At 45.3% G+C, this 246,854-nt stretch overlaps 1 protein-coding gene and 1 pseudogene across 42 annotated transcripts; one reads left to right on the forward strand and one right to left on the reverse strand.

Moving 5' to 3' along the window:
- Positions 1 to 2,361: 2,361 nt before the first annotated feature.
- Positions 2,362 to 2,459, reverse strand: LOC121480456 (annotated as a pseudogene).
- A 4,600-nt stretch (positions 2,460 to 7,059) lies between these two features.
- Positions 7,060 to 233,999, forward strand: MICAL3 (microtubule associated monooxygenase, calponin and LIM domain containing 3). 42 transcript variants are annotated; one of them, XR_005984856.1, is made up of 44 exons: positions 34,923 to 35,053; positions 111,889 to 112,230; positions 114,037 to 114,244; positions 116,232 to 116,348; positions 116,745 to 116,846; positions 117,421 to 117,576; positions 118,581 to 118,681; positions 121,535 to 121,792; positions 122,206 to 122,321; positions 123,345 to 123,471; positions 124,450 to 124,546; positions 129,414 to 129,561; positions 131,822 to 132,018; positions 133,615 to 133,727; positions 133,817 to 133,879; positions 134,360 to 134,533; positions 136,246 to 136,329; positions 139,803 to 139,901; positions 141,693 to 141,749; positions 144,089 to 144,196; positions 146,593 to 146,700; positions 147,323 to 147,509; positions 158,224 to 158,312; positions 159,092 to 159,179; positions 181,541 to 181,736; positions 188,805 to 189,073; positions 190,929 to 191,018; positions 193,049 to 193,186; positions 194,567 to 194,629; positions 198,245 to 198,358; positions 199,087 to 199,233; positions 199,630 to 199,712; positions 201,024 to 202,875; positions 203,359 to 203,453; positions 207,127 to 207,177; positions 208,494 to 208,604; positions 210,268 to 210,361; positions 215,502 to 215,552; positions 223,931 to 223,996; positions 226,506 to 226,605; positions 226,749 to 226,822; positions 226,907 to 228,636; positions 230,386 to 230,524; positions 231,398 to 233,999. XR_005984856.1 is itself a non-coding variant. In XM_041736012.1 (43 exons), exons 3-43 carry the CDS (start codon positions 111,967 to 111,969, stop codon positions 227,089 to 227,091), a joined length of 6,840 nt encoding a protein of 2,279 aa, XP_041591946.1. In that variant the 5' UTR covers positions 7,060 to 7,685; positions 7,903 to 8,285; positions 111,889 to 111,966; the 3' UTR covers positions 227,092 to 230,149. The 42 variants fall into 42 exon arrangements, 31 of the variants coding, with proteins under 31 accessions (XP_041591946.1, XP_041591947.1, XP_041591948.1 ...); XM_041736012.1 differs by lacking the exons at positions 34,923 to 35,053; positions 230,386 to 230,524; positions 231,398 to 233,999 and adding exons at positions 7,060 to 7,685; positions 7,903 to 8,285 and having other exon boundaries at positions 226,907 to 230,149; XM_041736013.1 differs by lacking the exons at positions 34,923 to 35,053; positions 230,386 to 230,524; positions 231,398 to 233,999 and adding exons at positions 7,060 to 7,685; positions 8,090 to 8,285 and having other exon boundaries at positions 226,907 to 230,149.
- Positions 234,000 to 246,854: the final 12,855 nt, after the last annotated feature.

Below are 246,854 nucleotides of genomic sequence, written 5' to 3' on the forward strand. Positions count from 1 at the left end.
ATACAACCCCAGAGGTTACACCAACAGTTTAAGCAGCTGTTCCTCACTTGGGGTTTTTACATAGTTGACTTAAGGCCACCAAATTGTTTCACATGAACTTTAGCCAAAGTAGGCCTATACCATGCAATAGATTTTTCAGCTAAAAGTGCAGCCATTGCATTTATTTGTTTGTTTGTTTGTTTATTCATGACAGAGAGAGAGAGAGAGAGAGAAAGAGAGAGAGACAGGCAGAGGGAGAAGCAGGCTCCGTGCAGGGAGCCTGATGTGGGACTCCATCCCGCGTCTCCAGGATCACACCCCCGGCTGAAGGCAGCGCTAAACCACTGGGCCACCGGGGCTGCCCGCCATTGCATTTATTGATGCTGAATCTCTACTTAGGATAGAGATAGGGTTTAGCCTATCATTTCAGGCGGATCACTTTTAATATTTATATTGTCATCTATATATTAGAAATAGACTTCAATCTATTTCTGTTGGCTATCTTTCCCAGCTTTCTGTCATCTGCAAATTTAATCAGCTTGCCTTCAGACTTCAAGATCACTAAGAAAATTCAGTGTCATTTTGAACTAGTCATTTCACCTCTTTAGGCTTCAGTTTTCTCACCTGTAAAATAATAAAGAGGCAGGGAATGATTTCCTGGGTCCCAAGAAATTTGAATATGTCTTATACAAATTCAAATGACCAGCGAGTGAAAGACTGGAAAGGGGAAAAAAGATGGTGTGATCACTTTCACAACGAGGGTAACTTGCTCAAGTAAATTGTGAGGGTTAATTTCAGGTGTCAACTTGACTGGCCCAAGGGATGTCCAGATAGCTAGTAAAACATCAGTTCTGGGTGTGTCTATGAGAATGTGTCCAGAAGGAATTATCATTTGAATCAGTAAACTGAGCAAAGAAGATCTCCCTCACCAATGTGTATGCGTGTCATCCAATCTGTTGAAGACCCAGACAGAACACAAGGCTAAGGAAGGGCAAATTCTCTCTCTCTTCTTGAGCTAAGACATCTCTCCTCTCTTGTCCTCAGACATGAGAGTTCCTCAGGCCTTTGGATTTGAACTGAATTATACCATGGGTTTTATGATTACCCAGTTTGCAGATGGCAGAGCATAGGACTGTTTGGCCTCCATAACCCTGTGAGTCAATTCTTATAAGTATATACATATACATATACAAATATTATACATTTTATCTCCGAAGAACTTTAATACATAAATTCTGTGTTCAAATACATGGATTTCAACTTTGAACCTCAGGCATTCCCTTACAGAAATTAAACCCTGAAAACAACATGGTAGATACCTTCATTCATAGACATTCTATTTTTGCATAGCTCTGGTCTGTGAGAGAGAAAAGCTGCAACAGGTATAGGTATTTGTCAATTTAATTGCAATAATTTCAGTTCCCAAATTCTGTATATTATCTAAAACTGCTTGGTGAAATATTAGTCTTATATTTCCTATAGTGAAATCAGTGCTAAATATTATGCTTTAAAATTCAGAAATTTACTGTAACATAGCCCAATAAGAGAATTTATGAAAGATTGATTATTGCAATGTATCCATGCCAATCAATTTTGCAGCAGCCATTAGCCCTGTAGCCAAAAGCCAAAATCTTTCAGTATAATCTGGATTTGTAAATTATTATTATTATCATTTTAAGGTAAATCCTTAAATAGTAAAAAATAGATCCCCCTTTCTCCCTGCCACACCTTACTTCTTCTATAGGGGAATAACAAATGCATAAATAACTTCTATAGGGGCTTAGATGGGGTTAATTCAGTAGGAAGAGCTTGCAATTCTTGATCTCAGGGTCATGAGTTCAAGCCCCACATTAGTCATAAAGCTTACTTTAAATGAACGAATTAATGAATGGTTTGGAGATATTCCAGTCAGTGTTGCAACCACACCTCCATTCTCCCTATATATTCTTCCTCTTTTTTTGCTATCTTCTGCCAAGGAAGAAGGGAGCCAGCATTAGGCTGGCTTTCCTTGCATTTCACCTTGGCAGATCATTAGTAACATCAAGCAGTCTTATCTCCTAACCTTTGAAAGGTCTATTACTCTAGTTTGCTTTTCTTCAGAAGTCCTCATAACCGAAGCCCAACCCTCTAAGACAACATTATTAAATCCACCTACTCATCTGGTCAGTGTTGAATGCTGAACTAAATGCAGGGATCAGAGGGGAGCCAAAGGCAACTTTTTTATAACAGGATGGGATTGAGGCAGAGTCAGCAGTGAATAAGCTCCATGTCCCAGCATCACTAACTTACTTAAGAACTTGGAAAGTTTACCACTTCTGTGTTAAATTTTGCCTTCCTAAAGCCTAGTGTTTTACTATTTCTTGATTATAGATCTTTTTTAAAAAAAATATAGAATGCTTCACAAATTTGTAGGTCATCCTTGTGCAGGGACCATGCTGCTTATAGAGCATTTTAAAATAATAAAAAGCTATTGAGTTTTTCTGAATAAAACAAACAAAAAAACTGAAAACAGCTATCTCCAATTTCCCAAAGGGTTTGCGAGATAAATAACTTAAATGCCAAATGCCAATTTTGGGAACAGCAGACACTGGGAAAGGTGAGAGTGGAATAAGTTTGTGATTGCCTTGTGGAGGGGCCAGTAACTCAGAAATCCACACTAGAGAGGAGGATTAGAAAATCTTAAAAATATTCATACCTTACATTAGCATCCCCAAATCTAAAAAATATGTACAAGACCTATATGAGGAAAACTACAAAACTGATCTATGAAATGAAAGGAGAACTAATAAATAGAGAGATATTCCATGTTCATGGATAAGAAGATTCAATATTGTCAAGATGTCAGTTCTTCCCAACTTGGCCTCCAGACTCAATGTAATCCCAATCAAATTCCTAGCAAGTTAATTTGTAGATATCGATACACTGATTTTAAAGTTTATTTGGATAGGTAAAATAGAATATTTGGATAGGTGTGTTAGAATAACCAACACAATATTGTTGGAGAACAAAGTCAAAACACTCACACCATCTGATCTCAAGACTTAAAGCTACAATAATCAAGACACTATGGTCTTTATGAAAGAAAAACAAGTAGATCAGTAGAACTGAGAGCCCAGACATAAACCCACATAAGTATAGTCAACTGCTCTGCAATAGAAGAGCAAAGACAATACAATAAACAAAGATATTCCTTTCAAAAAAAGGTGCTGGAACAACTGGACATCTACATGCAAAAAAAAAAAAAAGGAAAATAAATAATAGAGCTAAATGTTAAGATGCAAAATTATGAAACTCCTAGAAGATAACATGGGAGAAAACCTAGATGATCTTGAGTTTGGTAGTGAGTTTTTAGATAAAAACTACTACCTAAAAGAACTACTACCTAAAAAACTAAAAAACTACTACCTAAAAGTACTACTTTTAGAAGTACAATCCATGAAAGAAAGAATTGATCCCTTGGAGATCATTAAAATGAAAACACTTCTAATTGCAAAAGACAGTATCAAGAGAATGGGAAGACAAGCCACAGACTGGGAGAAAATATTTGCAAAAGACACATCTGATAAAGAATCATTATCCAGGGCAGCCCCGGTGGCTCAGCCGTTTAGCGCCACCTTCAGCCCGGCGTATGATCCTGGAGACCTGGGATCGAGTCCCACGTCAGACTCCCTGCATGGAGCCTGCTTCTCCCTCTCCCTGTGTCTCTGCCTCTCTCTCTCTCTCTCTCTGTGTCTCTCATGAATAAATAAATAAAAATATTTAAAAAATCATTATCCAAAATATACAAAGAACCCTTAAAATACAACAATAAGAAAAACAATTCAGTTAAAAAATGGAATACAAACCTTAACAGACCCCTCCCAAAAAAGGCATATAGTTAGAAAATAAGCATATGAAAAGACATCCCACATCATCACAGAGAAATGTGCAAATTAAAGCAACAATGAGATACCACTGCACACCTATAAGAATGGCCAAAATCTAGAACAGTGATAATATCAAATGCTAGCAAGGACATGGAGCAACAAGAACTCTCATCCATTGTTAGTAGGAATGCAAAATGGTATAGCCACTTTGAAAGAGGTTGGCATTCTCTTACCAAACTGAACATACTCTTTGTATATGATCCAGCAATCATGTTCCTTAGTATTTACCCAAAGGAATTAAAAACTTATGACTACACAAAAACCTGTAATGATTGTTTATAGTAGCCTCCCTCACAGTTGGCAAAACTTAGAAGCCACCAAGATCTTCTTTAGTAGATGAATGGATAAAGTGTGGTACATTCAGACAATGGAATATTACTCAGTGCTAAAAAGAAATGAGCTACTAAGTCATACCACTAAGTGAAGGAAGCCTATCTGAAAAGATTATATATTGTCTGAGTCTAATGATCCAAGATTCTGGAAAAGGCAAAACCATAGAGACAGCAATAACAATAAACAGATCTGTTGTTGCTAGGTGTTGGGGAATGAATAAGCAGAACAATGAAAATATATGATACCATAATGACTGATGTATATCATTATATATTTGTCCAAACACATAAATGTGGGATACGAAGAATGAACTGTAGGACACATTATGTGGGCAATAATGATGTGTCAATGTAGTTATAATAAATGTACCACTCTGGTGGAGGATGTTGATAATGGGCAGACTATACATGTGTATGGATAGAGACATGGAAAATCTCTATTCCCTCAATTTTACTATGAACCTAAAACTGCTCTAAAAAAGTGAAGTCTTAGGGCACCTAGCTGGATCAGTTGGTGGAGCATGCAATTCTTGATCTTGGGGCTAAGAGTTTGAGTCCCACGTTGGGTATAAAGATGACTTTTTAAAAAATATAATCTTAAAAAAAAGTAGTCTTAATCAAAAGAAAAAATTCACACCTTTAATCCAGTATTTCACTTCATTTTTTTTTAGATTTTTATTTATGTATTTATTCATGACAGACACACAGAGAGAGGTAGAGACACAGGCAGAGAGAGAAGGCTCCCCCGAGAGGGAGCCTGATGATGGACTCAATCCCAGGACCCTGAGATCATGCTCTGAGCTGAAGGCAGACGCTCAACCACTGAGCCACCTAGGTGACCCTTCACAAGGTTATCTTTAAACGAAAAGCAGGATACAATTATACATATATGGTCTTTGTCTTAGTTCATTCAGGCTGCTATGCCAGAATACTATAGACTGGATAGCTTATTAACAACAGAAATTCATTTCTTATAGTTTTTCACTGGTGGGAAGTCCAAGATCACCAAGGATCACCAGATTCTGTGTCTGGTGAATATTCATAGACAGTAAGCAGTGTTATCCCTGTATCCTGACATGGCAGAAGGGCCAGATCACTCTCAAAGTCTCTTTTATAAGGGCGCTATTCCCATTCATGAGAACACAGCCTCCATGACCTAGTCACGTCCCAAAGGTCCTACCACCAAAATACCATCATTCAGAGATTAGATTTTAACATATAAGTTTGGGAGTGACACAAACGCTCAGTCTGTGGCAGCCTTCATTTAATGATAAAAAGAAAAAAGACTGGAAGAAAATAGGAATATTAATCATAATTTTCTCTGGGTGGTAGGATTATGGATGATTTTTATTCCTTTATGTTTCTGTATTTTTCAAGTTTTCTTTTTTTTAAGATTCGTTTATTTATTTTAGAGAGAGAGCATGAGCAGGAAGGGGAGAGGGAGAGACTCTCAAGTAGACTCTGCCCTGAGCTTGGGGTGTGATGCAGATGTGGGGCTGGCTGAATCTTTGGACCCTGAGATCACAACCTGAGCCAAAACTAAGAGTCAGACTAACTACACTACCTAAGAGCCCCTAAAGTTCTATAAAATAAACATCTTCTTTTAAAAAACAGTGGAAATTGATAAAAGCAGTAAATGAGAAGTAAGAGAAATTACCAGTGATTCTGGATATCCCAGAAAGTTTTCCCTAATATCCACTTGGGCCAAATCCAGATGCCCTCATGCCTTCCACTATTATGTCACACAGAACTGGGTGGCACTTCCACAAGTAAGTAACTTTTTTTTTTTTGCTTCTATGTTCTTAATTTATAAAACAGTGATGTAAAATCTCACAGGTTGACAGGAGGATTAAATGAAATAACCCACAAAAAGCCCAGGAACATTGTCAGAGATCAGTAAAAATGTATTCCCTCTCTAATTCTGGAAGTAGAGCAAAACACCCGCAGATCTGTAGGTGAAACAGACATTGATGCAGATTGTGTGGTGAATGAGGGGCTCAGGATGTCAAGCAGGGACCAGCTCTGTACTACAACCCTGATCCTGTCAGTACCCTGGTCCTCATATTAATGGCTATGGAAATGAGGGGAATACTAATTAATGAGGTAGACAGTGACATGATTAAGAGATACCCCTAGGGACAAACAAGAACCCTCTCTCAGAGTCATCAGGCAAGGATCAGGTCTCTTCTGAGAGTGCTGGCTGTAGTCAATCTGCTTTTGACCACATAACTAAGACAGATATTATACTGAAGCCAATGATCCTTGAAGATGAAATAATCTCTAAGGCTTCTTTCTGCTCTGATTATAATGCTATAATTATAATAAGCAAATGCTGATAGGAATTTATTCAAATCCATCCTGTGTGCTTGGCAGGTTCCTTTCAAGTTTCCTGGGCCATCACAATCCAGGGAGTGTTGTTTGGAAGTGCGAAACAGGATTACTTACACTCTAGCAGCAGGAGCCCTTCTCAGAGTAAGGAGATGAGTATAGGTCTTGAGCCCTTAAGAGGCCTCTTGCACCTGCACCCTTCCTCCAGGGAACCATGCACTGACCTCCATTTAGCAGGATTGCCTAGGGCAAGAGACCTGGAGAAGTATCGCTGGAATTTCGGAGCCTTTTTTTTTTTTTTTAAATTTTTGTTTATTTATGATAGTCACACACACAGAGAGAGAGGCGGGGGGGGGTGGGGCAGAGACACAGGCAGAGGGAGAAGCAGGCTCCACGCAAGGAGCCTGATGTGGGATTCGATCCCAGGTCTCCAGGATCACGCCCTAGGCCAAAGGCAGGCGCCAAACCACTGCGCCACCCAGGGATCCCATTTCGGAGCCTTAAAACGCTAATGTGTGTGTTGAGATAGGGATTGGGGAACGGAGAAAGAAAGAATTCCGAAGGAGGACAAAGGGTTTGGTTTTGGTGTTGGTTTGAAACTAAAAAACAGATATTCTGTTTAATACCATTCAGAAACTCCACTTCTCTTAGCTCTCTTGGGGTCAGCAGATCCCAAGAGAAGGGAGTCCACGACGTCATCACTTATCTGCTACCTTTTCTCCCCTGCCTTTCCCAGCCACCGTCAAGTTGCCAGCTCCTGGTCACCATAGCAACCATGACGAGCCAGCATCCAGCTCTGCTGCACTGACTTCTCCAACGGCAGCTGAGATAACAGCACTGAGGACAAGCCGCAGGAAGCAGACACCCTGGATCTCATTCTTTCCTCCTTGTCTCGACTGGACCCTGAAAAAGAATTGCACAGAAAAGACCAGGGGGAGACAGGGAGGCCCCTTGGAGCCTCCGGATGCTCACCTCCAGTGCGGTCCAGCGGGAAGGTGGAGCGTGCAGCAGTTAGGACGTGTGCAGCTATGGCAGCAGCACCTGTACACTGAGGACCTACTGACTCTGGGGAGCCAACATTTATTACGTATGGAGGAGATGCCCTTTGAAGCCCTAATTGGTGAGTACCATCAAGTCTTCCTTTGGGTAAACAAATCTCCCAAATGACAAGGTTATATGTCTTGGTTCCTGCCTAAAAACAAAAAACAAACAAACAAAAAAACCCACCCCCCGTCTTTAAATTTCTTATGATTAGGAAGCACTTTCCTTTCTGATATCTTTGGGTTTCTTGGAATTATGATTTCTTCTCCCTTTAAACACACTACTGCCTTATCCAGTGGGAGCTACGCTCCAGTCTCTGCGTCTCCATTACCACGCAACAGCCACTGATGCCGATCCAAGCATCACGAGTAAACGCTGCAAAGCTCATCAGAGGAGCAGCAGGGCTCAGTTTACCAGCACTTTCGTCTCATTTGCTTTGCGCTTTGCGTTCCTATCCTACAATCAAAGAAATAACGTCCCCAGGCAAAGCAGTGGCATGCCGGATGGCAGAGGAACGCCAGGAGGTCCTTGTGGAAGTCGCGTCCTTTCTGGCAAGCTCAAGGAAACGAATCCCTGACCTCAGCCAGGAGGAACAATTGCGGGGCGAGGAGAGCATCCGCTCGGGCCCGGTAGGGGGCGCCCGCGGCTGACGACCCCGCCCGCGGAGGGACCCGCGCAGGTGCGCGCGGGGGCGCGGGGCCGCGGGGCCGCGGGGGGAGCGCGGGGGGCCGCGGGGAGCGCGGGGGGGCGCGGGGAGCGCGGGGGGGGGGCGGGGCCGCGGGGAGCGCGGGGGGGCGCGGGGAGCGCGGGGGGGGGGCGGGGGCCGCGGGGAGCGCGGGGGGGGGGCGGGGAGCGCGGGGGGGGGGCGGGGGCCGCGGGGAGCGCGGGGGGGCGCGGGGAGCGCGGGGGGGGGCGGGGGCCTCGGGGGGCGCGGGGGGGCGCGGGGAGCGCGGGGGGGGCGGGGGCGCGCACCCCCTCCCTCCGAGAGCTTCAACACAAGGACGGTCACTTCCATCCCTCCCCGGAAGCAGAGGCAGCGTCGCGCGACTTCTAGGGCCCTGCGTGTCCTTCTCGAACCCTACGAGCGCGACCGCGGCGAACTACCTTGCGCGTCCTTAGCCTTCTCTTGCCCGCCAGCCCTTCTTCCTCGCCACTCCCCGCTTCCGGAAACAAAGCTTCGTTACTGGTCTAGCGCTGTGATCCACTGCTTAGACTTCTCCTTGTTATTAAGATTCCTTTAATGGGAAAGATGAAATTTTGTTAGAATAAAAGATAAATAGAAGGCTGACCTCCTGGGTCCCTGCAGTATTCCTCAGTGGTGCACAGCCTTGGCTGCATGTTGGAACACCTGGGGAGCTTTAAAAAAATACTGTTTTGGGGTCCCATCCCCAGAGACTCTGACTTAACTGGTCTGGGATGCAGCCTAAACAGTGGGCTTCTTATTTTTCTTTTTTTGATTTTTTTTTATTTATTCATGAGAGAGGCAGAGACCCAGGCAGAGGGAGAAGCAGGCTCCATGCAGGGAGCCCGACGTGGGACTCGATCCCGGGTCTCCAGGATCAGGGCTAAAGGTGGCGCTAAACCGCTGAGCCACACGCAATGCCCAACACTGGGCTTTTTAAAGGCTCTCAGGTGATCCTAGTGAACTAAGTTGGCAATCCACCATTCCAATCGATTAGGATGACATTTTTCCAGGTGAACTTGATAGTTAAACTAAGCCTCTCAAGATGCTGCTGTATAGCACAGTATGAAACTGTTGTGAATGCCTGGAAGCTGCAAGCTAAGACAGATCAAGGGGACCCAGCTGCTCACAGTGGCTCAGGATGAAGGTGATGTTTCAGAGGAGCGAGAGAGCAAGTGTCTCCCTCAAAATAGGTTCTCTCACTAAATGAGATGTCCTGATTAATATTCCAGAGCAAAGGGGGAAAAAGATGTGTGCCTTTCCAAGTCTGTAGGGTCTTCTGTAGATTTATAGACTTTAGGTCTGCTGGTACTGACCAGGGTCATGTGTAGATCTTCAGCCAACTGCAAGGAGAATGGACATAGACTGAAGAGGAGGATTAAGAATGCAGTGGTCGGGATCCCTGGGTGGTGCAGTGGTTTGGTGCCTGCCTTTGGCCCAGGGCGTGATCCTGGAGACCCGGGATGGAGTCCCACGTCGGGCTCCCGGTGCATGGGGCCTGCTTCTCCCTCTGCCTGTGTCTCTGCCTCTGTGTGTGTGTGTGTGTGTGTGTGTGTGTGTTTTTGTGTGTGACTATCATAAATAAATAAAAATTAAAAAAAAAAAAAGAATGCAGTGATCACTCTAAAGAAGGGAGAAGCAGCAATAAGATTGCCTGAGAATTTTATAAAGCATTACCCTTCTCAGGCTAAAACCCTTCCAAATGGCTTGAACTCCTCCTAAGCTGGAGGGAAGTCCTACTATATTAGGTTCCCTGAAAATTCAGGTACCAGGGTAAGCTGGTCTCTACAAGTAAAATTGCAGACTGGAGGGCAAACCTTGTGGGAGGTTCTTCCAATGCTCACTTTGTAATGTTATTTCATGAATATTCATAAGTGCTGTGAAGCAACTGGGAGGTAGAAACCACACAGCCATACCTGAGGTTCTCAAGGAGATTAGGTAAGGCCTCAAAACTTTGGGCATGAGAAGTTAGAACTTTAAATACACTGTTAAGTATCATCCACCAGCCTGGAGTCAGAAATTCACTCATTGCAGCTGTCTTTTGCTCCTGCTTTGGTTTTGGTTAGAGAAATGGTTGCGGCCTCCTTGAAGAATTAGGTATGGAAGTGCTAGATCTTCTTTTTTTTCCAAGATTTTATTTATTTATTCATGAGAGACAGAGACAGAGGCAGAGGGAGAAGCAGGGTCCCTCGGGGGGAACCTGATGTGAGACTCGATCCCAGGACCCTGGGATCATGACCTGAGCCAAAGGCAGATCTTAACCGCTGAGCCACCCAGGTGCCCCAAGACTAGATCTTTTGAAACCTTCAGCAAGGCTCAGTCAATTTGCCAAATAAAAAGGCAAGAGAATTCAGATTCTGTTTAAAGATCATGCAGGCTACCTGATGTGAATCAAAAAGCCTTAGGTGCTAGGGCCACTGAGGGAGTACCTGGGAGGTATTTCCTGACCACAGAGTGACCACAGCTCTTCCACACTGCTACACAGGGTTATTCGTCTCTGCATTCTCAGGCTCTGACCTAGACAAGCCCTTCCTTGGTGCCTCTCTCCAAGCAACCTAAGACAGTTGTAATATCCTCCATCCTGCCCTTTAGTCATTGTTTTTCTGGTCTGTGCACAGCCATACACACAACACTATTTTGTCTCCTCCTGGAGTCCACCTGACCTCCTGAGACAATGCCTTCGCTTATCCACCATGGGCCTCCCCCTGGCTTTCCCCAGCACTCACTTGGCAAGTCAGGCCATACCCATGCTTCATGTTGCCTGGTCTTAGCTCTCTCAGCTGTGCTTGGACTTGCTTTTGACTAATTTCATGTGAACGATAGCTTGCAGTGGCTTCTGCTACCTCAGACCCAAAGGCCCTCTCCCTACAGGCCACCTCAGAGCTGATCCACCTCACAGAGCAGGCCAGGCCAATACTGTGAAGGTTTCCAGTCCACTGGACGGCTACACAGGGAAGAGCACAAATATGTCTCATTTCTCACTGCCCCTCCCCACCATTACCACCAGTCTCTGAAAAGAGGCAATTTACTTCACAGGCCCCTGGAAGAAAATGTCCAATTGATCCTGCTTACTTCATGTATATCCATTCATCTTCAGGTGTCACCCAAGCTCAGAGTGGGAGTACTTAAGACAGTTGTGGTGCATTAATAAAATCCTATTTTATACTTTTTCAGACTCATCAGTGAATCATGAAATCAGTTTGGTGGGTCATGACCAGTATTTTTATTTTTTTATTTTTTTTCAATTTTTATTTATTTATGATAGTCACACACACAGAGAGAGAGAGAGAGGCAGAGAAACAGGCAGAGGGAGAAGCAGGCTCCATGTACCGGGAGCCTGACGTGGGATTCGATCCCGGGTCTCCAGGATCGCGCCCTGGGCCAAAGGCAGGTGCCAAACCGCTGCACCACCCAGGGATCCCCCATGACCAGTATTTTTAAAGAAAATGAGTGAACACCTGGGTAGCTCAGTAGTTGAGTGTCTGCCTTTGGCTCAGGGCGTGATCCCGGGGTCTTGGGATGGAGTCCCACATCGGCCTCCCCACGGGAAGCCTGCTTCTCTCTCTGTCTGTGTCTCTGTCTCTCTCTCTTTGTGTCTCTCATGAATAAATAAAAATCTTTTTTTAAAAATATAAAAAATCCTGACATGAAAAATGAATAGAATGGGAGAATATTACATTATATATTACAGATTAAAAGTTCATGTCTTTCAAACAAAAAATTCATTTCAAAAAGGATAGAGGTGGCGTGTTGAAAAGGGAGAAGTGGAGAGAGTTAAGTAGTGACTTTGGCTTTTTGAAGGCTTGTTTCCAGAAGACCTTGTTATACCAGGTGCATCCACATAAGAAAGTAAGAGTCACAATTTCTGTTCCTCCTACACTGTACTGCTCTTTTGAGATTGAACCAAATCTTTAATAAAGTATTTTGAATACTACAAAACAAACTCTTTGGAGTTAAAAAGAAAAAACACATTAGAATTCCACGCATAGCTATATACTATATGATTTCATTTACATGAAATTCTGAAAAAAATACCAAAAAAAGAGAAAAGGTTAGCAATTGCCAGGAGCTGGAGGTGTGAGAAAGAAGTTGACTACTAAGAGAACTGGGGAAGTTTGTGGATAATTCAACTATTTTATAGTGACATATATTTGATAAAAGCCAGAACTACACACTAATCATACATACATGGTCCTGGAGTCCCGGGGTCGAGCCCCACATCACATTGGGTTCCCTGCTCATCAGGGAGCCTGCTTCTCCCTCTGCCCCTTCCCCTGCTCGTGCTCTCTCTCTCTCTCTCTCCCTCCCTCAATAAATAAAATCTTTTCTAAAAAATAAATAAGTAAATAAATAAAAATAAAATCTTTTCTAAAAATGTCTACAAAGAAAAGATTTATAATTAGATGGACAACAAAATGTAAAAAGCAAGCATACCACGTTTGTAATTGTAGGTAATCTGTGTGCACCTAAAAGACAAAAATCCTCATGTACAAGTTGCTGTGCTAAAGTGATGTATTATAGATGTTTTTTCAGTTTTAAATTTTCATTTGCTGTTATATTCATTTGCCATTTCAGTAATAAAGAACCCTCAAAACCTTCAAGATTGAAAGAAATAGATGTGGAGAAGAAATTCCAGAAATTATCATATTATAATGTAGAATGTTGCTTTCTTGGCCCTAGAAACCAGAAAAATCATGAGAGTCACAATTACATTGAATAAGTTCAAGATGTATTGATTTTCATTCATTCTTATTATGAGCTAATGTCAATTTTGGCAAATTCCTTGCTTATGGCAAGCACTTTGTAAATATCTGTTAGCTGACTGACCAGTTAGGTCTTTTGGTTGTATTTTTCATATTCTCAATCCTAGAAAAACCTGAATTTATCTCTGAAGAAGCATCAGAAAGCTCAGTATAGATAACACCTTCTCCTTATCTGTATATCATAAGAGGACTTTAATTTTTCCAGCATAGAGAATAATCTTTGGGACTTTTTTCCCCTATTAAGAGAATTATAAGCTCATTTTAAGGTGTGCCTGGCAGGCTCAGTTGTAGAGCATGCAAATCTTGATCTTGGGATTGTGAGTTTGAGCCCCATGTTGGGTGTAGAGATGACTTTAAAAAAATTTTGTTTTAAAGAATTGTAAGATAATTTTAAGTAGGTCACAGATCTGAAGAGAAATACAAGGTGTGGAATGGACAGAGAGCTGGAGAAATTTTCTTAGAAATCTGCCTCAGGTAGATGTTTAAATGATGGAGCTGTTTTATTTGAAGTGGGAAGGAGAGTGGAGGCAAAACGATAACCAACAACTTAGAAAGCCTGCTATTTCTCTTCTAGACTAGAGCATTTTCAGACTAAATGGCCTACTGTATAATTTCTACATCCCTCCCTTAAACTTTGGTTTGCTGTTTAACCTGAAGATACATGGTTAGTGTCTCTGTGCCTCATTTTCCCCATCCTTAAAGGGAATGAAAATTTTTGCTCTCTTCTTTGTCCAAGGCAGGCTGGGTGGAAGATTTAGATTGTATGCATATTTATATACCCCTCTGCTCATTTTCCACACAGATGAAGGGTAGAGATATGAGAGGAAACTTCCACAAACAGAACTGTGTGTGTGTGTGTGTGTGTGTCTGTGTCTGTATGAAAGGGAGAGGAGGAGGGAGGGAGAGAGAGACTATACTTGGGTCAAGTCAGAAGCAATAATCTTTGGACTAAACAAAGCATTGGTTAGTTTGTTGAATTAACTCTTCAAATATAATAATTTTCATTTTTAGAGGAAGAATATTAATACCTGCTAAGCACATACTCTAGGCCGCTGCTTTCATGTACATTATTTCCATCAACCCTCAACAACTCTGTGAAATGAGCATTATTTTTCCCATTTTTCTAATTTAGAGGGAATTACTGCAATTCAGAGACATGTAACCAGGGTTTTATGCAGAAAAGTGGGGATTTGAGTTCATTTTGCTTTCGTGACAAAACCTATACTCATGTCATGCCTCCGTGTCAGACAGACTTGGGTTAAAATTCTGAGTGTGGGTGGCACTCATTAGCTGTGGGACCTAGGGCAAGTTTTTTAACATCTCTGAAGCCCAATACCTTATATTAAAATAGGGATCATAATAACACAAAATGGGGCTCAGTGGTTGAGCATCTGCTTTTGACTCAGGATGTGATCCCGGGATCCTGGGATCAAGTCCCACATGGAGCTCCCCACAAGGAGCCTGCTTCTCCTTCTGCCTGTGTCTCTGCCTCTCTCTCTCTCTCTCTCTCTCTGTCATTCATGGATAAATAAATAAAATCTTTTAAAAAAATAATGACACAAAATGAGGTTCTTAAGGTTAGTTCATACCTATGGGGTTTTTTTGTTATTGCAAACAACAGAGATAGACTTTAAAGCTAACTTTGGGGAGGGGTGGAAGAAATGTATTGGAAGATGATGAATTAGCTAACACAGTTGAAAGAAAAGTATATTGCCAGATCTTGCAAAGGATGAGGACCAGGGCAGCTAAGGGGATCTAGAGAGTAGAGAAATACCCAGTTTCCTTCTTCAGGATATTCACAACTGGATGTATCAGCTCACATCATTTTCAGTTCTTGTGTCTTTCTGCTTAACACTGAAATCCTAGGAAGAGCAGTCAGCCTGGCCATGGCTGGGCCATGTGCTGTTTACCTCATGGGTGGAGAACGAGATGCCTTGGTTGTCATGCCCACATGCCTGAAGGGAAAGGCAGTTCCCATAACAGATGTAGGAGCTATTCTCTGGTAAGAGAGCCTGGATGCCGAGTAAGCACAAGTCGGTGATACCCACTACGGAACGGATGCATCGATCATTCCAGGACCTGTCACAAAGGAGCAGCTCTGCGAATATTTGCCATCGGTGTTTTCACATCACCTCTGTAAGACTGCAGTTCCGGATCAGTACATCTTGAAACCCTACCTCAGTGTTCTCTGTATGTGTGCTATGTTGTGATACACATAGAAGATGGTATTTGACCAGTATCCTGGGGTGAAGTGACAAGGTATTCCTGCAGGAGGAGGCTAAATGGGAGGCTCTGGCCACTCCTGGTCCTGCAGGGCAGCCCTGAGAGCTGAAGGCATCACTATTTGGCACCTATTAGTGACATACCAGTGCCAAAGCTTAAACTTTTATACTAGAACTTTCAGACCATTTGCCATTACCTAGTCTCAACTCAGCTTGCACCCCCTCTTCTCCTCCCCAATTTTTAACGAGCTTCCCAGCAGGCAGGCAGGAGGTGAAGTCAATAGTGGTGACCCTCAGCCATCTTCTGTCCCCACGCCTTCCTTAAGGCTTTCACTGTCAGGAATTTAAGATTTGCAGAAAATGAAAGTAACTTCTCTTCTAGATAAGGTTAAGGACATCTGGCCCAAGGGGCCTAAACTATCCTAAGAGATTTTATTTTGCTGAAGCCTATGATTTTGCTGCGATACACTCTCTGAGGGGCAGCTCTGAGGCATGGTGCAGCTATTGTCAATGCAAATAGGCTTGGTTTCCGAGCAGAACGAAACATTGACAGGACCTGTGATCGTGGATGTGGCCAGAGGACTCGAAGACCATTCAAAGTCAAAAAGATGTGGATGCTGTTCTCATTCCTTTTGTCTTTTTTTTTTTTTTTTGTGGGCACTGGGAGGAAATGGGGATTGTTTTAAAATTGTTTTTATTTTTTCTTATTACAAAAGTATTCTTTCCCAAAATGAAAAAGCACAAATAAGCAAAAAGAAGATAAGCTCAAACAATCCCACCCATTCCTCTTCACCTACATGTTAACCTTTAATATTTATCCTTTTGAATTCCCTTTCTTTCTAAGCGTCCAATCTATTTCCGCCCTGGGGCAGTGAGGTGCTTCTGAAAACTTCTGGCAAAGTTTGGGGTGGGGGTGGGGGACAGTGTCTTTGCTTCTTTTCAGTACGTAGGCGCTGGCAAAGGTGAAGAGGAGCCTCACCTCTTGGGATACCATTTTCTAGCCCACTCTTTTGAGAGGCCACTCAAATAACCCCTCCTCCATAAAGCTTTCCCTGATCTCTTAGATAAAAATCTTCTCAGTGTCACAAGATAGGACTTCCTAGCTACCTAGCAAAGACCCATCCTAGCAAAGACCAGTTTCTTTCTATGCTTCACTTTCCCTGCTCTGTTGTCAGCAACAGGTCAGACCCTACATCCACTTGATCTCAGAAAGCTCTCACACCAACAACCATAACAGGTACCCATGATGAATGAATGAAAAAGAATTGGAGGCTTAAATCAAACAGAACTTCAGTGATCTCAAGTGGGAGCAAAGAGGATTTGAGATCCTGTATGTGCCTTCAATAGGCACTGGACAAAGGAAGATTTGACCTCTTTTCCTTCTCTGTAAAAGGCTGATCCGTTTGCATATGTTCTCTTAAATCTAAAAGTACCAGTTTGTATACCAGCAGTTTCAAGTTTTTTGGTTCCATTCTGACGCTTTCTCAGGACATCTCTCATTATTCCACTGTCAAAATGTGCAGTATCATATGGTATCTCTCTTCTCTCTTTTCTCGATTCCTTTTTTCCTATTCTTTTTTCTTTCACAATTTGAAAACGGAGCTGTGTAAAATAAGTCATATCCAAATATAACCCAATTGGAACTTGACCTTTGCCTCATGGAATATTGAAAGTGATGTTTTTAAGAGGAATGGGGCAGTCAGACAGAAATGGAAAGACAGTTTCTTTCTCTCCCCACTATAAAATGAAGCAATCACAAGGGTGAGTTTGTTTTAGACCAGATCTAAAATGTTACACATTGAGGTCTGGTAGTGGGCACAGAGACTAGGGTCTGTGTTCAAAAAAAAAAAAGTCCCGAAAGACAGATATATATCTATATCTGTATCTGTATATGTATATATTTTATTTTTGTAAATTTTTCTTAGATGTGAAGAAACAAGTTAAGAAAAGTCCTGTTGGCAAATTTTGCTGTGTTTCTAGAGATTTTCAAGAACTAGGTCTGAGTTGGATTAGGGAAGAGTCTTCTTGCATTACGACTCCAGGAAACTCTATTTTGATGATGATTAAATGTGGTAAACATAGATGTTATTTTGCAGCAGACTTGGTGATTAGAGATTTCTTCTATAGAGTATCTTGGTTTTTCTTGCATGTACTTAGAATATCTGACTGCAAAACATACATACCAAAGAATTGGGGGGAACACTTCTTAATTTTTTGACATACCGAGAATTAGAGATTTAATTAGTTAAAAGATTTCTAAACTTTTCTCTTCTTCTTCTTCTTCTTCTTTTTTTTTTTTTTTTTTTGCATTTGTTTTTATTGAAGTTCGATTTGCCTGTTGGCAAATCTATGTTTAGAGTATAACACCCAGTGCTCATCCCATCAAGTACCCTAATCAGGGCCCATCATCCAGTTACCCCAACACCCCCCGCTTGCCCACTTCCCCTTCCATAACCCTTTGTTTCCCAGAGTTACAAGTCTCTCATGGTTTGTTTTTCTCTCTAATTTTTCCCTCTTATTTTTTCTCATTTCCCCTAAATCCCTTTCATTATTTCTTATATTCCCTATATGAGTGAAACATATGATGAATGTCTTCCTCCAACTGACTTACTTCACTCAGAATAATACCCTCCAGTTCCATCCATGTCGAAACAAATGGTGGGTATTCGTCGTTTCTAATGGCTGAGTAACATTGCATTGTATATATAGACCACATCTTCTTTATCCATTCATCTGTTGAAGGACATTGAGGCTCCTTCCACAGTTTGGCTATTGTTGACATTGCTGCTATGAACATTGGGGTGCAGGTGTCCCAGTGTTTCACTGCATCTGCATCTTTGGGGTAAATCCCTAGTAGTGCAATTGCTGGGTCATAGGGTAGCTCTATTTTTAACTCTTTGAGGAACCTCCACAGAGTTTTCCAGAGTGGTTGCACCAGTTCACATTCCCACCAACAGTGCAGGAGGGTTCCCCTTTCTCCACATCCCCTCCGACATTTGTGGTTTCCTGTCTTGTTAATTTTCCCCATTCTCACTGGTGTGAGTTGGTATCTCATTGTGGTTTTAATTTGCTTTCCCTGATGGCAAGTGACGCGGAGCATTTTCTCATGTGCTTGTTGGCCATGCATATGTCTTCTTCGGTGAAATTTCTGTTCATGTCTTCTGCCCATTTCATGATTGGATTGCTTGTTTCTTGGGTGTTGAGTTTAACAGGGTCTTTTTTTTTTTTTTTTAACAGGGTCTTTATAGATCTTGGATACTAGCCCTTGATCTGCTATGTTATTTGCAAGTATCTTCTCCCATTCTGTAGGTTGTCTTTTAGTTTTGTTGACTCTTTTGCTGTGTAGAAACTTTTATTCTTGATTAGGTCCCAACAGTTCATTTTTGCTTTTGTTTCCCTTGCCTTCATAGATGTATCTTGCAAAAAGTTGCTGTGGCCAAGTTCAAAAAGGGTGTTGCCTGTGTTTGCCTCTAGGATTTTGATGGATTCTTGTCTCACATTTAGATCTTTCATCTATTTTGAGTTTATCTTTGTGTATGGTGTAAGAGAATAGTCCAGTTTCACTCTTCTGAACGTGGCTGTCAAATTTTCCCAGCACCATTTATTGAAGAGACTGTCCTTTTTCTAGTGGATAGTCTTTCCTTCTTTATCAAATATTTGTTGACCATGGAGTTGAGGGCCCATATTTAGGTTCTCTATTCTGTTCTGTTGATCTATGTGTCTGTTTTTGTGCCAGTACCACACTGTCTTGACGATCACAGCTTTGTAATACAGCTTGAAATCCAGCATTGTGATGCCCCCAGCTCTGGTTTTCTTTTTCAATATCCCCCTGGCTATTCAGGGTCTTTTCTGATTCCAGACAAATATTAAGATTATTTGTTCCAACTCTCTGAAGAAAGTCCATGGTATTTTGATAGGGATTGCATTGAGCGTGTAAATTGTCCTGGGTAGCATAGACATTTTCCAATATTTATTCTTAAAATGCATGAGCATGGACTATTTTTTAATCTCTTTGTGTCTTCCTCAATTTCTTTCAGAAGTGTCCTGTAGTTTTTAGGGTATAGATCCTTTACCTCTTTGGTTAGGCTTATTCCTAGGCATCTTATGTTTTTGGGTGCAATTGTAAATGGGATTAACTCCTTAATTTCTCCTACTTCAGTCTTATTGTTAGTGTATCAAAGCCACTGATTTCTGGCCATTGATTTTGTATCCTGCCACACCGCCGAATTGCTGTATGGGTTCTAGCAATATTGGGGTAGAGTCTTTTGGGTTTTCTACATGCAGTATCAGGTCATCTGCGAAGAGGGAGAGTTTGACTTCTTCTTTGCCAATTTGAATGCCTTTTCTTTTTGTTGCCTGATTGCTGAGGCTAGGACTTCTAGTACTATGTTGAATAGCAGTAGTGAGAGTGGACATCCCTGTCGTGTTCCTGATTTTAGGGGAAAGGCTCTCAGTTTTTCCCCCTTGAGAATGATATTTGCTGTGGGCTTTTCATAGATGGCTTTTAAGATGTTGAGGAATGTTCCCTCTATCCCTACACTCTGAAGAGTTTGATCAGGAATGGATGCTATATTTTGTCAAATGTTTTCTCTGGATCTATTGAGAGGATCATACGGTTCTTGTTTTTTTCTCTTATTGATGCGATCTATCATGTCAATTGTTTTATGAGTGTTGAACCAGCCCTGCATCCTGGGGATAAATCCCACTTGGTCATGGTGAATAATCCTCTTAACGTGCTGTTGGATCCTATTGGCTAGTATATTGTTGAGAATTTTTGCATCTGTGTTCATCAGAGATATTGGTCTATAATTCTCCTTTTTTGGTGAGGTCTTTGTCTGGTTTTGGAATCAAGGTGATGCTGGACTCATAAAACAAGTTTGGAAGTATTCCCTCCCTTTCTATCCTTTCTATCCTTTGAAACAGCTTTAGTAGAAGAGGTATTTTTTCTTTAAACGTTTGATAGAATTGCCCTGGGAAGCCATCTGGCCCTGGGCTTTTGTGTCGGGAGGTTTTTGATAACTACTTCACTTTCCTCACTGGTTATTGGCCTGTCCACATTTTCTGTTTCTTTTTGTTCCAGTTTTGGTAATTTGCAGTTTTCCAGAAATGCATCCATTTCTTCTAGATTGCCTAATTTGTTGGCATATAGCTGCTCATGATGCCTTTTTCAAATCGTTTGTATTTCCTTGGAATTGGTTGTGATCTCTCCTCTTTCATTCGTGATTTTATTGAGTCTTTTTTCTTTTTAATAAGGCTTGTGAGGGGTTTACCTATCCTATTAATTCCTTCAAAGAACCAGCTCCTGGTTTTGTTGATCTGTTCTACCGTTCTCTGGCCTCTATTCTATTGAGTTCTGCTCAAAACTTCATTATCTCTCTTCTTCTGCTTAGTGTAGGCTTTACTTGCTGTTCTTTCTCCTTTATGTGTGAGGTTAGCTTGTGTATTTGAGATTTTTTCCCCAATCTTTAAAGGGATGCTTATATTGTGATGTATTTCCTTCTTAGGACTGCTTTTGCTGTATCCCAAAGATTTTGAATGGTTGTATCTTCATTTTCATTTTCAAAACTAATAAGTTTCCCAGAATCTTTTTAATTCATCTCCAATTTCCTGGTTGGCCCATTCATCTTTTATAGTAGGATGCTCCTTAACCTCCATGTATTTGAATTTCTTTCAGATTTCTTCTTATTTCAAAGCATCGTGATCTGAAAATATGCAGGGGACAATCCCAATCTTTTGGTATTGGTTGAGACATGATTTGTGACCTAGTATATGGTCTATTCTGGAGAAAATTCCATGTGCACTTGAGAAGAATGTGTATTCAGTTGCATTTGGATGGAAAGTTCTGCATATATTTGTGAAATCTATTTGGACCTGTGTATCATTTAAGGCCCTTGTTTCTTTTCTTTTTTTTTTAATTTAATTTTATTTTTTAATTTTTATTTATTTATGATAGTCACAGAGAGAGAGAGAGAGAGAGAGAGAGGCAGAGACACAGGCAGAGGGAGAAGCAGGCTCCATGCACCGGGAGCCCGACATGGGATTCGATCCCGGGTCTCCAGGATCGCGCCCTGGGCCAAAGGCAGGCGCCAAACCGCTGCGCCACCCAGGGATCCCAAGGCCCTTGTTTCTTTGGTGATGTTCTGCTTAGAAAATCTCTCATTTGCAGAAAGTTCTATGTTGAAGTCTCCTACTATTAGTGTATTATTATCTAAGTATCGCTTTACTTTGGTTATTAATTGATTGATATACTTGGCAGCTCCCACATTAGGGGAATAAATATTCATGATTGTTAGGTCTTCTTGCATAGACTCTTCAAGTATGATATAGTGTCCCTCTTCATCTCTTACTACAGTCTTTGGTATAAAGTCCAATTTATCTGATATGAGGATTGCTGCCCCAGCTTTCTTTCAATGACCATTTGAATGGAAAATGGTTCTCCACCCTTTCATTTTCTGGCTGAGGTATCCTTAGGTCTAAAATGAGTTTTGTTGACAGCATATAGATGAGTCTTGCTTTTTTATCCAGTCCAATACCCTGCATCTTTGGATGGGATCATTTAGCCCATTCATGTTCAGAGTAACTATTGAAAGATATGAATTTAGGGTCATCATATTACCTATTCAGTTCCTGTTTTTGTGGATTATTTCCTTAAGCTTCCTCTTTCTTTTACAGGGTCCCCCTTAATATTTCTTGCAGAGCTGGTTTGGTGGTCACATATTCTTTCAGCTTCTACCTATCCTGGAAGCTCTTTATCTCTTCTATTCTGAATGAGAGCCTTGCTGAATAAAGTATTCTTGCCTGCATGTTTTTCTCATTTATGACCCTGTATATATCATGCCAGCCCTCTCTGGCCTGCCAGGTCTGTGGAGAGGTCTGCTGTTAATCTGATATTTCTTTCCCATATAAGTTAAGAATCTCTTGTCTTGAGCTGCTTTAAGGATATTCTCTTTATCTTTGAAATTTGCAAGTTTTACTATTAAATGTTGAGGTGTTGAGTGGTTTTTGTTGATTTTTTTTGGGGGGGTCCTCTCCATCTCTTGGATCTGAATGCCTGTTTCCTTCCCCAGAATTGGGAAGTTCTCAGCTATGATTTGTTCAAATATACTTTGTGGTTCTCTTTTCCTGAGCCTCTTCTGGAATCCCAATTAGACATTAGAATATCCAGTTTGGAATGCCTCTCATTTAATCTCTTTTTAAGGTCGGCCTGATTAGATCTCAATTCTGCAGTAATGAAGTCTCTAGAGTCCTTTATGCTTTTTTTCCAGAGCCACCAGTAGCTTTATAATTGTACTTCTGAATTGAATTTCTGACATTGTGTTGAAATCCATATTCTGTAACTCCGTGGCAGCGAGTATTGTTTCTGGTTCTTTCTTTTGTGGTGAATTCTTCCTTCTAGTCATTTTGTCCAGTGCAGAGTGGCTGTATGAGTGGGCTGAGTCAAAAATATTAATCACAACCTAAGTAAAATGCACCCTAGATGATTCCAAAGAGGTCAGAGGCTAGAAAATCAGAGAAAAAGAAGTACAGAACAAAATAAAACAGAAGGACCACAAAGTGAAAAACAAATTTTAAAACAAAGTAGTAAAAATAAAAAGCCAAAAACCGAAAACAAAGACGAAGAGAAAAAAAGAAAAAAAGAATAGAAAAGAGCAAAAGGGGATGGTGGTGGATGGTGGTTGTGAGGAAGTGGTAGTGGAGAGAGAATATAGTCTACCTGAGGGGTCCTAGAGAGTGATCCTCTTTGTTCTGAGTGTATTTTGTTCTGTATGTTAGAAGATACAAATTTTTATAAACCAGAAATACTTGTAGAAAGCCCCAACATTGACCACCAAAACATAAACAAGATAAATGAGGGGGGCAGAATGGGAAGAAAGAGAGAATATAGTCTCACAGAATGAACCAGCAAGGTATTCCACTTGATTCTGGGTGGATTTTGGTTGTGTGTTAGCAGGTACTAACCTCCACCATCGTAAAATAAAATGAGGAAGAAAAAACAAAAAACAAAAAACAAATACCCATATTTCGTATATCTACCAAAATTAAATTGAATATGTTGAAAGGAATCCAGAAGTGAAATATATATCTAAGACATGTAATTGTGGAAATATTAATGTCAAAAAGAAAAAAAAACATAAAAATGAAGAGATGGTAAAATACTGTAGGTAAGGTAGGAAAAAAGAAAGAATATTGGAAATTTTTAACCTGCTATAAAAACAAATCGTAATGAAAAAAAAAAAAAAAAAAAGGAACCCTCTAGTTCTATATACTATTTTCCCTCAGTCCTGAAGCTTTGCAGTGCTGCTTGTTCAGTAAATTTGCTTTTTCCTTGTTCTTCCAACAGTTCTTCTAGGGGAGGGGAGGGGCTGCTGTGCCGACTCTCAGGTGTGTGTACCTGGGGAAGCTGTCGCACCCCCCCCCCCCCAGGAGCTGGGCTCAGTGCGAGCTGTTTACCCTGGAGGCCTCTCTCCCCTGGGGCCCCGCCTCTCCCAGGCACAGGGGGACGCCAGGAGGAGAAAAGTAGATGGCGGCAGCCAGGTCCCCAGCTCTGGAGTCAGCTCCCTTCTAGCAACCAACCGTAGCCTCCCAGTCCACACAGGCCTAGAAGATCCCCGGCGAGCTCGGGCGCGCCGACCTGCGCAGCTCGGGGGCGCCCAGGGCCCGCAGAGTTCTCACTGTCCCGGACCCTCTCCACCTCCGCCTGTCCCGGGGAATGGGGAGCACCGGCTTGTCTCCTTGGGCCACCTGGGCTCTGGGGCCCTGTGCCACGGACCCGCGCTCCCTAGGGCCACCTCTCCCGAGGGGATCGGAGCACAGCCACCTGCCTGCTGCCAGCCTCCAGGGCAGGGGCCGCCCACCTACCCAGAGCTGCGGCGCTCCAGCCCTTCGCCAGGATGGGCCGGTGGTGCGCGTGCCCCCGCGCCCCCGTTCCTAGGTGGGGACGGTGATCTGCAGGCATCACTGCCCTTGAGCGATTTTGCCTGAGTCCCTTGCTAAGCAGCCTTCTGTCTGGGAAAACTAGCGTGGATTTTTATTGTTCCCGCTTCTCCGGGGCTGGGCTTTCCTGCCGCAGAGGCTCTTGCCCTCCACCTTAGCCCAGCTCCTCGTGGGGCCCCTCTCCCACTTGATTCTTTTTTATTTTATTTTATTTTTTTGCCTTCCTACCTTGTTAAAAGCAAAACCTTTTTTTTTCTCTGTAGCATTCCCTGTTTTTCTTTTTTCCCCAGCCGTTCTCTCTTTAAATCTCAGGTCGGGGATCCCTGGGTGGCGCAGCGGTTTAGCGCCTGCCTTTGGCCCAGGGCGCGATCCTGGAGACCCGGGATCGAATGCCACATCAGGCTCCCGGTGCATGGAGCCTGCTTCTCCCTCTGCCTGTGTCTCTGCCTCTCTCTCTCTGTGACTATCATAAATCAATCAATCAATCAATCAATCAATCTCAGGTCGAATTCGTAGGTTTTTGGGATGTTTTCAAAGTTATCTAGGTAAGTTTGTGGGACCAGACGAGTTGAGGACCCCTACTCTTCCACCATCTTGCCCCTCCTTTGATTTCTAACCTTTTATAACCTCACCATGAAATGTTAGCTTAGGGATAAACCCCAGAACCCAGGATGGCTTCCAGCTTTGGGACATCCCAATGCATGATGCCCTCAGCTTTTCTCCAGAAGACTGGGTTGTTTCTCTGGAAGTCCCTTAAAGCTGAGCACCTCCAGGAGTCATGATGAACAGAACTAGTGGCAGTAATGGGTGTGATGTTTGGAATGTGTGGACTGAGTTCCTGTTGGACCACAGAATCCATCCACAGCCAGTGTTTCAGTCAGCATTTTTTGCTTTGCCAGTGACAGAAAAATGACAAGATCGGATTTAAGTTTTAAAATGGGGCGTATTTACTGTTTCATATAACTGCCTTCCCATGAGACTTGATTCAGGCCTCACAGATGTGACCAGATCCAGCTTTGCTTCTCTCCATCTCTCAACTTCACCCCTTCAGGTTTGCTCATCTTAGGCAAAGTCTAGCTTATGGCCCCAGATGGGTGCCAGCAGCTCTCAGAGCTACCTGCATCCCACTTCAGGTCCAGAAAAGGGTTTTGATCAATTCCAGTCAAACTATACTGAGAATGGGGGAGGGGCAATGGTTGTTGATGGCTGGAGAAAAGGACTTTATGTAGAGGCAACCACAAAACCAAAGTAATGCCAAGGGACGGGAGACCTAAGCAGGAGCTGAGAGTAATGTTGTATGGATTAACCAGCCACTCGATACTGGAAGATGGGCTGGCAGCTTAGACCATCTGGATTTGTCCCCATCACAGAATTGGTATTGTTGAAGAGACGCAAACTGATTTGGACATTAGCCAGTACTAATTGGTGATTGATATCCTTTTTTTATTATTTTTTAAAAATTTTTATTTATTTATGATAGTCACAGAGAGAGAGAGAGAGAGAGAGAGAGAGAGAGGAAGAGGCAAAGACACAGGCAGAGGGAGAAGCAGGCTCCATGCACTGGGAGCCCGACGTGGGATTCGATCCCGGGTCTCCAGGATCGCGCCCTGGGCCAAAGGCAGGCACTAAACTGCTGCACCACCCAGGGATCCCGATTGATATCCTTTAAAGCTGAAAGCTCGGATCCCTGGGTGGCGCAGCGGTTTGGCGCCTGCCTTTGGCCCAGGGCGCGATCCTGGAGACCCGGGATCGAATCCACATCAGGCTCCCGGTGCATGGAGCCTGCTTCTCCTCCGCCTGTGTCTCTGCCTCTCTCTCTCTCTGTGACTATCATAAATAAAAAAATTAAAAAAAAATATAAAGCTGAAGCTCTCCTGTTTTTGTGGATTATTTCCTTAAGCTTCCTCTTTCTTTTACAGGGTCCCCCTTAATATTTCTTGCAGAGCTGGTTTGGTGGTCACATATTCTTTCAGCTTCTACCTATCCTGGAAGCTCTTTATCTCTTCTATTCTGAATGAGAGCCTTGCTGAATAAAGTATTCTTGCCTGCATGTTTTTCTCATTTATGACCCTGTATATATCATGCCAGCCCTCTCTGGCCTGCCAGGTCTGTGGAGAGGTCTGCTGTTAATCTGATATTTCTTTCCCATATAAGTTAAGAATCTCTTGTCTTGAGCTGCTTTAAGGATATTCTCTTTATCTTTGAAATTTGCAAGTTTTACTATTAAATGTTGAGGTGTTGAGTGGTTTTTGTTGATTTTTTTTGGGGGGGTCCTCTCCATCTCTTGGATCTGAATGCCTGTTTCCTTCCCCAGAATTGGGAAGTTCTCAGCTATGATTTGTTCAAATATACTTTGTGGTTCTCTTTTCCTGAGCCTCTTCTGGAATCCCAATTAGACATTAGAATATCCAGTTTGGAATGCCTCTCATTTAATCTCTTTTTAAGGTCGGCCTGATTAGATCTCAATTCTGCAGTAATGAAGTCTCTAGAGTCCTTTATGCTTTTTTTCCAGAGCCACCAGTAGCTTTATAATTGTACTTCTGAATTGAATTTCTGACATTGTGTTGAAATCCATATTCTGTAACTCCGTGGCAGCGAGTATTGTTTCTGGTTCTTTCTTTTGTGGTGAATTCTTCCTTCTAGTCATTTTGTCCAGTGCAGAGTGGCTGTATGAGTGGGCTGAGTCAAAAATATTAATCACAACCTAAGTAAAATGCACCCTAGATGATTCCAAAGAGGTCAGAGGCTAGAAAATCAGAGAAAAAGAAGTACAGAACAAAATAAAACAGAAGGACCACAAAGTGAAAAACAAATTTTAAAACAAAGTAGTAAAAATAAAAAGCCAAAAACCGAAAACAAAGACGAAGAGAAAAAAAGAAAAAAAGAATAGAAAAGAGCAAAAGGGGATGGTGGTGGATGGTGGTTGTGAGGAAGTGGTAGTGGAGAGAGAATATAGTCTACCTGAGGGGTCCTAGAGAGTGATCCTCTTTGTTCTGAGTGTATTTTGTTCTGTATGTTAGAAGATACAAATTTTTATAAACCAGAAATACTTGTAGAAAGCCCCAACATTGACCACCAAAACATAAACAAGATAAATGAGGGGGGCAGAATGGGAAGAAAGAGAGAATATAGTCTCACAGAATGAACCAGCAAGGTATTCCACTTGATTCTGGGTGGATTTTGGTTGTGTGTTAGCAGGTACTAACCTCCACCATCGTAAAATAAAATGAGGAAGAAAAAACAAAAAACAAAAAACAAATACCCATATTTCGTATATCTACCAAAATTAAATTGAATATGTTGAAAGGAATCCAGAAGTGAAATATATATCTAAGACATGTAATTGTGGAAATATTAATGTCAAAAAGAAAAAAAAACATAAAAATGAAGAGATGGTAAAATACTGTAGGTAAGGTAGGAAAAAAGAAAGAATATTGGAAATTTTTAACCTGCTATAAAAACAAATCGTAATGAAAAAAAAAAAAAAAAAAGGAACCCTCTAGTTCTATATACTATTTTCCCTCAGTCCTGAAGCTTTGCAGTGCTGCTTGTTCAGTAAATTTGCTTTTTCCTTGTTCTTCCAACAGTTCTTCTAGGGGAGGGGAGGGGCTGCTGTGCCGACTCTCAGGTGTGTGTACCTGGGGAAGCTGTCGCACCCCCCCCCCCCCCAGGAGCTGGGCTCAGTGCGAGCTGTTTACCCTGGAGGCCTCTCTCCCCTGGGGCCCCGCCTCTCCCAGGCACAGGGGGACGCCAGGAGGAGAAAAGTAGATGGCGGCAGCCAGGTCCCCAGCTCTGGAGTCAGCTCCCTTCTAGCAACCAACCGTAGCCTCCCAGTCCACACAGGCCTAGAAGATCCCCGGCGAGCTCGGGCGCGCCGACCTGCGCAGCTCGGGGGCGCCCAGGGCCCGCAGAGTTCTCACTGTCCCGGACCCTCTCCACCTCCGCCTGTCCCGGGGAATGGGGAGCACCGGCTTGTCTCCTTGGGCCACCTGGGCTCTGGGGCCCTGTGCCACGGACCCGCGCTCCCTAGGGCCACCTCTCCCGAGGGGATCGGAGCACAGCCACCTGCCTGCTGCCAGCCTCCAGGGCAGGGGCCGCCCACCTACCCAGAGCTGCGGCGCTCCAGCCCTTCGCCAGGATGGGCCGGTGGTGCGCGTGCCCCCGCGCCCCCGTTCCTAGGTGGGGACGGTGATCTGCAGGCATCACTGCCCTTGAGCGATTTTGCCTGAGTCCCTTGCTAAGCAGCCTTCTGTCTGGGAAAACTAGCGTGGATTTTTATTGTTCCCGCTTCTCCGGGGCTGGGCTTTCCTGCCGCAGAGGCTCTTGCCCTCCACCTTAGCCCAGCTCCTCGTGGGGCCCCTCTCCCACTTGATTCTTTTTTATTTTATTTTATTTTTTTGCCTTCCTACCTTGTTAAAAGCAAAACCTTTTTTTTTCTCTGTAGCATTCCCTGTTTTTCTTTTTTCCCCAGCCGTTCTCTCTTTAAATCTCAGGTCGGGGATCCCTGGGTGGCGCAGCGGTTTAGCGCCTGCCTTTGGCCCAGGGCGCGATCCTGGAGACCCGGGATCGAATGCCACATCAGGCTCCCGGTGCATGGAGCCTGCTTCTCCCTCTGCCTGTGTCTCTGCCTCTCTCTCTCTCTGTGACTATCATAAATCAATCAATCAATCAATCAATCAATCTCAGGTCGAATTCGTAGGTTTTTGGGATGTTTTCAAAGTTATCTAGGTAAGTTTGTGGGACCAGACGAGTTGAGGACCCCTACTCTTCCACCATCTTGCCCCTCCTTTGATTTCTAACCTTTTATAACCTCACCATGAAATGTTAGCTTAGGGATAAACCCCAGAACCCAGGACGGCTTCCAGCTTTGGGACATCCCAATGCATGATGCCCTCAGCTTTTCTCCAGAAGACTGGGTTGTTTCTCTGGAAGTCCCTTAAAGCTGAGCACCTCCAGGAGTCATGATGAACAGAACTAGTGGCAGTAATGGGTGTGATGTTTGGAATGTGTGGACTGAGTTCCTGTTGGACCACAGAATCCATCCACAGCCAGTGTTTCAGTCAGCATTTTTTGCTTTGCCAGTGACAGAAAAATGACAAGATCGGATTTAAGTTTTAAAATGGGGCGTATTTACTGTTTCATATAACTGCCTTCCCATGAGACTTGATTCAGGCCTCACAGATGTGACCAGATCCAGCTTTGCTTCTCTCCATCTCTCAACTTCACCCCTTCAGGTTTGCTCATCTTAGGCAAAGTCTAGCTTATGGCCCCAGATGGGTGCCAGCAGCTCTCAGAGCTACCTGCATCCCACTTCAGGTCCAGAAAAGGGTTTTGATCAATTCCAGTCAAACTATACTGAGAATGGGGGAGGGGCAATGGTTGTTGATGGCTGGAGAAAAGGACTTTATGTAGAGGCAACCACAAAACCAAAGTAATGCCAAGGGACGGGAGACCTAAGCAGGAGCTGAGAGTAATGTTGTATGGATTAACCAGCCACTCGATACTGGAAGATGGGCTGGCAGCTTAGACCATCTGGATTTGTCCCCATCACAGAATTGGTATTGTTGAAGAGACGCAAACTGATTTGGACATTAGCCAGTACTAATTGGTGATTGATATCCTTTTTTTATTATTTTTTAAAAATTTTTATTTATTTATGATAGTCACAGAGAGAGAGAGAGAGAGAGAGAGAGAGAGAGGAAGAGGCAAAGACACAGGCAGAGGGAGAAGCAGGCTCCATGCACTGGGAGCCCGACGTGGGATTCGATCCCGGGTCTCCAGGATCGCGCCCTGGGCCAAAGGCAGGCACTAAACTGCTGCACCACCCAGGGATCCCGATTGATATCCTTTTAAAGCTGAAAGCTCGGGATCCCTGGGTGGCGCAGCGGTTTGGCGCCTGCCTTTGGCCCAGGGCGCGATCCTGGAGACCCGGGATCGAATCCCACATCAGGCTCCCGGTGCATGGAGCCTGCTTCTCCCTCCGCCTGTGTCTCTGCCTCTCTCTCTCTCTCTGTGACTATCATAAATAAAAAAATTAAAAAAAAATTTAAAGCTGAAAGCTCCTGTGCATAGTTACTCACTTCAAGTTACAATGTATAGATTGATGTGTTGTTTTGAGCCATCCGTTCCACTACCTATTTTATTGGTTCAGGTAAAATGACACTGAGTTTATCTGAGCATTGATCATTTGAACATATTCTACTCTGATTTTTCTATCATTCTTCGGGGATTTGGGAAAAGTGTGGTTAAACGGAGGGAGAGGGAAACACTTTGCTGTTTAATTTCAGGGCACTTGGAAGGAAAAAAAATATATTTACCACTTTGATAGGTAAAAATGCACTGTAATAATTAAAACAATGAGATATTTTTCATCTGTCAAATTGACAAGGCTTACAAAAGAAGAGAAATGCCCAGTATTGGTGAGGGTTCGGAGAAATAGCCCCTTCATACCTTGCTGGTGGGAAGTAACTGGTGTAAACTTCTTGAAAGACAATTTGGCAATATACATGAAACATTTAAAAATACAGGAAAAATACATTAACATAGTAACAGTGATATGCTGTTAAGAGTAATTAGTAATTTTAATTGTTTTGTACTTTTCTGTATTAAAATTTTTTATTTTTTAAATTTTTTTTGTAAATTTTTTAAACAATGAACATGTTATTACTTTTGAAATTAGAAAATGTTTTTCTTAAAAGTGAGACAGAATACATCAGTTTTTAAAAAATATTTAATTTATTTATTCATGAGAGACAGAGAGAGAGAGAGAGAGAGAGAGAGGCAGAGACATAGGCAGAGGGAGAAGCAGGCTCCATCCAGGGAGCCTGACGTGGGACTCAATCCCAAGTCTCCAGGATCACACCCTGGGCTGAAGGCGGCGCTAAACTGCTGGGCCACTGGGGCTGCCCACATCACAGTTTTTTAATGGCAAAATTATGGATTGATATTATTCCCTCTACGGTTTGGTACATGTCCAGTTATTTCTGGGTACCCTCCATTTCTCCACTTTCCTCCCCAATATATATGTCCATCCCCCCACCCCTACCCTCTCCCAGAGTTCAGGCCAGTGCTCTTCCTCTTTCTCTAGAGGTCAGGCTTTCTGACGTGAGCTTGCAATTAGCCTTGAGATGGAATCCTATCACATAGGTTTTGAGGAGTTCGGGTTGATCTACTCCTCACCCAGTAGATCTGATGTTCATCACCCTCTACACTCCATAAGGACAGGCTTCATGTATGATCCATTAGGATAACCCCACACAACTCTACAGTCCTTTGCTGGTAGTAGTTGCCCACTAAATGTTAGGATGCATAAATGAAACACTTAAGACAAACAGAGGCATTTTAGAGCTCTCCAGGAATAAGAAAAGACAGAAGAGCAGTGGGAGTGAAAATTAACTGGACTAAAAAAAAAAAAAAAAAAAAAAAAAAAAAAGAAAATTAACTGGACTGACTAGCTCTGGGCTGGGCAAAGAGCAAGTCACCAGTATTGGCTTCAGAATTACCATGCTTAGGCTTCTTTTTTTTTTTTTAATTTTTATTTATTTATGATAGGCACACAGTGAGAGAGAGGGGCAGAGACATAGGCAGAGGGAGAAGCAGGCTCCATGCACCGGGAGCCTGACATGGGATTGGATCCCAGATCTCCAGGATCGCGCCCCGGGCCAAAGGCAAGCGCTAAACCGCTGCGCCACCCAGGGATCCCCATGCTTAGGCTTCTTAATTGACACTGAAAATTTACTGGCTCCCACACCATTTTGCCAGCCTGTCCACTCCTCTGAGCATTCAGCAGTTTGTCTGATTATTTGTTTGTTTATTTATAATCTTATTTATTTTTTTAAAGATTTTATTTATTTATTCATAGAGACAGAGAGGGAGAGGCAGAGACACAGGCAGAGGGAGAAGCAGGCATCATACAGAGAGCCTAACGTGGGACTCGATCCAGGGTCTCCAGGATCACGCCCTGGGCTGCAGGTGGCGCTAAACCACTGCGCCACCGGGGCTGCCCGTAATCTTATTTATGTTTTAAAAATATTTTATTTATTTCAGAGAGTGAGAGAATGTGCACAAGCGGGGGGGAGGGGCAAAGGGGGAGGGAGGAGGAGCAGACTCCCCACTGAGCAGGGCTCCAGAAGTGGAGCTGGATCCCAGGACCCTGGGATCAGGACCTGAGCTGAAGGCAGGTGCTTCACCAACAGAGCCATCCAGACACCCTGGATTTCATTGGTTTAAAAAGAATGAGATCATTAGCCCAGTGTATATTTTCAGGGCTGTGTTACACGTGTCAGTGAAGCAAGATACTTTACTAAGGAGCAACTTGGAAACTTCCCTGAATCTGTGAGCAGCCTGGCACATAGAAATCCCTTCCTCACGGGATTCTGTCTCCAGGTACTCTAGGCAGTGGGGGAGGGGGAGGCTTTTGTTACCCTTTGCTATTGAATTTGCCAGGTGTGTCAAAGGCATAATCTCAGAGACAGAATATAAACAAGCCAGGAGAAGAAACACATAGTGCTTCTCACTCTTTATAGAAGCCCTCCTGGATTTGTTTTCTGCCCTGCAAACACTGCTACCATTCTCCCTGGATTGCACGGTGTGGGTTTTGCTGTTACTTGTTCCTGTCTTGCTTATAATTGTTCTCTACTGGTTATATGTGAAGAGATTGTATTCACTCAGGGATTGGAAATTTCGGTGCGAAAAATGGACAACTTGGATAACCAGACTTCATTATTTACCAGCCCTGCTACCAGAGCTAAATTGGTCAGCCTTTCTAGCTGTGGTTTTCTTGCTCACTTGCGGACAAACTTCTCCTAACCTTCCTGACATGATTGAGGCTGAAATGATATTGTAGGTAAAGATGTGTAAAAAACGATGTAAGTGTATGACGTTATCTTTTGTATGGAATGCCGTAGCATAGGTTCTTCAGAAACAGGAGATAGTATTTGCACTTTGGGGTTGTGAAGATAGAAACTACAGTTAGACCTCGATTGTGTGTGCTTCGGCAACTCGGCTTCTCTAAGACTCACTTTCTTTCTCTCCATAAAACAGGAATAATAATAGTACTTCACAGAGTTCATGTGATGGTGAAATGAAATGATACATGCAAAGCACTTCCCAACAGTACTGTAAGCAGCAGCTGCGGCTGAAAATGAATAAGAGAGGTAACCATATCAATAAAAATCGCGTATTGGGTCAGAAACTCAGGGTTATGGTGGCACAGAGTAGAAATGGGAGCTCTATAAGTTAGCAGCTTCTGTTAATCAACCTGGGAAGACTTCATGGAGAAACTGGACTTTCTAGAACTCACTGAATAATAGTTGGAAGATCAGTTAGAGGGGGTGGTGTGTGGGGGAGAGTGGAACTATTAAAAAAGTATCCCAAACGCCTCACATAATTTGGAAGAAGGTTAAGTGGATGTAGGGTGAGCAGATGATGGAAAGCTGGAAAGTTCTGAAAAATAAAGGTGAAGTTGGTCTGAAGTTTGGTGGCCAAGCTGCCAGAATAAAGCTTTAAAACAGAGCCGACTAGACTCCCAAGGAATGTTTTTAAAGTCTTGAATCTGACATGTAGTGTGACTAAAATTGGCCATGAACAGTTAAATGGTATTGCAGACACTTCAGATAGCACTTCAATGACTCTAATGAGGACTGACCAGCGAGCTTTGTTGCTAAAGGTGGGGATCTGGACAGTTCAACAGGTGTATTAATTATGAATTGAAACTTTGATACTGTGGAGGAAGAGAGAAGAAAGGTTGACTCTCAGAAGATTAGAAATTTCGAGGTATTCTGAGGGGGAGTCGGGTACTCTCCACACATAAGGAGAATGCTTTGCTCTAAGAGAGGAGGGACAAAGAATATTGAATTTGTCTTTACAAAAGGTAGGGTTTACACTGTATAAAGGATTTGGTATCATTTCTGACAAGTCTACCTGACTTTCAACCAAAGTTGAAACATGGGAGAGCATGCCGAAAATTGAAGAAAATATATAAGTACTGCGAATACCATGCAAAGGATCGTAGAATCACAAAATATGAAAAGGACCCTCAGAGGACCCCACTTCTGGTCCAGTATTGTCATTGGGTTAGATGAGGAACCTGAGGCCCAGGGATGTATCTGGCTCACTTCTCCCCGTATTTTCTTTTAGCTCTCTAACCCAAACATCTGAGGAGCTCCTAAATCTCTTTGTTTCCCCGTCTAGATAAGATCAGGAAGAAAACCCTGGTTTTGTTTTGTGGCGGCTGCTGAGGGCAACACACAAGTTCCCTTTAATCGCACCCTGTCTCCTCCCCAGCTGGCAGGGTTGATATGACAACCGTGATTTCTCATTGGCCACTTTGTGTGGTTCCCTACGCCCTTCCAAGATTCCCAGCCAATCAGCTCCTCCCGGTCTCCTGGACGCGGCTCCGAGGACCGTACCACAGAGACCTGCAGGGGGGTGGGGCGGGGGGGGCAGTGGCCGCAGCCCGTTCCCGCACCTTCTGCACGTAACCTTGCGATTCCGGCGCTGTCCAAGCCTGCAGGTCCCAACGGCATCCCTGAGGCCGGGAACCGCGCGCGGGTCCGGAGGCGCACCTCGGGATGCCGCCCCCGCGCCTGGGGTCCCGTGGTCGGGCCGAGCCCCGCCGCCCCCGCCCTCCCATGTGCCCGCCCAGCCCCCGGCGGCCGCGCGGCTGCTCAGCTGCTGTTGCTCGCGCGGACCTGCGGCGCGCGGACCTGCGGCGGGGCTCGGGGCTCGGGGCTCGGGGCTCGGGGCCGGGGCCGGGGCTCGGGCGGCGGCGCGGCGGGGCTCGGCGGGGCTCGGGGCGGCGGGCCCGGAGCGCGGCCCGGTGTGCACACAGCAGCATGAGGCGGAGGTAAGCGTCGCGCTCAGAGACCCACACCCGCGGCAGCCGTTCCGTGGGGCGCCTCCCGCCCGCGCCCTGGGGGCAGGGCTCCCGGGGCCCCGGAGGGCGGCCCTCCCGCCGGCGACCGCCGCGACCCGACCTGCGGCTGCAGACCTCCCCACGAGCAGCCCCGAGGCCCGGACCCGCGGGCTGGAGCGGCCGGCTGGAGCCTTTACCTGGCGGGCCGACGGGGAAGCCCCTCCCCGCGCCTCCCCGGCCGCTGTCCGCACCGCCCGCAGCCCTGCGCGACCGCCCCCGCCCCCGCCCCCGCCCCCGCCCCCGCCCGGACGTGCCGGCGATCCCCGGGCCCTGCCCCCCGCGGCCCCCGGCCCTGCCCCCCGCGGCCCCCGGCCCCTGCGCGCGACCCAGGAGTTGCACGTTCTGTCCGGGGCGGCCGCGCGGGCCCGGGTCCCCAGGGAGGCTGCCCTGGCGGTGGCCCCGGGGCAGCCGGCGGAGCGCGGGGGGCGGCACGGAGAGTGGCGAGCAGGGTCCGGGGCAGCTGGGGCGGGGGCGCACGCGTCTTGCCCTACCGGCCGCTGAGCTTTGGGCGCGGCGGCCTTCCCCTGGGCCCGGGACCGACCCTGCTGGCCGGGCCGGGCGTGCGCCGGCCTGTGGGGACGGGAGACCTTGACCTGGGTTCCGGCGGCGGCTGAGTGCGGGGCCCCGGAGGTCCGTGAAGTGCTTTTCCTTCTGTTTTCTTAGAGTGGTGGTGGATGGGGGCGATGATGGCAGCCGCTGACGTCACTTAATCCGGGAGCCACCCCCTGGCCTCACTTGCAAGGTGACAGGAGGTCTGCGTGCTGTGTGGGAGCTGTGAATTCCTGGTTTAAGAACCACCTCGAGGAGCCCCGTCCACGCAGCAGAGCCTCGCCTTGTGTTAGGAAGCCAAAGGTAGTGGTAGCGTGAGTTTTGCAGGTTCTGGCATGGCTGGTAAACGAACCGTGAGGAGGGGCATGGGTCAGCCCTGTATCTCGGCTGGTCTTCTGGAGAGGCTTGATTCAGGGAAAGCTTAGCCAAGAATGCAGATCACAGATAGGTTCCCCTTTAATGTTGGTGTTTGACACAGACGTTAGTTAAGGTTACCTGACGTGCATTAGTGCAGAGGTCAGTTGTGAGAAGTGTCTTTTCAAAATAAGGCTTACTGCTTTTTTTTTTTTTTTCCTAGTGGGTTGTAAATGGAGACTGTGGCATTTAAACAAGACAACATCAGTGTGTATTTGCTTCCACCTGAGTTTGCTATGTAGACAGTCATTTAGAATGATGGCTTGTACCCCAAGGGTGAGAACGAGTTGGGTTTTATAGTGAGAAAGATACCTTAGAGTTGCTGCCAGCCAGAATGCTTTGCCCTCTCATTACCTGGCCACACGGATGCCAGTTCATTATTGTGGTTGCTTTCTCCTGTGAGCATATCTGTAAAGAGTCTTTAAGAGGATATTATAAATTCTGTATTTGATTGTCAATTGTACTCTCAGGTCAGACATTTAGCTCAAGTTGTTTTAGCCCTACAGTGAATTCTTGTGCTCCATGTTTTAAATATTTTTAAGCGGGCAGCCAGGGTAGCTCAGTGGTTTAGCACTGCCTTTGGCCCAGGATGTGATCCTGGGGACCCAGGATGAAGTCCCACATCGGGCTCCCTGCATGGAGCCTGCTTCTCCCTCTGCCTGTGTCTCCGCCCTCCCCCGCCCCCCGTGTGTGTCTTCCATGAATAAATAAATAAAATCTTTTTTAAAAAATTAAAAAATATATTTTAAGCTTTTTTGTTGGTATATTAAACCACTTAAGTTAATTCCAGAATTATAGGAAAAACATGGTTTGAATCTTCTTCTTGCAAAGAATCTTTAGGAACTTGGACCTGGTTCCTATCCAGTTTTACAGATAATGAACTAAGGTTTGGTGAGACCCTAGGTGGAAGAAGGGGTGACTGAAATCAGGGCAGGCACTCAGACCTATGCTGTCAGATTTCGAAGTGTGTGCTTTTGACTCCCAAGCTTTGGTGGTGACTAAAGAGCGGATGTCAGTCCCTGACTGTTGCTGCTGTGCCTCCCTAGGGCCTGATAAGCTGTGATTGTGCTGGGGCTTTATTTTTCATCGAGGTAAAGTTTTCACACCCTGCACTTTCTCTCATGCCAAAAGCATTCTTCTAGCCAGGTGGAGGGTTATTACTTTAGAAAAATAATGAGACCCGGAAAAGCATCTATATTTGGAGAGTATGAGTATTTTAATAAGACCAGAAAGAATAGCAGAGAGAATCAAGGTGGTTTGTGGATAGGAAATGTGTGATATTCTAACCCAGGGGATATCTTTAGTCTCCAGGCTTTTTAACTTAAGCTGTGAGTTGAAATTGTAAACCTGGAGGCACAGCAGCTCTGGGCTGAAATCTGTGTAGTAAGTAAAGCTCTCAGTTTCTACTTTAAATGGCAAAGTTGAAAATCTGATTCCTTTTCAGTCTTTTGCTTCCACAAATAATGCAGTAAGTTATGGGAATGGTAGGGACATTGTTTGGAACAATTACCTAAACTCTTTGTGGACTGCCCCTTCTCTCCACCCTCCCCTCCCCTACCTTTGGTTCCACTTTTCAGGATTTAGTTCCTATCCTGTAGAATTGGGTGGAATGGTGGAGGGTGTCAGGCCCTGAGATGCTTGGGATATACCAGTGGATAGAACATCCCTGCCCCTGTGGGCTCAGCTGTATGTGACTTGCTGTTTTCATGGTATGGGCTTTAGTTATCTTTAGGTATGAAGGTTTATAGTCATCAAGAAACTAGGGAGGGAGGAGAGGGAAACTGTCACCCCAAACCCTGGAATTCATTGACTTCTTCTCATTGTGGAGTCAGAATTTCACAGAGGAGAGAAAACTGCCACAATTTACAAGAAAAGGAAAGTGGTGACCATCAGATGACATAAAGGAAGAGAAGTAGGACGTTGGGTGGTACCTTGCTGAAAGGTGAAAGAAGGGCAGGAGCTTCTACTAAGTATTAAGTTCTGTCTAAGAACAACTGGGTCTCCCTGCACCCCTCTTGCAGGGCCTGCTCAGCATCTGTCCTAAGATGGGAGAAGCGAGCATATCTTGGTGTGTGAATGGAAGCCAGGAAAGGAGTCTTTCTGCATTAGCCAGGTCTACTGAGGTCTATTTAATTGTATATCCAATGAAGGCTCTGGTTTGGTTAACTCTGGTTAGCACTTGCTTAGCTAGTAGCTTTTATTGACTTCCTTAAGGCAAAGTGAAACTTTGTTTGGTCCCATTGTCCTCTCTTTTGCCATGCTGCTTTTCTGTTATTGATTTAAGTAAAGTATGGCCGAAGCTTGAGTCCGGGGAGGACTTCCCTATGTCATTGTTGGAGTTTGGGAAGAGAGGAGGAGCAGAGTAACCCAAAGAGAAGATGAAGAGGAGGTGTTACTTACTCCTAGCTCCCTAGCCCCTCTGACAACAAATCTTCAGCACAGACTGCTCCCAGCCTGCAAAACGCTGACATGTGAAGGTCCAACTGCACTCTTCCCTCTCTAACCCCCACATCACCCACCTCCACCACCAAAGCCGCCTTATGATTGAGAATCGTTGGGTTTGTGAGTGGAAAAGGAAAAGCGGGTAAAGTAGCATCATGACAAATAATGACATGAGCAGTGGTAGCAGCAGAGACGCTTAGAGTCAATTCACTGTGTACCAGGCTCTGCATGGACAAATTCATTCAGTCCTCATGACAGCCGTAGAAGATAGGTGTTGGTATGAGTCCTATTTTTACATGAGGAAACCAAGGCACAGGGAGCAGTGACTTCTGAGCGTCTCAGTTAGAAAGTGGAGGAGGCAGACTTCAGACATAGGCATTTGGTTCCAGATTGGTGCTCTCACGGACCAGTTATGGGCAGCTGACTTGGGTAGACTTGCACCTAACAGTTTCTCGGTCCTGAAGGTCACCTTTCCTCTCTTCCAACCTCCCCTCCATTTTCACATTTAACCCCCCTCTTTACTTTTCAGTTATCAGTCTGAAATGCTATGGGAGAGATGCATTTAGGTTAACTAGCATATTCCTCTAAAGTTGAGGCAGTCAGAGAAGGTAATTCTGAAGCATCTAGAGGGGTCTGGGTGGGCTTCCAAAAAAGAATATGTAGGACACTGTAAAGAATCTTCAAGGACCCAGGAGCTAGACATGGGATCTGGAAAGAGTGTTATTTATAGCGCTACTCCCAGAAAAGATGAGGAACCCTTTTCCTTTCCCTTTTCTACCTTTTTGCTTGGCGTGGGTTGCTGATTCCTAAGACCTAGAACTTGAGCAAACCTTCCTATTGACCTGGCTCATGGGCTTTTGGATGATTTTTTTTTAAATATTTTTTTTATTTATTCATGAGAGGCACACAGAGAGAGAAAGAGAGAGAGGCAGAGACGCAGGCAGAGGGAGAAGCAGGCTCCATGCAGGGAGCCCGATGTGGGACTTGATCCTGAGTCCCTAGGATCAGGCCCTGGGCCGAAGGTGGCACTAAACCGCTGAGCCACCCGGGCTGCCCCTTTTGGATGATTTTAATTTCATTTTCTTACTTAATGAAATAAAATAAAATAGTCTGCGGTCCTAACTATATTTGGAACAGAACCTTTTCCCTGGTTTGGTCATAATTGGTCAGAATCATCTATTTCCCTGTGAAAAAGGAAAAGGAGAAGTATTGTGACTAGTGACATGGACATGTGTCAGTTTGTTTCCAAAACAGGTTTTTTTTTTTTTTTTTCTCAAAACCAGACTTGCAGAGAAAGGGGGAAAAATCAGCCTTCTGCCTTTAGCATTTTATTTTATTTTTATTTATTATTATTATTTTTACAGATTTTATTTATTTATTTATTCATGAGAGACACGCAGAGAGAGAGGCAGGCAGAGACACAGGCAGAGGGAGAAGCAGGCTCCTCGCAGGGAGCCCCACGCGGGGCTTGATCCCAGTTCTCCAGGATCAGACCCTGGGCTGAAGGTGGCGCTAAACCGATGAGCCTCCGGGGTTGCCCATGCCTTTAGCATTTAAAATTTTTTTTTAAATTTTTATTTATTTATGATAGTCATACAGAGAGAGAGACACAGGCAGAGGGAGAAGCAGGCTCCATGCACCGGGAGCCTGATGTGGGATTCGATCCTGGGTCTCCAGGATCGCGCCCTGGGCCAAAGGCAGGCGCCAAACCGCTGCGCCACCCAGGGATCCCACCTTTAGCATTTTAAAAGCATCTTTAGGTGAGTGAGTCCTGTGTATAGTTATGTAGTAATTAGCTATCACTTATTGAGTGTTAACCACCCAGATGCTGTGCCAAAGGCTTTAATATACACATATCATTTCTAGTCTTCGGGTATGTACCGTCACTCCTATTTTACCATAGGAAAACCATTTCAGAGAAGGTAAGGTCCATAAACCCAGTAAGTTGCAGAGGCTGGATGATCACCTCATTGGAAAGTGAAATGTTGAAGGAGCAAAAGGAAGAGAAAATGGGGAAGAAAAAGACAGTATTGGGCAGGGGAAAGAAATTCATGAGATGGCAATGTGCATCAGCCCCCAGGGTTTACTGTATAGCTCAGTGGGCCGGATGAGGCATAGAAATGCCCATGGGCCTCAAACACCCTCAGGGAGCCAGGGAACAAAGAAATTCCAGAACCTAAGAGTTTTAGGCTACCCACTGGGACTTGGTTTTAGTATGCACTTATTAGTACCCAATAATAAAGCAAGTGCCAGGTATTAAAACATGTCTACCTATAAGAGGTCACCATATTTCTGGGGAAGGCGGACACAAATCCAGAAAACCTAGTGTGCTAAGTGACTTAACTGGCCAGGGAGCCCTGAACATGGAGTGGTGAGAAAATTTATACTTCCTGGCAAAATATTTCTTCTCGATTCAGTTTTGTTAATTTCATGCACATAAGATGGAGAATTTCTGAAATTTACCCACCTTCTGTGGCTGTTTCCGGAATGTTTATGTTTTAGCAGACAGAGGATCTCTCTGCAGCTCCTCTCTGAGGACCAGCCCTGTACCTTGGTTGCAGGAAAGGCTGGGGCCACCTCCCTTTCCTGCAGGTTGCCTTTAGGCACATCACTACACATCACTACTGCAGATCTGCTGGGCTTGGTGCACTTGTCCCCATGTAGTCATTGCTTGCTTGGAGGTACAGGTGCTCCAATAGCACCTGCTTGGAGGTACAGGTGCTTCCTTGCTAGAAGAGTGTTGCTGGACTGTGCCCTTTCCAGGTGCTCTAGCAGGGGTGGGAGCAGTCCTGGGCATGAAGATGCTTTTCCAGAGCTTTGGGAATTAGATGAGACCATGTTACCGCTCTGGCTCCTTTTTAACTCTAGGACCACCTCACTGTACCAGTAGTGACCTGGGTGCCCAGTGGTAGCCTTGTAGTGTTATTATTCTCGGCCTTATCCCTGGCTCTGCATTCTTTTTTTAAATTTCATTTATTTATTTATTCATGAGAGACACACATAGAGAGGCAGAGACACAGGCAGAGGGAGAAGCAGGCTCCAAGCAGGGAGCCCGATGTGGGACTCAATCCTGGGACTCCAGGATCACACCCTGGGCTGAAGGAGATGCTGTACCACTGAGCCACCCAGGCATCCCTGGCTCTGCATTCTTTTCTTATTAGCAACTATTTAGTCTTCTTGAAATAACCTTTGTTCATTAATTTATAATCTAATGGGCCCTTCCTCCACATGAAACACTATACTGGGTATTAGGATAGGGCACAGATTTATAGAAATATATTCATAATGAATGCGTCTGCCTCAGAAAATACAGTATAAATGTGGAAAACGTTTGGGTAAAAAGCAAACAAAAGCAGTGAAATACCAAGTAGCACAGACAGGTGACTTCAGTGTTAGGAGACAATAAGGACAATGACTACAGTTGGCCCTTGAATAACACGGGTTTGATCCATGTGTTCACTCATGTGCAGCTTTTTTTGGTAAGTACAAAATGGTATTATAAATGTATTTTCCTTATGGTTTTCTTCATAACATTTTCCCTGGCTTTATTCTAAGAATATAGTACATAATGCAGATAACATACAAAATAGATGTTAATCAACTGTTTATCAGTAAGGCTTCTTTCTGGTCAGCAGGCTGTTAATAGCTAAGTTTTGGGGGAGTCAAAAGTTATATGCAGATTTTCAACTGCGTGGGGGTAGGCATCCTCAGCCCTCCATTGTTCAAGGGTCAACTGTATTACCTTTTGAGAATTTATTATATACCAAGTGATGGTTTAAATGCTGTGCATGCGTTGTCAACCCTGTAAGTTAAGTGGTACTGTATCATCCCTGCTTTATAGGTGAGGACTCAGAGATACAAGTATCGTATCCAAGGCCACACAGTACATGGGTGAGAAGAGCCTGGGCTTTGAACCCTGGTCCCCACTGACTCACTTGGGCCTGTGCACTGTGTCCCAGGTCATTGGTAGGGTTGTCTAGGTGTTGGTGTGAGCAAAGCTTGGAGTTGAGAGTGAGCAGGATGCATTCAGGGCAGTGAGGAGACCAGCCTGATGGTTGGAGTTGGGTTCAGTGTTTGTGGACTGCTGTGCCACGTTCTGTCTGGGTGCTGGGAGATGAGTAAGATGTGTTCCTTGCCCTCTGGAATCTTGCTGTAGCTGAGGAGACAGACACACAAATAGATGATTTCAGTGTACTGTGGTAAGTGCTGTGATGAGGCTAAGTATAGGGTTCTGTGGAAGCAGATGGAAAGGAACCAGGAAATGCTCCCAGAGTCTTGAAAGGTAGGCTTAGCAGCTGAAGGCAAGAAGAGTTTTCTAAAAGGCAGAGAGCAGCATGAACAAAAGCATGGCCTCTGTGGGCCTTTCCTGCTAAAAGCAAGTTTATTCACCTGGTCTGATGGATGCCATGGCCCAGTGTGAAATTTATAGGCAACAGGTAGTTCATCAGAGGTGTTGGAACACAGAGGAACAGTGTAGAGGTCGTATTTTGTGTCCATTAATCTGATGGAGGTGGGAAAGATTAAGGTCCAGCAAAACCACCTGTGGGAAGAGTTGGCAAACTTCTCTATAAAGGGCTAGAAAGTAAATATTCTAGGCTTCAGTGGGCCACGTCGTCTCTGATGCAGCTATTCAACTGCTATTGTAGTAGGAAGGCAGCCACAGATAATTGGTAAACAAATGGGCATGGCTGTATGCCAACCACATTTATATATGACCCTCCAAATTTGAATTTCATATAATTCTCACATGTCTCAAAATAGTCTTTGATTTTCTTCCCCTGGCCCATTTAAAAATGTAAAGCCCTCTTTGTTTGCAGGTTAAATTTGGCCCACAAGTCGTGGTTTGCCCACCCTGAGCAGTGTAGGAATTCAGGTGTGACGTGACCAGGAACTGTCACAGGTTGTTGGCAGTGGAAATAGAGAGGAAGGGACTTGATGCCAGAGACATTTTGCAAAGAGGACACTGATTAGAAAGAAGAGATAGGGCGAGAGAAGAGCCCCAGATGATGCCGAAGCTTCACATTTCATGTGTTCCCAGCCCCTTTTTGGTAAAACTGGCCTTATTTCCATGTGCTGAGGATATGATTTGATTCTGGAGAAAAACCTGAGAGCATGACTTGATGCTAGAGAAAACCCCAGAAATAGCAGATGCCTTATGTGCTCCCAGACTTCTGTCAGCATTGTGAATTGTTCCAATCATCTCCCCGTGTCACTGTGCCAGCCCCCTTAGCTGCCCTGGCCCCTGGAGTGCTTTAGGTGGGAGGTGGCTCCTGCTGTAACTGGGAGAGCATGCCCACCTGTTTGCCGGCAGGGCACAGGCAAAGCTCATTTGTTGGATAACTTTACTTTTATATGCTTTCACATTTGCAGAAAAGTTGCAAGAGCAGGTCCCTTATGCCTGTTACTAGGTCTATTAAATAAGATTTTATTAATTGCTTACATTCTGTCCCATTTGCTTTTTTATTCTCTCCACTCTCCTCCCATTTATTTCCTGATACATTTGAATGTTGGTGACATCTTGCTTCTTTTTACTGCTAAATACGTCAGCATGAATTTATCAAAGAAAAGGTAACCACAGTATGGTGACCAACATTGGGAGAGTTAACATCAATACAATCTAATTATGATGTTTGGAGCTAGCAGCCTCTAAGAACTGTTCCTCATAGACTGTCTGCCATATGTAAGTAATGATCTGTCATTTACTCTCCCAGTGGCAGACATAAGCAAAGCAGCTACCTGTGCCTCTTTGGGGACCCACACTCCCAGCAGTAGCAGTTCCCAAGGACTCATGCTGGGGCTGGTCAGTGGGCTTCTCCAAAAGGAGAAGTAGTCCCAGGGCTGAAGGATCACTTGTTATCTTGAGCTGCTAAGCTGTCTGAGGGCAGGCACTGCCTTTTACTTTATGTATAGCTCGTGCCATTTCCTGATGCCTTCATGAGAAAGCTCATCTCCTAAATGGAGCATAGTAGCCACAAGCACCCAAGATCTCACTTATGATTACAAACACCTTCTTTCTTTTGACTTTCTTCTCCGTTGCTCCTCAGCCTATGTAAAATGATTCTTCTAGGGTAGATTTTGTTCTGGGCTTGATCTAGAAAATAAAATGGAATTCAATTAATTTAGATTGGAAATAAATGGGAGGAGCAGCTATACTAGCTACCATTTCTGACTTAGAGCAAAAAAGAATGTTCTTTTTGCTACCTTTATAGACTGCAACCAGAAATAGGGGAATGTCTGATGCATACTCTTTAGTTCCTTAGAAGTCGTAATAGCTTTTGGAGCTCTGTGGGAACTATGGGAAAAGGAGTCTGGAAATTCTGCACCTGATGAGAAAGGAATAAAGGGAAGGCTTTTATCTTTGTGTAAGGTGGGTGCCTCATTTCCATTTACTACCTAAATTCTGTATGGCTTAACTAAGTGCTTGGTCTTTGCCAGTGTGGATGTGATGGGACCTTTCACCATGTTCCGTCATCACTGATCTTCACAGAGCCCATTCTTGGGATCCAGGTCATCTGAAATCCAAGAGTCAGTGTCTTAGGTCTATGAGGCCCTGTGCCGGCCGTGGGGTGGGGGGTGGGGCACAAAGGAGGACCAAGGTGCCAGGTGCCTCAGCATATTCCCTCATCTCTCAGTCCACATGAGAAAACCTTGACTCAATTGCTGCTGGGCAGTGATCACTTCATGGTTTTGTGTCACAGTTTTGCCGTTTGTAGAGAGAGGTTGGCTATCAGCCATTTAAAGGGGTATTCTGGAGGTAAAATTTGAGTATAAAATTGGCATGTGGGGATCCCTGGGTGGCGCAGCGGTTTGGCGCCTGCCTTTGGCCCAGGGCGCGATCCTGGAGACCCGGGATTGAATCCCACATCAGGCTCCCGGTGCATGGAGCCTGCTTCTCCCTCCGCCTGTGTCTCTGCCTCTCTCTCTCTCTCTCTCTCTCTCTGTGACTATCATAAATAAATAAAAATTAAAAAAAAATTAAAAAAAATAAAATAAAATTGGCATGTGTGCTTGGAAATGAAATGTTTTACATGTTTTAATCTGTGGAGTCAAGATAAATAGTAAAGGAGCCGTTAGTGAAAACGGAGCAAATACAGAGAATGCAGTGTAAGCCCTGTATTCTCTTCCTTCAAAGGCAGTGGTTACTGTTTGCCTTGCTCCCTGTGCTCCAGCTATTCTGGCTGCCTTGCTGTTTCCTGGATGTCCCGGGCACCCCCTGCCTCAGACTGTTCAGCCTCTCTGAGAGGATCTTCCCTGCAATGGTATCTGGTGGGCCTTCGTAACCTCTGCATGCCTTTGCTTCAACATTACCTTCTCTATGAAAGCTACTCATGCCACCTAGTCTGAAATTTTAATGTGTCCCCCAGTATTCTAAATTCTATCTTACTGTACTTTTTCCTTTTTCCCCTAGTACTTACCACCCTCTAGCATGTTTTACTTAGATTTATTTAAGAGGCATGGTAGCCTGGGCTATAGAGCCCGACCGCCTGGGTATAAATCTTAGCTTCACCACTTACTGCTTATGTGAACTTGGGTAGATTATGGAATCCTTTTAGTCTAGTTTCCTCGTTTGTAAGAATAATACATAAGTCATAGAATTTTTATGAGGATCAAATGAATTAATATTTATTAAATGCTTAGCCTAATAACTGACATGGACTAAGTGCTATAGGAGTGTTTGAATACAGTTTATATTATCAAACAGAAGCTGATGAGGTCACAGGGTTTTATGTTTCGTCCTCTGAGGTATCCCTAGCCTTTAGAACAGGACCTAGCACAAAGCAAGCAGTAAGTACATGTTGGGCAAATGAAGAGGCTGTGGATGAGTTGGTCTGGAAAGGGGAATGTGAGGCATGGGCTGTGCCATGGATGACAGAGGTCCACCTGGGAGTCCCTTCCAGCTCTGCACTGTGTGTTCTTGGACCAGGCTCAAGCTCTTGCTTCACTTGCATAGTTGTTTGCAGAATTAGATGAAAGAATATGCATTAAGTGCCAGGTATGATACCAGCCTGGCTAGTAGCAGATGGTCAGTGAGTGTTAGTTCTTTTCCTTCCTCAGCACCCCTGGAAGAAGTGAGTCAGTGAAGGAAGCGGGTTGTTAGGAAGGAGCAGGGGAAATCCTGAGTCTAGGTGCAGGGAGGGGGAACAAAAACAAGATATTAGATAGAGATATGACCACCATTGATGTGCCAGACTGAACGCTCAGTGAGATGAGACTGTGCATTGACAAACATTGACGCAAAGATGAGAGGTGTAGGGGTATAGGGTCTGGTTTTTTGTTTTGTTTTTTTCATTTTTATTTTGAGATAATTTCAGAAAAGTGCCAGAATAGTATAAGGGACTCTGTTAACCCAGAACTACCAGTTTTCATCCTTGCACCATTTGCTTTTCATATTTGTTTCTTTCTCTCCATATGATTTAAAGACATTGCATTCCTTGGCCCCTAAATACTTAAGTGTTTATCTCCTAGGAAGAGGAATGGTCTCCTAGATTTTGATAGGCAGCTTTAGGTTCTTAAATAGGGAAGTGGCACTGGGTGAGGTGTACTTGGGGAAGATGGGCTGGAGACCAAGTGGGCTCGTGGGCTAGCAGTTTGAGATCACTTCCACTGGTCGTTAGTGAAGACAGGTTGATGACCAGAAATGGGAGAAGTGGGGAAGACGTAGGAGATGTTTCATGAGTCTTGGGTATGTTACTGCTTGGGACGGGGTGGAGATGATGACAGCTGCTCCTATGGAGCAGCGCTACTGTCTGGGGAGGAGGGCAGCACGTAATCTGAAAGAGCAGATTCAGCTTTATTTTACACTTGGGAAAATGAAACCTCACTCCCACCTTTGTTCGTATTATAGTCTACTGAAGATAAAGGTCCACCAAATCCTGGCTGATGCAGTAGAGTCTATCTCCTGCATTCTTGGAGGAGCAGCCATGATAGGCTTGTATTGTCAGAGGCATAGAGATACACAGTCTGATCTGAAGGACAGTTGCTGATAACTGGGGGAGAGTACTTTAGGCTTTGTTTGTCATAAAAAGAGTAAATAGAGATGAGCATTCAGATAGTCTGATGTAGATCTAGGAGTCATCAGTGACAAAGACAGTTGGTATTGACTGGGGAGGATGATGAGAAGTAGGGACCCAAACCAACTTTGGTGAAGCGGTCTACAGGGAACCAAGGAGAGCTGTGAAGACCAGATTTAGAAACTTAAAAGTAGCGTAGCAACAGTGACAGAAAAATAAATAGCATTAAGACCCAAACTGTGCTAGAAAAGACCTAGGGAGTGGGTGAGCAAGCTCCCAGCAGCTCTCAGTACCAGCCCAGTACCTTCTGGGGCCAGGAGATACTTGTTGGGCTCTGTTTTTTCCAGACCAGGAGCCAGAACTCATGAGCTTTAAGGAACACCCTGTGAATAATGCCACCCAGGGTGTTAAACCAAATCAGACTGTTAAAGGATTTAAAATTAACTTCTCAGTGCCTAAGTCTTTTGTGTAAGAACTATTTCAGGGAGAATTTATAAAAAATGTCACACATTTAAAAGATCCCCTCCTTTGAAAGATAATGTGTTACATGGAAAACTGTACCATTCTCTCTAGCATTCAAAATTCCCAAATACAGTAAAATCTTGTTACAGGAAAATCTTGATTCCCTCTAGGAGAGCAGACTCTGAGGAGTGAAGCTACTACAGGAATTGTGTAGGTTGGTTTATAAGTGCAGCCATTATTAAAAACTAATTCTATAAACTTAAAATTAAATAAATTATATTAAAAACAAGGGTAATACTCAAAATTCATTGCTTCCTCATTATTTTAGCATAAACTGTACTCTGCATCTCTTGTATCCATATGGTGGAGATATGATATAATAGTCATCTATGGTGCATCTCTTCCTAGCTCCTTGTCTGTGCTCAGATGTCAAGTTGATAGCTTGAAATTGGCCATGATGGGAGTATTTATACCATGGGAACCAACAGTGCTACAAATCAGGGCCTAATTTAATATTTTGTTTGTTGTCTAAAAAAGTAATGGAAAAAAACGTTAACATTTCCAGTTCAAACTTAGTGGTTTGGTTCTTCTTTTTTCTCAAAATTATTTATTTATTTATTTATTTATTTATTTATTTATTTATTTATTTATAAAAGATTTACTTAATTATTTATGATAGATGGTGGGGGGGGGGCAGAGACACAGGCAGAGGGAGAAGCAGGCTCCATGCCAGGAGCCCGACGTGGGACTTGATCCCAGGACTCCAGAATCGCACTCTGGGCCAAAGGCAGGCGCTAAACTGCTGAGCCACCGAGGGATCCCCTAAGATTTTATTTTTAAGTAATCTCTACACCCAACATGAGGCTTAGACTCCACCCCGAGATCGAGAGTTACATGCTCTACCGACTGACCCAGCCAGGTACCCCCAAACTTAGTGTTTTGTGTCTGTAGCATTAATTGTGATTTAGCACAAAAAAGTTGAGGAAATATTTATTTAGTATTTAAAAGCTAAGAAGTTGCTAATGTCTTGTTTGATATTAATCTTTCTTTTTTTTTAATTTTTATTTATTTATGATAGTCACAGAGAGAGAGAGAGGGGCAGAGACACAGGTAGAGGGAGAAGCAGGCTCCATGCACCGGGAGCCCGACGTGGGATTCGATCCCGGGTCTCCAGAATCACGCTCTGGGCCAAAGGCAGGCGCCAAACCACTGCGCCACCCAAGGATCCCTCTTCTTTTCTTTTCTTTTCTTTTCTTTTCTTTTCTTTTCTTTTCTTTTCTTTCTTTTCTTTTCTTTTTTTCTTTCCTTTCCTTTCCTTTCCTTTCTTTTCTTTTCCTTTTCTTTTCTTTTTCTTCTTTCTCTTCTTTCTTTCTTTCTTTTCTTTCTTTCTTTTCTTTTCTTTTCTTTCTTTCTTTCTTTCTTTCTTTCTTTCTTTCTTTCTTTCTTTCTTTCTTTCTTTCTTTCTTTCTTTCTTTCTTTCTTTCTTTCTTTCTTTCTTTCTTTCTTTCTTCTTTCAGATTTTATTTATTTATTCATGAGAGACACAGAGAGGCGGAAGACACAGGCAGAGGGAGAAGCAGGCTCCATGCAGGGAACCTGATGTAGGACTCGATCCCGGGTCTCCAGGATCACACCCTGGGCCGAAGGCAGTGCTAAATCGCTGAGCCACCCTGGCTGCCTGATATTCATCTTTCTTGTTCCAGTTTTGTTTTACTCCTTAAAGTAAATGAAAATATCAACATTCACTTATTTGTCAATTGAATCCATGAGTTGGCTATAGATATGCGTTAGACAAAAATCTATGATGGCATTCTGTGAGAATCAATTGGCTATATGGAATTTACAGTACAGATTATTATATATTTTATTACTATATATTTTATTATATATTACCACGTGTTAATTAATGTATATATTATTATTATTGTTGGTACACACTTTTTATATCAGTAAAGTTTATTATAAATGTGAATATAAGTATATATAGATATATCTATAAAGACATGAACATGTTTTTGGAGAATAGGTGGTTAAGCATTTACCAGGACACCACCCCAGTGAGTTAAATAAACGCTGCCTTTGTGGAGTTCACAGTTTAGTGGGGGAGGCAGACAAAAACAAGTACAATCACAGAGATACCTAAGCGTGTGAAAGACCTGCAGGAAGGACCAGTACAGTGTCCAGTGAAAATGTGGGATGGAGTGCTTACTAGGGGCTGGAGTGGGGAGGTCAGGAAGGCCTCCCAGAAAAGTGGTAGGGAAGTTAAGCCCAGACTGATAGTGAATGGGGAGTGGAGGAGTGCCTGGGCAGAGTGAACAGTTTAGGCCTGCAAGGAGGTTTGCAGGCTTGAGGAGCAAACAAGTCGATGGACTGAAGCATGATGATAAGAAAGAAGGAGGGGGAGTCCTGGAAAGAAAAGTGGGCGTGGACCACATTGTATGGGTGTTTGCTGTGGATCATATGTGAAAGTCGTGGTAACAATCTAAGGGTTCTGCTTTTAGGCTGTTTGGCAGCTCAGATGCCAGTGGTATTGTGGCCCACTGATGTGGTTTAAGAAATAAGAAAAGAGGCATTAATGATATTTTTTGTGAAGTAAGTACTTAAAGTGGACAGATACAAATTATCCACTTAACTATATGCACATTAACATTGTCCTTACCCACTAGGAATGTATTGCATGGTGGGGGCGGGGCAGATACATGTACAAGGAACTGTGAATATAAGGTGGCTTTAAAGGAAATGCTGTGGAGGAAGCAATTAATTCTGACTGTGGGATGGAGAAGGTCATATGGAGAAGGCATGATGGTAGTTTGCCATACTTTACTTGGGGGACCCCAGAAGAATATCCTACTTTGATCAAAGGTTTTTACCATCTTTTTTTTTTTTTAAAGATTTTATTTATTTATTCATGAGAGACAGAGAGAGAGGTAGAAACACAGGCAGAGGGAGAAGCAGGCTCCATGCAGGGGTCCCAATGTGGGAATAGATACTAGGACTCCAGGATCACGCCCTGGGCTGAAGGCAGGCACTAAACCACTGAGCCACCCAGGGATCTTGGTTTTTACTGTCTTTATTTCCTGATTTATCCCCATCATCCACTGCCCTGAAGTCTGTTTATTTCATGAATGCCAATTCTGTCACATCCTAGACTTCCGTCAGATTCCTCAGAACACCTGACCAGGAGCTCACATTATGTGCTTTAAGAAATATTTGTTGGCGGGACGCCTGGGTGGCTCAGCGGTTGAGCACCTGCCTTCAGGTGGTTGAGCACCTGCCTTCGGCCCAGGGCGTGATACTGGAGTCCTGGGATCGAGTCCCTCATTGTGTTTCTTGCATGGAGCCTGCTTCTCCCTCTGCCTGTGTCTCTGCCTCTCTCTCTCCACGTCCCTGATGAATAAATAAATAAAATTTAAAAAAAATTTTTTTTGTTGGCTTTTTATATTCACCAGCAAAGCATCTTAGCTAGAATCCAGGTTTAGAAGAAACTTTAGACTGAGAATATCAGCCTAATGTGTAGGGGGTGTGTTGGATTGGGAGAAGGTGCTACAGAGGGGCTCCTGTCTCCTCTAGGCTGGGACTGTCTCACTGAATGCAGTGGCAACTTCCTTTAATGAAATCTTTAATGGAAGAACTCAACACTTCTGTTTTCTTTATGTGACCAGCATTTGTTGAGTACCTACTGTGTGCCTGGCCCTTGTGCAGGAGAATACAGGGACACAGTTACTACTCAGTTGGTTTTTTTTTAACACCTTTATTATATAATTCACATATCATACGTTTCTTCATTTAAATTGTACAATTCACTGGTTTTTAGTGTATTCAAAGAGTTGTACAGCCATCACTACAATCAATGTTAGAACAGTCATCCTTAAAAGAGGCCCTATACTCGTAGCAATGACTACTTCTCTCCAGCCCCCAACTTCCCTTAGTCAACCCCTAGTCTACTTTTCTATCTCTGTAGATTTGTTATTCTGGATATGTCATATAAATGTAATCATATAATATGTGGTCTTTTGTGACTAGCTTCTTTCATTTAGCATAGTATTTCAAAGTTCATCTATGTTGTAGCTTTTATGAGAACTTCATTCCTTTTTTTTTTGGCCAAATGTTCTGTTTTATGAACATACTCTATCCATTCAAGAGTTCTGCTTTGGGCTATTTTGAGTAGTGTTGCTATGAACATTAATGTACAAGTTTTTGTGTGGACATATGTTTTCATTTCTCTTATGTATTTATATACCAATGAATAAAATTGCTGGATCAGTTGGTAGCTCTGTATTTAACATTTTGAGAAAGTGCCTATCTATTTTCTGAAGTAGCTGCATTATTTATTACATTCCCACCAGAAATGTATGAGGGTTCCAGCCTCTCCACATCTTGCCACCATTTATTATTATCTGTCTTTTTTAATATAGCCATCCTAGTGAATGCAAAATGGCATTTTCATTGTGGTTTTGATTTGCATTAATGGCTAATGATGTTGAGCATCTTGTCATGTACTTATTGGCCATTTGTATATCTTCTTTGGAGAGATATCTATTCAAATCCTTTGCCCATTTAAAAACTTGGGTTACTTTTTATGATTGAGTTATAAGGGTTCTTTATATGTTCTAGATAAAGTTCCTTATCAGATATATGATTTGCAAATATTTTACCCCATTCTGTGAGTTGCCTTTTCAGTTAGTATCCTTTTTGCTTTGGAGCATAAAAGTTTAATTAATTTTGATAAGTCAAATTTGCCCTCAGTTCTTTTTTTTTTTTTTAAGATTTAATTATTCATGAGAGAGAGAGAGGCAGAGACACAGGCAGAGGGAGAAGCAGGACCCATGCAGGAAGCCCAACGTGGGACTCGATCCTGGGTCTCCAGGATCATGTGCTGGGCAGAAAGTAGAGCTAAACCGCTGAGCCAGCCAGGCTGCCCTGCCCTCAGTTCTTGAGTAAACTCAGATTTACATGACAGATTTCTGTGCTTTCAACTATTTCTATTTTATTTAACAAGTCTCTAGAGTTGAATAGTTTACAACCAGTCTCATTACCTTTAATACTTGCAACTTCTTATATTGGTGAGTTTGTTTTAGCTTTTGTTTTTTTAGTTTTTTAAAAAGATTATTTATTTGAGAGAGAGAGAGAGAGAGAGAGAGAACAGGTGGGGGGAGGGGCAGAAGGAGAGGGAGAGAGAGAATCCCAAGGAGGCTCCATGCTCAGTGGAGAGCCCCACACAGTGCTCCATCCATCTCACAACCCTGAGGTCACAACCTGAGCTGAAATCAAGAATCAGCTGCTTAGACTGAGTCACCCAGGTACCCCTGTTTTATTTTTTTTTATTTTTTATTTTTTTTTAAGATTTTTTATTTATTTATTCATGATAGTCACACACAGAGAGAGAGAGAGAGGCAGAGACACAGGCAGAGGGAGAAGCAGGCTCCATGCACCGGGAGCCCGACGTGGGATTCGATCCCGGGTCTCCAGGATCACGCCCCGGGCCCAAGGCAGGCGCCAAACCGCAGCGCCACCCAGGGATCCCGGTACCCCTGTTTTAGCTCTTAGAAGCTTAAAATCCTTTGAAAGCAAAGACTAAGGCATATAGGCTCTTTATATTATTTTAGTCACCATGTTGCTGGTAAAAATACAACCATAAGCTGATGACTGCTGAACATGTTGGGTCCAGGCTTCTGGGAATAGCTGGTGGTTGGACATAGTGTGTTGAGGTTGTATTTAAGTGCAGCTGGGAAAATGGAGCAGTGTCATTTCCTATTGTAATCTTAACTCCTTTCTGTTATTTAATGAGATTTTTGGCTGTATTTACTCAATAAGGCAAGGAATTTAATAACAAGAAGTCCATCTTGGTTATGTAGATAAGTTACCAGAGTGAAAATACTTAAACTACCTCCTACCTGGATTCCTACAAAATATTTTAGTGGTCTACCTTCTCCTTATATTGTTCAGACAAGACTAAAAAGAAGATGTTTTACTTACATAATAGTGTTTGTTCTGATGGCAGTTTTATTTGCTACCTCCTCTGAGCCACTCACACCTCTAGGACAGTAAATCCTGTTTCCTGTCAATGGAGCAAGCTCAGGGGGCATGCAGCAGGGGCTGTTTCTTGTCCAAGGTCATATTCCTACTAGTAGGTAGGAATGCTGGGGTCCCTTTGGGGGACATATTTGGGATTACAGATGTGTATTTCAGAGCCTCATTTGTTCTGTCTCTCTTTTAGCTCTCCTTATCAGGGATTTTCATTTCTAAGTTGGGATAAATGAGAGTGTGGAGTTTTTTTCATTTGCATGTAATCTGAACAAGTAGCTATAAATCATGTAGGTGGGGGCTGAGAGTGTGTGGAACATAGGAACAAAAACGTGAGAAGGGAAACCTGATTAAGGAGAAATGGAGAAAATGAGAAGTTCTGTCTTTCCAGATGCAAGAAAGAGGTGGGAATTTATGAAATAGGAAGTGAATCAAGAAGAGTATAAAGCAATTTAAAGATTCCCAGGCTTGTTCACTTCATGTTACCCCTGAGTTTTCAAAATGCTTGGATGCCTTTAGCAAGTGCAGTTTTGAAATGAAATCCTGAAAAAAAAAAATCCTGTGTGGAGTTCAAAGAACAGCATGTAAAATAGTGCTCATCACATGGTAAGTGCACATTAAACATTAGCTGCTGTATTTGTCATTTGCTGTTGCCATGAAAAGACCAAAACATGAATTTAGGACCCAGTTTCTGTAAATGAAGTTTGCAACTGGGTTGAATAGCAGTATTTTTGGTAAACATGAAGTAGGAAAAAAAATAAGTCTCCACAGTTCCCATTTATTGAGGACCTCCTATGTGTTAGGCCCTATAGCGTAGCCCTTATTATTTTTTTTTTTAATTAAAAGATTTTATTTATTCATGAGAGACAGAGAGAGAAAGAGAGAGAGAGAGGCAGAGACACAGGCAGAGGGAGAAGCAGGCTCCATGCAGGGAGCCCGATGTGGGACTCGATCCCGGGACTCTGGGATCACGCCCTGGGCTGAAGGCAGGCACTAAACCGCTGAGCCACCCAGGGATCCCCTAGCGTAGCCCTTAGATATACTTCCTCAGTTCTCATGGTGGCCAGGCAGGGTAGTTTTATCCACATCATCAAGGGACGTGCTCAGGGTCAGACAGCTGCTCAGTGTGGAACTGGTCTTGGTCACACAGCTCTCCGCAGCTGGGCTTTCTCTTGACTGCTGTGTTGCTTCCCTTGTCTCTCTTCACCTTAGCAGCCAAGGTCACAGGAAAGTCATTCTTTGCCTTGAGCTTGTAATTTCAGCTATGGATGTAAACCATGGCCTGGAGGGAGGTAAGATTTCCAGGATATAACCTTTTTTGGGGAGAGTTTTTTCTGTTGTGATGATTGATCCTGAGGAGGACCACCTCAGGGGACTTGTCTTTTATTTTTTTATTTTTTAAATTTTTTAAAAAGATTTATTTATTTATTTATGATAGAGAGAGAGAGAGAGAGAGAGAGAGAGAGGGGCAGAGACATAGGCTCCATGCCGGGAGCCGGACGCGGGACTTGATCCCAGGACTCCAGGATCACGCCCTGGGCCAAAGGCAGGCGCTAAACCACTGAGCCACCCAGGGATCCCCCAGGGACTTGTCTTTTAAAAAGGCCCATGATCATCCACCTCTAAGCCAGGTTCCTGTTGGTCCGTCTTGCACGAACAGCCTTACCCCAGGCTGGAACAGGGCTCTTGTCCCATCTTCTCCGCTTGAGTGCAGGGTCTGGATGATCCTATCTGTGTCCTGTCCACTCTTGGGAAGGGACATAAGCTCAATTATATATTTCCTAGAAATAAGTCCCTTACGAGATACATGATTTGCAGAAATCTTCTCCCATTCTGTGGGTTGTCTTTTCACTTTTTTGATAGATGTCCTTCAAAATTCAGCATTCTCTTGCCACTGCTCCAACCCCTCCCCCACACCCTGATCTGTTTCCCGTAAGGTGAGGCATTCCAAATGTTGGGCTGCCACAACATGCAAGAGAAAAAGGTAGCAGCACACACACACACCCCCCCCCCCCACCTGCATACTCTTTCCTTCTCCTTTTTAAGATTACACAAACCACAGAAGAGTTAGGATTAAAGATGTATAGTTAAGTAGGCATGGAATCAGGGTGAAGCTCTGCCTAAAAGAATCAGAGACTGCAGAGCATGGCCCAGGGCCCAGTGCAGCTTGCTGTAGGCAGCCTGGGTGAGCTCCCAGCGCACAGGCGCATTCTCCCTGGCGCTAAGGGGCAGGCCCAGGGCGCCTCAGCTGCAGGTATGTGCTGGCTGCACATGGGCTGCTCTGGGCTGCCTGGCAGTGTGCATGCTGGGTTACTTTGGGTCTAGCAGTGCCAAAGACTACATGCGCTGATGGTTCAGGTTACAGTTGCTGTGGGAGCTGTGACCTTTGAGTTTTCCTGGTTTATGCATGGAATTTCAGTTGCATAATACTACAACAACTTGGATTTTTTTCCCCTTCTTGCCTTTCTTGGCTTTTAATTTTAATTTTAATTTTTAAAATTTCATTTATTTATTTTCTTATACCCCAGCGAATGGGATCCATAGCTCTCTGCCTCTCCTTCCCTTGGGGCAGACAGTCTCACTCACTTTCCCTTTCCTGCTCTCTCAGAGGGTGCCAGGGAGGAGAGGAGCCCAGGGCTCTGGCCTGTGGGAAATCTTCCTCTTGTCTCCAGAGGAGGCCCTGAGGTTGGGGTGAGCTGGCCTGGAGCTACTTGTGTGGTAGACTGCTGTATATTTTAGGGTGGGCTCAGCAGTCCCTGTGTGCTTACTTCTCCCAAACGACCCTTGCTCGTTTCTACTTCTGCACTTCCATTTATACTGTTGTCTAGCGTATCCTCTGCAGGTGGTTTAGCTAAATTCTCCTCAGACTTCAGTTTTCTGCTGGGAAACCTGTTGTCACATAGCCTAAAATCACTCCCCTTTCCAGTGAACTGTATATGACTTAAATGTTTCATTTGGCATTTAATCAGATATTGCCTTAGGATATTTTTCTTGTCTCAGGAACATATGTCATTTGGGGCTAAGGGGTGGTGTGGTTTCTTTTTTCTACAAACCAGATTATAAGATTCTTGAGGGCCAAGATTTTAAGTCATTGCATTGCTTGTTAAATGGTCATTGGCTTATATTTGATTTGCTGACTTAAAAGTGTATTTTCTTAGTGTCTGCCATGAGGAAGACATTGGGCTGATAGCTATGCAGGACATAGGGGAAAACTAGGTCCTTACATCTAGAGTCCTCAAGATGCCTCGGCTGGCCTTGCATGGTAGGGCTGCATTTACCCTGCCATCCTCTTCCTCCTCTCCAAGTGGACTCTATGCCCACTGGTGTTGGCTTTTGGAAGGCCCAAGTCTGTTGTCACCAGATGTTCTGTGCATGTGTGTCTCCTTCTGCCTCTAGAGTAGTTCCTACCTCCACTTCCTTCCAGTCTCAGGCAAGATAATACTTTATTACCAAGGCCTTTTGTGATCACCTCAGCTAGGGAGGCCCCTTCCGTTATTCTGTTTTACATTCTGCTGTTCTTTTCCACCACGGACTTTTTTTTTTTTTTTAAATAATTTTTTTTATTTATTTATGATAGTCACACACACACACACACAGAGAGAGAGAGAGAGAGAGAGAGGCAGAGACACAGGCAGAGGGAGAAGCAGGCTCCATGCACCGGGAGCCTGACGTGGGATTCGATCCGGGGTCTCCAGGATCGCGCCCTGGGCCAAAGGCAAGCGCCAAACCGCTGCGCCACCCAGGGATCCCCACCACGGACTTTTTTGTAGTATATAGGTATAAAACTTAATTGTCTTTGTATTGACACTTTTGTACCGATGGTTCTGTCCACCCCTGTATTTCCATTTCGGGCACACAGGAGATATTGCACTCTGTTTACATTCTGTACTCGATCAGACCCAGTGCAGTGCCTGGTATTTAGTATTCTTATAGAAATGTATGTGCTTTTTTTTAGGGATAAGAAAAGGAAAAAAAAAAAAAAAGAGTGGTGATTTATCCTGTAGTTCTCCGGGTTTGGTTTGTTTGCGATAGACAGGCCTTACAGACCCACCCAGTGTTCCCCTCTTGAGATAAAAATGGAAACTTCTTTGATCCAGGCAAAATACATGTGCTTTTTTTCTTTCCTTTTCCTTTTGTCTCGTCTTCCCTCCCTCCCTTTTTGGCTTGTCTAACAAATAATTTCAGGCCACTTTGGCTCTCTATTTGCTCTATACTATGAGGGGAGTGAGTCAGAGAATATTCTATTCTCTATTCTATGGAATTCTAGACACTTACTTTGGGACCTTTGGGATGCTCACTTTTTTCTGAGTTCTCAGAACCGTATTTGAGAAGCAGCCCTTGGTCCCTGCCAGAATAGCTAGGAGAAGGCATGGCTATAGTCCCATTTCTTCAGGTTTCCCTGGGGCAAATTGGTGTGGGTATGTGTGCTTTTCCTAATCTGTTAGAGTGGATTTAATATCTGAACTTTCCCATGTACTGAATACTGTCTATGACTTGCCTGTGAAAATGTTTAAATAAAGAACCTGGGCAGCCCAGGTGGCTCAGCGGTTTAGCACCACCTTCAGCCCAGGGGGCCTGATCCTAGAGACCCAGGATCGAGTCCCACATCAGGCTCCCTTCATGGAGCCTGCTTCTCCCTCTGCCTGTGTCTCTGCCTCTCTCTCTCTGTCTCTCATGAATAAATAAATAAAATCTTAAAACAAAAATTAAAAAAAAAAAAAGAACCTGAAGAGTCTAGTGAAGTAATGTCTCCAAAGCAATTCAAGTTCTTCAGGGAAGAAAGATGTGCTCTGTAAACTCAGAGTATGATTATTAATCAGACTTTCCTTTGGCCCACTTCTCTGCCCCCGGTTTGCCTTCTGCTGCTGCTTAGGCTGCCAGGATTAACATAGGGAAAGCAACTGGATCATCTTTCCCAGCCCCCCTCCTGGCATGGGGGCACAGACTGTGGATAAACACCTGAGGCAACTGTCCTTGGTGTGTGGGAGTGGCAGCGGTCTGAGTGAGTGCTTTGACAGTCTTTGGTTCCTTCAGATGGGTGGCTCTGCCTCTGCCAGCCTTCAGTCCTACATGCAGTTTTCTGCTGCCTCTGACACCTACTTTCTCAGCCAGGCAAGAAGAGGGGAGACTGGTTCTCCTTCATTAGCGAGGCCTCTTGTGTTGCTGAATACAAGTTGGGAGTGGGTACCAAGTTCTCAACCTGTCTTCCAGTCCATCCTTCAGTTAGCAGTGAACCAGCCACAGATCCCATACCCTGGGGTTCTCCATTCTTCATCCCAGTTCCCACCAGGCAGGGCTCCCTTTGGAAGTCAGATAAAGAAGCTTCTGCAGTGAGAACTGAGTCCCTTTTATTGCAGTAGCAGATTGTCTTTTGTTTTTAAGCTTTAGTTTTCACTTCTTTAAAAGCATCAGATTTCAGTATTATGTGTGTATGTATTAAGTTATCTCTATACCCAATGTGGGACTTGAACTCATGACCCTGAGATTTAGAGTCATACACTCCACCAACTGGGCCAGCCAGGCACCCCGCTCATACACATATTTTTTCTTTCTTTCTTTCCTTTCTTTTCTTTCTTCCTTCCCTCCCACCTTCCCTCCCTCCCTCCATGCCCAGCATGGAGCCCAATGTGGGACCCAAATTCACAGCCTTAGGATCGAGACCCGAGCTGAGATCAAGAGTTGGATGCTCAACTGACTGTTGAGCAGGCACCCAGGTGCCCCCCCACTCATACATATATTTTTTAAAAATCCAAATTTGATCACTTCCCCCTCACTGCCTCTTCCTGTGTCCCCTCCCCCCCTTATGAAGTCCTTTTGCTTAATGCCTGTTATGTTCCTGGCACACAATAGGTGCTTTAATAGTTCTTAAATTGGAGATGGTGGGAAGAGGTACCATATAATTTAGCAGGATTCACAAAAATGTAGGAGAAGGTTTTATTTATTGTATTTTTCTTGTTTCTGTTTTTTATCTTGTCCTCTGTGAAGACACCCCACTCTACCCCCTTTGAGGCAGTGCTTCCTAAACTGTTGCATAGACTGTTAAGTATTCTGGAGAAAATTAAAACATGTTCTTAATAAGATGATTGGATTTTACTTACTTTTTTTGTAGGGATGAGGATTTTGATTATAAAGTTTTAAACACTGATCATTTTTTACAACAGTCACAGTCACTTTATCCATGAGACTTTTTGATTTGTGATTACTAGAATACAACTTTATCCAAAATGTTGAATTCATGGTTTGGATCACTAGCACTTAAATTTGTTGTCCCATGCTAATCTAAGTACATCTAATATTTTGTCCTGAGATCCTTTCATATTCTTTTGTAAATTTTAATGTGAAACTGTTTTATGGTCAAATCTATTTGAGAAACGGTGGGCCGGCGTGGAACCTGCCTTACCTTGAAGGTTACCTTGTGGGTTTTGAGTAGTCATGGTGATCATTGAGTTCTCTGCTCTGTGTTGGGCACTGTCCTAGGCACTTGAGAGTGGTTGCCTACTTGAGACTCACTCAAAATCATTGTATCCCTTAGGAGTTAAATAGTATAGGATCTCTGCAGCAGAGAAATATAGACTGAGGAAGCCTTGACTATCCCAGGGTGTAGAAACCAGCGGATCCCAGATTCAAGTCCAGATCTGTGAGATTCTAAAGCCTGTGCCCTTTCCACAGTCGCCTCTGGCATCTGTATTACTCATCTTTGGAGAAGCCATGTCGCTTCGGTAGTGTGAATCTAAAACTTTGTGCCAAGGTTACTGTTCTTTCCTCCCATTACCCCGCCACCATTCCCAGGAAGGCAGGCTTCAGCACTTTGATTTGCTGCTGTATCTCCTTTGTTCATCATGTTCATTTTCTCATGTTCCTTCTTTTTCTGTTTTCTCTGGCTATCTTCACTTTAATCATCCTTCAGGATCTCCTCCAATTTGTCTTTCCTTCTATGAAATTTGCTTGGATCTGTGTACCAATTTTTACAAGCATTGTTTTTCATTATCATAGTTATATGTTTATTATAGTTAAGTTAGTGATGTGTTTATTGAACTGAATCTATTAGCAGTGTGCAGTCCAAACTCTACCTTGTTTCTGAACTGTTGTCATGCCAGTGACATGGAGTCTATGCCAGTAACCCTCATGGTGTGGGCAGTGACCGTTAGTGTGTGTTAGTGACTTGAGCTTATGCCATCTTGGACATATATATTCTTTTTTTTTTTTTTTTTTGGTAGTATGTAGATGCTGTTGTGATTAACAACATGTAAATTCATTGGAAAATGTTGAATTCATAGTAGGTGTTTCATGGTAGGTTTTTTTATTGTTAGGCATTTTTTTCAATCAGGTTATAAGGAATAGCCTATATCAGGTATCGACAGCAACGGTAGTTGATGGTAAAAAGGAGTCATCATGCCTCCCAAAACTGGGAACTACTGGCTATCCTATCCATTTGGCATTTATGTACTTTTGTGTGTTTTTAGTTATTTGATGTGTTGCCTTCACTGCTTAGCTAGATGGTAAGCCCCGTGAGGATGGGACTGTGTCCCTTGAAGCACTTACACATAGTCTGTGCCCAGGAAATGTTTACAGGCTTGATTTAATCCTTAGATCTTATTTTCCCTGTTCTACTACCTATCTCACTCTAATGTTTTATTTTCTTGAGCTCTTTCTTGCTTTTCTTCCTTTGTCCAGTTTTTATAAATAATCCCTAACCTCTCGTAATTCCCCATTACTGCATTGCAACTACTTGTTGAGCTCCATCTGCACATTCCACAAGCATTTGGTGAGGTTGTGGGCAGATACATTATCACTTACATAATTATTTGTGGAGCAATTTTGTCAGGCATTGTGGAAAATACCTTAGAAATGCATTCTCTCATCTACTTCGTAGAAACACCCTATGATAGGTACTGTTTCTATCTGTTTTACAAATGACTGATGTGAGAGTTGGATAGCTGAGTGTGTGGCTGTCTAGATCCAGTTTCACCTTGACTGTCAAGCCTGTGCTCTGGAGGGGAGGCCTTCTAGCATGCACCTTCTGAGGATCCGGGGTGGTTGTTCCCTTAAGGGATTTTCCACTGGGGAAACAGAAACAATGGCAAACTATACTGCTTGGTTATGAGTAAGTATTAAATTGTCTAGAACAGTGAAGGAACTCAGAGGCGGAGGGACTCAGGAAATGCTGTCCAGAGAAGCTGTCTTCTGCTGGGGTCTGAACGTGGTAGAAGGCCGTGTTGGGCCAGGCCACGGGAGCCCAGGCCTGAGAAAGATGCTCTCAGCCACTGGGGGAGGGGTTGGGGACCAGAGGACAGAGGGCGTCAGGGAATGGGATGTCAGGGAAATGGGAGAGGAGACTGGGGAATGAGAGCCAGCAAATCTGTGTGATTTTCAAGCAGGACATGACAGGATAAATGTTTTGGTTTAGAACCGTGAGGTTAGCAGCAGATGGCAGATTCCTCATGCACAACAATTGCTGCCTTCACTCCCTCATCTACTTCTCATTCCTTGTTGCTTCGTTCCCTGGGTGCCCCGGGACCTAGTGTCACCTCTCCTGGTCCCAGGAATGGTCATCTGTACAGAGGTCTTGTGTTGGTTGACTAAACCACCCTGGAGTGTGGTAAAGTGAGAAAATACTGAATGTGGAGGTCAGAGACTTGGATTTGACTGCTGGCCCTGGAGCTCACCAGCTAGACAAATTATCCTTTCTTTGTTCTGTTCCCCCTGACCCCCCATCTGTGATTTGCAGGTAATAGGGACAACTAAGAGTTGTTCTAGAATCAAGATGCTAACAAATATAAATACAGAGGCTGTTTAGTCTATTGGCTCCAGACTTTCAGAGATCAAGTGCCAACTATATCAACTTACTGTGTGACTTTGGGCAAATTACTTAACCCCTCTGTGTCTCCCTTTCGTTATCTATAAAATCAGGCTGGTAATTGTACATACTTCACAATGAGAATTAAATGAGGAAAGATAGGTCAGTGTCAATAGGCTCTTAAGCAATGCTGGCACATAGTAATGTGATTAATAAAGGTATAGTTACTATCATTAGTAGTATCATCATAATCATCACTAGCACCACGGTAGTCAGTATGGAGTAGGTACTTTCTTTAAGGCAAGAAACTGAAGAATAAAGCCTTTAAGATACATGGTAAAAAAAACTCCCTCTAATTAAACTCTGTGGAATCATTATGTGCCTTCAGTGCTTCTCTTAAGCACTAAAATTACTCTCAACTTCCCCCAATTTCAGGATCTTTTGGAGATTTGAGGTATTACTGAAATCCTTTACAAAGTCAGTCATTGTTTTCTGATGAGAAGGACTCTTGCAATCACAGCTTTTTCAGATACAGAAATATTTCCTTTCTTCTTTTAAATAAAAAGAGGGGAGAAGGAACAGGAGAGAGGAGAGTGCCTGGATCTCCTTTGGCCGCACCATTCTCTCTCTGCCCCAGATCTCCCTACCTCTGTGAGGAGAGGCAGCTGCCCAGCCCTGCTGTATCTGTCCTGGGACTGAGGGGCACCAGGACTCCCATGGAGAGTTCTGGGTCTGCTTTCTGACCTTTTAGCTATGATGTTTTGTTTAGGAATATTTCCCTTCCCCTTGTCCCAGACCTAGACTGGCGCATTTAGCTTTAGCAGTGCAGTTACAGTTAGCAGCCAAGGCCAGTGCCTTCTGGCTGCTGCTTAAAAGAGCCCAATGTCTTGTTCTTAAACCAGCGATTGTATCTGAGTCTTGACTGTATCTGTGTGGAGCAATTCTTCCCCCCTCCTATTTTTTTTAAATACCCAAAACTCAAATTGTTGGACCTTGTCCTTTGTAGATGAAGTGAGAGTTGTTTTCTGAGGACTGGTTCATACCAGAAACCAGCTGCTTTTAAATTATTACAAATCTTTAAAGGGACAGTTTATTTGTGGACAAATTCCCTACCCACAGAACCTGTTGTCTGTAGTATTCTAGTGAAGACTACTACAGTGTTGAGGTAGGTGACAGCTGGCAGAGGTGCATGAGTTTGGTTTTAAGACTTTAATCTCATGTAGGGTCAGAATATTGTAGCACTAATCCCTTCAACACCCCCCTCCCCCATTATAGTTGGTAAAGTGCATGGATATGTGCCATGTACTGAGATGGTGAACAAAACCCAAATGCACACATTAGCCATATGGGCAGATGATCAAACAAAAGTAGACATCATTTGGGAGCCTCTGGCATCGACAGTGCTATCTTACATGGAGCAGTGCCCTCGTTTGGCAGTTACTTTGTAAATGGCCAAAAGACTGGGCTGTGTGTACTTGGCCTCAACTGTGCAAGATAAAAATGCAATCAGAAGGATATGATGGGAGGACAGCCTATTGGAGGGAGGGCTGGGTGCTGAGGAACACAGAATGACAGAATGATAACAACAAGTTTTGCCTCCAGCTTTGCCTTTCTTGGATTTGCTCTGACTCTGAGGAGGAGAGGTTGATGTTTGGGTAGTGACTGGCTCCTTCTCTCATTCTTGTTAGAACATAGAATTCCAACTCCAATAATAATACCATTTTGAATAAACTTCATTTATGTCCTGTAGATTGGGGTTAAAAAGCAAACCGATCTCCATCTGCTTTTGGGGAAGACTTAGAAGAAAGTCTGTCTATTACTATCTTGGTTGTTATTGCTAGGGCATTAAAAAATCTGTGAGGGGCTCAGATTTTGCCATGTATTATAAATACAATGAAGATGGGGATAACATCTTTAAAAATGTCCCTGGGACTGGGGTGCCTGGATGACTCAATTTGTCTCAGCCCAGGTCTTGATCCCTGGGTCGTGAGTTCAAGTCTTGCATTGGGCTCCACAGTGGGCATAGACCCTACTTTAAAAAAATGTCCATAGGACCTTGTACCTATTTGACCCTCAGCTGGTTGCTTAGAGGGTGGCTACTTGTCTGAAGCTAGGAGCATTTTACCTTGAAAGACTGATAATTGAATGTGTGGCATTTTATTTGAATGTGGGTTAGGATGGGATGGGAGATGGCCCCCATCAGTGCCTGTGGCCATGTCTTCAACAGAGTGCAACTTGCCAGGTTTGTGGGGACTCCTGAGGTTCAAGGGGCGGGGACGGTGATCAGGTGAGTGAAAAGTTTTCCTTAGTGCCAGGGGAGTCATAGGTACCCTTCAAGCTCCGGCCGACTGTCTTCATTTGCTCAGGTTCCCACAGAGGGAAGATGCTATTTGGCCACAATGAGGTAAAGGATGGGGAAAATAGGCCCATCAAATGTTAACAACTGTCCTGTTTTACTGTTTGGGAAATAGGAATTTTCAGGTCTTTTCCTCCATATTTATGTAAAACAGCAGCACAGAACTAATTGCTATGAAAGGGTGGAGATGATCATCATTCCATTTCATGCACAGAAGACTAACAGAGTCTTCCTTTAAACATTCCACGTCTAAGAAATTTGTAGGTAAAGTTAAGGCATTGACTGAAGTATAGAAGTATTTGTCAGCCTTCCCGCCTTTGAACAGGATGCAGATGATAAATAAAGTCAGCAGTTGGTTTTTATAACCTCTATATCTAATCTGCTTTGTTATTTCTTCCTTCAAATGTCTTTGGAAACTCCCTATCCCCAGCACCTAAAACTACATCTGAATAATTAGTTCTCAGTGTTTGTTAAGTGGCTTTCCCTTTTAAAATTTTGGTTCCCACTGCTGCAGTTCTGATCCAGTTCCCTTTCATTCCATGCCCAAATGATTGCTCCGGCATCCTAGACATTGCTTGGCTGCAGTTCCATCTTGCTTCTTACCACCCTCCTGTCTGTGACCAGGCCATTGTGCTTGACCACCGGGCTGCTCCTCTTATGGCCCCCATCAGCACTCTTAACCTGGCTTTGAAAGCTCACAGGGAACTTCCTACCCTCCTCCCAGTCTCCTACATGTGTTCTGCTAAGTCCTGCTTCTAATCCTGTTTGCGCCTTCTCTGTATCGGAAGGGCCTTCTCTTCCCAGCCTTCCTGAATCATAACCATCCGTACCCTGATAGCTTGGCCAGACAGTTTTAAGAAATGTTTGTTGGTTTAATGTGATATATGTGTTGGTTTTTCCCTGCTGACTGGATTGTAAGCTTCTGGAGGGTAGAGATATTGTCTTGTCATACTTATTTCATCAGCTAGCATACGATGGTCACATTGTGAGCAGTCAGCAAACACTTAAACTTACCACTTTGATAGTCGTTGGCCTAGAAAATAATCTGTAAGGAGCACTTTCCTACCTTTGCCCCATTTTCAATTCTTTTTTCTGTATGACTCGTCTGTTTCAGGCTGAATATTCAGGACATGGCTTGTATGGATTTGGCTACAAAAAGAAACCCCAGACATTATGTTTTTATTTTTTTTATTATTTTTTTCCCAAACAATATGTTTTTTAAAGATGAATGTCACAGAAATGCAAAGAACTCTTTTGCTCCTTGGAAGGATAAAGGGGTAGAGACAAGGAGTAGCTCTAGATGGGTGATGTAGTGGTATTAGGGGTGGCTGCAGGTGTGGTGTGGCGCTGAGAGGCCTTCCTTTGAGCCGGAGGTGCTCTGGAATGGCTGAGGGCAGGCACAGCCTGAGAGTGGGTTTCTTATCTCCTGTTCCTCCTACCTCCACCCTCAAGTCCATATATACCACAGTCTGCCACGTTGGAAATACTGCCTCCTCAAGTAGCACAAAGTCTGGGGAAGAAACTCTGGCAGTTGTTTTTGGATGTGCTGAGAATAGAATATGGGCTTCTGCTTTATCAGGAGCTCTACTGAGCTGTTGTGGGCCTGCTCAGGATTGATAAGGAGCTCCAGGAGCAGATAGTGCAGGTGTGACTCCATGTGCCCCTCCACCTAGGGGAGGGTCCTAGGGCTGAGAATACAGGAGGCAAAGTTGGGGTGAGAGGCTGGATCTGGAAACGAATGCCCTGGTGGTCACATCTGGGGCATGGGAGAGGACCTCTGCTAGGTGACCGTCTTCCTCAGGGGTAGACTCCTGCATGGCGAGTCGAGATGGCTGAGGGATTATTTCACCTACTCTGTCTCTAGTAGGACCCAAAAGGAGGGATGTTTATACTTTGGTCCTTTTGTTAGTTTGTTCGTCATTTATCTTTTTAGTTCCTCAAGCCCAAACTCTTTGGACTACCTTTTCTTATTCTCACACCTTGAGTATTACCTGATAGCAAGTCCTGTCAACTCCACTTTCCTGTTTTGACTGAGAATCGGACTACAACCTTTGCTGATTCTTCTTCAGGCCAGGCCACCACTGCCTAGCCCCAGGATTTTTGCAGTAACCTTCAAATGAGTATCCCTGTCTCCTGCTTTTTACCCCTGGGTGTGTGCGCTGAAAATCTAGGCTGCACTCTCATCATTCTTCTTTGCTCACACCCCTGCAGTGGTCCCCCCCCCCCATCCCTAGCACCTCTGCAGTGCTTCCTCCCCCCTCTGCACCCCTACAGTGTTTCCCCCACCTCTCACCCCGTACCTCTGCAGTAGTTCACCCCCCTCCCTGGCACCTCTGCAGTGTCACCCCAGGAAAAGCTGAAGCCCTCACTGTGGCCTGCAAGTTTCCATGCAGCCTGAATGTCCCTTTTATATCATGACCCCGGTGCTGCCTTCTTGCCACTGGGCTCCCCCACCCCCTAATCCATGACTTGCTCCTTTAGTTCTTTTCTCTGCTCTCACTTTCCTCACAGGCTTCCCAGACCACCCTGGTTAACAGTGCCATCTCCCCCCACCCCACCCCTAGCACTTCCTTGCCTCCTTCCATGCTTTGTTTTCCCCCCATAGTGCATATTTCCCTCTAGTACGTCAGGCTTTGCTTGCATGTTGTCTGTCACCCTGTGGAAGGAGAGCTCCACCAGGGTGGGAATTTTTGTTTCGTTCACTGTTGTATCTCCAGTGCCAGCGTGCAGGGAGGGAACATATTTGGTGGCTTCGTTTGGTTCTTCTGCATCCACTATGTACTAGGAATCATGTTTTGGGGCCCCCACCCACGTATGTATGTACACACACATACACAGGAGTAAGACATGAACTTTGCTCCCCTCCCCCATTGAACTCTCTGCCTAGTGAGGAGCAAATAGTGAAGTGACAACAGTGTAGTGAAAGTAATAGTGAAGGAGAGATAAATAAACTTCTGTGGGGCTAAGGAGGAAAGCAGCCAAGCTGGGGGAGGGAGCAGGCATGGGAGAGTGGCACAGACTGTCAACTCAGAAGGCGAGGATGGCTAAAACCTTTCTGTCCTCTGTGCACACCTGCTTTTCACCTTCCCCACAAGGCTCAGTGAGAATTTTCAGCTTCCCTCTGCTGACCTGTCAACAAATATTAAATGCTCTTTTGCACACACTTGTATACTTGTAGACACCGGAATACTGCTGGATCTTGAAAGCATGGTAGGTATCATGAGGTTTTTTATCTTCGTGCCAAATGAGTCCAATTCCTTCAACCTTCCCTTATAAGGTCTGTCTTCTATCCAGTTAATCTTTTTTTTTTTTTTTTTCTGTACCCTTTCCAATTTTTTTTCCTCTTTATTTATCTTTGTTTTTCTGTCCTAGAAGGATCACGTCTCTACCAGGGGGAATATTGTCTCCTCCTTAAGCTACCTAATATTTTACTAGCAAAAACCCCCTCCCCCCCTCCAAACAGTAGGCAGTCATTGTGAACCATTGCTGCCAGCTGCATGTAGCACTATACCTTTGTGTAAAACAGGCCCTAGGGCTGGGGCTACCACCATGTAAGCCCCCGTCTTATGGCCAGTTCTGATCCTGCTGGCTGCATCGTGGTGGTGGTGTCATCTATTTATAGATGGACAGTTCAGTTTGACCTATTGAGGATTATCTTTGGCTTTTGGGGTAGAGAAGCACATCTGTTTCAGCTTTAACAGGAGAAAATGATGGCATCACAGGCTGGCTAAGGGACATCTTTGGAAAGAGGATAGAGCCGAGCTGTAGCTCCACTTTCCCTTTCTTTCTTCTGTAACTGCCTCCAGCCATTTGTTACCATCATCAGTACTAGAGAGAGTATTCATTCAACTGAGTCTCTATTAGGCATTTACATTTGGGGGAGCATAATACAATTAACAGTATGGCCTGAGGAGTGAACCATAATAAGGGTGAGTTTTGGTGAATTAATGAACTAAATGTTTAGAAATTCACTGAGATTTGGATTGGTAGGGCTTTTCTATAGGAGATAATAGTAGAAGATAAGCTGGCCTAAAACTGATAGAAATTAATTGTAATGGGGTTTGCATTGTTTTAATTGGTGAGGAAAGTCTAGTTTTATATCATCTAGAGTTCACTGAAGAGATCAGATCATGGCACCTGACTAAATCAGCTTCTCCTGAGATTGCAGTTATGGATAATATGGGATATTTAGTTTGTTGGGGATGAATCTTTCTTCTTCTTAACTTCCCAGGAGACGTTCTGCTTTTATTAGTTGCAGGGCTTTATTTACTACTTATGAAACTGCAGCCAGAGCTGTTTTTTGTTTTTTTGTTTTTTTGGTTTTTTGGGTTTTTTGTAAGCAGGCACCAATTGATAAGCTGCCAGGTGGAGAGTCTGTACCATCTTATTTCCTACAGAGCTTCCTTTAGTAAGGAAAAGGCTTCTATTAAGGGCAGTGGTATCAGGATTAGCTTCAGGTGGGAATTGATAAATGGGGCTTAAACTTGAAGATGATTTTCTCCATTATGTAAAAGAAGCCTGGAGGTGGGAAGCCCACAGCCAGCAATGGCCAGTTCTATGGACATCAGGACTTTGGCTAGGATGATAGAAGTTCTGCTCTCCTGGTGCATGATTTCCACTGTTTAGGTTACCTCGTGGTCAAACATGACTGCTGGAGCTCCAACCATCATATTTCTGGTTGGGAAGGGAAGAAATGGAGAAAGAGAAGTTGCTCTCCCATATGAGACACCTTTAAGGAGTCTTTCTGGAAGGCTCACACACTTCTGCTTGTATCTCATTAGCCAACACTTAGAAAACGTGGTCATAGCTGGCTTTAAGGAAGGCTAGGAAATGTGATTTTTGTAACATTGCTACTAAAATTGGAGTTCTGTTATTTTTTAAAAGATTTTTTATTTATTCATTAGAGAGAAGGAGAGGGAGAGAGCGCCAGAGAGAGCACAGGCAGGAGGGAGGGTCAGCAGGAGAGGGACTCCATGCTGAGAAGGGAGCCCAGCGTGGGGCTCTATCTTGACCCGGGATCATGACTTGAGTCAAAGGCAGACCCTTAACCGGCCCAGGTGCCCCTGGAGTTCTATTATTAAGAAAGAAATCTTTGCTCTAGTTAGTTGTCTAATTTCTTTCTGCCCTGTGTGCCAAGGACATGTAGAGGAGCTGAACATATCAGTACATAGTGATCCTTTCTCCAGAGTCTATCCTTGCATCTCTCCTCTTAGCTAAGTAATAATGTCATTGCACGAGTCAGTTGGAAGCCCAGTGGGTGAGAGACTGTGAATATTTCTGTGGGTGACTGCTTGGTTAGTAGCAGTGGTCGCAGTACAAGCCTGGGCACCCTTGGGAGCTGGCTTTTCTTGCGTCTCTGGGTTCTTCCTGTCCTTGCTGAATCCTGTTTGGTTTAAAAGTTGTGATCTTGATGTGAAACCTTCTTTAGCTTCATTGTTTGGCTGACCATCAGAGGACCTCAGGGGATTGGGCGCTAGCTTGGTGAGCACACAGCACCTCTGAACGTGCGGATGAAGCCAACGAGTGATTATGAGGAAGTGGCGTGTACGTTTGTGTGTCCTCCCTGCAACTTCTCTTCTGCAGCTGCATCTCCTTAAGAGGTCAGGGATTACAGAGGACATACTCTCAAGGGCCCTTCCTGCTCACTTTCTCCCTTTGTATACACATAGTCACAAATGCTGTTTAATGATTCTAGGATTTTTGTGTGTGGCTAGAAATCTGAAATTCCGAAATTCTCAGGAAACCTGGATCCTATATTCAGCTCATTGAGTGAGTTGAGATCTCTTGGATATTTTCCAGTTCAAATCTTCAGCAGTTTTTGGGCTTGAGATCTATTTCCACCTCCTACCCTGGCTGGAAATTGTCCGGAAATTGTCACTGATGCATTGAGATACATACCAAATGGAGTTGTCAAGGAAAATGTGGGATTCATCTTAGAAAATGTTGCTCCCAGCAGCAGCTTGAGAAAGTGTTAATTTGTAAGAATTAAACGGGTATATTATGGGATGATAGTAGGTGGGACTAACTTTGAGTGTAGGAGACGTGTCTTGACTCTTAGACCTTAACTGGTTTTCAGCTGGCAGCCTTTTTAGGTGCTGTTTCTCCTGCCACACACACAGCTTGTTTCAGTGCTGGATCTGCCTTGGGTGAGCAAGTCACTGTTAATTCCTCTGATACTTGCTGATATTTACGTCCCATTTTGGGCAGGACAGACAGAAGTCTGTCTGTAGAGAGGTGGATGAATGGGTATGGATTTCACAGGAACAAAGGGTCAGGGGGCAGACGCACGTATGGCTTAGGTTAGGGTTGGGATGGAAAGGACTGCCACCCCAGTCTGATCCTTGGATTTTTTTATGGTGCCTGCCTCTCTTTTCTGTCTCAGAATGGGGATTTTGAGGAATGGGACAGGGAGAGAAGATGATGATAGCTAATAGCCACCATTGATTGAGCACTTACTGTATGCTAGTCATTCTAAGTAGCTAAAGGCATTGTCATTAAATCCTTAGCAAGAATCCTATGATGTAATTGAGTTTGAGAGAGCTTGAGTGACTTGATTAGTCACATAGCTAATAAGTAGCAGGACCGGGATTTCAGTCTCATTCTGTTTGATTCAAAGCCTGTGCCCTTAGCCATATCAGATATCTGCTTCTCCCTCTTTCTTTCATTCATTTAACAAGTATTTGAGTACTCATTCTGTTCACTGTTCTAGGTGCTAGAGAGAATAGCAGTGACCTAAACAGGTAACAGTCCTTGCTCTGGTGGAGCTTCTGTAACAGCAGGGGGTAGTTTCTCACCATTTTTCTTTCTTTCTTTTTTTTTTTTTTTTAAAGATTTTATTTATTTATTCATGAGAGACACATAGAGAGGTGAAACACAGGCAGAGGGAGAAGCAGGCTCCATGCAGGGGGCTCAATGTGGGAATAGATCCCAGGACTCCAGGATCACGCCCTGGCCGAAGGCAGGCGCTAAACCGCTGAGCCACCCAGGGATCCCCTCTCACCTTCTTTCACAAGCAGTTTCCTGTGTTCTGTCTTTCCATCCCCATAGTCTCTATAAATAACACATCCCCTCCCCACCTCAGGGTGTTCCTTAAATGACTCTTCTTTTTCTCAAATACTAGAACAAGGGGTTTCCTGTTCTAGATACTGGGATATTGATTCCCATTCCCACCTCCACCTATTATCAAAGCCTATCATTGGGGCAGTAAGATTATAGCTCTTATGGGAGGCCTGGGACTGCTCAAGAGTTTACCCATACCTGGGATCTGGCCTTGCCTGTCCAATCATTTCCTTTCTTTCCCAGGGAAGGGTACTCCTAACATACATGGATAGAGTTCTTTGGCTTCCCTCGCCCCACCCCCAGAAGTTGTTTTTGAGGTGGCGAAGAGTAAAAGTCAAGAAATCAGTGATCATGTCAGATCTTGCTATGAGCTGCCCTTCGGGTTGGTCTCAGAGAGGTTCTTGTGTTCAATTTATTTTAGCTGGTCGGTTTCATCTCCCCTCTCCCCCCACCCCCCACATCTGCTTCAGGCCTTATGGATATAAGAGAAGGCTAGCTGAATATTTTTTGTCTACCTTAAGATCAGATTCAGGTACCTGGAGATAGATGACTTCCTATTGATTCAGAGGAAGGAGGAGGGAATATGTCAGAAGATTAATTTACACCAAGAAGAATGCAGTTAGGGTCTTGGAATAAGTATATTCATCTTGTGTTCATGAGATCTGTTAAGTGAATAATTTCAAATTTGATGTTGCCGTCAATTTTCTGATGGTAGGCATATGCAGCAGTGAAACTCCCAAATTCCTCTGCGGACCGTCCATTTGGATCCAGCTGGGTAGAAAATGGGCCCTGGGAGACATCTTAGGGCCTGAGCTGGGATTGCCCTGGCTACAGTCTGCTAAGAAGACCTTGAAGAAAGTCAGTTGTCTCTTTTTTCCTGTCTCTAGAAGTTACAAATGAATTCTGGTGTATCCCCTCAGACAAAAAGCTTCCTAGAAATTAAAAGAATGCTCTATCCTTTCCCTGGTCTCTCTAAAATCATTAAGATCTGACTGAGATCAAGTCTCAAAATTGGTATCTGAAGACTGGGGCATAGGCTGTAGCAGGTGGGGGCTTTGGGACACTCATACCCGAAGCAAGTCTGGGGACTGTAGTGGCCACAATGGCCATTCCACAGTAAAGCCACAAGAGACCCCTAGAAATAGGAGCACATTGATGTTGCTGTCCTCAGTGCACTGAATATCATCCAAGTGGGCGAGTTGGAATGTAAATCCAGGAAGAGAGAGTAGGTTGTGGCTAGCTGGCTCATCATGCACAGGTAGTTTGGCAATGGGACAAGGCCAAACACAGGATACTAAAGCCATGGTTTTTATCGTAGCAGTGCCAGGCATCAGCTATTTGGTCATAAACATGAGCTCTCTCCATACAGTCTATAAATCATTTGGATAATAATATTTTATGTTTTATAGTTCTACTAGGAACACTCTTTTGTAATGAAATAATTCTGAATTGAAAGAAAAAAAAATTATTGATGTTAGGAATGGAAGCCTGAATCCCCACCATCATCGTCATCATCACATTGTCATCTCCAGCCTTCAGTGAGTATTAATTACTAGTGTCAGGTACTTTAAGAGGCACTTCACATATTGTAGCCTTCCCCTAAGGTAGGTGTTGCCTCTTTTTTGGGGGGGGGGAGGGCAGAGGTTAAGAAACTCCTCCAACGTCACATGGAAAGGGAAAGGACAGAGTTGGATTTGAAGTTAGGTCTCTTGGGCCCCACAGCTCCATGTTCTGTATAGGATTTTACACACAGATACGTCCTGTAAGGTCAGGTGCTCTATCTGGATCATGTTCCACAACCCTCTTGAGGACATGCTAGCTTGGATGTGGACTTCTTTCCATAGTTCCCTTACCTTTATAACAATCATAGAAGTTCAGATTTTTTTTGCAGTGTGATTGGTTGTTGAGTCATTCCATTATATTTGATTTCTCCCTCATCCTGTTCCCACTCTTCATTCCCCCAAAACGCACCCAAGTTGGCTTAGTTCTGCCTCCTCATCTCCAAAATTGTAGCACATTTTAAAAGTCTGGGAGAGTGGAGTGGGATAGGATATTTGAAGAGGTGGCATGCTGCCTTTGTGCATCAGAGCTGGTCCTTTACTCCAGAGATTTATAATCTGTGTTCTGGGGTTTCCTTGGTGGTGCCACAGGAAATGAAAATACAAGATTGTTGAGAGTCCGGAAAGAGTTGAGTGGGGTATTGGGGTGGCTGGGGGCCACATACCCCATTTCAGTCAGAGAGCCTTTAACCTGTTCTGGATAGGTGTCAGAAACTGGCCACTAACAAAAGCTTTAACCACCTAGCTAGTACAGTCCTGTCTTTTTACAGAAAAGAATCTGAATCCTGGCCTAAACAAGTGTTGTATCCAAGGTTGTATGATCTAATGAGCCACTGAGTCAGTGCTAGAATCTTACTGCCATCCTTCCGATCAATTCCACTTCAGGTTTTCATATGTCAGATAATGCAAATTGAGTTCTAAGTGATTTGACTTCTGTAGGGCTCCTTTAGAAAATGTTAAAATATTGATTCTCTGCAAGTGAATTATTAGATTGCTCTCTTATTATCCCATAATAGAGAGATGTTTGACTTCATGGCAACCTTTAGCGGTCATTTGGTTCCTCAAAAGTCATGTGTAGTTGATGCTTCAACAGTGATTGGGGTCAGGATTGGGGTCCCAACTCCCTGCACAGTAGAAAATCTGCATAAAAATTTCCATTTTGTGAGTGTGAAGATGGATTTAGAGAGGTAACCTAGCTTAGTAAATGACAGAACCCTGGTTCAAGTCCCTGTTTCTAATTCTGAATACTGTGCTCCCCTGCGGTGCTGCCTCTTCACAAGCATAGTGTGCACACTGTATGACCTTTCCTTGCATCTAGGCATTTCTTTCTGTTTGCTGAGGAACTCATTGGGAAAAGGCAGTGCCACTTTGTCTGCAACAGCAGAGGAAATGACCCAGCCAGGAAGTTGGGCCACATTGCCAGATGGCACAGTTGGAGAGGCCACTATTCTGGCCCTTCTCTTGGGAGATCTGTGTTAGGATGCCAACATAGGGTGGGGCTGACAGTGGGATTTCCTTTCCTGTTCATTATGGGATAGTGAGTATTTAAAAATGTTTCATGAAACATTCATTGGCTAGTGGCTGGGTGTGTGCCAGAGTTCATGGCTCTGAACTTCTGAGCATCACCAAGTAGCTGAGTAGTTGGGGCTGCCTTCTGTAAGATATTTATCTTGGTGTTACCCTTTATTAGATCAACAAACAAGGGGCGAATGGGTGGCTCAGTCAGTTAAGCATCTGCCTTCGGCTCAGGTTATAATCCCAGGGTCCTGGGATGGAGCTCCACATCGGAGTGGAGTGGATTCAGTGGGGTGTCTGCTTCTCCCTCTCCCTCTGCCTGCAGTTCTCTCTCTCTCTCTAAAGTAAATAAATACAATATTTTTTTTAAAAGATTAAAAAACTAAAGTTATTCCCCACCTTGATCTTATTCTCAGGCCAGTTTCGGATTCACTTCTTTACCTTTTCTAGAGCAACCTAGCCCAGGTAGACCTTTGAAGTACTTTAGCTCCCTGTTGGTCAGCAGTGTGGGCATTACCCAGGAGCCTGTTAGAAATGCAGCATCTCGGGCCGCTACTAAGACCTACTAAATTTGAATCTGCATTGTCACAGAATTCCCAGGGGATTTGTGTGTGCATAGAGAAGCATTTGCTTATAGTTCTCATATTGTATTTATTTATCATCTTTTATTATCAGTTAACTGTTTCAGTATTTCTTCCTCCCCTTTACAAACTTATTTATTATCTCTTTGCAGTACTTAATGCAAACTGGGCACAGAATAGTCACTAATCAATATCTTTAGATTGACTGGCAGTCATCATTTATTTAAAAATTTGTCAGAGAATGTAAGGATCATATGAGAGATTTGACATGCATACCCATAAAAATTTACTACTAAAGAAGAAAAAAAAGGGAGAGAGGGCACAAATTTGAATCCACCAAATGAAGCATCATTTATGGAAGGGGCATAATGGGCACTGGAATCAGACAACTTTCAGCAGTGAATTCTCCCAACTTTATCACTTGCTATCTGTGTGTGACCTGGGGGAGTAAGTGATTTCATTGGATTCTTGTTAATTTTTGAGATATCTTCTGTTTTATCATAGGGATAAAATAGAGATGACTTTCTTAAGAGTTATGTCATATCTACCCTCCCTTGTATGGTTTCATGATTTCCAGGATGGGCCATGAGCTCCTGAGAAATAAGGCCCTGTCTGTGTATTTGCTTTCCCCAAGAACACTCCTCCCAAGGAGGTGTGCCTGGTATTAAATGCTATTCAGCGGATGTGTGAGGACATGGGAGGAGCAAGAGCTTGACAAAGAGAGCACACTGCTGTCTTGGAGCACTGTGCCCATTCCATGTCCCCCTCTCCCACCTGGTAGTCATGCTTTTATGGACATATGCACAAAGCAGACTGCTGGCCTAAGTAACTGTCTTGGGAGCTCTCAAAAATAGAAAGTCAACAAGATTGTGGCAACACAGTGGGAACGTCTTCCCCCTAAAGCTCTTTATACTTCTGCCCAGGGAAGGGGAGTATGGGCTTGTCAGATTGCAAACTAATTTGTCATTCAGTGACCAGCAGCAGGAGCATCTGGTAGATCAGCCTGAGACCTGTCCAGCTATTGTGCATTTACTTTGTTGGAGCAGAGGCTTGAAGACCTTGGAGACCTTAGAGCTGATGCCCGAGATCCATGCTGCCAGGTTATGTTTCACTGTTTGCTGTTGAACCCATGATGTCTACCTGGAGCAGGGCATGATAATATATGTAGATGAACTCACAAATAGGCTTCTGGCCTTTGAAGATGAAAACTGTTATGTTTCCCAGCCAGACTGTCATTTCGTCTCCTCTTGATTCACAGTAAAATAGAGGGAATGCTTGGTTGTCAGCATTGGATGTCTGACCTTGTTACAAGTCATGGTGAAAAACTTCTAGCTTCCAAAGGGGTTGAGTCTGTTTCCTAATACTTGTAATTTTGCACTGACAAGTCAGTGAACATTGACTTTTCTGTTCACATTGGTGATTCTGTGACAGCTGCGTGTATATAATACGGCAACGTGTGAAAGGAGGGCCGTATCTTGGAGTTAGCATGAGGCAGGTATCTGAGTGTTTTCCTGTTTCCTTAAAGGGCTCTTTCCTCTGACTTAGTTCCTTTGTTAAGGGTGAAGGCTGGCTGATTGGAGTTGTTGTTAGGTTGGTGGGCAGGGCAGCCTTGGTCTCCTCAGGTTGAGTAGCTGCGTTGGCCGGTTCAGCCTTGCCTACAGGGGTGCAGGTTGCAAAATTAATGTGTGCAAGAGCCATGGTCTGGCTTGAGAGAACAAAGAGGAGAACATATGCCAATCCAGCCAAATGGCACAGCAAGCTTTGTTTGGATCTTAGGTGGACAACAAACAGTTTATGTAGTCTTTCTCTTCTGAAGTCATACTTCGACTTTCTTTGTGATTTAAAAAATTCCTCCCCTCCCACTCTTACTCCAGGCTCCTCAGCCCATATTCTTTGAAGTCCGAAGTGTGGAGAGGCGAAATCAAGGCTCCCACTGCCTCACCCTTCCCGCCTGGTGTCAGGATCCTGTGCTCCAGCCAGAGCAGCTTGCTGGAGAGCAGCGGGAGGGGCATCCCCAGGGAAGAAGGCAGGAAGGACCAGAGGCTAAAAATAAGCAGCTTGGAAGAACCTGCTTACTGTTCTTTCAGGTCAGATGTGGTCCTCCCATGATAACGGAGGTTGGAGTATAGTGATGGTTTTGGAACAAAGAAGAGGAAAGAAATCACCTCTCATTGAAAGAAAGAAAGATCACCACAAAATACAGGCTTTCACTATATGTTCCAGATAAGAGGGACTTTTCCAAATAGCCTGATAGTCTTAGCTGTGTGTTCCCATGTAGTTCTGGGGAAATACATGCATCTAGCACTAAAATGGTTCAGTGTGTCGGGTCCTGAGACATTCTGGGACTGTGGGTAGGTGTTCTCACAGAGGTTTTTCCCAAGAGATCTTTTGTACATATAAAGAAAAATGTGTCCCATTTACAAGGCAACTCTTCTTATGCTAAATGGAAGAAAATCCCCTGGGTCATGTTTGTACAGTGAATGCACAGCACGGGTCATTGTTTTACAGAGGAGGCGTACCAGTCACAGAGCAGAGGGTCAAAAAGCAAGCTGTGCCAGCTCTTCTCATCCTTCCCTTTTCAGTCCTTTTAGAAACTGGTGGTCTCCTGCCCCCCAAACCACAGAAAATGAAATCTTCCCTGACTTCCCTCCCACACTATCTAGCAGACTCAAAAGGAGCTGATTACAGCCAGTGAGAGTCCCTTCTACTTGCCCTGGGGTAGCAAAAGGGGGATCCAAGGAAAACAACAGAAAGTCCTTGCGATGCTACCTGCTTTAGGTCATTTATACCTGCTGGCCCCATCTTCCTCCCAATATTCAGTATGCTGTTTTTTTTTTAATTTTTATTTATTTATGATAGTCACAGAGAGAGAGAGAGACACGCAGAGACACAGGCAGAGGGAGAAGCAGGCTCCATGCACCGGGAGCCCGATGTGGGATTCGATCCCGGGTCTCCAGGATCGCGCCCTGGGCCAAAGGCAGGCGCCAAACCGCTGCGCCACCCAGGGATCCCTCAGTATGCTGTTTTAATGAGGGAGAATTTTCTGTCCTGATTTTCAGACCAGATTTCTGACTACTTAATAAGGTTATGGCTTGTGTCTGCCTTTTCATGTAACCTGAGAAAGGAGCTGTACTGTTCAGCAAACTGCCCCGAGCCCTGATCCTGCCCTGACATGGCTTGTGGCTGGACCTTCCACTGTACTGGGCAATAGTGAAGTCCTTGTGTCATGCTTGGGCCTATGACTCATTTCATTCCTTTTATCTTTGTGTATTAACTAAATATAGCCTCTTCTTTCTCTCAACCTTTCTCTGATCTCTGGGCAGAAGAGAAGCTTTGTCTGTGGTCTTTGATGTAGGGGGCTGGATTCGAAAGGCATTCTTAGGTGAGTGTGAGAGCATATGGTAGAATTGGGGCACACTGGTGCTGCCATCAGGCTTGCGAGGGGGCGGACCCACTGCTCTCACAGAACTCTTCTCCCTGGGCACTGGGATCCACGAGCACTTGATGTCCACGTCACAAGGAGTAGCTTCTCTGCTAGAAGAAAGCAGTTCCTCAGGTGAATCTTGCTGTTGTTTTACTTGGGGGGAAACATGGGAATGTAAACGATGGAGAATCTTCTTAGTTGGCTTTCTTCTGTTAACAGGTGACTGTCCTGCTCACACAACCCGTTGGTTGGTGGGTGGGGATGCTCTCGGGGATTGCAGCAGATGTTGGTGCTGTACGCTTTGGGGGTGAGCTAGCCAAGGACCTTCCTTTCTCACTGGGCCAGGGTGAACCTAGTATGAGCCCAGAGCCCAAGGTGTCCTGAGAATTCAGACTGTCATGTATATTAGTGGCCAAGGGAAAGGGAACACTGGCTGTTGGATGGTTTTTAAGACTTAGGGTGCCAGCTGGCAGTATCCACACAGGTTGAGCTTAACTAGGGAAGGAAATACGGAGACAGAGGAACCAGAGAAACAACTCTTAGGAGAAGGTAAAGACAGAAATGGCAATGGGAGAGAGGAGCTGAAACCTCTCTTCTGGAAGCTGGGTTGAATCACAGTTGATAGCAGTCTATTAAAGGCTCGATTCAGTCTAGCCTATCCTAATATTAGATTATATTGATTGGCTTATCTAGTCATACTGTTTAAAGAAACCAGAATTCCACTGCTCGTGTGTGAGACATTTATATTTAATGGCATTGGAGAGTATACTTACCACTCACAGTAAGTTTGAAGAGCTCAGAGGGATGCAGTGGTTTCCCAGAAACTGCTCCTCCTCCTGCCAGCGTGGCATGCCCCATTTGCAGAGGACCCAGCAGCCTACACTTCTCTTAACACATTCAGTTCCTCCCTGTTTTCACTTAAAAATGCAATTTCTACTGTGTGCTTTCTCATCTAGCCACCTGTGAATGTAGAGCCCATCTCTTGCAACCGAGGCTCTTTGGCCTTTAAGCAGAGTCGAGTGCCAGTTCTCCCTGCTGCCTGGCTGTGCCCAGTAGTCTCAGCCCGTAGAATCCCAGGAGAGCTGGCATACACGTTGCTGGGCAGACTCTGCATGGAATGTTGCCCTCATGCCATTAGCAAAGCGGAGGCTGGGTTGGCCCTGCTCTCCCTGCCTCCGACTTTATTGTTCAGGACTTGATGTCATAATATGCTTGAACAGGCAGAGAGACCACATTAGCCTGGCTCTGCAGTTGTAAACAATATTTGCTCTGTGAGTTTTCTCCTTCGCCCTCTACTCTCCTGGAGCCCTGTGCCCTCTGCTACCACCACCACCCCCTCTCTTCTTGCATATTCCAACCTTGGCTAAACGACTCCATTCATAAGATGGTCAGTGTTTTCTGGGAGGAGAATGGACTGAAAATAACCAAGTCCCAAGAACCTCCAATTGTCATGCACCAGTAAGAACTGCTTAGTTTCTAGGTACAGATTTTAACTACTGTCTAGAGAAGCAATATACTTTCCTTGTATTTCTTACACACTTCACTGCTTTGAAATCCTATTTGAAAACACATACACACACACACACACACACACCCCACGCTCGGGTAACAAAAAACAACTTTCCTAAAAGTCTGACTGTTTCCTTGGTGGGGAGCACTGGGAAGATTCCATCCAGTGCCCCACAGAACAAAGGCTTTTGTATCAGTCTTGGCAGGAGTGGAAGTTGGAGACGGACTGGAGCACAGGTATAGGGGCCGGCTTGGTCTTTGCTTGCACCTAGGGAATTTGTGAATTTCTATATTTTTTGCATGGACAGGTTTTTCTCCCTCTGCTTCTCACTTTAACATAAAAACAGGGTATCAAGAAAACCCTACCTCACACCTGCACTGTCTTTTACAGTTTGACACTTGGCGTGGTTGGTGTCATAGACAAACCTGCTCTACCTTCTCTGTATTGATTGGTGGCTGATGATGTCATGCATAAAACTCAAACCAATTGTTTTCTCTGTGTGACAGGCCTGAAAACAGCAGATGGCAGAGCTCTTGCTCTTCTGTCTTCCTCCAGTTCAGGCTCTCAAACAAGATGGGAAAAGGTGGGAGCAGAGTCATGCAGCAGATCACATTGATTTATTCATAAACCTCAGTCTCAGGCACCTGGAATATGGAGCTTCCTGTATACGGAAAGAATCTTTGTTCTTTGCTGAGAGCACATAGTACTTTTGCTGGAAGGGATTTTGATCTTTCTGCTTTAATCTCTGTTAAGAGAAGGATAGAGGCATTTTCAAGGAAACTATACTGGCCAAGATAGGGTAGGAATAGGAGTTAATTTCAGGAAAATACATAATAATTGAAAAAATTTCACTTGATTCATCACAGAATTTGGCAACTCTTGCTGCCAGCATGCTTCTGTCATGGAAGTAAACTTTAGCTATATAATTACAGCTCTAGTATATGAATTAGGGAATGGTACAACCTCAGAGTGTTACATCTGATCTAAAGAGCCCAAGGAAGAGAAGTTACATGTGCGTTTAGTCTTGAGTGGACTTGATGAGACTTGCTTTCACCTTGGACCTTACTTGGGCCTACTGTGGTACTGGCAGAGCAGAAGGGCCTGGCCTGAATCTGGGGTAGTATTCATCAGGCTTGAACCCTCAGGACTGCTGAGGTTGACATCATGAGTTGGGCTCACCTTATCCTGCCCAGCGGAATTACTGGAATTACTAGACACTTGTCATCTATGGCTGTTCAAAATATCCAGAAGCCTAGCAGAGAGGCCAGGCTCCTTCAGTGGGTTTTGCAGCAGATAGCACCAATGAGTGAAGCGTCTGAACAAAGCTCTTTCTTCCATCAGGTATCTACTGATGACTGTCTTTAGACTTGGTAAAGTCTCTGAGCATCCGAAAGCTTTTCCCCTTAGAATTTTACATGATCATGTCCAGAGGCCCAGCAACTTACCTCAGGACATATTTTTTTCAACGCACTTTTCTTTTTTCAGAGTCGTGGTCATACCTGAATTACCACTAACCTTAATGACCATTTCCAAAAAGATTGACTGGAAAAATCACACTACTCTGGTAAGTAGAGGAGGTGAAGCATGTCTGACATGAGGCATCAATGGCAAGACGGAAGACTGGATAGTCGTGTCTCCAAACCCACAGAGCTGTCCTTGGTGGGGTCATTTTATATTTACTCTCGTTGAAGCACCCAGGACTTAGATTTGTTGATTTGGAAACTAAAGTTGGCTTGGCAACCACAGTCACTCATGTACAGTCTCCTTCACCCGCTTGGGTTGTGCTTAATTCTGTGCTTTCCTGCAAACATACAATCACTGTGCTATCTTTAGATATGTTGTGGTGTCACTTCACCCCAGGAGAGACAGAACATCACAGCTGGTTTACATTTTCCTGAACAAAACATACACATGAAGAGATTAGGCACACCATTTCCTTGAGCTGTGTGGAATATTACCCAATTCTTTTGCTGGGAAACTCTCCTTTTTTGTTAATGTTATTTTAAGGTTGGGGATAGTAGAGATTTTTCAAATTCATGGTTGACGTGTAGAGGGGAGAAGGTCCATCCGAAGGTAGACAAAGCCTCTGATTATTCAGTCAGATGTGTGTTGTATCCCTCGGTTTGCCTTCTGTTTCCCTTCTTCTCAACTCTGGTGGCACAGTAGAATCATGGTGCGAGGAGAGTGACATACGCCTACTCCATGCCACCACAGAGATTCTGATTGGCTTGATCCAGGGTCAGGCCTGAACATTGGTAAATTTTGCCAAGTTCCTGGATGATTCTAATGAACAAGTAGTTACTCTCGAGAGAAGTATAGTAAAATGTAATATATATTTTTTTCTCCCTCTTGTAGTGCACACAGGCCAAAACTGGTACATATGAAGTACATGGTAATTTCTTTCGCATCATAGAATGATTAATCATTTTTTTTTTAATTTTTACTTATTCATGATAGTCACAGAGAGAGAGAGAGAGAGAGAGGCAGAGACACAGGCAGAGGGAGAAGCAGGCTCCATGCACCGGGAGCCCGATGTGAGATTCGATCCCCGGTCTCCAGGATCGCGCCCTGGGCCAAAGGCAGGCGCCAAACCGCTGCGCCACCCAGGGATCCCCTAGAATGATTAATCATAAAATAGTTTTAGTAGTTGAGAATTGCCTACATTTTCTAAACAGTGACACCTGTTGCTCTGGTGTGGCATTTGAAGCTCACCATATTTCATTTTTCCCTCTTTTAATTTCCATCTTTGCAGGGGAGCCCCTTGTCTTCTGGGAAGAACCCAGTTGTAGGTCTACTGAAGGCCTCTCTCTGAGCCCCAGATACTTTCCTCCGGAAAAACTTAAAATGGGGAAGTGCTTGAAGTGCTCAAGACTGGCCTACTGTTATGACTATCCACTGATTGGAAGGCTTCATCTCCACTCCTAAGGATGACTCAGTTTTTAGCTTGGCTAACAGTAGACATTAATGTTTTTGTTCACTTCTCTAGGCCAGAGGAAAATGGTGTGGTAAAGCTCTTTGCTTCATTCTTCCCCACAATAACCCAAACAAAGACTCGTTATAGGCCTAAGAGAACACGATTTATGGGGTACAATCAGTGTTGAGTGCGAGTACCTGCTGTGCCTGTGTGATAAAGTGGGGGGAAGAAGTGCTCTACCTGGTTCATTTGCCTGGTGACCTCTGGGCACAGCTGGGTGTCCTGTACATTTTTAGTGGGAGGGAGCAGATTGGCCCATCATTCTATCAGAATTCTGACCTGATTGTAGGAGTTTACGTGGCTTTTGGCTTGTTTTGTGTAATTTATTACACTGTGATTTAATAGCTCTCTGAACATTTGACACTAACCTGTCAGAGGCAGAATTTACAGCTTTTTCTCTGAGAAGAAATTAGTCCATAGTTTGAGAAAATGTTCTTTAACTCCTCGAGTATTCACTACCTAATTTCCACACCCTTCTCTGCCTAGCTTCCCTCTCTGAGCCCCTCTGGAGTTGCCATTGCTTTTGTATTTGTACAGCCTTGGGTTTATACTGCCTTTGCCTCTCTTTTGTGATGAAGGTTTTTTTTTTTTTCTTAATTTTATGTTATATTCTTCTGTATATTCCACCACTGAACTTAACGATTCATGGAACCAGTCCTTTGATCTTTGGGTTTGATTTGGTTTTTCTGATGCTGTGTTGTATGGGTTCACAACCTTTATCAGGATCAGTTCTCTTCTTTGTAGGTTGACTCACAAATACTTTTCTCCTATACGAAATCTTGTTTTTGAAGTTGTGCTCAACTGGTCCAGAAAGAACAGATAGTAAAATGGCAGCTAATGAGGGGCATCTGGGTGGCTCAGTTAAATGTCCAACTCTTGATTTTGGCTCAGGTCCACACTGGGTGTGGAGCCTGGTTAAGATTCTCTCTCTCAGGGGCACCTGGGTGGCCCAGTGGTTGAGCGTCTGTCTTTGGCTCAGGTCTTGATCCCGGGGTCCTGGGATCATATGTCTTTGCCTCTCTGTATTTCTCATGAATAAATTTAAAAATCTTAAAAAAAAATTCTCTCTCTTCCTCTGCCCCTTCCCCCTCAAAATGGCAGCTAATGACACACTGAAAAAAATCAGACCTTGGTCCTTAAAAGTCCAGGTATCCTATAAGATGGTGGACAGGTGAAGTCTGGAGGAGACCATAGGAATCAGTGGACTCCAGCATATTGCCTCTTAATAAGTACCTACTTGGAAAGGCTGCAGAGGATATGCCTTAGGAGAGAGTTCAACTGAAGCAAGAAAAGGGAGAAAGCTCTGGTAAATGAGGCTGAATATATAGGGGAGTTGGCTGGGTATGGAAGCAAGAAAAGGGAGAAAGCTCTGGTAAATGAGGCTGAATATATAGGGGAGTTGGCTGGGTATGGAGGAATGGTTATAGAATGCACAGTGGTCAGATTTGAGGTTTGAAAGTAAGAGAAGGAACAAGGAAGTTCAGAGCATTATGGGAAGAAAAGTATGATAGCATAAGAAACTTAAGAGTCTTCCACATTTGGTGTCGACTGTTGGAAATAAGGTGTTTGGTAAATTTTGCATCAGCTTCCATTGAAAAAGAGCACTAACTCTACCAGTAATCTTAATGACTTTTTACTCCTTACGGTTTCACTTTTATTCAAATTCAACCATAGCAAGTTGAGCGATCATCAGTATTAGCAATCCCTTATTGAATAGGTGTATATAAGATTCAAAAATTTAAAAAAAAAGATTCAAAATTTTTGTTATTAGAAAAATCTTAAGGTGATTAATTTTAGATTATCTTTGGTTAGTCATTAAATGACATTTTAATTCTCATCAAATAAATTATGTAGATCAGCTTAACTAGAGCAAGTCAGTCACCTCAGTCCCAACATTTTAAAATATTATATGCTTTTATTGAAGTATAGTTGACATACAATGTTATATTAGTTTCAGATATTAACAACATAGTGCTTCAGCAATTCTGTACATTGCTCAGTGCTCACCACAATAAGTGTAGTCACCATCTGTCACCATACGTTAGGATATAAATGATGATATTCCTTATGCTATGCTTTTCATCTCCATGACTTACTTATTTTATTTTTTAAAACTTCTTAGCTCATTTTATTGCCTGTTGTCAGCAAATAGTATATTAACCTATTAGTCTTTTTTTTTTTTTAAGATTTTATTTATTTATTCATGAGAGACACAGAGAGGCAGAGACACAGGGAGAGGGAGAAGCAGGCTCCATGAAGGGAGCCAGATGTGGGACTCCATTCCAGGACCCCGGGATCATGACCTGAGCAGATACTCAATCTCTGAGCCACCCAGGCATCCCTAAGATATTAGTCTTTTAAGAGAATACAAAGGGATCCTAATTATTTGCTTTGGGGGCCTAGTCTGGCATGCTGTCCAGGAAAAGGCAGTTTATAACATCTTAGCCCAAATTAATATTGGCATTTGGATGCAAAACATCATGTTAATAAAGGTGATTAACTTCTCAATCACCTTTGGATACCTCTCATATGTGATATTTGGGAACTTTTTGGATATGCTGGCTGAGAGCAGAAAGAATTCCAGTGTTCCCTGGAAAAATATCATCTCAACATCACCTCTTAACATATTTACAGTGTTTTGGAAGACAGTGCAGAAAACTTCCATATCATGTATTGTCAAATTCTTTATAAAATTCATTTGTCCCAGGCTTTTTTTGTTAAATGACGATTTGAGGATATTCAGTTAGTTCCTTGAGCCCAGAAGTCAACTTATAGATTTAAACATCTTTTGAAATACCATTAACTATTTTATTTTTCCTGAAAGACAATGTTGATAATTGACAAATTCAGTGATTGAAATAAGTTACTTAGGTTATGGCTTACTTGTTTTATAACTGGAAATTTGTATCTCTTAATCCCCTTCACCTGTTTTGCCTGTCATCCCAGCCCCCTTCTTCAGCACAATACCACTTTCTTCTCTGTATTCAAGATTCTGTTTGTTCATTTATTTTGTTTTTTATATTCACATATAACTGAAATTATATTTGTCTTTCTCTGACTTATTTCATTTAGCATAATACCTTCTAGATCCATTCATGTTGTCACAAATGGCAAGATTTCATTCTTTTTTATGACTGAGTAATATGTATACTTTTATAACTTGTGATTAAATTAATATTACCTGTTTCCTTTGCCTTGAAAATGCAGCACATGTGTATACCTTTATTTGAAAAGGTAGAAAATCTTTAAAGGATTTCGCAAATAATACATTTATAATTTGATTATTTCATTTTGCTAATAAAGGAAGAAAAATTGGCTCTATGTTTTGTTGGGGGGGTTGGGGGGGTACCCTTAGACCTTGGCATTTCTTTGACCAGGCTTTTTGTCCTTAGCCTCAGAATTAGAAAAGCTAGGGCCATCTGCAATGATCTTGTAGGCATGTTCTGACCTAGGAGGGAACAGGATTGCTGGTTCTGATGACATGACTTTCTAGGGCTACTTGAAGGAGTATTAGTACCTTCAGTGAATATAATAACATGTTCCTATATCTACTTAAAGTGTGTACAGTTGGGTTGGTGGTTCCAGATGTTTTAGGAGTGGGTGTCCGATGTTTCCATGGTGCCTTGAGTGAGGTAACTTTCTGGTAGTAGACAAGGCAGTAGTGGATGGGACTATTTGTCTTAGAAGAGGGCAGTTGCTTTAGTAGAGAGATAAGAAGCCTAGTTTCCCAAGTCTCTATCCAGCCAGGAAGGGCTTTGTATTTCTAATTACAGAAAGAAGTATTTGACTCCTTTGAAGTGATTGTCTGATGCCACCTTTCAGAATTGCAGAGACAGATAGATCTGTCCTTCACAAGAGACACGTTGTTGAGTCCGAGCCTTTTCAATTGGCTGAATTCACTGCCAGGACCGAATTCACTGTGTGACTGTGGAACAGATCAGCACTCATGGGCTTCATGCCCTGCCTCATGGTATTTGTTTTCCTTGAGGTATATAGCAGGGATGCATGGCCATCACTCGCTGCTGTAGAGCCTTTGTGTGAGTAGGAAAACGTATCCCTTCTTCTGTGTATGCTGCTCCTCACCAGGTATGTAGTTTCCTGAGTGGGGTTGTAGGCTGGATTTCAGCCCCTGTCCAATCTCCCTTTAACTGGAGAGCATGCAGTGTTCCACATGGTGGCCAGGAATTGGGGAGCAGAAGCCTGTGTTTATTCAGAATCAGGAACTCTAATGCCTGCATGGATATATATTTGTCTTTCATTAACTTGTTACCCAAATGGTTTTTGCTACAAGTACTGAATGTCCTAGAGATTTCAGCTAGAGCCAGGAGCACTGGTGGGAACAGAAGGGAGAAGTGGTCTCACTCTCTGCTAAACCCCAGTCATCTGGTTATCAAAAGAGCATCTTAGATCAAGGGACTCCTTATTTATCTGGACACCCAAATCTTTTGTTCAAAAGTATATTTGGCACCAGAGTATAGCACAGTTACCTGTCAGGTTTAATGTTGTTCAGGGCTGAACTTGTCTTTTTATAGTAAGTACAGGACTGAAGTAGTTGGAGAAAAGGTAGACTTTGATATTATCCAATTTAAAATAGTACCCTTAGAAGATTGATGAGTCCTTGGAAGGACCTATAGTAGAAGAGTTACAGGGTAATTAATTCTTAGGCTTGCTTAAAAGTATGACATAAAGAAGCAAAGGGAGATAGTGGAGTGAAGTTAACCACTCAACTGAGGTGCCATTGATAGCTAGTTCTGTGACTCAGGACAGGTTATTTCATCTCTCTTAACTCCTATTTTCTTTGTCAAGAGGGGGACATTAGCATCTGCCTTCCATACTCATAGAATTGTGCAGGGGTAAGTAGCATAACTTAGGTGCTTTTCTTTTCTTTTCTTTTTTAAAAGATTTTATTTATTCATGAAAGACATAGGGAGAGAGGCAGAGACACAGACAGAGGGAGAAGCAGGCTCCATGCAGGGATCCCAATGCAGGACTCGACCCCAGGACTTCGGGATCACGCCCTGAGCCGAAGGCAGACACTCAACCTCTGAGCCACCCAGGTGTCCCAGAAGTGCTTTTCTTAAAGCATGAGGTGCTACCTACATGGTGGTGTAGTTGAGAGTAGTACACAGACATCACTCCACTCTTTATAGAGGGAGATGGCATTAAGAATCAGCTAGAGAGGAAAACTGTGACAGTGTTAAGACTAACCACATGCTCTTCTCTCTTCTCCTCCTTCAGACCTCTGCTTCAAGTTACCTACTCAGAAGAGTTTCCATGACCAACTTAGGTGGGCCCCTCCTATTAAGTCAAGGAATCTGTGCATTTCCTTCCTGGCACTCATACTTTGTAATTACATAGTCGTTTGCTTATTTATTGTACATATCCTCCACTAGACAGTAAACTTCCCAAGGGCAGGCACTGTTTTCATTCCCCAACATAAATTTAATGCCAAGCTTAGGGCCTGACATACACTACACACTCAATAAATAATTTGATCAATGAAGTGCGAGGCGACAAGACATATTGGTCTTCTGCCTGGGAAACAGCTACTTTGGGAATGCCCAGGTATACATCTCATTCTTTTGTGGGTACATCCAGTGGCAGAGGACTGTCTGTACCTGAGACTGCTATAGCACCACCAGGTTGCAGGTTCTAAATGCCACGGGCTGGATTTGTGACTCATCTCAGCCCTTCCCCCACATGTCCCTTTCTACCCATTTAGAGACTCTAAACTCACTTGCACTCAGGTACACATTGAATTTGGTGAATCTGTCCTTTCGAAGAGAAAACTCACTCTAAACTATAGAACTTGGTTCCAGGGAGATGATAGCTTGTCAGGCAGTGAGCATGTGTCCTATTTGCTATTTATAAAGTGTCCCACCCTGGCTCTGGTCAGAGGCCACACCCATTGGGTTCCCAGCTGTCTGTCCCCATCTTGTGCCAAGCAGTGCATGTCAGGTTCTTCCTTGGTATGTGAGGCGTAGTGCAGATTTCGTTCATAAATGCTGCTGAGTGTCCCTCAAATTACTGTTCTCTTGGGACACTGAAAAGATGCCCTTTTTTGGTTTATTTTTTAATTTTTTAATTTTTTAAAGATTTTATTTATTTGTCTGACAGCACAAGCAGGGGAGCAGTAGAGGGAGAGGGAGAAGCAGACTCCGCACTGAGCAGGGAGCCCAAAGCGGGGCTCAATCCCAGGACCCTGGGGTCATGACCTGAGCCGAAGGCAGATGCTTAACCGACTGAGCCACTCAGTCGGTTTGTTGTGGATCTGACTCAGCTAGGTGCCCCGAAACAAAAATTTTTATATGTATAAACATTTGTATGTATCTGAGCAAGTATGAATTTTGGGGATAAAGGATTTATTAGAGAAATTAGACCTTACAGAATTGAGGGAGGAACTGGGAAAGTGAAGGTCCAGATTGGGGTGTTGGAGTCAGAGAAGAGTCACTAAACAGTCTGCCTGAAGCATCAGGATGAGGGGACAAGACAGAGGCTACAGAGAAGTCCGAGAAGCCTGCCATGGCCATTTCTGGAGCAGGGCCATCAAAGGGAAGCTCCTGGAGAGCACTGTGGGAAGCTGTTGCTTCTGGGCAGCTACTGTCCATTCTGGACCATAGCCAAGTGTCTGGTCGTGGGCCTGTAGCTGTTGCTGGGACAGTAGGTCAGCAGTGAGATGGAAGAGCAGTGTAGTGTGAGGGAAACCAAGGACCTGTTGGAATCTGTCAGGCATCTCTGTCTCTATTACCATATTTGACTGCCAAGATCCTCAGAGAGTAATGGCCACTAATTCATTTCCATTTTCCAACGCTCATACAAGTTCCTTTTTTGGCCAGCTCTAACTGGAAACCCTAACTGGGGATTCTGGGGAACATAGTTCCCAGCTTGAGCAAGCTGACACAGCACTGTCCAGCACACTATCCAGATCAGGATCCCAAGGGCCCCCTCTTGCCCTTTCCCAGACGATAACTCCATTCTGCCATTCCCAATCATTATTTTGACTGACTTCTGCACCATAGATTTGAATTCATTTGCTTGTGATTGTTACATAAATGGAGTCATGCAATATGATCTGTTTGTTGTGTGTGCCTTCTTTGCTCACCATTGATGTGTGCATTCATCTTTATTGCTGCATGTTGCAGTGGTTTGTTCTTTTTCATTGCTGTATAGTGTTCCATTATAGGAGTATAATTGCTTGCTTATTTCTCATTTTGCTATTTTTGGTCATTTGGGTTGTTCCCAGTTTGGGAGTATTATGAATAAAGCTGCTATAAACATTCTTGTATTTATCTTTTGATCTACATAGACATTTTCTTTCTTTTGGATGTATCTCTAAGAATAGGATTTCTGAGCCTTATGGTTACATTTAAGTTTAGCTGTAGGAACTACTGCTGAATAGTTTGTAAGGTGGTTGTGCCTGTTTACAGAATGTCTGAGAGTTCCAGGCGTTCCATTAGTCATTCTAATGGTTATGTAATAGTATCTTGTGGTTTTGCTTGACACTTTCTTGATAACTAATGATTTGGGGCACCTGTTCAGATGCTTTTTGGCAATTTGGAGGTCTTCTTTTTTTTTTTTTTTTTTTTGGAGGTCTTCTTTTGTGAAATACCTGGTCAGATCTTGTGCTCATTCTTCATTGGGTATCTACATCTTTCTTATTGGTTTGTTCAAATCCTTCACATCTTCTGGATATGAGCCTTTTCTCAGTTACAAGTAGCCCTCTGGCCTTAAGGAGGCATGTTCCTCCTGAAGCAGTGAATATGTGGATGTTAGGCATGTTTGAAGAGGGAAGCCTTTGAAAAAATGTGGTTATTTATTACTCTTTTCTTAGGGAATTAATACAGTGCAGTATTAGAAGTTAGCAACCCAAACTACATGTGGTTTAAAAATAAAATATTGGGCCCACAAATATTTTTACTGCTTTTTAAAAATACAGTTTATCTTGAGTGCTGAAAATATATACAAACCAAAAATGTAATTCACTCCATAAGGTTTGAATGTTTGTTGTGGATCTGACTCAGCTAAAAGCTGGGGATAGGAACCTGGCTATGAAATGTGCTATGCTCTAGGAGCACAGAGTCCAGTGGGAGGTATTTGAGCCACAGAGGAGAGCTGTACTGAGGAAGAAGGGAAGAACAAAGTTGGCTAGAGAAGCACTCAGAGAACATATGAAGCTGAAGCCCTGGTGAGTGAGTAGGTTCATATTCATCATCTACCTTGGTTTAAAGATTGAAGGAGGTTGAATGTGTATGCATGGGTGAGCAAGCGCACCGTAAGCTGTGAAAACAAAATGTTCCTGGAGCCAGCAGTTGTAAGTGGCTGAAGCATGGGGTGCATGATGGGAGGTAGAAAGAGTGATGAGGATGGGGGTGAGGCAGGTGCCAGCATGGGCTGGCAGTCAAGCAGGTTAGTCTCTCAACAAAATGGTATCTTCCAGAGTGTGTAAACAGGAGAGTGACATGATTAGATTTGTTTAGAAAGATCACTTTGGAAGAAATGGTATGTGAATTGGGATTTCAGACTTGAGACAGGGCCTGTAAACTTGTACACCCATGTTCATAGCTGCATTATTGATAATAACCAAAAGATAGAAACAACCCAAGTTGTTCTCTTGATGGGTGGATATATACAGACAGTGGAATATTCTTCAGCCATAAAAAGGAATAGAGTTCTGGTACATGCTGCAATGTTGGTAAACATTTGAAGACATTATGCTGAAAGAAACCAATGTCTCTGCCTGCCTCTCTCTCTCTCTCTCTCTCTCTCTCTCTCTTTCTCTTTCTCTTTCTCTTTCTCTTTCTCTTTCTCTGTTTCTCTCATGAATGAATAAATCCTAAAAAAAAAAAAAAAACCCTCTGAAGAGGTGGAAATATTCTGGAACTAGATTTAGTGGTGATGGTTGCAGAGCTTGATAAATTTACTAAAAATCGTTGTACATGAAAAGAGGTAATTCTGAGTGTAAGTTCTCACCAAATCTGTTTGAAAAAACATCCTCTCCAATCGTGAGCACTGCAACTGTTTGTCGTGCCTAAGTGCTACTCTTTTTGGGTAACCAGAGCCCTCCTCAAAGTCCTTATGGCTCTTGGCCAAGTCCTGCAGGGTTCCATCCAGAAATTGGCCCAGTTTGTAGCTCTCACCTGGCTCCTCTCCACCTGCTCTGCCCCGAGCATCCAGTACCTACCAACCAGTTCTATTTCTTTTGTGAGGATAAAAGGTGAGAAGCTCAGGCTCTCCCAGAGGCCAGTTATTCAGTTTGTGGCTTATTCTAATCCAGTGCCTCTTATTTTCCCTTGCTGTTTGGCGGTCTTAATGCTCTGTTAACACCCAGGTTACAAGGTAAGTAGGATATTTCATTGAATCTAGAATCTTGCAGAATGGACATTTTTCAGCAGTTTCATTTGAACGTTCAGTGGGAGAAAAGGTTAAGGAATGATTCTAGTTGTCTTATGTATTCTGTAACCTCTTTATTCTCTCCTGTGTTCTTCCCCCAAATTGTCTAGATGATTGAAAATGAGGTAAAAACGTGTTCCTGTGCTCGCTTTCGGCAGCACCTATACTAAAAAACATTTTCCTGCCTTTACCCCAAATGCCACTCTACCAGTTGGATTGCAGTCAAGTTTGGTTCACTATCTTATTATTGACTTTCTCTTTGGGAGCTATAAGTATATGGCAGTGATCTTGCCTACCTTCACTGTCACTAACAGGTATTGAGGCTTTAATACGAACAAGTAGGTTAAAGTGCCCCACAGGAGGTGGGTAGCCAGAGCACAAAGACAGGTTGCCATTTTGATGTCATCCCAGCGTGAAAATTCTTGAACTCTAGAGGGTATCACACTGTACTTAGAGGTGCTCTGAGGCTTCTAGTCAGGTGCCTTCCGAAATACAAGATGGCTTAGTTAAGGGTCTTTTAACGCAAAGTCTTTATGTCTGTTATTTGGATCGCATATGTATTTAAGTTAGAATGCATTCATTTTTTTCTGTCCCAAAGTAAGTGATATTTCTAAAGGTGGTAGACTTAATACTCAAAAGAGGAACCTTAGAGGGTGAGATGCGTCTACCTCAGCTTGTAGTGCTTGGTACTGAGCGGTCTTGACTCAGGGCCACAGGCAAGAAGTCTTCCAGTTGGTGAAAGGGCAGGTGGCATCCTTGGTTGCCTTATTCCTAAGTATAGCTTCCCTGGAGTTGGACCTGCCTAAGCCACAATGGTGAGAGGATTGAGCAGTAAGTAATACTTTATAGTAGCCCCTAGGGAGCTTTTGGGTTCTCTCAGATTTTAGGTTTCAGTCCATGGAGCAAGCCAAAGTGCTCACCTTCTGTGGACCAGAGCCAGCAGGTCAATTAGCAGCTGTTCTGTATTTGTAATAAATTAGGCAAGGGTTTTAGGAAATCAAGTGGTGAGCGAGGAGCAGCTTGTAGCCTGATACTGTGCTGCTGCCGCCAGGGAAGGGTGCCTGGTGGCAGCACTGGGCCTCTTGGCCATCATGTGTTGGCATTTTAGGACAGGAAAAGTTGGGGAATATAGTGTTTAGGCCCTTTCAGGATATCACCTAAACTCATTGGCACTGAAATAAGTAAAGGTTAATTAGTCTTCCCTAGAAACACTTCGGTAGGTTGCTAGCTATTAGCCCTGAGTAGGTGGGGTTTTGTAGCTCAGAGATCTCAGGGCAGTTGGTTTTGATGTTTGGTCTTTGGGAGAAGGGAAACTAGTGTTTTGGCAGTACTTTAGCAACCCCCCCAACCCCCCGGCCAGGGTGAGGGGTCATCCCTAAGAGCAGGACGTGGTACAAGTAGGGAGAAGTTCTGGGCTGTACACGTTCAAGAGCCTGCCAGAGTGTAGCATGGGGGAGTTTTTAATATTCCTTAAACATAAAAAAGAAAAGCTTGTTGTTATTCTCTTTCTTTAGATGTTTCATTTCTAACCAGATGGACTCTTCCCCATGTGAAGGAGTTAGAGATGTAACTATGGGAGTGATTATCTGATGTCACAGCTCAGCAGGAATCAGAGTAGAGTGAGGGCTTGGCCTTGAACATTTGATACAGAGAAGACTGCTGTTTCACTGGGGAAATTATGCCTAAGTCCCATACCCTTTCAAGCTAATTCAGAAGGGAAAGTATATTCTATGGAGCTGGTTTAAGATTAGCCCTCTCAGTTTATTTCTGCTTTGGAGAGAACAACTGAAGTTTTTTTCTATGAAAGTGGTTGAAAAAAACATGGCCTTGGAGCCCAGGTAGATCGAGTTGGTTCACTTGGCGCATAAAGCTGAGGTGGAGGGGGCACATCTACCTTACTGGGGAATTAAGACCGCTTTCCTTTGTTAGCTGTCAGCCTCCTGAAACAGCTTTGTTTTACCGCTCCTGTGTTACAGCCACTCTTCTCAGAAGAGTGCCTGCTTAGCTTGCTTCAAGTCTCTCCGGTCGTTTCTCCTTCCTGTCTCCAAGAACCGTTGGGGGGTATCTGGTGGATGTTTTTTCTTTAGACTTTCTAACTTTGGGGGGATTCCTGGGTGGCTCAGCGGTTTAGTGCCTGGCTTCAGGCCTGGGGCGTGATCCTGGAGTCCCGGGATCAAGTCCTACATCATGCCTGCTTCTCCCTCTGCCTGTGTCTCTGTGCCCCTCCCAATCTCTCTCTCTCTCATAAATAAAATCTTTAAAAAAAAAAAAAAAAAGAAAGACTTTCTAACTTTGGGAGCTTCTCCAGTGACTTAGAGATCATTTGACATCTTAAAAAGGCAAATATCCTGGAATTTGCAGGATTTGCAGTTGTCCTTTTTATAATCTGGAACTGTCCAGAGATTCCTTAAGGAACTCAGCTTTGGCCAGTTCCTTGTCTTTCTCTCACACCCTAAATCAACAAATTAATGACAAAGTAATTGTTCACAAATACCTCTTCTCCTTTTCTATACTTCTGTGACGTTGACCATTGTGGCCCAAGTAAGCCTTTCATTTATCTTTTTCCTTCTTTCTTGGCATCTGCTTTTCCACTAACATGTGTACTAAGTGCAAGTATAAAAATGAACTGTTCTTCCTACTAACTAGCATCACATGAGTAACGGGTAGACAGAAATGGACATAATTCCAGAACTATTGGTAAGTGTTGAAAGGGAGGTATGAACCAAGGTGAGAAGAAACTCAGAGGAGGAGGTGACTAACTTTGGCAGGAGGTTCAGGTAGGTGGGGTCATTTCAAGTGGACAGAGAGAAAAGACATGAACAAAGCTGAAGAGACTTGTAAGAGTATGGTACAGGGATGCCTGGGTGGCTCAGTGGTTGGGCATCTGCCTTTGGCTCAGGTTGTGATCCCAGGGTCCTGGGATCGAGTCCTGCATCAAGCTCCCCACGGAGCCTGCTTATCTCTCTGCCTGTGTCTCTGCCTTCCCTCTGTGTTTCTCATGAATAAATAAAATCTTTTTAAAGTGTGTGACTGCAAGTGTGCTGAAGAAAATGGTTTGTGTTTGGAAGTATAGGAAATAAGGCTGGTGCTAGGTCTTGATGGGCCTCCCGAACCTTGCTGATGGTTTGGATTATTTCCTAAAGACAGTGGAGGGTTATAACATGATCATATTAGAGGCAAAGAATCCCACTTGCTCTTCAATGAGAACACTGGCACTCATGGAGGATGGACTGGAGGGGAATTAAGATTAAAAGGCTTAGGGGCAGTCTGAGTGGCTCAGAGGTTTAGTGCCACCTTCAGCCCAGGGTGTGGTCCTGGAGACCCTGGATCAAGTCCCATGTCGGGCTCCCTGCATGGAGTCTGCTTCTCCCTCTGCCTGTGTCTCTGCCTCTCTCTCTCTCTCTGTGTGTGTGTGTGTGTGTGTGTCTTTCATGAATAAACTAAAGAAAAAAAAAAAGATTAAAAGGCTGGGGCACCTGAGTGGTTTGGTTGGTTAAGCATCTACCTTCTACTCAGGTCATGATCCCGGGGTTCCTGGGATGGAGCCCCGTGTTGTGCTCCCTGCTCAGCGGGGAGCCTGCTTCTCCCTCTCCTTCTGCCCCCTCCCCTTGCTGTGTTCATGTTCCTCTGTGTGTGTGTGTGCACGTGTGTGCATACTCTTGCTCTCCCTCTCTCATGTGCTTTCTCTGTCTTCAAATAAATAAATACAGTCTTTTTTAAAAAAGATTCAAAGGCTGTTGTAATATAGTCCAAGCTAGAAATTGTGGATGCTTTTACCAAGACAAGGGTGGTAAAAATAAACTCTATAAATAGAAATACTAGAGAGTTAGAATCAGCGGGACTTTGCTTTTGGTTGATTGGATTAACAGGTGATGTCAGAGGTGGGTCTGAGATGACCCCACATTTCCATTTGGTTGGTGGCTGGTTGTGGCATTAGACTATGTAAGAGAGTGTGAGTTGGGGGAAGAGAACAGAAATTTGGGATGCCTCAGTCCGAGGTAATATGAGATATCGAGGTGAAGAGGCTTAGTAACATGTGGACCTCAGGAGCAAGGTCACAAAAAAGAAAAGTTTAAGGGTCATCTATTTTATGAAAGACAGGGGCAGATGAAATCACTGAAGCCACTTGCAGGAGCTGAGCAGCAATGAGTATAGTAGTAGGAGAAGCAGGAGAAAAAGCCAAGGGAGGGGCAGTTTCTAGGAAGAGCCACTGAGAGGGAACAAGTAAGATAAGGATTAAAGTGTCTGAGCCTTTCACAATTAGGAAGCCATCATCAACCTCAGTGGAGTGATGGAGACAGAAGCCAGATTGGAGAAGGAATGAAAAGATGGACAGAAGAGTCATTAAGAGGTCATGAAGTGGTGGCAGAAGAGTAGACTGCTCTTTGGGGAAGCTCAGTTATGAAAGCAAGAGGGAGAGGTTGGTAGGTTGAAGGATGTACAGGTTTAGTGGTGTGTGTGTGTGTGTGTGTGTGTGTGTGTGTATTTAAGATGTATTTAAGATAGCCTGCCAGCATATTGGCAGGCTAAAGGAGAAGTAAGCTGGTAATGAAGACATTTAAAAATGTATGGTAGATAGATGGTGGTAATGGTTATACAACACATGAATGTACTTAATGCCACCAAACTGTACACTTACAAATGGTTAAAATGAGGGAAAAGTTTACGCTAGTAGATGGAGCTAGATTCAGAGGAGAATCATGTGGATGGGATGGACAGCCTCCGGCTGATGGGATCTTTCTCTGAGATGGGGGAGCAGGATGGTGAGGGCATCCTTACTCTCTTATTGACCAAGTGAGAGGCAAGAGCATGAAGAGTGGAAGGGTGGCATGGAGTAGGAGACCTAAGAACACAGCCAAGGGTACAGAAACCAGTGTGGTGGGTTCCATGAAAGAATTGCTGGGTAGGATTGAGCCCCCAATCCCCCGGCCTGTGGTTGGAGTTGATGGTATGATATGGCCACAACAGTCTGCACTGCTGACTTTTTTTTCCCCCTCTCCCAACAGTTCAGAAAACTTACTTTCTGAACAACAGCCCATCCCCATTCCACTTTTGAAGCTGGAATTTTAAGTGTCTAGTTTTCTCTATTTGGCTCCCTGTCTCTCTACCTAATCTCTGGGCAACCTTATCAGAAGCTGGCGAATAGTGAAACACACAGTAACCCTTTGTCATCCTGCCTTAAATGAGAAAGTGCTGCCTTTTCAGACACCGTCGGCTTAACATAGGTTTGTGTTTTTCTGATGCAGATTTTTAAAATACATAACGTGGATTTAGAAATATTATGGGTCCTTCACTTACCTATCTAGGGAAGTGGGCCGGGGGCTGTTATATAGCATTTCATGACATTGATACCACTCTTTTCTGGAATCCAGTTTCTTTTTTAAGGGACAGTTACTTTGAACCTATTTATTTGGCTTTTGAGAACAGAGCTGCCTCCAGGTTTGGCTCCTGTCCTGCTCTCCTCTACTGCTGGCAGGTCCGAATTGGGTGCAGTGGCCTGCTGGGCAGGGCATGTATAAGGCAAGTCTAGAGTAGCTCGTTCATGGAGAAGTACCAGATGATCCAGCAGACCAGAGGGTAGGAACCATCTGGATTTCCCTGTATGTGTATTCTTTCTCCCAGCCTGATGGCACTTGCCTAAAGATACTCTATCTGTTTTCATTTGATAAGATTTGTGTCTCAAATCCTAATAGAATTCTGCCTGAATCCCCAGATGTCTGGGCAGGTTGGAGAAGATTATGAACCTATCCACTTATTCATATAAGAGGTAATTATTGTGCATCTGCTGTTGAACCAGGAACTGTCCTAGGCACAATAATACAGCAGCGAACAAATTGGCAACAATTCTTACCTTCATAGAGCTTACATTCCAGAGAGGAAGACAGACAGTAAATAAATGACATTTATAGTATGTCAAGTTGTGGTGAGTGCTTCGGCAAAGACCAGGGAAAGAGGATAAGCAGAATGGGGAGTCAGTTTTAAATAACGTGGTGAGGGAAGGCCACACTAAAAAGGTGACATTTGGATAAATACCCAAGGGTAATGAGAGAGTAAATCGTGCTCATGTCAGCTCCATGAGAAGGCTTCTGCCCTTGAAGGCAGAGAGTTTTTTTCCCTCTCTGTTCACTGGATTGTTTCAAGAACCTAGGAAAGTACTCAACACATAATACATGCTTAATATTTTTTGAATGCATAAATGATCTGAGGGAAGAGTATTTCAGACAAAGAGAGCAGCCAGTGCAGAGGCTGAGGTGTGTGTCTGGGGTGTATGAGGAACAGAGGAGAGGCCAGTCTGGCTGAGGGGATGTGTCAGATGGATGGCAATAGGGGGATAGGAGAGGGGTAAGGTGTGTATGGGCTGCAGGTCTTTCAGGACTCCTGAGATCTTTTCAGGGTGTCCATTAGGTGAAAACTACTTGCACAGCAGTACTAAGATGATGTAATTGGCCCTTTTTTCCACTCCTTTGTACTCATGAGTGTATAGTAGAGTTTTCTGGTGGCTACATGATATGTCTGTGTTGCAACAGATGGAATGCAGAAAGCAGATATGGGAATCCAGCTGTCTTTGTAAGACAGACATTAGGGAGATTTGCAAAAATGTAAAACATCACTCTTCTAAGTTTTGTTTTGGAAAATATTTTTGTTTTTCATAAAATATGTTAATTATGTGGCTATGTGATGGATTGTTATTTTTAAACGAACTAATAAATTTTGAAATTTTTTTCTCTTTTAACCTCAAATACCTTAAATATAGACAGACCTTTGGGCCCTCATATTTTTAAGAGTATAATGGAACCCTAAGACCAAAATTTTGTGAAATACTGTTACAAGGCCTTGTAGGCCATTGTAAAAATATTTGCTTTTTCCCTAAGATGAGAGCTATAGCCATGGCTCTGGCGAGTCAAACAAGATGAAATTTAGTGAAAATAGTTAAAAGGCCCTGATGGGTCTTGAAAGCAAAGCACATAAATACAGGGTGAGGAAGACATATTTTAGAAACAACACATCAATAAGAATTTGGAGTTGTCCTATACAGTGTATGTCAGCAGTTGAGTGTACATTTCAGTCAAGCTCTTTCCTTTTTTTAGTTGGGCCTACATTCTGTTGGAGGAGATAGACAATAAGCAAGTAAATCACATACTGTATCAAGTGATAACAAATACCAGACAAAAAATAAAGCAAGGTGAGGGGGCGAAACGGTGATAGGAAACTGGTGCTTTTTCGTGTAGGTGGTCAGAAAAGGTTTGACTAATAAGGTGGTAGTATTTGAGCAAAGATCCGAAGAAAATGAGGAAGAAACCATGTAGCTGTCTGGGTGGAGAGCATCAGGCAGAGGAGCAAGCAAGAGCTGAGACTCTGCAGGGCAGTCTGTGGAGGGTGCATGAGGAACAGGAAGGGGCCAATCTGGCTCGAGTCTAAGGAGCATAGGGGACAGTGGTAGGACATAAACAGGGACATATGGAAGTGGAGGCAGGTCACTTGAGGCCTTATAGGTCATTGCAGGACTTTGGATTTAACTATGAGGTGGGAAGCCATTGGAGCATTTGAGCAGAGGTATATCACCTGATTTGACTAACATTTAAGTGAATGCTAGGGTTGCTATATAGAAAGTATTTGTGGTTGGAGTGGGATTTGAACAGTGCACACGGAGAGAGGCAATTATAGTAATCCAAGTAAGTGATGATAATGACTTTGACGAAGGTGTTAGAAGAGATGGTGAAAAGTAGTTGGCTTTGGGCTGTATTTTGATGATAGACTGAAATTACCAAGGAATTGACCATGAGATGTGACAGAAGTTAGGATAATTACAAGGTTTTTGGATTGAGTGGTGGGTAATGGTATCATTTGCCAAGATGCAGAATACTAAGGAAGAAGCAGGCTGAGGGTAGGAATGGGAACCAAGAGCTTGATTTTGTGTACATAAGTTTGAGAGGACTGTCAAATATCCAAGTAGAAATGTCAAATAAATAATTGGTAATACAAGTTCAGAAGAGAGATAATAAATATTGGAGCACCTCCCACTATCTCTGCTATAAAATGGTGCTTGAAGCCAGGGGACTGGAGGATTTTCAGAGTGGATTGTGTCATGAAATCAATACAACAGAGATCAGCAATTTTTTTTTTAATGAAATAGAAGACAATATCTCAATAGTAAGGGTAAATTTTGTGAAAGTTTTTTAAAAATTATATAAACATATAGAGAGAATGTGTGTACAATTTAAAATTTTTAAAGCTATTGAAGTTTAGGGAGTAGATGTAGATTGAGAAGAGTACCCAAAGACTAACTGATCCTGTGGCCATTTCAAGTTGCAGCCAACTTGATGTGTGAGGGACCAGTAGAGGACACGGGGAAGTGGCTAATGAGGCAAGAGGAGACCAAAAAGAGTGATGTCCTAGAGGCAAAGAAGAGGGGGTGATCAGCTATGACTCAATGCTGCAGATAGGTTGAAGAAACTAGGATTGAAAACTGACTGTAAGATTTGAAAGTATGGAGATGATGCATGTCTTTGATGAGACGTTTCTGTGAAGTGGTGGGCATGAAGCTAATTGCTGTAGGTTCAAAAGAGAAGAGAAAATTGTAACCACAAACCATTTTTCCTAAGAGTGGAGTAAGCTAGTCAGAGGAGATGGGGACAGGAGAGGGTTTTTATTTTTTATTTTTTTATTTTTTTTTTTATTTATTTATGATAGGCACACAGTGAGAGAGAGAAGCAGAGACACAGGCAGAGGGAGAAGCAGGCTCCATGCACCGGAAGCCCGACGTGGGACTCGATCCGGGGTCTCCAGGATCGCGCCCTGGGCCAAAGGCAGGCGCCAAACCGCTGCGCCACCCAGGGATCCCAGGAGAGGGTTTTTAGAGAAGAGAGGTATATTACACTAATGGAAATCATTCAGTTTGGGGGAGGGGCTTGGTGCAAGAGAGAGGGACCGGTGTAGGAGGCATTACAGCTGAGGAGGGGATTGGATTGTGTGCATGGGTGGAGAGTTGCTTCAGGCAGGCATGTGGATAGTTGTCTGTTCACTGTCACAGGAGGAAAGGCAGATGAGATGGGTATAGACATTAATGATAGCAGCTTGTGGAAGAATGCTAAAGAAGGTAGAGAAACTGAAAACCATGTCAAAATAGAAATGGTTAAAAGAACTAAGGAGAATGTATAGATAGCAAATATTTGGAAGATTGTTAGGTAAAAGAGAGGAACTAATTCTCTGGATACTTCTAAGAGGTGTTATTTTGGACCACCAGGTAAAAATCTTTGGGCAGAATGGTTCTGGTCTTCTGCATAGAAATTGAGTCCTTGGGAAATTAGCATTTCAAGCTGATCAAAGATGGGAAAGACTGCTTCCTAAGGTAGAAAGTTGCCTGGCATTGGAGGTATTTGTGTGTTGTGGATGATATATAGAAGATGCAAATGTGGTATGGCTGCCTAGATGAGATGATCTTTCAGATCCTACCCAGCCTTGACCATTGTGTATTTTGTGATTCATGACAACTGGTAGTGGGCAGACTGGACAAGTGAGAAACCCTAAATTCTGTTCCAGGTTAATCTCTTGTCAGTTGTCTTTATGTTCTGGGAATGCTTCGGCTGCGGGTGTGCCCCTCGGAGAGGGAGACCATTAAGATGTGAAAGAGTGCGTGCCTTTATGGACCTCAGTTTTCCGCAACAGCTCTACAGTCATCTTCATGGGGGTGTTTCCGTCCTTCTGGACCGCCAGGGCGTTGCTGTTCTCAGAGGCTGTGCTGCAGTAGCCCTGCCTGCCACATCACACAGCTGTCAGCCAGACCACTTCCTGAGTCTGCATAGGTATTCGTGGCCTGGTAACCCTTTAGTCGGCAAAACCTCGTTGATCATCTGTTGTGCGCCTAGAACTGGTACACGGTACTGAGCAAAACCAATGGGAGCCCACCCCTGTGCGAGGAACAGCATTTGGGTTGTGCTTTGCCACGACCTCAGTGAACTTTTCTCCTGGTCAGAGGCCCTTCATCACCAGGAGAGCCTGGGGCATGGCAGTGCTCTCAGGTTATGGGGGCAAGAAGGTGTTGATTTCTCAGTGTCTTTGTCACTCGGTGCTGGACTCTTGGTAGTGGGTAGGCTGAGGCTCACCCCCTGTCCTGTCCTGATTCTTACAATGCATGGGATGGCATCTGATGATTCAGAAATTCTTTGTAACGGACTCCTCAGAGGTGTTGCTGTTGGTGGGGTTGCTAGAGCCACGGAAGAATGCAGACTGATAAGAACCCTGCTGGTACTATTTTAGTCGCCTAGCCCTTCGGCAGCCTGCGGAAAGAGTTACTGTGAGACCAGACTGCCCTCGCTTCCATTTGTGAAAGGGCTCCATTTCAGAGGAGTAGATACAGTGATAACATGTGAGAAGGAGAAGAATCCCATGTTGTATATCTTTACTAAATGTACTCAGAGCCACGTGTCTGTGGGTAGCTGGGCAGGGACCTCTGTAGCAGATGGGGTCTGTGTGTGGTCTGTGTGGACACACACGGTTCTGCCCCTTGGGCGGCAGGGGACAGGACGAGCATTCTGATGAGCCTGGAATTCTCAAGCTAGACTCTCAGGTGGTCTTTGGTAACGGGAGGCTTCGGGCTCCGCTTTCGGGCTCCGCTTTCGGGCTCCGCTTCGGGCTCTGCTTCAGGCTCTGCTTCGGGCTCTGAGGTCGACAGCTCTGGATGCAACACATGGCAGCATTGCTTTCTGGCCTTCTGCCCTGCAAGCCTGAAGTCTTCCCCACCTGCAGATGGAGGGAAGAGAGTCTACCTTATAGGACTGAGGTGGACAGCTAGTAACTATTCATTTAGCACCTTAGCTGTTTTTACCATTATTGATGGAAGTCTGTCTTTCTTGTTTTAATATCTAAGTTTGGCAGGAGCTTACACAAATCTTATTCCTTTAGCTCTCTACCAATGCCACTATCACACCTTCTGGAACAGATGGAATGGAGAGGGTACATAGGCTGATGATAGAGCAAAGGCAGTTTTGAAATGTTTTTCTTTCAAAAAAACAAAGCTATTTGAGCACTCTCGTTCTGTTGTGCAAGCCGTTTATTTAGCCTGAGTATAACCATTTGTTGCCAGAATCATAATAGTAATAGTTAATAACTGCTGCCACTTAGAGGGTCCTGCTTTGTGCTGCACTGCTAGCCATTTACATTCATTACTTCAGTTCCTGCAAAGCTCTGTGATCCAGTGGGTATGACTTCATTTTATAGATGATCAAGCTATTTATAAGAGACTGGCCTCTGATACTGTTCATTGTTGGTTGGAGGGGGACACTGTTCTTTTTGACTCCTTGACTTTCTGGTGTAGAATAAAAAGCTAGAGAAGATATAACGTAGAGGTTAGGGCCATAACAATGTCTTTCAGAATTGGAGACTTAGAAGAGAGCACAGAGATCATGTCGTCTAGGCTCTTTCTCAGATCCCTCTAGAGAGAGTCATTCCAGAGCCAAGGATAAGGTGGTATGAGAATTCATAACAAAAGTGCTACATTTTTTAAAATTAAACATTTTTTAAAATTCTTTTTTTTGTATTTTATTTTTAAAGATATTTAATTCATTTGAGACAAGGAGAGAAAGAGAATGCATGAGTATGAACAGTGGGGAGGGTCAGAAGGAGAAGCAGACTCCCCCCTGAGTAGCGTGCCTGATATGGGGCTCTATCCCCGGACCTCAGGGTCATGACCTGAGCTGAAGGCAGACACTTAGCCCACTCAGCTACCCAGGTGCCCCTCCTATTTATTTTATTTTATTTTTTTTCATCATGATAAATGTGCTCTTTAATCCTCGTCTCCAACTTCCCCATCTCCTCACCCACCTCCCTTCTGAGGAAAACAATATTACTAAACATAATAAAAACATGAGCAACAGTCAATAGAAAAAACAAATTATAAATATACAAACTGAGGAATTGTAATAGAGTATAATATAACTTAGTTTAATATACTTTATAAACAAAAAACTGAACAAATACTGGTTTTTAGAGCAAGAGACTATGAAAAATGGGCAGGAAAATATGAGAAAACTTTCGGAAATGAAATCTAAAAATGTTGAAGTTAGGGAAACCAGGGTGGCTCAGTCAACTTAAGCGTCTGCCTTCTACTCAGGTTATGATCTCAGGGTCCTGTGGTCGAGGCCTGCATTGGGCTCCCTGCTCAGCAGGGAGTCTGTTTCTCCCTCTTTCTGCTCTTGCAATCTCTCTTTCTCTCTCTCTCTGTCTTTTTCAAATAAATAAATAAAATCTTTTTAAAAATTAAAAAAAATGAAAATGTTGAAATTAAAAACTGAATAGCTGATTAGAGAAAATGAATAAATCTAAGCATTAAGGGATTATCTAGAATGCAGTATATTGAACAAGAGGAAAATATTTTTTTAACTTAAGTATAATTAACTAGAGTGTTACATTAGTTTCATGTATACAGTATGATTCAGCAATTCTAGACATTTCTTAGTGGTCATCAGGATAAGTGTCCTCTTAATTTCCTTTATCTGTTTCACCCATCCTCCCACCCATGTTCCTTCTAGCAACCACTAGTTTGTTCTCTGTATTTGAGTCTGTTTTTGTCTTTTTTTCTTCACTTTGTTTCTTAAATTCCACATATGAATGCAATCATACGGTATTTGTTTTTCTCTGATTTGTTTCACTTAGCATTATACTCTCTAGAATCATCTATGTTGTTGCAAATGGCAAGATTTCATTCTTTTTTTATACAACATTGTATGTGTACCCACACCTTCTTGATCTAGTTATCTATGGGTGGACGCTTGGGTTGCTTCCATAACTTGGGAAGCGCTGCATTATTGCTAGTGGCTCTTCTTAGGACATTACTCCCTATCCAGTCTTACCATTGCATTTTTAGATAGAACTTTTTGGTAGCACAGTAGAAGTCTCCTCTGTAACATATATCCAGTTCTCTCCTACCTCCCCCAGCTACACAGGTCAAGGCCAGTGCATTTCCCCAGGACTGGTCCTTCCACTGTGGGGCTTCTGGACCCTCATATAGAATCCCTTGAGAGGATTCTGTTGTCCGCATCAGCTCCAAAGAAACATCGTGTTTTCCACTACAGGTCACTCTATAACTACAAAGACCTGGTCTCTGCCCTAAGGAAGCTCTTAGTGGAGGAGAAAGCCATTTAGATAATGTTTTTGTGAAATGACAGTTGCAGATGAGTAATACAGTGGGACTAAAGAGCAGATCCAGGGAACGAGGAGAGACATGGAGGGAGACATGGAGGTTGGTTTTCTGTGTCCTTGGCATCTTGCTGAGTGTCTGTTTGATGCTAAATAGGTTGGGAAGTCAGAAATGAGCTGAGGATGGAATTGTGCAGAAATAAGAATATAGGAGAAAGACTGCTTTCCTTATTTTATTTTGGGCTCACTTCCTAGGTATCCAGAGAACCCTAGATACGACTGTGAGAGATAAGCCACCGGTGCTGGAGATGGGAAGCAGTAGGAGGCAGCAAAGAGTCCCTGTAAATCTACTTACTCCTAAGATAAGTTTAAACTACGGGATCCCTGGGTGGCGCAGCGGTTTGGCGCCTGCCTTTGGCCCAGGGCGCGATCCTGGAGATCCGGGATCGAATCCCACGTCGGGCTCCCGGTGCATGGAGCCTGCTTCTCCCTCTGCCTGTGTCTCTGCCTCTCTCTCTCTCTCTGTGTGTGTGACTATCATAAATAAATAAAAATTAAAAAAAAAAAAAAAGATAAGTTTAAACTAGTCACACTTCTGACTGGATGGGCTAGGGAAAGAAGCACCTCTTAGATTCCTTAATAAGATTCAGAGATTGGCACATCTGCTGCTATATTGATGGTGCACTGGCTAGGGAGAAAATTAACTTGACTCTGGTTTCATACTATTTATTTATTTAAGAGAGGGAAAAGGAAAGAGAGTCCATGCCCAGAGTGGAGCCTGATGAGGGGCTGGGTCTCATGACCCTGAGATTATGACCTGAGACAAAATCAAACGTCTGCTTAACTGACTGAGCCCCTGGTGCCCCTGGTTTCATACTCTTTTAACTATAATTCCTATTTTCTGGTTTTGTTTCTCTTTCTCTTTTCTATTTTTTTAAAGATTTTATTTATTTGAGAGTGGGAGAGAGAGAGAGAGATTGTGTGTGTGTGTGTGTGTGTGTGTCTGTGTGTGTGTGAGAGAGAGAGAGAGAGAGAGAGAGAGCACAAGAGCAGGGGGAGGGAGAAGCAGACTCGCCGCTAAGCAGGGAGCTCGACTTGGGACTTGATCCCAGGACCCCAAGATCATGACCGGAGCCAAAGGCAGATGCTTAACTGACTGAGCCACCCGAGTGCCCCTCACTTTTCTATTTTTAAAAACAGTTCTCCCCACCTGCAAATAATCATCCACCTATTCTAGGAGGTAGAGATTGAGTGTTCTCATAACCAGCCATGAGTCAGTGACAACCTTTTACTCTTGTTGTAAATAGAAACATAGACTCTGTCCCTGCCTGTAATTCATAGGCTGCCTCTCCAGCATTTTCTACTACAGCGAAGGAATGTGCAAGGCTTGAGTCAGCAGTCAGCTGCCATGGGACAAAACATGTGGGATATTGTTCATTGGCAGAAAAGCACCAGTGCTCTGGAAACCTGGCATCTCCTCTTTCTCTTCCCTCCTTGGATTCGTCACTTCCCTTTTCCCTTCCTTCCATACCTTGGCTTTTTAGTCCCCAAGATTTTTGGCACCTTCCGGCCAGGTTTCCTGGTCTCTAGGTTCCTGTAATTATGAATACTGATTTTTCCCAGGATACTAGGATGTTTGGCACACAGGAATGCTCCAGGAGAGGCCAGGAGGAGCAGGATCTCAGTTTGACCTTCAGGAATGAGGGAAATGAGGGCAATAACAGGAATGGTCCTTCTGCAGTTCTCCCCAGTGCTCTCAGAATGAATCAGAAAGCCAGATTCCCCTTGCTAAATGACACAGTCCCAGTCCAGCAGAGTTACAGAATAATACTGTAGCACTTGAGAGTGTCTTCCTGATGTGGTCATTTGGCTTGCAAAGTAGGAAAAGTGAAGCAGCCCAGGGGAATTAATCTTGTGTACTCTTACCTTGGGTGCCTGTCGCATTGTTCCAGGAACCAACTTACCTCTGTTTATCTGTTGTCATTAGTGACCTCCAGGTTGAAATCCCTTAGACTGGGCATTTAATACTTGACTACTGCTTGGAGGCAGATTCTTTGCTGTTGTCTGAGAGCTGTGGCTAAAACCTCTTAATGTGAAAGTCAGCAGAAGGATTGGGGGGCCAGTTATTGATGAAAGTGTTCATCTCTGGTGGGGTTTGATTTGGAAATGGTCTGTGGTGGTTCATAGCTCTGTGGAAGTATTTCACACAGTGGGTTACAGCCAACCAAGAGGGTGTTAGCCTACAAAGCAGAATTTTTCTTTGAAAATAAATGCCCAAGACATTTAGGGAGATGTAAGCATAAAACAGGTATTATGACAGGGAAAAGGCTTTTAGAGATAATGTTGCAGGGTTGTTGTTACTGTTTTTAAGATTTTATTTATTTGAGGTAGAGAGAGCAAGGGCGCGTGCAAGCAGGGGGAGGGACAGTGGGAGAAGGAGAGTCCCAAGCAGACTCCACACTCAGCGCAGAGCCCAACTGGAGGCTCAGTCTCACAACCCTGAGCTGAAACCAAGAGTCAGACACTTAACCACCAACTGAGCCACTCAGGTGCCCCACAGTTGCAGGATTTTTAATGTGTTGGTTTCAGCAAGAACCTCCTGGTTCCAAGTTTCCAAACCCTGGCAAGGAGTGGAAGGTGACTGCTATTTAAGAACAAAAAGAAATCATTTTCTTCTTTGACAAGAGGCAGAGAAATCAGACCCAGGTGTATTCACAGTTTTCCAAACATTATGACTCTGGTGGAGTCAAAGTCGACTATGAACACAGTCAGGCATGCAGGGTCAGGATTGCAGAATGCTGTCTGTTTGCCAAAAAAGCAAAGCCACTGAAATCCACACAAGGAAGGCAAGAGACAAGGCAAGAGACAATCACTCTGGGACTTTTGTTTCTAGTTATCCGTTGTTACCTGTCACCCTTCTGCCTTTGGATAAACACATGTGTTTTTTTCCGCCCCTACAAGACATCTCTTGATTATATACCATTTCTAAGATAAGCCTTGGCAAATGGGAAAAAAAGTGGACTCTTTTTTAGGAATTTTACAATATTCCTCTTGCTGCCTCCTACTTCCTAGAATAAACTTTTATTTTGGGGGAAACTGGAGGTCAATTCCAGTTAATTCTATTTCTTGATGGACTCTTGGCCATGTGACTATTGAGACAAGCTGTGGGTTTTTTTTAAAGCAGTGTATTTTTTATATCCAGACCCAGGAGAGACTGTTGAGTAAGTATATATCTGAGATGAGAAGCCACGTCAGTATGTTCCAGGTGAAGAGTTACCATCTTCAACTCGGCCTCCACAGTGTATGAAGAGTGCTATGTCTGTTGATGTAATGGGAAAATGTTGGTTCTTTGTGTATGGCTATTACTTTCTCCCATGAAGCTTAAGACAGGTCACCTGTAGATTTGGTTTGGCCTTACGGTGTCATGGTGAGGTGTAGAGAGATGCAGGATGTTACTTCTACTTCACAAAGGAGGATTCTCTTGCACAGACACTTAGCCAGTGAAAGAGCTTCAGGACAGAACCTGGATCTCTTCTATGTCAATCTAGAGCTTGGGGCCTTCTTTTGAGAATTGATTTTATCAGCACATACAGCTTGATGGCTCCCAGTATTCTTGGGTTGGTTCACTACATAGTGAGTCACTTCTTACTTCTGCAGCCCTCCTAACCAACCTCGATCAACACCTCCTTCCTCTGTTTCCTCCCATCTCCAAGAGTAAGTCCTCTTAAAGGTGAAGTTTCAGTGCAGTCCTGTTTGTCACACTAGTAGCAAATTGGTGACTAGAACACGGGAAGTGAGTACTATGACCATCAGGATTTTGTCAGCACTAAACTCTGAGAACTTCAGAATCAGAAGAGGAGTTTAGAGACCATCCAGTGTCACCTCCTTGTCTTACAAGAGGGAAAATGAAGGCCTGGTGAGGCAGAATGACTTGTCCAGGGTCATGTCACCAATATCTGGCTCACAGATGGCGGTGGAGTCTCAGAGCCTTGCAAGTGCTTATTTTCTTGTTCTGACCTGCTTCGCTATTCTTATTACTATGACTTAGTGTTCACTTTCGGTCCTTTGCCTACTAACTCCCAATAATAGTTCTAAGTAGTGAGGATACATGAAACATGGTACAAAAATGATGAAACAGACCCAAGGGGGTGAGTACATTTAAGAAGCATGTAAGGCACTTTGTCCCATCTTAAAGCTTCTATCCAAAAAAAAAAAAAAAAAAGAAAAAGAAAAAGCTTCTATCCAGCACATATAGGATGGTAGAAGTACAGATGTTTTTGATAAGTGGAAGGTGTAGACATTATCATTACTGTCAAATATGTTTGTAGGCAAAATGAAATGGCTATAAAATCTTCCTACCCTGCCATATATCACATGCAGGAGCAAGACTTTTTCAGTCCTTTAAATCCCTACTTACTTTGATACTTCTGGACTTTGTGCTTTCTTAGACTGCTGTGACACTGCCCTTTGGTTCTCTTCGGACCTCTCTGTACTGTGCCTCACAATCTTTTTAGAGGAGCTCATCTTTCTCTACCAATTCCTTACAAGTTGATGAGTCTCAGATCTCATCCAGGGCCCATGGCTCTCTCTTCCCATGGACTCCCCTTGTGTGACTATACCACTTTTGAAGGTTCAGCTACCACCTACATGCTAATGACTCTCAAATCTGGGCCTAGGTCCCTAGCTACTCCCCTGAGCTTCAAATACATGCCTGACTGCCTGGTGAGCACCTCTGTTAAGGCAGCTCAAATGTAACAAGTCAAAAGGGAATTCACTACGCTCTCCTCACAAATAAGTTCCTCTATTTTTTTTTTAAATTTTTTTTTAAATTTTTATTTATTTATGATAGTCACAGAGAGAGAGAGAGAGAGAGAGAGGCAGAGACATAGGCAGAGGGAGAAGCAGGCTCCATGCACCGGGAGCCCGATGTGGGATTCGATCCCGGGTCTCCAGGATCGCGCCCTGGGCCAAAGGCAAGCGCCAAACCAGTGCACCACCCAGGGATCCCAAGTTCCTCTATTTTTGATTCGTTGGCTTGGTGTCACCATTTACTCAGTTGCCTAAGTTGGAAACCTGACAATTATTCTTGAGCCTTTCCTATCTGTAAGAGTCACTCACAAGCCTTTGTATTTTCTTTCCTTTCCCATTTTCTACACTTCTTCACTTTCAGGCTAATACTGATTTCCCCTGGAAGACTTAGCTGTCACCTTTCAGAGGTTTATCTTCAACGAGGACCCGCTATGATTAGATACTCATCCTCTGTGTCCCCAAATTCCTTGTGCCGTGCTCTCTAATGACACTTACCAGACTATGTTTAACATTCTGTTCATCAGCCTGCCTCACACACTAAACTGTAAGATTCTTGAAAGCAAACACTGTTTTACTCATCTTTCCATCCCCAGTGTCACAGATAGTGCCTGGCTTAGAAGGTATAGGATATACATTTGTTGAATGAATGACTATGACACTTCGGAACTCCATTTGAAAAGGAGTTATATCTCCTAGAAAATATTTTAGGTAGAGATTTGGATTTGCTAACCATTCCTTTCTCTTTATTTTTGCTAGATTAATGTGACAGAATCAGGTGGATCAACAGCCATCCCACTGCCCCCTTTGTTGGGGGTTGCTGAGAGTTGATGAAGCATGGAGGACAGTAAGAATGAGACAGTGAATCACGCTCACGTCCTCTTTGACCGGTTTGTGCAGGCCACCACCTGCAAGGGGACCCTCAAGGCTTTCCAAGAGCTCTGTGACCACCTCGAACTGAAGCCTAAGGACTACCGCTCCTTTTATCACAAGCTCAAGTCCAAGCTTAACTACTGGAAAGCCAAAGCTCTGTGGGCAAAGTTGGACAAGCGGGGCAGCCACAAAGACTACAAAAAGGGAAAAGCCTGCACTAACACCAAGGTAAGGATTTGGCTTACCCCAGGCCTTGGGGTCACTGACCTAAGGATTTAACCAGAAAAGAAAAGATTATGAGTAAGGGTAGGCTGGAGAAGGGATTATGTAAAGGTATAATGCATGAGAACTAGGCAGAGTCTAGCTGAGACCCAGGATAGAAAGTCAAACTCTGTGGGTCCATCACCTGTGTTCAGTCAACTGTTACATGCCCCAGACCCTGTTCTTATTTCATGTGTTCACATGTTGAACAGGGTTTCAGCTATTTAAGAACAACCCTGAAGTCAAGTGGCAAGGAACTTTCTCCTCCCTGAGGCTCTATTTTGAATCTCACACTGTTAGGCGGGTGCAGGTGGCTTAGCAAAGAAGTAGCCATGCCTTGTTAGCATCCTATCTGAACATGGCTTCATAACATCTGGCATGTCATCTCTATAAAGTCATCACTCCATACTCAGTGACTAATAAGGTCTAGATAATATTTGCTAACTTGAGCATTTGCCTCTAACTTCAGACCTCTCTTTTCATTCGTATTCCAGGGGTTTGTTTTGATAAGCAAGGGCCTTGTGAGCCAAAATATTCTTTTGCTTTTTTCACAATCTAGAGAAATACAGTTTTCATGAAACAGGTGAGATATTCAGTCACCTGTACAGGGGCAGGTACGAGGAAGTGGAGAAGGAACAAAATATATATCCTGCTTTCCTCATTATGTGAAAATACTTTCAGTGAGAAGTTTGGAAAAACAACCAGAGAAACAAAGTTGGAGATGACTTCATGACTAGATCATTAATATCCTTTCATGAGCTTTAATTTGCCCTGTGTGGAGACCTAGAGACCCTTCCCCCGTGGATTTGCCTCTGGGTAGATATTCATCAGCAAAATTTAAGAAATTCAAAGGCATGACTCTTACGAGTGAGTTCTGGTTGTTTATTATTTTTTTATAAGCTTTTATTTATTCATGAGAGACACAGAGAGAGGCAGAGACACAGGAAGAGGGAGAAGCAGGCTCCCTGCAGGGAGCCCAATGTGGGACTGGATCCCTGGACCAGGATCATACCCTGAGCTGAAGGCAGATAGTCAACCACTGAGCCACCCAGGCATCCACTTCTGGTGGTTTTTGTTTTTGTTTGTTTGTTTGTTTTTTGTTGTTTTTTTTATCAATAATGAAAGGAATTCAAAGCCAAAACCTTGCATGTCTTTCTTTCCTCTGTGCACAGAGTACAAGTTAGTTAGGTGTCCATTCTCACTTTGAGTACTTCTCTAAAATATGGGTCTTTAAGATCATTTCCCTCAACTTTCAGTCTAAAGATGATGATTTTAGAATTCTTTTCATCACATAAAACTTTGGCTCTTGAAAGTTGCCTTCTAGGAATCCTTGAGTGGTAGACTCATTTCAGGACTCTTAATATTGCCTGAATTATGTGTTTAATAATCTGTATCTGCTTGATAGAAATCTGCTTGACTTAGAAACCTTTCAAAAGGTCCTCTCCTATTAATAAAAGATGACATGATTTTCAAATCTTATGTTGAAATGATGGCCACTTCAATAGATTGCAGATCTACAAGGTGAACGTGTGCTGGGTTTATGTCCAGCACTAACAGTTAAGAGTCTTCTGTATCCATAACAATCACTAATTTTTCTCTCAAGCCATTGCAGGTGCTCTTCTATGACCCAGATGGGTCTGAAGATTTCTTGGGAGAATAGCCCTACTTGGGGGCTTTAGGTAATGATGGTTTACAAGATCATGAAACTGTTATTGAAATGTGAGCTCTCCCAAGAGATACTGCCTTTGCCCTGAAAGCAGCTGTGTTTTTCAGTGTCTCATCATTGGAGCTGGCCCCTGTGGTCTCCGTACAGCCATTGACTTATCCTTGTTGGGAGCTAAGGTAGTTGTTATTGAGAAACGAGATGCCTTCTCCCGCAACAACGTCTTGCATCTCTGGCCATTCACCATACATGATCTGCGAGGTCTGGGTGCCAAGAAATTCTATGGCAAGTTCTGTGCTGGAGCTATTGACCATATCAGTAAGTAAAATCAGTCCTCCTGTAGGATCTCGCCCCTGCCCCCTACCCACTTGTTCAGTAGAAAGAGGCAGATTATTCAAGGAATTCATACTCAATAGCTCAATTTGCTCTAACATCATTAATATCTAATGTATAGAAAGCATGCTGTGCTTGGAGTCAAAATACCTGTGACGCGATTATCTATCATCTAGGACTCTTTTTTTTTTTCTTTCTTTTTTTTTTTTTAAAAAAAGATTTCATTTATTTACTCAGGAGGCACACACACACACACACAGAGGCAGAGACATAGGCAGAGGGAGAAGCAGACTCCATGCAGGGAGCCTGATGTGGGGCTTGATGATTCGATCCCAGGACCTGGGGATCACAACCTGAGCCGAAGGCATACGCTCAACCACTGAGCCACCCAGGCACCATCACCTAGGAATCTTAACTGCAAGTGTTATTTCCTATGAAATGAGTTTAACTTAAGGATTTCTAAAGTTAGGCCTTGAACTCTTCCTGAGCACTTGCAGTGGGTGGGATGGGCATTGGGGCCAGGCCAAGAAACACTACCAATTTGAGCCTTGACCCTCTGATGGTTCTTAGTCAAGTGGAAGAAGCAAAAAATCATGAGGCTATCTCTAATGTGATATGATACATACTCTACTAGTGTAAGAACAAAATGCTATGGGGACAGTCCTGGGGAAAGCACAGCTTGAGAAGCAGCCTCCTAGTTTGATCACAAATGGCAAGTCAGTAATGAGACTCATTTGGCTAGGTGATTCTCATAAGGTCTATAGCCTGGATAGCTCTAGATATATTTTTGTCATCTCCAAGCTCAGCTTAGGGTATGCTTTTCTGAGATCCTATAGAGTAAATACAAGTTAATGCAGATAGTCTTTTCATGATTGTTAAGTGGCCTCTCTGAAAAAGTGATTCAGAACAGACATCATGAAGTTTGAGTCTTGTTTATTGGTCATCGTTAATGATTCCAGGAAAGTCTTATCGAGGAACTTTTGTTCTGAGCTCCTCCAGATGTGTCCTGCAGATATATCAAACTGCCTAACCATTGCTGGTTGAAGTAGTTGTGCTAGAATGGGATTTAATGAACCTTTAGGAGTGTGACTCAGAAGGGTGGTGGTTGTGGTAAGCTGCGGAAAAGAACCGAGATGACTTAGATGAGGATTAGTCAGAGGCTGCAGGTGAGATTGGTCTTCAAAGAGGACCAAAGGTCATTGGATTTGTCTGGATTTGTCTGCCTTATGTGAGAGTTGTCTTGGAGCTGAGAGTGTCCTACATTAGGGACTAGATTTTTATCACCATAAGCCTGGGGCTGCGACCATATCTGACAGTTGGTAGTCACTCATTGGACATGGAATAAGTAAATCTCTCTGTGATGATGAGAAGGATTTTCCATCATTATGAGCCTTGGTTTCTGTACCTGTAGACCAGTGGTGGGAGGGACAATAGTAAGAGACTTAGGTTAAGGTTTCCCTTTCTTACTTCATGAAGATCAGGGAGGTGGTAGGATGAAAGGAAGATGCTGTGGGAATCTCAGGAAGTAGTGCAGCCCCTTTGTATTAAACGGGAAAACCCACCTGTGGGGGCACAGCTTTAGCCTTTTATTGTAAGTACCATGTCCTTGTCAGGATTGTAGATTCCACTATATGGTGTGGCTCTGACTGAATCAAGGGGAGATGGAAAAGAGTCTCCTGTTGGCCACAATCTCTGTTGTCTCAGAGCTTTTGGTTGTTTTGAACACCTAACCCAAGAGGTGGGAGTGGCCTTGCACATCTCTCTAGAACATCTCTTGCACCAAATTGCATTTGCCCTTAAAAAAGAAAGAAAGACGCTGTGAAGCATGGTTTGGAAAATGTCTCCAACTACAGGAGACTTTGAGAATCTGGAGAAAGTGTGTGAGTGGGCAGGTGAGAAGCTGGGTAGTAATTGCTATCTAGGCCTCCCTTCTTGGTATGTCCTCACTAGTATCATCTTCTTGTTCCCCCAGGTATCCGTCAGCTTCAACTAATACTTTTGAAAGTAGCCCTGATCCTAGGCATTGAGATCCATGTCAATGTGGAATTCCAAGGTCTTGTACAGCCTCCCGAGGACCAAGAAAATGAACGTGAGTTGGAGTGGACAAATGAAGGGAGGGATAAGAGGGCCTGGTCTGGGTGAGGAGAGATGAAATCAAGGGAGAGAACTACAAGAAGCTGTGGGTGGTTCTCAGAACTAGTTAAAGAAGCTGCTTCAATTATATAGCCTCTATCTTCTGAGGAACTCTTGACTCAGTGAAGGAGGCTTTTGACATAGTATTAGACGTCTTAAACACGACATGACAAATCATGTCATGGGGACATTCTCTTGTGAGCCTTCTTCAAGGCTTTTCTTTTTCCTGTGTTTTGTACCCCATGCCTTTACTCCTAGTATTTTTAGTTTGAGGTTTTGTGCAGTTTGTATCTAAAGGAGTCTTAAGTGTGTATGATCTGGATGATGACCTTCATTTTGACTTGGTCCACAGGGATAGGTTGGCGGGCACTGGTCCACCCCAAAACCCATCCTGTGTCAGAATATGAATTTGAAGTGATCATTGGAGGGGATGGCCGTAGGAACACCTTGGAAGGTATTGATTCATGCTCCTTTGCCTGGTTCGAAGCCCAGTGAAGGGTGACCATCCCCCAACCTTGGGGGAGGGTTTCTATCATCAATTCACATTCCTAAGAATCTGCATATGTGTGCTGTTTATTCTAACTGAATGGCAGACCCAGCCTTCCACTAGCCAGCTGTTACTTGGGCTACTTCCTACAGGGCACTCTTGTTAGGGCACTAGGAAATAAGCTGTACTTTAATTGGTTGACACTATGGGATTTATATCTAAGGTTAGTAAGCTGATGGCTTCTTGTTCTTTCTTTCATTTGTTCTTTCTTTCTATGGAATCCCTTGTACTGAGAACTATTCTGGACAGTTAGAGTTCAGATTGTTAGTGTGTGGGAGCCTTTACTTCTTTTCTGAATTCTTATATTTTTGGACAGGCAAACATCTTATTTTCAGATAGAGAAGAATTGCCCTAAAATTTTCCCACTGATTCCCATGCCACATGTTCCCTAATGTCTTCATCAACACCCCTTCTTGTTTGAAGTGGTCTTCCTTCTTCTCTAGCAAGCTCTGACTACCTTTGAAAATTTCTTTCCTTCCAGGATTTCGCCGGAAAGAATTTCGTGGCAAACTGGCCATAGCCATTACAGCAAATTTTATTAACCGAAATACAACAGCAGAAGCCAAAGTGGAAGAAATCAGTGGTGTGGCTTTTATATTCAACCAAAAATTTTTCCAGGAACTAAAGGAAGCCACAGGTTGGTATAGTTGCCTCCAAAGCAACAAGGATAGAAATTTAAATAATTACTTGTGATTTTTCTCTCAGAGGGTTTGGTAGAGTGGGTGGTCATTATTATTCCTGTGTTTGCCCCTCTGTTCTTTCTTTACTCCTATACGTTCTTTTTATAGTGCTTTCCTTATCACTGTCTCCTCTAGTGTTCTTTGTCCTCCTTACAGTGACAGGGCTGCTCTGGGCTTAGTTTTATTTATTTGTTTGTTTTTAAGGATTCATTCTGCCTTTTACCAGCTCTTCTTCAACCATTTCCTCCATGCTATGGCTCTGAGTGATGGTGCTTAATGCAGTAAACTCTTGATTGGTAGTTCTCAGCTTCTCTAGAACCTGACTTTAGATACGGAGTATACAATCTTCTTGTGCTCCAGTTTGGGCATGAAGTAAACCATGTGCTAAAATAGAAATGAGATTGTGGTATGATAGCTTTTGAATAAATTGACTTATTTAGCTGCAGTAAGAATGTACAGCAAATTTCAGTTCTGTTTTCTAGAACATGTTTTTTTTCCCCATTATGTCTGCTTTTTAGATTAATTGAATGAAAAGTCAGTAATTCACGCTCTGCTTCCAAGCATCTAATTGTCCTCTTAAGAGCAGAGGAGATTATCCCAGTTGCCTTGATGACTATCAAAGAGGTTTAACCTGAGAACTAACCCTGACCTCTTACTAGAAGTTAACCTTTCTTTTTCTTCCAGTCTTTATATATCTGCTTATTATTGATCATAGTTTTTAGGATAACTTAGGGTAACAAGTAAATTACAGAGCAGTGCAGGTATAAACATAGCTCCCCCTCTGCTCATGAACTGAATTAGCAGGGAGTGAGAATCTGGGCTTAGACATTTCTTTATTTTCACTTTCTCCGCCTGGAGTTTGACAGTGCTGGTCTCTGTGGACACATGTAAACATTTGGCTGCCCTAATGTACCTTCATTTCAGCAAGCCCGCATGTGACAGATTTGTCTTCTGGTTGCAGGTATTGACTTGGAGAATATCGTCTACTACAAAGATGACACACACTATTTTGTTATGACAGCCAAAAAGCAGAGTTTGCTCGACAAAGGGGTGATACTGCATGTGAGTAATGGATTTCTCTCCAGCCTCTTCTTATGTGCTACTAGTTATTATGACCACCTAAGGGAAAGAATTTTATTGTCTGATGAGTTTTTCCTGCAAAGGAATAAAAATGAGCATCGAACTCATCTCCTGAGAACATGTACTCCTCTAATATTTTCTGGTTTAACTTCTTTAAAATCTTTTGTTATGGAAGTTTTCAAATGTAAACAAAAGTAGAGAAAATCATATAATGAACTCCCATGTGCCCATTATCTTGTTTTAACAATTATCAACACGTGACCATTATTATTTTAGTAGTACCCACCCCCCACTCCTGCCATTGGATTGTTCTAAAGCAAATCTTAGATATCAGTTGTCTCTAATACTCAATTCAATTTTAGGTGATTTGGTTTGTGGTTATAGTAATTCCACATATGACTGATTAATTAGCTGGTTAATAGGTTGTCTTTTGGGAGAAGGTGGTAGGGGGAAGGGAGTTTCACCTAGAAACCTGAGACTGGTTCTGGCTTTACTGCAGGTATGTCTATCAGAAGTCTTGGAATGCTGGTTGGATCAGGCTATATTTAGACCTCTTCAGGACCTAACAATATTGAAAGGTCTGGCTCAGCATTTTATCCAGGTGGATAATTGTATGACATTCCAAGAGACGATGAACAGAATATGAAATCAAAGACCCACATGATAGGTGGTTCTTTAAGGAGAGTCTCTTAAAGCCTTATTTAGTCTTTAGTCTGAACCGGAATTACTCTTCCCGTGTGATGAGATGGAGAGAAGAAGCATCAGATGTGCTGGTTCAGGCCTGTACAGTTCTTACCACAGACTCGTGGCTGAATTTCAGGATGCCTTTTATCTCTGCAGGACTGAGTTATACTGTTGCCCTCTCTGAGAGCAGTGCTGGGGGCAGACCAGTGAGCATGTGCCTGCAGCATAGCCTCTTCCCATTCACGGAACTCATGTCTGTTTCTCGGCCTTGTGCCTTTATGTGTACAAGGAGAAACAGGACAGAGCAGTTTGTACAGCACATTCTACCAAAAGCATAAGCAAGATGTACTCAGTTGGATGCTTTATCAATAAGAAATAGCCAGTAAACCCGGTGGTGTGCTTTGGGACTAAGTTAAGACAAATCTGCTATCTTAGGCAGAACAGAACAGTGCTTATCAGTTGAAATTAATGTTTTATTGTGCTTCACAGTTATTGCTTTGTTTTTTATTTTATTTTTTTACAAAACTGAAAGTTTGTGGCAGCCTTGTACTGGTCAAGTCTATTGGTGCCATTTTCCAACAGCATTTATTCATTTCGTGTCTCTGTGTCATACTTTGGTAATTCTTGTAGCATTTCAGACTACAGCATAGTATAAATGTTAACTTATATGTACTGGGGAACCAAAATCCATTTGACTCGCCATATTCCAACATTCACTTGATTATGGTGGTCTGGAACTGAACCTGCAGTATCTCCAAGGCATGGCTATATGGAGGGACAACCTAGGATGCCAAGACCTGATTTGCTTTTACTTTTGATTTGGCGTTTTTGTTTGTTTGTTTGTTTGTTTGTTTGTTTTTTTGAGGGCAGGCGCCCTGTTTCTATGTGTGCTGCTAAAGACAAACCCAGTTGTGGTTATTCAGTGTTGAACAAACACTGTTTCAAGGACCAGCTTGAGTATTTGTGTTTTGACCACTAACATCTTGTAATGGTAGCTGAAAGTACCATCAGAAACACTTGGAAACAAACCTTAGGCCCCACTTTAGGAGAATAAAGATGTGGTTCAGTTAGCCAGGAATCTCTAGAACAGAAAAAGAGTTTTTCAGGCCTGAATATAGAAAACCCTTTTTCCTCTCAGCATTGTTTTCTTTGTTGGTGGGTTTCTATGAAGTCTTTCAGAATCTTATGAATTATTCTGAAAACCTCTGTTTCATTTTCAATATATTCTTCCCAGCCCCCTGGACTGTGGTTGCTCCCACCTCGCATCTTTTTGGCACTGGAGATTGTGGGTACTTCCTTTGAGTTTGATGAATTATACAATGCCGAGCATTTCCGGTGGTCCTACTTGCCAAAAGCTATTTGCTACCCAGAAGATAATGATCGCCAATAATAACATAAATTATAAAATACGTTTTCAGTTTAGAAAGTACCATCACATAAATTATTTTATTTGGTATTCAAAACAACTCCATGAGATGGATTAGGCAAGATCAAAGAAATATGACTTGCTCCAAGTAAGTGGAAACACCAGGCGGCAAAGCCTGTGTTCTTTTAGAAACAGCCTCCTCCATGGGGCATCTGGATGGCTCAGTTAGTTGAGCGTTGATTTTGGCTCAGGTTATGATCTCAGGGTCACCCGGGGTCATCGGGCCCCATGCTCAGCAGGGAGTCTGCTTGGGATTCTCTCTCCCTCTTTCTTCCCCCCTCCATGCTCATTCGCATGTTCTCTCTCTCTCTCTCTCTCATTCTCAAATAAGTAAATCTTTTTTAAAAGTGGGGTGTGCTTAGTGGCTCAGTGAGTTAAGTGTCTGCCTTCAGCTTCAGGTAGTGATCTGAAGGTCCTGGGATCAAGCCCTGCATCTGGCTTCCTGCTCATCAGCTCAGCTGAGAGCCTGCTTCTCCCTCTTCCTCTACCCTCCCCATCGTGTGCACTCTTTCTCTCAAATAAGTAAATAAATAAATCTTTTTTTAGAAAAATAAATAATTTAAAGAAAGAGCCTCCCCCTTTTCTTTGTAATTTGTGTAAAAGACTCATTTTGGAATATGAAATCACTGCTGGAAGGAGGTAAAGACTATGAGACTAGCTTATATCTGACCTGTGTAGTGTGGCTCTGTGAGGCTTTTCCTTCAACCTTCTCTCTCTGGAGACAGGACTATGCTGACACAGAGCTCTTGCTTTCCCGGGAAAACGTGGACCAAGAGGCTCTGCTCAACTATGCCAGAGAGGCGGCTGACTTCTCCACTCAGCAGCAGCTGCCATCTCTGGATTTTGCCATCAATCACTATGGGCAGCCTGATGTGGCCATGTTTGACTTCACCTGTATGTACGCCTCTGAGAACGCTGCCCTGGTGCGGGAGCAGAATGGACACCAGTTACTAGTGGCCCTGGTAGGGGACAGCCTCCTGGAGGTGAGTAGTAAGGACGGCAGTGGTTTGTAGTCGGAGCAATAGTAAGGAAGCAATAGTGATTAGGAACAAACGTGAATATACCGGGTTGTCGAGTGAGTGAGTATACCAGGTTGTTGAGTGAGTATCCACATCCACAACACTGATATACCAGGAAGTAGGGAAGTTTCTAAGTATAGATAGAAGCTCTGCAGCTTTTGTGATCTGCTCCTCTACCAGTTTATGAAGTGGGAAAGCCCAGTATCTGAGCAGTTACCAAAAAGTACCATCAACAACAAACTCTTTGTTTCTTAGTTTAGTTTCTCACTTTTTTTTTTTTTTTTTAGTTTCTCACTTTTATTTTATTTTATTTTTTTTTAGTTTCTCACTTTTAAAGGTAATTTATTTTTATTCCTTGTTTTCTCTCTCTTTCATAGCCTTTTTGGCCAATGGGAACAGGAATAGCCCGGGGGTTTCTGGCTGCTATGGACTCAGCCTGGATGGTACGAAGTTGGTCTCTCGGAACAAGCCCCTTGGAAGTCTTGGCCGAGAGGTAATGGAAAGCAGCCAGGGGTCCCTTCCATGAGAAAACTAGGAATGATGAGTGGTTTGTTCCTCAGGCAGAGTACAGATTTTCTTCCTTCAATCTCTCTCTCTCTCTCTCTCTCTCTCTTTTCCTTTCTTAATTAAAGATGTTTTTGCATTTAAGAGAAGAAAGGCAAGATATTTATAAAATCATAGATATGTAAAGATTATCTAATTTATGCGCTCTTCTTTTCTTTCTTTCCAAATTTAATTTGTCACTGAGAATGGCATCTGAATCTTTGAATTCCATTAAAGGACAGTATCTGGTTCCTTTATGACAGTCACATGAACAAGTATATAAACCTACTACATTAAATTTTCTTGTCCTTAAAGCAGAAAGACTTATACTAATGAAATCAGTGTAGTAGCAAGGGACATAGGAATATAAGAAAAGAAAGAAAAAGTGACTTTGAATTCAAAAGAAAATCCCAAGCTGCTTGTAAACATTTCTCAAATACCAAATGTCATATGTTGAAGCAGATCATTGCAAAAGAGGTAAGAATCTTAGGATTTGTTTGTTAATAAAGAACAAATGCCTTAACTGGAAGAACTAGAGAAATAAAAGATTTCCTGGGTACAACTGGTGGTTGATAGCATTTAAGTCTGTTACCTAAGGTACTCGGCAAGTTTGGTGGCAGGTTGTTTTTTCATCCATGATTTTCTTAAAAATTATAAACTGGCCTACTTGAAAAAACAAAACCGTAAATCAGTTGCCTTTTAAATTAGAATCAGGCTTTGTATCCCAGCCCACCACAGTGTACTTGCTTTTGCTACTAGTACTTAACCAGTCCAGGGCCTGTGGAATCACTGGCATGGTACAAATGGGAGCAAGGGCTGACATAGGTTGGAGGAAAGTGGTCAAGGATGAGGATTTGTCATATCCTTCAGATTATTCGGGACACTGTCAAAAAAATGCGAATATTATCAAAGGAGAGGAAGATGTGTATGGTGCTTGTCACTGCTCTGAGTAAATAGTTGTATGTTCTTGCAGGGAAAGCATTTATAGGTTGCTGCCTCAGACTACCCCTGAGAATGTGAGTAAAAACTTCAGCCAATACAGCATAGACCCTGTCACCAGATATCCCAATATTAACATCAACTTCCTCCGCCCAAGCCAGGTAAGAGCCAGTTACCTACATCTGGGCCCATTTTCAGGACAGATCAGACCTTTGAAACATTGAAATGTGTCTATTAGCACCGTATACACGTACTTCTTTCGTAATCCAAGTAGATGTTCCCTGGAACGGTGAAAATAGATAGCACTTTCCTTCAACAGATTGAGCAACTCAGAGTGGGAGTTGTTGAATAACTTGCCAGAAGGTCATATGTGGCAAAAACAATGGATTGAGGATTTTATCCAGTGCTTCCTAATTCAGGTTGCATGTTGTAGGGGAGAGAACACCTGTTCATTATCTGGGAAATGTGACTTGCACTTGCATTATTGCCACCAATCACTTGGGACTTGGTTGTGTCATCCCATCTTCTCTGAACCTGTTTCTTCATTTATGAAGTGGAGATAATAGTCCTGCTATTCACAGGACCACTGTGAGGAGATTGTACACTTGAAGAAATTTTGAAAGTTAGGACACTCTGAAGTAAGATACTGTTGGTCAGTTTTGTTGTGCTACTAAGTTACTTTTCATAGTGTCTAATGCCTTGTCATTGAGAATGACATTTGACAAAGCTCAATAATCCCAAAGAGTCCAACAATTTTTGGAAAGCAGCCCATTCAACATATTTGCCTATGTACTTGTGTGATTCTTTATTCACTTTCTACCTGAGGTTTATGGGTTTAAGCCCTCTATATACTTATATATAAGGGGGCCGGTGAGTCTTGCTGTCAGTGGGCAGTATGAATAGTCCAGTAATGACTATCAGAGGGTCCTACGTGGCCGAGTAGCTAGTTTTTAGGACAACTTTTTACACTAATATGTATTGGTTTATATGTAACGCCACCACATTCCAGAAAGAATTTGAAGGTCATTGTCATAACTTTTTTCTGAACTTTGCCTAGCCTACTTTCTTAGTCTTTCATTTTGCTCTCAGGTGGGAACTTATTTTGTGGTGTTTGATTTTACAACTTAACTTTCTACCAGGTGCGCCATTTATACAATACTGGAGAAACAAGAGATATTCATCTGGAAATGGAGAACCTGGTGAACTCCCGAACTACCCCAAAGTTGATGCGCAATGGTAAGTTCTGGTAATGACCTTTTATATATATATATTTTTTAAATCTTTTTATTTATCTACGATAGTCACACAGAGAGAGAGAGAGAGAGAGGGGCAGAGACACAGGCAGAGGGAGAAGCAGGCTCCATGCACCGGAAGCCCGACGTGGGATTCGATCCCGGGTCTACCAGGATCGCGCCCTGGGCCAAAGGCAGGCGCCAAACCACTGCGCCACCCAGGGATCCCCTGGTAATGACCTTTTAAATGCAAGTAACCTACTCAAAGAAGTCCATACTTACTCATTGAGCTGTTAGTGTGCACAGTAATGTGTAAGGCCGCGGTTCTCAGCTGGAGCTGATTTTGCCTCTAGGGGCACATGTGGTAGTATTTGGAGACATTTTGATTGTCAGGACCAGGGGAGGGTGCTGAGTGCACAAATCAGCTCCCCCAGCATAGAATTACCCAGCCAGAAATGTCAGTAATGTCAAGGCAGAACCCTCAATCTAAGGTTTTAGGAGCATATAAGGAGAAATCAGATACAGGTGCTGTTAGAGGGATGCCTGGGTGCCTCAGCACTTGAGCGTCTGCCTTCAGCCCAGGGTGTGATCCTGGAGTCCCAGGGTCAGGTCCCACATCAGGCTCCCTGCATGAGCCTACTTCTTCTTCTGCCTATGTCTCTGCCTCTTTCTCTCTGTGTCTCTCATGAATAAATAAATAAAATCTTAAAAAAAAAAATGCTGTTAGAAAGTGAGTGCACACATACAAGCTAAGGTTTCTGGGGGAGGCTTTATGAAAAAGCAGTGGTATTTTAGATGAGTACTACATCGCCAAGATACAGTTATAGAGATAAAGGCCATTCCATATTTTGTGTGCCTTGAAGGGCCCCTGTAGGTATTTTTAAAAGGAGAACAACATGAATATACCTGGATAGCTACATGTAAGATGGATGGAGAAGGGAAATCCCAGAGGCAGGACCGCTAGTTAGAAATACCCTGTAGCAGTCAGGCTAACGGTGGTGAAGGCCTGAACAGGATACTGATGTTAGGATTGGACAAGGTAATGTAGCATGGTGAGAACAACTGACTTTGCGGCCCAGTCCAGGCGTTGCCATTTGCGAAGTATGAGGGCCAGAATAGGTTATTTTGCATGTGTGAACTTTGGTCTCCTTGTCTGTGAAATGGGCATACTTTGGACTACAGTCATGAGGATTCTGTGGCATATAGAGTATTTATTACAATGTCTGGTATATGGTGGGTGATCACAAATGGCAGCCATTTTGTCATTATTAATTGTCAATGTCATTGTCATTATTAAACATGGGAAAGAGTATATTAAAGAGCCAGATTCAATAGGCATCGGTAGTTTGGTTGCACGAGTCAAGAGATGGTTGCAGATAGTGCTGCCATCAGTTTGGTCAAGGAATGGGAGGATGAGAAGGTTTGAATCTATTTTTTTTGTCTTTATGTTTAAAGATTTTCTTTCTTTATTTGACAGAGAGAGATAGTACAAGCAGGAGGAGCGGCAGAGAGAGGGAGAAGCAGGTTCCCTGCCAAGTGAGGACCCTGATGTGGGCCTGATCCCAGGATACTGGAATCATGACCTGAGGGCCAAAAATAGACACTTAACTGATTGAGTCTCCCAGGCTCCCTGATTTGAGTCTGTTTTGAGTTTGACATGTTATTAGAATATCAAGGTAGATTTTACAACCAACAAGCAGTTGGGGACATTTTTATATTTCTCCTCTCTGGTGTCTACTTGAGAGCAGACAGTATCACCTTTGTCACTGTCATTTTAGAGCCTGGAATATTGAAGTTGCCCAGTACATATTGGATTGTTGGATATAGAGACTGGGGAGACATCTGAATAAAGTAAATTTCTTATTTATGATGATAACACCAGGAGTGTTTCTCTGTGTAGTTTTAGAATACATTTTCACTGAAAGACTTAAATGAAACAGGATTTTTATGATATGCGGTTTTTATCTTGTCATGTTCCCAAATTACTAAATGACTTCCTACAGGGTTAGATATATCCAGCTGCCATAGGTAAGAGAACAGACGTTCTTGGACACAAATAGGAATTCACAGATTCTTCTAAATGCTCCATATCAGGGGATCCCTGGGTGGTGCAGCAGTTTAGCGCCTGCCTTTGGCCCAGGGCGTGATCCTGGAGACCCGGGATCGAATCCCATGTCGGGCTCCTGGTGCATGGAGCCTGCTTCTCCCTCTGCCTGTGTCTCTGCCTCTCTCTCTCTCTCTGTGTGTGACTATCATAAATAAATAAAAATTTAAAAAAATAATAATAAATGCTTCATATCAGAGCTTCTCTGATGCAGTTAAGAAAAATGGACTTTTTTTTCTTATTCCTATTTTTTCTTTTTTAATATTTTATATAAATTCAGTTTGCCAGGATGCTTGGGTGACACAGTGTTTGAGCATCTGCCTTTGGCTCAAGGCATGATCCCAGGGTCCCACATTGAGCTCCCCACAGAGAGCCTGCTTCTCCCTCTGCCTATGTCTCTGCTTCTGTCTGTGTGTCTCTCATGAATAAATGAATAAAATCTTAAAAATAAATTCAATTTGCCAGCATACTCAGTTACCCCATGCCCCACCCTCTTCCCCTTCTGCAACCCTTTCTTTGTTTCCCAGAGTTAGGAGTCTCTCATGGTTTGATTTTTTTTTTCCCCCACTCAGTTCCCCTCCTTTCCCTATGGTCCCTTGTACTGTTTCTTATATTCCATGTATGAGTGAAACCATATGATGATTGTCCTTCTCCAGTTGACTTACTTCACTCAGCATAATACTCTCCAGTTCCATCCACATTGAAGCAAATGGTGGGTATTTGTCATTTCTAATGATTAATATTCCATTGTATATAGAGACCACATCTTCTTTATCCATTCATCTGTCAAAGGACATCATGGCTCCTTCCACAGTTTGGCTCTTGTGGACATTGCTGCTATAAACATCAGGGTGCAGATGTTTCACTGCATCTGTATCTTTGGGGTAAATCCCCAGCAGTGCAATTGCTGGGTCGTAGGGCAGGTCTATTTTTAACTCTTTGAGGAACCTCCACACAGTTTTCCAGAGTGGCTGCACCAGTTTGCATTCTCATCAACAGTGCAAGAGGGTTCCCCTTTCTCCACATCCTCTCCAACATTCGTTGTTTCCTGCCTTGTTAATTTTCACCATTCTCACTGGTGTGAGTTGGTATCTCATTGTGGTTTTGATTTGTATTTCCCTTGATGGCAAGTGATGCAGAATATTTTCTCATGTGCTTGTTGGCCATGTGTAGGTCTTCTTTCTTTGGTGAAATTCCTGTTCATGTCTTCTGCCCATTTCATGACTGGATTGTTTGTTTCTTGGGTGTTGAGTTTAATAAGTTCTTTATAGATCTTGGAAACTAGCCCTTTATCTGATAGGTCATTTGCAAATATCTTCTCCCATTCTGTAGGTTGTCTTTTAGTTTTGTTGACTGTTTCATTTGCTGTGCAGAAGCTTTTTATCCTGATTAAGTCCCAATAGTTCATTTTTGCTTTTATTTCCCTTGCCTTCATAGACGTATCTTGCAAGAATTTACTGTGGCTAAGTTCAAAAAGTGTGTTGCCTATGTTCTCCTCTAGGATTTTGATGGATTCTTGTCTCACATCTAGATCTTTCAACCATTTTGAGTTTATCTTTGTGTCTGGTCTAAGGGAGTGGTCCCATTTCATTCTTCTGCACATGGCTGTCCAATTTTCCCAACACCATTAGTTGAAGAGACTGTCTTTTTCTCCTCTTGGATAGTCTTTCCTGTTTTGTTGAATATTAGTTGACCATAGAGTTGAGGGTCCACTTCTGGGTTCTCTGTTCTGTTCCCTTGATCTGTGTGTCTTTTTGTGCCAGTACCACATTGTCTTGATCACAGCTTTGTGGTACAGCTTGAAATCCAGCATTGTGATGCCCCCGGCATTGGGTTTCTCTTTCAATATTCCTCTGGCTATTCGGAGTCTAAGTAAAATGGACCTTTAGAAAGGCCCTTCGCGTTTTAGAAGACATAGCAGTGAACTGGAAAACATCCAAGCATATGTATTTATGTATTCATTTTCTCAAGATTTTTTTTTAATTTTTAATACAGAGTGCCAATCCTGGCCTGGGGGATTGTTCTGGTCTGGGGTCCTTGGCCTTGCCAATGTAATCCTACAGAGTTCCTTCACTTGGTAAATTGGCTCTATACATGGAACATATAAGAGTGGGCTTTGCTTGCTATTGCTTTAATGTGTTGCTAAAGAGAATATATTCTTTTGTTTGGGAGGAGGGGAGATATATATATATTTTTTTTAATTCAGTTAGCTAAAAGAATGTACTCTTTTTTGCTCTATTCCTCCTCCTTACTTTGAAGGGAAGGAGCTTCCTCAGCTAGCTGCCGAATACCTCTCCAGGGAAGTCTTAGACCTTCTGGAAGTGAGGGTGACAGCTCAGTAGATGGCGCTCATCCATCTAAGTCAGTATCCAAAAGTGCTGTAGGGACACTGAGCTTTAGCATGAGCAGATCCAGATCACCCCTCTTGTGACTTACTCTGTTAGAGGGGCTAGTTTTGACATCAGAGTCTGGGTAAATTTGTAGGTAGTTTCTTATCTACCTAAAATTCCACTATCATGATACCACTTACATAGCTATTTACTTTTTTTTTTTTTTAAGATTTTATCTATGTATTCATGAGACACAGGCAGAGGGAGAAGCAGGCTCATCGCAGGGAGTCTGCTTTTTACTTTTGAAAAATCGTGACAATTATTTTGTTCTTACCTTTAGTTATTTTTCAGGCTGGATATGTGTACTACAAAGAGGAAGGATCCTACGTCAATGCTACCAGGTGACCACACCTCTGATCATTTTTTTGTTGTTTCAGAGTCTGTAGCTCGTTCAAGCAAACTGCTGGGTTGGTGCCAAAGGCAGACAGATGGCTATGCAGGGGTAAATGTGACAGATCTCACTATGTCTTGGAAAAGTGGACTGGCCTTATGTGCGATCATCCATAGATACCGCCCTGATTTGATGTAAGTTGTGACAGCTTTCATTTTGTATTCTCTTAGGACCTCAGGGTATTTTGCTATCTAATAGCCAAATTTTGTATTTTTTTCTAGAATGAAATACACTGCCAGATACTTTTTCTAGAAGGCAGTGATTAATTTCATTATAATTATATTTAAAACTATGTGTCAAGCATCATATAGCTGAATCCAGCTGAGGTTTTAAAAATCACAGCGCTCAGAAAGTCAGAAACTAGTTTTAACGCCCACCTGGGCCCATTAACATTACACAAAGGAAAACTCTGTTCTTTGGCCCCAGGCTGAACTTTTCGCTTTGGCGAGAGGTCTCTCAGATGCTGTTGGTTATAAGGAAAAACTCACTAAAACATTTGGCTGGCTAAAGCAAATGTGTCACTACCAACAAAACAGAAAATAATGAATACTTACTGGATTTATCGTGGTTCTTTGGTATTCTCTGTTAAGAATTAGACTTTTTGCAAATATACTCTGCCCAAGCCCACAAGGTTCAGGCCTCTTTACCCACTTATATCAGTGATACCTCCTCTTTTGGCCATTCTTTATTCACCTAAATGCAGAATCATTGCAATAGGATGACCCCAGGTCAACTGCAGTGACCAGCGCACTCAGATTTCCCCCATAGGCATTCATTACCATGGAAGCCAAACAAGAAGAAGCAGAGCCTGTTGAATTATTTTGGCTGCCTATCCTTTTATCATTAGGACCCAAATTTGTACATTTGCTTTAATGATTGCTTAAGGAAACCTAAGAAACATAGTTCCTCTTTATATTAGGTTATAAATTAATGAGGCAAGAGGTAGTAGAAATAGTCTTATACAGTGTGGTTCAGGAATGGGAATTTCTGATTTGTTTGGATAAGGAAAGTGACCTCCAGTGCTCCTGTCCCTTAGCTAATGGAGAGGTTGGTAAATAGCAAGTGAAAGTAGGGCTTTTGCACCCCCACCAAGAAAGGACTTGAGAGGAAGAGGAAGGATGGTGATAAATGGCACTGCAATGCCTTAGAAGACCAAATGAATCCTCTCTCTTCCAAAGGGAAGGCAGTAAAGAAAAAGAGATGGAGGCTGAAGTAGCTGAAGGGAACCCAGCAGGTGAGGTGGAGAGTGATGGAGGGAACACACTCCTGTTTGATGGGCAAAGGCCACCTACTGAAGGTCTAGGGAAGTTTTGTGTAAGTAGTGAGGAGGTAATTTGACACTGTTTAGAATACAATGACTTCATTCATGATGAGGCCTCCATGGTTTAATAGGCTTCTTGCATAGAGAAAAGGCATTTAGAAAAATGAAAAACTTGCTATGGAGTCAGTAGTACGTTAACACAAAATAAGGCCTGCCTGATATCCGAAATCACCTCTGAAAAAAGAATGCTATCAGTCTTGACTTGATTGAATGATAAGAAGCCTGAGCCAAATGCTATCAGTCTTGACTTGATTGAATGATAAGAAGCCTGAGCCCAGGGGGAAGTGGTTGTTAATCTAAATACTTGGGAAAACTCAAGAACATTAGCAGTAGAAAAATCCTTTGAGGAAGATTTTAGAATTTCCCTGGAAGGCTGAATTAGATTTACCAAAGCTGATTTAGTGCATCAACAGTTTGTCTGTGATGACACAGCAAGTGATAGTCCTGGGCCTTTAGAAGCAGTCTGATCCAGATAGGATACTTATCATTACTGAGCACTAGTTTAATAGGTACAGATCACGTACAAAGTACAAGGGAACAGTTTTTTTTTTTTTTAGTTTTTATTTATTTATTCATGACAGACACACAGAGAGAGAGGCATAGACACGGGCAGAGGGAGAAGCAGGCTCCATGCAGGGAGCCTGACGTGGGACTCGATCCCAGGTCTCCAGGATCACACTCCGGGCTGAAGGCGGCGCCAAACCGCTGGGCCACCAGGGCTGCCCCAAGGGAACATGTATTAAAGATATTTAGTTCCTAGTCTTGAGCTTACCTTTTAGTAAGAAATTTATGTTACCGGGAATAATGAGAATAGTTCTTCAACTTTTCCCCTCTTTTTTCCTTTCTGGGTATATCTTTAATAATTTCTTCTTGCGAATGATGTACATTTTCTTAGTGAAAGGAAGGAGACTAAACTGTGAGATGAACAGGTTGGCTCTCAGATTGTGGTGAGACACCTGCACCTGGATTTTAGCTGAAAGATTAAGAAATGATGATGAGTCCATCGATACTGTGTTTTCTGGGGTGAGGACAAGCATCCCTTCTTGATATGTTTTTCTCATTCTGTTTCTTAGAGATTTTGATTCTTTGGATGAGCAAAATGTGGAGAAGAATAACCAGCTGGCCTTTGATATTGCCGAGAAGGAACTGGGCATCTCTCCCATCATGACAGGCAAAGAAATGGCCTCGGTGGGGGAGCCTGACAAACTGTCTATGGTGATGTACCTGACTCAGTTCTACGAGATGTTCAAGGACTCACTCCCCTCCAGCGGTAAGGGCTGGCAGGCACTGGTATGGAAGGCCTCCATTCCTTGTCTGTTGGTGCCTGGCCTTTCTTTCTTTCCCTCTCACCATGTCCTACATCAGTACTTGCAAAAGCAAACCTGCTCTTACTTAATCTGTTGGTTGTCTGTTGGAAACCTGGTTGGCTGTGCAGGTAAGTCCCTGAAACTTTGCTCCGTTATTTTTTCCTTCTCTACTAGTATGTTCTCAGCCATTTTTTTCTTTTCCCAAATCTTTCTCACTAAATCTATAAACATGCAAAGATTGTTTCTATGCAAAATGTTTTCCTTGACTTTACTACTTCCTCACACCCTTTCTATCAGAACCAACCTTTTTTGAAAAAGTGGTTTTTGTACTTAAGGCCTCCACCTCCTAAGGCCTAAAGTTTGTAACATATTGCAGCCGGCTTCTGTTTTCACTGCTCTGCCAAAGCTGTTCTCCGCAGTCATGAAGAATCTCCACATCTGTATTTTCTCACTTTGCATCTCTCACGTACTTGGCTTTTCTACATTATTCAGCACTATGGAACTATGTCCTTTTTCTTGACAATCTCTCTTCATTTTCTTTCTTCTATAACCGTTCCTTATCTAGCTTCTCTCTCTTCGCCAACCTGTTAGTGTTTTTCAAAGTCTTTGGCCCTCTGCCTGCTGCTGCCTCAGTTTACCAGAGTGCACACACACAAAAAAATATTCCTGTTGTCATTTATTGTCTGTTGGAGTATAGTATAATATAGTATAATATAGTATAGTATAATATAGTATAATGCTTTACAGTGTTGACCATGGTACCAAACTGGGTTCACTTCCCAGTGCTTCCACCTATTTGACCTTAGACACATTACTAAATTTCCCCATGCCTCAGATTCCGTATCCATAAACTGGATTTTATTGTACGTATAACATAAAACGTGATCTGCTAAGGAGAATGTTTGGCAAATAGAAGTACTTAATATCAGCAATATATTATTAGTTTCAATTACTTTTAAAATTACTGTTGTTACTAATAAAACGTTAGAATCCACAGAGTTTATGGCTCTACAATGTCTTCTAGCCCATGTACTCTTACAGATGTCCATGGCTTTTTCTGATCAGATGTGCACTTTTTACAATAGGAACCCAGAACTCTAACATCAATATACCTGTTTAGGGAGAGCCTTCCCTTTGCGTGCACCTAAGTAGATGGGATCTACATAATCAAAGCCAGTGACCCTGAGCCATATACCCCTCCTCCCTTTCTCCCTCTGCCTGAAAATTTTTATCACAAAGGGAGGTTTTAGCAGTCTGCTGTAACTAACAACCATAGGCAAGTTCTAACTTTTGCAAAGCAAAAGTGGAGTTTTGTGACTGAAGTGGATTGGAAAAAAGAGTTGGTTCTATTAACATGGCTGGAAAAGAGCTCAGTATCCAGACCTTAGTTTATGTTTTCTTGGTGGAAATTTCCTGCTGAGTTCCTCATGCTTTTGTCAGAACAGATGAACCTATAGAGTTTTCTGAGGTTCTTTGAGTCACCTGCAAGGAGAATAGTTCTGCTCAGTACTTTGAAGTCCCCTCCAGGGCTGTGCTCAGACACTGCTTCCCTTTCACAGATGCCCTGGACCTGAATGCTGAGGAGAAAGCAGTTCTTATAGCCAGCACCAAATCACCCATCTCCTTCCTCAGCAAACTTGGGCAGACCATCTCTCGGAAGCGTTCTCCCAAGGTAAATGGAAGAGGTTTTTGACCTGCTGCAAACCTAAAGATGAGGTATAGTGACAAGGATAATGCAGTCTCCCTCCTCTCTTGGTATAGGATAAAAAGGAAAAGGACTTGGATGGTGCTGGAAAGAGGAGAAAGACCAGTCAATCAGAAGAGGTAAGAATCATCTGGAATTTGCTAGAATGGTCATACCGAATTGCTCTTTTCTGGCTTAAATTAATTTCCAAATTGGTATTGCAAGACCTTTTCATATACAGTTTTTATGAGAATTTTTGTGGGCAGATGCTTTTCAGTGGGTTGTTGCCTTTGTTTAATGTTTTGGAGAGCATCCAAGGGATCACACACACGTGTACCAGTGCTTTCCTCTCTTTAGAATTATGCCTTTGGCTGAGGGTAATGGCTTTCCTGACGGACGAATGACCACACTAGCCCAAGTCCAAGTACCTCTTTATACTGCCCCATGCACAAAGTCTTGACGACTGCATCTTGAGATTAGAACCCTGAAGAGAGCTATTAGGCTTAACCTAAAGCGAAAGTACCATCCGCCATGCCAAGCACTGGCTGCACTACTCCTTTGAGGGAAGGGTGTTGGCAGGGGGCTTCTCTAACGGAGCCCACCGGTTCACCTTTCATCAGGAGGAAGCACCCCGGGGCTACAGAGGCGGAAGGCCCACACTGGTGAGCACTCTGACAGACAGGAGGATGGATGTGGCCCTCGGCAATCAGAACAAAGTGAAGTACATGGCAACCCAGCTGCTGGCCAAATTTGAAGAGAATGCACCCCCCCAGTCCACTGGCATGAGGAGACAGGTAAGGCCCACTTTGTGTCTCACCCACCCACACCGGGTCTGTCCACATAGGAAGGAGAGACCTTCTTAGTCAGATGAGTTGGGGTGGGATGTATCTCAGCCAAGCCCTGGTGCCTCAAAGATTAACATCTGCTTCTCTCCTCGTCTGACTGTGGCAGAGAAAAGCATTTTATAAGCTCCTCCTCTGCTTTCAGCACTGCTTCATCCTCACCATTCAGGTCTGAGGTGTCTGTGGCAAAATTTCAGAAGGATTTTAAAGTTTTAGATCTATCTATACACGCTTATATGTTTGCATGCAGACATTTGAATTATAAGAGGTAGATGCTTACTGAGGAAAATGCTGGAGAGAATAATAAAAGCAATCAAGGCACCTCTAATTCTGCTAACATTTTGATATATTTCTTTCTAGTCTTTTTTCCAGTGCATCTTTGTTTTCATAGTTGAGGTCATTCATAATATATACTTTCTGTTCTGCTTTGTTCACATGACTTTGGGCATATTCCCTTGTTCCAAACTCCTCAGGCATCTTCCCATATGTATGTGTACCACGCTTTTCTTAACTCTTCTAGTGTTGAGTGTTTTCATTGTTGCTCATCTTTCATGATAAGGTACAGAGATAATAAATGTTCTTTTGATAAATCTTCTTTTGTGTGTTGTAGATGGTTCTCATAGGCTATCCTCGAACTAGAGTAAGAATGAGCTAATGAGCATTTTAAAGAAATCATTGTGGATACTAATCTGAAAGTGCTAGGTGGGGGCATTGACTTGAGATGTCTTTGTTAGATTTTTTTTTTTCTTTGTTAGATCTCGTCTCTCCTCTTGCTGGTCTGAGAGTCATTGAGACTTCTAAGAGGAGGTTCTGAGATCTGGAGATTTACACAGAAAGTTTCTTGTAAAACTCCCTAATGACCTGAGAGAGCATCCAAGGGAAAGGGAGCCCATTCTTCTTATTCTTAAAAGAATTTCTTTTTCTTATTTCTTATTCTTAAAAGAATAAGAATTTCTTATTCTTAAAAGAATAAGAATTTCTTATTCTTAAAAGAATTTCTTTCTTCATCTCTTCTGTACATATCAGCCATTGTTCTAAGGACAAGGGGTGAGAGGGGGTTACTGACTTTGCTTGGAGTTTGGCTGTAATTAACTTCTTCTCACATTTTAGCCTTTCTTTGGTTATTAATTTTTACACCCCAATCATATGTATTATGGCTCATAGAGAGGAATAATAATATTCGTTGACAGACATCTGACATTGCCTGGCAGCTCTGGCAACCACAGGATCTGCTCCGTCTCAGGAGGTCTGGGAATGCTCCCCATGGGAGCAAGTTTGCCCGTAAGAGAAGGTTGTGTTCCTCACTTTGAGTAGAAAGAGTAGTTTTCCAGACCAGAATTAGTAGTTTAGGTTCAGAGCTTTGAGCTAGGAAAGAAGTTAGTGAAAAAAAAAATTTTTTTTTGAAGTTAGTGAAAATTACACCTTCTGATTACCTTGCTTTTTCCTAGTGCATTTGCTTTTGGTTTGGAGGGGGTGGAGTATTTTGTTTCTTTTGTAAATGTAACTTTCTAAGGATTAATTCTGTGTATCTCACACACACACTCCCAGCTCATAGATGTGTCTGTCTACCATATCTTTTGTGTGTCTTCTCTTACCTTAATGTATTTTATTTTGTTTTGTCTCCATGTCCTGTCCCCCAACCATACTTGGCCTGTGTGTCACAGCCGACACAAGAGCGTGGGGTCAGCCAGCCGTCCTGCTGCCTACCTGAGCAGGGTCACCCTGCTCCCACCCCCCAGTGGAAACAGGTAAAGGAGCTGCCCAGGGACCAGAATGGGTGCTGCTTCCCTCTGCCTTCCACTCTGCTCATCCCTCTCAGCCAGCCATGCTAAGGAATCCTAGCTCCCAAGGACAGGTAGCTTCTGGACTCATTTGAGTAGTACCTCTGGGAAAAGTGTAACAGACGGTGCTGATTGTATTGCTTGATTTGTTTAACTCCTTGGGATTTGAGAAATCAGTTAAAAGAGTAGGTGGTAATTTGGTGTTGAAACTAGCTGAAGCTACATGAGACATTGTTCAGGTACCTCAGCTTCTATGGTTTTACCATTTTAACCTTTGTCCCAGGTTGGTGTTTTGCTTACATCTGTCCTTGTAACTAATGGAGGGAGAATCCTGAACTCAGCAAGGCTGAGAGTTGGGGCATTGGAGCCTTTCATGTTAAATAGGAAAACATTAGCCAAGAAATTGTCTTGAACTATGATTTTTTGTTTCAGACCCTCGACAAAGATGATCATGGGCATTTTCTTGGTGGTTTGTCTCCATTTAAAATATTCCTTGAAAAAAACCTTTTTTATTTAAATTCATTTTGCCAACATAGAGTATAACACCCAGTGCTCATCACATTGTGTCCTCCATAGTGCCCATCACCCAGTTACTCCATCCCCCCACCAACCTCTCATGAAAATTTTCACTAAAGTTTTTACAGGATCTCCTAGAAAGCTGCTTTCTAGGCAGTATTGGATAGGACAGAAAGAAGTGGGTAGAGGGATGGCACCTGGTTGATTATAGGAAATCCATCAGGAGGATTGGGGCCTCTACTGTATTTTCTCCCAAGTCAGAGTTGAGCAAGTTTCTGCTCTCATGGGTGCAGTCTGGATTCTCTGCCTTGCAGTTTGGTATCATCTGGGACTAAGATTCTGAGAGGTCAGGTGAGCTGACCCTTGATTTCTTCTTGTACTGTAGAGTGCTAGCTATTGCTGGGAGGTGCTGGGGAGTGGCAAGTGGGTTTTATTTGAATCATATTCAGGGCAAAAGTTTCCTTTCTAACCTCTTTTAAATAAAACGCCACATTTAAAAAACAACAACAACAACAAAAAAACACCACATTAAAGGCAGGGCTCATGAGGCTGAGATGGAAGCTCGGGAGCAATGTCCAGACTCCCAACAGAAGCCGAGCTGCTGCTTTCTCTGTGCTTGGAGGAGGTCTTGTGGAAGACAGACAAACAAATAAAACTCATTGGAAAATCCATTTTCTTCCTTACCCTTTGCCTTGAAGTCTAGGTGGAGTGTATGATTTGAAAGGTAATTTTTGGTTAAGGATCTGCTAAAGGAGAAAGTGAACTCTAAACTAGATTCCCCAAACTCTTGATTTTGACAGTGTTCATAAAGGAGCAGTGGGGAAGGCAAGCCAGTTGTAACCCATGGAGAAGCTTGGACAGATGACTTTAAATGGCATGTGCCTGGAGCAGCTTTGGGTTGGCTTGTTGGGAGGTCTCAGGGGTACTAAGTGTGACCTGAAGAGTCTGGCTCAGCCACGGCCTCTGTCCCAGGGGAGACTGGCATGTCACTCATCACCCGACGGCGCTGTGCTAAAGGGGCATCGGGAGCTTGGTGTTGGTGGGCCTGCTTGTGTGTCCCATTTAGGAACAGCTGATGGCCTCTAACCTTGTGCAGGCTGCTATGTGGAGACAGCTAGGTTGTCCTCTGGGTAATTTGTGATCACAGTCAAAGAAGCAGAATATCACTCAGCTCTCCAGGCAGCAGAGTAGAGCCATTGAAGTCAAACCTGGGTTCTATGAAGTCGGCACCAGAGATTGCAATTGGAAAGACTGGGTAGATCCTAGTAAGTGAAAAACCCCATGAACAATGAAAATCCTATTAGATCATTGTCACAGAGAGTTGGGAACTATAAATTTTTTTCTTAAAGATTTTATTTATTTATTTATTCATGAGAGACACACACACAGAGAGAGAAAGAGAGAGAGAGAGAGAGGCAGAGACACAGGCAGAGGGAGAAGCAGGCTCCATGCAGGGAGCCTGACATGGGACTCGATCCTGGGTCTCCAGGATCACGCCCCGGGCTGAAGGCGGCGCTAAACCGCTAAGCCACCGGGGCTGCTTGGGAACTGTAAATTTATTTGACTGTGAAAGAACCATAGCTCACAGTTACATGTGTTATTTCCTCAACACTGAATCAGGGTTGGCATCGTGAGTCTTGGCCCTGTAAATTTATCTTCTCAAGGAACACTGACATGCAATGCCAGGTGCTCCAAAAACGTGGAGACCGAGGAACTCCGGCGGTGTGCTCCATGGCCTCTACTTCTGAGTCATCCTGCTTGTGGCCTTCTTTATCTCCCTGTAGGAATGAGGAGCTTACCAGCAGTAGCTTATGTGACTCATGTCTTGTTTTTCTTAAAGAGGTTTGAATTGAGGTAGAGGGTGTGGCAAGCCCAGCCATGATGGCTGAGTTGGCACAGGATCAGTTTTAACTTAGGTCATGGTATGGAAGAGGGAAAATGAGTAACAAGTTTGCTTACCAGTGACTTCTCTTTGTTTACCTTCCTGTGTAAACACTTTGACTCATCCCTCCCTCCCCTCCTGCCTTTTGATCTCAGAAGTTTGTCCAGCCAGGAGAGTCTGTGCATTAACCAGCCTTCGTTTCGAAGGAAATTGTCTTGTGGGGTTGGAACACACTGGCCCCACGCCCACCACAGCCTCTTCTCCCTCCCAGGTTTGACCTGTGTGCTGCCTCACATGGTCATCCTGGGCATAAGGACATGGAAGAGTCCTCTGGCCTAGCAATAAGTAATCGTTTCTTAAGTACCAAAGAGTTCTCTAAATCACAGATTCACAAGAAGGGAATCCGATGGACATGGGAAAAATGGGAAATAATCCATGGATATATATAGGGTATTTGGTTAGTGACAGATGTACTTAGATTCTTGTATTCTGTTTCCTGTACCTCCTTGGTAGCTTTCCAGAACCTTATAAGTGTAATCGAGGGGGCTGAGCAGAGGGGAGCCACGGCAGGGTGTTGTCTGGGCTGGCCCTTGGGGAGAGCGCTGCTTTGCTGGTGGTGGGTGAGGTGACTGAGCCCTTGGGAGGCGGTCTCCACCCACCCCTCGTGATGGTGGGCCTGTGTCCCTTTCTCTCTCCCTACGTCCAAGCTCATTTCTCCTGTCCTCAGCGTCCCTGATAAAACCAACACAGACTATCCTTGATCCCTGCAATTTAGAAAATGTGACACTGCAAGTTCTAACCCCAGGGCCAGCTGCAGAGATGACCCCTGTGGTCTATACTTACCAAATAGAGCAAGGAGGACCTGGAGCCCCACAGTTGACCTCAACAAGCCGTCCACCCTGGCCATACAGTGACTGCTTGGAGGCTGGAGAGACATGGGAGGGATGGCTTTGGCCAATGCCCTTCAGTCCTTCCAGAACCAGCCTAAATGAGGCCCCTGTTTTACCAATGTTCTCTCTGTTTGTGTCTGTTGGTGTAAAAGCAACAGGAAAAGGAGCGTTCTCGGACCTGCCCCAAAAAAGTGATCACACTCTCTCCTCCCCTTACTCCACCTCCCTGTCGGGCACCTCGCAGCCAGCAGGTGATCTTCTCTGCATGCTCTGTGGTCCTTTCTGTCTTCCCACCTGCCTGTCTGCCTGTCTGCCTGCCTGCCTATGTAGCTGGCTAGAGTAGAGACCAAATCAGGATTACCTCTTCTTCAGAGATAACAATTAAAAATCGGAAAGATGAATTTGTGACAGAAGCAACCTTATTGCTACAAATGAACAATTCGCAGTCAGAGCCCAGGATAGCACATAATACATTTAAACCCTGGCTGGTTTAATCTAGTCCCACATCATAGGAAAACAACTATGCAAACACAGACTAAAACTGTATTTGTCACAGATAGATGCAAGATCCAAAAGCCCTGGAGAGCAACACATTTCTTTAGAACCTCATTTAAAGCAGCCACTTTTTGTCTTGCTACCCAAGGAGATAAATTAAGAGGGGCTTTTTGGAAGCCTTTTATGGGGTCTCACTTTATGAGTTTGTTCCTTCTGATTTTGAGAGCCCTGTCTCTTGCTGATCCAGCTTATGCCAGCAAACACCCATCCTTTCTGTCTACCCCTCTCACACTCCAGACAGATCATTTGAAAAATGCTTTATAGAACAGTTGCCCATAGATGTGATTAAAGAGGACAACAAGCATACTTACATAAAATATATCTATAGGATATAAACTGACCTTTGTAGGATATCCCTATATAATAAAATACTAATTTTAAAGGCATGATCTGTGGAAAGACATTTTCTCAGCTAAGGTAGCCTACTTAAAAGGTGACCCCTAGTAATGTGCCTGATGGCTAAAGACCCCCCACTGTGCCTGGGTCTAAGAACTGAGCCATTGTAGATTTAGTGATTACACTTAGATCTGGGTGGGATTCTCAGTTCTTGTGTGTTATCTCAATCAGTTCTCACCATAACCGTACAAAGCAAGTACGGTTACCACCTCCGTTTTACAGATGAGAGGACTGAGGCCAAGGGTGGGAGGCCAAGTACTTTGTACAAGTTCACACAGTAAGTAATGCGGCCAGGACTTGAATCTGGATGGTATGACCTGAGCCCAAGCCCTGGCCTCATCCTGCCTGTGGAGACAGTATGCTCATGGGCCACCCATTGCAGGCTATGGAGTAGTTTCTCCAGCAGCACACAGCCATAAGTTGAATCCTCAGCAGTCATGCAAAGAGTGGTAAGAGTAGCCTTCCCTTCCCCCACGTGGTTGCTAAGAGGGGCTTCCTCTGGTCAGTAGAGGCAGCCGTGTGTCTGTCTTCAGGATTTCCAGCCCTACTGCATACACATTCCTGTCTTTTGACTGAACATGCTTCCAGTAGTTGTCCACTTCTCCCTTTAACAAACAATGCTTTGGTCCAGTGTTCCTGTTCAGGGACCACTCCCCACCCTGGAGCTTCCTCTGGACTGTGGTAACAGCATTCGTTCCAGCCAGTTTCCATCTCCCCACCTTTCCTTTCTTATGGCTTGTTATGGAAAGCTTCACCCTCCTAATCGGCCTCTCCTATTAAGCCTTTCATTTAATAGCTCTGATCTTGTGCCACTTTGTGAAAGAAATAAGTTTGTTCCACTTTCATACTAACCGTAGTTCTCTATTTGTGTGGCTGACCTCACTGGAGGCCAGATGGACAGAGTGCTGCAGAAAGAGTTGTCCTGAGGTCATGGAATGTGATATAGATGGGATGGTGGTTACCTGGGGAGGGGATCTGCCAGGGGCAGGGGGATATGTGTTGAAATGAATTCTGAATTTCTGGCACTGTCACTTAGTAGGTCCACATAGAACATTTGGATGGAGCTTAAGTTTCTACTTTGTTGCCAACAGACGTACAGGGATCTTGATGCTGACAGCCGTGGCAAGCAGAGTCCCCACCATGAGAGGGTAAAAGCATGAACTGTGGCATGGGATGCTTGAGGGCCAAACAGACGGGGCACGCTGTGGTGGTGGGGCAGAGGGAAGGTGGGGATGGTCCCCGCTCCCCTTGCTTTGTGCACACCCTTGTCACCCAGCCAAGAGCAAAGATTCTTGCTGTAAACTGCGTTGGCCCATGTAAATAGCATTCACAGGAGAGCATTAATCTGCTCAGCATTCAGATCAGTAAGTAGGTGGCATTTGTTTCTGTCTTTTGACATTCAGGGATCTTGAGGTAGAAACACTCTTACGGGTGTGGGGATTTTTCCAGTATGAAGAGAATGGAAAGGAAGGAAGGCAGTGACAAAGATGGCAGTACGTAGTAAAAAGCTTTAGCTATTCTTTTCTGAAAAACTGAAGGGGGAGGGACTGATTACACCTGGCCATCATATAATTTGACAAATAGCAGAGATACCCATTTTTTAAAAACCTGCTTATTTTATGAAACTTTTTTGTTGTTACTGTTACCCTTAAACATAGCCCCTGAGTGGGTACAGCTTTGCAACAAGACTGAAGAATCATCTCTGTTACTTTCACGTGGGCCTTTTTCTTTATTTTTACCTCTCTTTCTGCTTTTGCTGAGAAATTTGGTCACAGCTAAGGAAGCTAGTGCTATCTCCTTAGGCCCCATCAGCATGTGAGAAGCGGGCGGTCTGTGTGCTGCAGGGACCACACGCAGGTGGGTGCTGGGTCAGAGAGAAGAGACTGAGCTGGGATGGCAAGGGGGCATCCTTTTCCTCTCCTCATGCACAGCCTGGCTCTGCCGTTTCCTCTTCTGTCAAGACGGCTTCCTCCCACGAGCACCATGTGTGCCCAGCCTCTTTCTTCTTCGCAGGCTGTATTCCTCTCAGTAGGAAAACTAGGCACTTTCATGGAGGAGGGTAAGCCCTCCATTTCAGGGCATGCAGATCTGATGATTTTTAATGAAATGGTGCCTAAGCAAGGAACAGAGGGAAGTGTGATGAGTAAAAGGAGAGATAGGCAGAAGAAACTTTCGGACATCTAGAGCTGCAGGGCCCAGAAAGAAAGGTAGCATTTTGAGCTCAGAAAGCCAGAAGGTTTGCAGGGAGCTCTCTTTCATTTTCCCAATGAGCTGCTTTCCAGGTCCTTCACTGCAGGGTTCCTGTCTGAAGACTTTTAAGGGTTACTGTTTATGTTCTCTTCTAGGATTTTCTCTCCACTAGTCCGTAATCTTGCCTGTGTACTCACCTGCTCCCTTACCTCCCACCCCCAGTCTTCCCGTTAGCTTCACTGCTTTGCCATCTCTGGAGGAGTAGCCTTCTGTCTTGTTTCTCTCTGGTGGGTGGTTCCCTTTTACAGAGATGTCCCCCTTGGGCCTGTGTTTCTGAGCCTGCCCCACATGCTGAGCTGAGGGCCAGTGCGCTGACTGTCTGGAGCAGGAGTAGTTACACTGCACATTGCTACCCCTTAAAGATGTGAAGTTAGTGGGGGGCTGACCTGGAGGTACAACGGATCTGCTTGGAGCTAGAGGGACAGAGGGCTTCTTTTACTATGACAGTACCTCTTCCCTCTACCCTGCAAGTACTTCACCCTGAACCTGGTAGGAAGCTAAGGAGTTATTACTTGTCAGAGCTCTTAACCCCCTTCTCCCTCTCTGGGGGCTGGGCAGTTCCTGGCTGCATGGGCCATGGAAGATCCCAGCTTCTTTTTGCTACACATGCTGCATGCAGTCTGCAGAGGACCTGGGACCTTTTCTCCTGATCATTGCTGGGATTTGGCTGGCTCCTTGGCAGGCAGTTTCTCTGAGGACAGGCAGTAGGAAGAGGCAAAGCCACATTTCTGACCTTTACAGAGGAGTTAAGCTTCACTCTAGATTTGCTATCTCTGTCATGTACTGTTTGTAAGGTGATAGAATCTCCTCCTGCCCAGGAGAGAAGTCTCAGCTGAAACCAGTGAGTGGCTCTGCAGAGTACAGAGAGTGTGTGTGAGAGAGCAGGACAGCACTGCTGCCCTCTGCCACCTCCTGGCTGGCAGCATGATCCATTTGGGGTAGATTGAGTAAAACTGCCAAACAAGAAAAGACCAGACTTTCAGAGGAGAGAGGCTCACAACTACAGTGACCAAGTTCCAGAGCGAGCTTCACTCTAAGCATGTGGCAAGAATGAGCGAAAAGCAAAATGGGAGCCTTAAGTGAGCCATTCATGCTTTTGAGAACTAAGAATATTTCTTTACTTCATTTATTATTTAGATAAAGGTCTCAAACTCCCAAATTCCTCATATTCAGGTCAGTGTGTCAGTTTTTATTTAATATTTCCTTTGATTTTTTTTCTCCATCTTGTATTTTGTAGCCAGAACCTGAACCTTCTCGTCGGTTTTTTGTTGACCAGTGGGAGCTTTCTCTTAGTCTCCGCTCCTCCAACCGCCCCGCCTCTCCCTCCTCTGACTCCCTCCGACAGGTAGCACAGTGTGGAAAATGGCAAAGCTCCTTCCTCTTCAGCCTTTCCTCAGTTCACCTGCACAAATGTCATGTGGCCCAGTGAGGTTGCAGAGCTCTTAACTTTGGCCTGTGTCTGTGGGAATCCGTGTGTGTGTGTGTGTGTGTGTGTGTGTACGCACGCGCGTGCGCGTCTGGCATGTGAGGTCTGTAGGCATACACCAAAGTTACAGAGGCTGCTAGCTCTCATTGCATCAAATTCTGTCAAGTAAGCCCACTTTTATTATGTTTCAACTACATCAAATAATAATAAACTTGTTTCAGCCACTAGCTTTTTAAATTGCAAATGTCTTCATTCAATATGTATTACAAAATACGAACCATAATGTCATTAAATCTTTTAAATGGAGTGGTGAATACGCAGTATTCTGGGTGCCTCTTGAATTGTAATCATTTGAAGAATGAGCCCTCCTATTTCCTACAATGGAACTGATCCAGCTATAGTTTAGAGAGCGATTGGCAGATCTTTACCATTTTTGTTTATGTTTGCTGTTCTTGAGCAATCTATGTGGTACGTGTGTGGAAGCATACGCATGTTTGGTGGCAAAAGTAGAAGTCCAACAATTGCTACATTTAGACTATTTCTTAAGAGTGGGGAGAAGGAAACCATCTGCTTTTCATGCCAGAAAAAATAGAACTTGAGTTTCCACCGCTCTTGGGGGGATGCTTGTCAATATTACCACATCGCTGAGAACTGATGCCTTCACACATGGGCAGCCCTGGGCTCTGTTTGCTGAGGATGCTGGTTCCTGGTGGGAGGAAAGGGTCCTGGCTAAGCAGTGAGGACCTAGGGCTTGCTGGGCGTCCCAGCCTCGTGTGTGACATCTGGCCTGCACTCTCACTTTCTGCAGAATAAAGTGTGATTTTCTGCACCCTAGGTGTCGGCTGTTACACGATCTGCTCTGCTCCGCCTGGTGTCTGTTCCAGGCGTAAGCTTCACTAATGTCTCTAATCTAAAGAAGGTTTAGATCTTGAGCCACTTGTTTTTCTCAACTACTAATGGGTATAAGCTGTGGAGTTAATGAGCAAATGGCACCAATCCTTGGAAGCCTCCTTATTTTAAATTGAAAAGTAGAATTGACTCCTCAGTTCCAGCTAAACCTCGAGGATTGTTTGCTCATTTGTACTTCTGGTATTCTAGCAGAGTTCACATGGAGTTAGCTCTTCTCTTGTTTGCCCAGCCCAGGGCATGCTATCACCCAGGCCAGAGATTCTCTTACACATGGCTTTGTGTGTTGTCCATTCAGACCATATCCCCAAGACAACTGCCCTGGTGTGTTTCTCAGTTGGACTTAGAGTGAGGACTCCTCAAACTTGGCGGGCAGCTGTCTTAGTCCACATAGTTTATGAGAGGGGTGTCGCACACACTAAGTGCCCTGACTGTGGAGTCTCTAAAGGACTGCCAGCAGGACTTTGACCTCATTTCCCGAGGATAGGCTCAAAGCTAGGCTACCTAGCAGGAAGGCTTACTATTGAAATTTGGTAGTTTCTTATTACTGCTTCAGCATTGCTAGAAGATTGAATTGGTTGGATTTTTTTTTTCTTTTCATTTTTTCAACCTATGAAAAAATAATCTCTCCTGGCCTAAAAACACATTCTGACTTCCCAAGAAGTCAGCACCTTATGTGCATGGCTACAGGCATTAGTCCCGGGAAGCCATATTGAAGATGCCCAGCCTAGTCTGGAAGGTTTTAGCCTGAATAGAATACGTAAATATCAATGGGGAGAATGGGCCAAGAAGGAGTTCTTCCAGGTAAAGCTCAGGAATATTTGACGCATATGCCTGGGGTTATAAGCGAACGTTTATAGGAGGAAAGTGATCATCACTAGCGATCCTTGCCCAAGTGGAGACTCAGCCTTGTAGGAGTGAACTTGGTTTCTTTTTAAATGAGAGAATAACTTTCCAAGCCTTCCCGAGACCCAACTTGAAACATGCTGTTAATCTGGATGTCTGCCGTCTGGGTAGGACTTGTTCCTCTTGAATTCTTTATATGGAATTTGAGTCACTAGGATCTGGGCCCTTCTTCGTCTGTTCTATATTTGTATCCATCCTGTCTTCCCAGTTCCCTGAACTATATATTCCAAACAGATATAAAAGACTAAGTTCTCCTTTTCTGAATTTAATAATTCTGCAGCTGTTGTTCCCACCAATGCTGGTACGTCTGTGTGGACATTGACACCTGTTTTCTTAACACCAAGGTTCCCTGCTTGTGGGCACTGTGTTAGCATGGTTTGCTGATGCACCTTGTATTCATTTTATACCTTTCAAAGATTTTTTTCCCCTGTCTTCTTAATTTATTTATTTTTTTCCTTCTCATTTCCCTTCATTCTGGTCATTTTATACTCTCCAACCTATAGAAGTATATAAAGATGTACACGGGCGGAGTGAGCTCATTGGCTGAGCAGATAGCCAATCAGCTTCAAAGGAAAGAACAGCCCAAAACCCTTCTAGACAAGAAGGAACTGGTAAGAGATGTATTAAGGGCACTGTCTATCTAGATATAGCACAGCTGTGGTAAATAAACCTGGTTAATTCTAAGTAGCTTAGTAACATACATAGCCAATAGATGCCATGTGGTAGTGTTTTTGTTTGTTTGTTTTTTAGATTGTCTGAATTTTATAACTGAATTTCTAGGACTGAATGGTTGTTTAGAATGTTGTGTGGAAAAACATACTTAGTATCTCTAAAAGTGATTGCTTTAGAGTCCAGGGGACCCATATCTGTGTAGAACCATGTGAACCCTGAATAGGTATTTTTTATGCTACCTTCAAAACAATTCTGTCAAACTAATTTAGTTTGATTGTTGTGAAATTCTGTAAAGCCACCAGGGTTTCCTCCTGACTATTGATTAACATCGATTCAGAATCCAGCTCATGCTGATTGCTGTATAGAGGGCACACGTGACAGTCACTGCACTGGTGCCATTGTTTTTTAGGAGAGCAAGTAGCAAAGTGAGCCATCTTAGTCTGTCTCAAAGCGAAATCATTTAGTGAGGGCTAGTTTCACGTATAGTGAGGGTCGTGCACCTCCTGGAGGTAGGTCTGAAAAGTGTTGCCCTGACATGCTTCCCACCGTCCCCCATTACAGGGCTCGATAAAGAAGGAGTTCCCACAGAACTTAGGAGGCAGCGACACGTGCTATTTCTGCCGGAAGCGGGTCTACGTGATGGAAAGGCTGAGTGCTGAGGGCAAGTTCTTCCATCGGAGCTGCTTCAAGTGCGAGTACTGCGCCACCACCCTGCGCCTCTCGGCCTATGCCTATGACATTGAGGACGGTGAGTCTATTTGCACTTGAGGCCATACTTAGAAACCGGACCTAGGGACACTGTTTTCCATGTGAGCTGATAGTAGGGCCTCTTACTGAGTTTCTATATATACATTTTTTTTCTGCCTCGCCTAACCCTTCCCATCCACCTCCCTCTACTCTTTGTTTTTCTCTGAGACTCTTAAAAATATTTCCCTAAAGTCACCAGACTGTAGCATAGCATTACTCAGCACTCGTGGTAATGAGAATGGCATGTGTTTACCTAAATCACTTCCCTGGCTTCACAGACACTTGTTTCTTACCTCAGGGTGGGATCTTAAAATAAAAGGGACACAAAGAGGATGAGGCTTTTTTTGTCTTTACTTTAGAGAAAGGGAAATCATGGGCCTTTAGAAGTCCTATCTCTTGCCACAAGTAAATGACAGCAAACTGAAACTAGATTTCATGCTGCCTGGGTTCTCAGACTTTTGCTTCTGGAGGATGACCAAATTTTGCCCACCTCTTTGTAGCATCAGCATCTCTCTGATGAATGGAGAGCTCATTAGGGCAGTATTCTGGCCTTTGGTGACATGTACTGTTTTTATGATAGAAAGACCTTAATGGAGCAGAAGGTGGAGCATTATGCAAATAGATGACAGAACCTGATAGAGGCAGGCTGGCATGCCTACCATTTATTTGAAAATGCTTTAATTGAGAAGGTCACCAAAGACATAGATGATGACTGTACTCATTCCTGTGGAGTGCTGAAGGAACCTCATGAGAAGTTCAGTCTTAATGATCCAAAAGTAATGAAAAGACCTAGATTTATCGGAATTGTCACAGAGGTGGCATTATGTACCCTCGTTTTGGATTCTCGGACCCAATTCCATTTTAGGAGTGGAGAGGGTCCCTTGCCCCCCCTCATCTCCACAACATCAAGCAATTCTCTTGACACCAACAGGGTATATGAGAATTCAACTCAATTCTGACACTATCTACTCTACCTAGAGATACCATCAGATTCCACAGCTGAAGGGCTCAGGCCTGTAAGACTACCCCTCACCCCCCACCATAGACACCAGCCACAACAAGCCCCAGGCTGTTCCTTGTGCTTCTGACCCACCAGATGCAGATTGGAGGTTCTGACAGCTTCTTCCTTGGGTTCTTTCATTTGCTAGAGCAGCTCACATAACTCAGGAAAGCACTTAGGTTTACCAGTTTACTAAAAAATATGATAAGAGCTACAAATCAACAGCCATATGAAGAGATACCTAGGGCAAGGTCTGGGGAAAGGGCATAGAGCTTCCATGAGGTATCTCTCCAGGGCCTCTGTTTACCTTGCATCTCTACATGTTCACCAACATGGGAGTTTCCCAAACCCCATCCTCTTGGGTTTTTATGGACGCTTCATTGCAGACTCATGTGGCCATTGTTTGATTGAATCTCCAGCCCTCTCCCCTGGGGAGTTGGAAGGTACCTTCTAATCACACTGTTGGTTCCCCTGGCAACCAGCCTCTGCCCTTGGGCAGGGTCTAACAGTCACCTTAATTATTACAACAAAAGACACCTTTATCTAGAGAACTCAAGGGTTTGGAGTGGAGTCAGGAACTGTGGACCTAGATCAAATATATATGAGAAATATATTTGGTTTTCTGATACATATGTCTTCTAAATCACAATATTGTATGTCCATGACTACACTGGTAGGTAATTTTTGACTGAGGAGATGGTAAAATCATGTCACGTAGGAGAGGGACACCATGTGGTTAGGAAATATTCACTCAGTCATCCCAGCTCTGCTAATAATGAATTAATAGGCAACTCTGTCAGAAGTAGCAACAAAGAAGCCCAAGTGATGAACTGAGAAACGCTCTTGCTCTTAACTGTTATGGTACCTGCCTTTTGTAACTGTAGGAAAAAGCACCACCCGCTGAGGGAAGTTAAGACAGTTGTCTAGGAGCACCTGGGTGGCTCAGTAGTTGAGCGTCTGCTTTTGGCTCTGAGTGTGATCCCAGGATCCAGAATCGAATTCCGCATCGGGCCTCTCCCAGGGAGCCTGCTTCTCCCTCTGCTTGTGTCTCTGCCTCTCTCTCTCTTTCTCTCATGAATAAATAAATAAAATCTTTAAGGAAAAAAAAAAAGATGGTTGTCTAGATAAAATAATATATATATGTATTTTAAACAAAATTGCCTTCTTAGATATCAAGTTTTCTTTTGCACCATTGCCACACACCTGCTCTTTCAGTAATGCCTTTGATTGCCAAGGATAGGGGTTGGCAGATGGAGACCACAGAGGGTCTTTTAACTGACCATAATGCTCGGGTTATTTTACTTAGCCTTTTACTGAAGTCTGCCTGGAAAGAAGATCCCTCAAGGTCCAGCCAGTAGATCCACAAGTTTTTTTGCCCATAGATTGTATACTTATCTTTGCTACATTCTCTTGAGGATACAGACAAAATAGAAAATGTTCCTCAAGGAGCTTACATTCTGATGGGCATGGTAAGACAGGGACACATGGAGGAACAATGGTGAAGAGCCTGCCCCTCCTTCAGAGGAGGAAGAAATCAAGGAAGCTTCCCAGTTTTTAGGCATGACTTAACTGACTTCAGGTGAGACGCTGAGAGAGAGGCATGAAATGTCTTCAGTGAAGGAAGAGATGGCATGGCAGGCAAGGGAATGACTTTGGGAGCAGACAAGGCAGGCCAGCCTGGTTGGGTGCATTGTTGTTGACACTGGGGCAGGGAGAACAGTGATCTAAGCCGGCTACCCAAATTCTAACCAAATGAGCTTTTCCTCAATTCCGCTCCTCCTCAAAGGACAGGTGAACCTGAGAGAAGAGTGGAATTTTAGGAATCCTGAATGAAGTTTTAGCATGTTCTTCATCCACATTACTGTGTGACTTAGATCTAACTGAAAGGCCTCAGATAAGAAAAAGACGAGGAAGTCATAGCTCTTTGTAAGAGAAAAGAAGTAAACCCAGGCACTGTGCTGGGCCCCTTCACACATACCATCCTTCCATCCTCACAACAACCCTGTACGGTAACTAGTTTTATTATTGCAGTCTTACAAATCAGGAAAGCGAATTTAGAGAAGTTCTAAGTTGCTTGTTCAAGTTCACACAAAACTAGTTAAGTCCTGATTTGCCCTAATGACCTCTGGGATCCCTTCCAGATCAGACATCATGGGATTAGTGGCTCTGGACCTGTGCCAGCTCCACACTGGCAAACTGAGAATATTATGCTTCAGAGAAATATCCATGTTTTAGCCTTTTCCTTGATGAGTCTTCCCACCAGCTCTTTTAAAAGGATGCAGTCTGCCCCAAAACTAAGCTACTTTTTCTCTTGCCAAATAACTAGCTTATTTTCAACTGCTGCCAACTCTTACAACAAGGACTCTAAATCAGACAGTATGTCAAGTCTTTCCCTGTCATCTCAAGGAGAGAAAACACACTACCTACTAAGGTGGTCTGGGAAGGGCCACCTTGGGTAGGGACATGCCTGAAATAGTCCACTGCTCCTTCTTTGCGAGTAGCACCCTGACCACCCTCCGCATCTTCCCCCGGCCTCCTCTACCATTGCCGCCACAGTGTGCTTCCACAAAGCAACCAAGGGATCTTAAAAGATGTAAATCAGATCTTTCCAGCTCCTGCTTCGTACCCTTACTGCCTGCTGCAGTACAGATAGAACCTGCTTAGGCTGAGAGCTTCGCAGGTCTACCCCAGCCTACATTTCCTCTCTGCTGTCAGCTGTCCCCAGCTCACTATACTCCTGCCACACTGGTTTCTTTCCATTTCATAAACCTCATTAGGCTGCTGCTACCGTAGTGCTGGAATGCACTTCCCCCTCATCTTCACAAGGTGGGCTTCTTGTGATTCATGTCTTTGCTCACATATTCCCTCCTCAGAGAAGCATTTGCAGACTCCTGACCTGCAGTACTCATCACTGTCTGATACCTACTCACACATTCTCTATCCAAACAGAGACTAGCCTGTCTTCTTGACTGGAACATTCTCAGTGTTTAGATTAGTACCTGTACACTGATGGCAATTCAGTAAGCTGTTGAATGAGTATATGGTCCATTATGCCTTAAGCTTGCCCTTTAGCCATTTGTTTTCTCTAATTTCTTTTTCCAGTTACTCCCATATTTAATTATCAAGATTTAATTTGTTTAGACCATCTAAAATCATTGCTTGAGAGAATCAACCATAATTTGTGGTTAGTTTATAACATTAGCATGGCTGTATTCACTAACTGAAACAGGCATCCTAGTGTGGTGACTAAAGGTATAGACTTTGGTGCCAAGCTTCCTAGGCTCAAATCCTCTGTGAGATTTGCTGAATAGGGGACACTGTGGGCAGGTTGCTTAACTCTTCTGTGCCTCACCTGAGAAAAGGTGGATAGTAACAATGCCTACCTCCTTGAGCCCTGAGGATTAAATGAGTTGGTAGATGTTCTAATACTTATGATAACATCTGGCACATGGTAAATGTTAAATAAAAATTAGCTCTTTTTGTTATTGATCTAAGAAGCAAAAAATACCATCATGTTGAGTTTGGGAAGGGATTTGAGGAGATACAACGTTAATTGAGTACGTGCAACACATAATGTGATCTCTCATTTACCCTAAGAATATTGTCTTCATATTCTACAGGAAGAAACGTGTTTCAAAATGCTAAATAGTTCACATAGCCATTGAGTGGTTGAGACAGTATTTAAACTGAGATTTGACTTCAATGCTCATGTTCCTTCCGTCACATTATACTGCATTTTTAAAGAAAACAATTTTCTGGAATTCTCTTGAAAATTACCAGTCGGTTAGGTTTGTGGGACTTGCTTTGAAACCTAAACCTCTTTTCTTTATTAATTTAGGATACCATAGCAGAATTCAATGAGGATTCCCTGGAGCTTAGTTTATTGAGTTATATTTTAAAATCTAGGATTCTATTTGACTAGAAAAATCGAACTAACACAGGAAAAAAAAGAAAAAAACAGAAGAAAGGAGTGAGAGTAACTGTAACTATAATTTTCAGATTCTATAATAAAACAGGACTTGGTTATAAGTAACTAAGTCTGATTAAACTTGAAGCATTAGATTTATATCTTCCTTCTCAATAGCTGCCCCTTCTGTCTCACTATCCCTGAGCATCCCTCAAAATGGCTCTGATGAGCCTGACTTAGCCACATGCTGTATCCTGGAGTGGGCTGGAAGGAAAGGGGATAGTCTGATTGGCTTATATGGGTCATATATTTATTCCTGTGGTGAATAATGTTAGGCCACATGGATGATAGCCCATCAGAATCACATGGAGGAGGAAGGAGCATTCTTTAAAGCATAAGATCTAAAACAGACAAAAAAGTCATATATGATCCAAGTACTAATAAATTTTGTCTTGCCCTAATTACATTTTATCTTAGGCAAAATTCACAAAAGTGAGGGGCACCTGGGTGGCTCAGTCAATTAAGCGTCTGCTTCCAGCTCAGGTCCTGATCTCAGGGTCTTGGGATCGAGCCTGACATCAGGCTCCCTGCTCAGTGGGGAGTCTGCTTTTCCCTCTGCCCTCCCCCTACCTATGCTCGCTCTCTCACTCTCTTTCTCTCTCTAATAAAGAAATCTTCAAAAAGATTCACAAAAGTGAAATGGTTTATTACAGATTGTAAAAAGAGATTGTGTCCAAGCTGGAAAAAAAAAAAAAACATGATTCAACTCCCCTCAGAGAAATAAGCAGTGAGACTGATGGTCCTTTGGCTGTCAGTGTTCCTGACAATAGATGTAGTGTCTCTGAGTTCTAGTTAAGCACCCATAACTAGTGGGAAATTCTACTTCAGAAAATATACTATGTATATGAATATTATTTGAAATTATGAAAGTCCATAAACTATATTTTTCTAAAGATTTAGTCAGTGTTGGGAGGCAGGGTATAGGTAAAAGAAGATGGAAGTCCGTTACTTTGAAGGAAACGAGGAAAGATGGAGTAATCAGAGCACCAGATAAAGGGGAAAAAAGAAAGAAGGCCATCTCATCTTTATTTCCGTTGACTCTTTCATCCTTCACCTTTTTCCCCTATCCTTACTGAGATATAATTGATACATAACATTATGTAAGTTTAAGGTATATAGTGTGTTGATTTATACTTTTATAAACTGTAACATGATTACCATCATCCATCATGTCACATAGTTACTAATTCTTTTTTGTGGTGAGAATTTTTTCTTTTTTTTTTAATATTTTGTTTATTTGAGAGAGAGAGTACGCATGTACACCTGCAAATTGGGAGGAGGGGCAGGGGGAGAGGGAAAGAATCTTAAGCAGACTCCCTGCTGAGCGCAGAGCCCAATACACGACTCAGTTTCATGACTCTGAGATCACAACCCGAGCCAAAATTGAAAGTCAGATGCCCAACTGACTGAGCCACCCAGGTGCCCCAGCGGTGAGAACTTTTAAGGTTCATTCTCTTAGCAACATTCTAGTGTATAATACAGTATGATTAGCTATATAACCACCACTCTGTACATCAGAACCCCAGGCTTATTAATCTTATAACTAGAAGTTTGTGCCTTGTCATGTTCCCCATCCCTTAACCCCTGGCAACCACCATTCTTCTCTGTTTCTCTGAGTTTGTCTTCTTTAGATGCCACATATAAGTGAGATCATATAGTGTTTGTCTTTCATTGTCTGACTCACTTAGCATTGTGCATTTAAGGTCCATCCAAGTTATTATGAATGGCAGGATTTCCTTCTTTCTCATAGCTGAATAATATTTTCTTGTGTATCTTTTTTTATCCATTCATTCATTGACAGACACTTAAGGTTGTTTCTATATTTTGGCTGTTGTAATGCTGCAATGAACACGGAAACGCAGGTAACTACAAGATTCTGATTTTCAGTTTCTTTGAATGTATAACCAGAAGTGGAATACTGGATCACAGAGAACCTCCATGTTTTCCATAGCAGCTATTCATTAGGGTTCCCTTTTCTCCACCCCTTCACCAACACTTCACTTTTATTTTTTTGATCACAGCCGTTATAACTGGTGTGAGGGGATATCCTATGGTTTTGATTTGCATTTCCCTAATGACTAGTAATGTTGAGCCACCTTTTTCATCTACCTGCTGGACATTGTATGCCTTTTTTGGAAAAGTGTCTCTTTGGTTCTGCCCATTTCTTAAATCAGGTTGTTAGGGGTTTTTTTGCTATTGAGTTCTATGAGTTCTTTACATATTTGGATATTAACCTCTTTTCATATATATGATTTGTGTTTTCTTCCTTCCTGTAGGGAGAATATTGCCTTTCATTTTGTTGACTTTGTACTTCTGTTGCTTGTGCTTGCGCTATCATATCTAGGAAGTCACTGCAGAGACCAATGTCAAGGAGCTTTTCCCCTATTTTCTTATGGAAAAGTTTTGTGGTTTAAAGCCTTAGACTTAAATCTCTAATCCATTTCAAGTTCATTTTGTGAGCGGTGTAAGATAGAGGTCCAATTCCATTCTTCTGCATGTGGTTATCCAGTATTCCCAACATTGTTTATTGAAGAGACCATCCTTTCCTCATTAAGTATGCTTGACTCCCTTCTCAGATATTAGTTGCCTGTATATGTGGGGTTTATTTTTGAGTATTCATTGGTCTGTGTGTCTGTTTTCATGCCAGTGCCATGTACAATGTTGATTACTATAGCTTTGTGATGTAGTTTGAAATTGGGAAGGATGATGCCTCTGGCTTTGTTGTTCTTTCTCAGTTGTTGCCTTAGCTATTCAGGGTCTTTGTAGCTCCATACAAATTTTAGAATTACGGGATGCCTGGGTGGCTCAGCGGTTGAGCATCTGCCTTTGGCCCAGGACATGATCCTGGAATCCCGGGATTGAGTCCCACATCAGGCTTCCTGCATGGAGCCTGCTTCTCCTTCTGCCTATGTCTCTGCCTCTCTCTCTGTGTGTCTCTCATGAATAAATAAATAAAATCTTTTTTAAAAAAATTTAGGATTATTTTTTTCTATTTCTGTGAAAAATGCCACTGAAATTTTGATAAAAATTGCATTGAATCTATCAGTGGTTTTGGGTAACATGGATATCTTTCCATTTGTTTGTATCTTTTTCAGTTTATCAAGCTCTTGTAGTTTTCACTGTGTTGATCTCTTACTGCCTTGATTACATTTATTCCTGTCTTTTTTTTAAAGATTTTATTTATTTATTCATAGAGACACAGAGAGAGAAGCAGAGACACAGGCAGAGGGAGAAGCAGGTTCCATGCAGGGAGCCTGACATGGGACTCAATCCTGGGTCTCCAGGATCATGCCCTGGGCTGAAGGCAGTGCTAAACCGCTGAGCCACCCGGGCTGCCCGTCTTTTATTTTTTTAATGCTACTGTGAAAGGAATTGTTTACTTTTTCAGATTTTTTGTTGTTAATGTATAGAAACAATTTCTTTCTGTGTATTTTTTTTATTTTGAATCCTGCAATTTTACCAAATGTATTGATTAGTGCTGGTGGTATTTCAGTGGAGTCTAGTCTAGGATTTTCTGTATGTGAGATCATAATCATCTTCCAACAAAGGCAGTTTTATTCCTTCCTTTCTTATTTGGATACCCTTTATTTCCTTCTCTTACGTGATTGCTCCGGCTGGAACTGCTAGCACTTTGCTGAATGGGCATGGTGAGAGTGGACACACTTGTCTTCCTCATGTGAGAGGAAAAGGTCTCGACCTTTCATCTTTGTTGTATACAGTGTTTCTTGTACTAGGGTATGTTACTTCTGTAATCCTGTCTGTTGAGTGTTTTTATTATGAAAGGATGTTACACTTTGTCAAATGCTTTTTCTGCCTCTGTTGAGATCATGTGATCCTGATCTTCATTCTCTTCATGTGGTATATCATGTTTATTGATTTGTGTATCTTGAAACATCCTTGTATCCCAGGGATAAATTCCACTTTATTGTGGTGAATGACCATTTTAACGTGCTGTTGAACTGGGTTTGCTGATATTTTCTTGAGAATGTTTGCATCTGTGTTCCTCAGGGATATTGGTCTGTAATTTTCTTGTCATGTCCTTATCTGTCTGTGGTATCAGGGTAATGCTGGCCTTGTAAGATAAGTTTGGGAATATTCCATCCTGTTTAGAGTACTGGAAGATTTTGAGAAGGATTGCTGTTAATTCTTCTTGAAATATTTGGTAGAATTCACCAGTGAAGCCATCTGATCCTGGACTTTACTGTTTGGGGAGGGTTTTGATTATCGATTCACTCTCTTTACCCAATATTAGTCTGTTCAGACTTTCTCTGTATTCATGATTCAGTCTTGGTATGTAGTATGTTTTGGGACTCTATTCACTTCTTCTAGGTTATCCAGCTTGTTGGTGTGTAATTATACCTAGCAGATTCTCATGATCCTTTGTATTTCTGTGATATCCATTGAAAGTCTCCTCTTTCATTTCTGATTTTATTTATTTGAGCCTTCTGTTTTTCTAAATTAGTATGGTAAAGGTCTGTCAGTTTTGTTTATCTTTTCAAAAAGCCAGCCCATAGTTTTCATTGACCTTTTTTTATTGGTTTTCTGGTTAGGTTCTCTTATTTTAACTTTGAGATTGGGAAAGTTCATTTGTCAAAGGAGTACCCTCTACAAATGAAAAGGATGAGTGGGATTACTCCTGTTTCGGTAGTTTCTACGATAGGGTCTTTCCTTTAATTTTCAAAAGCCTTGGCTCTTTAAAGTGGGAGTAAGGAAAGAGCCAGAAAAAGTGATCCTTTGTGACTTACTCCCACTACCAGTGTCATAGAAAAAGCCAGGGTCTTGTTTTTCAAACTTTGGACCACACTTGCAAAAGAAAATACATGTTACGTTAGGACTCAAGTAAACACATGTAGACAGACAACAACCAAGAGCTATAAGGACTAACACTTAACTCTGATGATGCCACAGTGCACTTTAATGCATTTTATTCTGCTTCATTCTAGTCATGGTCCATTGCAGGATTTTTTGGTTTGGCTTTGTATTATGGTTTTTTTTTTTTTTTATTAGTTTTTTGAAGATTTTTTTTAAAGATTTTATTTATTTATTCATGACACAGATTGAGAGAGAGAGAGAGGGAGAGAGAGAGAGAGACAGGCAGAGGGAGAAGCAGGCTCTGTGCAGGGAGCCCGACATGGGACGCGATCCTGGGTCTCCAAGATCACACTCCGGCAGAAGGCAGCGCTAAACCTCTGGGCCTCCGGGGCTGCCCAGTTTTGTATTGTTTTTTTAATGCTGATCTTGACCCACTAAGGGATTACAAGGCTGGCTTGTGGATGGTTGCAGGAGAGGGGAGCAGCAGAGAGGGTCCTGTCAGAGCCAGTGCTCAATGCTGCCCCACCCCCTGCAGCCTCCATACCTCCACCCTGCGCTTATGTTCATTCTTAGTTTCCCTGGAAATGCTAGTCCCAGCTTTCCATGTGACCACATCTTTGTTCTGCACACACTGCCACTTTGTTTGCTGGCCCTGCTGTGCAAGCTTCACATCTTTGCTCTGGGCACTGATTGGGTGATGGCTCAATGGTCTTCACATACCCAAAAAAAGTCCCCTCCCTCTGCAGGCAAAGGGGAGAGGAGGGCTGAAATCGAAGTTTATAGGGAGGGCTTGGCCTCCCTGGACAAGAAGCCTGGGCAGTAGTGACAGTGCCCTGTGACTACAGGAGATATTTAAGAGTGTGTTAAGACCAGTGAGTCAAGTTCAGAATTAAGGGTCTCGCTCACTTTCTTTCCCCTGCCTCTTGCTGCCCACAGGTAAATTCTACTGCAAACCACACTACTGTTATCGACTCTCCGGCTCTGCACAGAGGAAGAGACCGGCAGTGGCTCCTCTCTCTGGAAAGGTAATGGTAATCCATCTGTAAGTGGGGAGAATCAGCAGGTGCATTTTAGTGTGGTGACAGGTGAGGCTCTGGTTAGCCTGGCACACTAAATGGCCAGCCACTATGTTGCCTTCCTTGTGTGGGGAAAGGGCCTAAGAGACAGTCACAGTCCATTGGGGAGGAAACTAATTTTTTGAGTATAATCTTGATGTTGCATTTCACTAACGTATTATTCCATCCACCACCCGAGTCGGATTTGAGAGACCATGTTAGTGGACTCTTCTGCTTATTCTATATAAAAGAAGACTTTAGTCATTGTAAATAAGCATCCTTCTAAGAGAAGGATACCCTGAAAAAGAACTTGGTTGGCTGTAAATAATCTGCTGCTTACTCATTCCTTTAACTTTCTTTATTCTGTGAATTACTTATCTAAGTACCTTTATCCTTACCGTTTTTTTTTTGTTTTTTTTTTTTTAATGAGAGTAACTGGCACCTCCACCTATCTTTGTCAAGGTGAGCCAGGTATTCCCTTCACTACAGGATGTTACTTTGTCAACATGCCAGCTAACTCAGGCATCCTTGAGAGGGACTTGTGGGGAAAGGAAGGATATTCCAAAGTGGAACTAGATTTTGACTCCTGGTGATTTCCCCCATGAAATATGTCCTGGTTTTTTAAATACTGTGTGTTTCTCAGAGTCTAGATTGACTGGTGAGAGCAGCAGCCTAGCCAGGCAGGTGCCATTGCCCTTTGAGATTTGAGTGCTTCAGTCAGTCATTCTTTTTCTTGTGAACTTTCCTAGGAGGCCAGAGAACCCCTGCAGGATGGCCCCACTGTGGACACAAATGGACGGGCCAGCGCTGTCACCAGCCCTGCTGAGAGAACTCCAGGTAGCCTCACTTCCTTGTTTGGCTGGGTGGTGCATCACTCTCTCGGCCTCTGTGACAAGGCCAAGGGGATGAGCCAGCACCTCCAAAGCAACATTTCTTCGATTGGGCATCAAGTGGCCCAAAACCCTTTGGACTCCTTTTTCATGTGCCAGCTGCTTGCATTTGGAGTCCCCTTTCTCTATGGCCTGTCGGAGGTGCTGGTACAAATCAGGGGGGAGTTTCACTGGCAGACCGTGAGCCAATAGGGGCGCCATCTGGTAAGCGGTATCACCTGAGCTTCAGTAATGTCTATTCAAAATCTCAAAGTATTGTTGCTCTAGTCCTGGGGCTGACCCACGCTCGTAAGACACACCCGGGTGGTTGGTCCAGACATTATCCAGGTAGACAGGAATTCAGAACTGGCTGCTTTTATCACTGATCCAAGTGACAATCCAGAGTCACAGGGCCGCCTTGTTTTAGATTCCTTTGACAGAGCATAGAATTGTAATAAGGCCCCATGATCTGGATTCATGATCACTTAAACTTGAACTTCTTGTATCTGACTCCCTATTTAGGTATCCAGATAAGCTAACACTGCTCTTCTATTTGACCCGCAGCCACTAAAGGTCATGCCTTGTCCTAATCACTTTGGGGCATTTGAACTTGTAATGAGGACCAAACCCTAATTTGTTCCATTTCCACTAATCATTTCCTGTGTCAGGAAGTAAATGATTCTATCTGTACCTGTAAAAACACATTTACTTTGGTTTTAGCTCATGGGTTCATGGACATTAGGTTTGTTGTGAAAAACTGTAGCTTAAAATTGCCTGTCTCTGCTCCAGCCTGTGGGATGTGTCCCCAGGTCCACAAACTGTTGGGTGTTCTCAGTACCCTCAGTGCAGCCCTAGACTGTGTACAAACCAGGGTCATTATGTAGGTGAGAGAATAAGTCAACAGGGCTATGTTTCTGTTTCTCACACTTTTTCTGTCTTTCACAGCAGATCTATCTCAAGCAGCCATTTGCAAATTCACAAAAGCTACCATAAAAAAACTAAAGATTATCAGCTAATGCTAGAAACTATGGAGAAGGAATTGGTAGTAAAAGTTCCATAATGGGAAAAGAGAAGAATTATCCACTCCACTTTCAAAAGAAAAATTTGAAATTTTCAAATTTCAAATTTCTATTTTTCAGGGTTGCTTCTTTCCCGTGCTTAAGAATTAGAGAAAAAGGGATACCTGGGTGGCGCAGCGGTTTGGCGCCTGCCTTTGGCCCAGGGCATGATCCTGGAGACCCAGGATCAAATCCCACGTCGGGCTCCCGGTGCATGGAGCCTGCTTCTCTCTCTGCCTGTGTCTCTGCCTCTCTCTCTCTCTCTCTGCGTGACTATCATAAAAAAAAAAAAAAAAGAGAGAGAGAGAGAGAGAGAAAAGGGGGACGCCTGGGTGGCTCAGTGGTTGAGCACCTGCCTATGGCTCAAGGTGTAATCCCGGGATCTGGGATCAAGTCCTACATCAGGCTCCCTGCAGGGAGCCTGCTTCTCCCTCTGCCTGCGTCTCCGCCTCTCTCTCTCTCTCTGTCTCTTTCTCTCTCTCTCTCTATGTCTGTCATGAATACATAAAATAAAATCTTAAAAAAAAAAAAAAGAAAGAAAGAATTAGAGAAAGGGAGAATGTGCCCAGAGAGGGCAGTGATTTGGAGGCTGAGACACAGGAAACTCCAGCTGAGTTAGGGAATTCAGCTTCTGCTCCTGTGTATGCCCTTATTAAAATCCGGGAAGCTTTTTAAGTGACCTGCCAGTTGGACCAACATTTTGTAGCAGTGTTTCAGGCACGAATGACTTTGGAACCTATAGCCTCGAAACCTTTCTAATCTGTCTTTCCCGTGAAATGCTAGCAGCCTTTTGCAGTTGACACTCTCAAAGCACCAGGGGGAAGTGCTGGTAGAGAAAAATTAGCACAGTGATCTAGACAGAGGCTTTGGCCCTGGGCTCTAGAGTATGCATTTGACCAGGTTAAGAGCACCACCTCCTCAGTCTGGGCCTTGTTCCAGCTCACGTGTGTTTCCCAAGGAACTTGGCTACTCAATAAAACAACTCAAAGAAATGAAATTTTCTTTTTGGATAGCAAGTATAGAACATTCTTCAGAAAAAGTTAAACACGAAGTTCAGGTCATTTCTAAGCAAGCCACGTTTGTTCACTTTCCCATGTGGTTCAGTTTGCCATACTTGCTGTCTAGTTTGAAAACGTAATGGGTTTAAAGTTTCTGTAGAGAAGGAGAAGAATATTCTACAAAGCAAAGAGAAAAGATAAGAGTTTGACAATGTAGTTTAAAGAATCAACCGAGAGGGCAGCCCGGGTGGCTCAGCAGTTTAGCGCCGCCTTCAGCCCAGGACGTGATCCTGGAGACCTGGGATCGAGTCCCACGTCGGGCTCCCTGCATGGAGCCTGCTTCTCCCTCTGCCTGTGTCTCTGCCTCTCTGTGTGTCTCTCATGAATAAATAAATAAACTCTTAAAAAAATAACTACACAATATATTAAAAAAAAAAAAAAAGAATCAAATCCCTAAGGATGTCTCAGCCCCTGTGGTTCTTGATTCTGAAGACAACATGCCTATCCTAGTACAAGGGGTTCAGATGTGGCATCACAAACCCCTAAAATGAATGAGGCAGGAACTGTCCCTCCACTTTAAGGCAGCGAAGATCAGAGCTTAGGGCTAGTAGGGTTCCCTTAGTATCTGCCTCTGGAGCCTTGGGCTTTGGGGAATGATAGCCCTGAGTCTGAAGATGCTCCAGAGCACCAGCACTTCCCCTATGAGGCGTCTCATTCTTACCAGCTTCTGTAGAAAAGGAACAGAGCTATGGGTGATATTTTATAGGTGGCATCAAGTAGATTTCCTTTTTTCCTTTGATAGGGATATCTTTCTATAAATTCCAAACTAAAGCTCCTTTTGAGGAGCTTCAGAAGAACGCAGGTATTTTAGGGTTCCAGAGTGTGTGTCCTAGATGGCAGTCATTACCCAGATCCATGGCACGTCTCCTCTCCTGCACTCTAGCTGAGAAAAAGCTGTAAGGGAATGAACTTGATTTCACTGTATATACATGAACCATCCTCCTAGACCGTAACCCCCAGGAGGCAGAGCTGGGAAAGCCAGGGCGACAGCTGGCACACGGCCCTCTTGTGCTTTTGCTGAGTGCTACCACTGTATTTGTGGCACTACCCTCTTCTCCCTTGTGTTCTTTGCCCCTTATGCCAAAATTACTGCTGTTGCCCAAAAAACAAACTCACACGTTGGAAGAACCTACTCTAGGCCTGCTTTGCAGTGTTCTCTCTCTCTCTGGTAACCTAATCTGTCTGTACCTGTTGCTAATCTAGTGTTGGGAGGAAGACATTGCTTACTGTTGTTTATAATGTGCTTTTAATATAGAAACCCTCTTCCCCAAGTCTGTACATGCTTTGTTTCCAAACTTCTTATGCCTACTGCTATAGGTTAGTGGACTTGGCACAGGTTTCCCACCCTGGCCTCCTAGTACCTGCCCTGACTTTAAGAAAAGTTGAAACAACAACAGGTAGAGAAAGAAAAACCCCAAATGAGATATTTTCTCCTTGGACACAAGACCCTTAGTTGCAGGTTTTTTGGATACTTTCTTTGTTTGGAGGAATCCCCTTTACATTTCCTATAGAGGATAATAAGGGTTGTGGGGACTCAGAAGGGAAGAGAAGAGCTTTTCTTCTAGCACAGGCAGCAGAGGTGGGATGGAAATGGTGGTCTTAACTTTAAAAGCTGCCCATAGGCAGTTAGCAAGACAACCTTTGCATGATCACCATTAGGTTCCATAGTTTGGATGCTATATGGGCCAGCATAGCCATGCAATACAAGGGATTCCATGCAGTCCTGGGGTTCCTGCCTGATAGGATGAAGTTATGAAATCTCACTGCTTCCCAAGCCCTCTTCCCTTAGAGGCATTTCTGGAAAACCTCTTAGTAGAGCAAAGAAAATTGTGCCGTCCAGCTTAACTCCCCAACCCCTCCCCCAAGAGTCATAATTTGATGGTGTTGTGTAAATATTTATACGTACACACATGTGTATTTATATAGGTAGAATTTTATATATACAAGTAGATATTTATATATTGTGTCCAAAATAATTATAACCATAATAATGAAGCTGTTTCTGAAGCTTCTTGTTCCTTGGTTCTGGAAACCAAGAGTTTTTCCAGTGGGGAAGTATGACACTGGCCTGACTTAGAGTTCTGGGCAGGATTGGGAGGGAACAGAGTAGCCCAGCACACCTGTGGAGGTGGAGACTTTGGGGGCTGGGGGGGGCGTGGCGGTATGTCAGGAAGTGAGCAGTATGCAGCCTCAACCTCAGAAAGCTGACTGAGGAGCAGATTAGGAAAGCAGGGTTCTGTTGCTACCAGACCCCCACAGAGAAGCAACTCCCTGCCCCATTTTGCTTCCAGACGTGTGAATCTATTATTACCCTGGGTTAGTTACTGTGGCTTCCTTCTGTGTCTTGGTGTTTCACGTATTTCTGAAGGGCAGTGGACCATTCTTAGTCCCTCCTCATGGGCCTGACCAGTGAATGCAGGGGTTCCCTCTTTCCTGGGCTGTTCAGCTTGGGGTGGAGGGCAGAGGAGGAGTAGGGGTGGCACCAGCCAGGCTCCCACAGTGGCAATGCAGATGCCATAGCGGGGAGGCCATGCTGCACCAAGGATCACCTCACCTGTCCGCTTCTGGCCTTCCCTACAGCCTTTACTTTTGCCCTTGTTTTTAATCTGTGCTGTGCGTTTTGGTGTGTCTGTGAGTTTTTTTATTTAATTGTGTAATTTTGTTTTTGCTGTTACTGTGAAACTAAGGTGTTGTGCTTTTAATTTTTTTAACAACTGTTACCATTCTTATTTAAGAGAATAAATTCCAAACAATCTTCAGGTTTCTGAGTTTTTCTTTTCCTTCCCTTTTTCCTGTTTGGAGGGTGGGATGGGGTCAGCTTAGATCTCAGGAGTGGGCCCAAAAGCCATCATGCCTCATAACCGTCACTTCTGGGGTGGGGTCAGGAGAGAGAGTAGATATGTGAAATTGGGGAAATGGGGTGTTTGTACCTAAAATACAGATTGTTGTTAACAGACAGTCCTCTGTTCATGGGGTTGGTGCAGTGGAAGACATTTTGTTTTGTAGCAACTGTAGGTAGAAGGAGCAACAAGGCACCACCTGCACCCCACACCCAGTCAGCCAGCATGAGGGACAAGACGGCTGGAGCCCACATCTGCCTTGGGGACACAGAGCCAGACTCTGGCTGGCTGCTGTGGTGCGCTGGGAGCAGTTACATTTCCTTCCTCCCCTGCTTGGAGGCTTTTGCCTCAGGCACAGTGATCTCACTCCTGGTGACGCTGAAGGTTCTTGTTCTGTTCTCCCCCGCTGATGTCTCTGTCACGATGTCTTTGCTGTGACCTGGACGCTGAGCTTGGATATCCAGTTGAAGCCAGGAGAGATGAGCCTGTTTCCTTCTCACACTCTGCTGTGACCTCAGCAGTGCTGGCCTCTTACACTGTGTGGGCATGCCGACCACGATGGTAAGCCCAGCTTTGGCACTAAATTGGGCCCCAAGGGGGCACCTGGTGGGGAGCACTCAGCTGCCACTGGCTGTAGGAAATTGGGTGTCGCTTGTGCAAAGGCCTACCTGGCCGCCTCTAATGCTGAAGCGGCCCCATTAAGACTCAGAGTTCTCAGGCTCACCCACAGAGTAGAGAAATAGTGCTGGGTTTTCTTGGCCTTCTGGATTATCAGCCTTCCTGTCAGGAAGGGTCTGCGTCCTTACTGTCAGAACACTGAACCATTTCATTCTCAAAGCATTGCTGCTTCAGACTCTACCCCAGCAGAGTCTGAGTGGCCTGTCTTGGCCTTTGCTCATGCCCCAACCCCAAATCTGCAGGCTGTTTTTCCCCTTCCTCTGAACTAAGTCAGTGGCTGGTGCCTACAAAAGGTTAGGAGAAAAAGAATGAGTGTGGGGGATGCAGTAAGCCACAGTTAATAAATTAACTGAGAATCGATAAGGATAGATACATGTATATAATTTTCAAATTTTAGGCCTTTGCTCCTGCTGCCTTTCCCATGCCCCAGCAATAAAGGGGAAGAGAGCCAGCACTACTTAGCACAGTGTACTGAAGCATCTTACAGGAAGGTGGTAACAACTGACATGATTCTGTGTCACCCCTTATGAAGACCCTAGGCAATTACCTTTGGGTCTTGTTTCTTTTGGAACGTTCTTGAAATCCATTCTCTCACTTTGTGGGGGAGGGGTGTTTGTTTTTTTGTGTTTTTCTTTTTTTCATAAATTCCCTGTAGGTGTCCCAAATTCAGATACTCCCTAGGAGTGAAAGCAGTATGGGCAATGAAAATGAGCCGCTCTCTATTTTCATACTGAAAAATAGGGCAAGATCATGCCATGTGGGCCCAGGTCCCTTAGGTTCCCCCCCTTGACGTACAAATAGAAGAAAAATGCCCATGTGGGGCTGTCTTAAATGTAACAGCCAGGCAGAGATTTCAGAAGAATGTCCGTGAATCCCAGTCTCTTTCACAAAGCACCAAAACCTTACCAAGACCAGAACCAGCCCTTACTTTGGAACTCAGATCCAGCCAAGCATCCAGCAAGTGCCAACAAATAGGGGTTGCTGTGTTCCCCTCTCTCTCTCTCTCTCTCTCTCTCTCTCTCTCTCTCGTCACTGCCCACAATGCTCAGCTGTGTGTGTTGGCTGCTGATGCCTCTTTACAATTGGTCCTTGTCTCTTAGGCACTTACGTTCTGGAGGGATAGGCTTTGGCGCAGAAGCACTTTCCATACGCCCAAGAAGGCAAGCAGGGCTCCAGCATATGTGACTCTCCTTCAGTTACTTCCAGGTTTCACCAGCCGCCTGAACACCATTTCCTTTTTTACTTCCTGTGGGCCAACTCCACATAGCTTTGTGTTGTTTATGAACACTTTTAATGTTTCCAAGGCATTTTGATGGGCCTTCAAGAAGGACAGTGGGCAAAAGGTTAAGTCACTGCTAACACCCAAACCCTAACTCGAGCTCACTGAACTCAACCTTGCCTTTGATGTTGTTCTTTTCCTCCCCACCTGTATGCACATGTACAGTCAGAGGACTCCCAAAATGTGAAGAGGCTTCCAGCCCTCACAGAGGCCCCTCATTAGCATGAAAGGGGGAGTTCTGGAAGCATTTCAACAGAAGGGGAGGCCAGGGCCCCAGCTCTGCCTGCAATAGAACAGTCTCTTGGGGCCCTGCTAGGATAATTACTAGAAAAATTCTTAAAATTGAGTCAGAATACCTATGGCCTCTGTGTTTCCTTCACTCTGTTCTCGCTTATTGTGCTTGTGCATTAATCATATGAAAATGTTGCAGGTGTACTTAATCAGGGATTAAATTCCTTGTTCTGTACTTCTGTAAAATATCAGGATTGTTGCCATATTATCACTGTTATTTCATAGTGTGGCCTGATTTCGTTTAGGTACTTGCTGGGATTGTGGGCTTTTCATAATGATTTTGTGGTAAGTCACCCTGTTGCCAGAAGACTTTACACTGGGGCCATCTGCCTCTCTGAAGGTTCAGAAACTGCCTTCGCTGCACCCTGTGTCCTCGTGTTACTGGGCTTCCACAAGAGCCAACTGAAAAAGATGAGTCCAGTTAAAAGGGTAAGGGCTCCAAGTTCAGTTACTAAAGACCACCGCTAACAGGCAAGGGCCTTTGGGCACCAGAAGAACTCAGGACCTCAGTGAGTTTTGGTTTCCTCCATGAACATGACAAAACCAGAGCTGTTTCACTGGCAAGACCTAAATACCTCTTTTCCTTCAGTTCTCATGTTCTTTTAAAGTTAATAAAGCCAGCAACACTACCCTCCCTGGAATTTACTTTCATAATCCTCTTGACATCTGGTAGCTGCTCAGAGATCAAACCTGAAACTAAAAAATATGATTAGATGGACTCTAACTGGAAACTTAGGGAGAAGACTTTATCTCCAAAAGCTAAACCACAGTGGGATTCTTGGACTGAGCTCAACCCCTTAACCAAAGAGTAGCTGGTATTGATTATAAAAGGATTATAACAGCCTGTTTATTCTTTTTTTTTAAGTTACTTAACATTTTTTATTTTTATTTATTTTTTACTTAAATTCAATTAATTAACACATGGTGTATTACTAGTTTCAGAGGTAGAGGTCTGTGATTCATCAGTCTTATAACACCCAGTGCTCATTCCATCATGTGCCCTCCTTCATGTCCATCACCCAGTTCCCCCTGCCCCCAGCAACCCTCAGTTTGTTTCCTATGATTAAGAGCCTCTAATCGTTCTTATTTCTCTGTTTTCTAGAAAGTCAGGATCTAAAAAGATTAGGTTAGAGAGAGACCAGCTATAAAATTTCCCTCCCACCATTTAACCAACAAGAGACTTACTTGAGTTAGTAGGTTCTTCTTTTAAAAGTAAATATTCTCAAGGCACCTGGGCAGTGCAGTCAATTAAGCATCTAACTCTTGGCTCTGGCTCAGGTCAAGCTTGAGCCCTGTGCCGGGGTCCATACTCAGTGTGGAGTCTGCCTGACCTACTCTCTTCCTCTCCGCCTGCCTCCCCGCCCCCAACTCATGCTCATGCTCTCTGTGTCTCTCTCAAACAAATAAATATTTTTTTAAAAAAGTAAATGCTCTCTTCTAAATTTTAGTCGAATGTGAATTACTCTGAACCAGCTATTTGCACATCTTTTAGATGGTTCATATTCTTGGGGAAGGAATTAGCATTGGTAGAAAAGCCTAACAGCATTGGGATACAGGATACAGGGAAAGTGACTCTAGGGCCGTCTAAAGGTCAGTGAGGGGCTTTGTAACCTCAGAGAAGTAGGTGGCACTGGGTGTCTGGGGTAACCATGGCACCAGGGAATTGACAGGCTGCAGGAGTTAACAGCCAAAGTCTTAAAGGCTTTGCTGTATTGCTGAGAGCTGGCAACCATCCTCCATGCTGCTAAAAACATTGTGCCAAAGGGCTGGCACAATATTTGTAATGAAGGGAGCCCCCTTCTCTGCTGAAGGTTTTTCCTCAAATAAAAATAGAGATTAAAACTTGAAGTATGTTATCTCCTGTTGTTTCTCCCATGTGATTAATACTGGTTAATTTACCATCATAGTCTTTGTGGTACTAACTCATAGAAAATAATGTAGGAAGACACAGTAGTGATAATAACTAATAATAACGTAGCACTTCCTGTGTACTAGGCATTGTCTAGGAGCTTTATTGTTCCAGTCATGTAATCTGCGCAGTAGCCTATGAAGGAAGTATCATTCTACACCCAAGAAAATAGGCACACAGAAGTCAAACAGACTTGGTCAAGGCCACATAAGTAATCAATGCAGTCAGGATAGACTCTAAGCACAAGATAGGAGAGCGTGCTCTCTGTGTGTGTGTGTGTCAAATAAGTCAAATCTTTTTAAAATAAAATCTTTTCAAAAATAAGATACTAAAGAGAAAAGGGTTTCATCACTGATGTGTGAGGAGCAAAAGTCATCAAAAGAAATTGAGGAAAGGCATAATAATCGACTAAGTAATATGAAGTGGGCTCCCTCTTCATTTTCCACATGTCAGCTCTCTTTGCTCATTACGAGTAAAATTAAGCCTAAAGCTACATTATTGAGAATAAGCCCAGGGGCGCTTGGGTGGCTCTGTTGGTTGAGCGTCTGCCCTTTCGCTCAGGTTATGATCTTAGGGTCCTAAGATCAAGCCCCACATCGGACCCCCTGCTGAGCAGAGAATCTTCTTCTCCCTCTGCCTCTGCCCCTCCCCCCTCCCTTGTGCTCTCTGGCTAGCTCTCTTTCTCTCTCTCAAATAAATAAAATCTTTAAAAAAAAAAAAAAAGAAGAAGAAGAAGAAGCCCAGAACTGTGGGCTTCTGTATCTCTCCAAATGGGAACATACCCTTCCCACAGCCTAGAGGAGATAGATTCTGTTCGGGCGGACCATTAGTTGTTGTTCTCTGGGCCCCAGTGTAACTGCTTCTCACTTATAGATATATCAGCTTATCTGTCTCTGCTATCTTGTTTTATTGTACTTTTTATTTTAAAGACCCCATTACCCACCATTTGCTTCAACGTGGATGGAACTGGAGGGTATTATGCTGAGTGAAATAAGTCAACCGGAGAAGGACAAACATTATATGGTCTCATTCATTTGGGGAATATAAATAATAGTGAAAGGGAACAGAAGGGAAGGGAGAAGAAATGGGTAGGAAATATCAGAAAGGGAGACAGAATGTAAAGACTCCTAACTCTGGGAAACGAACTAGGGGTGGTGGAAGGAGAGGAGAGCGGGGGGTGGGGGTGAATGGGTGACGGGCACTGAGGGGGGCACTTGACGGGATGAGCACTGGGTGTTATTCTGTATGTTGGTAAATTGAACACCAATAAAAAATAAATATTATTTTTAAAAAATAAATAAATAAATAAAAGGCCCCATTATGGTTGACCTGACCAACATTTTCATCCTCTTACTGCTCACAGTCTTCATAGGAGACTACCCTCATCCTGGGTAGACTGTGGGTGTGAGGGAAGAGAGGCATGATGGTATGCCTCTTTTTGCACTGACAGTTTGAGCAGAGTCACCTGTGACATCAAAGAGAAACAGGGAAGTTCTTACCCATCCATGTTTGGGCTACTTTTGGACCCAACTCACATGTAAAATGACTGACTTTTAAATCTTTGGGTTAAATGTGCACATCATTCCAGGTGAGCAGTTTGGTTTTGCCCTGTTGTATAAAATTTAGTTCAGGCACAGAAATGATTTCAAGAGGTCTCTTGAGCGTGTATAGACACAGCTTTGGAAAGGCATGCCAGGACAGGGAGCTCATAGAGCTCATAGATAGGATGTGTTTGGTAAGTGAGAAAAAAAGAGAAAAAAGATGTGTTTATCCACGTTGTGTCTTCAAGACCAGTTTTTCCCTAGGTTTAGTGAGAGGTCTGCCCATAATGTGTCACAGGGCTATTCCAGCTGTCAGCAGGCTACTAGTATCCAGCTGGGAAAAAGTGGGTGAAAGAAGTTAAGAAAACACATTTTTTGGTCTCCTTTAATTCCTACTTTGGCCTAATAATAGGATTCACACCCAAGACAAGTGTGGATGGTGTAGGAGTGTATGTAGATTGTCCTTGAATGGCACTGCCAAGGATAAGCAGGGTCACTTTGTAAGTGGAGTTGTACCATAAGATGATGAAAAGTCCAGATGTCTCATGCAGTGACTTATGGTACCTCTGCCCAGTGTATGGGTTTGGAACTAACTCCTCACTCAGCATCTGAACAATTTCCTGAGATTCCCTCTCTGTGGGCAACATGTCAAGAGCTCTCTGTTCAGCATGGCAGTTCTCAATTGATCCTTCATAAATTGTGCTTCCATAGGTCAAGATGTCTTCATGTCTTGGCAGCAGATACGAAGATTCATGGGCTCACAATTCTGTGTTCCCAGAATTGTGCACCCAGCCCAGTCAAACCACAGTCAAGAGTATTTGGTGGATTGGTTGGCCTGTTGGTGAGAGAGATTAGAGATAGTCTGATATAACTTCTATATCAGACTTCTATATATAACTTCTATATAAGCTTGTCACCATTGACATTTTGGGCTGGATATCTCTTTGTTGTGAAAGGTTGTCCTATCCATCGTAGGATATGTGGCAGTATTCCTGGCCTCTACCCATTAGATGTCAGTACACCACCCGCCTCCCCAGGTGATGACCAAAGCTGTCTCCAGCCATTGCCAAATTATCACTGAGGAAAAAAAGCCACCCCAAAAGGAGAACAAGCATGACACTGACATACAATTAATGTCAATTTTATTATTCCCATTGGGAGATCAGGAAAGAGAGTGAGCAAGAATAATGTAAGTGATACAGAACCGTATTGGAGCCTTACAGGAATCTCTAAATCTTACCGCCTACCCCTGTGTGAAAATCCTGAGCACCCACATCCCAACAGTGTACTTCTTTACAAGCATGTACCCGCCCTCCAATAGTGTATGTGCTATCAGACATTTACAAAACATCTTAGGAGTGTCAAAAACAAATCAAGGATGAAGGTCTAGTGTTTTTCTTCTCTACCCCAAGAATTAATTGTCCCTGCACCCTTAGCATGTACTCATCCTTCTGTGAAGACCACAGCCTCGGGCTGGGTCTAATGGAACAAGCATAGTGCTTATAAACAAAAGATGCTAATTTGAGTTCCAAGTCTGCAGCCTCCTACCCTGGTCATCTTTGGTCATTAACCTCTCTGAGCCTCCATTTCCCTAACTTAGGAAATTGTAAGATGAAAAAAATGCGACCTGTTTCTCTCTACTTCATAAGGTTGTTGTAAAGAGCAAATAAGCTAAAATGTATGGACATTTGATATTTAAAAGCATTACAGGAATATCAAATATTATTATCATTGGCAGGGATTTCAGAAAATTCTAGAGTAATTGGAGTGAGAAAGTGAGTTAGGACTATTTCTGCTCACTCACTCACTCACTCACTCAGTGATGGCCTACTGCTCTGGCCTGTGCATCCTGTGGGGTTGAGACAAAAAGGTCCATTGGGATGTGTCCTAACTGGCAGAGGTTTAGGGGAATAGAACAGTAAGAAGGGCTTGCCTCTCTCTAGTTTTCTGCAGAATGGACTGCTGGAAGTTGACCACCAAATGCCAGCTTTTTTTGAAGCATTGTTAAGTCTCTGCAAGTGCTTGGCTAAATTTGGCATTGCTTTTTTCTCAGCCTGCATGGATGGGATGTGAAGTCACCTACTAATTCCATGATACCCTGGGAGTTCTTCACTATAGTAACAAAAGTAAAAACAATCCTAGATAGGGTTTACATTAAACTACATTTTTAACACCTAACTCAAAAGTCAGGACTGAGCAGATATTAGCCTTATCTTAGACAGAATTAGAGTTACATGTGGTCCAAGGGGCTGGTTTGCATCTCTGCTAGTTTGACCCAGAACCCACGACCCCCACGGGCCTCGGAGCCACCTCCTGACCCATTTGCAGGAGAGGGGGTCAGATTTCTTCTTGAAATCAGTGCACAGATGGGCATTTTGTGGGTGTCATAGAGCATCAGTCATTAGCAGGGGTTCTCTGAGTCTGGGTCCATGTGCCCCTTCCTATTCCATCAGGGATGGACAGATGCTTCTAGGGCATCTTTCCCCAGACACTAATCTCTCTTTTCCAGGCCAGGTCTCCATGACCTTCAAACAGATGAAAACAAGGGTGTAACCATTATAGATACAAGTCTCAAAAGGGGGGGTGGGGGCAGCCCTGGTGGCTCAGCGGTTTAGCACCGCCTTCAGCCCAGGGTGTGATCCTGGAGACCCAGAATCTAATCCCACGTCAGGCTCCCTGCATGGGGCCTGCTTCTCCCTCTGCCTCTCTCTTTCTCTGTCTCTCATGAATAAGTGGATAGAATCTTTATAAAAAAACAAGTCTCAAATGGTAGCTGTAGGCATTGCCTGAGGGGATTTTAGTTCCTTCCCAAAACAAGTATCTTCTGCTAGCTAAGGGAATGCTGTTTATGAGGTTTTGTATCTTTTAAGAGGGAACCTATCTGAGACTTTCACAGGGATGTGGATTTGTCCTATTGCTAGTCTGATTATGGGCACAGCCCCAAGAAGTTGAATATCACTTTCCTGACTGAGCAGCTGGCCATGTGTAGGCCACCTCAGAGCCAGCTTTGACACACTCTTGACTTTAGTGCCACTGGCCCTCTGCTCTGGAAAGTAGGAGTGATTAGAATTTAAAGCGGGCATCTTGGGAAAAGCATAGTTTGTAGTGCCTCACTTATGGATTCGTGGTCCTTCTCTGCCTTTCTGCCTCTCCCCTCTGCCTGTTGTTACTGGGTCTGGTTGTCCAGTTAGCAAGCTGCTGCCTAGAACTAGACCACTCTGCTGTGAAATGCACTCATCACTTCTGGCCATCAGATTCTTTGAGATAGTATCTTTTCAGAGTCTTAACTCATGGCCTTCTAAGACATTGGCAACTTCATAGGAATTTCTCTTTCTCAGGTGCTAAGGGAGCAGTTGCTGTGTTGTACACTTGACCCCTTTCACAGGGTGGTATCTCCCATTTTTCTTGAGACCCTGCAATGGCATCAAGCCGCTTGGGAGACAGAGACCTTAGAGTTTCTGCATTAATGGGGTGCCTGGATGGCTCTGTCAGTTGGACATCTGCCTGTGGCTTGGGTCATGGTCCCAGGGTCCTGGGGTCAAGAACCAGATGGGGCTCCCTGCTCAGCAAGGAGCCTCCTCCCTCTGCCACTGCTGCTCCCCCCACTCGTGCTCTCTCCCTACCAAGTGAATAAAAAAATAAAATCTTTAAAAATAATAATAACATTATTTTTTAACGTTAGTAAATGAACTTAAGGGCAAAAGTGTCATGGAATCACATGGACCAAGAGCAAAGATTATGGTGGAGAAAGGGCTCAGTACCTGCTAAAGGGAAGGCACGTGCCCTCAGCATTCCTGAGAGACAGTGTCTCAGTCTTTGTGAGCCCACATTCCCATGTGGGTGGTTTTTTCTGCTGCTATTCTGATTTGTTCCCTGTTGGGTTTTTCCTTTCTTAGCTTCTGTCGTGTAATATTTAGCACAGAATTTCCAAACTCCTGGTAATTAGATATCTCCAAAGCAAATGAGCTTCCCCTTAAATCCATATAACCTACTTTTCTCTGCCCCACATAAAAATACAGTTACCCCAAATGAAGAATAAATTGTTCCTGTGTTAGGGGCAATTAACAATCCCTCCTGCCTGGCTTAGTGGAAGGAGCCCAAGCTTCGGAGTAATACAGCCCTGGGTTTAGTCTTAGATCTGCCTCATTTGTACCATTAGGCCTGTTTTTCAACATCACAGAGACTCAGGACCCTCAATGTAATAGGAGTCATAACGGTGATTGGCAAGAATATTGTGGTGCTCACTGGCCACTGTGAACAGCATAGCGGTCATAGTGCCTGACACAGGTGGTTGGCTTTATTCCTTCATGCCTGCTTTACAAGCCGATTCCCTGCCCGCTGGAAGCCCGAGAAGAGTCTGTCGGGTAGATGTGTAAGGACAAAAGCCACCTTGCCCAAAGAGTGAAAGCAGGAGGATGGGACACCTGGGTGGCTCAGTGGTTGGGCGGCTGCCTTCGGCTAAGGTCGTGATCCCCGGGTCTAGGATCAGGTCCCACACTGGGCTCCCTGCATGGAGCCTGCTTCTCCCTCTGCCTATGTCTCTGCCTCTCTCTCTCTCTCCCTCTCTCGAATAAATAAATCTTAAAAAAAATAAAAAGGCAGGAGGATCCCTTTCCATGTATAGCTGCAGAGCTTGCAAAGTGGTTAGAACCCTCTTAGAATGAGAAATCTCTGTAAGTGGCATTAAAAAAATTGGAGCCCAGTCAGGCAGAGCCTGCGAAGGCAAATGAAATGAACTGCGGGGCTAAAGAGGAGGAGAACCCAAATTGGTGGTCCCCGGCATCAACTAATAAGCCAAGAAAAGCCTTTTATAAAATGCGGGGCCTTTAATGTAACCCTAGTCGATCTTTCCTCCCTGGATTGGGGTCTAGGCTGGGAGTGACCTAACCCTCTCACAGACACTAGGTTGCATTGTCCAGCTTGACTAGAGCAGTGAGGAGGTCCCTAAGGCAGATAGCCAGCTCCATTATTTTGTTTCTAAGCCAAGATGACACTGAACTTCCAGCCACTAAGCAACAACACATATAGGAACTTCAGCTCAAAGCAAAATGGAAGGAGTAGATTAATATCCATGATGACTCCTAATTATGATCAGCCCAGCTCAGGTTACCCGGGTCCAACTGCTACCTAATTCATTCCAAAAGGAAGCAGGGCCCGAGACTCAGGCTGTATCCCACGGAGGAAAATGTCTCTAGGCTGGTCAGGGTGACTGCTTTAGACCATCCACCACTTCAGATGGCTTCATCCCTAATTCCCAGTATATGAGAAAGCATTGAGAATGTAGTTTCCAACAAGAGCAGGGAGAAAACACAATTAAGGCACAGATTCCCGGGATCCCTGGGTGGCGCAGCGGTTTGGCGCCTGCCTTTGGCCCAGGGCGCGATCCTGGAGACCCGGGATCGAATCCCACATCGGGCTCCCGGTGCATGGAGCCTGCTTCTCCCTCTGCCTGTGTCTCTGCCTCTCTCTCTCTCTTTGACTATCATAAATAAATAAAATTTAAAAAAAATTAAAAAAAAAAAAAAAGGCACAGATTCCCCCCTCAGAGCTTTGTAAGGATTGGAGGTCTGTGCATGGAGGGGGACGCTGATTTCCCAGAGTGATTTTGTGAATGTTTCTGAGACCAGTGAACAGGGCACCATAAGTCACTTTGACCAATTTTTGCAGTGGATCCAGGAATTTAAGTTTCTACTGCCAGCCTGGTAACTCTTCCTTCAGGAGGCTTCATCTTTCTCAACACCTCCTTGAGACTTGGTAGATCAGACCTAGTCCATAGCTCGGTGGCTTGCTTTCATGCAAGATCGTGGACAGGCAAGGCTTTGGGCAGATGTGTGAGAAGGCCATCTGAAATGACTTTAGTTAATCTTCCTTAAAAAAGGAATTGCAACAAAAAGATCTAGTAACTTACTAAGGGGTAACAGAAGTCAGAAAGGGCAACCTGGGGGTACCCAGGGGGGCTCAGCGGTTGAGTGTCTGCCTTTGGCCAAGGGTGTGATTGTGGGGTCCTGGGATCGAGTCCCGCATCGGGCTCCCTGCATGGAACCTGCTTCTCCCTCTGCCTGTGTCTCAGCCTCTCTCTCTCTCTCTCTCTTTCTGTCTCTCTGTCTCTCATGAATGAATAAATAAACTCTGAAAGAAAGAGAGAGAGAGAGAGAAAGAAAGGAAAGAAAGAAAGAAAAAGAAAGAAAGAAAGAAAAGGAAAAGGAAGGAAGGAAGGAAGGAAGGAAGGAAGGAAGGAAGGAAGGAAGGAAGGAAGGAGAAAGAAAGAAGGAAAGAGCAACGTGAGGGAGAATCTCTGTATTCCAGAGTGACCAAGAGTGCTTTTCTCCTCAAATGGCACCGATTATTTCCAGTCCTGGATCATTTCTTATGAGAACATGGCCATAGTTGACAGCTTTAGACACTCGAGGTCATCGGTCTCTTGCAGCAGATAGGTGACACCCATAACATCAGAGGGCAGGCTCCCCAAGGGCAGGACCCTTGCCTGTGTTGTCCACTGGGTGACTGAGCACCTAGCCCAGTGCCTGGCTGGAAGTAGCTCTTCAGTAAATAATTGTGTAACGATTATGGTTGAATGAATGAATCCAAGCATCCATTCAACTAACAGACCTGGAAAAGAGGATGAAAATTAATCCTCAATCCCAGTCCACTGTGCCTTTTCCTAAATCGTTTTTAGACTTTCAGACTTCATTCAAGCTTTCCCAAGCTTGTAAAGAAGGAAAGAAAAAGGGAATGGGGGAATAGGCCAGAAATGAGTATGAGGAGCGAGGCCCCTCAGCTGTTCCAGTCTCCTAGGTGACACTCTCACAGTTGCCTGAAGCCCCACAGTGTGCCGAGCAGCCGGCCCCATCTCCTCCCAGGGCCTCGCTGCCACTGCTGGAGGGAAAGGGGAAGAAGACCTGTCTGCAGAGGACTAGGGTGGGGGGCGGGCGCCTCCGCAGTGTCATCTGTGTCTCTCACAGCCCTCCAGGAATCAGACACACACAAATAGAGACTTTTTGGCAGCTCTTGAACATCAGCTGAGAGCAGGTTGTCCTGGTAGGAAAAATATTTCTTTCAGGATGATATATGGAGCTCATGCAGGCAGTGACTGTTCCAAAACAGAGCCCTTAGGTCAGGCCCAGAGCCTTTTTCCTATTTAGGATATGACCCAGATCCTGGGAGCTGTTTCCTTTTGGTATGCGTGAAGCTGGGCTTGACGCATACAAGCCCAGTGACCTGAGATGTGCCTGCTCTGACTTAGTGCAGACGGCCTCGAAAATGATTCCAGATCTCCCATTTCCTCTGAGGTGGAAAGTCCCTGTGCAGTAGGCTGAAAGCACGTGAAGTGGGGAGGCCCAGGTAGGTGGGCTCCAGCCAGCCGGCCTCACCCCACTGCTTACATTCTCACTGGCCAAAGCCACATCTGTCAGCCCTCCTAGAGCCTCTCCTCCCACATGCCCTTCTGTTAGCTGACAGAGGGACAATCCAGGGGACAAGGGGGAGGTGCTGAGTCTGGCACTGTGTCACAGCCACTGTCTGAGCCTCTTCCACACTCCCCTCCTTTGATGGCTTAAGCTTATCATCACCACCTAGTTAATCTAGCACATGGCCCCCTGCTCACCACAAAAGCAAGCATATGATGTTGTGGATTTCTTTGTTTTTAACATCCCATGGCATTTTGAGGTTATGGGCTAGGGATGCTAAACATATTTTGGTAGTCGGTGAATTCTGAGTACTTGCCAAGTACCCTCTGAAGCACCACCTTCCCTTTGGGAAAACGAAACCTCCCTGGGAACTTGACCCTAAAGGGAATGTCCTGTGGTGCTCTTGTTGCTCAGACCTCTGGGGAAGTCTAGCTCCATGTGCTTAAGGACCCTGTGGGCGTAGAGAAGACTGAGACAGGGAGGTGACTACTGATTCCACCGCAATTCTTAAGAAATCTCCAATGGGACCCTCCGAACAGTCTTCATGAAAAAGCATCCTTTCTCTGTGGGACTGATGTGTGAATGATCTGAGTAGTTCTGAGAGCCTCTCATTTCTTTTTTGTCAGTTGTGGCCAAGCTGAGAATCAAGTCAACATTTCTCTTCTCCAAAGCCCCACACTCTGGGTTTTGGCTGCCAAGTTCTATTGCTGGATGATCTATTAGTCTGCAGAGCTTATAGAAACTCCAGAGAAGTAACTCTGGAAGGAAGACAGAATGTCATTCCAAATGCCAGATTCTGTGCTCTAAGACACTTTCATGAAGTTCTGTGTCCTTCATCTTAAAAATTATGGTGAGGAGGAGATCCTGGTGGGGAAAGTTGTCTTCTCTTCACATCATAAATCCAGGAATAGCATGGTAGTCTTTTGAATTCATGCTGTCTTCCTTGGATTCAGGTCTTGGCTCCATTGCTCACTAGCTGTATGACCTGGGGCAAATCGCTTAATGTCTCTGAATTTCAGCTACCTCATTTGCAAGCTATTTACCTGTCTCATGGAATTTCTTTATTTTCTTTAATATTTTATTTATTTATTCATGAGAGACACACAGAGAGAGAGAGAAAGGCAGAGACACAGGCAGAGGGAGTAGCAGGCCCCATGCAGGGAACCCGACGTGGGACTCAATCCCGGGTCTCCAGGATCATGGCCTGGGTCGAAGGCAGTGCTAAACCGCTGAGCCACCCGGGCTGCCCATGGAATTTCTTTAAAGCTGCTAGGCTAACTCCATATTCCTCCAGAACGTCCTCCTTGACTCCCCTGGTCAGAGCTACCTTTTTATGTACTCCCATAGTACTACACGCAGGCTACTATGCCCCGTAATACTTGGTACATCATACTGAAATGATTCCTGTGCGGGACTGTCTCTTCTGTGACTAGCCTGCAGCTCTTTAAGAGTATAAAGTGTTTTAATCTGCTTTGTTTCCTGAGGTTCTAGTAGAATTTCTGGCCAATGGGATGGTTTTTACCCGCTAAAAACAGACATCGTTTCTTGAGTATTCCTCTACATGAGTGTCTGTTCACTCTTGAAACTGCTTGTATCTGAATTGATGAGTGTTAGTTGTTTCCTTGAAGTGATCATTCTTATTCTGTTCTTCTTTCCCTATCTAAAAGATATACTGGTTTTTATTCTTTATCTTTGGAGTTCCCCAAAACTATATTTGGGTAATGGCCAAAATAAATTCACATTTATTTCATGAAAGTGAAATAATAATATCTGCTTTCTGCTTATGGGTAGTTTGTCAAAAATATATGATGGGAAGAAAGAATCAGATGATATTATAGTCAGGGGATCCTTAGCCTTCTCATATTTATCATGTTGGGTTTTGATGAGGGGAAGGAGCAAGAGAGTACAGGAGGACTGATGTTTGGAAACAACAAACTAGTGCAGTTAGAGCCTGTGCGCTCCAAGGGCTGGTTGGTGGCAGCAGGAGGCAGGTTTAGGGGATGCTGTGGCAGTAGCCACCTGCTGCGCTCCCTGCGTCTTTTTTGCTATTACCTGGAATCCACATATTTCCTTATCTTCCAGATGCCCTGGTCCTGGATCATAGCTTACACTTTAGGGCCCTGAGCTCAGTGTTGAAGAATGGACCAGGGATATGTAAAATGTCCCAACTGGGGTTTCAAAAACTAGAACAGGTGGGCATTGCACAGGGCCCTTGGGAGCCCAAGGATTCATGCTCTGACCCCATCATTAGACATTTACCTAAATTTATAAATGAACACGCCCTGGGTCTTGCTTTTCAGTAAAGATTATCTAGTAAATTTGAAAGATGCTATTTGGTGGAAGATCCAGATAATTCCAACAGATGCACTAAGACTATTCTGTGGCTGCCTGAACTCACAAAAAGTTCTTTTAATGACAGTACAGAGAGGTCTAGAACGTTGTACACAACAAAAGTACCAGGATTCCAGAAGATTCTTTGCACAACTGTCATGTCACAAAAATTACTAAATCAGTATTCCCATCCCGTTTCTTTAGTCCTTTATCCCAGAGATTCTGACTTTCCCCTGATAGACCACCTGTCACCCAACACTGGGTTGATATGATACTGCCTACCCAAATCCAGTGTTCTCTCTTAGAGCTTAGAGTGGCACCAAAGGCCCCGTGGGCTCTGTTCTCACCCCAGTCTCTTTCTCTTCTCTACCACTTTGAGTATACTGCTACTAGAAGATCTAGTAATACCAAGCTGTTGTTACATATCAATATATCTTAACCAGTGTTGTTCCCTCTGCCCAGAACTCCTTTGTTGAGTAACTGTTGTTTGCAATCCAAAGCAAATGGTTACAACACACCTATGCAAAAATACGCACAAACTGGTGCTAAGAATGTTACTGGACATCAGTTGTGTCACTAAATTTGTATTTGCTGAATACTGCCCACATACTGGGTTTATGTAGAAGAGGAAAATGATAGGTTCGGGGCACATACCTGTGTGTGTGTGTGTGTGTGTGTGTGTGTGTGTGTGTGTATGGACATAATTTCATCCCATATAAATAATAATCCTAGAGTTGAGGGTTGTCCTCATTTATAGATCAGGAAATGAGCTCTTGGTAGTTATAATTTTCCTTGGAGCCTTCAGCTGGTCACTGGTGGAGTACAGTGTCTCACCTGGATTTGTCTGACTCTAGATCTAAACCTACATCACATGACAGTGAAGATGTTAAAGCATAAATATGATAGGCCTCTTTCTAACCAAATCTGGGATAAAAAGTTACATCAAAAAAAATGATGAAGGAGATAATAAGGAGAGAGGGGGGATCCTTATAGATTAAAGGTGATGAAGGAAACATAACAAATATGACACTTAAGTTTTTCAAAATCCATGAGTCATGGTGGTTCTCAGAGAGAGAGAGAGAGAAATGGAAAGAGTTTTTTATAGAGAGAAGGAATGATACAACTTTAAAATCCCCATGCGTCACTTGGATACTAAAACCCCTGGATAAAAGGACGGGGGACAGGAGAAACCCCTGGTTTCTCTGTATCACCCCCTGGTATCACAGCAGAAAGACGGCTGGGCACCCCTAACCGAGCAGCCAGGCTGGTGTCACCAAGAGTGAGACAGCCTCACTGTACCCCTCCTGTGTGCCATGGAAGGGGCACAGTGTTGCCCCCATGCTTCTTTTATTAAATAGGACGTGTTGACCATGATCCAGTCCTGAGGAGACACACAAATCCACAACGTAACAGTTCTGCAGCCTGGACACCTCACGGATCAGCCAAAAGCAATGCAAGGGCCTCGATTGGGTCCCAGATCATCGGCGGGGGGTGGGGGTGGGGATGGGGGTTGGGGGTTGAGGGGATGGGAGAAGCAGCAAGACTTGGTCGATAGGAGCCCTCCTTAGGGTCTCTCCTGAGTCCCTTTGACCCTCTCCCCCTCCCCACCCCTTCACCCCACTGCACTTGGGTGCAGAGATGACCAAGGAGAGCAAGCTTGTGCTCCCCCAGAGGGGCAGGTGTGCTGTCTTGTTTCTCCTGCTGTGCTCAGCCCTCTCCTGGCTCCTGTGACCTGACTGACCTGCAGTCTGCCCCTTATCCAGCTCCCTGGCCTGCACAGAAGGTCTGGCCCCCTTTCACAGAAACAGCAGTGGCTGCCTGAGACACCCAGCTACCCTGCTGTCAGCGCCGCCTCCCTCACCGCACCCTTCCATCCCCAGTGCATGTAGTCCTGCCCCATCCTTGGTCACAGGTCTTTCTGTTTTGCTTGTCCTGCAGGTTCAAGTGTGAATGGTGTGGAAGAGCCTAGCATTGCCAAGAGGCTCAGGGGCACTCCCGAGCGGATTGAGCTGGAGAACTACCGCCTGTCCGTGAAGCAGGCCGAGGAGCTGGAGGAGGTGCCCGAGGAGACACAGGCCGAGCACAACCTGAGCAGCGTGCTGGACACGGGGGCAGAGGAGGACGTGGCCAGCAGGTCAGCCTGTGCTTTGTCCTCGCGGGTCTTTCCCAGACGAACATTATGCCCTAGTGGAAGTAGGCAGCACTGGACGCTCAGTGAGGGCTCCAAGCCACACTATTGGGTGCCATGTACCAGTGGGGTGACACTAGGCAAGCTGTGTAACCTCTCTGTGCCTCCGTTTCCTCCTCTGTGAAATGTAGGCAGTACTGGGACTTTCCTCACAGAACTGGTATGAGGCTTAAATAGTATGAAGCATTTAAAACAGTGCATGGCATAGGTTGTGTTGATGGTGGTCGCCTTCCTTACAGCTGTGCATGGTGCCTGACCAGGTACACAGGATTTCTGTCATCCTGGCAGGAATCCTAGGAAGTAGACTGGAGCATATATCTTGTCACTCTATAATTGAGGAAACTTGCTGGTGATTTGTACTAGGATCAAGGATTGACTAAGACTTGAACTGAGATTTCCTGAATCCAAGTCTAGATTCTTCCTGTTTCCCCACTGCCTACTGGCCTCCCCTTTTGTAGTTCCCTGTCTCTTTGTCTCATTAGCTGGTGAGAATCACGACCCATGGGGCGTAATTCAAAGATTCAGTGAGTATTTCTTGAACATCTACCATGGCCTTAGCACTTTACCATTTGTCGGAAAGGTAACAGAACAAAAGTAACAGTCCCCGGTCCTGTCCTCAGGTTGCTGCTTATGGGTTTCCTGGAGGGAAAGACAGACACAAAGGGCCAACAGTGCACCTGAGGCAGTACACTGTGGGGGCAGGCGGTTCAGTGGTAGGAGCCTCAGGGTTGGAATCAGGGGTTCCTGTTGTGGCACCAGTTGGTTCTGCAGTCTTGGGGAAGCCACCTTTCCATCCAGGCTTCTTCCTTCCTCCTCTAGGTAAAAAGAGGAGCAGAAAACTTAGGTCCCAGAGGCTACACCCACAGCCAGTGGTTTTGTGCTTGGCCCTCCCAGTGTTTTAATTACATCTGAGTGACGCCTGAGGGGGACACATGCCCTTCAGCCCCACAGAACTCCCCGGGTCCACTATCTTTGCCCTATGGCCTGGTTTTCCTTAGTGCCCAGGTTTTCCAGAGTCAGTACAGGACTCAGAGTGCTCCATGGAGCATTTTGGTGATCAGGGACACCAAAGAGAACAAGATAAAGACAGAGTAAAATCACTATTGCTCAGACTGCTGCAGGGCTCTGGAGTAGGAGCACTTACCGTGTCTCCCAGCCTAGTGGAGGCTTTGCATTAACATGAGGCATACGCTAGGTGCTTTTTTGTCACCACAGTAAGGGAATGCGTGGGGGATAAAACAGAACTTTTATTATTACTACTATTTACTGAGTTCTGAGAATGTTCTTCAGAGGGTGTCTGCCGGGCAGAGCTCCTTGCACTTGCATTCTGTCACCTGAGACACACTTTGGATGAGCTGTTCCTTGGGCTGGATGCACAGGCAGCACATCTGGGCATTCCCAGGCAGCCTCCCCCTGGGTGCTTGCAGGGCAGAAGCCGTCCCTGTATTCATGTTATCTCAGAACTGCATCTCACCCAGAGCATCCACAGAGCACGCATGCCTGCTCTGTTCTGATGAGGGACAGCCCACTCTCTGCAGGGCTGATGGCTCAGCCTCACGGCAAGCATGCTCAGCTTACTTTCCTGCCTGATGACAAACGCCACTTGATATAAAGATAATTCCTGGACCTGCCCTGGAGTAGCTGGGCTTGGGGTGGAAACCAGGGGTACCTGCTTTTAACAAGCAACCTGGGCGAGTCTTATCCATGTCCTGGTTTAGTCTACCCACGCAGAGACTGCTGGCCCAGACCTATTTAGCTCCATGACCCTTCCTTGGGGCACGGAGGGGGAGCATCTTCCAAAGGAGATCCTGGAAATAGTACTTTTATTTTCTCTGGGAGAGGACAGGTATCTGAAGACAAAAGAACACTAACTTTATTTTTTTTTTAAGATTTTATTTATTTATTCATGAGAGACCCACAAAGAGGCAGAGACACAGGCAGAGGGAGAAGCAGGCTCCCTGAAGGGAGCCCGATGTGGGACTCGAACCCGGGTCTCCAGGATCATGCCCTGGGTTGAAGGTAGACGCTCAACCGCTGAGCCACCCAGGTGTCCCAAGAACACTAACTACACTAACTTTATGATTTTAGTTTTGCTTTCTCCTGATCTCCTAGCTGGAAAACTTTGCCCTGGGGACTGAAGATGGCTTGGGCAGCACCCATCTGCTAAGGGCCTCCAGTGTTTGCATATCTCTGACCCTGCAGAAAAGTCAGGGAGGACTAGAGCCAATAGGTGCCCTTTCCAAATGGGGCGGCCTGGCTACAGAGGACTTCCCCAAAAGTCCTTGACAGGCTAGCCTGAAAGGGCTTGGCCCTCCTTGAAGGCTGACCACAGATAAGTGGAGATTCCTTACTGATCCTCTGTCTTCCTCACCCCTTCTCCAGCAGAGGCTATAACGTGAGCCATCACTGAACAAGATACTGCTTTTAGCACAGATTAAACATCTATTGTGCAAAGATTGCTGGACAACATACATCTTCCCTTGCATCTGCTGAGCAATAGTGTTTATACCGTTGTCAGAGTGCACTCTCTGATTATGAGTGGATCCATTTAAAAATGAAAGCCATGATTCCCTATTTCCCTTGAACACCACCCGAGAACTTCAAGTGGTGTTTCAAAATTGCTGTCTGCCTCCTTCACAGTAGGGCCCACCCAGATTCCCAGGCTCCACTTTCTGAAGTTGGACCCAGGCAGGCAGGAGACAGCCATTGTCTTATTCTTGGGTTTGCCACCCTGACAGCTGCTGGTGGCTAAAGAACTCTTGGGTTCTTGGCGAATGTCCAACAAGGCACAGTGTGACGGTGGTGTGAACATTGGTGGAAATCCTGACCTGTCACACCAATGATCCAACCTCTTTAAGGTTCAATGGCCTCATTTGTAAAAATGGGATATTATTGTGTCCTAGAGTCCTATCGTTACCGTGTCCTAGGGTTAATGTGCAATTAGGTGACCTAATTCATGTGAAGAGCCTTGTGCCACTGGCACTTCATGGAGCTCAGTGAGTGTTTACCATCACTGTTGTTGCTGGCCTTGGCCCTTCCCCTGCCCCGCATGACAGACCTCTGCTTGGCTCATTTAAGTGTGGAACAGATCTGTTTTTTTTTAGAATCCAGCCCATGTACCTGCTGCTCTTGCTTCCTCTTACCATGCCCTGTCATAGCCTCAATGAGAGGGAACTCGGGGAAAGTGCTTTGAGATCACTGATTGGATATATGTTGTATATATCAGGGAGGATTTTTGCAAGAGGTTCTTCTCACTGAAAGGGTCTGCTCCTAGTGATGGACTTCAGAGGCCTCATCTCTAGGACACCTGTGAATTTAGGTAGCAGCTTGCCCTGGCTTTCTCTGGTTGTGCTCCCTTGTACATCCTTGTGTGTTTGGGCTATGCTAGGTACTGTGACGAGCACTCCAACAAGCCAAGCAGACCTGGTCCCTGCTCTTAGAGAGAGTGCAGTCCAGGGGGCACCTACCTATATCAGTCGCGGGGTTGGGGGTTGGGGGGCAATAGATTGGTTTGAATGCAAAAGCAGATACCAGTCATGATAGAATGCTGATCTTGAGGACTGCATTTCCTGGCCTTCATCTCTCCTAGGAGGCTATAAATTGAAAGGTCACCCTCTTCCCAAAAGGGCAGAGCAGTTGGTTGTCTGTGTTGTGTCTTGTCCTGAGTAGGGATTCTCCCCACTTACAAAGTTTCTAGGCTGACATTCAAGTGGCAGAGGGTGGTCTGCCTCACTGTGGATTCCTCCTCTGCACCCTTCCTCCTAGCCTCTTCAAAGACTAGACCCAGAAACTCAGGCACTAGGAACAGCCAGAAAATGTAAAATGAGCCTTGAGGTTCTGAATTTACGTTGTGAATCTTTCATGACGTTAGGATCCTGGTGAGACCAGGTCCAAGGTCCCTTGGAAATGGCGGTCCAGAAAGGAACAGTTAGCAACCCCTGTCTGTCTCTCTGTCCTTCACAAAGGGAGGGAGACTGGTTTGCCTGTCGCAGATTTCCGGAAGCAACGTATCCAGGCTTCTCAGAAATGGACTGAAAGCTGGTAGCTTATGAAGAAGCAATGGTTTACCTTTCCACCCTATTTTTTATGCTCCTGTGCCTCACTCACTGTTTTCCTGTGGTCCTTGGGCTGTCATAAAACCAGGCAGTGTGGCACTCATAGCAGCTATAAGTGAGGCCCCATTGCCCTTATCATAGAGTGGTTATTGCTTACATTACGTACAGTGCTGCCGCCCTCTTGACGTGGCACAGTTCAAGGAATCTGCTGTATGGAAGCCCCCTCCCAGGAAGCCACAGTGAGAGCCCGTTGAGCCTGCTGACCACTGGGGTAGCCTTTGTGGACCTGGCTAGGAGGGGAGGACAAGTAGGCCTGCCTTCTGCCCAAATTTACATTAAGATTTAAGATGGTATAGAAAGTGTTCTTATCCTTATTTCATGTCTGAAAGATATTAAGTGGTACACATTAGGTTACACATTATTGTTAGTAAGAAAGTAAACAAATGACAACACAAAAGTAAGGTAAAAATAATACCTAACTAAATACTGAAAAATAGTCAAAATCCAGATGTCAAGCTTTCCATGGTCCAGATTCTTAGCTTTACTTGCCTTAAACTGCCTCCCCTCGACCCTCCATCCCACTACAGCTCTGCTCTACCTTACTTTATCATGATGTGTTTGCTTCTTCTCTCCCCCTAAGAATAAGGATCTTTTGTGCCACCGTTGTATCCCCTGCAATGTCTAGGAAGTGCATTATAAGGAGAAGATGCTCAGTAAGTTTTAGTGGCTGAGTGAATGAAGTAATATTCACCAAAGTGAGCTCCTCACAGGAAGAAGCTGTCTCTCTTTATTTTTGTACCTAACTGAGTAAACTTTAATAGGTACTCAAAAATGTCCACTGAATGAAGGAAGAAATATGTAAATGAGTAAACAAATAGGTAAACAGCCGGTGTCTCAGAGTGTAACACAAACATGAAAAGCAAGCAAATCCCTAACCTTCACAACACTTCTACAAGGCAGGTGTTAGCTTTGCCTCCCGACTGCTGCGGATGCTGACGCTCAGGATGAGTAGTCAGCTCAGGGTCATACAGCTGGTAAGGAGCAGAGCCAGTGTGGCTCTGTGAGAACCGGTCACCTGGGAAGTCACGGGCATGCAGCCTTCCAGGCAGCCCTCACTCCTGACCCAGCTGAAGTGTGGGGATTCCCAAAACCACCCTCAAGTTCCTTGGTTCCTGAGAAGGATGCACAGGCTGATTAAAAGGTTCATACTGGTGGTTATGGTTTAATTACAGGGAAGGATACTGATTGAAATCAGCAGGTGAGGAAGCACACAGGGCAGAGTCCAAGAAAGTACAGATGCCGAGCCTCCAAGGTCCTCTCCCTGTAGAGGCAGGGAAGGGTTACTTTCCTGGTGTTAATGTGTGACAAAGTCCCTGTATTATTACTCATCCAAGCCTGGGTGTTCAGAGATTTATTGGGGCTCCATTACCTAGACATTGAATGACTGAATGTCTACATGGTGTGATTGAACTCAGTCTCCAGGCCAAGTAATCCTGCATGACTCAAGCCTCCACCCCCAAATTGTTGGTCTTTCTGATGTGGTCAGCCCTCACCCCAATCACATTATTAGACTATCCACCATAACCCAAGGATCCCAGAGAAATAAAGCCATTCCCATCGGGCAGGACCTTCCAGGGACTTAGAGTTTATCTCCCAGGTGCTGAGACAAAGGCCAGACCTGTCTTTGAGCAAGGTTAAATTCTCTACTGCACAGGTACCAGTAGCACTAGTAGTGGAATGTCCTTGACCTTATCACACTGTGTTCACTGATTCCCTCTCCACAGGCCCATTCTGAGTGGGGAGGGAGCACCCTACCATCACAGGAAGGCAGGACTGGACATCCAGCCCATGCATGATGCTTCTGGGGTTGGAGGCTGTTCATGCCAGAGGTTGGACCATGCTTGACTGTAAAAGCCAAATTTCCTCCATCCCAGCCAACTACACGTTTCTCCCTGAGAGCAAAGCCTCTCCTGGAAAATGCTTTTGGGAAATTATCAGGCCATGAACCAGGCCTGGGAAACTTCCATTTATTCAGTGGTGTATGGGGTTTTTCTCCTGAACTACAGCTCCATCATACTCTGCCAGTAAGGGAGGAGGGTAAAAATGCTCTGGGGTGGTAGCCCTAAGGGTGGAGATCCAGGATTTTGGCTCGCAGGAGTCATGGTCAGCATCTTCTGGCATCAAGTGCTGCTTCTCTGCCAAGCTGAGCTCTGGGCTCTGTGTAAGGGGAGAATGCTGGTGGGAAACATGGCTGGTTGTCAAGGGTGGGGACCCCAGGGATGGGACATGTGTTTCTACCCTCATCCCGTAGTCCCTGTACTATAACTTCAGTGAACAGTGCCTTTGCTGCATGTTAACTGTGTGTGCTCATAGGATGCTGCTCCAGGCATGGCACATAGGGGGGCTTCAGGGAGACACTGTGGAATTGAACCTGCTACCTTCCCTCCATCACACACGCCTTGATGGCCAGCCCATCTATGGCTAAGACTTCATTTCAAGCCTCTTGGAGGCAGCTCTTCTTTCTTACTATGGTTCCCACGAGAGCCTTCCAACCCACCTGAGTCAAGTAGAATTGAGTTCCTCAAACCCAACAGTAGATCATGATGAAGGGAGACATTCTCTTCATGCTCCCTACTGTCTCTGAGGGCCTTTGACACTGGACTCAGTGTGGTTGCCATTCACTGAATAGAGACAACCCCAGACTGGACTGTTGGCCTGTGTGGCTTTGTGTAGGGGTCACTCATATGTGTGTATTTCCTCTGGCCCTCTACTCACTCTCCTTCCCCTTTTTTTGTCTTACCTGGGCAGGAAAGCACGCCGCACCCCTCCATGTGTGTCCTCTCTCCCTTCCCGCCCAGCAGTTGCTTTGCTGGGACATTTTGCCTCTGGCTGTGATTTTCAACTGTCTCCTCAGTTTTTATCATTCCCTCACTCTGGTTGTGTGGTTGTTTCCCCACAGCAGTTCTGAGTCAGAGATGGAGGAAGAGGAGGAAGAAGAGCCTCCTCTGCCCACTTCGGACCTGGGCGGTGTTCCTTGGAAGGAGGCCGTGAGGATCCATGCTCTTCTGAAAGGAAAGAGTGAAGAGGAGCTAGAGGCCTCAAAGAGCTATGGGCCTGGGCATGAAGAAGACGAGGAGGAGGAGGAGTATGAAGAGGAGGAGGAGGAGGAGGAGGAGGAGGAGGAGGAGGAGGAAGACTATGAAGAGGAAGAGGAAGAGTCTAGTGAAGGTCAGAAAAAAATCTCTTCTAACTCAGACCCTATCCCATCCCTGAGGCAGTCTGGTTCTGTGCCTCAGTAAAGTTTCTGTGGCTGGAGTCACACGGATATGCCTCCCACTGCCCAGAGACGATCCCTCCTGCCTCTCCCTCTGACCTGAATTTTGGGGGCAGAGGAGGCCATTGACAGTGGAAGGACTGTCCCTTGTGCACATTCTGAGTAGAAACTGGAAGGAGAAGACAGAGGGTCAGCAAATTAGGTTACACCTTCTCTCCTCATTGTCTCTCTTTTTTTCCTTTACTTTCCGTTAAAATTATTTTGATGAAGAAAGGGAATTTAGCTTTCTAGAGAGTTCGCTGACTCCAAGTCCAGGATATTGGAGGCTACAGAATACCAAATCTCACTCTGCTCAGAGCTGTTGTCGCTGAGGAGGGGCTAGGCGCTCACTAAACAGGGTTAAGTTGATGACAGGTAGTAACATGTTTGGAGCATCAGCCCAGTGTTCAGTCCATCTGGCTGGCTCTGAAATGCTCTCTTGCCTTGGACTTGAAACATTGCAATTCTGCGCCTACCTCTGGCTGTGTGTGTCATGGAGTGATGAGGAACTCGGTGGGCCTCCTTTCTTGCCTCTGTATGACAGAGGGTCATTCTTGCCCTGCCCTGGCTGCACGAAGTCTGGTGAGTGGTGGGAAAGAAACCCAGACAGGTAGAGACCCTGGTGCCCCTGACAGCAGTGCCACATCCTTCACGCTGTGCTCTGTCTCCAGGGCACAGGGCGTGGAAGAGGGACGATCCCTCCCAGCCATTATCAGAGAGGCACCTTAAATTCTTACAGCCATGGGCCCCGTAGAGTTGGTGCTAGCTTTCTCTGCTGCTGCTGCTGCTGCTGGAATTCGATGTGCTTGGCAGCCCAGTCCTACCCGCATTTGGGCATGAGAAGGACCGAGGGCTGAGCAGATACGGAGCCCTCCCCAGACGGAGTATGCAGTACTGGGCTGTCCCGGGAGCTATGACCTTCGAGACCCTGATGAGCGGGGCAGACCAGAAGGAAGGAGCCTCCCCTGCCCTCAGGGTGCCTGGCACCAGGGTGAGTGGTCAGAGGCACAGCACTTCCTCAGGCCCCTGAGGACCTCTCTAGACCTAGCACAGGAGACTGTGCTCTTCCCTCCGAAGACAGAGGCAGGGGTGAGGCCCACAGAGGCCGCACTTTGTTGGATTGTCCCTCCCTCCCCATTCTGATGAGCAATGAATGCAGTCCGTGCAAAAAGGAGGCAGGCGCTGGTCCAGGAAGCTGGTGTCTTGGGTTCTTTTCTCTGTAGCTCTGTGTCTGCAGAGCTGTGCTGGCTCAGGCTCCGGGCTGCCCCTGCCTCCCTGTGAGTCAGAGGGGGCAATGGTGCTCCCAGCACATCTGCATCCGCATCTGGGGGAAGGTTATTTTGTTTGTATCATTTCAGACTTCATCATCTCGAGCTGCTGATTCATATGTTCTATGGCTTGTGGCCCCAGACATGGCTTAGGGTCAAAGTCTGTGCCCTTTGCGGGAGAGCTTAGCCCTGCTTTCCCCCACACAGAGTTAATGTCCTGGATCTGGAGCTAGCGTCAAGACGCAACCTGCAGGGAATGGGATTTCACCGGAGAAACACATACTGGCAGATGCAGCCACACCTCAGGACTGTTCCGAGCCCACGGTGTGTGTGTGTCTCCTGGGCAGTGGGCTTCGTTGGCTGCGTAGACAGTGACAGGATGTTCTCACCTTGCACCTGCAGATAACTCTTCTCTGTTCTCTTTCCTCCCTTCCCTTTACCACCCCCACCCGGTGCGGGATTCTTGATGCTGTTTGTGGGTGTCTGACCCCCCCTGCTGTAGAAGGGGAGTATTGCCCCTGGGACAGAGAACTCCTACAAGGCCAGTGGCTCCGGCAGCTGTCACAGGAAGAAACTACGGGTACACGTAAAGGTACCCGCTTTGCCCTCACCCACCTTATGCCCTGGCACCCTAGCAGCCATCCAGAATTTGCCATCAAGAGCAGGTCCCACATGAAAAGATCGGTGTTTTATAAAACAATGCTGACGGGCTTTGGCACCTGCCTAGCTCGGCACCTGTCCCTCGGCCCAGCCTTCATGAATGGGCATGTAGACAATGGCATGTAAGACGAGGGGCGTCAGGGAGAAGGCAGAGAAGACTCCGGAAGCAGCCTTATTGAGCATTGGCCCCCATCTGTGCCCCTGGTGGGCTTTGCTGCAACTCCCCTGCTCTAGCAAAGACTCAGCCTCTTCTAATATAGAAAACCTCATGTTGCAGTCACACTCTCGTAAGTGGTGGAACCAGCATAGGTGTCATCACAAGCATAGGTGCCCAGAACCTCCCTCCACTGTGCTCTGTAACATTTCTCTGAGAAAGGAGGACATACTGGCTGAGGACTCCCCAAAGCCACATTTATGAACAGGAAGCAGAACGTTATCCAGGGAGAAGGCTCACTGTCTTTTCTTTGTTGCTTAGAAGATGAAGAAAGGCTTCACATTTTTCTCTTTAACTTACCTTCCTAAGTCCTAGGATGTTCAGGCTGTTGGGAGGTTTTGCCATATTTAGCCCCATCCAACACCATGAACGCCAACTGACCTTAGAGACATCAATCTGTGGAGACCAGCAACTCTAACGAGAGAGTGCATGCAGGGCTCCCAGCTCACATTTAACACCACGTGGTGCCCACATCCACACCTGGTGGCCCTACTGGTACTTTCTGTCCATATCACATTCTCCTTTGCTTAAAAATTAAGAGGTGCCATGGTGGTGATAAAGCCAAAGCCAAATTGTCCCCTTAGATTGTGAAGAGTGGGCTCCCATCAGGAATCCCAGAGTCCTTCAGATCAGGTGGCACCTGCTCTTCCTGCCTGGAAAGCCATCGCCCCTCCCAAAGCGTCCCCTCTCTAAGCTGCTGGCTGTTCTTTATTTTAACCCAACTGTGTGGCATGATCCAAGCACCAGTGACAGGGAGCTTAGGCGGCGGGGGCTGTATGCATATTCCTTGGGCTCTGACAGCAGGAATCATCTGAAGGATCCGCTGGCGAGTTCTCATATAGCTGCAGGGTGCCAAATGGAGTTTTCAGGAAAAGGGCTTTGACCTCAGGAAAAGCAGAGAGGTGTTGCTTTATTCCTGCCCACAAACCCCCACAGCTTTGGGATTTACAGGGTAGATCTGTGCTTCCTCTCCCAGCCATTGCCTCCCCAAACTCCTTTGTCCCTATAGCTGTGTCCCTGCCACAGACCAGCATGCAGCATGAGACCTTTTATGGAAGGGGGATTTTTTTTTTCTCTCTCTCTCTCTAGCTGCAAAAGATAAACACTAAAGTACCAGCAAAGTAAGTTTCTGCCCTGCATGAGTTAGCTGGCTCATGACAGAATGGTACTGTCCCATCCTACCTTTCTCTTGTCACTTGGCTTAAAGGCGAAGCTGTCAGCATGGTGGCAATAAGCACACTCTGTGTGACCACAGAAGGAACAGAACACACAGTGCATCCTCCAGGATCTCACACTGTGCTGGGTAACAGAGCTGAGTGCTCCTGACCCACGGAGATAGCGGCCCTTCAGAGGCCACTTGTAACCTGCCCCTTTTTCTGACTTGGCATTTGGGTCCTTCAAATGCAGATGACATGAAAAGAGCATCAGAAAGGAGAGTTCTTTCTGTTTGGAGTGGAATGTATGGTTCTATTCATTGAAATTAAGAGTATAAGAGAAGCTTGGAACAACTAAGTCACATGGAACAAGTAGAAATTGTGTGTGTGCACATGTGTGCGCATGTATGTGGGTGTTCTCAACTTTTGCCTCTTTCTGATTCAAACTGACCCTGGCAAACACAGTAACTTTTTTTCTGTTTCCTTTCCTGTGGTGTTCTGTCCCCTACCTCTCTTGACCGTTTATTTTCTGCTTCCTTCCTCTCTGTCATCTCTCTCTTCCTCATCCCTCTACCTCTGACCTTGGCAAACTAGTCGGGAGCCAGAGGCTACAGCAGATCGTAAATCCGGCCGACCCCTTGGAGATCCAGGCTGATGTGCACTGGACACATATCCGAGAGAGAGAGGAGGAGGAGCGAATGGTCCCAACCTCTGAGTCCTCCACTTCTAGAGGTAACTGTTTCAAGATTGGTGCCCCTCAGAGCACCTTCTGTCCCTGCCTCCCCTCACTGGTGCAGAGGACTCTTCCATTATGGCCAAAGCCATCAGTTTGATCAAAATGTGAGCCCATGAATGATTTTATTTTCCCAATGGTAATTGTGACCATTGTCCTTAGCTGTTTGTTGGAGGATATGTAAAGTTCTATATGGGTTCAGAAATTATGAGCTCTTTCTCCATGCATGCAAAATAGTAAAATGAACTTGACCTTGGGACAACCAAGAACTTGTTTTCTTTCCCCGTATGACTAGACAAGATGACTCTGTCCACTCGGTAAAATGTTCTGGTGCTTTCCCTGTATGGTGTGTCTGAGTGTGAATGTACATTGGCAGGACGGGGTCGGGGGGGTAAGGGGGTGGAGCAAATTTTTTTTTTAATTTTTTTTTTTAATTTATTTATGATAGTCACACAGGGAGAGAGAGAGGCAGAGACACAGGCAGAGGGAGAATCAGGCTCCATGCACCAGGAGCCCGATGTGGGATTCGATCCCGGGTCTCCAGGATCACGCCCTGGGCCAAAGGCAGGCGCCAAACCGCTGCGCCACCCAGGGATCCCCGGTGGAGCAAATTTTGAACTGAAATGAAGTGTTAAGAAGAGATTTAGATCCGGGAGGCCTTTTAGCTAGCATAACGTCCAGTGCTGGGTTCTAGGTGAGATGGTCTGTGTTCCACAGTAGCATGAAGACAAACTTTAGTCTGACTTCTTCCAGAAATAGCAAGCAATACGAGGGAAGGATGGTGGCTGCTGAGGGATATGGCAGCTGCCACGCCATCCTCCCTGCCTTCTGACCACAGCATATGCACTGTCTAAATATGGATCCTTGGTGTCACCAACCTCTGACTCTCACTCATCCTTGTGAGTCCATCCAACGCCTATTGGGGCCACACACCCTGGGAGGCTCTGAGTCTACAAAGGAGGTGCTTCCTGCCTTCGTGAAATTTAGCCCTGGATAGGGCCATCGGATCCTCCCCTGCCCCAAGTCCTCACCTGTTGGCAGGACCAGCCTCTGTTAACTGTTTTGCAGCAGCATAAACACTCAGCAGGAGTGAGGAGAAAGACCCTGCTGAGCAGGGACGTGGGACTGGCCTGGGCTAGCAGCTCTGCAGCCTTGAGCCACCAATGACCCTCCCTGTGTTTTCTCCCTTTTTCTCATCCTGGATGCCCATTGTGTAGGCTAACAGCCGGATGATGACCCCTCGTTGTGCCAGAGCAGCCTCTGGCTTGTAACATCTCTCAGTTTCTCTCCTGTTTGGGGCTTTAAAATGAGCTCAGCTCTCCTCCCTGGGAGTCTGCAACCCTGTGTAACTTTGTATCTATCGTCTGTTTTAAATTCAGTGCCTGACCTTCCCTCCATACGCCGCGCAGCAGTGCAGGCCTGGCTGGAGACGGTCTCCGGAGGTAGTCTGGTGATGTTTGTTCCCTCCCCACTCACCATAACCATTCTCTCTCGGCAGCTCCGCTGGTACCTTAACACTAGAGTTCTGGTCCTGCTGCTAGTGCATGCCGAGGTCGCGGGTCGGCGGGCGGGGGGGCACGTGCATGCCTCACTCAGGCAGCCCATCCTTGCATGGACCAGACACGCACCCCACGCCCTTCAGGGAAGGTCTGGAGGAGAGCCTAGAGCATAGACAGAACTGACGTGAACTTGTTGTTATTATTATTAATAAAGGTTGGGGAAAGGCCAAAGCTAAAGGAACTTTTTCAGCGTGATTTTTGAAGTCTGTAGTAGTTCAGTTATGTAGCAGTTGGGTGTGAAGGTAGAGGAATCAGTTAATATTCCACCAAATCACCCAACTACAGAGGACGAGACATTGAGGACTCAGGGACCTATGGAAGACTCCTCAGTGAAGAGGGGGGCACAGGGAACCTCTGTACTGAGGTGCAAGGTCTGTTTAAATACTTGGGCCAGGAGATAGCTGAGAAACCTTCGTTGTCTCTCCTGACCTTTTCTGGAGAGATGTCTCTCAATGTGGGCGACAGCCGTGCTCGGTGGGGGCAGGACAGTTCTCTGCATTATGGGACATTTAACTTCCCTGGCCTCTGCCCTCAAAACGTCAGCCACACAGCCTCAACCTCCTGCCCCAGCCAAAAAGTGCCCCACACAGTATCAAATAGCACTTGAAGGAGGGCAGTGTTGTCCCCTGGTTGAGAACTGTAGTCCTGGTGGTTGCTTCTAGGCTGAGTAGGATGGGAGCCCCCAGATCTTCACCACCTGCCTCTGAGCAGCCCCCTCATTGTCCTCACTCGTGGGCACGAGGCACACAAGTCACAGAGCTGCAGGGAGAGCTGGACCTGTGGTCACACCCAAGCCCTGGGAGCAGAAGCTGCTGGCCATCTCTCCTAACCAGTCAGTCTCCTAGGATGGTGGAGAAGGCTGGGGTGTCAGGACTTCCCAGCTGGCAGCTGAAACAAAGCAGAAGCTCAGTATGTCTGTGATTCCCAGCTTCCATAGTGTGTGGCAGCTTCTAGCACTCTGCACTCCATCCTAACACGGGTGAACCTCCCAGTTCCATCCCTCGAGCTGCGTTTCTCCAGCATCTGCTGCTGCTGCATTGATGTCCCTCACTTGTTTGTTTTTTGATATATGTGACAATTGTTCCTTTCAAGGTACTCACACGGACTGTAGACTTAGTACCTATCTGACTCTACAACAGGCATTCCCTAGTAGCTGCTCTGAGTTGGAGAACCACGTGGGGGCCAAGGGACAGGGCCGGGGATCAAGCTAACCTGACTGGAGCTGTGCCAAGCTGAGGAGTCTTGTCATGGTCTCCTTGGTGCTCCCATCCAGGACACTTGCTGACAGAGTATAAATTACCATCTTGATGCCCAGGCACTCAGAGTCATTTGAGCATACATGTTGGGCATGATGGACTTTAATGGAATGAGCTCTGGTTCCATTTCCACTGGGTTGGAGTGACTGCCAAAGGAGAAAAATTCAAGGGGGAAAGAGAGGCCTCTATGCCTTACCGCTTCACAAATGGTGTCATGACACCATGAGCTCGTTATCCAGATGATAGCTGGAAATCCAGCTCAGAAATCCTCAGAAATCCTACTCCTGGAGTTTGACAAACTGAAACAGCAATGTGATCATATAAATGCTTTAAACCTATGGAAATAATGGAGTAGTGTTACGCCCGGTACTTTTCCCAACAAATGCCACCATCACAGGAAAGCGTCTTGGCATTACCAGCTCCATGGGCTGCTCTGGTATCTCAAAAGGAGGGGTGTGATATCCACTATGTGCCAGCCTAGAACTTATTCTGGAACTCTCCCATCTTTCCACAGAGTCCATCCCAAACCTATTTTGTATGCTTCCCCAGAATCAGATGCAAGTCATCACCTTATTTTTAATAAGCTTGAGTATTCAAAAGGGGTGGTAAGATAGTTATACAGCTTAAGGAATTATCACTATTATTATTTATTTTCTGAGAGAATACAACTGTGCCTGCGAGGAGGGGCGGGGTGGGGGGAATGTGCAGAGGGAGAGAGGATCTTAAGCAGACTCCCCATCCCAGTGGGGAGTCCAGTGCGGGGCTGGATCTCACGACTCTGAGATCATGACCTGAGCCGAAAGCAAGAGTCAGATGCTTAACCGACTAAGCCACCCAAGTGCCCCAAGGAATTTTTTTTTTTTTAAACAAAAACACCTGTGACTAGGTCAAGAAAGGACACAACCCCAGCATCTTCAAAGTGCCCCTTCCCTGTCTTCCCCACCCCACCTCCAAAAGCAGTCACTTGACTTTCCTTGACTTTCTTCATACTCAGACCTTAGTGTCCACTCTCAGTGTTTGTGCCACACTCACTGTGCACATGCTTCCAGAAGCAGGGATACAGATTCACAAGGCTGGATGATAAGGAGACCAGTGACCTGAGAGAGCCTCTCCTTGAGAGGCTTTGAAGAAATCTACCCAGCTGTGCCACAGCCCATACTTCTGCTGCCCACTGCCCCCCTGGGCTTTGAGCCTCCAGCTCTAGGATGTATACATCTAAGCATGAGCCCTTTTCCTGAAGTGAGAACCTCTAGAGGTGTTTGGAGAGTGCCTGTGTTTAGAACCCTGGAAGATGCCCTTAGAGCCCCTGGACAGACGGGTCTGTGAGTCCCAGGTAATGCTGGGATCTCACAGCATCCTTTAAAGCAGCCCGTGTTGCTTTCTTAATTACTTTCTCTTAGTCCAAACTGTTAGTGCGAGTTTCAGGTATGCTTGGGAACAGGTCTGAGAGAGAGTGTGTGTGTGTGTGTGTGTGTGTGTGTGTGTGTGTGTGTGTGTGTGTGTGTTTAGGGGCTGGTTCCTCCTGAGGAATATGAAGTCTACGCATGCTTTGCCTTGTTCAGCAGCACCGAAGGGCTACTCTTGATCTAGAATATGAACTTTACATACCCTCCCACACACTTAAAAAAAAAATTTCTCTGAGTTACCACAAGCAAAGCTGCAACCCCTGCGGACTGAAAGGGGAGGTCGTTGCCTTCAGGTGTCCTGTCGGTCACTCATCCAGCAGGGGTCTCCCCTGCACACAGCACCGCACCTGCTAGATGAGCAGCATGGCCATGAGCACATCACCTAAAGTGTCTGGCCCCGGATTCCCCTCCAACCCTCTAGCATATATGGTGAGGATTAAGACTTGTGGCATGTGACAAGGTCCAGAGAGTGCTGGCATGAGAGTCATTGTTGCTGCTGGATCGGCAGCTGGTGTCTGTCTGCTGGGCCTGGGGAAGCAGCTCATCCCCTCTGTCCTTACAGGGAGGAGCTTACGTAGCCTCGGGGACAGGGGAGTGGCCAGAGCCAAAGCTGCTCTCTTGCACTGGGCCCGCTGGAGCAGAGCCGAGCTAGCACCATGTACTCGGTCCCAGGCCCTCACCAGCACCCCAAATCCAGACCCCTCAGTCCCTCTGCCCCCTTCTTAAGGTCTTCACCTGGCAGCCCTGGGAAGACCACCGTCTGTGTATACCTGCACAGGCAGGCTCTCCATCTATCTGTCCTTTTCTTCCTTCCTTTGAACGTTTCTGCTTTACAGTCCCATTTGATGAGAATGACCTGGAGGAAGATGTGGACTCGGAGCCAGCAAAGATAGAAGGGGAGGCCACAGAGAATGGGGACACAGGGGACACTGGTGCTGAGCTGGACGATGGTACGGGGAACCCCAGAGCCTTCTCTCTGCACTGTGCTAAGCACCCTCTTCCCCCCAGTGTGTGACTGAAACTCCGGAAAGATAATAGACGTTAAAGCAAAAAGCGTGGCACTCAGACGAGACAGCTGTTAGTTAGGTCTGCTGGTCACGCCCCTTGTTTGGCACTAACTTGAACACATGTGGCTCCGCCCCTTGGCCACTGTCCCGCATAGCCTGCGTTCAGTAAGCTGTGCTTGGGAAACCAAGCAGCTTGGGTACCCTGTGGAAGGTCTGTGAATGTGCTCAGAGGGGACCTACAAGGAGATGGCATAAGAATGACAGTCTGGGTGGCTGGGGAAAGGGGGCAGAGAGCAGCCTGAGAAATGAGCGGAGTCCAGGCAGGACTGGGGAGTGCAGGCTGTGGGATTGAAGAAGCACAGACCTCAGGTGAGGCAGACCCTTCCCAGGCGCCGGTGCTGTGTTTCACTCTGTTGTAGCCTGTCAGGTGCTGTCGGGTGCATTTAGAAAAAGAATGAATGGAGCTCCACAGGCTTCGGTGAGAGCACAGAGTTGCAGAGAATAAGGCACTTTGGGCCGGGGCTCAGGAGCTTGGTGGGCCCGGTGGGCAGAGCTTAGCAAGGGCACAGGGCCAGGTCCTGACCTCAAGCAGTGACACTGGTTTGGCTGCTCTCGGGTACAGGGATGCCAGGGCCTCACTTGGGTGCTGTGCTCTCCCTTCGGCCCGCCAGATCAGCGCTGGTCTGACGGGATCCCATCGGATGCTGAGACGGATCTCCGCGTGCAGCACCAGGCGGCGGTAGAGGCAGACCTGGAGCTGAGGGTCTCAGAGAATGAGGAGGAGCCACCTGAGGTCACACCAGGGCATCCGGAGAGAAGTAAGTCTGTTGTCTCAGGAGAAACTGCTTCCAGAATTCCCGCTGAGAGCCCACCATGGTGAGAGCAGCCCCGAGGACACAGGTCACGGGAGCGGAGCTGCAGCAGAGTCGGCATGATGCATGCCAGCCCCCAGGTGTCTTCCTGCCCCTGCCCCATGCAGGGACCCTGCACATGACTTTCTCGACAGCCCTTTTGTGTGTGCTCTGGAGCTGTGAAAGGGTGGGAGGTCCGTCTCCTAGCTGCACACAGATCACACACTAATGACACTGGCAGAAGTGGCATCTGGGGACACTCTGGAAAGCATTTCCCTTCAGAGCTGGCTGGGAGAGGAGCCCTCCGAGAGAAGGGAAGGTGGTAGAGCTTCCTCTTACATACCCTGTTTCTGTTCTGTTCAGGTCTCACCCGGGTCCCCAGCCCTGCCCTGTCCCCTGAGGAGCAAGTTGATCTGCGGTCCCCAGGCCACAGCCCTAAGGCAGAGGTAAGGGCTCAGAGCTCACTGTGGGGGACAGGACCAATGGGACCCTGAGTGCACGTAGTAATTCCTTTGTCTTAGGGCCCGGATGTGAACCCACTTTTTGATTCTTGTGCTCAGTGGGACTGCTGAAAACAGGAGTGGCAGAGGGGATGCAGCTCAGTCCTCACCCTGGGCAGTGTCCCTAATCCTGCATGGCCCCAATCCAAAACCTGGGTCATCCCACCACTGTGTCACTCTGCTATCATACCACACCATTTTAAAAGTAAATGTATTTTTAAGTTAAAGCAATAATTTTTATGGAATCATTGGTTTGATATGATGATGCATTTGTTTCTTAGTGTTATGTTAAAATGAATGTTTGAGTTTTAAAATAAAAATATGCATCTGAATTACCAGTGGTTTGTGAGCCACACATTGGAGAATGCTCCGTAAACAGATCGCAACAGTATGTCCTAGGGAACATGTTTCACAAGATGTGATCTGGAGGACAGATCGGGGAGGGAGGCCAAACTCAAGACCTACACTGGCTTGATTTGGTCTTTGGGATTCTAAGAAGCAAGATGAATTTGGTGATTTCATCCATGAAATTGGGGAAGCTTCACTGAGACTCATGGGTGGGGTGATATAAGGTTCTTACAGGAATATCTGGGTCTTTGAGCTTCCTGAGATGGGCAATTCATAGTATAGACTTTATAAAAATAGCTGTTTTAAATCTTAGAGTGTTGGTCCCTATTTTCATACATCAGAGACGTAGAGCTCATGGGGTCTGGAGTCGGAAGAGCAGAATCTATTAGTGTGCCGTGGCCAGTGTCCATCTCAGTGCACAGAGAATTTAAGATGTGTTTAGGTGAACCAAACCCTGAAAGCTGAGTCTGTTCAACAAAGTGGAGTGGCTTTAAAAATAGAACAAGTAGGGCAGCCCCGGTGGCGCAGCGGTTTAGCGCCGCCTGCAGCCTAGAGTGTGATCCTGGAGACCCTGGATGAAGCCCCACGTCAGGCTCTCTGCTTGGTGCCTGCTTCTCCCTCTGCCTGTGTCTCTGCCTCTCTCTCTCTGTGTGTCTCTATGAATAAATAAATAAATAAATAAATAAATAAATAAATAAATAATCTTTAAAAAAATAAAAATAAATAAAAATGGAACAAGTAGAGCAGAAAGAGAGAACCACTCTCCTGGAGCCATTTAAATGACAGCCTAAAAGACAAAGAGAAGAATTAGTTTCATAAACACAGGTTGTTTGTGAGACAGCTCCCAGTGGGTTTCTACTGACCACTGAACCCTGCCTTCTTAGCAGCTTCTATCTTCCTTTTCTGCAGGGGGCCCAAATCCCACTTGCCTCTGTTGTCACCAAGGCAAAATTGCCAGAAGAGAGCCTTTTCCCCAAGCCTTTGCTCCCCAAAGTGAAGCCCAAGGTGGAAGTGCCCTGCAGTCAGAGAGCTACATGCTCCCCCATCCGTTCTCAGCCAGTGGCTCTGCCAGAAGCCAGGACACCTACCTCCCCAGTGAGCTCGCAGTGCCTGTCGCCTTTGGCCACCTCCACCCCCACCAGCATCCAGCTCCCCATTTGCTCCCAGCCTCAGCCTTCCTCTGAGACCACGGCCCCATCCCCCACCAAGTCCCCCATACGGCTCCAGCCTGTTTCGGCCAAAACATCTATCCCAGTGGTTCCCCTCCCCTTGAAGAACCAAGGGGACACCAAGGACAGGCTGGGCAGCCCTCTTGCTGTGGATGAGGCCCTGAAGCGGAATGACCTGGTGGCAGAGTTCTGGATGAAGAGCGCCGAGATCCGCCGCAGCCTCGGGCTCACACCTGTGGATCGGAGCAAGGTGTATGAGCCCAGCTTCCCTTCGCCTGCCTTTAAACCAGTGTCCCTAAAATCCTATGCAGTGGAGAAGTCTCCCGAGGGGGAGGGACTCCAGCTTCTGAAGCCTCCACCTGTTCCTAAGAGACTAGGCCTGCCGAAGTCAGACGGTGACCAGCCCTTCCTGCCAACCCCCAAGTCCCCGTCGGACAGAGAGCTGAAAAGCTCCCAGGAGGAGAGGAGAGATCTGTCGAGCAGCTCCGGGCTGGGCCTTCACGGGAGCTCCTCCAACATGAAGACTTTGGGCAGCCAGAGCTTCAACACATCAGACTCCACCATGCTCACTCCCCCTTCAAGCCCACCCCCACCACCACCCCAAGACGAGGAGCCCGCAACTCTTCGGAGGAAGCCATATCAGACTCATGAGCATAAGGATGCTGAGCCCAAGGCCTCAGTGATTCCACCACCACCCCCTGCGTCGTTCATGCGGGCCCCCCGGGAGCCCACCCAGCCCCTCCAAGACGAGATGCGGAAGTCATTTGTGGAGAGCGTGGATGAGATCCCATTTGCCGATGATGTGGAGGACACCTATGATGACAAGACCGAGGACTCGAGTCTCCAGGAGAAGTTCTTCACACCCCCCTCCTACTGGCCCCGCATGGAGAGGCCCCTCCACCCACCCCTAGCCAAGGAGAATGGTAGGTTGCCTACTCTGGAGAGTGGGGTCCAACCACAGAAGAGGGGCCTGCCCTTAGTCTCTCCAGAAGCCAAGGAGCTGGCTGAGGAGCGCATGCGAGCCAGGGAGAAGTCTGTGAAGAGCCAGGCGTTGAGAGACGCTATGGCCAAGCAGCTGAGTAGGATGAAGGAAATGGAGATGGCGACTGGGACCTCCAGTTCCCCAGGAGGCACCTCCCACAAAGCCTCCTCTGTTCCCTCCAAGGGCAAAGACCTCAGCCCCGAGTCCCCTAGACGCCCAGTTCTCAAAGGCCCCAGGGAGCCTGCCCTGAAGCACGAAGCCACTAGTGAGGAGGTCCTCTCCCCACCATCGGACTCAGGGGGCCCAGATGGTTCAGTCACCTCATCCGAGGGCTCCAGTGGGAAGAGCAAGAAGAGATCGTCACTCTTCTCCCCCCGCAGAAACAAGAAAGAGAAGAAGTCCAAAGGTGAGGGCCGGCCCCCGGAGAAGCCCAGCCCAAGCCTTCTGGAGGAAGCTGCTGCCAAGCCCAAGTCCCTGTGGAAGTCGGTCTTTTCCGGGTACAAGAAGGACAAAAAGAAGAAGGGTGATGACAAGTCCTGTTCCAGCACCCCTTCCAGCGGTGCCACTGTGGACTCTGGCAAGCACAAGATGTCCCCTGTTGTGAGAGCAGGTAGGTCGACACCAAGGAACCCCCTAGGGCTGGGCATGAGGGGGCTGTCCTCCAGCAATTGGTTTTTCTAAGAAAATCCATTGCTTGTGCTGCATCCCTGAGGGTTCCTAGGAGCTATGCTAACAGGGTGAGGAAGAAGGAAACGGAACTGTGGGCTTGCAGTGCATATTCTGCAGGATAGAATAATTCTAAAACTCAGCTTGGAACTGAGTAAGGGAGACTTGGGAGGCCTGTGCCCTTTCTCAAGCCACATGACGCCAGAGGAGGGCCTGATTCTGAGCAAGGTGGAGCGGTGGCCCCTTGGGGAGGAGCAAGGCTGGCTGTCTTTGCAGCACCATCTACGGTGTTGGCCCTGGGTTAAGAGTCACTCGAACTGGAAAGAAATCCAACCTCTGTCCTGCTCCCCTGGGTGGCTCGGGCCAGTGTAGAAATCAGGAAAGCACTGTGGTGTCCTCGATTTGTCTCTCATTTCCATCCCCTTAGAGCTGCACCTGCGGCGCCAGTTGAGCTTCTCAGAGGACTCAGACCTGTCCAGTGATGACATCCTTGAGAGGTCCTCCCAGAAGTCCAGGCGAGAGGTATGTAGGCCCTATGGCGGGGCTCCAGAAGGGGTCAAGCCTAGCCCAATCCTCTGTAGGACTGATTGGTCTTTGATGAGGTGGAAGAAAAGGAAAGCAAATCTCAAGCCCGGGGTGAAGTGAGCACCCTCTTCTGAGCTCCCAGCAGATACAGCTGAATCCTGAGCCCAGCCCAGGCTCAAGTAAGAGACATATAAAGGGAGTTCTTCTCTTGGGCTCTTTCTTTTTAGTGAACAGCTGGGGCTTATTTGTTTCAATGGCAAGAGTTCCTGTGTTTCATTCTTAGGAAGAAGACAGAGACATTCCACGCTCAGAGATTCACTAGATTTTCAGCAAGCTACCAGCATTGTCCTCAGAAATCCCATGTGGAATAGCATCCACCCATGTCCAGAGTGACAGGAGGAAGAAGTTGCTCATGCCCCAGAGTCTGGAGGACATTGGGACAGGCACAATGAATTTAGAAGTAGACAGAGGTTAAGTCAGTGAGGAATGTGCCCTATCATCCTGTGTGCTCTGTACATTTGTGGGTTAGAGAGGAGTGTTTGCTCTTAAAGAACCAGTCCAGGACTCTGACCTGGATTCTGTGCCAAGTAGGGCACTGTGGATCGGAACTCATCCCTCGCAAGACCCCAGACTTGGGAGATAATATGGCCACGCAGCCCTCCTGAGAAGCAAACCCTCAGTGTGGAAGGGCTCTTGGGTATTTATTCCATTTTCTGATTTCCAAGGGCTCTTGTAGCTCTGTGTGGATACAGAGAGGTTAAAGAGTGAGGTTAAAGAAGGGAGAGGGAGAGGGGTTAGAGAAAGTTCTAACAGGGCATCTGTGCCTCAGAGACAGTAGTGGGTTGGGGCCTACAATTCAGAAAGGCCTGGGCAGCACCTGAGGGCAGTTGAAACCACACCATCTCCACTGTGTGACCACAGGACACACACACTCACCGTCCTGTCCCAGGCGACAGCCCAGCTATTTTCAGCTCTCTTTTCTGAATGAAAAATGTCCCCAGAACATCACATACCTTCTTCACAAGGTTCTCTGGGGCTCAGATTTGAGTCTGCCCTCCCCTGAGGCCTGCACATGTCTGTTAGGTGAAGATGGCTTCTGCACCTGTTGCCAGTCCCCTGTCCCTGCCCAACCCAGCCTTTAGCAACCTGACACACTGGAGGAACCCATCTCTTAGTCCTCTCCTCCTTGGTCTCTTGATCTCTCTGGGCCATGCCAGCTGTTTACCTATCCACTATCCTAGAAGAACGTGTGAACAGCCAGGCCTCCTACCTGCCCTGCCATGTGCAGAGGCAGCTTCCACCTGCCCCAGCCCGACCAGCTCAGAGTCCAGCTCTCCCCAGAGGCAGCAGCACTACTATCAAGAGTGGCCCTGAGAACTGTTTCTGGACATGTACATGGGTCCCTAGCACGTACTGACGCTGGGAACTGGGACTGCTTTGGGAGTTTGGGGAGCCAGGGAGGGTCGGCGAAGGACAGTGTGGTCTGGGGGTCACTTGGCCTCTGTTCAGCCAGTTCATCTCCTGTGGGTCAGAAACTCCCTCTGTGGTGGGTTTTGTGGTCATTCTCGCCACTATTTCTCTATCAATGAATGAAATGTCATGGTGGGATACCGAGTGCTGGGGTGCCCTGCCGGCTGTACTACACTGTCTTCCGGCAGTGTGGGTCCCTGAGGACAGCCTCCCCTGGGGCCTTGCTGGCCTGAGGCACGTAGCGAGCTCTTCCCCTTCTGCATGACCAACAAGCCAAAGACCCCACTCCTGGAATCCCAGAATCAGAGGCTTTGGGGGCCTCACAGTCCACGTGTGTCCCACAGAGGCTGAGCAGGGAATTTAAAGACAAAGCTGAACCTGCACAGGTTGACATGAATCCTGTGGGGTCAGGCTGGGTGAGACCAGACGCTGTATTTTCAAGGATGGAAGCCAAAGCAGGAAAACAAAACAAAAACAGCCATGCCAGACTCTTTGGAATAATTTAGTGAATTTGATCCTGGATGGTATAATATATGTAGATGTGCAGTGATTCCACATCAATGCTAAGTTCTTGTAAGACATTAAGGGACTATAGTATTGTAGGAAAATGTGTCTGTTCTTCAGAAGTACATGCTAAAATTTGTAGGCATAAAAAATGATGATTCAGGAAAAAAAGATTATATATATCAAATATGTGGCAAAATGCTAACATTTAGCAAATCTAGGTAAAGATGTTCATTGTCCTTTTCCAACTTTTCCTACGTTAGAAACTTTTCAGAGCAGTAAGTGAAGGGAGTGGGGACACCTAAAGGGACAGTGGGGTTGGAACTCAAGAGGGAGCATCTTGCTAACACGCCTGACCCTAGCAGCTGGGGGAATGGTTCCTCTTGCATCACATACCCATCTCCAAGTCAGGCGTCTGTGAAACAGGTGCCTGAGTTTTCTTTCATTAAAAAAAAACAAAACAAACAAACAAACAAAAAAACCTCAAATTGAAAATAACATTTTTATTGAAAATGTTTACTTGGAAAAATTAAGATAACACAGATTAAATATATATATCACCCCTAACCCTACCAACAAAAGATCATCTTCATTCACCTCTTTTCTTTCCCTCATCTGACTTTACATATAAGTGATGCACTGTGTCTTAAGCCCTGGGACCCAGCCACGGGCGTGTGCATTTGCTCTTGGATAGACTGGCCCTGGTCCCCGTCTCACAGCAGAAGCAGTGGCCCTGGCTGGCCTCATGCTCTCAGCACAGCACAGATGTGTCATAATATCACCCTTCTAGTCACTACAGACTGAAACCATGCTAAGTAGGGCGCTGTGGATCTGACCTCCTCCATCAAGGATTGCCCCCACCCCCTTGACTTTGTACAGCAGCCACAGGTGCCCACATTCAGTGCTGTTCCTCAGTTGTGGTTACATTGTTCCCATGGAGTAGCTCACGTGCTGCTTGGGGAATTATCTGTCTTCTGTTTTTTTAACTGACTGTTCTAATAATGAGATTCATCCTTTCACTCTGGTTTGTGGGAGAGATGAGTCAGTCTGAGGCAAGACATATGTGCCTGATATATTTTTGGTGAATATCAGTTATTTATGCTACTTTACACCCCTTTCACAGTGTATAATCAAGAAACGACCCCCAACCCCATCCAAGATTTCTTTGCCAGCAGAGACAGAATCCTCTAGAAGAGAACCTTAGTGATGCTGCTCAGTATGCTCTGCATCTGTGTTTCTGTGTCCCTGGCAACAGGAATTTCCCACCACCTGTGCCCCCTGCAAACACTGAGCTGAAAGTCGTCTGAATTTCCACAAATGATTGGGTTACTGAAGGAGAAATAGCATCTATACCCATATATTTGAATAGCTTTATTATACCCAGGGGAGAGTGAAAAGAGAAGAGAGAAGATTTGAGGCATAGCGAGGAAGAGACGTCTTCTCAGTAGAAAAGTGAACCCAGTCCTTATTCAGAAACTGGGGTTCACTGGCCTCTGCTGCTAGGATCTGAATCCCCCGGTTCCTCACTTCCACAGTCCTGTGTGATGTTGTGAAAAGTAATCATGCGTTTTAGTCTTTAGTCTTCCGTGTTTGTTTTAAACTTCTGATTTTGCTCCATTTCTGTGTTCTAGTTTTAATTTTTTTAATTGTTATTATTACTATTCTGTTTTGTTTTCCGTTGCCATTCCCTTAAAAGTCGGTTTATGTACCACAGGCCTTGGCATTCAAGAGATCATATCCATCAAAGGTAGTGTCTCATTCCCATGGCTGGTCATTGTTGCATGCATGTCTGTGATTAACCACCCGGAGCAGCCCCCAGCCCTGGCTCTCCAGCCACATCCTCACTAACTGTTCACACATGCATGGAGCACTAGCAGACACTGGCAGCAGAACATTCTTGAGCCGTGTTATGGTGGAGGAAGATGAGATCCCCTGCTCCTGACTGGCTGGAGTGCACGTGGTCATCTTACTCCAGGGCCGCCCCTTTGGGACTGGGCACCAAGGAGTAGGGAGTTCACGAGCCCTCAGCTCCATGCCTTGCAAGGTGGAAAGGCTGAGGTCACCAGAACACTACAGTGATCCTTAAGGACTTACCTGCTCAGCTGGCCCTCCAGTGTCACTTGAGCTCTTAAAGATTATTAGACTAGACTCCTGAGTTGAATTCAGAAGTCTCTTTTAAAGTCTTTCAAAGACTGTCTCTCTCTTTTTTTCCCCATGGAGGAAATAAAGAAGACATTAGGAATAGAGGTCTCTTAGTGGTTGGTCAGTGTTCACACGAAGCACCTGACACTGCCTTGCACCGTCAGCGCCCACGTTTGCAGGTGGGGCTGCTCAAGCAGTTGTAGGCACGAATGTGCCCTGGATCTGGCCTGTGGCCTCCTTAGGGCCTGAGAGCGGCTGCTGGAACCACCCCACCAGACCGCCTTCCCACCTCCTCTCCGTGGCCCACCGCTGCCTTCTATGCAGGCCAGGGAAGCAGGCCAGCTTCACCTCTGTATCTCCCTTCTTCAGACTGTACTAGTTAGTATGGGGTTCGTGCACTTAAAATAGAAGCACCCCTATTTTCTCTACTTCAGATGTTACTTCTTAGAGAACCTTGTAAATATCACTCATCTGAAGGAAGTAGCATTCCATACGTAACAAGAAAATGAAAGGATCCTGATTTTTCTTTTCCTTTCCCCTGTATGCCTCCCAGAAGCAGGAAAGTCTTAAGAGCAGACATCCTTCCAGGGAAAACGTGTGATCTCTGAGATAAAGGAGCACATGACACTTGGTCCACCGAACTTCCTAACAGTCAGGCCCCACTCAGCATCCTGTCCCCATCACAGTGACAGTGGGCAAGTAGCTCACCTGTAGATATGTGGCATTCAGGGCTCCAGCAAGGATCTGTGTCACTGAAGCCTCTGGCAGAGCCGCAGCCTGACAGCGTGTCCTGCAGGCCCTCTGCGGAGGGGCAGCTCCCACCCAGGGTGCCCCCGCTGCCCCCTGCCCCTTGCCAACCAGTGCTCAGACCCGGCCCGGCCTGCTGCCCCTGACTGAGGACACCTCTCTCATTCCCTCCAGCCGAGAACCTACACAGAGGAGGAACTGAATGCCAAGCTGACCCGGCGTGTGCAGAAGGCAGCTCGTAGACAGGCCAAGCAAGAAGAGCTGAAGCGGCTGCACCGAGCACAGGTGAGAACCCTGAGTGGGAAGGAGCATCCTCCTCTCCAACACTGTGCTTGTCCTTGTCCATGTTGCAGGAGGGTAAAGAGGACAGAGCAGAGATAGATGGGGTGTCCCTGACGCTGGAGAGGACAGCCTTATCATGTCAGCCTCTGGCTTGATGCAACTGCAGAAGCCTCGTTTTTATGGAATTATTGGTAGAAAAGGAAGAGCCAGGCTTTGAGGTTCCTAAATTCCTTGCTCTGGAGTAATCACTGTAAAATCAACTAGTTCAGTCATGATAACTATTATCAAGAGATGATCTGTGACTTGTCAGCCTCTGGTGGGCCTGAGATTTCCAGGTCAGAGCTATCCTCCAGGCATCAGCCTCTATCTTCAGGCCTCATAGGCCCTAGACCATTCCAGATTATCTTTCTGGAACAAAAAATAATTTTCCTTTGTTTTTTTTGAAGATTTTATTTATTTATTCATAAGAGACACAGAGAGATCAAGGCAGAGACACAGGGAGATCCCTGGGTGGCTCAGCGGTTTGGCGCCTGCCTTTGGCCCAGGGCACGATCCTGGAGTCCCGGGATCGAGTCCCGGGATCGAGTCCCATGTCAGGCTCCGGGCATGGAGCCTGCTTCTCCCTCCTCCTGTGTCTCTGCCTCTCTCTCTCTCTCTATGTCTATCATAAATAAATAAATCTTTAAAAAAATATTAAAAAAAAAAAAAAAAGGCAGAGACACAGGCAGAGGGAGAAGCAGGCTCCCTGCGGGGAACCCAATGTGGGACTTGATCCTGGGATTCCAGGACCATGTCCTAAACCTAAGGCAGACATTCAACTGCTGAGCCACCCAGGTGCCACAAAAAATAATTTCTTCATATAAAGTACTAAAATATATCTAAATACAATATGTTTTTTAATGAAATTGTGTGTGTGTATAGTTGTATTTGTATTAGTACACTAATCACAAGCTGTAAACAATGAGAAACGCTAACAACAAACCCAAATGCCAAGATGCTCCTCTGAATTCCATGTTTAGCAAGCATCAAAAACCAATCGTTTAGTCCCTTTCTTGAACCTTACTCTGTATCCACATTCTCTACATTGACTGGATCCCTGGATTTTATTTCATTTTCTCTGTGCCATTTTCCAGATGTATGTCTTTGCCTACTGTTTTGGGAATTGAATGTCCTTCTAGTATCTATGATTAGTCCCCACGTAGTGCAGAGAAACTTCTCGCTATGAGCTTCCAAACAGATTCTGGTTTGGCATTGTGGAATCTGGCATTGCTCCATTCTAGATTTTTTTTTTTTTTTTTAACCTTAGAGACAGTATTTCTGCAGAAGCCTCCAGGAGCCCTTGGTAGTGCTTTAGCAGCCTCGAGATTAGCAGGTCTTAGAGGGATGTGGCGCATCAGTCCTTCCAGTAGGAGCTGACATCACCTCCGGTCTCTGAACAGCCCTGCAGAGGGCTGGACAAGCACCCTCATGCCATGGTGCTTACTAACGATGGCCCCAGGGGATTTGGTGCAGGGGGTCTTCACACCACACTCTGGGCAAAGCTTTTCCAAGTTCTGGACCTAATTTGTTTTTCTCCCTGTTTGTGTTTGTACAGTTTAGCGGTCCTCCTGAAACTAGGAGACAGGAGAGAACGATGGGTGCTTACACTGTCCCATTCTCCCCACAGATCATCCAGAGGCAGCTGGAGCAGGTGGAGGAGAAGCAGAGACAGCTGGAGGAAAGAGGGGTGGCCGTGGAGAAGGCACTCCGTGGTGAAGCAGGTATTGTCCAGGTCTCCTTTGTGAGGAGGTTGGTTAAGCCCCCACCCCACCCCCCATGGCCACAGACTAGTTTTATGTCCCCTTATCTAGAACTCAGCTTCTCTTCCAGTAGGGTTCTCTGGGGCCCTTCATCACTAATATTGGGGCTTCTATTAAACAAAGGAAAAGGAAAGCATCTCTGTTTGGAACTGCCCTGGGGCCTGGGCTTGTTCTTCCACCCTGTCAGAGGGTGGCCATCTAGCTGTAGAACGAAGTCAGTCCACTCCACATGTTGATGGCAAGCACTGGGCCGCCTCCCCTCTTCTCCGCCCTGCCTCCCTCCCACATCATTTCCTCTCGAAGAAAATAGCTGGGATGAGGGACACTGTACCACAAGGAGCCATCACAGAACTGCATGAGTGGGGTCTCTAGCCTGCTCCCCACAACCACCTCCTCTGTTTAGCTTTTTGGGCTCCCTCTCCTGCTCAGACTACACTGAGAATGGGAGGACCCATGCTGTACAGAGCCCTAGCCACATCCCATGTGCAGAGCACACCGGCTTTCCTGCCAGAACGCAGGATCTGTGTCATTTGGGGCAGGGTGAACAGACTTAGGGGACGGTGGCGAGCCAGCACAGTAGACAGCAGGGAATGGCTGTGCGGGCCATATGCTCGGTGGCTGCCGTTCCCAGAGAAGAGCTGCAGAATGCAGTGCGGTCACACCTACTGCCGGTCCAAGGAGCCCATAAGGCTTCAGCAGTTGGGGACTCAGGACACAAGGAAGTACCTGAGTCATCTGGTCCCAAGGGCCCAGGAGGAAGCCCTTTAAACCACTGGGTCAGCCCCAGCCAGAAGCCCCACTCCAGTGTGGAGTGGCTGGCCTCTGCTTTCTCCAGAGTCCACGAGTGTCAGCCAGACTCTGGACGGGGAAACTTCCATCTCATAGGGAGCACAGGCCTCCCGGCTCAGCCTTCAGGTTGTGAGGCTAGGGATAAAGAAAGGAGGTGACCTAAGTTTGCAGTGGCCCTTATTCTTTTTTCTGGTGTGGCAGAGGAGCAGGGGTGCCTACACCTCCTGGCAGGGAGGCTCTCTGTAAACTGAGGAACCAATAAGAGGCAGCCAGGAATGGGGCCGGTTGCTGCCTCACGATCTTGCAGAGCTGACCTCACAGTAGTATGTGCCTGATGTGAAGATGAATTCATAGGGCTTGGCAGGGGTAGAGTCCAGGTTCAAGCATAGAAGATCTTTCCAGGCCCTTCAAGGCCTAGAAATTGCAGCTGAACAGTCGACTCAGTGATGACCTTCAGGTGAAGAGATGGGATGGGGGAGAAAGATGAGGATGTGACATTCTCAGCTTTGTGCTTTACCTGATGCTGGAGTGACTGCTTGAAGCCTGGGCCACCAAACGACATGCAAAAAGGCGAAGCACTGAGCAGCCTGTAAGCCAGAAGCCTGGGATGTATAACTACAAGGAAGCACTGGCCCTCGTGTCAATGAGTGGAGATTCAGGTTCACCTAAGGGAGTCTCTAGGCTTCCAGATGAAGCTGTGATGTCCCCCCACCATCCTGTTTTGGCTTCCTGCCCTACGTGTGCTTCTTTGGCCTCCTCAGTTAAATCTGACCACCTGATGGGAGTTAGCCCAAGCCCCCCAGGGATGCCCTGCCCAGCTGTTATCAGGACTCACAGGGCCCAACCCTGTTGCTTTCTCTTCTTGCAGATGTCAGGAGGGAGCCTTGGCCCATCTTCATTCCTTCTTACCCTTTCCCACAGATTACTCCTGCCTAGATGGAAAGTGAGGGATAGATCTTCCAACACGTCAGAATAACTCAACAGGCTTGCACACCTCCACGTCATTGTTAGCCTAAGTCCTTAAGGAAGACAGTCTGCGCGTCCTCCTCACAGGGTTCTGAGGTTCAGGTGGGCCGCCCCAGGGTCGGTGATTTCTATAAAGCACTTGTGCACCTGTTTGATGCCTTGCAGTTTGAGACTGTGGCATTGCTTTGGTACTTCTGTAACAGGATGTGTTGTTCAAGCTGCTGACTGCCCAGGAGTCATAGAAACTACCCTTGAAGATTGGTGTGGGAGATTGCCAAAATTCTCCTTTCTAGTTGTTTAGGTAAATTACCTTTTCATAAAAATATGCAACCAGGATTTCATCTAAGTCAGTGGTTTTCAAACTTGTTTCTTAGCAGAAGAACCCTTTATACAAGCCAAATTGTAAGTTCAAGTTTAAATCAAAAAGAACCACTCTAATGTTGGAAAGCACCAGTTTGGAAATACAGGTTAGAGCAGAGAACTGCAAGTGATAATAGGCCTCAGCCTCCAACCCATCCCTGGGGCCTAGTGTAGAGAACATCCTGATACGCAGAGGGATTTGCCAGAAATGACAACAGTGTTTTAATAGTTTACTGGAAAATCTCAGGATACATGCGGTTTAAATTACCTGGATCCTAGAAGCTGAAGGTGGGAGCAGTTGGAATTGTTTACAGTTGAATCACTAGTAAATCTAGTAGCAGTTCATATTCCTTATAAAGAGTAGATCTCAGAGAAGTGCTCCCAAGCATGCAGTGGACTTACCCTCCTCAGGGATACACTGTGACAGGAGCTGCTCTGACAGGCCGGGTGTCACTGAGTGATGGCTCCCCAGGGGGCTGTCCTGTACAGGTGTTCGAGAGCACTCTATTTACAGGCCAGAATTTAAATAAATATGTAAGGTATCCTGTTCCCTAACACATTTTCAGGGAGTACAGATATTTGCACCTGGAGGGCAGAAGAAACTTGGTCCTGAGAGCCTCACAAAAGCAAGTTTACCTGATTGATGCATTGATGGTCTTCAATGGGTTAAAGTTGGCATATCAAGCTTTTGAATGTAGAGTGTCTTGTGTAAGTTTCAAAGGAATTCAGAGTATTTGTGAATCAGGTAGTTGGGAGACCACTGGAGTACCACTCAAAGAATGCTAAGGTCTCACAGAACAGTTTGAAAACCACTGTTGTCCAAACTCTTGTAAGCAGAGCTTTATCAAAGCACCTTCATCCAAATACAAATTTGTCCTGTTCTTAAAGACAGATTTTGGTAGCTCCCTTAGATTTCCCCATGATGCATTTGGATGCAGTCTCAGGATACAGTAGCTCCTACCATAAGAATAGATTTCCAGGCGCAGCCCAGGTGGCTCAGCGGTTTAGTGCTGCCTTCGGCCCAAGTTGTTATCCTGGAGACCTGGGATCGAGTCCCACGTCAGGCTCCCTGCATGGAGCCTGCTTCTCCCTCTGCCTGTGTCTCTGCCACTCTTGCTCTCGCTTGCTCCGTGTCTGTCATGAATAAATAAATACAAATCTTAAAAAAAAAAAAAAAAAAAAAAACAGATTTCCAAACATGCTATTTTCCTTTTCTTATTTTAAGCACATCACGTCTAAGGCTTGCCTCTTGTCAGAAGTCTCAGTGGCCCTGTCCCCACTTGGCAGAGATCATCTTTGAGGCTGAACTGTGACCATTGGCTGTCCTTTCTCTCCTGCTTCTTCATTGCATCTCTCTTGTTCATCTGGTTGCTCCTGACTGAGTCCTTAAGGAGACCATCTCAGTTGAGCATGGTAGTTTGGAGTCTTGCAGCCATGCCAGCTGGCCCCTTCCCTGAGGGTGCACAGTTAGCTGAGCCTGCCATCTTGTCTCATTTGATGGGCCCAGGCTTCCACAGTTCTCTGAAGGGTCAGACTGTTAGCCAGGCTGCCCTTCCAGAGAAGAGATCTGATATGGACCTGCCATCCTATTGATCTCAATTTGTCTAAGGCTCATGTATATCTGTACCATAAGGGTTAGGTTCAAGAGCCTTCAAGCCTAGGGCAGATGGGATTTCTAGTCTGGAGGACCTGAAAAGCCCTTTGTGTTTCTGGAACCGTGATTCAGATTTTAACCATTGCATCAGCCCTGAGCATGAGTTGAAAAACCGTTCCAGGATTATATTCTGCTTTCTAGTATGGCCATTCATAGAGGGACACCCTCATGTGGAACAGAAGGCTGCCAGGATCAGCATTCAGACTGAGAGATACAGAGGCAGAGGGTCAAAACTAGCAGCTGGCTTTTGTAGAACTCCATGCTTGTTTATGATTCTGGGAGGACGGGGACCCCACCCTACCCCGACCAAGCACAGCCTCTCAGCAGCCCAGGCTCTGCATCACAGGCCTGGGAAGAGCATCACAGCCATGCTGGACAGCCACATGGAGCTAAAAGCAAGCACTGCCTGTGGCCAGCACACCTCCAAGAACCATAGGGCAAATAGTGACAGCTCATTTCTTGCTTTCAAAGAGAAGCCTGGGGATCCCTGGGTGGCGCAGCGGTTTGGCGCCTGCCTTTGGCCCAGGGCGCGATCCTGGAGACCCGGGATCGAATCCCACATCAGGCTCCCGGTGCATGGAGCCTGCTTCTCCCTCCGCCTGTATCTCTGCCTCTCTCTCTCTCTCTGTGACTATCATTAATAAATAAATAAATAAATAAATAAATAAATAAATAAATAAATAAATAAATAACAAAGAGAAGCCTGGCTGAAGTTGGGGCCTGACCTCAGAAGAAACAGGATTGCCTTCATCTCAGACCTATCCAGTGATGGTGGCTCTGCAAGGACTTTGATATGCTCACCAGTGGGGTCACAGGTGAACTCTTGGAGAGCTCTGACTGCCATTAAACCTAAGAATTGGTGGCCTTACAGAACTCATTTAGGATGTTCACATCTTGTCTTCGGCCCCTCAGCCTGGGGCTTCTGATATTCAGTAACAGAGGCAGTAAGTAGCCCTTGATCTGCCCTTGAATTTTTAAAAATCTTAGATACAGTTGAGTTCCAGCAGGGTCGGGACTCCCAGCAAAGCCAAGGCCTTATTTCCTGTCTTAATTGATCGGAGGTATGAACAGCAATCCCATTGTTAATTGGCTATTCACGCATCACCTGTGATTTGTAGCGAGCTCTCCCTCCCACCACCAGAAAGTGCAGCTACAGCACCTGTGTATATGTGATGCACTTCCAGAGAGATGCATGCTTTCTGGCTGTTTCTCCTTGCCCTCTTGCTGTGTTCCTGTGTTTCTTATGCTTCATGTCATTGATTGCTTTGGGTATGGGGGCACAGGAGGGTTATCAGATCCAATAACTCTCTCTTCACCAATTCCTTGTTGTAGACTATTGGGGAGAGTCTTATTACAGTGACCTCATCGACTTGCATCTGGGTGGTATGTATAGCAGTATCTGTTGCTGACACTAACCTTGCTGAATCCTCCCCCTCTCCCTCCCCCCCGCCTTACCACTGTCCCCAGTCCCTGCTCACAAACAACAAGAAGGAATCATCCTGATAACCAAATGGCAAAAGCATAGGCCCTTTTCCAGCTCATAATAGAGTAGCATGCTGGATCCTCCACACTGTCCAGAGGAAGATTTGAGATAGGCTTTGCTGCCCACGTTCTTTTAATGTTTTTATCATGAAAGTTCACATACTCTTACATCTCACATCTGTGTCCTGGTCCCTCTAATACTGTTTAGTCATCTGACAGTAGTAACCCACATGTACACACACTCACATGTGCTCATATTCTGTCTCCCTCCTCCTCCCTCTCCCCTCACCCCCTACCCCCCCCAAACATGACCTCTGCCCTGATCTCATTCTCATTCCTTACAACCTGTAGGTATCACATCCACTAGGAGCCTCACTGCCAATCATACTCAAGAACCAAACATGTAAAGAACTCAGCCTCACCCGTTTTCATTAGGGTGTGTTCATGTTTCCCCTAAAAGATCCAAGTGCATGGGAAAGGTGTCATTTGTGATCTCTGCCCACATTCGCTGAACTTGAGGCCGTGTTGACGTGCCTATAATAATGTCCCTCCCTCCTTACTGTGTCAAGGAACTTACTTTGCAATTCTTTTCAATGAAGATAGAAAAAGTGTAAAGCAGTGGTTCTAAAGTGTGGTTTCTGGACAAGCAGCATCAGGAACATTATTCAGGAGCTTACTGGAAATGCAGATTCCCATAGGATATTTCCTATCCCAGATCTTTTGAATCAGAAACTCTAGAGGTAAGGCCTGGTTATCTGTTTTTTTAACAAACCTTCCAGATGATTCTCATGCCCCCTAAAGCAAAACCACTACCTTAAAGGAATTTAAGATTTTTGGTGTCTTGGCTGTACTCACTATTTGTATTAGATTAGGGGAATAAGGAATCTGTGAGCCTCATTTCTAGACATTGGGCAGTTTTGTCAAGAGGAGTACCAAGCAGCTGCTCCTGAGATTAACCACGGGAAGCTCAGGCTGCTTCTTGGAGTTACTGCATCCTTGGATGGACAGTCTGACCTTTTCACCTCCCCTTGCAGGCTCTTTGACTAGAAGTGGTCTGAAAACAAAATCTAGCAAAGATTATCATCTGCCATTTTTTTTGCCATGATGCCATCTTTTAAAGAGTTACTTGTGCCTCGTTCATTTAAAAATAAGAAGCAATTAAAAAATTAATTAAAAAAAATAAAATAAAATAAAATAAAAATAAGAAGCATAATTCTGTGATTCCTCCTGTACAACAGTGTCATATTGTTAGAGGACTTGGAGCAGTAGGAAGCAGGCTCTTGGCCTCCAGTGGGTTGGGCTTTCTGCGTACCAGTCCCTGGGGTGCCATGGATTCCCAGCCCTCTGCAAATCCTTCCAGTGCCCCAGAGCTCCTGGTGTGTTCAGGGACTTCCATACTTGTGGCCATTGATGCTGCAAAAGGGCTGATGCTTGCATTCCAATTAACAAATCCCATTTCCTATATAATATCCTTGACTCCTTTCCCTGGCTCCTAACATGCCCCGGGGGATGTTTATGTCAATCCTAAAGGAATCTCTAGTGTATGAAAAATATTTTTTTTAATTCAAAACCTCCTGTAAAAAAAAAAAAAAAAAAACCTCCTGTAAAGAACTGTCAAAACCCATTTCTTTACAATTATATTCACCTTCCTTCCCAGCTTAAGATCCTGCTGCCACACTGATCACCTCACATGCCTCGTTCTGTCTCTTTGCCGCCACGTGCCCCACCCCCACCCTGCTTGAGTGATAAAATGTAATTGGCTGTTTTCAGTTCTGTGTCCTTGACTCGATAGCAACTAGCCTCTCAGGTTTAGAATTCCAACAGATTTCAGGGAAAAAAGGTAATAAAAGGAAATGAAAAAAGAATCCCCAGGGTGTTCTGTGAGTTGTAAAGTTCCCCACCATCAAATACCTTTGAGCCCCTGCTACTTACTTGGTTCCCATCAACTCGTCACTTCCTCTTCTGCAAGCTCATTATGATTTCAGTGTTAAATTTAGACTTCTCTTGTGATTCTGTTCAGCATATACAGGCTGCTCTGCCCAGCCAATGAAGCAGGAAAAAAACCATCCATTCTGAAGGCAGTAATTTGTACCCGAGGTACAGAACAAGAGCCTTGGCCCCTGCTTCCCACCCAGCTCCAGGAGGAAAACAGATGCCAGAATTGGGTCCCTCTTCAGTTTCTGCTGATGTTTCATTGTTAGAATACTATAATATTCATTATTGGATAGGGGGGAGGGGTTGTCCTTTTGAAATGTTGGAGCCTGATTGCCTCTCTGCTCTTGAATCCCCAGAAAGCCACAGGGTAGCCCCATCGCTGGGCACCGGCACCCATTCTCAGGTGAATGAGATAGAGCTCCAAGCTGTGTCCACATGTTAAGAATTCCATACCCTTCTCGGAGGATTGCAGACTCCTGATCCCTGCCCCGAACTCGACCCAGTAACCTGTATTGCTTTTGGAAGGTCTTTCACTGGCTCTTGGCTATTTTAAGGCTCCGGGCCTATATTTAAAGTCTATTTTGGGAGCACCTGGGGGTGGCTCAGTTGATTTAAGAATCCCACTCTTGATTTCATGATCTCAAGGTCATGAGGTCAAGCCACACATGGGGCTCTGTGCTGACCCTGGAGCCTGCTTGGAATTCTCCACCTTGCTCTCTGCCTCTCCCTGCTCCTCATGTGCACAACACACTCTCTTTTCAAAAAAAAAAAAAAAAAAAGAAAAAGAAAAAAAAAGGCCTCGTTTTGAGCCACAGAGTATAGAAAATAAAATCTCTTCTCTACATAGTTCAATTTTTTGATTTCAAGACACCATTAGAAGGACACATAATGAACCCCAAACCATAGAGGACCTGTCTCAAAGTGACCTGAGTCCCCTTCCCTTTCCTGCCCCAGGACACTGAGCAGGCAAGCTCTCCCTAACTAGTCCAGACACCACATTTTGTTGCACTAGGACAGATAGATGACTGGAAATCTTTAGATAAAAACAGCCTCTCTTCAAAAGAACTTTCAATTAAAAATATATATCTCATTTCTCATTCTCGAAGACCTCCCCACCTGATTTATATGTCTCAAAGTAAAATTGAAAGAACATGAGTGGTTTAGAAATGTAAGAGAAGACTGAAACGTGGTCTTTCATTGTTGCTAGTGAGTTGGGGTAGAGGCACAGGGAAGGGAAACCCACCCCAGGCCTGCTCACTTCCCTCCCTTCCTGTTCTATTGGCTTGCCTCATTTGGATGTTGGTACATTTTGTATTTGTTTGACCTGAGCATTATTAGCCTTGCTCTGTTTTTGCTTAGGAACTTTAAAATCCTTGAGATTTCTCTGTATTCTAATGTGTGTGTGTGTGTTTGCAAGTGTGTGTATGTGTGTGTTGGATCTCCATTCTTAAATGATTTTTTTCCTTCTCTTGGGGGGGGAGGAAGGTTTCATTTATCCCCTAATCCAGAGATTCTTTCTACACTGAGTTATAACACGAGACATATCTTAGCCCTGTCTACCTACGTATGTAGACTGGGCCTGCTAGACCAGAAACCTTCCACCCTGTCATGATGCCTGCTTACCACTCAGCAGCATTGCAAACCAGCCAACTTGATTCCTTCTTAGGGCCAGAGTGTTTCTTGTTACCTCTGGGTTTGGGATTGGGTGCCTCAGCCTTGCAGTGTGAAGGCTGCCTGAAGTCAGGGGCATGGCATTGATCCTGAGGAGTCAGAACAGGCAGCAGAATAAAACATCTGGCCAATCCTCCCTTGCTTCAGCCTTCATAACCTGAACAACACAGAAGAGAAAATCAGTGAAAGCCTCATTCCTTAATACGTGAATCACAAAGTTCTCCCAGGCCTGGGCATGTGGCTTTCTGCAAGTTTAATCTGGTAGATTGAGCGTGGGCATGAAAGGTAATGCCCCTGAGGTTCCTTACGGAAACATGAACAACATTCTGGTAGTATCTGTAAGCATGAATTGTATAAAAAGCTACTGCTGCATTGCTGAGTCAGCTGTCAGCAAATGTAGTGGCATTACAGCCAAAAACAAGTGTGAGAAGTGAGAGCCCCACCCAGGCAAGATGAAGGCTACAGTCTGGCCCACAGAGACAGGCCCAGAGCTACCGTGGTGGGAACATGGAACCATGAAATATGACTGAAAAATAAGGATACCTGTGTCCCATCCATGACACCTTGGTGCTTGTTGTTCAGAGGCCAAAAGGAAGTGAAAAAGAATCTCTTCCTTTATGTGGGATTTTTCATAAATGTAGCTAGAAAGGGAGTAATCTAACCCAATGCTACTCTACAGATTTTTACATGAAATAAGCTACAGTGTATGAAAAGGGAAGGTGTTGGGCTGCGGGGGTGGGTGGCAATCTTGAGCCTATAAAAGGATAATATTTCTGTTGATGTTGGTGAGCTGATTGTTTGGAATTCCATATTCTCCTGTGGAAATGCTGTTACAGGTGGTGGCTCAGCTCTTAAAAAGCCCATTGTCAAAAAAAAAAAAAAAAAAAAAGCCCATTGTCCTCATAATATACCTAGCGCACCGTACTAGTATCTAGTGCACAGTGCTAGGCTATGACATTCTAGGACATAACCATGATTCCGTGGGCGAAATGCAGAGTTCCAGGCTGGTGCCTTTGGAATCCAGGTATCTCCCTAGCCCATTGGCCTAGATGGTCTACCAGGTGCTGACTGTAGAAGCTTTAAGCCTATGGCAAGGGCTCTTTTGTCCAACAGCAGGAACCAGGAGCCTGTGCAGTGGGAAGAGATAAGTACCTGGGATGAGGCAGATGCCCACAACTGTTTCTCAGCTCCAGCCCAGACCTGAACGTCGCCTTGATTTTTGTCCAGGAATCCTTGACCCTGGCCCACCAACTTGCTCCTGGACCGGCCCTGGGCCACATGAGAGGCAGGGCCTAGAGTGAGCTATCCAAGCCCGTCAGGGCCAAGCAAGAGTGTGGAGAACACCTCAACCCAGGATTCGGGTCCTGGCTTCACCCTGCGCCCAGGAAGGTCGCTAATCCTTTCGGCCTCTACAAAGTAATGGGAGGGAGGGATGACATTGTCACCTTCCCGGGTCTACCATTCTGAGTACAGTCTACATGTGACAGCTCTCCTCCCAGCTGCTTCCAGTAGCTACCATTTGTTAGGTTTGCCCAGAGCCTTTGTTGGCCTTCCAAGAGGGCAAGCCCTCAGTTCAGAATGGGAGAGGAAGATGTAGGCCTTAGTCAGGCTGTGCCACAGGTAGCTACTTGGAGCCTCAGATCCCTCATGTGAAAATAGAGTCGTTACGCCTGTCCAGCCACCTGGTCCCCGAGTAAGGCTCAGATGAAATAATACATACGAGAATGCTTTGAAATGAAAGTGCTACTCATGCTTATTACATGCAGCACACACAGCTTCTTTTCAACATTCAGTGGCCCGTCTCAGCTGCCCCCAGTGTCAAGATGAGTAGGCGCTGGAGAACTGTTCATGGTGGTCACATCTCAGAAGGAAGCGCTGTCAGAGGAAGTTTAGTTTGCTGCTAGGTAGAAGGTGGGCAGGTGAGCTTGCAGCATCCTGAAGGCAGACAGAGCAGTCCAGGGTGAGAGTATAGACCTGCCAGTGAGACACCCCCATCCGGGACCAATTCTGGGTTTGCTCAGAAGTGCCGACTAAAGTCTAGGGGACACAGAAATAGTTTGATAGGCTGTCAGTGTGGTGCCCACTGGAAAGACACACAAACCAAACCTATCACCATAGCATTTTAAAATACTCATAATAAAATTCTTTAACTTGTATTTGCCATAAGGTTGATGACATCTTTGCTCTTAGGACTAGTGGACCAAATCATCTATTTCTCATCTCCATAAAAGGCACAGAAATTACACTCAAAATCACTTCACTACCTCTGTGCTTCCCTTGCATGATCGTTTCAGATTCAAGTCCACATGGAACTCCTTTCATTTGACTGATTTTTTTCCCTTGATTTCTTATTTTTAAAACAATATTTATCGGGTATCTTTTCTGATTATAAAAGTAGTATACATTACTAAGATTTTGGAACACAAAGGGATGTCTGGTGAAGAAAGTCATAACCATGCATCCCATCTACTCAATCTAGCACTTCTCAGAGGAGTGACCCATGCCCATTCTGCCTTCTGCCTTATAACTGTGACAGTGTCTTCTCTTTTTTTAAACTTTTTTTTTTAGCACTTGCTATATCTGATGTCCCTTTACTGATTGCATTTTCTAATTTCTGTTCTGAATATCCTGCTACCTTGTATTATCTTCTATATTGGAAAGGGTATATGAGGATGTGGTCTACATAAAAGGAACTAAATGTTTTATTTTATGATATCCAGAAAGTAGAAATGCATTTTTAAACATACATGCCAGTATGTGGGCTCAACTGTATTGGTGGTGTATCATATTGGTATCCCTTATGAATGACCATGGCTACCATTCCATTCTGCACCAGTATGTCTTTGCATGTAATGTCAGTACCAGGAAGCAACAGAGGTTGTTCATTGACATTGTATTATCTATCCAGGTATTCTGAGCACCAGCATAGAGTCTACATTTGAAACAAAGAAGGTTGAATGTGGATCAGCTCTAAGCAGAGAAAGGAGCCCTACTCCCCTCCTCCAGCTCATCAGCTGGTCCCAGGGACGTCCGTTTAGAAGCCTGGATGTAATCAACATTGCACATGCACGCATGTGCACACTCTCAGACGGGTCTCTGGCTTTAGTTTTGAAGTTTGATCTGATACCAGATTCACTGTGCACAAAAGCACTCTGATGAACGCTAAAGGGTTTAAAAGAAAGGGAAAATGTGGTACCTGCGTTTGCAAAGCAGAAGGGCCCCTCAACCAATAGCTTGTCTATCAGGCCTTCCTGGGGCCAAAAACAGCTATTTCTTAAACCCTGTTCTAATCCTAAAACCGCCTGTGCTCCCTACAGTCCTGAGGCCGCTTCTCTGAGCCTGTGTGTCCTGTGTGTGCCCTGGTGGTTCTGTGATGGTCCCTTGCTGGGCTCCACTCCCTCCCCCTCTCCCTAAGTCACCCCCAGGTCTCCCTAAGTCTTAGACATGTCTCTCTGAACCCTGTCTTCTCTCAGTTACCCCATCCACAACTCTTACCAGCATTGTTACTGTGAGTTTTCAGTATGTCCTGTCAGCTCACCCTTTTTGGTCTTCCAGTCCAAAGTGTGGCAGCCTTCCCCCAGCTGTGCCATGGATCCCTCTGTGGAGATGCAGGGGCAGAAGAAAAGGGGGTGGTTGGCTCCCTGGTACATGGTGGGTAGTGACAGGGACTGGTACAAATCGCCTCTATTTCCCTCAGTTTGCCCCAGCTCGGAACTCCGAGCAATGCCGATGCCCGCCCTGGAAGCCTGTCCCAAGACTAGGTGCTGCCTCCGTAGACTCTGAGGTCTTTCTGTGGGTGCAGCTAATCCAAGGGTTGCACACCCCTTTTCACCACTTAGACTTACCCCAGGCTACTTTTTCTTAGAGCGCGTGCATCTCTGGTGACATCTTAGAATATTTCACACAGGGATCCCTGGGTGGCTCAGCGGTTTGGCACCTGCCTTCGGCCCAGGATGCGATCCTGGAGTCCCAGGATCGAGTCCCGCGTCAGGCTCCCGGCATGGAGCCTGCTTCTCCCTCTGCCTGTGTCTGTGCCTCTCTCCATATGTCTATCATGAATAAATAAATAAAATATTAAAAAAAAATATTTCACACAGGTTTGGTTGGTAACCTGAGGTTATCACCTGCAAACCTAGGAGCATTGTTGGGCACGTATTTAATGATGGACTGTTCCACGGAGGCAGGCAGACCAGTCCCAGGGGCTTTGGGTATTTTTGAGGAGGGAACCCAATGCCAAAAACCCAAAAGGCCACCGTCTGATGATATCCAAATGCTCCCACCCTCACAGTAGTGAACAGAAGAAGAAGGGGCAGCCCACCCATCCCTAGAGCTGTCCACCATCGCCAGGGAGCACGCGCATTCCTTTTTCGGGCCACATGCCCAGGGCCTGGGTCTGCTCTTATTCAGTTTCCATGCCGAAAAAAGGACTTAATTCATTTGTAGACTTTGTTTCCCTTGTTTCTGCTTTTCCATTTCTTGTATTTTTTTCTTTTCCTCCTGTTGTTCCTTTCTCACCTCTTATGCTTTTTGTCCTCTGCTTGTTTTTTATTTCACCTTCTCCCTGTCCCTCTCCACGTCCAAACTCCTCTTCCTCCTCCTCTTCCTCCTCTTCCTTTTTTGTCTCTCTTTGTCTCGTCCTCCTCCTCCTTTTCCTTATTTGGTCCTTTTTGAAGTTGAGCCCAGTGGCGGGACTCCACGGCGTAGACCTCTCTCCTTCTGCCCTTGCTGTGTCCAGGAAGGTAACGTAACCCACCCCCCCATCCCCACTGCCTCTCAGGGCTTGTAGCAACACTCATCAAACAGGGACCCGAAACCCAGCTGTTCCTCTCTTTTTCTCTGACACTTGATAGCCTTGCTATAAAATTCCATAAGTATGTGGCAGTTTCTTACAAAGTACAGTATCCCTTTGACTGTCTTGGGGGGGGACTGGGGGACATAGGGGAAGCAGATGGTCTCTGGGAACAGGCCTTTGAGGCTGCAGCCGAACATCCTGTGAAGCTGTGCCACCATTCATGGTTGGACCTTTCAGACTCCAATCTAGCACATAGAGGGGCCAGGGACACAGGTGGGGAACCTCCTACTTGTGTGGCAGAGATTTGTATTGGTGGAGTCGAGGAATACTGTCCTTACAAAGACTGGTCTATATAAATGCCCCCAAGTTCTTTTCTTAAAAACAAAACAAAACAAAACAAAAAACACTAAATGCAAACTTCTCTACCCTGTGTCTTGCTGAGTGTGTGTGTATTTTTTTTTTTTAAGTTTGTCTGATTTGAAGTCTGTTGTGATAAGATTGTTGTTGAAAAGGCATGTGGGAAAGGGAAAGGGAGTGTGTCATGACTAACCCTTGCTAACCTCTTAACTCTGCTCTTCATGGCGCTCACATGTGACTTTCACCCATCCCGCCATATATCTTTGCTCATTGGCTGTGAACAGTCTCTACCATAGCTCATGAGCAGTGTTCAGATGTCTCCCAGTGGAACTTGTCCTTGCACATGGGAGGTGGGAAGGAGGGAGAGCCTTCCCAGTGCATTCCCAGCTTGCTGCACTGGACAGCTTGCATGCCTCAGGGCTCCATCTTCCATGGCCATGTGGGCTCACTGTGCAGAGATGCTCAGGAAGGAATGCATGGAACTGAGCTGTGGGCTGCTTTAAAAGCCAAAGGACCAAGTCTATTGGGTCGGGTAAGGAGAGCTTTTGTCCCCAGACACTCCAGCACTCCCCAGGGGCGGGCTTGGCTGGTCAGGAGGGAGTTGCTATCTTTCAGAGCAGGACTCAGGGACAGGACTTCACCTTAAAAGTGCAGCTGCTTGTGCACTCAGGCACAGTGCATACACTGCCCCCTGCTTGTGTGAGTGCATTCACATCTGCCTCTCCAGAGTGTGGCCCCAGTTGAAAGACTAACTGGTGTGGGCCTCCTGCGTGTCAAGCAAACAACACAGCAGAAAGAGAGCTGTCTTCGAACAGTGTGCAAGGAGGTCAGTGGGAAGATAGGAGAACAGTGAATGAGGAGCTTGATAGAAGAGTGTTGTACTACCTGAGGGTATATTCCAGATGTCTTTGAACAGTGTGCAAGGAGGTCAGGTGGGAAGATAGGAGAATAGTGAGTGAGGAGCTTGATAGAGGAGCGTTGTCCCACATGAGAGTATATTCCAGATGCTTTTGGGTCAGCCAAATGAGTCACAAAAATGGAAGGTACTTTGGAGGATCTCCCAGTCCAGTGCCTCTTAACCTGGGGCCCATGGGTGAACTTCAGGGAGCCCGTGAACACCCTGAAGTCCTATATAAAGTTATTGGATGTGTACACATGTATTTTTCTAGGAAGAGAGTCCCTAGATTTCCTGAGCTTCTCAGAATGGTTTGTAATCCAAAAATATTTCAGACCACTGGTACAGTCTGTCTTCTGCCTATGGCAGGATCCCGCTTTGGCCATGAGCTCCTTCGTGCTCCAGGGAAAAGGAGTGTGTTCTCTCCTTGGGGAGTTTGGTCCCTTGGAAAGTTCTTCCTCTGTCCTTCTGCTCAGTTAAGACCAGCAGGGACAGACTGCCCCCAGTGGAGACTTAGTAGCACCAGCCCCAGAAACTGCTGCTGGGCTGGGCCAAGCAGAGTAAGCCCTGCCTTACTGAACAGTCTCCAGGGTGTGCTGGTGCCCTCAGCCCTGGGTGAGAAACCTGGTAGCCGGCCTGGGGTGTACTACAGGTACCACATGGTATCATCTCCCTGATTGGAATCTAAAGAAATGAGGAGGCCTCCGTACCAGTGGCTCGGAGAGGGGCAGTAGCCCGTGGAAAGAGCTGGGTCAGTGAGAATAACTTTAAGGGAAGGCTGACCGCAGTTTATCAGTTTGCATTTGCCGGACTCTCGAGACTGGTGTTCCCAAATAGTCCTAGTACCTAGCAAGTACCAGACAAATATGAAATGAGTGAAAAAAAGAAGAAAGGAGGGCAAAGCACTTAAAACATAGGAGGAGGAAACCACTGAGCACGAGAGGCCAGATAGGCCGCGACCAGGCTCCCGGGGGCAGGGGTGCAGGCTGGGCCTGGGAAGGACAGGGGTAGAGTGCAGACTCTGTTAGGCTCGGGGCATGGTGCCCCCTTCCATGGCTGTAGGCAAACTTTGGACCTGGCTTGGGAGTGTTCCGGCAGCATCCTGCTCGGCTCTCTTTGCACATTTGCCCCTGTGTGATGACTCCTGCTGGCCGGGGTAGACAGCAAACACTTTCTGCGCCTGACACATCCTCTCTCTTGGCAGGCATGGGCAAGAAGGATGACCCCAAGCTGATGCAGGAGTGGTTCAAGTTGGTGCAAGAGAAGAATGCCATGGTGCGCTATGAGTCGGAGCTGATGATTTTGTGAGTGGCCTGAAGTCGGGGACCCACCTGAGGGGGGCCTGCAGCTCAGTGCCTGTCACGGCAGGAGCACAGCTGCTTCCCAATTTAGGGGGTGGGGGACTGCAGTCCTTGAGTCATGTGCTTGTCTTCCTCTCTCCTCCCAGTGCCCGGGAGCTGGAACTGGAGGACCGGCAGAGCCGACTGCAGCAGGAGCTCCGGGAGCGGATGGCGGTGGAAGGTGAGGGGGCGGGCCCGAAGGGTGCCTGGGACAGCTGGGTGCAGGCCTGGCCCCGTAGACCTAATGTGTTCGGCCACTGCGCAGATCACCTGAAGACTGAAGAGGAGCTGTCTGAGGAGAAGAAGATCTTGAACGAGATGCTGGAGGTGGTGGAGCAGAGAGACGCCCTCGTGGCCCTGCTTGAGGAGCAGCGACTCCGGGAGAAGGAGGAGGACAAAGACCTGGAGGCTGTCATGCTGTCCAAGGGCTTCAGCCTGAACTGGTCCTGAGCTCTCCCCACACCATGTACGGCTGCTCTGTGGCATCCACCTGACCCAGGCTGGGTTCTCCCCAGCCACCCGGATGAGAGATCTCAGAAAGCCTGGCATCTCCTGGGAGTTTATACTGAAATGTCTATGTGCCTCTTGAACAGTGGGTCAAGTGTCTGTGCTGTGGGGAACCCCAGGTGAAGATGATGATCTGAGGTGGCACGGCCTCTTTGGAAGAGGCCCACCCTGACTTACTGCTCCAGAGAGAAAGGGGAATACGGAGCATCTGACATGTGATGTGGGAAGAAAGGAAACCTGCACGTTCCCTGTGGACACGTGGACATGCAGTTACTGTGCTCCTCCTTCCACAGGAGGAAAGAAGACAAGGAAGCTGCTCCCTCTCCGTCAGAACCACAGCCACTGGAGCACCCCTCCACAGAGCAGAAGGGGCAGCTGTCTTCACACCTCTGGAAGCATTTATCCCGGGGAGGTGAGATGTGAATCGAGACCTGGGAGAGGGACAGTGGCCCAAAGGTCAGCGCCTGCCCCAGCATCGCAGGGGGAGCTGAGAGTGGGCTGGCTCCTGAATTCATTATGCCAGCATGGAGGGCCCAATAGGGGTCTGCTCCCCACCCCCTGCACCACACACTGGACCCCTAGTGGCCAAACACCCCAGGCCTCTCACTGGCCATGACCCGAGGCCTGTGGATCGCTGCATTCTGCTTCTAATTCACAACAATTCTGACACTGGAAAATACTGACTTTGGGGGACATGATGAGGCCCTACATTTCAAGCCCCCAGTTGACAGACAGGCATGACTGTTCAGCGCTTCACGTTGGGGCAGAAGATTATCTTTTCCCTTGACGTTTTTCTTGTGTTTGCACATTGAAAGGAAGCTGTCAGCCTGGCAAGATGTTCAGCCGCTTCGGACCCTTTATGTCAATTAACTTATTTTTTTAATACTTGAAGTAACTTCGTTTTTATATCTTTATTAGAGACACTGATCTCTTGGCACGTGGTGTTAGAGTGATGGAGGCGCGACCACATCCTCCCACACAGTCCCATCCTGTACTGACTGAATGCCGGTCCATCCATCTATTTATTAGCCATCTTCATTGTGCTGCTGCCCCTGTTGGCATCAGGGAGCAGCTGAGACCCTCACATGGGTTCTCAGTCCTCGCTCTTCTGCCCCCACCTGTTTCTTGCGCCTGGCCCCTCGTCCTTCACCAGTTCACTCTCACTGTAGCACCAGACTCTTGTGTCTGTCTGCACCGTCCATTTGCTGAGGGTACATTTCAGCACCATGTGAGGCCAGGCCAGAGGGCACAGGTGCCACCCGCCTCTCCCTTGAACCCTGGCTCGCAGAACCCTTTCTTTTCCCCCTCTCTCTGTTTCAGTGCCAGGCTTTCACCTCCTGCAGCACATTTATTAGAGGTAAGCTGTTTTCCAGGCTGGCGGCGTTTGCTGGGACCTTGTAATCCATCTGGCTGGTGAGAACGCCCCCAGCCCAGCTTCAGACCCAAGAAGGTAGAGACGCACATGTTACAGCAAGGATTAGAATTCAGGTTGGTCCTGCACAGTTGGCCCCACCCCGAACCTCCTCTGCACCCAGATTTCTTGGGGAGGCAGGGGACCTCGAGCACTCTATAACTAGTTCCTTGAGCCAAACTGCTCATTTCCTCTAGTTCAGCCAGAGGCTGACATTGTACGGCCTACAGAGTCACAGTCTGAGAAGATCTGGTGGGCCAGGGCTTATCCATGCACAGAACTGACACACAGTCAGCCAGGGGAGGGTTCCTGTCAGTGCCAGGCCAACCCAAAAGGGCCCTCTGGCAGACTTCCGGTGGAGAGGGGCCAGTGTAGGGCGGACAGAGGGCTGGCAAGCTCTTCAAGGTGGCCTGGATCCACTGTCCATGCTGACGTGGGGCTTCCACGGGCGCCCGCACCACCCTTAGCTTGAACATTCATTCTTATTACAAAGGAGCAAAGAACTTGTCTTACTCTTCACTTTGTCCAAAGCTGCCGTCTCTCCTGTGGAAGCCCAAGAGGTGTGCCTTGAGCAACCGTCCCAGCTCTGACTTCACTTCCTGTTTTCTGATCAGGCAGACAGTCCATGTTTACTCTCTTTCTTAAAAAGGCAAGAAGAGGGTATTCTTCAGCCCTCCAGTAAATTTGGACTTGAGACAGGCTCATAGCCTGTGTGGCCTTGCCCCTAACCCTCTTGAAGGCTACTTGAATCCACCGTAGCTAGGAACGCCCCAGGAGACCGCCTCCATCCCTCACAGCTCCTGCTGACCCTGGAACAAGGAAGCCCCGCCCGAAGTGGCGGGTGGGGATATGGCTGCGCTGGTCGCTGTGCGCAGCCTGAGGAGGGAGGAGCAGCACACAGACTATCCGCCCTTGCCGCTGGCCAGTACCAGTCGGCCTTCAGCCACCCCTGTGTCCTCGCAAAGCACACACTGCTGCCTGCAGTTATTAGAAAGGAGACTGAAGACCCTGCAGAGAAGCTTCCAGAATCCACAGGCCTCCAACATGTTCCCAGTTCTCCACTCCTCACGGTGTTAGGACTTCAGGCTGTAACAGTGCATCTTTCTGTTAAAGGTCTCATTTTATGACCACTAGTTTGCAGTTGATTTGAGTACCCTGGTGACATGCTGCATGAAGTGTTTTCCAGCTCTGGAAATGCGTGCAGCTCCAGGAGAGTTTTCTCCCCAAGATTTAAGTACCCTTGAAGGCAGGGGACACAGGACATGAAGTGCCAGAGCTTGAGTGAGCCTAGATACGGGGATCGTACGGCAGGCAACCAGTTCAGCCTCACCAGTGGGAAGGCAGCAGGCACCCCCACTCCTGAGTCTCAGGGGCTCCCTGCCCAGGAGGTCTGGGCCTTTTGCCCCAGAAACCATCTTCCAGTTGCTTTTGACCAGCAATGATAGACTATTCTTTATCCTTTCAAAAGAGAAAAGATTTTTTTAGTGGGGCAGGAAGGAGAGTTCAAAGAAAAAAATTTGAAAGGAGGTAATAACTGAGCTGCACAGGGGAATGGGCCATTTTCTGTGCAATAAAAGTTTTTCAAAGAAATACAGAGTGTATTTCTTAAGTCATTTTACCAGACTTGTCCATGAGGCAGGATGCACTTCCACATTCCAGCACCTGCCATTTCCAGGTAGATGGTGTCCACGCAAGTCATTTATGCATCTGGCATATATGTGGGTGTGTGCACAAGCTTATTTAAAGAACACAACTTTTTTTTTTAAGTTTGTGCTTTTTTTCTTTTTTTTTTTTTTTCTTTTTTAAAGTCCTTCTTATTATCCTAGTTCAGCCATCAACTGCTGTCACTGGAGAAAATGCCTAAAACCACTTAGCATGATAGCAGCTTATTCTTCAAAACCAAGCCTCGATGCCCTCTTGAAGAGAAGCGGCATGTCCTCTGAAAGAGAGGTTCTTCAAATCCAAGTGAGCCTGTGGTCCTGGTAGCCTTCTGTGCCTGCAGCCCTCTGCCCTTTGACCTCCAAGCCCAGTGGCCAGGGTCTGCAGCCTCCAGGCCTAAATCACTGAGCTGTGTCGTTCCACAAGGACATTCAGCATAGGGTTTTGGAGAGATGATATCACCTTTTTTTGAACTGGATCGTCCCCAAGAGATTGAAGGGAATAATCCTGGCCGGCTCTTCTCTCTTTGCTATACGAAACCTCTTTGGCTTGTGTCCAAATGGAGACATATTCCAGCTCTTTCCTTCTCCCATGGTGTGATGATTTGTCACCACCCTCAGAACTAATCCCAAGGGCACAGTGCTTCCCTCCAGTGCAGTAAGGGCAGCAGGGAGAGAAACAATGGCACTGGATGGGTGGAGGTGGGTCGTGCCCAGCCGACAGGTCACTGCCACGGAAGCTGATTCCCAGAGCCTTGAAAGGCTTATTGCCACCTACCCCCAGAAAGAAGAAAGGGGCCTCTCTGACACAGACATGGACATCTTAGGTAAAATATACATATAACTAGCTTGAGGGAATGTTCTGTGGCAATGGTGCATGCCTGCTGGGAAAGATGAGTTGGTAGTCACCTGTGCTGGTCTCAGCCACCTTTTGTTCTTCAGGGGGGCTTGCTGGGATTTGAGCTGGATAAAAGCAGGATTTGGCCACAATTCACAGCAGCCCCAGGCAGTAGGAAATGAGGATTGCTGTTTTTAGGCAGGTAACCAGGAAGGTAGACTGCCCAAGCCCCCGTGTAAGCACCACCTCAGGAGCACATACCCCCTTCCTTCCAAGAAACTACCTTGTCTTACGGCTCTGACATCCCTTCTGAACCCTAAAATCTTCCTGGTCTTTTCGTAGGGGTCAGAGTGAGAAATGGTAAGCAGAGAATGTGCTGTTTTACTTTACATGAGCTGGCCAGCCTGGCCCACTCACGGAGCCGCCCTCATCTTGTATTACCTGCTCAGGAGATCACCCTTCCGACAATGCTCAGTGAAGAGGGTATGAAGCCATCATCTCAGGTGGATTATTCCCCCACAGAAACGTCAGCCCAGGGGCCAGAGCAGGGCCTTATGCACTAAACCATGGAGCCTGCTAGGCGGGATTCCCAGGGTCACAAAAGCCTTTCACGGACACTCCCTGGTGCTCCTGTTGGACCTCCTGTTGCTGCTGAACTTCACCCGGTAACTTCTGATGAGAGCCCCGTGACTGTGTCCCCTGCCCTGAGGTCATCTTGTAGGAGGGGCAGAAACGGGGAAGCCACAATCCTGGCTCCTGTGGGTAGGTCCTGTGTGCCATCCACCTCTTAGCAGCCACCTGCTACCAAGACAAATGTGGAAGAGGAGACAGCATCCCATGACGCATGCATGTATGTGCACTTGGGCATGCACACACACAAGCATCTTCCATTCATAGCGTGGCCTTTCTGAAGCAGAATGGACGTCTAGCTAGCTCTAAAATAGGCTGAACCTAAGAGGGCCCAACTGCGTGGCAGTCGAGGCTCCAGGCCAAGGCAGGATCCGAGTTGAGGATCTTGTTCCAATGAACAGCCTGGTGTGTGGAAGACTACAGTTGGATGGAATGGTCTCCAAAGTAGGCAGATAGACCAGCCCCCCGGATCCAGGGCAGGGGTCATCTGGAGTGCCCAATGCAAGTGTGGGGCTGCCTCCTGCAACCCATGAAATGAGAATGAAGCTGCAGGTGTCCATGTCCACACGTGCGAGAGTGGGAAGGGAAGGGAGTCGGACGTTCAGGCATGAAGCTCATCCCTACTCTTCCCTGACTTCGGAGGAAGCCTTAAGCAAATCACTTACTTAGTCTGTGCATTAACCAACCCACAGGATTGTGGGGGGCAGGATGTCCAAGGGTTTGAGATTCTGAATCAGGGCCTTTGTAGATGGACAGACATCCTTCATGATGGTAACTAATGTTCACCTTGAAGAAACCTGGGGAGGACTGAGGGAAGCCAGTCCCAGCACCTTTAAGGGCTGGCTGCCAGCTACCTAGGTTCATCGCACATCTATCTGGTGAGCCAGCGGAGTTGTGCATTTATTTTTAATTACTTAAAATGCTGGGCTGAATCTTGTTTCCTCTCAGGAACTTAACTTACTCAACACAGGTTGCTGTAGATAGGCAATGTGCCCAGAACCTCAGATGGGTGGCTGCTGGGTGCTTGCCTGAGGCCAGGTGATGCTGAGCTTGAGTCAGCACTCAGTGCCTTACTGGGAACAAACCAGCACCCTCAGCTCAAGAGAACAGCCCCATCTTTTCCCTCCTGCCCCATTCCACAGCCACCAGCCACCTTCATCTTAAGGCAGCTCCAGCACACCCGCTCTCCCAACAGTGGCTCCCAGGCATATGCCCTGGGTCTCTGGGCCTCCAGAGTCATTATCAGGGATATGGGATTCGTGCAAGTGAAAGCTAGTATGTATCAGTGTTACGATGCTGATCAAGAGCCAGAAGAGCAAGGGTTCACTTACACACACCCGAGACAACTGGGACACCGAAGTGACAGGAAATCATGAGTTTTTCTGGGTGGGGAAGCCCGGATGAATACTCAGGGTCTGGCAATGAGGCCTTCAGGCTGTCTCCTCAAGAGTTCAGATGCCAGGTCTTTCCTGTGGGCAGAAAAAAAAAAAAAAAAAAGGAAGCATCTGACAGCCAACAACCCCTTCCCCAGATGCATTTTATTTAACATTTTTTAAGAATGCTTTTAAAGAATTAAGTACCATTTTAAGATGCAACCAGGGCCGGACATACTTGGTACCAGCCTTCATATTGGGACAATACTGTTTCTGGCCCTAGTCATTAATGTTTTAGGTCCCCATCACATTGTTCTGAAAGCCACCTCTAACAATCTAGGCGGGGAGGTAGGAGGGGCTGGCGCGGAGGGTCGTGTCTGAGGCTGGAAGGTGCTGGCCCTGGGTCAGCACCTGGTGCCTTATACCAGTTTGGGAACAAACCAACACAAGTCGGGAGGACACCCTGTTCTTTTCCCTGCTGCCTCATGTACAGCCCAGGGGGTCAGAGCTGGTAGAGAGGCAGTGACCCCAGAGTGTCTCTTCTGAATAAATCACCCCAATGTGGCCTTGGACCCTGTTCCTGGAAGATGCAGAGAGCAGCCCCGGGACCCTGCCAAGTTCTCCTGGGTGAAGATAGAATTGGAAGAAGCATCAAGAAAAGACAAATTTTCCGAGACACTGTGCCTGAGGAGAGTGGGTAGAGGGATGTGGCCACTGCCGACCGCAGGGATTGACGTGGAAATGTAACATAGGCTCACGCCTGTGTGTGGGAAGAGCCCTGCCCGCCCTGTCGATGAATGTCAGTGTCATTAGTGGAAGGGAAAGAGGGAAACAAATGGTGACTTTCCTTCGGCTGGGCGTGGTGGAGTGCACATTACCCTCCGGCTGTTTGCACCCCTCCTGTGGCCAGCAACCAAAATAAAGCCAGTCGTTATTTTGTTCTTCTGTGTGGAAGATGATCGTTTCTCCCCTCAAGCAAATTCACACCCTCACAGGGGCTGGGATGTGCCCATGAAGCCAAGGGCTCCGGGGACGCTTTCTCTCCTTGCGGGGCCAGGACACTGTGCCCACCCAGCCCGGCCTGTGGCAGGGCCTGTGTCCACAAGGGTGGGTGAGCCATGGTGCTGCTTGTTGCTCCTGGCTCCTTCCACTCCCCCCGCTGACCCCCCCGCCCTGCTCCAAGCTTTCCCCCTGCCCCCCACAGCTTTGTTTGGATTGGAAAGAACCCAGCTAGGAGAATATTCCCGCCTGTTCCCCCTTTATATTACTGTGTATTTTGAAAAAAAAAAAAAAGCAAGCAGAAAAATTGTCTTTCTGCCTGAGCTGAGGACCTCCGCCCCCCCCGCCCCGCTGCATCTCCTGCTTTTTTGTCTCTGGGTGAACGGGAAGTTTTGCTTCAGTACAGTTGTGGCTGGCGGTGCTCATGGAGGAAGGGCATCTCTGCTGTTGGAGAAGGTAAGATGAGAGGGTCTTAAGGGCAATAAAAAGAGGACATGGACCCAAAGCCTAGCTCTGTGATCGGGGGATGAAAAACCAGGAACATGATGATGTCAAGCCAGGACTGTGGCAAGGAGACAGATGTCGATGGGTTGACCCAGGAACAGAACCGATTGGATGGCTCTGAATAGAGTGCAGCCCCCAGAGCCCTTCGGAGGGCGGCAGGGGGTGGGGGAGGGCCAGGGCCTCTCCCAGAGGCATCTGGCAGCCTGGCCCCCATGCCCAGCCTGCCTGGGGAGTATGCACATTCTGCCCCTATCTGGGCAGGAGTTGGAGAGCTGGGGCTCCCGGCTGGCACAGTGGGCAGCGTAAAACTCTTGATCTCCAAGTTGTAAGTTCAAGCCCCATGTTGGGTGTAGGGATTACTTATAAATAAAATCTTTTAAAAAAAGAAAAAATAGAAGAGTTGGAAGCCAGTGAAGTGGCTTAGCGCTTAAGACAGGTGGAAGCTACAGAACAGTGTCGGCACCCTCAGATCTCCTGCCCCAAGCGCCGTTCTTACTTCTTCCTGGAGAGGAATTCTCGAAAGACCTAGGGGAAGAACAGAGAGACACAAGCACTCTCCGTGGATTGGCCATGATAGCAGGAAGTAGGGACAGCTGCATGCTCCTGTCCAGCACGCTAGTGGCCGAGAGAGACACTGACAAGCCCCGCTCCAGCTGAGCTGGGGACGGTGCCCTGAATCTGGCCACCAAGGAGTGCTCACACTAAACAGATGTGTTTGGGCCTTCACCTGCTGGGAACTGACCTTGGCTTTGAGAGCTAGGCCCCAAGTTCAGCCACACAGCAAACCTTGTCTGCAGTGCACCCTCTGAGCTGCGCCATGGATATGCTCGGTGCCATGGATTTGGATGGGTCCACTGTTTGGTTTTTTAAGATTTCTTTTTTATTACTATTCATTTGACACAGAGACACAGAGAGAGAGAGCATGAGCAGGGGAGAGGGAGAAGCAGACTCCCTGAGGAGCAGAGAGCCTGATTCAGGGTTTGATCCCAGGACCCTGACATCATGACCTGAGCTGAAAGCAGAGGCTTAACCTGCAGAGCCACCCAGGCAGCCCTGGATTGGTCCACTGCTGAAACATTTCCCATCTCTTTTTCCCTCCAAGCCAATAGTCCTTATTTTGTTCTTCTGTGTGGAAGATGATCGTTTCTCCCCTCAAGCAAATTCACACCCTCACAGGGGCTGGGATGTGCCCATGAAGCCAAGGGCTCCGGGCACTCACAATAGAGTGCCCCCCACCCCCTCTCTTTTCCCTTCTGCTCTTTCAAGGACCATCCCAGGTGTCTGACCCCCTTCTCTCCCCCACCTCCAGCCAAGAGAAGTTTCTTTATTGGAGGCCACTTGGCTGTGTGAAATGAGTACTGGCTCAGCTTGGCCGCTACCTGGCTGGCTGACCTTGGACATGGCTCCCCAAACCTGTTTTCTACCCTTGAAAGGAGAAAGTAACATTCACTCTCTGACCTGTAAGTGGTTGTGGGGCTGAAAAGAGATCAGAGACGTTGAGTGCTCTGAGTCGTGGGGTCACTGTGCCTGTCTCTCCGTGGCTGCTGGGTCACACGGTCACACGCTAGTCACCAGAGCCACGCACAGGCAGAGGCTGAACCCAGACCCACAGGCAGACACACTTATGTCCTAGGAGGCAGAGGAGCAGCTCTTGCCCTTGCGCCTGTGACAGGAACAGGCAGCTGCTGCTCAGGAAATCAGTGATGACACCCAAAGCTCAGTGTAGTGTCGTAGGAAAGGAAGTTGCAGGGTTGGTTGGATGGAGGGAAATCCAACAGAGGAATAAAGAGCCAGAAACTTCATGTGATGTGAGGCAGGTGTCTCCTTGCCTTCATGATTCAAACCCAGGCCTGGCTCTGGTGTGCATGAAGCCATGAGTCACCACCCTCTCCTCAAGGAATGCAGAATTCTTTTTTTTTTTTTAATATTTTATTTATGCATGAGTGACAGAGAGAGAGAGGCAGAGGGAGAAGCAGGCTCCATGCAGGGAGCCCGACATGGGACTTAATCCCAGGTCTCCAGGATCAGGCCCTGGGCTGAAGGTGGCGCTAAACCACTGAGCCACCTGGGCTGCCCAGGAACGCAGAATTCCACATACAGGCACATGGCATCCTTAACCTGTGTGTCTCTAAGCAAAATTCTGGACATTGATTTTCCTTCTTTCTCCACATCCCTCCCCTCTGACAAACTGCCATGTAAAACATGCAACCCAGTCATGGCCAGGTCCCTGCCCCGGGGCCACCCCAGGATCCCCCACGCCTCCCTGTGGCCTGGTACAATTTAGCCAACACCCAATATTCCTGGATTTTCTAGCCCCTTGGGCCTAGGGAGGCAGCCCCCAGAAAGCCACTCTGCTAGAATTCCCTGAATGGAACCGACTCGATAGAAAGTTCCAAGGGAAAGACTGCTGAAGTGATACTGGAAATCCCAGACTTTTTTAGCCCAGTGCAGGCACTGAGTCAAAGCTGGACCAGAGCCCATATCTCCCAGCATCCCCCAGATCACACCTGCTCACACATACCAGGAAGGGCAGGAAATACACCGGATGTCATCCAGCTCTGACAGCTCACTGTGTGTAGTCACAGGTATGAACATCAACTGTGGCCCATGGGCCCTGGGCCTGGAAACAGCCTTCTTTCCCTCTTGCCTCTAGCAGGTGTTTGGTTTCCTCTCCCTAGACCCTCCTGCCTTTTTTTTTTTTTTTTTAAGATTTTATTTATTCATTCATGAGAGACAGAGAGGCAGAGACACAGGCAGAGGGAGAAGCAGGCTCCATGCAGGGAGCCCGATGTGGGACTCGATCCCGGGTCTCCAGGGTCATGCCCTGCGCCAAAGGCGGCGCTAAACCGCTGAGCCACCCGGGCCGCCCCCCTCCTGCCTTTCAAACCCCCGTGTCTTTCCTGGCTCAGAGCCTAGACTCTGTGTCGGTGGGAAAGCTCTTGGATGCTTTCCTTCCCGGGCGTCTTGTCCTGGCTCCTGGCCCTGTGTACATACTTCCGAGGAGCGGGGAGTCATGCCTCCATGTGAACCGCTGTTCCTGTGCCCTGCACTTCAGCTCCCCTTGGGCCTCTCACACTGGCCTCTCTAACAGCACCGTAACCCAATGTTTGTTCCTGTGTGTTGGTCCAGGGCCCACCCAAGATGGGAAGCCCCTGGCCTGGCACTTCTTTGGGATCCCACAGTGGAGTCCTGAGTCGGGCACAGAGTGGAAGCTCTGAGGTACTTACTCAGGTCTGAAGGGTTCTGAGGTATCAGGAGACAAGCCGTGGTGTTCTACCCTCTGTTAGCCTGGCTGTTGGTTTTGAAAGCTTTGGACGGCTCATGTCCCCTCAGCCTCGACTCCTATTACAGAGAGAGTGGTTAGGGATAACTAGATATGTGCATGCTACTCTGTGCAGGGCCAGGTCCCCATCTTCCCTGCCACACTAGAAGCTACACATTCATACCCCTTTCCCACTCCAGATCTCTGTTGTCACATTCTGTTCCTAAGGATGGAAAGAGCCTTGACTTCATGAATTTGGAGTCAGCTGGGTGCATCACAGCTGTTGGCTTTCATGAACATTGCAGACTTGTGGAAACTCTGAGCCTAAGATCGGCACATCTGGAGAGGTTGGGTGTAGGGGTGCTTGTGGGAAGTGGTCACCAGAAGGTAGAGCGTAAGCCCATCTGCCACCTGGAGCTCCCACCCCATGTGGGCTTGTCTCTGGAGGAAGTCAGAGGCTTGGCCTCCTGCAGTTTGAAGGAACAAGATGCCATCAAAGCAGGAGCAAGAAATGACTTAGCCAACATACACATATACAATATACCAGGTACACGGGACCAAATGCAACCGGGCAGCCACAGGCCTGTGCTCTCAGAGCTCAGTTGACAAGGCTCAGGGCACTGGCCTGCTACCTTCTTCATCCTTTCAGTCTCCCAGGGCCAGGCACCCATGGCCCCCTGAGAGCCCAGAGGCAATACTGAGCACCAATCCTGCCGGGAAATTAGAGGCACCTGGAGAAGTTCATTACGGATTCCGGGCCTGGGGGGTGCAATCAAGTAAGGCACTGATAGGGAGGGGCCATGGAGGCAGCTGGGGATGTGACAAGGGAGGGAAGGGGGTAGGGGTATGAGTAGACAGTCCCTCTCCTCGCCTTCCTTCCCCTTTGTGCCCCTTCAGGGGCCCCAGCTATCAAGCTCCTGCTCCCCGAACCACCTCCCTGCACCTTGGCCTTGATTCCCAGCCAATCACCTGCAGCTGCACAGAGATGCTCGGGAGCCTCTGCAGGGACACCAAGGAATAAGTGCAATGGCAACCGTTTACTGAGAACTCACTACTGTGCCAGACACCAGCCCAAGACTTTTCTATATCCCATATATTTAAAATACAACTTTGAGGCAGGTATTCTCATGTTCCTTTATAGATAAAAAATAGGTAATCAGGAAGCTTGCTCTGGGGCCTGAGCTCAGGGAGAGCCACTAGCCGGCTTTCTTGGGGTGGCCACTAGTCCCCCGCCCGGGAATGCTAACACCTTCACACTTAGGTTTCTGTGTGTCCTGAGAGCTTTCCTTGCTCATTCTGACTTTATACCTGATCAGTAGCTGTTCCCCTTCCTTTCCGTTACATAAGCAGGGATTAGGGCACCAAACCGGTACCACTCACTGTGTGTAGAGGCAGTATTACCCCTTTTCTTGATGAGCCTCAGAGCAATCAGGTTATCTAGGGCCGCAGAGCTGGGGAGGAACAGAGCTGAGAGAACAAGCTGCAAAGGCTGCACTCTAAACCCGGGGGGTAAAGGCCTGCTGACCTCCCTCCGGCCACCCTGGGTGGCCTGCCCTTACCCCTCCAGTCCACAGGACCCCTCTTCCCTCCAAATGCCCCAGCGCCCCTGGTTCGAGGCACACGCATCAACACATCCACCTGTTCTGAGCGCTCACTGCTGAGCCCTGTGTCTGTGCAAAGTGTGCTGCTGAGCTAAGCTGGTGGCCCCTTCCAACTCCCCAGCGTGGCCTCTTCTCACTTTCCTCTCCCCAGCACTCTCCTTCCTGACTTTCCGTCAAAACCTGTCCTCTAGGATGCCTCAGAAACTCTCTTACATTTTTACAAAGAATAAAAATACATGGGGCGCCTGGCTGGCTCTGCGGGTAGAACATGCGACTCTTGATCTCGGGGTCATGAGTTCAAGGTCTCACATTGGGTGTAGAGATGACTTAAAAATAAAATCTTTGGAGCACCTGGATGGCTCAGCCAGTTGAGAAGCCGACCCGGTTGGTTTCAGCTCAGGTCACCATCTCAGGGTTGTAAATTGGGCTCCACACTCCGTGGGGAGTCTGCTGAAGGATCCTCCTTCTCCCTCTCCCTCTGCCCCTCCCCTACGCTAGCTCATTCACTCACTCATGCTCTCTCTCAAATAAATAAGTCTTTACAAAATAATTTAAAAATCTTTAAAACAAAGAAGAAAAAAACAACACATGAATGTGAAAACAACCTTGAAAAAGAAGCATAGGGGGATTGCCTGAACTGTAGTATGACCTACTTTGAAGCCATAACAATGAAAACCATGCGGTATGGCTGGAAGGACAAGCAGACTGATGGTACCCCAGAAGGAGCAATCAGAGGGACCATGGAAACTCAGGTCATGATTAAGGAGGCCCCATAAATCTACAGGAAAGATGAATTGTTTTACAAGTGGTGTTTGGAAAGAAACTTGGCTCACCATATAGAGAAAATGAAAACAATCTCCTTTGTAACATTACATATAAATGTAGACTTGAGGTGAATTAAAGACCAAAATTCACAAAAAAAAAAAAACCCTGCAAATATATAGACTAGAAAAAATGTAGGAGAAATCTTTAACCTAGAGAGAAAGGACTTCTTTCCCCCCAGTTTTGTTTTTTAAGATTTTATTCATCCATTCATGAGAGACACAGAGAGAGAGAGAGAGAGAGAGAGAGGCAGAGACACAGGCAGAGGGAGAAGCAGGCTCCCTGCAGGGAGCCCTATGCGGGACTAGATCTGTGACCCCGGGGTCACACCCTGAGCCAAAGGCAGGTGCTCAACTGCTGAGCCTCCTAGGCGGCCCAGGTTTGTAGGTTTTGACTCCCTCACGCCCATTATCATGGTACCAGCCACATAATTGGTCCCAAGAAACACTTGCCCACCATTTGGGGAAAATTTATGGGTAAAGATACCCTTTTCGTGCTATTCCTTTGTTCTCTACTCCTAGGTGGCCTTCGGTGAAATCCCCAGCTCTCTGTTAATGTTCCCAGTACTTTCTGTTCAACCTAGAAAGAGCCAGTGAGTTGTCTCCCACACAAACCAGCCATGCAGTGCAGGTTTTACTTCTAAGAGCTTGTTGTCTTTGAAGTGTGATTTGAGAGGCTAAGCGTTTCTCCCTCCCTTCACTGGTGCCCAAGATGTAACCGCAAGAGATTCATTCACCTGCACTCACTATGTCACGTTCCCGATACCCTTTTTAGAGGCTTTTCCCTGAGCAGCAAAGAACACTGCTACAGGAAATGGAAGGACTCCTCCAGGAAGCTTCGAGACCTTTGAGACCCAAGAATCTGCCTCCATGCCTGCCCTGCTTCAGCATCAGCTGCTTTTAGCACTGTGGCTTTCAAACATTTTATTTTTTTTAAAGATTTTATTTATTTATTTATTAATGAGAGACACACAGAGAGAGAGAAGCAGCGACACAGGCAGAGGGAGAAGCAGGCTCCATGCAGGGAGCCTGATGTGGGACTGGATCCCAGCATTCTGGGATCACGTCCTGGGCCAAAGGCAGGCGCTCATCCACTGAGCCACCCAGGTGCCCCCTTTTTTTTCCAGGTGCCCCTTAAATTGGATTGTTTATGAGTGTTTGTTTTTTGTGTTTTGGGGGGGTTTTGCTATTGAGTCGTATGAGTTCTTTATATATTTTGGATATTAACCCATTATCAGATATAAGATTTGCAATTATTCTCTCTCTGTAGGTCACCTTTTCATTTTGTTGATGATTTCCTTTACTGTGCAGAAGATTTTCAGTGTGATGGAGTCCCACTTGCATGGTTTTGTTTGTTTGTTTTGTTTTGTTTTTGCTTTTGTTGCCTTTATTTTTGGTGTCAGATACCAAAAGTCATTGCCAGGATCAACGTGAAGGAGCTTACTCTATATGTTTTCTTCCAGGAATTTTATGATATCAAGTCTTACATTCAAGTCTTTAAATCCATTTTTAGTCGACTTTTGTGCATGGGCTGATAGGGGTGTATTTTCATTCTCTTGCATGTGGAAATACAGTTTTCCCTATACTTCATATTCCCTGCACTTTTTATTATCTTTTCCTCATTGAGTATTCTTGGCTCCTTCGTTGAAAATCAATTGATTACATGTGTGTGCATTTATTTCTGGGCTCACTATTCTGTTCCACTGATGTTGTGTATTTATGCAAGTACCACATGGTTTTGATCACTATAGATTTGTCATATAGTTTGAAATCAGAAAGCATGATAACTCTAGCTTTGCTCTTCTTTCTCAGGATTGCTTTGTCTATTTGGGGTCTTTTGTGGTTCCATACAAATTTTAGGATTGTTTTTTCTATTTCTACAAAAGATGCCATTTTTTATAGAGATTTTGATTGAGATTTGATAGAATTTCAATAGCAATTGCATTGAATTTGTAGATTGCTTTGGGTAGCATGGCCATTTTAACAAAACTGATTTTTCTGATCCATGACCATAGAATAACTTTCCATTTATTCGGAATGTGCTTTCTTTCAATGTTCTATAGTTTTCAGTATATAGATCTTCTACCTCCTTGGTTAAATTTATTTCTAAGTATTTTATCCAATATTTTTACATTCTCAAAATGTAAAAAATAAAACCACAAATTTATAAAATAGAATAAATAAAGGAGAATATCTTTGTGACCTGTGGAGAAAAGGCATTTTTGAGTTATGCTTCAAAAGCAGACTATAAAAGGACGAAATGGATGAATCTGAGAAGTGTGCTTAATGCAGGATATGTGGACAGAGTTAACAGACCAAGAACAGATTGGAAGAAGATATTTATAATGTCTAAAACCAGCAAAGGGCCTAGCATCTAGAATATCTGAGGAACTCCTGCAAGCTAATAAGAAAAAGACAAGGGACACCTGGTTGAGTGTCTGGCTTCGGCATAGGGCATGATCCTAGTCTGGGGATCAAGTCCCACATCGGGCTCCCTGCAAGGAGCCTGCTTCTCCCTCTGCCTGTGTCTCTGCCTCTCTCTCTGGGTCTCTCATGAATAAATAAATAAATTCTTTAAAAAAAAAGAAAGAAAGAAATTAAAGAAAAGGAAAAGACCCACAAGGGATATGTGGGCAAAGGAGCTAAACAGGTAAATTACCAAGGAGCATGACCAGACAATGGTGTGTGCTCCCGTGCTCTGATCACGTTTGCTCTTTCTGGGCACACACTCTGTATTTTCTGGCTTCTTCCTCTGTAGCGATGTTGACATCATGACACAGGTACTCTCATAGGGGATATGAGTGGGAAGGCTGTGTGGCCTCTGCTCTGAGCCAGTTAGGAGTGAGCTCTGCACTCTATGCCTCTGCATCTTTGCCACTACAAGTGAAGAATTTGTGACAGCAGGGACCCTAGATGGAAAGCCGCTTGGATCCTAGCATCACGTTTTTGCACCAAAGGTGTCTCAAGAATTTTTTCTTGGCTGTGGGCTCTGGACCTCACCCCACCAAACCTCACCTATATTCCAAAACTGCATCAGTGGGATACAGGCTCCTGTCCATTTCTCCTCTCACAGGCATTCTTTGCTCTGGAGCTCCCTACCGGGATGGCTGTGACCTTCTCAGATCTGCTTCAACGTCTGTCCAGTTCTTTCTCCCCTGTTTCCTTTTACAGGGCTCAGGCCTGCATTGTGATCTGAAGGTTTTCCCTGTCAAAGCTGGCTTCTTCCTCTCTCTCTCTCACAGACATTTTCTCCCTTGAAAAAAGTCTTGCTGCCCGGTTTCAGTGTCTGCTCACTAGAAGATACAAATTGATACTTCTATCCTGAACAAGGATGCTCAGACTCACTGCTTATCATGGAAATGGAAAAACAAAATAACAATGAGATATTATTTTGCATCTATTAGGCTGGCAAAATTAGCAACCTAGATCATGCTAGGTGTTGGTGAGGATGGAGGGATACAAGAGCAACAGACCCTGCTGGTGGGAATGCAGAGTGGGCGCCGCTGGGGAGAGTGACCTCTAGTACTTGGTCAAGTTACCCTTGCACCCACCCTCTGACCAGTAGTTCTGTTCCCAGGTAGCTCTCTAAAAAATATTCTCATCCATAGATACCTGGGTGGCTCAACTATTGAGTGTCTGCCTTGGCCTCAGGGTGCGATCCTGGAGCCCCGGGATGGAGTCCCACATCGGGCTCCCTGCATGGAGCCTGCTTCTCCCTCTGCCTGTGTCTCTGCCTCTCTCTTTGTGTCTCTCATGAATAAATAAATAAATAAAATCTTTAAAAAAATTTTCATTTACACTCATAGGGACCATAGTTGAGGATGTTCCTTTGAGTGTTATTTGTCATGGCAGCAAGTTGGAAGCAATCTGGAGTTTTCATATATGGGGGAGCAGATGGGCAAAGTGCAGGGGCGCACAGTGGAGCACGCTGTGGCACTTAGAAGTGACACACATAGCAACACAGAGGGATCCTGAAAATACAGTACTGAGTGAAGAAAAAAATAAAATGAGATCTCTCATAATATGTACAAAACAAGAATATACTTTTTTTTATGAGACTTTATACAAACAAATGTTTATGATACATATATCACAAAGGCTGCCTCTGAGAGGCAGGTGAAGGGGAAAGGGGAAAAAGAGAGAAGAAATAAATGAGAAACAAGACAGGAGATGGACTGATGATGACTGTGTACTAAGAATAAGGCAGCATGATTTATCCAGGGCAGTGCACTTGAGACTTTTAAAAAAGAAACATAAAAGAAAAATATTTTTTATAAATTTAAATTTAAATTAAACTTAATTAACATGTACTGTATTAGCAGTTTCAGGGGTAGAATTTAATGATTCTTCAGGTGCATATAACACCAAGTGCTCATCACATCCCCTCCTTAATGCCTGTCACCCAATTACACCACCCTCCCACCCCCTACCCCTCCAGCAACCCTCAGTTTGTTTCCTAGAGTTCAGAGTCTCTTATGGTTTGTTTCCCTCTCAGTTTCCATCTTATTTTATTTTTCCTTCCCTTCCTCTATGTTTATCTGTTTTGTTTCTTAAATTCCACGTATGAGTGAAATCACATGGTATTTGTTTTTCAAGCTTACATAGTTAGCATGTCATTAGCTAGAGATCTGCTTTTTTTTTTTAAGATTTTATTTATTTATTCATGAGAGACACAGAGAGAGAGAGAGAAAGAGAGAGGCAGAGACACAGGCAGAGACACGGGTAGAGGGAGAAGCAGGCTCTATGCAGGGAGCCCGACGTGAGACTCAATCCCAGGACCCCAGGACCCCAGGATCTGAGCCAAAGGCAAGCCGCTCAACCACTGAGCCACCCAGGCGTCCCATGTCTTCCTCTCTGATTCCACAGGAGTTGGGAGCAGATGTTATTTTGCTATTTGTTTCATCTTCCCCAAACCAATTTTCAACCCCAAGTTATCTTAACACAAGAACACCTTGAGGATCTGGATGTGATAGCCGTAACCTCAATTTTCCAGACTCAGCTTTAAAAATGAAGCAGTGTAAATGGGGCTCTGAACAGAGCCGTCAGCAAGCCACTCCCTACCAGGGTTGTGACCACACACAGGCTTGTGTGGGTATCTGAAGCTGGAGGGGCCCAGGGCTGGGCTCAGTTTTCTGGTGAGCCTGGATCTGGATGTATGATCTGGCCCCAGGGCTAGAGCCTAGAAAGGTCAGGTCATAACAGGAATTAAGGGAGGCCCAATGTCACTCTGCCAGTTGATTGTCACCTAGTCTGTCAGAAATAGACAGTGAGGAGGGACTTAAGGAACCCAGGCCTGAGAAGGGTAAGCTTTGCCCTTGACCTTGGAGCAAGATAATAACATAGTTTTGGATACAGGTGAGGTCTGGAGCCCAGAGCCAAGAAAGAATTCTTGAGATGTCTTTGGTGCAAAAAAGGCGATTTTATTAAAGTCCAGGGACAGGACCTGTGGACAGGAAGGGCTGCTGCCCTGGGGTGATGAGTGGCTGATTATATACCTGGGAGTCAGGAGTAAGGAAAAAGGGAGATTTTCAAAAGAATTTCATATGCTAAAGAGGACCTACAAGGTATGAGAGGCTTTTTAAAAAAATTATTTACTTATTTATGAGAGACACAGAAGGAGAGAGAGGCAGAGGGAGAAGCAGGCTCCATGCAGGGAGCCTGATGTGGGACTCGACACCAGGACTCCAGGACTACACCCTGGGCTGAAGGCGGCACTAAACCACTGAGCCACCAGAGCTTCCCGATGTGAGAGCCCTTGCCATTGTCAAATTAAGGTTGTTAATACCTATAGTGAGGTATCAAGACAGTTGGGAGCTTCCTGGAGGAACTTTAGACTCTGCCTTCCCCAAGTATCTGTCAATGGGCTGCATATTATAAGGACATTTAATTGTATCTCCATTTCCTTCTGGAAGTTAGGTCTTGGATAAGAATTCTTTTCCCTTGTAAATCACCAAGACATTTGTAAACCGAGGGAGCCTCCTGTCTTGTAGGGCTGTGATCTATATAAGTTAACCATTTGTTTTTCCTTCCCTTAGCTCTAGGGCAGCCAGGAGTGCCTGAGGAAGGTCCCACAGACCCCACTTGGGAGTGGTTGTGGGGTGTCAGCTGGCCTCCCGCTCCCTCATCAGTAAGACAGGTGTGATCCCTTCCCAGGACCAGAAGAGGAAGGTCACCTGGTGGAAACCAGGCAGTAAAAGAGAAAGAAACCCAGCCCCTTCTGCCTGGGTACAGGTAACTCATAGCTGAAGGAGGGTGTACGAGTTTGCTTAGGGCTACGGTGGCTAGGTACCGCGGGCCTGGGGGCTTGGACAACGGAAACCGACTTTCTCGAGATTCTGGAGGCCAGACATCTAAGAGCAAGGTAATGGCTGGGTTGGTTCTTTGGAGGCCTCCCTCGGCTTGTAGACGGCTGCCTGCCATGTCCCTGGGTCTCCATGTGGTCCTTCCTCTGTGGTGTCTGCGTCCTAATTTCTTCCCTTAAGGATCTCAGTCATACTGATGGGGGAGCAGAAGGCCAGCTGAGGATGAGGCACAAAGTGACACCCTGCAACCTTCCCTGCCCCCCATCCTGGGTGTGATGTGTGTGACACCCCAGGAGGCTCTCAACAT

Source organism: Vulpes lagopus, chromosome 21, assembly GCF_018345385.1.
Source record: "Vulpes lagopus strain Blue_001 chromosome 21, ASM1834538v1, whole genome shotgun sequence".
Classification (NCBI taxonomy): Eukaryota; Metazoa; Chordata; class Mammalia; order Carnivora; family Canidae; genus Vulpes; species Vulpes lagopus.

Excerpts from the sequence above, each read along its gene's own strand:
- MICAL3 (XM_041736012.1), top strand. The coding sequence starts at position 111,967 with ATGGAGGACAGTAAGAATGAGACAGTGAATCACGCTCACGTCCTCTTT. Across the intron at positions 121,793-122,205 it reads TAGGGGACAGCCTCCTGGAG|CCTTTTTGGCCAATGGGAAC; the intron begins GTGAGTAGTAAG and ends TCTCTTTCATAG. Across the intron at positions 203,454-207,126 it reads CCCAGAAGTCCAGGCGAGAG|TCGGTTTATGTACCACAGGC; the intron begins GTATGTAGGCCC and ends TTCCCTTAAAAG.